The following is a 262,015-nucleotide window of genomic DNA, read 5'->3' as shown; positions in this document are numbered from 1 at the left end:
CCGAAGAACGCCCAAGCCATTTGCTCGAGCGAGCTGTGAGTCTGGCAGCGAAGATCCAACATGGTCGGTCCCAGGAAGGACACCGTGAGACCGGCTGTGAAATATGCAGCCCAGTAGATCAGAGTGGACTGCCAGTGCTGCTTGAAGAGGCACCACGTCTCGTACCAAGCGCCCATCTCTCCCCTTCGTCTTCTTCCTGTACTACTTTGTCAGCCAGGTGCTTGTTACAGACACCTGGTAACACCTCCTCTCTCCAAACGTCGAAATGTGAAGCCCTTTTCCCCAAACGGAGGTTGAGGGTAAAACAAGGTTCGATTTTCTTTACGGAACGATCTTATTTTGGACTCTTTTTCCCAACTACGCAAGGGACGCCGAATAATCTACGTCAGCTCCAAGTGCGCACTCCCCGCCCTTGCTCGGGCAACACCTGGTGCTTCTTCTTCTCTTCTTTACCTCAGAAACAACGCGAACGGCACTCGGTGGAGACGAAGCGCACAAACCTCCGCCAGGCCGAACAGTTTATGTTTTGTATCCATCGATAGGCCGGATCTGAACCAAAATCGAATCAGCTTGTTCTTGTGACCAAACCAACTCGTCCACAAAGTTTAGTCACAACTCGTCCGTAACTTTTATAAATATCATGTTATATATCACTTTACGCCCGATCTCTCAATGGTGAAAAATCACTTAAAAATTAAATAATTATTGTAGCCGAATCAATATTCAGATCTTCACCAAAATTGAACCAATTCTTCCTTGTCAGACACCCAACCTGTCCACCAAGTTTCGTCCGAATCCGCCCACAGCGTTTTGAGATATTTAAATGGATATATGTGGGAAAATTACAAACCCAGACCAGGAATCGAACCCAGGTCCTCTGGTGAACCAATCCAGTGTTCTGCCATCTGAGCGACCCTGACTGAGCATCCAATTTTCCCATACATATGATTGCCACTCTTTCCGTCAATGCTTCCAGGGCACTCGTTGCCAACCATCGGAGCACCAACGGCCTGAACACGAGAGGGTCTTCCTGCAATGGGGGGACAAATCCATGTCCTCTATTACAAACACCACTGGGGGCGTGGTGAAGCAATTAGACTAATGATCAGGACCCAGATCGTTCAGATGGCAGAGCACTGGTTCGGTTTTCAAGAGGACCTGGAAGGAGGGAGGGAGGGACCTGGAAGGAAGGGTTTCAAGAGGATTTCTGGTCTGGGCATTTAATTTTCCCACATATATCAATTTAATTATTTAATCCTCATCATTAGTTTTGAGATATCTTGTTCACAGACAGACAGGGGTGAAAACATAACGACCATCCACCTTCAGTGGTGGAGGTAACAACCTGAGAGCCACCTACCATGATAAAATGTGGGGTGTGTGTGTGTGTCTGTGTATATGTGTGTGTGTGTCTATCTGTGTACATGTATATGTGTGTGTGTCTGTGTCGTTGGTTGTTATCTCCATTTGCGGGTTTCAGGAGGTGGAACGGAGTCTTCCCAGGACCCCAAGTATCCATCTCCACTTCGGTAAGGGATCACGGTTCATGGACCAAGCTGTTCAACTTTTTCAGAGTTTTGTTCCAAGAACTATTTTCAGGATCATCACCGAACCCCGGATTGCTTCCAGTTGTAGTTCATTTGTGGTAATATTACCGGGGATGGTTTTTTCAAATCTCAAAGAGGTTCTTCTTTATCATTCATGGTGCTCCAATTATCACTGGTACAATTTTGATGCTCTGCAGCTTCCAAGATCTCTTGACCTCATTTTTGAGGTCCTGGTATTTGGTCATTTTCTTGATTTCTGTGTTGTTTAGGCCAAAATCGCTGAATACTGACATCTCAATCATCAATGCTGTCTTTTCCTTTTTGTTCCTGAGTCCAATGTCCGGACGCAATGCTTTGTTTTCCATGTCCACGCTCGATGGAATCAGCAGGTCGTACGTGACCATGACGTCCTCATTTTTAATGATTTCCCTTGGTTCGTGTTTCCATGAGTTTTCTGGTACTGGAATTTTTTTATTTTTTGCAGATATGCCAATGAATCATTTTGCATACTTTGATGTGCCGTTGGGTGTACAACTGCTCTGACATGAGTTTTTTTAACTTCCTGATGGGAGGTGACTCGTGCTTTCTGTTTCTACCTTGCAGAACCTACACTTGTCAAAATTGACTCAGTCCTGCCATCTTTTTAAAGCCATTGGTGTAGTGTCCTTTGTAAAAAAAAAAAAAAAAAATTTTGTATACAGAGTCGAGGCTCGTGAAAGAGCTAACATTTATCAAACAAACAAATCAAACAAACAAGCAAACAAACAAAGTATATAAAAAGGGGAGCGGTCGACAAGATGGGGAGAGAAGGGGAGGAAGCACACAAACACAACATTTGAGAGCAGGGACATCGGGAGATGTTTTTGGAGGGAGAGGGCCTGGGGGGAGGCAGGATAGGTATAAAACGCAAGGACACCAATAGTCAGGCAGCTTAGGTAGTAGATGGGGACATGCCGGATAAAAGCACCAACATTTTATCAGGCAATCTTCAGGGTCCCAGCTATGATTCTATAACCGGCGCCAAGCGATACGACCACTCTTATTTGAAAAAACTTTTGGAAAATTTTTGAAAAATTTTTTTTGGGGGGTTTTTGGAAAACATGTTTTTATTGCAGAAATGAGAATCTTTTCCGAACATTTTGGTGTAATTGTTTTTAAAATCGAACATCTAGAAGTATTTCAAAACAATATTTGAAAATTAGGTGTCTCGGGTGCATTTCCTCAATTTGGAAAATTTCTTTGAAAATTCTTGGAAATTTCTTGGGAGTTTTTTTTTTGGGGGTTTTTGGAAAAGAAATGTTTTTATTGCAGAAATGAGAATCTTTTCCGAACATTTTGGTGTAATTGTTTTTAAAATCGCACATCTAGAAGTATTTTAAAACAATATTTGAAAATTAGGTGTCTCGGGTGCATTTCCTCAATTTGGAAATGGTTCTTGCAGAGTTTTGTGGTTCTTGCACAAGGATACCAATGAGGTCTGACTTCTTTCCTTGGCGCAGTTTTCCTCTTTCAGATAGAGAAGGGGGATGCGGATGATTTTCATGCTGGAAGAAGGTTCCCATATCTGTATCCCTGTTCTGAGCAACTATGTACAGACGAGAGAAGAGGGACACATCATCTTTCAACAGGGAAACATCCTCTGACTGCTTCCTCTTCCCCTTGGATGGGGACCTGAAGAGAGGCAATGAGTTCCTCTTCACAGGCTCATGGATGGACTGCCTTCGTTCAGTGATGATAGCCTTGTTGTAGCTGTCGTACTGATCCTTTCCCACTTCTTCTATGGTATGCACAGTGTTGGCCACAGATTCTTCAATCACATGCCGCGTGTCGAGTGCAATCAGCTCGCTTCCTTCATCTAGGAACGGGTTACTCATCTCGTTGATAACTTGAATAAGGCCCAGTGTTTGCTCGTGAAATGTCTTCTGCGCAGACAGACCTTCTTCGTGGTGCTGGCGTTCATCTTCTGAGATGGTGTACTCCCGCTCAAACTCAGTGAGAATGCGTGCCTGCTCAGGTCCGGCGATCATCCACTTCTTGAAGGCTGGTGGGTTTTCAGTCAGGCCGACTGCTCCTCCAGGGCCCTTCACAAGCTCATTATTTTGTTCATGGTGTTACGGATTCCGGGTTTAGGTGAATTACTATTCATGTCATTGCTTATTAGGTTTACTCTCCATGAAATGGAGAGAAACCTATTATTACTGCTAGAGTTTTTATTATTATTATTCTTCCGCCCTATTTTGCACCTCCGAAAACTTCATAATTAATGTTCTCAGCAACCGCTGGTCGGATTGACAGGAAATTTTCATCAAATGATCCTCTCGGCTCCTAGAATTTTTTCATGCTAATTATGACGTCATAGGTCACGTGGTGTGGGCGCCATCTTGTAAAACAAATTCAACTTTTCCCCTCTGTATCTCTGCAACGGCTCAATAGAAAAATTTGAGGAATGGCTCATTCTAAAGAACTCTTCAATGGGAACAAAAGACATGTGTATCAAGTATATTAAAAATGCTAACGTTAAGAGGTAAGAATTCGTCAAACAAAAAATTTTCTCCCCCGAAAATGGGATTTTTTTCCCAGATGCTTAGTTAAAAAAAACTCAGAATGCGAAAATTTTCGAAGTCATACGTCACATGGTTCGGCCGCCATCTTGTTTTCCGTGAAAAAACACAAAAAACCCTTTTTCTCCGCAACGGCTGAACGGATCGAGCCCAAACTTGGCATGCATATTCGCATACCCATGACGAACAAAAAAGTCAGCGAGCATGACGTCATCCGACACGTGGTTTCAGAGTTATGACGTTTTAAAATTTCAAACTAGAAATGGAATCACCTCCATAATTTGTGGAGATATCGAGTGGAAACTTTACATAAATGTTCCTCATGGGGGGATGTTTCATCGTTACTTGAGACGTTTTGAGAAGTCACATGGTTTGGCTGCAATAAATAATGGAAGTTAAATTTTAAAAAGCTTGTAACTCTTGTACCACTGCATGTATCGACTTGAATTTTTAATGGAATGTAGCTCTCATCAAGCGGAAAAAGTGTGCAAAACTTCAAGATGATTGGATGTACGGTCTCGAAGCTTAAGTCTTTATTGTTGAAAGAAGAAGAAACACACCATTTTTCCTTCCAGGCCACGTCTCCCAGTGCTATTGCCGTTTTAAGTTTTAATTTCCTTTAAAAAACATTTTCTCTGCAATAATAGGGCCGATTGAGATAACATTTTCACCATAGGAGGGACTCGGTCTGTAGAATATTTTAATCGTAAATATGACGTCGTAGGTCACGTGGTTCAGCCGCCATATTGTTTTTCGTGAACACACGAAAAACCCTTTTTCTCTGCAACGGCTGAACAGATCGAGGCCAAACTTTGCAAGCAGAATCGCATGCCCATGACGAACAAAAAAGTCAGCGAGGGCGACGTCATCCGACACATGGTTTCAGAGTTATGACGGTTTAAAGCATGAACCTTTAAAACCTAGCTCCTCCCTCATTTTTGATCCAATCGAGGAGAAACTTCACAGATCTGTTCAGCATGTCAGTCTACTAAAATGTCATTTTAGAATTTGCGATAGGTCACGTGGTTTGGCAGATATCGTTAATTAAACGAATATTTTTTTTAAATGGATATCTCTTGAATCGCTTTATTGATCGACGTGAAACTTCATACTCTAGTAGAAGTCATGAAGAGTAATAAGTGTGCAAAATCTCAAGATGATTGGATGTACGGTCTGGAAACTAGAAGTTGTTATTGCCTGAAGAAGAAGCACCACAACATATTTTTTTGACCAGGCCATGTGACATAACCACCTCACGAGCTAAGGGTAGCTCGAAATTAAATTGTCTTCGGATTTGGCAGTCGCTGGAGGGTGTTAGCATTCGAATGCAACAAATCTGGGCAAATTGTGATGAATTTTCGTAAAACTACACGATATTGTCATTTACATTGGAAAATAACATTGTAAAACTCTCCGCCGCCTCGGCTTATTTCTCGCTCTGAAGTTCATCCTGTCTTCAATTTTAAGGAGAAAGAGAGGTATCTGCAAGCAATGGTGACCTTTATTTTGTGGAAATCCGATTTAAAATGACGAAGTTATCCAAAATCTAACATTTTAAATGGGTCGCATTTCCAAAGTGAATCTTCCACAGGTAAAATATCCACACGTGCAGGCACACCTTACGGCGTCAATTTGGCTCCGATTTCAAATCGGATTTCGATTGTCGTATTGCCTCGGATGAGTTAACAAAATACCACAACAAATTTGGTGACAATCATGAAAAATTTGACCAAGTTCGATCGACGGGATACTTCGTTCTCCGCTGACATACGGCACGGGCCATGGAAGACGTCATGCCATGGCAGGACGTTCTTCCACGGGTGGCAGATATCGTTAATTAAACGAAAATATTTTTTTAAATGGATGGGGTGGGGGGGATGTGTGTGTGTTTGTGTGTGTGTGTGGATGTGCGTGTGTGTGGATGTCTGTGTGTGTGTGTGTGTGGGTTGGGGGGGGGGATATGTGTATGTGGGGGGGGGGGGGGGGTGTGTGCATGTGGAGGAGGGGGGTTGGATATGTGTGTGTGTGTGTATGTGTGGAGGGGTGTGTGTGTGTGTGTGTGTGTGTGTGTGTGTGTAGGGGTGGGGGTGGGGGTATGTGTGTTTGTGCGGGTGTGGTGGGGGGGAGGGTGTGTGTGTGTGTGTGTGTGGATGTGTGTGTGTGTGTTGGGGGTGGGGGGATGTGTGCGTGTGTTTGTGTGTGTGTTAAGGTGCGGTGTGTGTGTGTGTGTTGGGGGTTGGGGTGGGGGGATGTGTGCATGTGTTTGTGTGTGTGTAGGTGGGGGGGGGGGGGTTGTGTGTGTGTGTGTGTGTGTGTGTGTGTTTGGAGGGGTGTGTGTTTGGGGGGAGGGGTGGGGGTGGGGGTAGGGGGGATGTGTGTGTGTGTGTATGTGTGTGTGTTGTGTGTGTGCGTGTGTGTGTGTGTGTGTGTGTGTGTGTGTGTGTGTGTGTGTGTGTGTGTGTGTGTGTGTGTGTGTGTGTGTGTGTGTGTGTAGGGGGGATGTGTGTGTGTGTGTGTGTGGGGGGGGGGGAGGGATGTGTGTGTGTGTGGGGGGGGGGAGGGATGTGTGTGTGTGGGTGTGTGTGTGTTTGGAGGGGTGTGCGTGTGGGGGGAGGGGTGTGGGTGTGTGTGTGGGAGAGGGTAGGGGGGATGTGTGTGTGTGTGTGTGTGTGTGTGTGTGTGTGTGTGTGTGTGTGTGTGTGTGTGTGTGTGTCGGGGTTGTATCCAAGGGGATTGTGTCAAAGCATGTCCAATGAAAGTGGGGTTGTATGAAAAGTGGGGTTGTATGAAAAGTGGGGTTGTATCAAAAGTGGGGTTGCATCAAAAGTGGGTGCGAGTAAACCGGTCATCACTGCCAGCAGTTTTAAAGTGGCAGTTCTAGTTAATGTTTATTCTATTAAAGGTTGTTGTGGTTAAATGGTTAGAGAGGCTCCGGATAACAGGAGACCGGAAACGGGATGGTGACCCGTAAGAAGAAAAAGACACGAGGTCGGAGAGAAAGCGGCTATCTTCTGTTCCTCGCCCAACTCCGACGCGAGCGGTGTCGATATTGAGCAGCGTGGGGAATGCTGCGTTTGAAAGCCCGTCTGGCGAGAGGAGTTACCTGCGCGGGGTAATTACCGGTTACGCGTCAATTTGCTGTGGGTTCGTGCACGGAACCAAGCGTCCGGCACAGTTCGCCTCAACGTCTACAAGGACACGTACGGGTCGCACCTTGGGCCTCGCGCGCTTTGCGAGCCGCGCGTTGCTTTGCCCGCTTTGCTTTGCAAGGAGGTGTGCGCTGCAGCAGCTGTTCCCGGTATGCGACGTGCACGTTTGGAGCACGTCAGCCAGGGGTTCGTTCAACCGCCCGTGTGCGGAGAAGTCGACCTTCACCTTGGTCTGGAGGGGCCCAGAGACATTGTGAGGGACAGTGACCATTGAGGGGTCGTGAGTGGGGAAAGGGGGGAAATATATGAGATGGCCATCTTAGTAATATTGCGGATTGATTGTTGATTGTGTTGATGGATTGAGAATATATTATTAATTAATCTGGATCCTTGGTGTGGGGTTGCTTATTGACCTGAATTGTTTGTGTCTTTCATATTGATTGCATTACGAACGCGTATAAATCAGAGATATTTCTGGCGGGGTCCTCCCACGGTCCGGGGGTCACCAAGACCAGGTAGTTACCGGGAGGACCACGTAACAATGGGCTTGGTCGATCGGAATGCTGGAGAACCTTCTGGCTGTCTTCTGAACAACCCAGTTGCCTCTGACAATAAACTCCTCTTCGATTGTTGGAGGGAGGCTCTCCATGTCGCGGATGTGGATCGGGACCCATCTGGCATAATTATGGTGGTCAAGTGCGAAGAACCATGGTGCCAGGGCTTTCAGAGACTCGACATACAGGGGAAAGTCTCTTTCTCTGTGAGCGCGAACGAAGGTGAGTCCCAGGAGCTCAATCCTCAGGATGGTGTCCCAGTACTGAAAGGTTGGACTCTTTGTGATCATGCTTTGTTTCCAGTCCTCTTCTGTCCTATCTTCAGTTGCTGCACCAGCAGCTCCCTTCAGGTAGGCATCATGTTGCAGATTGGAGAGTGCCAGAGCGCTGACTTGGTGGGCATGCCTGGTTCTCGTCAGGTGTGATGCCTTCAGGGAGGATTCAGCTGTGCCAGCAGAGGCTATGCCTGCCTGGTTTATTGCTGTCGCCCATCCAGATCCGTCTAGGTAGTCTCCAAGTGTCTTCCACACCGCCATCTCCAGGTGGAGTTCGCCGAACATGACAACATACTGGTCTTCACCGTGTGTGGTAGGCCAGTGCCACTGAATGAACTTGGCAAGCGCATGCAGCGGAGCATCCATTGCTATTATTGGAATCTGTCCAGGGTTCGGGAACTGTGTAGATTCACGGATGACATCCATTCCATGCTTGATCATTGCAGGTGTGGCTACCTTCTCATTGAAGAGAGGCGGAAGTTGAGTGATGGCAGCTTCTACTTCTTGAGCAGGACTGTTTTGAAACGAGGCATGGTAGGCGGACCAGGCTATACAATCTCCCTTGACCACCTCTTCTTTTGCCATGCAACATATAGCAGATATAATTTCAACATATAGCAGATTTAACATAACTAGGGCATGCCCGTACTATATATATATGTAAAATTATATCCCCCCCCTCTATTTACATGAAATGGTTTGGTCCATTCGCAAAGCCAAAGTGAACGGCTTGTGAGTACGGTGACAATCCCCCCCCTCTATTTACATGAAATGGTTTGGTCCAAAGCGAACGGCTTGCGAGTACGGTGACAACCCCCCCCCCCCCCCCCCCCCCTCTATTTACATGAAATGGTTTGGTCCAAAGCGAACGGCTTGCGAGTACGGTGACAATCCCCCCCCCCTCTATTTACATGAAATGGTTTGGTCCAAAGCGAACGGCTTGCGGAGTTTGGTAAAGAAATCGCCATAGCGTGCACAAACGCGCAGGAAAGCGAAAGAATCGCAAATTAGTTTTAATTAGTTTTAAAACATAGTTTAACGCCAACATAGCGGCAACATAGTTTGCCAACGTGAAATAAATGAATACGCTCTCAAATGTGCCGTCCGAGGCAGAGTCTGTTCGGCACGTTCGGCACACGTGATAGCTCGCTGCTCTCTGATTGGTTGAATCGTTTTTTGGACATAGCTCGGTAACTACTTGTCCGATTAATATGAAACCTTGAAAAGGCACATCCTCAGGTCCCCAGCAATATACCTGGCAAGTTTAAAGTATATCGGACCCGTGGTTGTCGAGAAACAGCGGTCACAGACAAACAAACACACAGAGATTAGTGGAATTATAGATAGATATGCATGTAATTAAAGAAAAATATATAAATGTCTATTGTGCATGCATCTTGCTGTTCGGATCGTTTGGCGCCGGTTCTAGAATTGAAGCTTAGATGCTGAGGATGCTGAGGAAGGAGTAATGCACCCGAGACACCTAATTTTCAAATATTGTTTTAAAATACTTCTAGATGTGCGATTTTAAAAACAATTACACCAAAATGTTCGGAAAAGATTCGCATTTCTGCAATAAAAACATTTCTTTTCAAAAAACCCAAAAAAAAAAATTCCCAAGAAATTTACAAGAATTTTCCAAGAAATTTTCCAAACTGAGGAAATGCACCCAAGACACCTAATTTTCAAATATTGTTTTAAAATACTTCGAGATGTTCGATTTTAAAAACAATTACACCAAAATGTTCGGAAAAGATTCTCATTTCTGCAATAAAAACATTTCTTTTCCAAAAACCAAAAACAAAAAATTTTTCCCAAAATTTTCAAAAAAAAAAGTCACACAAAAAAACAAAAAACAAATGAGTGGTCGTATCGCTTGGCGCCGGTTATAGAATCATAGCTGGGACCCTGAAGAGTGCCTGATAAAATGTTGGTGCTTTTATCCAGCATGTCCCCATCCCTTTGAAATTTGGTGCTAAGCTGCCCCACGACAAGGACTTCCAGGAAAGAAGTCAAAAGTCACCTCAAAAAAGTGGATTTGGGGTGAAATTAGCGGGGGTAGAAAAGATCAAGGTTTTGGATTGGGGAAGATAAGAGATGGTGGTGAACAGCCGTTTTAAAGACCTGGAGGGAGGAGTGGGATTGAAGAGAGTGAGGGAGTTGTTCCAGAGGCGGGAGAAAAGAGGAATGAAGGAGTGAAGGTGAGCAGAGAGTCTTGATTTTGGCAGTTTAACCATAAGAGGGTTGCAGGCAGATCTTGTGCGACCTGCAGGAATATTTGGGGGACAGAGCCCAGAGAGAGCTGGGGGAGCAAGGCCGGAGAGGAGTCGGTAGAAGACGGAAAGACCACCAACCTGCCTGCGGTGTTTAAGTGAAAGGCCCTCGGAGATAGCGTCATCGCAGGAGATTCCAATGATTCTGAACGCTTTGGTTTCAACAGCGTGAAGACGAGCTAGGTGTGAGGCAGGAGCACCAGCCGAGAGGGGAGAGCAGTACTCCATTGAGCTGCGGATGAAAGCCTTGTATGTGGTGAGGAGCTCAGGTGTGCCAAGGAAGGACTTCGCACGACGGAGGATGCCCAGTCGGCGACTGGCTTTGGAGGCCAACTTGGAAATGTGGTTTTCCCAGGAAAGATCATGGCAGATAGTGAGACCCAAAAGCTTGAGTGACAGAACTTATCTTTATTTTTTTTTTTTTTTTTTTTTTTTTTTTGTATACAATATCGAGGCTCGTGAAAGAGCGAACATTAATCACACAGAAAGACAAACCGACACATAAAACATATAACATAGGGAGCGGTAGACAAGATGGGGAGAGAGGGGGAAGGACACAAACACAACATTTGAGAGCAGGGACCGAGAGACATGGAGACATCGAGAGATCTGAGAGAGGGCGAGGGCTTTGGGGGGGGGGGGGGGGGGCGTGGGAAGGGGGCAGTGGGAGAGGTATAAAACATATGGACACTGCCAGGACTTCCAGGAAAGAAGTTGGAATTTCAAACAAGGTGGATCTGGGGTGAATTAGCGGGGGTAGAAAAGATCAAGGTTTTGGATGGGGGAAGATAAGAGATGGTGGTGAACAGCTGTTTTAAAGACCTGGAGGGAGGAGTGGGATTGAAGGGAGTGAGGGAGTTTGTTCCAGAGGCGGGAGAAAAGAGGAATGAAAGAGTGAAGGTGAGCGGAGAGCCGAGATTTCGGCAGTTTAACCATCAGAGGGTTGCTGGCAGATCTTGTGCGACCTGTAGGAATATTTGGGGGACAGAGCACAGAGAGAGCTGGGGGTGCAAGGCCGGAGAGGAGTCGGTAGAAGACAGAAAGACCACCTACCTGCCTGCGGTGAGTGAGTGAAAGGCCCTCAGAGATAGCTTCATCGCGGGAGATTCCAATAATTCTGAAAGCTTTGGTTTCAACAGCGTGAAGCCGAGCTAGGTGTGAGGCAGGAGCACCGGCCCATAGGGGAGAACAGTATTCCATTGAGCTGCGGATGAAAGCCTTGTATGTGGTGAGGAGCTCAGGTGTGCCGAGGAAGGACTTCGCACGACGGAGGATGCCCAGTCGGCGACTGGCTTTGGAGGCCAGCTTGGAAATGTGGTTTTCCCAAGAAAGATCATGGCAGATAGTGAGACCCAAAATCTTGAGCGACAGAACTTCTTGGAGAGGATTGTTGAGAAAGTAGATGGGAGGGTTGTCCAGTCGATCTTTTCGGAGAGACATAGTAAGAGTGTGAGATTTGTCAGGATTGAAAGACATGTTCCACTTGTTTGACCAGTCTGTGATTTTGTCCAGGTCTTCAGAGAGTGAGGAGGCAGCAGACTGCCGATCTGAGGGAAGAGGAATGGAGCGGCAGAGAGTGGAGTCATCAGCAAAGAGATAGAGAGGATTTTCGAGAGAGTCAGAGAGATCATTGATGAAGACCAGAAAAAGCACAGGGCCCAGAACACTGCCTTGGGGAACTCCAGCCTGAACAGGAAGAGGAGATGAGAGAAACCCATTCAGGGCCACACGTTGACGACGACTAGAGAGGAAGTCCGCCAGCCATGCGTGGAGATTTCCATGGATACCAAAGGAGGAGAGTTTGGTGAGCAGAGCGGGGTGCCAGACCGTGTCGAAGGCACGTGATATGTCGAGGGAGACAGCTCTAATTTCCTGTTTGGCATTGAGGACCTCCATCCATTGTTGAGACAGCAGAAGCAGCATGTCCAGAGTAGAGTGACCTGGTCTGAAACCAAATTGATGATCAGAGATCAAGCCATTGGAGAAGAGGAAAGATTTCATATCAGAAGCAATGATGGATTCCATGACTTTGCTGATAATTGGGAGAAGGCTGATTGGTCTGTAGTTGCTAGGATCTGTTTTTGCACCTTTTTTGTGCAAAGCGGTGATGTTGGCTGATTTCCAAGCAGATGGCAGTTGACCTTGAGCAAAAGAGAGGGTGAAGAGAACAGAGAGAGGGTGAGATAGAGCAGCAGAGCAGGATTTTAGGACCCGTGGGCTGATGCCGTCGGGTCCAGTTGCAGAATCAGAGTCGAGGGTTGACAGAAACTTTTCCACCTTGTCAGGAGGAAAGGACACGGAGTCCAGGAGCAGCAGGGTACGACTGGGTATGGTGGGTACAGAGAGGGATGGGTTTGGGACACAAGATTTAGAGGCAAACACAGAGTTGAGGCATTCAGCTTTTTCACGTGCGGAGTCAGCTGTGTAGCCGTTTGAGGTAAGGGAGGGGATGGAGGGGGAACAAACACCAGAAACGGATTTGACCAGACGCCACCAGGATTTGGAAGAGGGAGACAGATAAGAGAGTTCGGTCTTGAGAACGGAGAGATATTGTTTCCTGGCTCTCCTGAGGGTGGACACACACTTGTTTCGGGCTTTGTGAAAGGAAATGAGATTTCCTTCCGTTGGATTTGCTTTCCAGGAGACGAAGGCAAGTTGTTTCTGGGCAACAGCCTCACCACAAGATTCCGTGTACCATGGACGGGAGGAAGGGTATGACAACTGAAGACGAGATGGGATAAATCTGTGCATGAGAGAGAGCAATTTACTTTGGAAGAATTCCCAGGATGAGTTGATGTCAGAGGTGGTAGAGATGGGAGACCAGTCCAGATGGTTGATGGCTGCTTGAAGACCGTGCCAGTTGGCCTGAGTGAAATGCCAGACTCGTCGACGCTGAGCAGGCTCCCTGAGGATGGTCAGAGAGATGTCCACTTTAACAAGGACATGATCAGATGTTCCGATCGGAGCAGAAGAAGAGCAGCAGACATTTTCAGGGAAGTTAGTCATAACCAAGTCCAGAAGAGAAGATGTTCCGTTGACTGAGATCCGGGTCGGGAAATTGACAGATTGTGTCAGTCCCAGTGAGTCGCAGAAGTCCTTTGCTGAGGAGCCATGGCTGGTGAGAGAGGTACCCACACCCAGCCAACTGGCATGATGACAGTTGAAATCACCACATATGAGGAAGAGAGAGTTGGGATGAGTAGATAGAAGTTGGTCCATATCATCAAACAGCGAGATGTAGATGGAGTCATCACTGTTTGGTGGACGGTACAACACACATATGAACAAGAGGTGGGAGCGAAGGGGAAGCCGTAGCCAGAGGTATTCCTGGGGGTGAGGTGGAGAGAGTGCAGTGCAGGGCGAGTGAGGAAGAGAGTTTTTGATAAAGATAGCAACCCTGCCTCCAGGACGAGGCTCAGGTCTATCATACCGGAGGAGGGAGTAGCCCGGGAGAGATACTATGGAATCAGAGACATCATAAAGGAGGAAAGTTTCTGTTAAGCAGATCACGTCTGGTTTGACAGAAGCAACCTGTATGGAGAGATCGGTTAAGTTTGAACGAAGGCCCCGGATGTTTGAGGTCCATACCGTTAATGAAGAGGAAGGGGGAGCATCAGATACAGAACAGGGGGGAGGAGGGGTAGGGTAAGATGTGGAAGAGGTGGAAGAGGTAGGGAGAGCTGTTGAAGGTGTGTCAGAGATTTCAGAATAGCTCGGAGAAAGGGAAGGATGGGGCGGACAAAAGGTTTGATGGTGATTGGGTGAGCCACAATGAGGTGTTATTTGAGGAGGGGGAAGAGCGAGGCAGAAGGTTGGGGGAGATGGAGGTGAGAGTTTGAAGGGGGAAGAAGCGGGGAGGACGCTTTGAGGAGGGGGAGTGAGCGGGGGGAAATTGAGAAGCAATGAGGGTGGGGAGATTTGAAGGGGAGGGGTGAGGGGGGAGTTTGGGAGGGAAGGGACAAGGGGAGGGATTTGAAAGGGATGGGATATGGGGGAGATTTGGAGGGGAGGGGTGAGGCAGGAGTCTAGGAGGGGAGGGGCGAGGGGGCGTCTTGGCGGGGAGGGGTGAGGGGGTAGTTTAGGAGGGAGGGGGCAAGGGGAGAGATTTGAAAGGGATGGGTGATGGGGAAGATTTGGAGGGGAGGGGTGATGGGGAAGATTTGGAGGGGAGGAGTTATGGGGAAGATTTGGAGGGGAGGGGTGAGATTGGATTTTTGAAAGTGTACGATTTATGGGAAACGAACATTTATTGCAAAATGAGTTTCTTGTGACCTTCGAGTTAAAAATACGTTTAAGGACGCTGGATGGAGGATGGAGTGCAGGAGAGTTTAGGGAATGTAGAACAAAGGCACTATAGGAGATGGATATTTTTTTTGGGATGAATTGATTTGGTGAGCAAGTCGAAAGCAGCCTTTTAAAGAAGAAGAAGAAAAAGGTGTTATAAAATATGACGGAATACATAACTTGAGGGGAAAGTGTAAACATTGAAGGTTAATGAGTGAAAACTATCTGGGGAAATGGGGGAGAAACACGTGGTTGAAGAACGAACGAACGAATAAGAATGAATAAACGAATGAGAACAGAGAAGGAAATGTTTTTTTTTTGTTTGTTTTTTTTTGAGTTGAGATTTACACAAGGAAGTAGGTAGGCTATGGGTGAAAAGCCTGGGAATACAGAGAACGAAAGTTATTGGATCACAAACGACGGACCACTGAGAGAAAAACAAAGCCTCAAGGTTGTACAGTGCACACTGTACAAGGCCTTGCTCGCGACACGGCAAACAGACGATCAATTTATGAAAGATAAACACCGAGAAACAACCAAAGTTGCACACAATAACTTCACACACCGAAAGATAAATACAGTTTCGACAAAATACAATTGTGAACAGACTTAACTTCGAAAAACGTGGAGACCGTGTGGAGCTTCGAAAATCCCTGCCGCCGTCTCCAAGATCTTGCGAGATCAAGAGATCTTGGAGAGGATTATTCAGAAAGTAGATGGGAGGGTTGTCCAGTCGGTCTTTTCGGAGAGACATCGTAAGAGTGTGAGATTTGTCAGGATTGACAGACATGTTCCACTTGTTTGCCCAGTCTGTGATTTTGTCCAGGTCTGCAGAGAGTGAGGAGGCTGCAGACTGCCGATCTGAGGGATGAGGAATGCAGCGGCAGAGAGTGGAGTCATCAGCAAAGAGATAGAGAGGATTTTCAAGAGAGTCAGAGAGATCATTGATGAAGACCAGAAAAAGCACAGGGTCCAGAACACTGCCTTGGGGAACTCCAGCCTGAACAGGAAGAGGAGATGAGAGAAACCCATTCAGGGCCACACGTTGACTACGACTAGAGAGGAAGTCCGCCAGCCATGCGTGGAGATTTCCATGGATACCAAAGGAGGAGGGTTTGGTGAGCAGAGCGGGGTGCCAGACCGTATCGAAGGCACGTGATAGGTCAAGGGAGACAGCTCTAATTTCCTGTTTGGCATTGAGGACCTCCATCCATTGTTGAGACAGCAGAAGCAGCATGTCCAGTCTTAGTTATTAAAAATGATTCATACTGTCCCAGTTGAGCGGACCTCTTCTTAGCCATTCCAGTTATCCTTCTTTGTCTATCCCCAATCTGTCCAACACTTTTTAAGCAGTGAAGTCGCTTCAATATTTAGCTATGTACTTCCTTCTGTCTGTCAAAAAATGAAGAACTTTTCTAACGCACCGTGTTTAATTCTAAAGAGTTATAAAGAGGAATTCAATGGGTTCCAAAGTGTAATTCTAAAGAGTTCTAAAGTGTAATTCTAAAGAGTTCAAAAGGGGAATTCTAAAGAGTTCAAAAGGGGAATTCTAAAGAGTTCCAAAGGGGAATTCTAAAGAGTACTAAAGGATAATTCTAAAGAGTTCTGAAGGGGAATTATAAAGAGTTCTAAAGGGGAATTCTAAAAAGTTCTAAAGTGTAATTCTAAAGAGTTCTAAAGGTGAATTCTAAAGAGTTCTAAAGGATGATTCTAAAGAGTTCTAAAGGGGAATTCTAAAGCGTTCTAAAGGATGATTCTAAAGCGTTCTAAAGGATGATTCTAAAGAGTTCTAAAGGGGAATTCTAAAGAGTTCTAAAGGGGAATTCTAAAGAGTTCTAAAGGGGAATTCTAAAGAGTTCTAAAGGATGATTCTAAAGAGTTCTAAAGGATGATTCTAAAGAGTTCTAAAGGGGAATTCTAAAGAGTTCTAAAGGGGAATTCTAAAGAGTTCTAAAGGATGATTCTAAAGAGTTCTAAAGGATGATTCTAAAGAGTTCTAAAGGGGAATTCTAAAGAGTTCTAAAGGGGAATTCTAAAGAGTTCTAAAGGATGATTCTAAAGAGTTCTGAAGGGGAATTCTAAAGCGTTCTAAAGGATGATTCTAAAGAGTTCTAAAGGATGATTCTAAAGAGTTCTAAAGGGGAATTCTAAAGAGTTCTAAAGGGGAATTCTAAAGAGTTCTAAAGGATGATTCTAAAGAGTTCTAAAGGGGAATTCTAAAGAGTTCTAAAGGGGAATTCTAAAGAGTTCTAAAGGATGATTATAAAGCGTTCTAAAGGATGATTCTAAAGAGTTCTAAAGGATGATTCTAAAGAGTTCTAAAGGATGATTCTAAAGCGTTCTAAAGGATGATTCCAAAGAGTTCTAAAGGATGATTCCAAAGAGTTCTAAAGGATGATTCTAAAGGGTTCTAAAGGGGAATTCTAAAGAGTTCTAAAGGGGAATTCCAAAGAGTTCTAAAGGGAAATTTTAAAGAGTTCTAAAGTGGAATTATAAAGAGTTCCAAAGGATGATTCTAAAGAGTTCTAAAGGGGAATTCCAATGGATTCTAAAGAGGAATTCTGAAGCATAATTCTCAAGGGTATTTATATCGGGTACTAAAGAGTAATTCCAAAAGGTAACTCTAAAGGGTTATAAAGGTTTTTAAAGGGTAATTCTAAAGGGTGATTCTAAAGGGTTTCGTTTGTTCCTGGGTTTTGCCTATTTCATACCAAAAAAAGTACCCGGCGTTGCCAGGTAACAATGAATCGCTTCCTGACAGGAATATGAAGAGAGGCAGGGGGTGGCGGGGGAGGAGAGGAGGGAGAAGGAGAGGATGGAGGGGGAGGGGAAGAGAAGGGGAGGGTGAGGGGAGAGAGGGAAGTGGGAGAGCGGAGGGGAGGGGAGGAGAAGGGGGAGGGGAAAGGGGGAGGGGAAAGCGGGAGGTGAAGGGAAAGGGGAAGGGGAAAGAGGGAGGGGAAGGGAAAGAGGGAGGGGAAGGGAAAGGGGAAGGGGAAAGAGGGAGGGGAAGGGAAAGGGGGAGGGGAAAGAGGGAGGGGAAGGGAAAGAGGAAGGGGAAGGGGGAAGGGGAAGGGGAAAGGGGGAGGGGAAAGAGGGAGGGGAAGGGAAAGGGGGAGGGGAAAGGGAAAGGGGGAGGGGAAAGGGAAAGGGGGAGGGGAAAGAGGAAGGGGAAAGAGGGAGGGGAAAGAGGGAGGGGAAGGGGAAAGGGGGAGGGGAAGGGGAAAGAGGGAGGGGAAGGGGAAAGGGGGAGGGGAAAGGGAAAGGGGGAGGGGAAAGGGAAAGGGGGAGGGGAAAGGGGGAGGGGAAAGGGAAAGGGGGAGGGGAAAGAGGAAGGGGAAAGAGGGAGGGGAAGGGGAAAGAGGGAGGGGAAGGGGAAAGGGGGAGGGGAAGGGGAAAGGGGGAGGGGAAGGGGAAAGGGGGAGGGGAAGGGGGAAGAGGGAGGGGAAGGGGAAAGGGGGAGGGGAAGGGGGAAGGGGAAAGGGGGAGGGGAAGGGGAAAGGGGGAGGGGAAGGGGAAAGGGGGAGGGGAAGGGGAAAGGGGGAGGGGAAGGGGGGAGGGGAAGGGGAAAGGGGAGGGGAAGGGGAAAGGGGAAAGGGGGAGGGGAAGGGGGAGGGGAAGGGGGAGGGGGGAGGGGAAGGGGGAGGGGGGAGGGGAAGGGGGAGGGGAAAGGGGAAAGGGGAAGGGGGAGGGGAAGGGGAAAGGGGAGGGAAAGGGGAGGGAAAGGGGAGGGGAAAGGGTAAAGGGGAAAAGGGGTAAGGGGGAAGGGGAAAGGGAAGGGGAAGGGGAAAGGGGAGGGGATGGGGAAGGGGAAAGGGGAGGGGATGGGGAAGGGGAAAGGGGAGGGGATGGGGAAGGGGAAAGGGGAAAGGGGAGGGGAAGGGGAAAGGGGAGGGGAAGGGGAAAGGGGAGGGGAAGGGGAAAGGGGAGGGGAAGGGGAAAGGGGAGGGGAAGGGGAAAGGGGAGGGGAAGGGGAAAGGGGAAGGGGAAAGGGGAGGGGAAGGGGAAAGGGGAAGGGGAAAGGGGAGGTGAAGGGGAAAGGGGAGGGGAAGGGGAAAGGGGAGGGGAAGGGGAAAGGGGAGGGAAAGGGGAGGGAAAGGGGGAAGGGGGAAGGGGGAAGGGGAAAAGGGGGAAGGGGGAAAGGGGGAAGGGGAAAGGGGAGAGAGAGAGAGAGAGAGAGAGAGAGAGGAGAGAGAGAGAGAGAGAGGGGGGGGGGGGGAGGAAGCGGGATGGGGGGGGGAGGAAGGGGGGGCGGTTAGTATATCACACAAAAATATTAGTCAATTAAAAAATGGGTTGGTAAAAACAAAAATGGAACTCTGTCTACTGTAACGCCATGGCTTTCAAAAGCAGCCTGAATAGCGTTCACCAAGTGGTGGTTCATCATATTCAAAAGGGTATTATAAAGTAGAAGCTGACAAATGGTAAGTCATTTCTGTCCAATCCAGGCCAAGGGAAAATAAGGAGCATCAAGGGTAGTTGATTAAGACCCTGGTGTTGGGCTAGCGGCTAGGGTGCCGGCTTAGGATCCCAGGATCCTGGGTTCGTAGTCCTGGTCGATCACTGAATTAACGCCAGGGGGGTTGACTCAGCCTGTTCATACCTTCCGAGGTCGGCTAATTGAGTACCAGTTCACTGGTAATTCCCTGCTTGTCGTTAAAGGCGGCTAAAAGGGTTGGCGTCAGGAAGGGCATCCGGCCGTAAAACATTGCTTCAAAAAGGGGACCAAAAAACAACAACAACCACGGTTCCCGAAAAAGGCCAAACCCCCGCTTTGCGGGGAAAAATGGCCTCTAAAGGTGGTTATTTTTATATATATATAAGGGTAGTTGATTACAAGGGAAAAATGAATTGCATTCTGGGTTTGACAGCAATTGTTATTGTAACTTGCTTGCTGGCTTGTGGGCTTTTATGTCACCTTGCAGCTGATTGGAAGAAGATCAGCTTTGGGTCAGGGGTTTGTTTTGTTGCTGGGGAAGATTTGCATGGAGCTTATTGAAACATAGCTGACTGGAGTAGGGCAAATGGTGAATTTTTAAACTCTGTTTATGTAAGAGCTGGGGGAGTCATTTCCAGGAATTGTGGCTGCCATGTCGACAGCTCACAACCTTAAAAGGGGAGTTAACATGCTGTGCGGTTGCTCTCAGCATTTCCCTGTCTATGTATAAATACCACTGACTCGACGCTTGATTTTGCAGAGAACTGTAGGGGTACATTGCGTGTACTCATCTTATATGATTATTTTTCTCTCCATGTACACGTACTTCAATAAATTTCCTTGTTGCAGTCTAAAGTGGTTGGTGATCCATTTCGTGGTTCGAGTGGCTCCAGCAACTTAAACACCCAAACTTCTCTGGCCTTGTGACTAATTAATTAAGTACACAGGTATTTCTGACCATTTGTAGAGCCCTGGCAAAGCGGTTTAAACACTCCAGCAAGCACTCCAACGAAATGGGTGATAAGGAACGGCTGGCTTGACAAGCGATAGCAAGCTGATTGCTTCTGGTTGAAATGGCCGAATAATTTTAAAAACAGATCGCAGGCACAGTAGAGTGACACCCTATCCCATGGAAATATGAATTAAGTTTAAAATTATTAAGTTAAATTAAAAAAAACTAACCCCAGGAGCATGACAGCTTCGCTTAAATAAATGAATATATACACTTATTAATAAAAATCGCGAGATATCGTTACGTTTATTGGGGGTAGGCAATACCTTAGTCCTTGGTCCAGGTAGAATGCATAGGTAGTGTGCTCTGACTGTTGTGAAGAAGAAGAAACCCCATGTAATAAGTAGGAAATTTGTGTATACCGTATGTCGTGGAAGAGCTTATGTCTTCGTATCCATGAGGGGTGGGGTTTGTTAATTAGCGAGTGATTATGGGTAAATTAACCCCTTGTACGTCATGGCCTCTGTTATTTTTCCTTTGTTCCTTATGCCACCGCAGAACACACACCTAGTAAGAAATCGCCCGTTAACCACACAAATCAAAAACCAATCGGAAACCAGGCATCGAACACTACCGCTGGTGCCGCAGCCGCTACATCACCACCTCAATCAGGAAAGGTCCTTGAGGCCACGCCTCGAAGAACAGTGATTGGTCCGTGATTTGATTGGCGCAAGGACTGGTAAGATGGGACTCGCTGATAGGCGCAGACACGGAGACGTCATGGGATGACGTCAGAGCCTCAAGTACCAAATAATTGGAACGGCAGACATTTTCTCTTCTCGTTCTGGATCCCATAGCGAACGGTCGCTATTGCTCTTGTGTAAGGAAGATTCATCACAAACGGTCATGTTCCGACATCTTCATTGTGATCGTGAGGAGGAGGAATTGCGGACCGAGAACTGCGGTTTCCCAAGCAAGAACGACAAGTGGACTGGCGCGGCCTGCTCGCTGCCCTGTCGACGAAGCCAGGAGTGAGCGGACACGTGGCGGTGCCTAGTTCGCGCCAACGAGCGCATTTTCTAGCCAAGGACGCGAGGGGGTTTTGACGATTCCTGACGAGATTCAAGAGCCGATTTGAGCTAAGTGCCACAAACGACACATTTATTTTTCAGTTATATTTCCCTTTGTCTGTGTTTGGGTCTGTGTGGGAGTGCTCCAATTAGGAATATAGCTTTATCGTGCATTATTTTGTGACCGGCATTTTCTTTAATAAATCCGGTATTTTTTGTACATTTAAATTCCTTGTCAGTTTGAGTTGGTTTATTACAGGGTCGAGGACGTCGGGTGGACTACTCGTAAAGGAAAACGCTTACGGCTTCTCCCCCATTTCCTCCCCGCGCGTATAAACAACGGTCCGCTATTGAATTGAACGCCTCAGAGTTAAAGCTCGTTTGGTCATCTGTGTCACCCTGCAGTGTTCACCAGAGGGTAGTCACACGACAATATGGTAAATGTTTTCAGATTTCACTCCAGATTTGGACATTTATTTCGTCTAAACTCTAAAGCATCCAATCCTCATATCCGAATCCAGATTTTGATATGCTTCAATTATGTAATGATATAATCGATCGTGTTTCCAAGGCAGGGCACGTTTGAATAGGCCCAAACAAAATGGCGGCTTAAGAACCCAGCGAGTGGCAGTGGGCTGACCAAGATGGCAGGCCGCCATATTGGTAAGGCTTTTTGGGGTTTTTTTCTCATGAGCACCTCGTTAAGCCACGGTCCCAAAGAGCCTGCGTTGGTATAAGATAGCCCAAACCTACGATGGCCCACGATGGGTAGACAATAAAATATTATGCTATTGCAATCATACGACGACGCACGTCGGATGACCATCGTACGATGACGTGCGTTATCGTATGATATAGCTTCCAATATATCTCTACAAAGTCGTATGACGTCATATGACATCGTACGACGTCGCGGGAACATCTTGCGATAGGCCCACGATTGTCTCACGTCGTCGTACAATGGTCTACGGCGTCGTGAGTCATCACAGGATGGTATATAATTCAGTTCAATTCCACTTTCAGTTCAGTACACAACTATTTGAAGATAAAAGAAGATGGCTCCAAAAGGTGGCAAGGGCAAGGGCAAGGACAAGGGGAGGCAGCCGGCACCTTTTGTGGAGGAAGACCCAGAAGAACAAGACCTGATTCAGCAGGGAGAGGCAGAGGCGGAGGGAGACCACCGGGGAGACCCTGACCAGAGTGACGAGCACAGTGACGATGATGACGGTGATGAGGAGATAATAATAGCGGCCGGCCCAGCCAAGAAAAGGAAGACCAAGACCAGGCCTGTGCAGACAACATCCGTGTCAGACCTTTTCACGGAGGAACAGGAGACCGAGCTGGCAGAGTGGTTTTCGGAACACCCAGCCTTTTGGGATAAAACCAGAAAGGATTTCAAGCAGACTGAGATTAAGGAGCAGCTGCTGAATGACAAGGCAAAGACATTTGTTGGGCTGGATCTGGTAGGGAAGAATCTACGTACATAGTTCACCACACAGAGGAGCAATTATGGGAGGTGGAGGGGATGATGGATGGAAGTGATGGCTGATGGCTGGGGTTTATATACCCCCAAAGTAGCTACGAGGACGCAGGATGATCCTGCGTCCTCGCAGGATTGTCGTACGTTGTCGTACGATATCGTACATGTCTGGCATTTGCTTGTGGACAGGTGAAAGTTATCGACGTGGTCGTACGATTGTCTCGTGGTCGTACGATGGTCTACGACGTTGACCATCGTAGACCATCTTTTGAACATTTCAAAAGATGATTTTCCAACCTACGATGGCCACAAAATCGTACATCGACGCAGGATGGGCTCCACGATCCTACTATCGTAGACCATCGTATACCAATGCAGGCTCTATGGGACCATGGCTTTAATCATCTTCAAAAAGGGTTGTTTTTTTTTCACCCAGTTTTCATCATTGCAATCTGTTGGAGGCCTAGGTGTATGCATGCAAAGTTTGGGGCCACGCGGTTTCATGGTTTTGGAGTTATGGAGACAGATGGATGGACGGATGGATGGACACTGGCTTTAATTATTTTTAATTTAAAAAATGCCAAACTGAACCGTTTCCTTTAGACACGGGTACAATTTTTTTTTACCTTCCTGTTCTTTTATTGTTTTCCCAGTTGGCAGTGTATATTATTTGTTGACTAGTGGGGTCACCCGTGGGAATCCCACGGGCATGGACGTGTGTGACATTTGGACATCTTGATTTAGATGCTGCACATTAAATTTTACAAAATGGTTACTGGCAATTCATCAGATCCAGAAATGGTGTAATGAACACAATTTATTTATTTCACATATGTGACCCCTCACTCCTCTCCACCTGACACTCTCCTCTCTCCACCCTCCACCCTCACGCCTCTCCAATCCCACTCCTCCTCACACTCCCCTCCAATACCTCCTCACACTCCTCTCCAATCCCTCACACTCCTCTCCAATCCCTCACACTCCTCTCCAATCCCTCACACTCCTCTCCAATCCCTCACACTCCTCTCCAATCCCTCACACTCCTCTCCAATCCCTCACACTCCTCTCCAATTCCTCACACTCCCCTCCAATCGCTCCTCACTCTCCAACACTTAGCTCCTCGCTCTCCAACACCTAGCTCTTCGCTCTCCAACTCCAAGCTCCTCGCTCTCCAACACCTAGCCCCTCGCTCTCCAACCCCTAGCCCCTCGCTCTCCAACTCCTCGTTCTCCAACCCCTAGCTCCTCGTTCCTCACTCTCCAACCCCTAGCTCTCCAACCCCTAACTCCTCGCTCTCCAACCCCTAGCTCCTCGCTCTCCAACCCCTTGCTCCTCGCTCTCCAACCCCTAGCTCCTCGCTCTCCAACCCCTAGCTCCTCACTCTCCAACCTCTAGCTCCTCGCTCTCCAACCCCTCGCTCTCCAACCCCTCGCTGCTTGCTCTCCAACCCCAAGCTCCTCGCTCTCCAACCCCTACCTCCTCACTCTCCAACTCCTCGCTCTCCAAACCCTAGCTCCTCGCTCTCCAACCCCTAGCTCCTCGCTCTCCAACCCCTACCTCCTCGTTCTCCAGCCCCTACCTCCTCGTTCTCCAGCCCCTCGCTCTCCAACCCCTCGCTCCTCGCACCCCAACACCTAGCTCCTCGCTCTCCAACCCCTAGCTCCTCGTTCTCCAACCCCTAGCTCCTCGCTCTCCAACCCCTAGCTCCTCGCTCTCCAACCCCTAGCTCCTCGCTCTCCAACCCCTAGCTCCTCGCTCTCCAACCCATCGCTGTCGCTCCTCGCTCTCCAACCCCTCGCTGTCGCTCCTCGCTCTCCAACCCCTCGCTGTCGCTCCTCGCTCTCCAACCCCTCGCTGTCGCTCCTCGCTCTCCAACCCCTCGCTGTCGCTCCTCGCTCTCCAACCCCTCGCCCCTCACTCTCCAATCGCTGTCGCTCCTCGTTCTCCAACCCCTCGCCCCTCACTCTCCAACTGTTAACGTGCTCCTCCCCAAACCCCCTGGTCACGGTGTACCTCCGAGCCCCGAGAGGAGTCACGGCAGAAAGATGTGTTATTCTGTATGTCAAAGATCAATGGTGAAGCCACACCAATTGTTACCAACAAACAAATATTGTATTAAGATCACACAAGAATAACAGTACAACAATAATAGTAATCAAAAGTACAATCAATATATCCTATGATGTATATATCCTATGATTGTACCATCAGTTTCGTAATATATAACTCACTGTGCTCCAAATGAGTGAAACAAGAACATTCCCAATGTCTCTTTCCCGGCTTCAAACCAAAGTTGATTCCGGTTTCAAGCCAAAGTCGATCCCGGCTTCAAGCCAAAGTCGATCCGCTCCTGCGATCGTCAGAACGATGTCTAATCGAGACCAGAATCCCGTTCGGATGACAGTCACAGTCACGCGGCCAAAGCTGCGCAAAGGCGCCCTCACGGCGACTGGGAAATCACACCCTCGGGTATGGACGTTTCACGGCTCACAGTCGAAGAACCGCAGATTTACCTTCAAAATCCCTGACACACACACACACACACACACACACACACACACACACACACACACACACACACACAGTCTGAATGCGGTGAAAACCTTGCAAAGACCTTGCGCGATGCGCAAAGCGCGCGAGTCAAAATGGCCGACGGCCCATTCTCGAGGCGTAACGGCCTGACGATGATTCTGCTCGGAACCCACCGCCAAAAACCTGACACGCAGGTTGATCTGTCACAACGATAACAACTCTGTCGCAAGAATCCCTTTCCCGGGAAACCCGAAGTTTGCTAGTGACCTCCGTTCGTCAACGTTTGCTCCAGAACTCGAAGCAGCACGGCTTTCTTGTCGAACTCACTCGCTCCGCCTTCTTTTTCTCCTCTTCCTCTTCGTCGTCGTCAAGTTCCCGATCCGGTTTCCGGTTTCTTTTAACTAACTTTTTCACCTTTTGAAAACAGTTCATAAACAATAAACCTTTTTAAAACAATAATAGTACATGGAATCAAAAATGTTTACAGTTTAAATTACATTGTGAAAATTAAAGATTTCAAATAAACCTATTTAAAGTGTATGCGCACATCTATATATATAAAACACAGTTTGTGTGTGTGTGTGTGTGTGTGTGTGTGTGTAATGTTACCGATAGACTCCTAAACGGAGAGGCTTACGTGCTTGATATTTGACATAGACATGGCCATTGAGCGTGGGACGAACATGGCCGAACTCAAAATATTTGACGATCCATATTTTTTATTCATATTTACCTCAGCGCATTTCAGCGAAGTACCCGCTAATCTCAGCCGGTTCCAGAGCAGCTCGCTGATTCGCTCAGAGCGATCACGTGATGTTCCATTCCCGCCGCCAGACTGATTCGCTCAGAGCGATCACGTGATGTTCCACCCCGTCACACGTCACTTCACCTTTTATGCGATCATGTTTTGTATCGATTTTGTGCGATATGAATTAAATGTCTTTGAAACAGCAGTGAAACGTCTTTCCACAACCCTTCTGTAACCGATTGGAGCAGTTTCTTGCCGCACAAAACGAGATCCGCGAAGCGAGTTGGTCGAGTCGTGCTGACCAAGATGGCGACACGGCGGCTTCACTTTTCACGGAGTACGAGCGTTCTATATATTTTCAATTCAGTGCGCCCGTGATTTGTGGCATAGACATGACCATTGGGCCTTCACGGTGTAATTTGTGCGAGGCTTTTGTCCGAGTGAGCTTGAGTCGAGAGGGCAAATGTACGGGTTGGGAATGTACGGGTCTCCCTTCCCCCGCCCAGCAACGCCGGTACTGGAGGACGTCACAGGATCCGTGTCTCCAAAATCCGCTTCGTGCTGTTGCGAATATGCAGGACTATGTCCGATTGTTGTGCTGCTCTCCGACCATGAGAACTGCAACGTCATTGTTGACTGGCCATCCCCATCCCTCCCCCTCCCCCCCCTTCCCCCTCCACCCTACCCCTTCTCCCCTCCCCCTCCACCCTACCCCTTCTCCCCTCCCCCTCCCTTTTCCCCCTCCCCCCTCCCTCCCTTTTCCCCCTCCCCCCTCCCTCCCTTTTCCCCCTCCCCCTACCCCCTCCCCCTCCCCTCCCCCCCTCTTCTCCCCTCCCCCCTCCCATCCCCCCCTCTTCCCTCCCCCCTTCCCCTCCCCCCTCCTTAAACCTCCTGATAGCATTGCGTACAGTGGACACAGGAACATCAAGGTCTCTGGAGATAGTCTTGTAGCCTTGACATTGCCCATGCTTGGCTACAATCTTGTGTCTGACCTCTTCAGACAATTCTCTGGTTTTCTTTCTTTTCTCCATGCTCATTGCGGTACACTCAGTGACACAAAACAGCAGAATGACTCCTTTTCTCCATTGAAACTTGTTGAATGAGTGATTTTTATATTGCAGGAACCTGCAACTCATCACAGGTGAGTTCAATTCCAAAGTAAAGGAGAATCACCTGCTTGAAATCGAATTCTTTCTAACAACTTCTAAAAGGTGCCAATAATACTGTCCAGGCAATTTTAGGATTTCTGTGTGGAATAAGCTAAGATTTAGTAATTTTTGTCAGCTTTTTTTGTTTTGTTACACTGAAAACCAAAGAAATACATTTGTGGATACCAAAAGATTTTTTAATTTCAACAATTTTCTGAAAGAAATGGTGCTTTATTTGAAAAAAGTACAAGGGTGCCAATATTTTTGGCCACGACTGTATTACGGACAGAAAGACGGGATGGGTGGACTGGCGGATAGACAACACGTAAACATAATGCCTCCGGCGACTTCGTCTTTGTGACTTTGTGACTGACTTTGAGAGCGACTTCATGCTTTCTGCCAGAAATGAACATGTCTTTCACATGTCCGCCCCAAGAAAATGCAAACCATTGGAATTGCATTAACTTAACACGGTGAAGAAATTGCATTGCACACTCGGGCAGTTTGAAAGAAACATTCTTCGTTCCGTTTTCCCCGAAAGTTGCGACGTGTTTGAAAGTCTGAATACAAATTGAAGAAAAATCAAGCAGGCACGAGACGAGTCGTAAAACTTTTTAATTTAATTATGTTCTCAGCACACAAACAACTCCCAACTGCTACAGGTCAAATGTTTTGGCTCAAACAGTACAAAATAAAAATGGCCAGAACGAAAGAGGAAACGAAGCAGACTTTACATATAACATTCTCTTTCAACAAATAATTGGACACGTACATGAGGTACACTTTAAAACACCTTCTTCCTCTCTCATCCAAGCAAAGAAATGTCTTGGACCAGTATTAAATAGAGCAAGAGAAACTGACCTCCCAAGGCCTGTCATTATAATCATAAAATAAAAAGAACAATCCTTCAAAAATAAAAATGTCAGTCATTCCCAACATGGCAGTATTTGAGCCTGTAATTTTGTGCAGAAATTATTAATCTACCTTTGCCTTGATAGATAAAGGGTTTGTGGAGCAATTTGGGTTTGTGGAGCAATTTGGGTTCGCGGAGCTTTACAGCTGTACGTTTTTCCAAGTGCACCGACATGAACATGAAAGTTGCAACATTATGGTTTTTCTTTCGGATTATTAAACCACCAGATTTTTAGATACCGAATGTGAGATTTTAAAACTCCTCATGCTATCCCTCAAGCTAAACATGATCTCTGTGCTGTTATGGACAGATCTCAGCACCATCAACCTCCCGTGTTGCAACGGCGCAACTCAAAAGCACATGGTAAACCTGCTCCGGTACATTGAAATGTGCACACGATAAACATGCGAAGGAAAGGCTTACACCTTGATGCTGTTGGAGAAAGAGAAGTTAAATAATGACAAAAATTATAAAACGAACTGTGGTTGAGATGCAGTTTTTGGAGTTGTAAGATTGCAAATGAGCAGCAGCGGGTTAAAGTGTTCTCAACTGGGACGTTTCTACAAGACCATACCTTACATATAAATCGCAACCATGACCTCCTTGACATGCAGTCACTGTTATTACAAACGTGACCGGCATTTTGCACATATAAGGTGTTTGTCGAAACTTCATTCTAGCACACTCATTACATCATTACATTTATTCTTTTGTTCATTCATCTCGGAAAACCTTTCGGAGACATAACATGATCATTTGTCTACTTGCGTGCATTGCGTAACATTGCATTCGTGCTCGATCCTTTGGCGCAACTTCCCAAAGGGCTAAACAAGACATTCCGACTTACACCGGGCAGTTGTGGAGCAAACGGCGGAATTTCCACTGGAAGACCTTCTTCTCTCTCTCTCTTTCTCTCTTTCTCTCTCTCTCTCCATAATCACTGAGTGATATCGTAAACATATCAAGTTTAAATTTCTGACCAGTGTATATCAAAACATCATTAAATACACATTTGTCAACATTCTGGGGTAAAATGACACCAACTCAAAATGTTGTGAAACAGGTCCAACATGACTGCAAATGATGTTATTAAATTTTCTAAACTAAGGGGCATAAGGAGCGAAAAGTCTACCGCCAATGAAAAGAAAAAAAGTAAATTAAAGCTGACTTTTAGAACAGGGAACTAGATACGTGAAATACGGACAATATGAGAAAGCATCTTTATTTATTTTATATTTATTTACTTTTAAAGTCATATTTTGTATATAAAAAAAAATCAAAACGATCCAAGTTAAAAACACAAATTAGTCTTATGATCGTCGTCGTCCCCAAATTAACGCAGGAGATGTGGATGAGGACGGGGACTTTGTAGTGTTGTTTGTGCAAAGGGGTTGCAGCAAAGCCAGGCTGTGTTCTGGTACTGAGGGCCGGCTTCCTGAGGTTCAGAACAGTAGACTTTGTCGCCTACCTGTAAGTCACAGCAGAACAAAGGAAAAATAAAAAAGAAGACGTCATGCACAGCACGATACTTGCACAATCAACCCCCCCTCACCCCCCAAAACGTTGCCATGGATACATCAAATTGACCATTCCATTAAGATTAATTGACAGTTTTTCAGATGAAAATGGATGATTTTGGAAGTTTGACCTTGAGTTTACCTTTGGACCTCGAAAATAGTTGGTTTCCCAATTTAGTGACAATATGCAAATGCTGTTAAATTTTCAAGTCAATCGGATGAAAAATGGCGATTTTAGAAATTTGACCTCCAGATGACCTTTGACCTCAAAAGCAATAGGCTTCTCAATTGTGATGACCTCTACAACTTGGTGAAGTTTCATGACGATCAGTTTAGAATTGTGACCTGTAGGCCGGTGACAAACAAACAAGATGTCATGCAGAGCACGATACTTGCAAAATCCACCCCCATCTCCAAAAGTTTGTCATAGATACATCAAATTGTCCATTTCATTAAGATAAAAATTGACGATCTTAATCAAAGCTCCGGTCAATCAGACTAAAATTGATGATTTTCCAGATGAAAATTGATATTATAAGTTTGAACTTCAGTTGACCTTTGACCTAATGACATCAAAATAGTGGATTTCCCAATTCAGTGAGGCACGATGCAATTGCTGTATAAATTTCAAGTCAATCGGATGAAAATTTATGATTTTTCAGATGAAAATTGATATTATAAGTTTGAACTCGAGTTGACCTTTGACCTATTGACATCAAAATAGTGGGTTTCCCAATTCAGTGAGGCATGATGCAATTGCTGTATAAATTTCAAGTCAATCGGATGAAAATTGATGATTTTAGAAGGTTGACCTGGATTTGGCCTTTGACCTAAAATAGTCGACTTCCCTAATCAGTGACCCAATATGAAAATATTGTTCAATTTTCAATTCAATCGGATGAAAAATGGCGATTTTAAAACTCGACCTCAAGATGACCATTGACCTCAAAATCAATCGGCTTCTCAATTGCGACGACCTTTGTAACTTGGTGAAGTTTCATGACGATCGGTTTAAAATAATGACCTGTAGGCGATTGACAAACAGACAGACAGAATAACAAACTCAACCGACCAATATACGAGTACTTGAAAAATCTTCGATTTTGCAAGTAACAAACAAACAGACAATAACGCACAAGATTTTACGCACAAGCAATAACGCACAAGATCTTCGATTTTACAAGTAAAAAGAATGAGAAAAGGGTCAAACACAGATGTCTATCCACAAAACGACCATCAAAAAGTCATAATCAAGCCATTTATACCAACTCAATTTAAACTTTAACCAAGTAACACACTAAGCAGCATGCTTAATGGAACGGAATACAAAAGAGAAAAATTACAGCAATTACTGCTCTTGGAAGACTTGGACAGACCTGCATAAATAAAGGTAAAATAAATAAATGTTAACAAATAAAATACCGTATAAAAACAAAACAAAAATCATAACGTGAGACCACTTGAATTTATAATGAGCTTGCAGATTTTCTCTTACAAAGTAGTTTTGTTTGGGCTGGCAAGATAGCCGAGAGGCATGCATACTTGTCTAGCCTGGATTTGAATCCCGATCCGGCCATAAACTGTCATTCTGGTGTTTCAGAGGCGAGTGATTCATCAGTGTGTTCCGTCCCTCAGATGGACATTAAACTGGGGATTATACCATCTGCCTGCATTCGTTGGTGGTTGTTAAAGATCGCACGGTGTCCTTCATGAAGAGTAGGTGAACTATTGCCGGGACCTTGAATTTTTTTCCCAAATTCCTAACCCAACCTCACAGGCCCCCTCCCAAGGGGACGGAGTGCAAAAGAAAGGGTCAACCTCCCCCTAAGGCAGTCGCTCTCCCCCCCACATATACATATATACACATCCATGTCTTCTCATATTATATATATATATATCTTCTCAGTTGTGACTACCTCGACAACTTGGTAAAGTTTCATGAAGATATGTTTAGAATTCTGACCTGTAGAATGAATGAATGAATGAATGAATGAAAAAATGAATGATCGTTTTAAGGCCATTTTCCCCGCTAGAGCAGGGGTTAGCCTTGCGGGCCCCATGACAATCATGGTTCCCTGTTTGAGGCAATGTTTTTATGGCCGGATGCCCTTCCTGACGCCAACCCTTAGTCGCCTCTTACGATGCGCAGGGATACGGTGTACCTATTCTAAACCGGGGTACACGCCGGGACCTGTAGGCGAGTGAGAAATAAACAAACAAAGACAAACAGACAGAATAACAAAGTCGACCGATCAATGTCCTTGAAAAATCTTCAATTTTGCAAGTGACAAGACAGATCGGAGGGGTGAACCTCCATCCACCTTCGGTGATGGAGGTAACAAGAAAGAGCAATCAGAGATTGCAGACCCTCGTCAGGACATGTTTCTGTGGTTTTATCCTTCGAGTCTTTCGTGTCTTTTGAGTCCTTGGGGTATATTGGGTCCTCTGGGTCTTTTGGGTCTCCAATGGTGTTCAGGTTATAAAGAATCTTAGAAGTCTGAAAGGGTCTTTGGGCTTGAAAGAGTCTTTGGGGGTATTAAATGGTCTTCGGGTTCTAAAGGCTTTAAAAGGTTTAGGTGTCTGAAGAGGTCTTAAGAGTTTTGGGGTCTTCATGGTCTTGGGGTTGTAAAAGGTCTAATGGGATTTAGGGTTATAATGGGTTTTAAAAGATCTTAGAGTTCTAAAGGGTGTAATAGAATTAATAAACATAGTCAATCTGGGTAGACAAACAAACAGATAAACAAACAAACAAACTGACCCAAATGCAATACCCTCTCCTCTAGTGGGGGTAATAAATAAATAAAACAAAAAAACTTGTGTGAGCAATACTATAATTAATATGTCTTGGAATACTTCATGAAAACAAATAAAATTATACAAAAATTGACTGTCATTCCGGAAAGTCTGCAGTCTTTTGTTCATTTGTAAATTTGTTATGGTTTGTCCACATATACATTTTGCCTTTGAACTTAACATATCAGGTTTTGCCTTTGAGTATATTTTGCCTTTGCACTTGTACATTAAAGAATTCATAATTAAAATTAAACTTCATTGCTTTAGTTGTCATTCAATAACTCAGCTATCCATCACTCCTGATTACTCCTGATCATATAAACAGTTTAGGGGACCTGTGAGCCCGAACGGTGCAGCACACTCATAAATTCCGAACGCAGTCCAAAACCATGCCGGTCAAAAAGGAAAATATGTAACAACTTAACCCTAATCAGGGGACACTCAAATAAAGTGCTGGAAATCTATCAGGCAGATGGGCACACTCACCTTAGCAAGAAATCGTTTGATAAATAAAGGACAGATGGGACGAGAAAAGGAAAATGGAACAGATCCTCGAAGCGTATGCAACCAAAAATGGAACTGGAGAGTCGCACCAAAATATTGGCGTGTGCGTCATATGTGAATAAAACAGTAAAAACATACTTGTGTTTTTATCACCGTTGACCTGGAGGCCAAACACCTCCACAATGCTGACTTGACACTATCGCTTAATCTTGCATGCCCTTCAATAAATTGCAGCACAGGAAATTCCGGCAATTCCAGGAACGTCTAGGCCAACTTGGCGAAGGCTTCTTATTGGACAAATTGATGTTTGGGACTTGTCAGCAATAATAATGAAAAGGGGGTGTTGGAGACAGACAAATGGGAAAAGGAAACTTATGGATCATCGTCGACTGCATTTGTATGGGAATGTCAAGTACAATATTTTTCGTCCTATAGGTCGATGTGGATTACAAGTCGAAAATTGGCTAACTTCACCATTTTTTTTTCTTCATTAATAAATAAGTCGATTTGGAGTAGAAGACGAAGCAAAATTAACTATGGTTTTCTTCACAGCCATGATTATCCTTCTTGGTTTTCTTCACACAATATTCGTCTTCGTACAAATTAATATTCCTATTTTTCCGGTGCTCTGATTACACCCACCATCTCACTGCACCTTAGTGATGACCACTTTGGATTCACCGCGGCCCGTTCCATAGCTCGATCGGAGATTTATCGATTCCGGATTCACCGCACAACTCATCCGGAAGCCCTATCAGGCCGAGGGGAGCACTACAATGCTCCGGGCTTACCTCCTCTTTGTCTTCCCAGCAATTAATCGAGCAATTCCCACAAATTAATCGAGCAGTCCCTCAGACACAGGGTCTCTCCCTGCATGTAACCACTCCATCGCTTTGCTTAACGTCACACTTTCTAGGAATGCATCCACGACGTTAAATGGAAACTTGCTGCACTGTGTTTTAAATTAACAATTATCTTACTATAATTCACCAAATGTCCGTCTGTCTGTCTGTCTGTCTGTTCGAAGGTACCGTAAAAACTGCTGAAACGATCTCAACGATATTTTGGGTGGATAATCCTGGGATCTCCAGGAGTAAATAGGCTATTTAGTTTTCCCAATTTCAGCTTTAGTCTCCAGCATTCTCAGGTTTGGAATCACGCATAACATTCACGTTCACATAACGTTCATTGTTCTCATTGTGATGACTAGCAACGGTACCCGCCCTAAGGGCGGGGCTTCAATTGGGAAGCCCAAATGATAAAGATACCCGCAGCTACCCACAATGCTCGCAATCCTACATATACAGACTGGGTCCTCGATCTCGATCATTGTTCGCGTCACGTTGCTTTGACCTGTGTTTTTGACTTGCTCTGCTCATCGTTCTATCATGGCTCCCAAGCACAACACCAGTGCCGGGGATACGTCGACTACCAAGAGGCAGAAGAAAAGGCTAAAATGCTAAAGGCTAAATATCAGAAATTGAAGGGTTTTTTCCTTTTGAACGATTTATATAAACATCCGTTAAATCTCGATCGGTGCAGCCGTTTGTGCGGCACCCGGGAAAATAACGTCATGCGGGAGCAAGTATCAGCAGGATGTGGCAGTGTGGGAGTCCACGTTTGCACCAATCGCTGCACAAACGGCTGCACCGATTGCTGCACGGCTGCATCGATCGGATGTGGCATGAAGGAGGATCAGATCTAACAGATCGCTGTCTCCATCGATCTTGCCAAAGCCGTAACACCTATCGGCTCAAAATCCTTTTAACTGTTGATTTGGTACAGTTACACGTATCAGGAATTTGGTACACGTATCGGGAGTACATACAACAAAGCGATTGTGAACACGATTATCGATCACGATTCATCATCACGATCATCACGATCATAGTGTATCGATCATGATTTGAAACACGATGGAATAATATTTACCGATATGAACAGTGATGTGGCTTTTATTGAAATTCTAAAGATACTGTTTAGATTTTGATGATTTGCGTGTGATATGATTCAACGGATGTTTATATGAATCGTTTAAAATAAAAAAAGCCTTCCATTTCTGATATTTTGCCTTTTCATTTGGGCCTCCCGAATTGAATCCCCGCCCATAGGATGGGTAGCTACCGTTGCTCGTACAATTTATTTCATAAAATATCACACTCTCCAATTTTTTTGTATTTATGCAATTGACATCATAAAACATAGATAACTCGATTCTGAGTACAAATCGAGACGTGCAATTTTGGGGAAAAAAGTATCGACATGTACGCCAAAAAATACGGTAAATCTTATAACTGGAACACTTCTGCATAGTATTAGTTTTATTTACTTTTTTTTGTCTGAATTGTTTTATATTTTTCCATGAAAACGTGGTGGATAAAAAGACTGGTGACCAGCAATTACTGGTGACTAGTGACCAGAACAAGCGGTCACCAGTCTTTTTATCCACCACGTTTTCATGGAAAAATATAAAACAATTCAGACAAAAAAAGCACATAAATACATCTGAGTTGTGAATTTACAACTTTGCACGTCTCCCTAATGCCGAAAAACCTTTGCCAATATCGTATTTATAACATGGAAACCAAGGATTATGGGAGACAACACAGACAACATAAAAGTTGAACTTGGCATCATAAGGATGATGTCTAGGGCTGGTAGGTGTAGCTGCTCTCTTGCTCCTCTCTAACGTGTTATTGGCATATATTGGAAGCACGTTCCAAGTATCCCAAGCTCTACTTCTTATCCCCCTCCCTCCAGAGGGAGGCTGGTAGACTGTTTTCTATTGTCTTGCTTCTGACCTCGCTCCTCCCACCTGTTTGTCCCTCCGTCCTCCCCCTGCACACACACGTTCTCCCAAAATCCTATACCTAGTAGCTCTCTCTATTTCTAAACTGAACATTTACCTCCATTCCTTCGTACCTCTCATCAGTGGAATCGACTCCATGTATCTATCTGTTGCCGTTCATCACCTTTTTTTCTCCCATACCCACCTTTCCTCTCTTCTATTCTTGCTGACTCCCTCCTCCACCTTTCCTTTTTCCATCATATACAAAAAAAAAATGAATGATCGTTTTGAGGCCATTTCTTCCCCGCTAGAGCAGGGGTTGACCTTGCGGGCCCCATGACAATCATGGTTCCCTGTTTGAGGCAATGTTTAATGGCCGGATGCCCTTCCTGACGCCAACCCTTAGTCGCGTCTTACGATGCACAGGGATACGGTGTACCTATTCTAAACCGGGGTACACACCGGGATCATTCATCCCAGCAAGCTGGTACTCAATTTGCCGACCTCGGAAGGATGACAGGCTGAGTCAACCCCCCTGGTGTTAATTCAGCGATCGACCGGGATTCGAACCCAGGATCCAAGGATCCCAAGCCAGCACCCTAACCGCTAAGCCAACACCAGGCTAACATTTTTTCCATCATGTACGATATCCTCAATTTTATTTTCCTCTTTAATCTTGTCAGTCTGCGACCTCGCTGCCCTGTGCTGTCAACCTACTCCTTGAACTTCGATTTATATAGCCAAAATAAAAAATATACCAAGAAAGGCCATCCCAATGTCAATGACCTGTGGCTTTAACAGCTTACACAGGCAAACTAAAGCAAAAGCAAAAGCAAACTTAGCACAAATGGCACATCGAGAAACCAATTAGAAATGAGCACCAATACGAATCAAGTTGCAGACATAAAAGAGCTCTACTGTATGTCTAAACTGGATGTGAACTAAATATCAAATGTGATGCTGCATACAAGGTGGATTCACAGAAAATAAAAATATAATTGGTGTTTGTTTACTGTAACAGTGTAACCCAATGATGTGCAAATAAACTAAGCTTTACGAAATTAAGGCTATGCGACACAAGTTTCCCCTCCAACTGACATGTGACTGTAAATAATTTCCACGGCAAAACAAAGGTGTCAAAAAAGTGCAGCCACAGTACAAGCAAAAGGAAAACAGGACATGGTGACACTGAGCTTTCACAAACAAAAAGTATTCATAGCACCATTTGTGCAACAATAGGTATCTGGAAAAGCTCAGGATTCGGACATTTTTCTGGTGATATACTTTCAGCTATTCTTTAAGCATTACATCAACATTTGAAAATGTTACTTTTTCGACTGAGGTTTTGACAGTTTCAGGACAGAACTCTTCCAAAGTTTAGGTCCATAACCACCGCAGCTGTGGGATCCACAACCTCAGCTGTGTCAAGTCAGTAACCACACATCATGCATGTATGCACACGCACATGCAAGATGGTTTGGATTATCCATTAGTCAAAAAACAAAAAGCACAGTTAACCATTGATTGTACAAAGCACGAATAAAAGTACTCAACCAATTGTGTAACAAACAGAAAAGACAACATTGCTTCAGGCGATGTTTCTTCAACGAGCCACGGACTTCATAAGGCCTCGAACCAAAACCATGGCACAGCAAGTCCGCTTTTCATTGCATTGTAAGCATTTCTGGTCATCTGGTAGTTGCTAGTGTCAGTTGAGAAAAGGAGCCTCAAACATTGAGTATGCCATCACCGCTGTTACTTTCTCTATCCAGGTTTGCAACTGGCATTGCAGGTAAGTGACCCATCGTTGCCTTCTCATAATTTTGAGTATGAAAGGAGAGCGACAAGCCACTGACCTGTCTTGAATTTGTGTATCTGGAAGGCAAGCTGGAAGTAAAATCTTGACAAAAATGCCAGGGGCATAGAAAAGGTCCCTTTATATGGTATGTGCCATGCAGAAAACTAGAAAAGAAGGGACATTCCATAGCTTGTAGAAAATGCCAAACAATAGAGAAGAAGGGAGATTCAAAAAATCTTGTGTGCATGGACTACCCTTGTGTTCCTAGGAGGAACCAAGTAATGCTCTAGAAAAGTTGATATAAAGGGGAGCCCTACATCTGGCAAATGAAATACATTTACTTATCCATGCAGCTGTATGAATCAAATTGGCACAGCTTTATGTTGATTGCATATACATTGACGATTTTTGACCTTTTGACCCCGCCCCAAGTGGCAGGGCCAAAAAAGGACTAGCAAGCTCGGTGAATTTCTGCCCAACTGTTTAGAAGAAGACATCGTGATGGAAGGCCGGACAGACACAGATGGAGCCGATTACAATATCCCCCCATTTCTTTCAAATATCGTGGGGATAACAAGTGAGTCGCATCATTAAAAGGTATTTCATCCAAGAGAAGAATACTAAACGTTGTCAAGGCTACAGAGTCTGTTTGTGTCAGCGCACACAGCGAATGGTAAGTTTTGTCAAATGAAAGTTGACTAATGTATGCTCACCACGGCAGAAAGCAAAGTAAAGCTGATGCTTTTGGGTGTTAGCCCTTTGTCAGAGCAAGAAGGTCCCATTTGAACTGACAAATGGCTAACGCTCAAAGCATTGGCTTTACTTATTTATTTATTTTGTATACAAAGTCGAGGCTGGTGTAAGAGCAAACACATAAAACACATAAAAACATAAACAGAAACACACATAAAACATTATAAAGGGAGCGGAAAACAAGAGGGGGGGGGGGGGGGGAGAGAGAGAGAGGGAAGCACAACAACAGTGGAGAACAGGGACATCAGGAGATCTGTGAAAGGGAGGGGGCTGGGGTGGGGTACATGGGATAAACAAATGGACAATACAAGGACTTTACGAAAATTTGAAAGACGGAGAGAAAACGGAATTTGAAAAAGGTGGATTTGAGGTGGGTTAACAGGGGTAGAAATTATTATTATTTGTTTTTGTTTGTATTTAAGACATTAAACAAAGAGTAAGAAGTTCGGAGGAACTAAGGGGTGAAAATAAAAGGTTGTACAGAGAAAGGATTATCATAGACACACAACGACTAACGAGGGAAGTGGCTAGGCCTCAAAAAAACACAGTAAGGAAAATACGACTAATACTCACAATATTGTACGAATTTTAAAACAAGATCGAACAAGAAGCACACAGTAAACACATACATGGCAAAATGAGCACGAGAAATTCGACAAAAACGATCAGGAGAAACCTATCTTTGATGATAGCACAGCAGCCACAGGACACACAAGCAAGCCCAAGAAACCTTAAGAATTAACATCAAATGGTGGTTAACATTATTTTGCCATCTTTAAGTTGATAAATCCATAATTTCATCGAATAACCTGCTTTATCATTTTATGTCATGGAAATTTAGTTTTCAAAGCAATAGATGAAAATGCACCACTTAAACAGTCAGGTACAGCTATATTTACTTTTGCATCATATTTTCCTGAACAAGGTATTGGAAAAAGAAACAAAAATAACTTATTTTTGATCACACTATTGTCGACACAATGCATTGCAATAACCACATTTAGGAGTTGTAAATATTTTAGGCCACAAGATATATTTTGAATATATTTATTGGCTTTTGCCAAAGGACATTAAAAGCCACAACCTGTTTCAATGTTAGCATGCGGAGGATGAAAATAAAGTTTGATCTGTTAGATAATAGTCATGCATTATAAACGTTATGATAATAATGATAGCCTATTCTACTGCAAGCAAGCTGTCCTTCTCACTGCTGTTGCCTTACTTGAAAACCCTTCAACACAGTTTTGATAAAAAAATTTTTAGAAATGGTCATGTAGAAAATTAAAGACTTTAAAATAACCCCTTAATGAAGTTCGACATAACAATGGCATGGTGCAAAGTGACCACTGAAGTAGCCAGCCAAAGAGTGAGAAAGGTTTACCGGCTGTCCGGCTAGCGGCTCTGGATGCTGAGATGGCCAGATGACTCCTTTGATGGCCGGAAGTTGGTATTGCGAGCTGGAGACCCATGGAAAGCATGTCGAGAGGGGAAGGAGATACGAAGGGGAGGAAGCAAAGAAGCAAAGAATTGAAGACAAGTAAAGTACAATGGAAGAGGAGAAGATGAAATGATGAGTGGGTTGGATTATGGAAAGGATCATGAGGAAGTATCAAGGAAAGGATCATGAGGAAGTATCAAGGAAAGGATCATGAGGAAGTATCAAGGAAAGGATCATGAGGAAGTATCAAGGAAAGGATCATGAAAAAAGAGAAGGGGTGAAGATGTACCAATCCTATTTATATCCAAGCGCTAGGGAAGACTCGAAAGATCATAACCGAAGCTTTTAAAAACACTTTCCAGGTGGCAATTGGTTATGCACACAGGCTGATTATTTTATTGGAGGGTGGGAGGGGATCAGCTGTTCACAGACCATTGTACCATCTGTATTTGTGTACAATTACTTTTTCATTTTGTCCAAGATTTCCTTCACAAAAATAATTTTGATTTTGAATGGTAAGTATGAGTAGACATACTGAAAGAAAAAAATTATTGACTTGACTATGCAAATACAGTAGGACCCCGCTATTCACGGTTTCGCTATTCGTGGATTCCACGTATTCGCGGGTGATAAAATGTGACCTGTTTCTCTATTCGCGGAAAAATATTCCGCAAATTCACGGTTTATTTTCTTTTCGTGGCTGTGTTCTGCGAAATCGCAGTTTTTGTTTCCTATTCGCTGCCGTGTTCCGCGAAATTGAGGGTTTTTTTCATATTTGCAGCCGTGTTCCATGAATTCACGGTTTTTCAGGGGTGCAAAAAAAACCCATTCGCTTGACATATGGCACAGGCACAGTTATTTATAAAACCCATCTTTCACCAGCCATGCATAAAAACATCTACAAGTCACAAGCATGACCTGCTTATACATTCAATGCTGTGTGTTTCGCATTTTCATGGCTTTCGCGGCCGTACATTTTAGTCGCACTATAATCGAGAGCTTTGGGGGATGTTCCACCATCTATAAAAACAAGTCAACCCCCACAAATTATAGAATGCAAACGCTTCATTAAATCGATTACAATTTACAGTAAAGAATCATTAGAGATCTTACACAATGAAAACGCTTTGGGGGATGTTCCACCAGCTGCGAAAACATGTCAACCCCTGCGAATTATAGAATGCACATGGCTTCATTAAATCTATTATTGAAATTAGCAGAGAGGCTCGATAGGGCTTCATCCGATAACATCCCCCATAACAAATGTCAGGGGATTCACCCCTCCAGCAGCTACCCACAATGCTCGCAATCCTACATATACAGACTGTGTCCTCGATCTCGAAGATTGTTCGCGTCACATTGCTTTGACCTGTGTTTTTGACTTGCTCTGCTCATCATTCTATCATGGCTCCCAAGCACAACACCAGTGCCGGGGATACATCGACTACCAAGAGGCAGAAGAAAGTGATGAGCTTCAGCAACAAATTGGAGCTGCTCGACCGACTTTCGAGAGGAGAGAGTGCGGCCTCTGTAGGCAGGCATTATGCCGTCAACAAATTCACCTTTCGCTACATATGGAAGAACCAGAAGGCGATTCGTGACAGTATTTCAGCAAGCACTGTATTGAGTACGAACGTGGTCACCCATGTCCAGGATGTCCACATATAAAGGATGGATAAGGCTCTCAGCATATGGATCGAGGACAACGTGCAGAAAAGTATGCCTTTGAGTGGACCTCTCATTCGCCAAAAAGGCCAAACGAATTTACGATCATCTGTCTGGTGTGGTTGGTGCCAGCACGAGTGATGCGCTGAGTGATGATGGTACAAGCAGCGCGACCTCATTCACTGCAAGCAGGGGATGGTTCCATCGTTTCAAGGGGTGGTACTGTCTCAAAAATGTGAAGCTCACCGGGGGGTGTGCCTCTGCAGACCACGAGGCGGCAAAAGCGTTCCCTGCTCAACTCGCAAGGCTGATCGAAGAGAAGGGATACCTCCCAGAGCAGGTGTTCAACGCCAATGAGACTGGCCTCTTCTGGAAAAAGATGCCCAAGAGAACTTTCATCTCCAAGCATGAGGAGACAGCATCAGGACTCAAGGCTGCCAAGGACCGAGTATCTCTTCTCCTTGGTGCAAACGCAAAAGGGGACTTCATGCTGAAACCCATGATGTTGTACTGTTCCCTGAAACCACGTGATCTCAAGGGCAAGAACAAGCAAACTCTGCCCATGTTTTGGAGGGCCAACAGGAAAGCCTGGGTGACGGCAGCAATCTACTTGGACTGGTTCCACAATTGTTTCATCCCACAGGTGGAGAGGTACATGGTGGACAAAAACTTTGCGTTCAAGATTCTCTTGCTCCTGGACAACGCTCCTGGCCACCCCACCAACCTGGACATGGCTCACCCGAACGTCGAGGTGATCTTCCTGCCGCCCAACACCTCCTCCCTCATACAGCCACTCAACCAAGGTGCGATTTCAACGTTTAAAAACATATTACACCTGTTGTACCTTTCGCCGCATTTTGGGTGTGATGGAGTCTGACACAGGGCTCACCTGTCGGGCAGTGTTGGAAGGATTTCAACATTGCGCACTGCATCTGCGCCATTAAGGAATCGCTGGATGAGGTGAGAGCCTCCACCATCAACGCATGCTGGTGCAAACTGTGGCCACAGGCAGTAAGAAACTTTACTGGCTTTCCCGATAATATGGAAGAGAGAAATGTGATTGTCGGGTTGGCATGGCAGTTGGGAGGGGAAGGATTTTATGACATGCAGCCTGAGGAGTTGGAGGATCAGGTCATTCTACTCTGGACATGCTGCTTCTGCTGTCTCAACAATGGATGGAGGTCCTCAATGCCAAACAGGAAATCAGAGCTGTCTCCCTTGACATATCACGTGCCTTCGATACGGTCTGGCACCCAGCTCTGCTCACCAAACTTTCCTCCTATGGTATCCATGGAAATCTCCACGCATGGCTTGAGGACTTCCTCTCTGGTCGTAGTCAACGTGTGGCCCTGAATGGATTTCTCTCATCTCCCCTTCCTGTTCAGGCTGGAGTTCCCCCAGGCAGTGTTCTGGGCCCTGTGCTTTTTCTGGTCTTCATCAATGATCTCTCGGACTCTCTGGAAAATCCTCTCTATCTCTTTGCCGATGACTCCAATCTCTGCCGCTCCATTCCTCATCCCTCAGATCGGCAGTCTGCAGCCTCCTCACTCTCTGCAGACCTGGACAAAATCACAGACTGGTCAAACAAGTGGAACATGTCTTTCAATCCCGACAAATCTCACACTCTTACGATGTCTCTCCGAAATGACCGACTGGACAACCCTCCCATCTACTTACTCAAAAATCCTCTCCAAGAAGTTCTGTCGCTCAAGCTTTTGGGTCTCACTATCTGCCATGATCTTTCCTGGGAAAACCACATTTCCATGCTGGTCTCCAAAGCCAGTCGCCGACTGGGCATTCTCCGTCATACAAAGTCCTTCCTTGGCACACCTGAGCTCCTCACCACATGCAAGGCTTTCATCTGCAGCTCAATGGAATACTGTTCTCCCATCTAGGCCGGTGCTCCTGCCTCATACCTAGCTCGGCTTCACGCTGTTGAAACCAAAGCTTTCAGAATCATTGGAATCTCCCGCGATGAAACTAACTACCAGGTGCCTTTCACTCACTCACCGCCGGCAGGTTTGGTGGTCTTTCTGTCTTCTACCGACTCCTCTCCGGGCCTTGCTCCCCCAGCTCTCTCTGTGCTCTGTCCCCCAAATATTCCTACAGGTCGTACAAGATCTGCCAGCAACCCTCTTATGGTTAAACTGCCAAAATCTAGACTCTCTGCTCACCTTCACTCTTTCATTCCTCTTTTCTCCCGCCTCTGGAACAAACTCCCCACTCCCTTCAATCCCACTCCTCCCTCCAGGTCTTTCAAACAGCTGTTCACCACCATCTCTTATCTTCCCCCATCCAAAACCTTGATCTTTTCCACCCCGGCTAATTCACCCCAGATCCACTTTTTTGAAATTCCAACTTCTTTCCTGGAAGTCCTTGCAGTGTCCATATGTTTTATACCTCTCCCACCTCACCCCAAGCCCTCTCCCTCCCACAGATCTCTCGATGTCCCTGCTCTCAAATGTTGTGTTTGTGTCCTTCCCCCTCTTTCCCCGTCTTGTCTACCGCTCCCCTTATTATATGTTTAATGTGTTGGTTTGACTTTTTGTGTGATTAATGTTAGCTCTTTCACGAGCCTCTATCTTGTATCCAAAAAAAAACAAAAAACTCATTGCCTCACATGGTGACAACCTCACCGAGGAGGTGGTGGAGGCCATTATAACGGTTTCTGAGGAGGCGGAGGAGGAGGAAGAAGGCAGGCAGGCAGTGATGAGGAAGAGGTGCCGAGGTCTAACATCACAGTCCAGTTCCTGAGCGAGTTCCTGTATGACATGTGGTCGATTGTCGACAAGTTGGAAGATGCAGATTGCAGACCCAGTCATGGAGGGGTACCTCAAGTTCAAGAGGGGCTTGGATGATTTGCTTCTCCCCTATAAAGAGCTGCATCGAAACCTGCAGCAATCTGCCAGGCAACCCTCCATTACCCATTTCTTCATCCCTGCTCCCTCCACCTCAAGACCATCAGCACCCTCTCCTGCCGCCCTCTCAGTGTCCTCACCAGCATCCTCACCAACACCCTCAACAGCTACCTCTCCTGCCTCTTCCTCAGTACACGACGTCGCAGGAGTATCATTTGGTTCATCCTCAGAGTTCGAGGAATTCATGGGATTTTAATTCATCACCATCATCGTTTTCATTTGAAAGTTGTGTGTGTTTGTAAAATAAAAAATTTAAATGGTACATGATGGTGTTGCGTTTTTTTTTGTTTGTTTCATGGTACAGTATCGTTAGGCTGGTTAAGCACTTTTAATAAACTGAGCACATTTCTTCAATAAATTGGAAATGGTACCTGGTGCTGTCGTTTTTTTTTTTTGTGAAACTGCAATCATGTGCATTTGCGGTCGAAAACATTTTAAACTTTAAAAAATTTCCTCTATGAATCAGGAACCACCGGGAACCTATAATATATCATCATACGTGGCATACATTCGCGGGATTTTCATCGATCTTCGCGGATTATTGTCGACATTTACGGATTTTGTCTCGCTATTTCCAGGACTTTCACCAACATTCGAGTATTATAGTCAACATTCTCTGGATTTGCCTCACCATTCGCGGTTTGGTTTGGTCCTCTCAATTCGCGGGTTTTCACGACTCGGGAACCTATTCCCCCTTTTCGCATTGAAACAATGCCCCGCTATTCGCGGGTTTTGCTATTTGCGGATCTTCCAGGAACGTATCCCCCGCGAATAGCGGGGTCTGACGGTACTGACAAACATTGATATTGATGATATCAATGTCTCTATTCCAACAAAAATTGATGATACTCAAAACTGGAAAGCTGTCACCAGCTCTCACTCCATCTCTCCACAAGGATTGGAAATCAAACTATCCAATCCATTTTTCTGGATAGTTAAGGGAAGAGGTGCAGTCCCTGGAACTTCTTGATTTCACTACCTAACATAACCTTTTGTGCGAGTGCAATATATCCAAAATGGCATCAAAGGACAGTCACTTTCTGGGTATTCTCTGAAGAGCTGCAGCATTCCTGAGCAACACCAAGTTTATCCTGGTGTATAAGGCTTTCAAACAGAGCTTCGTGGAGGATACCTTCCTGCTCTTGGATAGTGCTCCTGTCTCCCACCTTGCTCCTCTTGTGGTGGTCAAAAACAAAGCCTTCCACACTGTTTGAATCTAAAAATAGGAAGAGGATTCCCAGGTCTCATCTCTGTTCCAATGATGGCAGGTTAGTGGGCTCTCTATTTTATGCATGCTCACATCTGGCCTTGCTCCTCCCACCCTCTCCTAATCCAATGGTCAGGTCACCCATATTACTCAAGAAACCCTCACCTGTTCACCCTCCCATGTCCAGTCTTGGTTGCCCAATTCTTTAACCCTTTATTCTCCAGAATGTGGAATAATTTCTCTATGTCTGTCATCTCATTCTCATCACTGCAGTCAATTAAATGCCCTGCCCGTCATTGCATCATGCGCTCACCCATGCACATCCACGATCTCTTTAACACACAAACCGATTCTGTCCCATTATGTTCCTCTCAGGGTCATTGTTACTTGTTTTATGTCGTTTCTCCTTGTTATGTCCAACTCCCTACCCTTCGGTAGTCTGTAAATCTGCTGGCATTTATTTAGCTCATCCATGAGCTTCAGACCCTTGAAGGTGAGATTTCCAAGATCTTGATTTCTTTTTTTTCTAACAACAGATGCCGAACATCCTAGATTGAGCAAATGAAAAGTCATTGCGACAATAACTGCAATACACACATAAAGGGCTGAGATTTATGCATGGAATCTGGATATGTTTTTCAAATAACTTTTCATTGTAACGGCCAGTTTTGGAAAATATTGAATCACAATCTTTGTGCTATTCCGCCATTTTAGAAGAGTGCGTCCGGCCGGTTCAGAACTGGGAATGCATGCTGAGGGTCCCAAAGGAGGGAAAGTGAGTTGGATCAGTGTAAAAGCCGGATGTGGGTGCAAAATATTTCCATATAAACAATTTACTGCACTATCATATTTAGCCTTTGCACAAACCGCTATCATACCGCTTTGCACAAAAAAGGTGCAAAAACAGATCCTAGCAACTACAGACCAATCAGCCTTCTCCCAATTATCAGCAAAGTCATGGAATCCATCATTGCTTCGGATATGAAATCTTTCCTCTTCTCCAATGGCTTGATCTCTGATCATCAATTTGGTTTCAGACCAGGTCACTCTACTCTGGACATGCTGCTTCTGCTGTCTCAACAATGGATGGAGGTCCTCAATGCCAAACAGGAAATTAGAGCTGTCTCCCTCGACATATCACGTGCCTTCGACACGGTCTGGCACCCCGCTCTGCTCACCAAACTCTCCTCCTTTGGTATCCATGGAAATCTCCACGCATGGCTGGCGGACTTCCTCTCTAGTCGTCGTCAACGTGTGGCCCTGAATGGGTTTCTCTCATCTCCTCTTCCTGTTCAGGCTGGAGTTCCTCAAGGCAGTGTTCTGGGCCCCGTGCTTTTTCTGGTCTTCATCAATGATCTCTCTGACTCTCTCGAAAATCCTCTCTATCTCTTTGCTGATGACTCCACTCTCTGCCGCTCCATTCCTCTTCCCTCAGATCGGCAGTCTGCTGCCTCCTCACTCTCTGAAGACCTGGACAAAATCACAGACTGGTCAAACAAGTGGAACATGTCTTTCAATCCTGACAAATCTCACACTCTTACTATGTCTCTCCGAAAAGATCGACTGGACAACCCTCCCATCTACTTTCTCAACAATCCTCTCCAAGAAGTTCTGTCGCTCAAGATTTTGGGTCTCACTATCTGCCATGATCTTTCTTGGGAAAACCACATTTCCAAGCTGGCCTCCAAAGCCAGTCGCCGACTGGGCATCCTCCGTCGTGCGAAGTCCTTCCTCGGCACACCTGAGCTCCTCACCACATACAAGGCTTTCATCCGCAGCTCAATGGAATACTGTTCTCCCCTATGGGCCGGTGCTCCTGCCTCACACCTAGCTCGGCTTCACGCTGTTGAAACCAAAGCTTTCAGAATTATTGGAATCTCCCGCGATGAAGCTATCTCTGAGGGCCTTTCACTCACTCACCGCAGGCAGGTAGGTGGTCTTTCTGTCTTCTACCGACTCCTCTCCGGCCTTGCACCCCCAGCTCTCTCTGTGCTCTGTCCCCCAAATATTCCTACAGGTCGCACAAGATCTGCCAGCAACCCTCTGATGGTTAAACTGCCGAAATCTCGGCTCTCTGCTCACCTTCACTCTTTCATTCCTCTTTTCTCCCGCCTCTGGAACAAACTCCCTCACTCCCTTCAATCCCACTCCTCCCTCCAGGTCTTTAAAACAGCTGTTCACCACCATCTCTTATCTTCCCCCATCCAAAACCTTGATCTTTTCTACCCCCGCTAATTCACCCCAGATCCACCTTGTTTGAAATTCCAACTTCTTTCCTGGAAGTCCTGGCAGTGTCCATATGTTTTATACCTCTCCCACCGCCCCCTTCCCACGCCCCCCCCCCCCCAAGCCCTCGCCCTCTCTCAGATCTCTCGATGTCTCCATGTCTCTCGGTCACTGCTCTCAAATGTTGTGTTTGTGTCCTTCCCCCTCTCTCCCCATCTTGTCTACCGCTCCCTATGTTATATGTTTTATGTGTCGGTTTGTCTTTCTGTGTGATTAATGTTCGCTCTTTCACGAGCCTCGACCTTGTATACAAAAAAAAAAAAAAAAAAAAAAGCCTACGATTTTCATGGATTGACATACAATCACACATCAGCAATTTTGTGCACAAAATATTTAGCTTGCATGGAGGTCAGCAGATCTAACCACTTGTTTAAATATCATCTTTTGCTCCATATTGAACTAAAAAATAAGCAAAAAAATTGCAGTTTTAATCATTTTAAAGATTTGAGTATTGTTGAAGCTACATGGTATGCAGAGGGAGGTAAAGGGAGAGGGGGGTGGAGATAAGACTGAGAAAAGGAAAACAAGAGAGGAAAGTGCAAAAATAAATTGGGTTGAATGGGCGAGAAAAGTGAAATGAGTTTGAAGGGAGATAGAAGCAAGAGGACATGAGGGAAAGGGTATGAACGGAACATTCGGTGGAAGTAAAAGGTCTGCCATTTTGTGGATGTAATTATGGAAATGACCCCTCCAACATTGACAGGGCACTGGTCATTATAGAATATGGCTAAGTGATATTGACTTGTTATTCAATTTCAATAACTTGGAAAGTTACAAAGCAAATGATGAAATACAATCTGGAACCAAATGCTCCCCTTTTTAACAGCTCTTTTGCATAATATCAATGTTCAAATTTAAATGACATCATCATCATCAACAGCAGCGATTTTCAGTCCACTGCTGGATAAAAGCCTCAGCATGTTGACGCCATGTTGCTCCATCTCTTGCTTTGTTGTTCCAATTGACTCTTCCCCAATATTTGGCCATTTCATCCCTCCATATTAGATGTGGCCTTCCCCTGTTCATGGTCCTATTCAAAGGTCTCCATGTTGTTAATAGTGTTGTCCACCTGTTATCTGACCTTCTGCAAATGTATCCAGCCCATTTCCATTTCCTAAGGTTGATTATTTCTCGGATATCCTGAGTTTTGGTTTCTTCTCTGACCCATTTATTTGTCGTTCGATCTTTGTATGTAAGACCTAACGTATTTTGTTCCATGTTGTGTTGTGCTGCTGCTAACGTTTTCTCCATTTTTGTAACCCCCTGCCCAATAGATGATCGTTGGAACAATGCACTGGTTGAAAATGTTCCTTTTCAGACATATAGGTAAGCTACATCTCATGATGTTACTGAGTTCCCCCTATTGTCTCCATCCAAGTTTGATTCTTGTCTTTATTTCTTGTTCTCTATTCTTTTCCTTGAGGCTAAAGCTTTGCCCTAGGTATATGTATTCTTCTACTTCTATTTGGTTTCCATTTATAATGATTTCTACATGAGGTGCAAGGTGGTTGATTACTACTTTGACTTTTGACATGCTTCAGGCCACACTACATGCCGGCTTCAGCAAGTTCCCTGAGCATGTCCCTGAGCAAACATAGTTCCATGCAAAATGAGAATGATGGATAAAATGAAAATGAGAATGAAAACAAATTAAGTGGATAACAATACGGTGCTTCAATTGGAAATCTGTTCCTAGAATTGGTAATACTCCACGCACAAGTAGCATATTGCAGTGCTATGGACCTCAGGACTTGAATAAAAGCAGTTAGAATCGAGTTGTTCAAAGGGCAAGGAAAGGATTAGGCTACAGAGGTAATTTGAGAACAATAAATGGTTAATTTTTAAAAGTGCTAGATAGCATTCTTCTGGTGTGTAGACAGAAAGTATATTGTTTGGGGGAAGAATTGCATTCAGCAAAGAAGTATTTTTACAATGAGGTTGATGCTTGAAAGAATATGGACAGAACATTAGCAAAATTTGTACACCTGCAGAAACAATTCTGCTATAATATCGGGAAGTTCATATGTGTGCAAATGCACAATACTGTGAGAGATACCTCATGCTTCAGCATTTTAGAAAAGCAGATCAAGGTACTGCCTCCACACCCTTGGCATAAAGTTCACAACAGAGAGAAGCAAACAAGAATAACCATAAAAAGCTTTTAATGATAAAGAACGACTGTTCTTTATCCAGGTAATCCAGGTTCTTTATCCAGGTAAACAGCCATAATCCTCCGGCAGATCGGGAAGGTAACAAAATGCTCACCAGAATCTGTGCGAACACCTGGATCCCTCTGCAGCTGGACCTCTTTCAGTGCAAATAATGACACAACTGAAGCACACAAAGACAACTTTTAAACACATAGCAAAAGGTGAGGTTAATATTGCAAGTTTGGTTTGCAATATTGCCGTCCACTTCAAGGCATATGGTTAATTCTTAACAACCCTGATTCCACATGAAACTGGTCAGTATATTCAGAAAACTTGGAATGAGGATTGACCGTGAAAACTTTCCCTGAACATCCAAACATTTCTGCTCCACACTCGATTTATTGTGTAATAGATGCATGCCTCGGCAGAATACCATCAGGAAGTGAATGTACACCCTCTCCAAAGCTCCGGAAGTATGAATGCCTCATCGCAACCTCTGCAGAGATGCGCCGCTTTGCTTCGTACTGTTTCAAGTGAGCAAAAGACAAAACAACCAAACATTTATTAACCTCCATTTTACATGCACGTACGCACACACCTCTCAGGGTGTATCACAACCCGTTTCAATAACCAGAAAATGTCACATTTAAAAGCTGTGGCATAAGCTTGCAAAATACTTTTTTTGGGATGTCATGAAGAACCACAATTTACAGGCATTTCAATCTCCAAAAAAAACCCCAATACATATATATATATACACTACAGGTCAAAAGTTTTATAACACCTCAATTTTTCCAGTTTTTATTGAAATTTATGCAGTTTAATGTCCAGTGAATAACCTGAAATGGTACAAAGGAAAGCAGTAAACTGCTCAAGGTTTAAAAAAAAGTTTAGGTTAGCAAAAACAGGAAAATAATGTAAATTGCAGAGTTATATTGTAAAAAAAAAAAAGCCCTTCTTCAGGGAACAAGTAATGGGTTAACAACTTACAGCTGTTCTGCAGCAATGCAAGTAAATTAAGCCTTGAAATTTGATGCAAACAATTCCTACAGGTGTCCCAACCTCTGCTGATTACTTGATTACAAACCCCCTGTCTGTATAAAAGCAGTATTGGAACAGACTGTTATTACACCCTCTGAAGCATTATTTGGACAATATTGCACTGCAGGAAGGAGTATATTGGAAACTGGAGGAAACTCTGACAGGAAGAGGTCTGGCAGACCCAAAGCCACAACAGAATCAGAAGACAAATTTCTGAGAGTCAACAGCTTGCATGATAGGCGGCTCACAGGGCAACAGCTTCAAGCACAGCTTAACACTGGTCGAAGTAAGCAAGTCTCAGTTTCAACTGTGAAGAGAAGACTTCGAGCTGCAGGTTTGACAGGTCGAGTGGCAGTAAGAAAGCCATTGCTAAGATGGCAAAATAAGAAAAAGAGGCTTGCCAGGGCCATGAAGCACCGCCAGTGGACTACTGACGACTGGAAGAAGGTCTTATGGACCGATGAATCAAAATTTCAAATCTTTGGTTCATCACGCAGGGTTTTTGTATGCCGTCAAGTAGGCGAAAGGATGGTTCCTCAGTGTGTGACACCAACTGTCAAACATGGAGGAGGAAGCGTGATGGTCTGGGGCTTTATTGCTGGATCCAGTCGGCGACTTGCACAGAGTGACTGGCACCCTGAACCAAAAGGGTGACCACAACATTTTGCAGCGCCATACAATACCCTCTGGTATATGCCGAGTTGGTCAGGGGTTCATCCTACAGCAAGATAATGACCCTGAACACACCTCCAGGCTATGTCAAAACTACCTTCGAGGAAAAGAACAAGACGGTAGGCTTCAAATCATGGAATGGCCAGCACAGTCTCCAGACTTAAACCCCATCGAGCTGGTTTGGGATGAACTGGACAGAAGGGTGAAAGCAAAGCAACCCACAAGTGCAACACATTTGTGGGAACTTCTGCAACAGTGTTGGGAAGAACTTCCCGAACAATATTTGATTTCCATTGTAGAAAGAACGCCACGAGTGTGTTCGGCGGTTGTATCTGCAAAAGGTGGCTACTTTGCTGAGTCAAAAATTTAAATTACATTTTGTTAAACAAAATGATCCTATGATTTCTTTTTTTATCTCCAATTGTTTATTTGTTCTATGCTTAATTTCAGAGTACATTAAGACATTAAACTACATAAATTTCAATGAAAACTGGAAAAATTGAGGTGTTCTAAAACTTTTGACCGGTAGTGTATATATATGAATATAAATATATACAGTGGTACCTCGGCTTACGAGTGCCCCAACGTACGAGTTTTTCGGGATACGAGCCGTCGCTCGGGCGGTTTGTTGCTTTGGGATACGAGCCGAGATCCGATGTACGAGCTCAAAAAATTTATTTTTTTGAATTTTCCGGTTGTGGCTTCCGGTTCCGGTCACGTGGTTATCTTGCCGTGAAAGCATCTCTGCTTGGATATAAAACACGCAATCGTCGAAATACATTAGCGAGGAATCTCCTTGCTCCAGCCGGTGACGTCATCGGCGGGGATCCCCGCCTCCAGAGTGGCTGGTCACGTGACCGCCAAAGCGTGTCGCGCGTGCGGGTATAATGAGCTACACCTGTGGATCACGTGACCACGGAAGCACGCCTCGCTTGAGAGGCATGGCTTTCGGTTTGCGTTTTGCTTTATAAGGCGCGATAAATGGGCTTTTGAGTGTTAGCGGTTCATGGCGTTGACGGTTCATGACGGTTCATGGCGTTGACGGTCAAAAACCCATTACATCAATTTTACCAGGCACTGTACAGTAAGTACAGTGGACACCAAATGCACGGTGGAAGGCTAGAAGTAGAAGATCGTCCAAGACAAGTGAGAATAAGCCATACTTTGGAGATGACGTCATTCGCTGGTCCGATAACCAAAGATGTGGTATAAAAAACCAGGTGAGCTAACAATGCAGCAATGAAGGAATTCGGCCAAGGCACCGGCACACAACGACCTACCTACATCGAAAGACTCAATGCCAATGGTGACAGAAGCCAAGACGGCCGGCTTAAACACCGCCGAAAGACCACGGTGTACCAACTTACGATGCAGAACATCTTGCACTTAATATGATGACAACAGGTGCCATCCTCTGACGTACCATTACAGGTACAGGTACAGTACACGTGAGCACAGAGCAAAAGTTCACTGAAACCGAGATTAAGAAAAAAGAAAAAACACCTCGTGGTCCGTGCTCGATATCCGAGTTTCAATCTTTTCAAACACATGATGCTCTCGGTCACGGTATCTCCTGCGAGCTGCTTCTCCTTCAACCACACAAACAACAACTTCTCCATATCTTCATGGATAGAGGTCCAGTTTATTTCTTTACATTCTCTTGTATTATGTACAGTATATACGAGGTCGTGCTTGTTTATACATTATTTGTTATTTATAAAGTACATTTTTGTTATTTATAAAGTACATTTTTGTTATTTAAAAGCACCTAACAAAAAAAATTGGTGTTTTTTTTTTGAGGCTGGAACGGATTAATAGCATTTCAATGCATTTGAATGGGAAAATTTGCTTTGACTTACGAGCGATTTGGCTTACGAGCTCCGTCACGGAACGGATTAAACTCGTAAGCCGAGGTACCACTGTATTTAATAAACAGCAAGTAAATTATAAATATATAATTAATTAAAAAATGAATATATACACACATATATATATATATTTATATATATATATAAATATAAAAAATATATATATTTAAATATAATCACACACACACACACACACACACACACACACGCACACACACACACACACACACGCACGCACGCGCACGCACACACGTTCCCAACATTCACGGACCCACATATTCGCCGTTGATAAATTGCGACCTGCTTCTTGGCACTGTGTCCCGCAAATTTGCCGATGACATCATTATTATTATATTTCTTCAAGAATTTCATCCTAATTGGATGAAGTTTTGTATTTGTCGGATTATGACATCATAATGGAGGCGCCTATATCATCATTAACATATATTATTCCCCTTTCGCTTTTTACACTGAGCCATGTCTCAATTATTTCTACATAGCGCTTTCGGAGATATAAAGGTGCAATGTTTTTCGGTTTTTCCAAGATTTTCCAAGATGGTTTCCAAGATGTACCACGTGATCTATGACATCATAACTGTCATTAAAAAGTATACAGGAGGAGGCAAACCTCTGGTGAAAATTTCCTGTCAATCAGACCAACGGTTACAGAGAAAAGCAAACTTATTCTGTGCGGACAAACAGACAGACAGACAAACTGACCCAAATGCAATACCCTCTCCTCCGGCGAGGGTAAAAAACGATTCGCCCACAGAAATTGATCAAACAAATGCTTATTAAGTGGCTAAAAACGAGTAAAAACACCAAAAACAACGTTGCTTTCAGAGCACAAATACTAACAGGCCAGAACAAATGATAGGACAGTTATTCAACAAAGTATGAATCATAAAATCGTTTCTGTTACAACCATGTTGCTAAAAATAACGTTGTGGTATTTGGTAGTGCTCGAGCCAACAATACCTTGTAGGATTTAGAAATAAACTCACACCAATCCAAACGGTTTGATGTCCTGATGCTCACACTATGCAGTTCAACACAAATGATCTGTTCGACACAAGTTTGACGAAACGATCTTGTTTCAATGTTTACTCCCGATGGAAATAGGTTTAAAATAGTGAACGACAAGTCGTGTTTTAAACGTATTACATCAATATGCGCTTTGCCTTAACGACTAGGGTGATCATATGCCTAACAAATAGAACAATATCTGGTCTTGAACACGTCGATGGATTTTTTTTAAAATATCGCACCAAATAAGTTTCCACAAATGATTTTTGACAAAAATTATGACAAATGAAGAATTACAAAAATAAATATGTGACTCGTCCGATACCTGATTGAAATTCGATGAACTTTGGCAAAACTCAAAAGCAACTCAAAAGAAAAACAACAAAACTTTTTTTCACAAAAAAAACAAAAAACAAAACAAAAAAAAAACGACAACTCAAAAGCAGACGATATTAAAGCCACCAAACCAAGCATTATAATAACCACAGTGACAATTGCATTGTTGGAAAAAAAATTGGCAAATGCTAGCTCACCTGTAAGAACAATGACAAAATCAACAGTCCCTCTGGCTCTAACCTGCAAAAGAGGTTTGATTTGTTAAAAATGTATTGAAGTAGTATCAGTGGAGCAACAGCATAGCAGCAGTGGAGCAGTAGAAGCTCTAAAAGCAGGTAGTGAATTCAAGTTTTGTGTGAAAACTGCTTTCTAATAGCTGCTTGTTAAAAATAGCACATGATGATGCTTCCTCACCACCCCCACCTTTCCCTCATATGACAATTTGCATTGGCAGAGATTCTTGAATCCTCTTGGTAAGATGATAGGAGAGGGCAAGACTATAGCTGCTCACTGTGAGCGTCGAGGGTGCAAAGCGAAAATGGGAGTCCAAAATATTGACAAACTCACGGCTTAAAATGTGATGTGGATGGTCAAGATATAAGTCATCATCATATCATCATCATCAGCTATTTTCAGTCCACTGCTGGACGAAAACCTCAGCATGTTGACGCCATGTTGCTCCATCTCTTGCTTTGTTGTTCCAATTAACTCTTCCCCAACACTTGTCTTATATTGTGAGTTGTACTTGCACTATGATTATAATTCAAAAGTAACCAGAGGATTGGAGAATAGCAAATGGAACACCATTATTGAAGAAGGTATCCAGAGAAGAATTGGGGAACTATAGACCTGTTCGTTTAGCTTCAGTTGTGGGGAAGATGTTGGAATCGCTAATTGAGGAACAGACAGGGAACCATTTGAATAACCTCAAAATAATTAAAGGTAATGAGCACACATTTACGAAAGGGAGGTCATGTTTAACAAATTTATTGGAGCTCTGTGGGACAGTTTCTGACTGGGTGAAAGAGGGAAGTGCAGTCGATGTAGTTTCGCTGAACTTTAAAAAAGGGGTTGATACAAAGTTACCACAGAGAATGATGTTGGCTAAGCTGAGAGTTTGTGAACTGGCTGGTAATAGAGTGGGGACAGATGGCAGAAGCTGTTGGAAGGGACGACAAAAAGTAAATATCACTCCATGAGCAACCTGTGTTATTTATTGGCCTATTTGTTTTGGTCCAATTCAGTTTTTGTTTGTTTGATATCCGCTTTCCAATCAATGGCAACCTGCCTTCTTCGAAACCCAAAATACACTGCATGGCTAAAAGTATGTGGACATCCGAACATCACACCCACATGTGCTCGTTGAACACCTCATTCCAAAATCATGAGCATTAATATGGAGTTGGTCACCCCTTTGCTGCTATAACAGCCTCCACTCTTCTGGGAAGGCTTTGCACGAGATGTTGGAACATTGGTGTGGGGATTTGCTTCCATTCAGCCACAAGAGCATTAGTGAGGTCGGGCACTGATGTTGGGCGATTAGGCCTGGCTCGCAGTCGGCGTTCCAATTCATCCCAAAGTTGTTCGATGGGGTTGAGGTCAGGGCTGTGTGCAGGCCAGTCAAGTCAAGAAAATTGTTGAAATTAAAAAATCTTTTGGTATCCACAAATGTATTTCTTTGGTTTGCAGTGGAACAAAACAAAAAAGCTGAAAAATTACTAAATCTTAACTTATTTCACACAGAAATCCTAAAATGGCCCAGACGATATTATTGGCACCTTTTAGAAGTTGTTGGAAATAATTAGATTTCAAGCAGGTGATTCTCCTTTACTTTGGAATTGAACTCACCTGCGGTGAGTTGCAGGTGCCTGCAATATAAAAATCACTCATTCAACCAGTTTGAATAGAGAAAAGGAGTCTTTCTGCTGTTTTGTGTCACTGTGTGTAACGCAATGATCATGGAGAAAAGAAAGAAAACCAGAGAATTGTATGAGGAGGTCAGACACAAGATTGTAGCCAAGCATGGACAATCTCAAGGCTACAAGTCCATCTCCACAGACCTCGAAGTTCCTGTGTCCACCGTAAGCAATGTCATCAGGAAGTTTAAGACCCATGGCACTGTAGCCAACCTTCCTGGATGTGGCCGCAAGAGAGAACTTGATGGAAGATTGCAGAGAAGGATTGTTCAAATGGTGGAGAAAGCACCTCGATAAACTGCCAAACAGATTCAAGCTGACCTTCAGACACAAGGTACGACAGTTTCAACTTGCACCATCAGTCACCAACTCAATGAAAGGGGGTTCAATGGTAGGAGACCTAGGATGACCCCACTGCTGAGAGAGAGACATAAGACAGCCTGACTGGAGTTTGTCAAAACACACCTGAACAAGCCAAAATCCTTCTGCGAGAATGGCCTATGGACAGATGAGACCAAAATCAGAGCTTTTTGGTAAAGCACATCATCTCTATGTTTACAGAAAACAAAATGAAGCCTTCAAAGAAAATAACACCTTCCCTACAGTCAAACATGGAGGAGGTTCAGTGATGTTTTTGGGTTGCTGTGCTGCCTTTCGCACTGGGTGCCTTGAATGTGTGCATGGTGTCATGAAATCAGGAGATTACCAAGGCATTTTGGAGTGCAATGTTCATCCCAGTGTCAGAAAGCTGGGTCTCCGTCGAAGGTCATGGGTCTTGCAGCAGGACAATGACCCCCAAACACACTTCGAAAAGCACCCAGGAATGGTTCAAGACAAAATGCTGGACTGTTCTGAAGTCGCCAGCAATGAGTCCAGATCTAAATCAATTGAACACCTGCAGGGAGATGTGAAAACAGCAGTTTGGAGAAGGCTCCCTTCAAATCTGGGAGAAATGGAACAGTTTGCTCAAGAAGAGTGGGCCAAACTGCCAGTAGAGAGGTGGAGGAAGCTCATTCATGGCTATAGGAAGCGCTTGACTGCAGTTATTTTGTCCAAAAGCCGTGCTACCAAATATAAAGTCGAGGGTGTCAATCATTTTGTCAATGCCATTTATTTTTATTTTCTGATTTAAAAGGATATTGTTGCGGATATGGGATTTGGCCTCCATCCATATCCGCTTGTAAATATTCCCCTATTTCCCCAATACTCCCCAACTATCCCCAATCCCCCATTCCCTAGTCCCATTGTCTGTAAACAACACTCTGTAGAACCGACCTTCCCCTTTTTCCCCCATTAAATGTCGTACCCAGGTTCACCGCATCTCACGTAGACAACTATAGGACATCTTGCTAGTTATTCTTAGTCTATGTCAGTTAAGGACTCGTTTCCATTAATGATGACTCTTCGTTACACCAGAATGTGATTGTATGGCACCAGTAGTAAGTTTAGGACCTCCCAATACCTCCCCACAATCTCATCTCCGCATCCTCCCATCATCTCATGAAACAACAACACCAACAACGACAACTACAACAGCGGGGGGCGGCGCGGCGACGGCGCGGGGAGTGTGCGTCCTCACTCCGGCTTGGTTAGCCGCCATTGCCCATGTGCTCCGACGGGGTTACCACACAGGGGCTGACTGTCAGCTCCTCGTCAAGGGCGGAGCCCGGTAACCCCCCCGCACCCAATAAGAAGCGGCGGACCGATTCCATCTGGGGCGGAGCTAACGAGCCGAGGGCGTGTCACTCCCCGCTGGATATACGCAGCCACTTACCGGAGGTGACGTCAGATGCGCCCCCAGCTTGAGGAGAAACAGACGCCACCTCCAGCGCGACGATACCTCCCCGCATCTCTGGACCGGACCGGGTCGATTCTGCCCCTGAGCCAAGGTGCACCTTGAGCTACCGACTGCCTGCCCTTCCTTGCCATCAATCCCTGTGTGAGTCCGTCTTGTCCCGTTTGTCTGTGGTCTGTCGGGAATAAGATAAGACCGTGTTAAGTGCCCACCTTAATGTGCTGTACCTCTTGTCGGTGTAATCTAAAACGTTCTGCATACAAATATTATATCCTCCTCCGGAGGTCTTGAGAACTGTACCCCTGGTGTCGTGGCATTTAACCCAGCCGTTGTGTCCTTTCCTTCATTGATCTAGCGTAGCGCGATTCGGCCAACGTTCGAGTGGAATCGGGTAAACTGTGCAGACGCGGTCATACCAAACCGCTCGGTAAACTAACATCCAAAACCGCGTCTGTAACAATATATTAAGTTCTGAATCAAAAACAAAGGTTCTGTAATATTGACAGTGAAATAAAGAATTGTGGAGACCAAATACTTTTGTCAATTTCAACTTATTTTTTGAGAAAATTGTGAGTTATTTGAAAAAAGTGCAAGGGTGCCAATATTTTTGGCCACGACTGTACAACTGGTTGTATGATTTATGTGGCTTCTGGTTGTATGATTTATCAGAGAAGGGAGTCGGGCAATGTACCGTTGATGTGGTGCCCCCTGTAGGTTGGGGTAGGAATTTGGAGTTTAACCATGGTCCTGGTGATAGTTGGCTGATTCTTTGTCAAAAGACAATGAAGGATATCTCAAGTCCACCAGCAAATGCTAACAGATGTATTTCAAGCTTAATACCCATCCAGAGTACTCATTGAAGCCATGCTTTCCCTGAGAAACATCAAGGGACAGTTTAAAGTCAGGTTGATAATCGAACCCATACTAGACAGCTAAAATATGAGAGATATAGTCATTGATGATGAGGTGTAGAGAGTACGACGTACCGAGGTGCATGATTGATCAATGGTTCAGGTCGGTAGTGAGGAAAATTATATGATTTGAACTCCTTCAGCTCAGATACTCTTGGCCAGGATGCATCGTCAGGGGTTCCTGCAATTAATTGCAGGCACAGGGCAACACAGATAGCTTAGTGTGACCAGAACAGCAAGTGAAAACTAATAACTAGAAATAATCAAATGGCAGACAAACTGCCTTTGTGCAAACCCTGTCAGTAACACAAAATATGATGGCAAAGAGTGGACGAAAGCAACAGCATGTTGATTTAGGTATGCGAACCAGCATGGGAAGCAAACAGAAGCTGAATAATCTTACTATAATAAATAGAGGTTGTGTGGCTGTTGCTATGTTGCCTTTATTCACTCATCTTTATCACATGCTTTCTTCAGTTTGTCACTCATTGGATTCTTCTCAATTCCTCCATCCTCGACAGCGGTGATTACTATATTGATCGTAGTGCTACCCTTGACAATTTTACGTTTCTTTGACTCCCCGGCCACTAATCGCGGTCATCTGTGTCACCAAGAAAAAAATTCCGGTACAGTATTACAAATCATCATCTTTATCTTATGATATGGAGTATGATATGTTGTGATCAATAAAATGTCTTTCAAATATGACAAAAATGAGAAAGTGCAATTCCAAGTATGTGCCACAGCACATTACCTATCAGAGGAGGGCCAATAAGGCTACTAGTGTTATCAATTGAGGATGCGTTTCTGGGTGGTAATTTTCAGTCATCCTAACATGGCCAAATTAAATACTAAAGGCTTTATGAGCCCTCTTGGCAGGAGAATCTGCTGGTGTGTTTGCGAGATGTTTTATATCATAATTAAGGGAATGTTTCACTAAAAAGCATGAATGAAGGTCAAGCAATAACAATTGGTAAAACAGACAACGTGCAAGTGAGGCTGATTGGAGCGTCCTTGACGCGGCACTGCCCTGGCCATGCAGAACAACACACGTTGTTCCTATTTGGTGGAGTGTTGGGGAGCAGCAAAGACATAGTGGTGTGGCTTGGCGAAATTGCACCATGTTACAAAATGAAAAAGCGAAAATTTTGAAGGGTAAATAGAAACGTTTTACGTACTTTGTCAATGGCGTTAAGTTGAAAAAGTGTAAATATAATGGGCATAAATAGACAAATACCTGTATTTTCTTCTTTTTGCTATTTTTTTTTTACATTGCTTCCAGGCTCATAGTAAAACTTTTCTGTAGACTACATGAGGCATAAATATATTACCAGACTATAGAGTTCATAGAACACGATACTCTGTGAAGTGTTAAGTATGTACAGGAGAGCCTTGCTGTTTGCGGGGGTTACATTCTTGAAAATCCCCGTGAACAACAAATCCTCCAACTTAGGGAATAATGGGGAAAATAGGGTTAGGGACTTCAGCTTTAAAATTTGTTCAAACTATACCCTTAATTTACATGCTTGTGCATTGTTTTTGAGCTATTGATTTTCATGAACAAAACCGTTATTAAAAACACAAAATAAAGTATTATTTCACTGTATTAAAAACACAAAATAAAGTATTATTTCCCTGTATTAAGAACATAAAATAAAGTATTATTTCCCTGTATTAAAAACTCAAAATAAAGTATTATTTCCCTGTATTAAGAACATAAAATAAAGTATTATTTCCCTGTATTAAGAACATAAAATAAAGTATTATTTCCCTGTATTAAGAACATAAAATAAAGTATTATTTCCCTGTATTAAGAACATAAAATAAAGTATTATTTCCCTGTATTAAGAACATAAAATAAAGTATTATTTCCGTGTATTAAGAACATAAAAGAAAGTATTATTTCCCTGTATTAAAAACACAAAATAAAGTATTATTTCCCTGTATTAAGAACATAAAATAAAGTATTATTTCCCTGTATTAAAAACATAAAATAAAGTATTATTTCCCTGTATTAAGAACATAAAATAAAGTATTATTTCCCTGTATTAAAAACACAAAATAAAGTATTATTTCACTGTATTAAAACACAAAATAAAGTATTATTTCCCTGTATAAAAAACATAAAACAAAGTATTATTTCCCTGTATTAAGAACATAAAATAAAGTATTATTTCCCTGTATTAAGAACATAAAATAAAGTATTATTTCCCTGTATTAAGAACATAAAATAAAGTATTATTTCGCTGTATTAAGAACATAAAATAAAGTATTATTTCCCTGTATTAAAAACACAAAATAAAGTATTATTTCCCTGTATTAAAACACAAAATAAAGTATTATTTCCCTGTATAAAAAACATAAAACAAAGTATTATTTCCCTGTATTAAGAACATAAAATAAAGTATTATTTCCCTGTATTAAGAACATAAAATAAAGTATTATTTCCCTGTATTAAAAACACAAAATAAAGTATTATTTCACTGTATTAAGAACATAAAATAAAGTATTATTTCCCTGTATTAAAAACACAAAATAAAGTATTATTTCACTGTATTAAAACACAAAATAAAGTATTATTTCCCTGTATAAAAAACATAAAACAAAGTATTATTTCCCTGTATTAAGAACATAAAATAAAGTATTATTTCCCTGTATTAAGAACATAAAATAAAGTATTATTTCCCTGTATTAAGAACATAAAATAAAGTATTATTTCCCTGTATTAAGAACATAAAATAAAGTATTATTTCCCTGTATTAAGAACATAAAATAAAGTATTATTTCGCTGTATTAAGAACATAAAATAAAGTATTATTTCCCTGTATTAAAAACACAAAATAAAGTATTATTTCCCTGTATTAAGAACATAAAATAAAGTATTATTTCCCTGTATTAAAAACATAAAATAAAGTATTATTTCCCTGTATTAAGAACATAAAATAAAGTATTATTTTGCTGTATTAAGAACATAAAATAAAGTATTATTTCCCTGTATTAAGAACATAAAATAAAGTATTATTTCCCTGTATTAAAAACACAAAATAAAGTATTATTTCCCTGTATTAAGAACATAAAATAGAGTATTATTTCCCTGTATTAAGAACATAAAATAAAGTATTATTTCCCTGTATTAAAAACACAAAATAAAGTATTATTTCCCTGTATCAAAAACACAAAATAAAGTATTATTTCCCTGTATTAAGAACATAAAATAGAGTATTATTTCCCTGTATTAAGAACATAAAATAAAGTATTATTTCCCTGTATTAAAAACACAAAATAAAGTATTATTTCCCTGTATTAAGAACATAAAATAAAGTATTATTTCCCTGTATTAAGAACATAAAATAAAGTATTATTTCCCTGTATTAAGAACATAAAATAAAGTATTATTTCCCTGTATTAAGAACATAAAATAAAGTATTATTTCCCTGTATTAAGAACATAAAATAAAGTATTATTTCCCTGTATTAAGAACATAAAATAAAGTATTATTTCCCTGTATTAAGAACATAAAATAAAGTATTATTTCCCTGTATTAAGAACATAAAATAAAGTATTATTTCCCTGTATTAAGAACATAAAATAAAGTATTATTTCCCTGTATTAAGAACATAAAATAAAGTATTATTTCCCTGTATTAAGAACATAAAATAAAGTATTATTTCCCTGTATTAAAAACACAAAATAAAGTATTATTTCCCTGTATTAAAAACACAAATAAAGTATAATTTCCCTGTATTAAAAACACAAAATAAAGTATAATTTCCCTGTATTAAAAACACAAAATAAAGTATTATTTCCATGTATTAAAAACACAAAATAAAGTATTATTTCCCTGAATTAAGAACATAAAATGAAGTATTATTTCCCTGTATTAAAAACACAAAAGAAAGTATTATTTCCCTGTATTAAGAACATAAAATAAAGTATTATTTCCCTGTATTAAGAACATAAAATAAAGTATTATTTCCCTGTATTAAAAACACAAAATAAAGTATTATTTCCCTGTATTAAAAACACAAAATAAAGTATTATTTCCCTGTATTAAAAACACAAAATAAAGTATTATTTCCCTGTATTAAAAACACAAAATAAAGTATTTCCCTGTATTAAGAACATAAAATAAAGTATTATTTCCCTGTATTAAAAACACAAAATAAAGTATTATTTCCCTGTATTAAAAACACAAAATAAAGTATTATTTCCCTGTATTAAAAACACAAAATAAAGTATTTCCCTGTATTAAGAACATAAAATAAAGTATTATTTCCCTGTATTAAAAACACAAAATAAAGTATTATTTCCCTGTATTAAAAACACAAAATAAAGTATTATTTCCCTGTATTAAGAACATAAAATAAAGTATTATTTCGCTGTATTAAGAACATAAAATAAAGTATTATTTCCCTGTATTAAGAACATAAAATAAAGTATTATTTCCCTGTATTAAGAACATAAAATAAAGTATTATTTCGCTGTATTAAGAACATAAAATAAAGTATTATTTCCCTGTATTAAAAACACAAAATAAAGTATTATTTCCCTGTATTAAGAACATAAAATAAAGTATTATTTCGCTGTATTAAGAACATAAAATAAAGTATTATTTCCCTGTATTAAGAACATAAAATAAAGTATTATTTCCCTGCATTAAGAACATAAAATAAAGTATTATTTCCCTGTATTAAAAACACAAAATAAAGTATTATTTCCCTGTATTAAGAACATAAAATAAAGTATTATTTCCCTGTATTAAGAACATAAAATAAAGTTTATTTTCTTGAGTTAGTATTACTATTTTGTATGCAGTCTGTGGCTGCTGGTTGCATCATTGATGGGAGCACACCTGTGCCGCTGATGCAGTACCTCTTTTTCAGTAAGCTGATACTCATTTTGCCAACCTTGAAAGGATGGTTCCGTGCTTCATTAGTCGTCATTTCAGACGAGAATACCAAACAGACCAATGCATTTACAACCAATTTAATGCAATAAATGAAGCAATCCTACAACTTCAATATCTACATAAATATGAAGCAAATTGTAATGCTGGCATTCAACTCTGCTGATGGTGTTTCCTCCTGCTCTCTGCTGTTGCTTTTGTCCTGTTGCTTCCTGATGTGTTCAGTGTATTGGTACTAGCTCTTCCCCAAGCCACGACTATGTATACAAGATTTAAAAAATCAAAACAAAAATAAAAAGATGCGTTTTGGTGTACCAAGCATGCGAAATATCAAAGTGAGTTCATCCTCCACAGTTGAGCCTGGAAAAAGTGGTCGGCCAGCTGCCATCTCGAAAAAAATACAACCAACACCCCTGCAAGAAACAGAAGCAACAGATTTCAGCAAGCGGTTTAGCAGGATAACAAAATTGTATCAGTCAGAATTGTTGAAAAAAAGCAAGAAGAAAATGCAGTGCAAACATAGATTTGAGAAATAAATTATAGGACTGGATCGTAATAATAAATGATAAAATAAATAAAAAATTATAATTATACGAGTGCAATAAATTATAATTATATTATAAAATATAAGATACCTTAACATTGTCTGGACAATGGACACCATGCTAGGGTAATTTGACTTGTTTGTTTGTGCACTGCTGTGAGACGGTGATGTAACCTTTAGTAGCTAGGGAGGTTAAGGTGGGCGACGATGAGCTTCAATTGTGCTGAGAACGTGGGCTGGTTGGAAGAGCCATTCCAATACCCAGGACTTAAAGGGGAGGAATAGTTGTGCCATTTGGGTGGAAAGAACCAGGATTATTGACTGACAACCCCATGCCAGGTGCCAGGGCAGGAATGGGTATCAAAGGACTGCCACAAGTATTATGGACAGCAATTGGCAAAGGGGAGGGACACTCTGCTAGGCACTACCCCCAGGGAAAGTCCATAGAGGGTGAGGGGACATGAGCTAGCTCTCTCGATAGCTCTGTCTGTGTCCCCGATGTGCTATCTCTGGCAGTCATCTTTCTCAGTCTTGAATATATACATATATATTCAAACGACACCATGGTAAGATCTCCAACCTTTAATTGAACCAACAATGACAACGTTTCGGTTAACATGTGAAAAACCACATGCATCCATTAACCTTCCTCAAGAGTGATAAAATAATCTCAAAACCACTTTATATACTCAAAGGTGGGGGTGGGCAAAGGTGGACAGCCAATCAAAACACATATCACATCGCTCTCGTGAACTCGGACCGTTGTCACCAAATAAAAAAATTAACAGCACATTAACAGCTCAAAACCATCACGTAAATAAAACTGGATTATAACCCAAATGTTTAGCTAGACTCCGCAACAATCGGTAAAATTTTTGACAAGTGATCATAAGTTAGCGTAACTCTATTTTAAAATTTTACTGATTGTTCCGGATTGTAGCTTAACATTTGGGGTATAATCCAGTTTTATTACCCTCGCCTGAGGAGAGGGTATTGCATTTGAATCCGTTTGTTTGTTTGTCTGCACAGAATAAATATGATTTTCTATGCAGCTGTTGGTCCGATTGACAGGAAATTTTCACCACAAGTGCAACTCGACCTGTAGAATTTTTAAATTATAATTATGATGTCATATGTCACGTGGTACAGGCGCCATCTTGGAAAAAACGAACATTTTTGCACCTCTATATCTCTGAAAGCGCTGCATAGAAAAACTTGAGACATGGCTCATTGTAAAAACTCTCCATGGGGAATAAAACATGTTAATGATGATGTCATAGGTGCCTCAATTATGACGTCATAATTCGACAAGTACAAAACTTCATCCGATCAAGATGAAATTTCTGGAGCGTCGTCTCGGGATAAATTGGTGGATAAAAAAAATAAATGACGTCATCGGTCACGTGGTTTGGCCGCCATATTTGTTTCTAACACAAAAGACTTCAAAACCACTGAAAACACATCCTGGCGAGGGTCTGCGATCTGATTGCTCTTTCTTATTTACGTTATGGTTTTGAGCCGTTAATGTGCTGTTAATTTTTAAATTTGGTGATAACGGTCTGAGTTCACGAGAGCGATGTGATATGTGTTTTGATTGGCTGTCCAGCTTTGCCCACCACCTTTGAGTATATAAAGTGGTTTTGAGATTATTTTATCACTCTTGAGGAAGGTTAACGGATGCATGTGGTTTTTCACATGTTGTTAACCGAAATGTTGTCATTGTTGGTTCAATTAAAGGTTGGAGATCTTACCATGAAGTCGTTTGAATTTAGTCCCAACCACAAGTCTTTGCTTGTAATATATAAATACATATATATATATATATATATATATATATATATATATATATATACATATATATATATATATACATATATATATATATATATATTTGATTTATTGATTAATCAATTAATTGATTAATTATTTTATTTTTCGGTTAATTATTTAATTTTCATAAAGTTACAGATTCGGATGAAAGAGTAGCGGTTCAGCTATGCTATTAGGCAATCGATTAAGAAATTCACTATTTTACGATTATTTATTTATTTTAATTCCACAATTCGTCAATCAACTATTTATTTTCTTTCTCGTCTGGGCAATAATTTAAATTACCTTTTCAGCTATGAAGCTGATATTTGGAAAAGACAATGACCAAGTGATTTGGCTATAAAGGGTATTTATGATTTATTGATTAATCAATTAATCGATGAATTATTTAATTTTTCGATAAATTGCTCAATTAATTATTTTTCAAAAAGTTACAGATTCAGATGAAACAGTGATGGTTTAGGTATTCTATTAGCCAATTAATTAAGAAATTAATTATTTTACGATTATTATTCATTTATTTTAATTACACAATTAATCAATTAAGCAATCAATTATTGTTTCGATTTTCAGCATACCTGTCAGGCCAGATGCCTTCTTGTTTGTTTGTGAACAGGATATCTCAAAACGTTGTGGACGGATTCAGATAAAATTTTGTGGAGTGATTGGGTGTGTAACATGGACTAAATGATTATATTTTAGTGAAGATTAGAATCCGGATCTGGATCAGAGAATTTTTAAAGTGATTCTTCACCATTGAGAAAGAGAGCTAAAACCGATATACAGCACGATATCTCAAAAGGTTGCAGACGGATTCGGACGAAACTTGGCGGACAAGTTGGGTATGGGACAAGGATGAATCATTTCGATTTTGGTGTAGATCCGAATCCGAATCCTGATACAAGAATTTTCAAAATTGTTAAGCGATTCTTCACCATTGAGTGATAGGGCCAAAAACTATATGTAGCACGATATTTCAAAAAGTTGTGGATGACATGACAAAACTAGGTGGATGAGTTGGTTAGATGACAAGAACACGCCAAATAGATTTTGGTTCAGGTCGGGATCTAGATCTGACCTATCAGTGAGATAAAAAACGTAAACTGTTCAGCCTGGCGGAGGTATGGTCTCTAACGAGTGTCCTTCTAGTATGTCCAAGTCTCGCTCTATTTTGTCCTTCAACCCTGCTGTTGCTGTTTTCCCCATCTATAGCCTTTCTTTTGTTTTGTTGCAACCTGATCCGATCAGTGTTCTACCTCTTCCACAAGCCAGAATTTGTTTACAAAAGATCAGAGGCCAACCCGATCCATGTAAGTAGCATGGAGACCATTTGCTAGGCCATGTACAGGGATCCATTCCTTCTTTAAGCTCTTTACAGAAGCTCTTTACAGAAATCATCAATATTAATAAACTGTACTACACAGTGCCAGTCATCTCAGCAACAACATAGCGAAGCCATTCAGTCTTGAGAAGGGTGCAAACCTACCCAAGGTCAACCTTGAGCCAATAAAGGCTGAACAATGCTCCAATCTATGCGATGAAAGATCTCACAGACAAGATCAACACATTGGCATTAGCTTCAAGCAGGAAGTAATTTGATTTATTGAAGCTAAACAAATTCAGAAAATGCGCAAATGCACACGCCACTGAATTTTGTGCATGCGCAACAGAAATGCACGACTGAATTTTGCTGAAGTACTGTAGCTAAGTTTCAAAAATAAGGATAGAAAACTTTCATCACATTCAGCCCCATTGTGGAATTTTTTTTCTCTCTTCAGTCGTTGAAAAATGCAAAATATTTTACATCCCCAAAAATCCCAGAAAACGCCTGAGTGCGTAAAATGAAGCATAGTGCAGTGATGGCAACTCTTTTTACAAGTTGGGTACCCCCACTTTTGATGATGTTTGTACACCCCTAAATATGAGGACATGCTGCCAAAGTTATAATGGAGGCAAGGCATTAGTAGCTAAGTTACCACCTCGAACCACAAGTCTTCAGCTGCCAAAGTGCAATATAAAGCAAATACAATGATGCGATTGGTTACTTCATCAATTGCACTTATCCGTAAACTTCAAATTACATCAATCAATTTCAAATTAAACAAGCACATCTATACATTTCAGAGAAAAATGTACCACATGTCGATAGGAGTTGAATATTCCGTGGAACCAAGAAGCACATCAGGTGGACGGTACCACAGCGTCACAACTTCATTGGAGTACGTTTTTGTTGGCACAGACTTTGCCCTCGCCAAACCTGCAAAATCAATGAAGACTGCAATGGAATGCAAGGTTCCACTGCCCTCTTCCACCCTAATATATCACCTTGATCAAATAATTACAGGCAATAGTAAGGATGATAGTGTGCAGTATACAGAGTTATTGTGCCACCATGTGTCAAAGCAACTTTTAAACATATCGTAAATTACGTTGGTTGCCCTTCGTATCCGAAGAAGCCTGTTGATATGAAACGTGCGGACTATTTTGGTTAATTTGTTTGCAGTGCAGAAGATGCTGCAAACATATTATGGACAAATTGTAAAGATGCAGGTGTATATCGTCACCTTCGTGCCATTCTTGCCCAAGTCGAAAAAAGCGTTTACGACATAATCACAAAAAAGGTTGTTTTTTTTTCAGCCATCTGGATCAGTACTGAATTTAAATTCTGTTAAGTGAAGAAAACCTAGATTATCATTGCATGCAATTGCAGAGAAACATGTAACTAAGCTAAATTTATAAATAACAGAGATTATAAATCACCATGAGCAATTTTGGCTTGGGCAATTATGGCATGGAGAAGTGCTGGAGACAATATTGCTCACGGTTCTACCTAAATGCTGACGACCCTTTGGAACGAATTAATCAAGAAATTAATTTTTATGATACATTGACTTTGTTTTCATTTATACACTAGTTTTTTTAGGTCATCTCTAACTAGGGTTATAGAGATGGGTTCGAGTTCGTGGAATTTAATGGGAGGAGTCATTATTTCGGTGAAAGGTAAGCGCCTTTGGGCTTCTGGAAAAGCGCTAAACAAAATAAATGAATTATTATTATTATTATTATATACGATGAGCAGAAATGGCACTGAGTTGAACAAACACATTTTTTTCGGCGAAAAAAACGTGTTTAGACATTCTATTATGAATTGACAGTAACTAGACACAATAACCAATCACTAGATAACAAAATGTCATTTTCGATAAAATTCTACTTGAGCAAGAATGGCACGAAGGTGACGATATACAAGTGGGATTAAAATTACCTGCTAATCAAGCAATATCATGAATGAACAGTGAGGTTTAAGTACCGGTCTGAGATAAACTGAAGTGAGCTCGGGAAAAGGAAAGTGGAGCAAGATTGTCCTTAATTTCCAATAAAACAACACATCTGACACAAAAACACAAAATGAATCTTCAGCATCAGGACCATCCTGATGTGCGTGATGCACCCAACCAATTCAGGACTCGTACACACTCAGGACTCATCCACCCTTTAAAGGCAGTTGTACAACCAGCTATTTGCCGGCTACTGAACTCAATGAAAGAGTTGTTTATGCAAATAATGCAAGGAAACTTAGAGACAGATAAAGGTAATTGTATAGAGCTTGCTGTTTGGTCAAGTTGTTCAAAACTTTTTTTTCTCCACTGACTGGGTTGCTTTCAATTTCAATGGCTGTTAACTCCCACCAACCAGCACTTGGCAAGCATGACGAGTGGGACAATCCTCAACACGAAATGAGAGAGGCCTTCATCCTGCAGTGGACCAAAATAGACTGGTTCAATGATTTTAAGGCAACTCTACCAATGTGGCACGATCACCCCAACTTGAAAATATGCGTCATTGACAATAAGTAAAACTAGCAACTCCAAAAGAGACAACCTGCAGCACACACTGTATAGTGTATAGGCCGACAACTAATGACTCACCCATGTGAACTTTTATTCTCAAGCTTAATATGAAGTAATCAAAACTAAAGGCAGAAACGGGCTGATCGACATCTAGAGCGAGCTAAAACGTTTGCCGAGTAAGACTAGTCCCCAAATTGGCATGTGTGCAAAAAGGATATAAAAACGGGGGAGGGGGGGACGTTCCAGCCTTTTTGTTAATCCTGTAGTCAGGGTTGGCACCAATGGGTCCAGCCAAGTTTTCCCCACCGAGGTAAAAAAAAAAAACCCAACTTCAATAAACCCAGTATTTTCCCCAGCAAAGTGGGTTCTTTTCAAAATCCCCATCCCTGTGTTTTTTTAAATATTTAACCCGTTGGGATAGCAGGGCGTCGTGGCGACCAAATATCAGGATGGGTGGGTTGGCTGGTAAATCTGGCTGAGAAACACTGGGTTAGAACATCCGCTCCGAGTCTGGGAGGTCAGCAGTTTGAATTTGACCCTGGCCGAATTATACTCATTAAAAAAATGGTATTTGCTGCTTCTTTGCTTCATGCTCAGCATTGAAAAAGGATAGAGCATGGACAAACAGCCATAGGTTGGCAATCAATGGCATAATGCGAATGCCATAATAATAATAATAATAATAATAATAATAATAATAATAATAATAATAACAATAACAATGAATTTATTGTCATATATATATATATATATATATATATATATATATATATATATATATATATATATATATATATATATATATACGATACACATCCAATGAGAAGTACTTTGATAGTGCGTGCTGAAAAAAATTACATTGAAAAATAAATAGATTAATTGTGAATAGAGAGCCTTAAAACAACATTTTAGTAATTAAATGAAATGAGAACATGAAATGTGGCAAGGTTTAAAATATCCATAACCATGCTTTAGATGCTCGCAAAACTTTAGGCACAGATTCAATGAGGGTGCGGATCGCAGTTGGGTACAAGCTGTCATGCAAGCGATTACAGTTGGTCTTGATGGAACGATCAAGTTTACCCGAACAGTGAAGTTCAAAAATGTCATGTGCTGGGTGGAACTCATCTCAAATGATAGTTTTTGCTCTTTTCGCTACTCGACTGGAGTATAGGCTCTCGATGGAAGGCAGATCACACCCAATAATTTTACAAGCAGTCTTTACTATCCTGTCAAGTTGGGATTGGTCATCACGTGTCGAGCTGCCATACCAAACAAGCTGCCATGTAAGGACACTCTCTATCACTGCACGATATAACCTGATCAACACAGGACAACCGACACCAAAACTTTTCAACCTTCGAAGAAAGAACAACTGTTTTTGAGCCTTTTTCAAAAAGTGATAGGTGTTTATCTCCCACTTCGGGTCATTGGAAATATGTATGCATAAAAATTTAAAAGTGACAATCTCAACTTCAGCATCGTGAATAACCATGGGTTGAATGGGAGTTTTATCTTTCCGAAAGTCAACAATAATTCCCTTTGTTTTTACGAAGTTGAGTTCGAGATTGTTTAAAGAATACCATTCCACAAGTTTTTCGACTTGATTGTGGTAATCACTTTCATCACTATTGAGAATCAGGCCAGCAACGGTAATGCTGCCTGCAGCTTTCACCACCAGTGATCTATCAGATGACGCGACACAATCATGAGTGAACAATGAATATAACATCAGGGATAAAGCACAGCCCTGAGGTGCTCCAGTGTTCAGGGTGATGGTCTGAGAAATTTTCGGCCCAACTTTGACCACCTGTGATCTGTCTAAAAGAAAATCGAAAATCTAGTTACAAATCGAACCATCAAGACCAAGTTCCTCGAGTTTAAAATGGAGTTTGTGAGGTGAAATGGTATTGAAAGCAGAACTAAAATCTAAGAAAAGTAACCTAGCAAAGATAGATATACGTTTATCGATATAGTTTAACATGCGATGGAGAGTGAATGAAGCAGCATCACCAACTGAACGATTACAGCAATAGTCAAACTGATAAGGGCCAAGTGAAGCAGGAAGAACAGATTTCGGGTATAGTAAAACTAGATGTTGGAAAGATTTCATAATGATGGATGTGTATGCGACTGGTCTATAAATCATTGAGGCAACTCACTGGGGAACGCTTTGGCACAAGGATAATTCTGGACTTATTCAAAAGCGGGGATTTTACAAAGCTGAAGTGACCAGTTGAAAGGTAAAGTTAGAATGGGCGACAGTTCATCAGCACAACACCGCAGCAGGCCGGGGCTGATACCATCAGGACGAGTCGTTTTCCTGACCTTCAAATTCATCAGGGGATGCCAAGTGTCATTTTTGGAGATTACAAAAGTTTGAGGAAACACTTCATCTGTGGGTGGCGCTGTGCTCACCGGGCGATCAAATCGCCTGTAAAAAAAAAATCAGTTTGTCGGGCAATGTGTCGTCGTCATTCATTGGAGATTTTTCAACTTCGACTTGTAACCAGTGATCATGTGGAGACTCTGATAGAGTTCTTTAGCATCGGCACTCACGATGTTCTCCTCCAATTTTTCCCAGTAATCGGACGCAGCATATTTAATGGTCTTACGTAGTTGAGATGCAAATTTCCTGGCAGAATTTCATGTTGTCCAAGAATCGATGTCAGCGGCACTTTCTGTGAAGACGCTCCAATCCGTGCATGTATAGCAACCACGTAAGCTCTCAATAGCATTCGTGGACCATTGGGGAATTGATCTTTCATGGGCTTCTGGAGCTTCATTTGCGTTGGTAAGCAGGGACAAGATGGATCATGTTGTCCTAGGAATCACCGAGTGTGATATGCTGCAGAGAACGATATGCGTAATTGATCGTCGTGTAGCAATGATCCAAAAGCATGTCCTTTCACGTGTTACAAGTAACATCAGAAAGGCATGCCGATATAATTTTGGTAATCCCTTCGGTAAATTGGTATGACTCAAATATCCGGGAATGATGGATAGTGCTCCTGGATTTGCATGTTCATGTTAAGTAATAATGTCCAAAAGCTGTTTAATGGTAAATGCTACACCGACTTCAAGGGGTGTATAAGCAGCAGTTAAGATTAAAAAAGAAAATTCATGTGGAAGGTAAAAAGAACGACGACGAATGACGAGAGTTTCCACTCTGGCATGCAGAAATGAGAGATAATCTTGGAGTCTGTGCACCATGAATCGTTCACTAGGAAACACAATCCACCACCTTTCTCCTTCAAAGTCGAGTCGCCATACTTCGGCGCCATGACAACCAACCATAACACCATGACTTGCCACCTTACCAGATTTAAATCCAATTGAACATCTGTGGGATTTAATTGATCATCCCATTCAAACTCTACCAAGACAGTCACAGATGATCTGGAACAGGAGCCGATTTTGGCACAGAATGCCATTCCCCAGGCTCAGATATCAGTGCTTATATGAGTGATGCTTATATGAGTCGGAGGAGTAATACACCTGGACTGGGTATGTCCAGGTGTATTACTGGACATACCCAGTATTGAAATTGTTCCTTCCAGGTAGGATTGTGATATATAAATATTCACCACAACTCAGCATTACGTGATTAGGTCACAATGACATGTAATTATTCAGCATCTATCTGTCAGAAGTTTGCACCTCATCCTCATTTTCCAGTCACATGTTTGTTAATTTTTATGGCAGAGTCTACATCAGAGCGAGTCTGTATGTTTGTTCCTTCCTTTCACGTTTTCAAACCCCGAGGCCAATTTCACCGAAATTTCATGTACCACATTCATTTTTACCTCTGCCACCGAAGGTGGATGGAGGTTATGTTTTCACCCCTGTTTGTCTGTTTGTGAACAGGATATCTCAAAAAATTGTGGACGGATTCAGACTAAATTTGGCGGAGATGTAGCGTATATTACAAGGACGAAATGATTCGATTTGGGTGAAGATCCGGATCCGGATCCGGCTACGAGAATTTTTAAAGTGATTATTCACCATTGGGAGAAAGGGCCAAAAATGAAAAAAGCAGGATATCTCAAAAAGTTGTGGACGGACGATTTTGATTAAATGTGATTCTGTATTGTGATTTTCTGGTCTACTCTGGGATACAAAACGTAAACTGTTCACCTGGCGGAGGTATGCTCTCTTCAGAGTGCCATTCTAGTTCCATCTGGAAAGGTCAATGTCACAATAAAAAAAAAAAACTTTCAATTCTTCATTAAATTGATGTAACAACATTAAATAACAGCACTCATGGCGATTAAGCATCGTACCTCACACATGACTTCCTTGGCCGAGAGATGGGTGGCGTTTGAGTGCGCCTGAGCGTGCTAATGTCGATACCTCTGTCAGTAATCAAATATGTTGCATTGAAACATTTATTTTCTGTATGCATAATGGAAATTAAATATAAAAAGTTTCCAGTCTCGGCCGAACTACACTGAGTCAAACGAGTGGTCACACAATCCTGCATGACCTCACAAAGGAAATGAGACCATTTGGCTCAACATTTCCGTGTTGCACTCCAGAGTGAATTGTTGCTACAGTTGGAAAATATCCATTTCTGGGTTGCGATATATTAGATATTTCTGGGTGTTTCTTCCCCCTGGTAATTATTTCTCCAAATGTCCCTCTGTTGTGTCTCTCTACCCTGCTGTTGGTGTGCTTCCCTCTTTTTCACTGCGTTCATGTATTTATGACTGTTTACTTATGACTTAATCTTACCGAACAATAACCGTCTGGATGTTTTACTAAAGTCTAAGTAACCTGTCTTGATAGGGTGACCCAACGTACAGTGCATTCAGAAAGTATTCAGACCCCTTCACTTTTTTCACATTTTGTTATGTTGCAGCCTCATGCTGAAATCGTTTCAATTCATTTTTTCCCTCATCAATCCACACTCAACATCCCATAATGACAAAGAGAAAACAGGATTTTAGAAAGTTTTGCAAATTTATTAAAAAGAAAAAACTGAAATTTCACAATGACATAAGTATTCAGACCCTTTGTTATGACACTTGAAATTTAGCTCAAGTGCCTCCCATTTCTCTTGATCATCTTTGAGATGTTTCCACACCTTGATTGGAGTCCACCTGTGGTAAATTCAATTGATTGGACATGATTCGGAAAGGCACACACCTGTCTATATAAGGTCTCACAGCTGACAATGCATATCAGAGCAAAAACCAAGCCATGAGGTCGAAAGAACTGCCTGCAGAGCTGAGACTGGATTGTGTCGAGGCACAGATCTGGGGAAGCCTACAAAAAAAATTCTGCTGCATTGAAGGTTCTCATGAGCACAGTGGCCTCCATAATTCTTTTAAAATTGAAGAAGTTTGGAACAACCAGGACTCTTCCTCGAGCTGACCGCCCGGCCAAACTGGGCAATCGGGGGAGAAGGGCCTTGGTAAGAGGTGACCAAGAACCCGATGGTCACTCTGGCTGAGCTCCAGAGATCCTGTGTGGAGATGGGAGAAACTTCCAGAAGGACAACCATCACTGCAATACTCCACCGATCTGGGCTTTATGGCAGAGTGGCCAGACAGAAACCTCTCCTCAGTGAAAGACGCATGAAAGCCCGCTTGGAGTTTGCAAAAAAGCACCGAAAGGACTCTCAGACTGTGAGAAACAAGATTCTGTGGTCTGATGAAACCAAGATTGAACTGTTTGGCCTCAATTCTAAGCATCATGTCTGGAGGAAACCAGGCACTGCTCATCACCTGCCCAATACCATCCCAACGGTGTAGCATGGTGGTGGCAGCATCATGCTGTGGGGGTGTTTTTCAGCAGCAGGGACTGGGGGACTGGTCAGGGTTGAGGGAACAATGAACGGAGCAAAGTACAGAGATATCCTTAATGAAAACCTGAAACAGAGCACTCAGGACATCAGACTGGGCCGAAGGTTCACCTTCCAACAGGACAATTACCCTAAGCACACAGCCAAGACAACGCAGGAGTGGCTTAGGGACAACTCTGTGAAGGTCCTTGAGTGGCCCAGCCAGAGCCCTGACTTGAACCCAATCGAACATCTCTGGAGAGACCTGAAAATGGCTGTCCACCAACGGTCCCCCATCCAACCTGACAGAGCTTGAGAGGATCTGCAGAGAAGAATGGCAGAAAATCCCCAAATCCAGGTGTGCAAAGCTTGCCGCATCATACCCAAGAAGACTCGAGGCTGTAATCGCTGCCAATGGTGCTTCAACTAAGTACTGAGTTAAGGGTCTGAATACTTATGTCAATGTGATATTTCAGTTTTTTCTTTTTAATAAATTTGCAAAACTTTCCAAAATCCTGTTTTCTCTTTGTCATTATGGGGTATTGAGTGTAGATTAATGAGTGAAAAAATGAATTTAAACGATTTCAGCATTAGGCTACAACATAACAAAATGTGAAAAAAATGAAGGGATCTGAATACTTTCTGAATGCACTGTATATTTATAAACAGTTGGAAGTTTGTGGAATGCACACCCAGGGTAAACCCAAAGTTCTGAAACACACCATGAGATAGAGTTAATGGAGCAACAAACCGAAGTCTGCAAGCTTGAGTTCTCCGCGCTCGTTGATAAGCAGGTTTTGGGGCTTGAGGTCTCGATGAAGCACATGGCGTCGATGACAGTAGTTCAGGCCACGAAGAAGCTGAAACAGGAAAATCTGCACAGGCAAAATAAAAAAATCAATAGAACTGCAAACAAACCATTGCTGTGCGTAACTCTTTTCTTGTATAGTACACCAGAATCAGAAATATGTATAGCATCACGTCGCTTTTAAGGTCAGTGGTGGGAAGTTGGGAAGGCAACGACAAACCTGGGAAACTACTGCTGGGAAGGCAATGACAAACCACCTGGCATAACTCTTGCCAAGAAACTGTTTTGGCAACACCAACACTCTGCAACAGAGTATGGTACACCAGAATTTGAAATATGTATAGCATCATGTCGCTTTTAAGGTCAGTGATGCTCCTTTTCTTTTATGTATCCTTCCAGACCGCAACCTCACCTCCTAGCTGGTGATCAGCCGTGCAGAGGCAATGTGTTTGTGTGGCAGACGACACTTGTTACGAACAGGTCGTGCAGCATTTGCTGTTATGGTACTCCACCCGTGCCTAGCTGCCTCATCAAGTTAGTGGGTTCAATTTCTATTTAACCAGTTTAGCATTGTCACAAATAAACGATTTGGCAGTGTCATCCTGGCGAGCCAATAAAAATAAAAAAAACCACCTTTAGAGGCCATTTTTCCCCGCAAGCGGGGGTTGGCCTTTTTCGGGAACTGTGGTTGTTGTTGTTTTTCGGTCCCCTTTTTGAAGCAATGTTTTACGGCCGGATGCCCTTCCTGACGCCAACCTTTTTTGCCGCCTTTAACGACAAACAGGGAATTACCAGTGAACTGGTACTCAATTTGCCGACCTCGGAAGGATGACAGGCTGAGTCAACCCCCCTGGCGTTAATTCAGCGATTGACCGGGATTCGAACCCAGGATCCTAGGATCCTAAGCCGGCACCCTAGCCGCTAGCCCAACACCAGGGACTGTACTGAGTACTGTACGCTAGCCCAACACCTGGCGAGCAATAATGAATATAATTTATAAATAACTATACATAATATAAATTTATAAATAATAAAACGATAAATCATAATTTGCTCTCCGGATCAAAGGCAGTCAAGTGGGCAAAATGCGAGCTCCAAGCCACCTCTCATTGGTACATCATCCAAAATGTACAAAATACACTTCTTTTTTGCTAATTACTAATATTTATTTGTTTACTTGTGCTCATTCAAGATTTCAGGTTATATATATCATTCTCATGCCCCCAGAGGTAAAGCATTTATCCTGGAAATAGCGTGTCCAGTCCATGCATCCACATCAAAACAATGCGAATTGCTATTGCGCAAATCTCTCAGAAACCTATACCCCCTCCCAACGCCTTCCCATTCCCCTCCCCACTCAAACTTCAGAAATGATGGTGGCAAATGCACCCATTATTGCATCCCTTCCCCCTACTCCTGACACCAATGCTTTATAATGGCAACAAAATTTTCATGGCTTTCCATGGAAACATTGATGATATTGCCAATTTTCCATCGTAAGAATGATATGGCCTAAATATGAAACAAAGCAGCAAGACATTATTTACGTATGTAAAAGGTAAAGAAAACGTAAAGACAAGTGTGCCCCCCTATAAGGAAAAGCACAGAAGAATTTGTGGATGATGATGGTGAGATGGCAGGCTTATTAAATATTTTAACAGTGGAACGTAGGGTGGTCACAAGGTTAAATCTTTCACGTGGACCAAAACCAATTAAGTGATGGATGGTCCACAGAGACCATCCGCCAGGAAAAGCCGAATAGATCTTTTCTTCGGTTTCCGAAGTACAGAAACTCAAACGATATTTTTCAATTACAGCCGGTTCATCCATCTGAAAGGATGGGTGCCAATGATGTAGCCGGGATGAACCGCTGTGGCATTGTATCCTCCTAATGAGGGCTTTTGGAGCCAATTCACAATTGCCAGGAGTTTGACTCATGCCACGGTTATAATAGTCCCAAATACAAACCACGCACCAGGCCGACATCAGTGGTGAGAAACAGGTTTTATTATAAGCATGAAGTGGAGGGAATAACAAGGAAGGCACACACCGATAGCAATAATTCTCTGTACAATTTCCCCTGCACGCATTATATCTCGACGGCTTATGCGCAATACCTTATCTAGTCATACCAAAGAGTAAGACAGGGATAGATCACAAGACCGAGAAAAACCCTTGTTCCGACATAATGCTTACATGGGGTTGGTAGTGGTCTTCGTGAGAGACGTGTTAGGCGGCCCTGCATCCGGGCTACGTGGCTCGCCAACACAGTGCTTGTGTGGCATCGCTGGTTTTCCCCTCGTACTGACCTTCCGTACTCTTGCCTCAAATTCATCTTTTGATCTCAAATCCAAATTTCTTGAGTAGACAGCAATAATAACAAATTTGGCCTCACTGTTCCAATACTTATGGAGTCCTTGACATTAATGCCCTCCTTAATTAATATCATCCCTTTTACTCGATACAATACTGTATTTTACCCAGATTGCTAACCCTCCTCCTATTTTCACTTACTTACCACACCTATTGTTACGGATTCGTCACTTCCGTTGTGGTGGTTTGCATCCACTGTAAATATTTCTGATTCCATGTACTATTATTGTTTTCAAAAGGTTTATTGTCCATGAACTGTTTTCAAAAGGTAAAAAAGGTAATGTTAAAAGAAACAGGAAACCGGATCGGGAACCGGACGGCGAAGAGGAAGAAGGGGAAAAGAGGGCGGAGCGAGTGAGTCGGACAAGAAGGAGCCGAGCTACTGGCGGTCTGGAGCGAACGTTGGCGAGCAAGAGTCACGAGTGAACTTTTGGGATTCCCGGGAAAGGGATTCCTGCGACAGAGTTGTCATCGCTGTGACCGATCAACCTGCGTGTCAGGTTTTTGGCGGTGGATTCCGAGGAGAATTATCGCCGGGCCGTTACGTCTCAAGAACGGGTCGTCGGCCATTTTGACTTGAAGCGCTTCGCGCGTCGAGCATGGTTTCTTTGCTTCGTCAGCCGTTTTCCCCGCTTTCAGACGTATCTGGTGTGCGTGTGTGCACCGTGGCTTTTGAAGATTAATTTGCGGTTCGCCGACTGTGAGCCGCGAATGTCTATACCCGAGGGTGTGATCTCTCAGTAGCCTGGAGGGCGCCTTTGGATTTCCCAGTCGCCTTGAGGGTGCCTTTGTGCAGCTTAGGCTGTGTGACTGTACTTGCCATCCGCATGGGATTCTGGTCTCGATTGGACATCGTTCTGGCGATTGCTGGAGCGAATCAACGTTGGCTTGAAGCTGGGAATAAGAGACATTCTGGAATGTTCTTGGTTCACTCACTTGGAGCACAGTGAGTTATATATTACGAAACTGATAGTACCATCATAGGACATATTGATTGTACTTTTGATTACTATTATTGTTGTACTGTTATTCTTGTGTGATCTTAATACAATATGTGTTTGTGAGTAACAATTGGGGTGGCTTCTCCATTGCTCTTTGACATACAGAATATCACATTTTTCTGCCGTGACTCCTCTCGGGGCTCGGAGGTACACCATGACCAGGGGGTCGGGGAGGAGCACGTAACACCTATACATATTGTGTAGCCTTCCAGTCCAATCCTCCAATTTCTCTGCACAATAAACCATGTGTCACTTACTGAAATTATATTGTACTCCCCAGAAAATCGGTACTGACTTTACTTCTAAAAACTTCCTCCATGCTAATTAAATTGTTACAGTTTTCAGCCGGGACCTGCTGCCTGATCCGAATCCTGACAAACCACTATTAACCTGTTGACTGCCCTCTCTTGCTGTCAGTCAAATGCCCTGGATCATGTACAACAAGCGTATTTCAGTTACAATCATTTATTTGCGCATTGTCACCATCTTGAAGTACTTTTTGATGTACTTGATGTACATGATGCACCATCTTGATCTGGTGTTGATTGCGGAAAGTATGGATGGACTGAAGGAAAAGATGAACAAGTGGAAGGAATGTATGGAGACAAAAGGTCTGAAGGTGAATATCGGAAAGACGAAGGTGATGGCAAGTGGTAAAGCATGTGGTGAGGTGGAAAGAACTGGGAAGTGGCCCTGTGCTGTGTGTAGGAAGGGTGTCGGAGTGAACTCCATTCAATGTACAATGTGCGCTGAGTGGGTTCATCAAAAATGTAGTGGTCTGAGAGGGTCATTAACCAGTGTGGCAGCTACATTTAAATGTAAGGTGTGCACAGAGGGAGCTGCAGATGGAGGAAATGTTGAGTTGGATCTTCGAGACGGCGTGAAGCTGGAAGGTGTGAAAACATTTTGCTACCTCGGAGACATGCTGAATGGAGAAGGTGGATCAGACTCGGCAACGGTTGCTAGAGTGAGATGTGCATGGAAGAAGTTTCGGGAACTGAGTGGCGTGCTGATGATGAGGGGAGTGTCGTTGAGGCTGAAGGGAAAGGTGTATGCTGCATGTGTGAGAAGTGTTATGATTTATGGGAGCGAGACATGGGTAATGAACGTAGAGCAGCAACGAAGGTTGGAAAGGGTGGAAATGCGAATGGTTCGACGGATGTGCGGAGTATCGTTGAGAGAGAGGAAGACAAATGATGAATTGTGAAAGATGATGGGAATAGAGCCTGTGATTGATGCTGTGAAGAGGAACAGGTTGAGATGGTTTGGTCATGTGTTGAGGAAGGATGAAAGTGACTGGTTGAGAAGTGATGGAAATGAATGTAGAAGGAAGTAGAGGACGGGGAAGACCGAGAAAGACTTGGCTAAAGATGGTGGAAGAAGAAATGCGGGCAAGGGGGTTAACAAGGAGAGATGCAGAAAATAGGGCAAAATGGAGAAGATTGTCATGGGGACCGCAAGGCTAACCCCCGCTCTAGTAGGGAAAATGGCCTTTAAAATGCATGTTGTTGTTGTTGTTGTCACCATCTCTTCTTTAGTCTTTGTTGAGCTGAAGTGAGCTTGGTGCTGATATCATATCTGAGCACTTTAATGATTTTCAATATCACAAATAGAACAAAAAACTACATTTCTACCACAACAGAGTAAGAAAGTATGGCAGAGAGGGTCGACAAACCTTCACGTTATGTATGCTCATTATATTGCCGCAGTCATCCATGTACTGCTTCAAGTCTTTTTCCTGAAAAAACAAACAAAAATGGATTAGCATCTTTCTTTGTACCTTTTATAGAATCTGTGCAATTCAAAAAGTAACAGCAGCTGTAACAAAACCCACATGACCAAGACAAGGAAAACAAAAATTGCTGATTGATAAGAACATCCCGTGAAATTTCCATCATACGTGATGTCTGTGTGTTTCCACGTACGTCACACCTTGGTAACGACAGTGTGATACCTGTAGCTGTCTTGGGTGAGGTTATTTAATGTCAGTGCATGTGCTGCTGTTATTAGTCCCCTACCGGTTTCACCAAAGGGGACTATAGGTTTGCTCTCCGTCTGTCCGTCCATCTGTCCATCTGCCCATCTGTCCATCCCACCTGTGGTTTTTCAGACTTTTTTCCCCATACCCTTTAACGTATTCGACTAAAACTTGGCACATGGCTTTATTATGAGAAGTTACAGAACAAGTTCGAGTTTCAGGGCGTTTAATCAGGTTTTCACAGAGTTATGCCCTTTTTGGACTGACAAAATATCACATCATTAGGGGTGATATTGTATTGCAAAAGGGTTGTATTGGTAGGGTAGGGGTGTATTGCAAAGCAATTCTCATTCTTATGTTGCATAAATTTTCCTAAAATTCTGACGGATTATCTTTATTATTCCCACTAACCTTTCCTAACCCAATAATCTTACTTACTTGCTCGCTTTAGTGTTTTCTTCCCTCCTCCTTCTCCTCTTTTCCTGTTCATTCCCTGGATGTTTAGCCCACTGTCAGTTCTATATTGCTCTTACATGAGCCTCACTCCTGCAAATAAATGAGTGAGTAAATGGATAGTTGGGGGTGGGGGGGGGGGGTGGGTGGAGTGGGGAGAAGATCTATTCAATTGAATGGAAAATACAGTGTTGATAGTTACATTATTTATGCACATGAAACTTAAAATAATATTTAAAAGGCAGTCAAGACCAGAGAACACAGGCAGGCCCTGACTTATGAACAGGTAAGGTTTCTGAACTTTGTTCATAAGTCGAATTGGTCGTAACTCAAAAACTGCCTTTTTAAAATATATATTTATTTATTTTGTGAATGGCCTAAAATGCCGACTGGTGCTGCAGGGCAACTAACCTTCAGTACTGTCTCAATCATTGAATGAATGAGGTCCAAAGATCTACGATAGCCTCAGGTGTTGGCAATTTAAGACATCTAACTGCATTTATTTAAATGGAACTTTCTTCGTAAGTACGGGTGTTCGTTCTTATGTCGGGAGTTCGCAAGTTGGGGGGCTGCAACTTAAAATATAAGAAACCCCCACCAGTTTAAAACTACAGGTTTCCAAGAAACATCCAGTCACAGATGCATCTTACCATCAAGGATGCCAAGTCCTTGGTGTCCTTGTGTTTTATACTTCTCCCTCTCCCCCCACCCCCCCTTCCCACGCCTCCTCCCCCAAGCCCTCTCCCTTCCACACATCTCCCTGCTCTCAAATGTTGTGTTTGTGTGCTTCCCCTTCTCTCCCCATCTTGTTTCCGCTCCCTCTTTTTATATATTTTGTTTGTCTGGTTGATTTGTTTGTGAAGTAAATGTTAGCTCTTTCACGAGCCTCGATTCAGTATACAAAAAAAAAGAAGAAAAAAAGGAAACCTCATCAATGCATGCTTATAACTATCTGTGTCATCAATGCAGCAACTTGGTTGTGCGCATCGTTCGGGCCTCTCAAGGTACCTACCAGGTATTCAAACACCAGTGTAAGCGTTTTTTCCGTATGTATAATATCATGGAGTGTAACGATGTTGGCATGCTTGAGGTCCTTTAGAAGCGACACTGTAGGCAGTCCGGGGAAGTAAAAGGGATAAATTAAACACAAAAATGAAAAATTTCAATCATACATGAAAGCAGAGGCGTGGTGGAAATCAAAATTTGAACAAGTACAGATACATTCAAAGTACACCACCCCAATGCCAAATAAATAAATATCCTCCAGTGCAGTATTGCTGGGGCGCCTTCGGTGCCCGGAAATACCGCCGTGCAGCACATATAGAGGGGGTATTGGGAGGGAGAGGTGTACAATAATTTATTGATTATTTTCATAATTAAAATCAATATATAATAATCGTAAAAGAATACAACAACAACAACATGCATTTTAAGGCCATTTTCCCTGCAAGAGCGGGGGTTATCCTTGCGGTCCCCATGACAATCTTAAATTTGACAATCGTAAAATAATGTCTTAATCAATTGGCTAATAGCATGCCTCAACCACCAGTGTTTCAACCGAAGCTGTAACTTTTTGAAAATCAAGTCATTAACTAATTGAATAACTAAATAAGTAATCGATTAATTGATTAATTAATAAATCAAAAATACCCTTTACAGCCAAATCACTTGGTCACTGCCGTGTCCCATACTCCATTTCAGCGTGCGTCATGCAGCAACTGGAGATGGAATAGGAAAGGAGCGGTGTACAAAACTATAACAAAAGCATACTCATATGTCTTCATACAAAATATGAAAGAGTTTGTCTGTAGAGTTTTTTTTTTTTGTTTGTTTGTTTGTTTTGTATACTGAATCGAGGCTCGTGAAAGAGCTAACATTTATTTCACAAACAAATCAACCAGACAAACAAAATATACAAAAAGAGGGAGCGGAAGACAAGATGGGGAGAGAAGGGGAAGCACACAACCACAACATTTGAGAGCAGGGAGAAGTGTGGGAGGGAGAGGGCTTGGGGGCAGGAGGTGTGGGAAGGGGAGGGAGGGGGGGGGGGGGGAGGTATAAAACACAAGGGGACCGAAATTAGCGGGGGTAGAAAAGATCAAGGTTTTGGATGGGGGAGGATAAGAGATGGTGGTGAACAGCTGTTTTAAAGACCTGGAGGGTGGAGTGGGATTGAAGAGTTTGTTTGTTTGTTTGTCTGTTTGTTTGTCCAAAGTTTGTCTCAAAAAAACTGCTGTCTTGTTGACATATTGGAATTTTAGGTTGACCTCCCTGTCTTGACAAGACCTTGCAACAACTTGAAGGTTAAAAAAAAGGAATACTATATATAGTTCATTTTCAATATGTACTCCAATTGTGTTGTTTTGGCAAAAACAGAGTTTAACTATATATTTATCAAATTATTACCGGCACCGAAGGTGACCGACTGCAGGTTATGTTTTCACCCTTGTCTGTCTATTTGTCGGTGAACAGGATATCTCAAAAAGTTGTGGATGAATTCTGGAAAAAATTGGTGGACAGGTTGGGTGTGTGACGAGGACGAATTGATTACATTTTAGTAAAGATCCACATCCGGATCCGGCTACTAGAATTTGTTTTTAGTGATTCTTCACCATTCAAAGTCGGGGCCAAAAACGACATATAGCATAACATTTCAAAACGCTATCGACGGATTTGGACGAACCTTGGTGGACAGGTTGGGTGTGTGACAAGCAATAATTGATTCGATTTTGGTGAAGATCCAAATCTGGATCCGGTTACGAGAATTTTTTTTAATTTTCAAGTGATTCTTCACCATTGGGTGATGAGGCTAAAAACGATAAACTCCATGATATTTCAAAAACTTGTGGACGAGTTAAGACAAAACTAGGTTGGGTGGATGAGTTGGTTAGATGACAAGAACAAGCCAATCTGATTTTGGTTAAGGTCCAGATACAGATTCGGCCTATCAGTCGGATACAAAACACACACTGTTCAGCCTGGAGGAGGTATGTGCTCTACTGAGTGCCGTTCTAGTTTCCTGTGTCAATGGAAACATCTTCTCAAGTATCAAACACATTTATTTGCATACATTCCTTTATGCGCCATTAATCTCGCTATCATCCTTTGCACGTTTCTCAAGCTTAGAAAATAAACAATTCAACCAACATTAAACTCATAGTAAATAAATAATACACAATCATCAGAGTTGTTGTTTTTACCTTTTACTTTCGAGATTTGCATCAATAAATCACAGGCATTATTTTTATCCTCTACATAACACTAATTGCTGAGGAAACATTGTACGTTATTCAAAGTTGTGCTGATAATCCTGGATCAAGAATTTCAAACATTAAGACATCATCTCTTCAGCCTATATTTAATGTCCAAAAAGCTTTCACAACATAAGCAGAGCCAGTAGTTCAGTTGCTTAATGAATGAATGAATGAATGAATGAATCATCATTTTAAGGCCATTTTCCCCGCTAGAGCGGGGGTTAGCCTTGCGGGTCCCATGACAATCATGGTTCCCTGTTTGAGGCAATGTTTTTATGGCCGGATGCCCTTCCTGACGCCAACCTTTGGTCACGCTCTTAGGATGCGCAAGGATACGGTGTACCTATTCTAAATCGGGGTACACACCGTGATCATTCATCCCAGCAAGCTGGTACTCAATTTGCCGACCTCAGAAGGATGACAGGCTGAGTCAACCCACCCCCCCTGGCGTTAATTCAGCAATCGACCGGGATTTGAACCCAGGATCCTAGGATCCCAAGCCGGCACCCTAACCGCTAAGCCAACACCAGGCTTCCCTGTTTGATGCTTCCCTGCTTAATGTAATCATTAATACGATGGCTGTTTTCCAATCCCAAAAATTCTGTCAAAACTACCATGCCCACCATTCTTTGTTGAAACAGCACTTACTTTACCTTTTTCATGATTGCTACCCCACCCCCTCCACTCCCACTGCCTCCACCCATCCCCCTCACCCCCAAAATCCATTGAACCAACCTCCACCTCAACAATTATTTCTCATATATTTTAACCGTGAAGTTGTATATTACCATCATTTTCTTCATTGTCACTCTTATTGCCATCCTCACCACAAATTGTTACAACTGGCATAATATTAAATCAAAAGCAAACGACACAAACTACTGCATAAACACTTTCCCCAAAGAATGTATCAAAATTGAATAAAACACGGAGCAAACACAAATTCACGAATACAAGACGGACAAAAAAATATTATCAGTCCTGGTCAAAATCGTTTCACACTCCCAAAATATCAAAATTTATTGTAACCTCACCTGCTCCCCTCATGCGTGCCCCCCCCCCCCCCCAAGGAGGTCAGTGTTGAGCTGTGGTACTATGGGATGCAACCCCTTCTGCCACGGTTAATAAATACTCATCTACAAACTCAGTAAACATGTGGGCAGACTCAGCCTGAAAATATCTGTGATAACTGATAAGGGTTGCCCTTCACGGCCGATGAGGACTGTTCACAAAGCACATGTGAACACCTGGGAGAGCTAATTTGTTTACATTGTAGGAGCTGCTGCCTATGCAGCTACCACATTCTGAGATTAAAGCAATCTAACCTGATGTCAAAGAATATCTGAGAACACCAGTCCCCTTCTGCAGGCAGTTTGTCATGGGAATTTGGAATTTGACCAAGGTGCCAGTGATGGCTCACTACAAGACAACTGATAAACCTCCAATAAGCCCTTGCTATGTGTGTAATAGGGCAAATTATTTTGGTGGCTTAAATGTGAACCAAGAGCCACTGTGACTCATAAGGCTGCAACATCCTGAGCCTCGCTATTTCACACCATGTTCAGTCTCTCTTTTTGCATGTGATGCCTCTGTTCATAACAGTTACGTCTCTACTGACACTATGGAGCAAAGCTATCGGTTTACCACAGATAAGATATCACAGAACAAACAGAGCAGAATGATAGAAGAATAATTTTAAAAGTGGAACAATCAAAGACAAGTTCAGATACATTTAAAGTACATCATCCCCATGCCAAATAAATAAATAACATATCCTCCAGCACCCGGAGATACTGCCATGCAGCACACAGAGACGGTCGCAATCCCATCAGCGGTTTCGGAGAAGAGGTTGCAAGTGTTTACGGACTGATGGACGGACGGACGACACACCATTGCATAAGCTCCAAGGAACTTCGTTCCAGGTGAGCTAAAAAAAAACCCCGTAAAAGAATAAATTTCTTAATCAATTGGCTAATAGCATACCTAAACAGCCAGTGTTTCTTCCGAAGTTGAATAATGTGTTTCTTCCGTGTTTCTGTGTTTCTTCCGATAGTGTTTCTTCCGAAGAATGCAACTGCTTGAAAAAATAATTAAATAATTATTTAATTGAAAAAACAAATAATTAATTGATTGCTGGATTAATCAATAAATTATTAATCTATTAATTGATTAATCTATTAATCAAAAATACCCTTTATAGCCAAATCAATTGGTCATTGTCATGTCCAAATATCAGCTTCCTAGCTCAAAATATGCCTGAGATATTGCCCAGATGAGAAGGAAAATAAATAAGTACTTAATAAAATAAATCGATATAATAAGTAATTAATCAATTTAATCAAGTAATTTTAATCTCTCTTTCTTCACTTTTATATCAATGCAGCTCTTTTATTTAAGGCTGGGCCTCGATGAGGCCTATATAGTCTGTGACTGGAGCCTTAAATATTAAAATATATATATTCATTTATTTATTAATCAAAAAAATTTAAAATATCGTTTTTGCCAAAGCACGTGCGCACTAAAGGAGCGGTGTATAACACAAAGAAAATTTATAACTGGATTTTTTGGTGCTGTGTATTTTTTGTTAAACAAGAAGATATATCATCGTGGGGAGAAGAAACAATTTTCACAGAGCTCCAAGCACTTCTTACCTTCTCGGATGGCTGTACAAGGTGCACCCTCCTCATGCTCCAACCGGATTTCCTTGAGAGCCACCAAATTGTCCGTCAGTTTACTGCGGCCTTTATACACCGTGGCATAGGTACCCTGTGTATGAACAGACACAATGTCAACAATTCCCCTTCATCGCGCTCCGATTCAAAAATTACAAATCAGAAAAGGCAATACAGTAGCTTATATTTTCATGAGAAGAGGTTTGTGATAAAAACAGGTTGAGAGAGCCACACTCACAGTGCAAAAGCTTGAAATCAATACAGGAAACAATAGTTTTGTTTTAGAGAGTAAAACTTGCATTGATGTGATATAGCATGATTAAGCGATCACCTCGAGGGACATTTCAAGTTCACAAATCATTGCCATTGCTCTCATGTTCCAGTTCTCAACAATGAGGCAGAGCACCATGTGTAAGACACATGCGATGTATTATAATGTTGCAATCCTCACTGTAAATCAATTGAAAAAATGTATTTCTGCAACAAGGCAACAAGCCTTGCAAAAAGTATTTCTGCAACAACATTAACATCCATTGATCTTCTCCTGAGCAATTTAAACTAATCAACTATTTATGAAATAAAATAAAAACCACAGGGATGCAACTTGTTCTTCTTTGCTAACTTTACTGTTTCAAATAATTAATGTTTTAAAGCCAAAGGTCCTTGCTGTAATAAATATGATACAACGGCTTAGTTTTTTTAACTGTTATTACAGCAAAATGAACTCAGTCGGCCAGCAAGTCAACTGGAACTAGAACAATGCGACTGTGTCGCCAATATGCCTCCGCATAGTCCCACAATGGGTAGATGCCATCACTCTGCATATGTATGGGTAGGGGATCACGTTTGTGAAGTTTCGTGTTGATCGGATAAGGTTCGTTTTTCTATCCAAGATGGCTGCCAAACCACGTGACCTATGACATCATCATTTTCAAACTGTATGCAACAGTGCTGTTAGATGATATTTGTAAAATTTCACATCGATAGGTTTCATAGATATTAAAAAAAAAAAAAAAAAAAAAAAAAAAAACACCTCTAGAGGCCATTTTCCCCCGCAAGCGGGGGTTGGCCTTTTTCGGGAACTGTGGTTGTTGTTGTTTTTCGGTCCCCTTTTTGAAGCAATGTTTTACGGCCGGATGCCCTTCCTGAAGCCAACCCTTTTTGCCGCCTTTAACGACAAGCAGGGAATTACCAGTGAACTGGTACTCAATTTGCCGACCTCGGAAGGATGACAGGCTGAGTCAACCCCCCTGGCGTTAATTCAGCGATTGACCGGGATTCGAACCCAGGATCCTAGGATCCTAAGCCGGCACCCTAGCCGCTAGCCCAACACCAGGGACACCAGGGTTTCATAGATATAATTCTTTAATATTTTCCTTCAATCCAATATGGCTGCCAAACCATGTGACCTATGATGTCATAAATTTAATATTTCAATACAAATGGGTCATAGATCATGTGCATGCAATTTCAGATTTTTAGGAGAAGGAATTCGATTAAAACATTTTTGGCTGGTATACCACTTCACCTATACTATGATGTCATCATTATCATACTTTTGTTCCCCATTGGGAGTAATTGACAATGTGCCATGTTTAAAATTTTTCCATTCAGCGGTTTCCAACAAATAATTCTTAAATTATTTGCATTTAATCCAAGATGGCTGCCCTACTACGTGACCTATGACATCACAATTATCATAAAAACATTCTGCATGGGTGTCACACCTACCCTGAAAGTTTCATCTCAATCGGACATGTGGTTGCTGAGAAGAATGAGGTTTAGCCCGTACGGATGGACAGACGGACAACCCGAAAACATAATGCCTCCGGCGACTTTGTCAGCGGAGGCATAAAAAGAATAAGAAGCCGACAAAATTACTGATCGACACTGACCGGACAGGAAATGCGAAGAAGGTTCTTGTTAAGGTCAGATATTAAACTAGAACGGCACTATTCAATGTCATGACTGATATGCATCCACCCACATTATCACATCATTATATAGGGTGTTCCAAAAAGACCTGGAAAACTTTGCTTGTTACTATTTTTAGTTACACAAATAATACAATGATGCCCTTTGTTTTATATGATGAACAAACACAGTTTTCTTGGTTTTCAGGTCTTGTGGTTTAATGTAAAATAAAATGTTGACTTCACAGGAGAAAGCTCAGTGCTTTGATCAGTGTAAATGCTGTACAAGGTATTGAAGGAATCGGCCATCATGGACTAGTATCAGAGCGGTCAAAGACGTTGAAGGAGACTGGAAATTGTCAGAAACAGAAAAGTACCGGTCGACCAAGCACAAGTGCAGCAGACGTTGAAAGAGTGCGTGAATCATTCCAACAAAGTCCCAGAAAATCAATCCGACATGCATCCAGAGAACTGGGACTACCAACCACCACTGTACACAGGATTTTGCATTAAAGACTGAAGCTTTATGTCTATAAGGTGCAAATTCTTCAGGAACTCAAACCAAATGATGGTCACAAACGCAAGGTGTTTGCCTTGGAAATGCTCAGTCACATAGAGGATGATGAAGATTACCTGAAAAAGGTCATGTTCACAGACGAAGCTTGTTTTTCGTTGTATCATTTGTAGTTCTAAATATATTAACAACCTAAGTTGTCCAGGTCTTTTTGGAACACCATGTACATACTTGTACCAAGTTTGACTGGATCCCTTCAGCCTTTCTCCAGGTATTGCGGTAACAAAAACCTATCATAGGTGGACGGACAACTCAGAAAACATAATGCCTCCTCCAGCGACTTCGTCGATGGAGGCATAAAAGCAAGAATGACCACACTGTAGTCAAAACCTGCGACAAAATCCTGTAACAGGCCGATTGGGAAACGCGCATTTAAAAGATTAACGTGACACTTCTCATCAGTGTCACAATCCCCACGGTTATATCAGAACGAGGTGATTCATCACACGGTCATATATAGCTTAAAAGGGGTTACCATACATCCAGTTTTTCCAAGACATGCCCTCCTTTTCAGTCCTTAAATGTCCATCTGGCCGGGTTTTTTAAAATATCAACAAATGCCTGGGTTTTGCAGTTTTTTTATTTTGAATATTCAAAGGGATGAATTTTAAGATTTGGGATACCTTTTACCCTATTTAAATGGTTAAACCTTTTTTGTACACTTTATTACGGTGATAAAATGTGGTTATGTGATGTATGAACCAGGACAGCTTGGTGAAAGTCTACGACTGAGTCATGACGTGTTCGAACATCACGCATCCACTTACTGCTCAACCTCAATTGCCATATTTACCTCCACCACCAAAGGTGGATGGAGGTTATGTTTTCACCCCTGTCTGTTTGTTTGTGAAAAGGATATCTCAAAACAGTTGTGGAGGGATTTGTGGAGTTGTGGAGGTTGTTGTGGAGGACGAAACTTGGTGGTGGACACCAAGGACGAAACTTGGTGGACAGGTTGGGTGTGTGACAAGGAAGAATTGATTCAATTTTGGTGAAGATTCAAATCCGGATCCGGATCAGAGAATTTTTCAAGCAATTCTTCACCATTAAGTGATTTGTTAGGCTATAACCAATGTATAGCATGTTATTTTTAAAAGTTGTGGACAACATATGATAAAACGTGGTGGATGAGTTAGGAAGGTGACGAGAACAAGCCGATTAGATTTTGGTGCAGGTCCGAATCTAAATCTGACCTATAAGTTGGATACAAAACGTAAACTGTTCAGCCTGGCTGGCGGAAGTATACTCTCTAATGAGTGCCACTCTAGTTGTACATTTATTTGATTGTCATGTGGACTCGGACAAGCACAATAAAGCAGTTCGATGAAGTAAAATTGAAGGACTGGTGAAAGGAAAGGAATCACTACATGTAGAGGGACATTGAAATTTGAATAATTATAACTGATTTTGGAGGCCATAACACTTGTTTGTATTTATCGATATTCAATGGAGATGACACTTTTTTTTTTGTATACAAGATCGAGGCTCGTGAAAGAGCTAAGGACACTTAGCACAAATGATATATAACACCAATACAACATGAGTTGGTAGATACTGATACAGATACACCCCCCCCCCCCACTCTTTTTTTTGTCCTCTGTCTCCTCTTTTTTGAAAATATAGGACCCTATCTTAACTCGGGTCCCAAATATGAAAACGCTCGCTTCACTCCAATATGGGGTGTTCAAAAATTAGGTAATTCCTTTTTTTTCGTAATTTGTGTAACGTAATGCTTGATTACCGTGAATTCTCACGTACCGTGCATTCTGATGCGCTCAATTAAACCTTTACCAGATTCAAAACCCAGGCAGTGTATAATCAGCAGAGGCCTACAGGCCGAATGTGTTAGGCCCACTGGAAAATCAAGATGGCAGACATATAATTTTGTCTTGGTGCTATGGTAGGTGGAGTCAAGTGACAGATGTGGGTGTGGCCAATGGGTGCACATTTCAAAAAGTAACACCCAACAAGAACCCCAACAACAACAGTAACCTGAAGCTCCTGGGGGCCTGAGACATGTCACAGGTACAAATTAATGCATCTTTGTCAATTATTAGTACAGGTTGGTAATTAGTTGTGCTTCTTCTTTCTACATGGCTTGCGATCCTATCTTTCTTTTCAAATAGAATTGTCAGCAAAAGTACATTTATCGACGTTTCTTTTTTTAATTATTTTTCCAATAGCATGGTTTATCGTTAGGATAGGACGAGTATTCGTCGGCAACATGTCCTGCTCGGTCAGTAATTAGTATGACCCTACATCCATAATCCACATACGTTTGATTGGTAAAGAGCAGAGGTGTGTGTTTTGAGACTCTCAGATGACTACATGTCAACAGCAATGAAAGCTCTCGTTTTATATCTTAAATTTACAGCCTACGCTCCTAAATGCTGCATCTAGTGGTCTGTTTTCAAAATCCAAAAATCCAAAAAATCCAATTCTATTTAATGGTAAGAAAATAGGAAGCCATTATCCCTCAGAACCACATGAGATAGAATGAGTACGTTTTGTGAAAGCATGATCCAATTTGTTAATCCACACGTCTCGATTGTCTGAGACCGAACAGAAGTACAATCAAGAGACATTTATCTGTATGTCTGTATGTGTGTGTGTGTGTTGCTGCTTTTCTCAGAGATGGCCACATGGATCTTCATCAAATGTTCAGAGGTTCATTAGTGAGTGCAGAGGAGTGTTTAAGGCAAAACATAATCGAATTTTTAATATATTGTTGCGGGTTTGAGAGTGTAAATATAACATCATTAAAGGTTAAAGGTTTGCCCCCCATAGTTAGTCCACAAGCAACACGTAGGCCCATTTAGGATATTAGTTATGTCATAGTCTATGTGAGTATAAGGCCATTTCCCTAGTAACATCTGCGTTGTGTAAAAGAAATAAGATAGGCCCCCTTTCATTTTGCCTCCACCCTCCAAATCTACCTCGTTGGGCAGAATCCATCCCGCGCCCCATTTTGGCTATTGCACCTCGCATTAGGATGCTCCCTAGTCAAATGACACGAGGTAGGCCTGAGAGAGGGAGGAGTGCGGCTTCGAGGGTGGAGCGGCGGAGACAGCAACGGTAAGAGCCACTAACCAATCAGGGCTCTAAGGCGATGGCGTGAGGGGCGTGGTAAGGGCGCGGCTGGCAAGTTCCAGAGGGTTCGCTGGGTGGCGCGATATAAGCGCACGCACAAAGCCCTTGAAGAGGACTGGAAGGAAGTGCGGTTTATTGTAAAGGACTCACTCGCTGAAGGACTTGTTGGGAGAGTGCACTCACTGTAAGAGGACTTGAGGAGGACTTCTGCGGGAGAGCAGTGTGTAAAGAACTGGAAGGAATTGCGCCTTGCATATGAACTTGTAATGGGAGCACATACGAATTTGTATTGGGAGCGCATACAAATTCGTATTGGGAGCGAATATAGCGCCGGTCCGGTTATTACGTACGCGGCCGTGGCCGCAAGTGTAACCGCCCAGCCAGCCTTACCGTTCGCCTCGCATATAATTCCTGTGCGCCAACGACACGCGGAGAGCTCCTGCCGTCTGTTCCATCTTCTTCGCGGCGTGCGTGGGGACCGGAGAACGAGCTGTTCGGACACCATCATCCCTGGACCATCAACCTGACCAACTACAAACCCCGTGTGAGTGTGTCTGAGTGTGGCGGGCCCGTTTGTCCAGGGATAAGTTAAGACGGTATAAAGCTGCACTGTGTGTTCTTCTTCTTCTCATTGTACAAAGTGTAAATAAATCTGTTCTTCCTTTTCTTCCCAAATTCGACCGTTTCAGTCATTTCCATCATTGGGTGAGCGTGGCACGATTACGAACTGCTTGGATCGGGTTAGTCATTGCTAACGGCTCGGGTCACGGGTCGCTACCGCTCGGCGTTTCCACCACCCGTGATTTGGGCGGCGCTTATTTCCTCATTTCTGGGCGGCGTTAGTACTTAGGTAATAGCGAATCCCTCGTCCTAAAACCCTACCTAACGCTGTCCGGGAAGGACGTTATTGGTCCCGGGTCCCGTCGGCTAGTAAAAGACAAGGGGACTAATCCCCCCTTGGTAAGGGGAGAGGCCGGCGCTGAAATCCGCAACAATATATTTTTAAAATTAGCCTTTGTTGCTGTGTGAAAAGTAATATTAAATGATCCCTGACCCCATTCTTGTGTGTGTGTGTGTGTGTGTGTGGGGGGGGGGGGGAGGGGGGGGAAGTATTTTAGGCCCCAACAAAATATATAATTTTTTTTTTTTTTTTCTTCAAAATACCAACAGAATAAAAACAGCACCAGGCAGCGCTGGGATACCCCTCCCCAATAGTGCTCAATAATTATAGGACACATTAAATAAGTTCTAGTTGTGGCACAACAAATTATAGTAGCACAGTATAAGCAAAATGAACACATCAAGGCATTGCGCTTCCAGTTCTTCCTTCCACTTCTTTGATTGACAGTTTGCAGCTGTAGCCATCTTGTCCACCCTGGGTGTCCTCCCCTTGCCCTCATTCTTCCCTACGTCCCTTATTTCTGCAAGTCTCCTTCTATTTTGTCCTTCACTTTGCTGTTTGGGTGCCCCCTCTCTTTGTACTGTTGTTTTCGCTCCGTTACACCTTATTCCAATCTGTGTTCTACCTCCTCTACGAGCCTCAACACGATGCAAAAACAAGGCAACCATATTCTCAGTAAAGTTGATGAACATCAGGGATGAAAAAGTCACTTGGATCAACATTAAACTATGTAAGCATCCCAACAAAAGATTGGAAGGACATTTTAAGATGTCTATAGCAACATGCAAGGCATAAATCATTCATATAAAGTAGGGGAAAATCACATTCAAAGATCTTCAGGAATGTCCACAACTCCTGTATTTACCTCTCCGAGTTTGTCCAGTTTGGTGTAGGTTTCAAGCTTGCCAAAGCCAATTTCTGACTGGAGGAATAAAAATAACATGTTAAAACTTTACTGCTGATACTGTGATTACACAACTTCAGGTTCTATTTTTACAGCAACCAATGTCGTCAAAAGTAACGTCATGAGACAACTAAACTTTCATGAGAAAACAAAATGCTATTGAATAACTGGTGAGATCCCTTGCCCCACTTACAAAAGTAAAAACAAAGTTAAAACAAGCAGAGATACTACTTGTTTTGAACACCGCCCCCATGCCAAATACATGAATAACATATCCTGCAGTGCCGCTTTTTTTTTTTTTTTTTTTTTTTTTTGATACTGAAACGAGGCTCGTGAAAGAGCTAACATTTATTTCACAAACAAATCAACCAGACAAACAAAATATATAAAAAGAGGGAGCGGAAGACAAGATGGGGAGAGAAGGGGAAGCACACAAACATAACAATTGAGAGCAAGGAGATGTGTGGGAGGGAGAGGGCTTGGGGGGAGGAGGCGTGGGAAGGGGTGGGAGAAGTATAAAACACAAGGACACCAAGGACTTCCAGGACAGAAGTTGGTATTTCAGAAAAGTGGATTTGGGGTGAAATTAGCGAGGGTAGAAAAGATCAAGGTTTTGGATGGGGGAAGATAAGAGATGGTGGTGAACAGCGTTTTAAAGACCTGGAGGGTGCTGGGTGGAGTGGGATTGAAGAGAGTGAGGGAGTTTGTTCCAGAGGTGGGAGAAAAGAGGAATGAAGGAGTGAAGGTGAGCAGAGAGTCTTGATTTTGGCAGTTTAACCATAAGAGGGTTGCAGGCAGATCTTGTGCGACCTGTAGGAATATTTGGGGGACAGAGCCCAGAGAGAGCTGGGGGGGCAAGGCCAGAGAGGAGTCGATAGAAGACAGAAAGACAACCAACCTGCCTGCGGTGAGTGAGTGAAAGGCCCTCGGAGTTAGCTTCATCGCGGGAGATTCCAATGATTCTGAACGCTTTGGTTTCAACAGCGTGAAGACGAGCTAGGTGTGAGGCAGGAGCACCAGCCCAGAGGGGAGAGCAGTATTCAATTGAACTGCAGATGAAAGCCTTGTATGTGGTGAGGAGCTCAGGTGTGCCAAGGAAGGACTTCGCACGACGGAGGAATGCCTTCGCTTTGGAGGCCAGATTTGAAATGTGGTTTTCCCAGGAAAGATCATGGCAGATAGTGAGACCCAAAAGCTTGAGTGACAGAACTTCTTGGAGAGGATTATTCAGAAAGTGGATGGGAGGGTTGTCCAGTCGGTCTTTTCGGAGAGACATCGTAAGAGTGTGAGATTTGTCAGGATTGAAAGACATGTTCCACTTGTTTGCCCAGTCTGTGATTTTGTCCAGGTCTGCAGAGAGTGAGGAGGCTGCAGACTGCCGATCTGAGGGATGAGGAATGGAGCGACAGAGAGTAGAGTCATCAGCAAAGAGATAGAGAGGATTTTCAAGAGAGTCAGAGAGATCATTGATGAAGACCAGAAAAAGCACAGGGCCCAGAACACTGCCTTGGGGAACTCCAGCCTGAACAGGAAGAGGAGATGAGAGAAACCAATTCAGGGCCACACGTTGACTACGACTAGAGAGGAAGTCCGCCAGCCCTGCATGGAGATTTCCATGGATACCAAAGGAGGAGAGTTTGGTGAGCAGAGCGGGGTGCCAGACCGTATCGAAGGCACGTGATATGTCAAGGGAGACAGCTCTAATTTCCTGTTTGGCATTGAGGACCTCCATCCATTGTTGAGAAAGCAGAAGCAGCATGTCCACAGTGGAGTGACCAGGTCTGAAACCAAATTGATGATCAGAGATCAAGCCATTGGAGAAGAGGAAAGATTTCATATCTGAAGCAACGATGGATTCCATGACTTTGCTGATAATTGGGAGAAGGCTGATTGGTCTGTAGTTGCTACGATCTGTTTTTGCACCTTTTTTGTGCAAAGCGGTGATGTTGGCTGATTTCCAAGCAAATGGCAGATGACCTTGAGCAAAAGAGAGGCACATGAAGATGAAGCACATTCAGCACATGAAGATGGAATTGCAAGGGAGCAGTGTACAATAATTGATCAATTGATTAATTGCGCAATTAAAATAAATAATAAACGTAAAATAATTAATTTCTTTATCAATTGGAAACTTCCAGTTCCGATTCCTTGAAATTGATCGTGCCGATTTTCGTCTCTGCTGATATCCTCAAAGATAAGTTCTCCCGGTTGTTTTGTCGATTTTTACTGTTTATTTTGCTGTCTCTGTGTTTACTGCGTGCTTCTAGTTTGGTTTTGTTTTAAAATTTGTGCCAATTTGTGAGTATTCGTCAGACTTTTCATACCAGGTTTTTGAGGACTAGATTTTCCGAGTTAAATTCCACAATCGTTTTTACGTCAGCAAAGGGCAAAGCCCTCTAGAACAGTGTTTTGCTGTCTGTAGGTATGTATGTATGAGTATACAGTCACGTGAAAAAGTAAGTACACCCCATGTAAAGTTTTGACTTTTTCAACATATTTCAACGTACAGCTACTTGATCTTCATTTCAACAATATTGAAAGATAAAGGTGATATAATATAACAAATATCATTTAACATTTACATTTTGTAGTCCACTGTATAATTTAAATAAACATAAATGCAAATTTCGCATGTGGAAAAAGTAAGTACACCCTTGGCTCTAATAGGTGGTATTGCCCCCTTTGGCAGAAACAATCTCAAGTAGGCGTTTCTTATAACTGTCTACCAGTCTCTGACATCGACTGGGAGAAATTTTTGCCCACTCCTCCATGCAGAATTCTTTCAGCTGTGCGATGTATGAGGGGTTTCTTGCATGCACAGCTCGATTGAAACCCCCCCCCTCAACATCTCGATGGGATTTAGATCCGGGCTTTGACTTGGCCATTCCAGAACCCTCCATTTCTTTCGTTTCAGCCATTCCTTGTTGGATTTACTGGTATGTTTAGGGTCATTGTCATGTTGCAAGGTCCACCTTCGGTTGAGCTTCAACTCTCTGACAGATGGCCTCACATTATCCTCAAACACCCTCTGGTACAATGAAGAATTCATCGTGGATTCTATGATGGTGAACTGCCCAGGCCCTGATGCAGCAAAGCTGCCCCAAACAATAATATTTCCACCTCTATGCTTTACAGTTGGTATCAGGTAAAAAATAAAAATAAAAACCACCTTTAGAGGCCATTTTTCCCCGCAAAGCATGGGTTGCCTTTTTCGGGAACCGTGGTTGTTGTTGTTTTTTGGTCCCCTTTTTGAAGCAATGTTTTACGGCCGGATGCCCTTCCTGACGCCAACCCTTTTTGCCGCCTTTAACGACAAACAGGGAATTACCAGTAAACTGGTACTCAATTAGCCGACCTCGAAAGGATGACAGGCTGAGTCAACCCCCCTGGCGTTAATTCAGCGATCGACCGGGATTCAAACCCAGGATCCTAGGATCCTAAGCTGGCACCCTATCCGCTAGCCCAACACCAGGGCTATCACACCTGTCAGGTATCACCAGTTGGTATCAGGTTCTTGTGGTCAAATGCTGTCTTTGGTTTTCACCAAACATGTCTTTTGGTACTGTGGCCAAATAGCTCTACCTTTGACTCATCTGTCCAGAGCACATTGTTCCAGAAGTTCTGGTCTTTGCCGAGGTGTTCATTGGCAATCTTTAGTCTTGCCCTGATGTTCTTTCTGAACGGCAAAGGTTTCCTCCTGGCACACCTCCCATGTAGATCAAATTTGTGCAGCCTCTTTCTAATGGTAGACTCGTGCACTTTGACATCGACAGTGGCAAGAGCTACCTGTAGGTCCCGTGATGACATTCTGGGGTTCTTAGAGACTTCTTTCAGCATCTTGCGGTCTGCTCTCGGGCTGAACTTGCTGGGGCGGCCTGGCCTGAACAAGTTGGCAGTTGTTTGGAATCTTCTCCACTTGTAGATGATCTTCCGGACAGTCGAATGATTGATTTCAAATTGTTTGGAGATCTTTTTAAATCCCTTCCCAGACTCGTAGGCATCTATAACCTTCTTTCTGAAGGCCTCAGACAGCTCTTTTGATCTGGGCATGGTGACGCCGCACACTTCAACAACAAAGAGCAAACCAAACGAAATGTCTGAGGTTTAAATAAGACAGGTTCCTCCAAGATCCTCTCCAACGATGTTCTAATCATTTGCACCTGAGCTGGTGCACCTGATTCTAATTTTAGGTATTTGAAGTCGTGATAAATGCAGGGGTGTACTTACTTTTTCCACATGCGAAATTTGCATTTATGTTTATTTAAATTATACAATGGACTACAAAATGTAAATGTTTCATGATATTTGTTATATTATATCACCTTTATCTATCAATATTGTTGATATGAAGATCAAATAGCTGTATGTTGAAATATGTTGAAAAAGTCAAAACTTTACATGGGGTGTACTTACTTTTTCACGTGACTGTATATGTCCCACACAAATGTACACCAATCAGAGCTGAGGATCTGATCACATAACAGGGGTGATGTGATGTGATTATATCTGTGATGTCATTGCAGCGTATGAGGGCAGACTCCACAGACCGCCATTTTCATTTTTATGCTGTTCAGGCCGAACATATCAAACCTGTCATATATCACAATCGCCATGCTCTAATTTTACATTTTTCATTCAATGTGAAACACAAACAACCCTATTGTTAAAATGATCATCAAATATCAAAAGCATTGGCGTTACGGATCTTCCAACAACACAGTACGTATAGGCCTTCGGCTTCATGCCTTCATGCCTCACCTTCAGGCCCCTTTGACCAAATTAGCCCAGGTTTCTTAATACAATAGTATCGTTTTCATAATAATAATAATAATAATAATAATAATTATGTTAATAGTAATGATAATCTAGTTAATATAATCATAACACTGCAATCCCTTTGTCGTGACTGCAAAGTTACTGGATTGAAGCGGTGTATGGTTCATGGATGACTTGGTGAGAAGCGGTGTACTAATTATCGCAGTAGTAAGGATTTAGCCTTGGTTTATTAATACAGTAACATTGTGTTAATAATAATAATAACGATAATATTAATAATATAGTAAATATAATTGTAACACTGCAATCCCTTTGTCTTGACTGCAAAGTTACTGGATTGAAGTGGTGTATGGTTGGTTCATTGTTGACTCGAAACAGAATAAACCAGTGTCTCAACACAATTTCTTCACTTCCATGGTGACAGACAGCTTAGAGACTTAGAGTACTTCAAAATAATTTAATACTTACATTATTTGCTATAACTTACATATACAACTGGTATCCCCACCCAGGTCATACTATCTGTTTCAACTAAAGTATCAAACAAGGCCGGCTATGCCGCTGTTGTAATTTCAGTTTTGTTGTTTTTTTAAATGTCTTTTCTCCCTGGTACTTTCAGTCCTTTTATTTTCTCCTCAGTCCCCTTAGTTCTCCTTCAAATCTCCCAATTATACCTCCTGTTAAGTGTCTTAACATATAAAAAGGCAAAAAAAAAACAAAATCAATTCTTTGTTTGTCCATCTTGTTTACCCCATGCACCCACACAGCCTTCTCCCTTCCACAGATCTCCTGATGACCCTGTTCTCTACTGTTGTTGTGCTTCCCTCTCTCGCCCCTCATCTCCCGCTCCCTTTGTTATATGTTATATGTGTTGCTCTTATACGAATCTCGACTAAGTATACCAAAAAAAGAAAATGGCTAATAGCATACCTAAACCACCACTGTTTCATCCAAATCTGCAACTCTTTGAAAATTAATCAATTAATTATTGAAAAAATAAATAATTAATCGATTAATTAATTAATCAATAAATCAAAAATACCCTAAAGACCTCTTGATGCCAAAATCTAATCGGTTCATCTTTGCATCATTATACATACTTCTGCAAAGTTTGACTTGGATTCCTTCAGCCGTTCTTAAGTTATCACGGTAACAAAAACCTATCATGGACACACACAGATGGAGGAACGGACGCGAACAACCCGAAAACATAATGCCTCCAGCAACTTCATCAGCAGAGGCATAAAAACAGGGATCTGTATGCCTAAAGGGCATCAAAAGGAAGCAAAACAAAAATGGAATTTTTCATGCAGATGCATAGATCTTCTCCACCTCAAGAAAAATATATTTAAATAATTTAAGATATTTAAATAATGTACCCCGAAACAAATTTCCTTCTGTTGCGGCATCAATTGTGAGGGGGTGGAACCTTGATCATTATTGTGATATCTCAGATGAAATCAGATAATTATTGTGATGCGATACTTATTCCAGAGCAATTGGGATACAAAGAAGAGAGCCAGAAATAGAATCCCTTAAGATTTACTCTTCTTTTTTTTGTAGATGTGCCAGATGATGGAAGTCGGGGACCTATGGAACGTTAAAAATAACCCCCCACAAATAAGAAGGGTTCTTATGTACTCCCAATGTAGTCTGTCAGGTAATAGAAGGAAGCAAATTGGATCAAAGGGGAATACATGAAAAGAAAAAAAGGAAATACAAGTGGCTCAGATTATAATCAGTAGGAAAGTACAAGTACTCATATATGGTGTTTCGTGGTGTTCTTTTTCCTTCTTACAATCGTCTTGTCTCCGCCATCATCTGTCCCTTTGCCTCCTCCCGATCCCTCCCGCTCCCCACCCCAGCTAAGCTAAGCTTCCTTTCGGTAAGAACACATACAACCACAAAATGGTGTGGTACAATTGATAACCTATCCAAGTGTGATGATAGCAATGCAGCAGTTTTATATACGATTTCGTTATTGCAGCCACTTCATTGCAGAAGATAGCTGAAAGTGAGTGTTGCGTTTCCATTTGCGCTAAGTTTATCTCCTTACACAGGAAAATACTCCTTTGTTGATGTATTTTACTTAGTGCTCAATAATATCATAAACCACTAATTCCCACAAGGAAGTGAAGGATGAGGTTAAAGCTGATAATGTGCGTGCATTGGCTGAACCTCAAAAAGGCAATTTCATAGCCGGATTTGATTCCATTAGCAATCGAATTCGGAGCCGAATAACTCGAGTGGAGGGAATGCCACTGACCGAGTCACCAAGAGTCTCCAAAGGGAAAAAATCTAATCTGGATTAAATCCCATAACTTTGATTTTAAGCACAAAAACCTACTGGTTACCTGGTGTGAAAACCACCAATCAAAACAAGAGAGTATGAGCATGTGTACTTTAACCTGCCTTAAGCAATGCCAAATACAGGGCTGGATGCAATGGTCAAGTACTGACCAATGAAACCCGTCGAAGCCGCCGGCTGAGAGGCCTGTCAAAGGGTGGACTATTCATGGCAAGGCGTTCCAGGTAACCTTCAGGAAGTCGGATGTCCGCAGGCAGAGAGAGACGCTTGTTTACATCCTGTCAAAGTTAAAATGTTGACTTATTAGCGACTATTGAAGCAACAGTTTCCACTTTTTTAACTAAACTAAACACATCCCACATTAACTCTTATTCTCACATCAATTTTCCCAAAACATCTCCCTTCTCCCAATTTATCTCAGACTGCCTTAGAGATGATTCAGTAAATCTCTTCACCCATCTTCATTTTCCTCTACTTAGTTGTCCATTAATTAATGGTATTTGTTTGCTAGAATCAAAATTCCCTTAGTTCGTTTAGACAAACAAAATCTACTTATTTCACCTCCTGTGAAATCCGTCGGTTATGTCGCAGACGAACACGTACAGGTGATTGAACCTCATCTGATGAAGTTCCCGATGCCTGATCACTCTCACCATCAGAACCCATCCTTTGATTCTCAAGCACACCTGGTGTAGGCAAAACATGGAGGTTAGTGATCAAATCACCCAAGGTCGGTCATATAACAGAATTGGATGTTACGCAACTTTAAAGAAAATTCACCATGTTTGGACTTGCTGAGCTTAGCCCTAAGTTTACATTATATCATCTTATGTGCTGCTGTCGTTCTGAATGTACAGGGAAAACCTCGTAAATAATGCGAATCCCAAAATAGCACATCCCAAAATAGTTATTCAGATTATTTTATAACCTTTATGGGAAGGCTATTCTGACTTCAATTGATCAAAAGGCTGATCACTTCTATTGTGTGCATTTAAAAGTATTTCCCTTGCAATTTCCAACTTTCCCTTTTAATATCAGCCGCAGCAGGAAAAATTTGGTGCCATAATTAATAAGACACGAGATTTATTTATCCATTGTCTACCGATATATTTAATCCATTGTTTATCGGCAGCTGAGGGGGAATGTAGTATTGGGATTTTCACGTCTGTGCCACTTGTGAATGACTGCAGCCGTAGAGGAACCCAGATAGGGTTTGAAACAGCAAAGGGCAAATCTTGTGTCGCTTTTCTTGGTTGCTTTATGCAGCCTACTTTGGCTGGAAGAGCATGGGGGTTAATTATGGAAATCCTATCCAACTGGGGTAATTGATTAGGTGAGAGTTCATTGGTTATTCCATCCAATTACAGATGAGACCTGATTGGTCTTGATATTTGTATGTTGACTGCTATTGGTATTGCACATGGTACATGCTTGGGAACCTCGGTGGGCGTGCTTCTTTCTACGCTTTCGCTGATGACTCGCCAACATATAATGAAACCGAGCTGGCGAGTGAGGGGGCATGTAGCATTGGGATTCTCATGTATGTGCTACATGTAAATGTCTGCACCTGGAGAGGAACCCGGGTAGGGTTTGAAACAGCAATGGGCTTCCCTTGTGTAGCCTTTCTTGGTTGTTTTATGCAGCTTTCAGTTTTCTTTGGCTAGAAGAGCATTGGGGGCAATTATGGTGTGTGACTTTGTATCGGATAGGTTAGTTATTTCCCATATTAAATGCATTAGCATAAGCGTAAGGTAATTTAATTGTGGTGTTCAATATGCGTCCTGGGCAGGATCACCACAGAGACCAACGAGGCCCAGGCCAAGGACCCAAACTTTGGGGAAGGGGGGAGGGGAATTATGGGTAAAAAAACCGATATATATATATATATAATTTCAACAATACACATTACAATTACACACCAAAAAATAAACGTTCATCAAATGGGAAATAGTTCATCAAATGAGAAATATCAATCTGAAAAAGAAATCGTGTAAATAAAATAATGGTCAACAACAATGGGTCAGAAAAGACTGAATGCCATTTGTTTACTTGCAATTGAAAACATATTGACGACATATTTGATGACATTGTCGAGGAATTCTCCATCAGCAAGACATGACGGAGGCCTCTGTGATCTACCATGAAACATAGTCAGTGGGCCAAGGGTCACCAACCATGCACCCTTCACCCCCCCCCCCCCCTCCCACCTCCTATGATCCAACCTAATGTGCACAAGTATGTTCATTGACGTCCCCTTAGATAGAAAAAAAAAGATGTTAACATTGAAAAAACATGTTGTCACTTTTTCTGTTTTCTCATGCCCTATTGGGACCCATGTCAAAATGTCACTTTTTGTCACTGCATAACCGCCATTTGGTGAGGTTCGTGAAATTTGTGCACTTTAATATTGCAATATCTCAGTAGTAACTGGCTCAGATGAACCGAAAGTTGGCATGTTATTTCATTGTCCTAAGCACAATATTCAGACAAAGTACGATGAACTTGCCAAGTTCAAATATTGTATTAATGACGTCATCTCATTAGCATATTCTGAAACATACCATATTTGGTAGTACAGCCACTCTGAAGTGGGATAATTTCTTAAACATAGTGAAGAGTATAGAAGTAGGTCAGATTTGAGATAAATAGTAGTTTCTTTATGCAAAACCATCCACATCACCATGTCAGGAGTGAAAATGCAAACTATCATGCCGAGAATTATTTGCATATGGTACACAAAGGCCAGTGTTTGCAGTCTATCTGGACAATTGATGCTTTTCTGCTCTTTGCTGTGAGAAATCCTTATATTTTAATCAAGGCTTTGGATCCACATGCAATAGCGAAACTATACATCTCAGCAGCATGTCATGAATGTAGTGCTGAACTATATTTCAGCTATATTTTAGTTACCATTCGACCTGCTTCTAAGATTAAGAAAATCAAAACTAGCAATGAATGATACAACCTCAAAATAATTATAATAATGTATGATTTAGCAACACAGGCTATGATTTATTCTCACTTTGTTCATTCCCTACCTCTCCCCTTATACCTTTTAATCAATTCATTGTAGACATCTGACTATTCTACAATGAAAGAGAGCCCCCAGAAAGCAAGAAAACTGAAACATCCTATCCAACAAGGTAATGGAGTTAGGAAGCCAAAGGTTCACCAGGTGTGTGCGCTTCACCATACAGGTAACAAAGAATGGACCATTCACTCTACTGTCTCGGTCCAAAGATCCAAATGACAGGTTAATAAAACTGAAAGACAATCGTGACCGGAGACTCTCCCAGCGTTCACGTTCTCCTCTATCTATGCGTAGAAGAAGTCTGCAAAAACCGATTCCAGAAGAACATGGCTACCACCGAGACTGCTACCAGAGGTTTACGATGAATCTTCACCATTTGACACGATGGAAAAGCGATGAAGCAAGGCCCTTCCACTTGTCGTGTCACACGAAGATCTTCCATTGACAAATATATTATCATGTTTCAACCTGAAGTTAAGTTACCTATGCAAGCACTATGTACAGACTTGGCATTTAATATGGAATATTTTTTTTGTGGGGGTGAACTTACTTTTCAAGATGACTTAGAACCAAAAGTTCATTGGAATTATGTTGAAATTATTCTAGATTTTGTTAATGTGACCTTTAAAAGAAACAAAAACCACATTTGACATTTCGAAGCAAATAAATTGATCCTTGAAAGTGATGTAAACTGATATGGAACTCAAATCACGAACAGTACTGTGTTAAACTTCTGTGCGTTTTCCAGAAGTATCTCTTTATTTTGCACATTAGTCAAATTTTTTTCAACAAAAACAAAAGCTAAATTATGACTGGGATTACGGACAGTAGAATTACAGTTCAGTACTTCGTGTAACCCCCACGAGCATTCAGGAGAGCACGTACACGTCGAGGCATGCTGTTCACGAGATTTGCCAAGGTTTGTACAGGAATCGCTTGCCATGCAGTGACAATAGCCTGCTGCAATTTACGCACAGCGGCAGGCTGCTGGTCCAAGTTGTCGATTTGACACGTTAATTCTGCCCACATGTTCTCTATCTGATTCATATCCGGGGACATGGCAGGCCACTCCATATGCTCTACACCACGGTCAGCAAGAAAGTGTTGGATCATGCGAGCACGATGAGGCCGTGCATCGTCATCTTGGAAGACAAAGTTTCCTCGAAAGGCTGCACGAGCAAATGGAAGCAATGTTTCTTCCAGAATGGCCCTGTACTTGAACTGGTTCAGGTTTCCATTCAGAACAACCAGGTCAGTTTTGCCCCCTGCATGAAAAGCAGCCCAAACGGTCACCCCACCACCTCCAGCTTGGACTCTTGGCACTATACAATCTTCGTTGTGGGCTTCATGCACTTGTCTGCGCACTCGGACGCGGCCATCTTGACGATAGTCCAGAAATCTAGACTCGTCACTGAAGGTCACGTGATTCCAGTGTCCTGGCTGCCATTGACGGTGCTCTCTGACCCACTGCAATCGGCGCTGGCTGTGTTGTCTGGTCAGGCGTGGCTTTCTCCAGGGACGCCTGGCACGATAGCCTGCTTGAACCAGTCGTTGGTTGACTAGCCTTCTGGATACAGGCACATTTGTCAGTTGCTGCCACTCAGCCCTAAGCCGATTAGCTGACTTGGTACGGCCATTGCAGACTTACCGGTGCAGCTGGCGATCATCTCTCTTTGTGGTTCTGCGTGGACGTCCTGGCCTCGGTATTGGAGTAGGGACACCCCTCTGAGCATTTCCTTTCAGGATCTTTGACAACTGACCTTGAGTATTGCCATACTGCCGAGCAGTAGCACGCTGTTTCATGCCAGAATTTCGTAAAGCCACCACTCCATGACAAACAGCATTGTCAAGTTGACGGACCATCTCCAGAGGAAGCGGCAATAACTTTTGTAGACGTGCAGCAGTTGTTTTCCACTAATACAGAACGCAACAACCCTTATATACCCGATTGTGAAGCCAATCGTCAAATGTACCTGTCCTTACATTTTGTCACGCCACCTGTGATATAATCCTGTTATTGACTTCTTGCTGCAAAAGACAATCAGTGACATGGTTCTTTCAACAAAGACATCACCAAAGGGTAAAAGAAACTCACCAGATTGATATACTGAGTTCAGAAAGTAAACCCAATTCAAGGAAAAAAAATTATGCCATATTAAATGCCAAGTCTGTATCTGTTATTCATAGCACCCCCTTTCCAAACCCCAAGTACCAAGCAAGTATGTTGAAAGGTAAACTTGAAAGGCATGACATCTCGAGGGGTAAATTGTCACTTTGTCAACTCGATGGCAAGGGAACATCTCAGAGTTTCCTCGTGTACAGCTCTAGCATTTGCATAGATGGAGCAATCAAAAGTGCACATGCACTTGGCTCTGGTCTCATGATAGCAGAGGTTGCACTTCTTTTACGAAGAACCATTGTCAATGCATTTGAGAAGTCAGCAACATTACCATGGCCCACAACAACACAATACCTAGAGAGTGCAGATGATGCTCTCCCTCCCCAACTGGAGAAGTTCCTCAATTACGTGATATCAGGAAAGCCATCAAATCACTCAGGGGAAGTCATTAGGCTTATCAAGTCTGTAGGTCAAGACATCTGTAGATCAGTTACGAATGGGCAGTGGAAGATGGCTAAGCATATCCTCATTTGCATGACTCTCAGGCATCTATTTCAAAGTGCAGAGTTGATTACACTTCTGAATAGGTTTGGCCATTCTGAGAGTTATTCATTTTCGCTTGAACTTGAAACGGCCATTGCTCAAGCACATGAGCAAACTTCCAGCATACGCTCAACACAGATTATTCACCAGCCAGATGTATCCGCTGTTTTCCATTCTGACTTTGACAATATTGATAGATTCATTTCAAGCTTAACCGGTTCAGGTTCAATTCGCACTACACATGGAATCATGATGCAGGATGTGGTGACTTATGAAACTCTTGGGGGCTCCAAACCCTGTGTTTCCTCAGTCCCACGCAACAAAGATCGTACCCTACCAGCATGTTACGTTAACACAAGGTCAAGCCCAGACTTCAGAGTGCAACACTGGCAAAGTGATGAAGAATCTGAATCTATAAAGAAATCATTGAGGAAAGACCTGGTCTGGATATTTTCAAGACAAGTAAGCAATGAAGGAGGTCAAGAATTCCCCGGCCTTGGTGTTTTTCTCTTCAACTGGTGTGCCACCTTCACATTTGACTACAATTGACTAATATCCTAAGATAAATCATCCTATCATTGAGTACAGCACAGTTCAGGAATGCCTCGGAGCAGCAGAAGCAACCAAGAAGGTCGGCCAACAGTATGTAATAACTACATTCGATCTGGGAGTGGGCATGAAGGTGTATCCTCTCCTTTGGAATAGTCCTCTCATATACAAGGATCACATGGGAATGATAGGTACTTTCCACTTGGTTTGTGCTTACTTCAGAATGCTTGGGAAGAAGATGGAGGAGTCTGGTCTCAATGGCATTCTTCTTGAAGCAAGGTTGTTGTCATCTGGTTCACTGCATGGTGTAGTATCTGGTATGAACTACTACAGAAGTATGCACTGCCACAAGACGATGCTCGAGTGCTTAGAGAAACTTCCTCTGGAGCAATTCTTGTCAATGAGTGGCAGGGAGGCCTTACTCTGTGGTGTGACAGCACAAAATCAAACAATTGGTCCAGTCTCCATCAAAACAGATGACATTCTGTATTGGAAGATGCTCATATTGATGAATTTATTGGCACCTATGGAAGATTCAAGAGTGATGTTCGTCAGTGGTCTCTCGGTAAGACAGGGCAGTATTGGATATTGTTTATGGATTGTGTGCTGCTTGTGCTTTTGATGATTAAAGCTGTGAAGACCAACAACTTTCCACTATATACACGCTGTCTGTTCCCAATGCTGGATCTTTTCTTCAGCTTTGGAAGCCACAACTATGCCTGCTATCTGACATACTTTGCACTCTTTATTGTCAACATTGAGAAATCCCACCCTCTTTGGCCTAGCAGATATTATCTCAGATTCTGATCTAGCTACCAAGCATCGTGATCAATGTCCATCTCAGATATGGAAGTCATGTGTGGAGACAGAAATGGAAGCAGTGAAAGAAAAGCTTCATGAATCCATTTCATGTAGTTGACAAGACAGAGCTGTACTACCCATGTTCAGTAGCATGTGTACCTCATGAGATTCATCAGAAAGATGTCATGCAAGCCCCTGATACCAGAAAGCAAGAAAAAGAAAAGTTCATCAAGGACAGGTTCGAGAAGAAGGCAGATTTATTTGAGCCAATCAGTAAATTAAAGCATAAGACTATGGCAGACACAAAGAAGACAATCAAATTGAATACATCTCGGCAAAAAGTAAATGAATATAAGAAACAAGTTAACGTGGCCTTTCAACTGCTTATACAGCTCAAGGACAGCTCAAGCTTCAGGTGCTCAACTGGACGTATACAAAGTGAATTACCCACTTATCCCTGTTCCCTACTCAATAGGTACACCAGACAATTTTCTGGCAAAAACTGGCAAATCCAAGGGCTTCCAGCATCTTGCTAAGAATGTTGACGATTCAACACCACCTCCTCGTGATGACAGTGATAGTGGAAGATGGAAATTCTGTCTTCTATTACATGAGGGAGATGCCAGAGAATTTCCATGAGATAAGCTTCAATATCTTCAATGCAGTGTCATCCCGATCAGATGTCATCTTCAGCACTGATGTGTACAACACAGACTCGGTCAAGTCATGTGAAAGGCAGAGAAGAGGAGGCGGAGAGAAGAGAATCATTCATTTTTTCAAACAACATTTTCTGCATTTTGCTGCACTATGCTCATCAGAGCTCAGATGTTACCTTGCTTTTTGATACAGGAAGGGGGTAACAATAAAAGTTTGAATGATGTCTCTCAATTTGCTGGACATTCCACTCCAGAGTATTGTTCTGCCTTACTTGGTCAACATGCATTCACATGCGACTCCACAAGTGCATTTAAAGGGATTGGTAAAATCAAGCCCATCAAAGTAATGCAAAAATCTAACAAGAAAGAGCAATCAGAGATTGCAGAACCTCACCAGGATGTGTTTTTAGGTTTTTAAGGCTTTTGTGTTAAAAGAAATATGGCGGCCGAACCATGTGACTGATGACGTCATCATTTTTTTTCCTCCACCGATTTATCCCGAGATTAGAAATTTCATCTTGATCGGATGAAGTTTTGCACTTGTCGAATTACGACGTCATAATGGAAGGACATCATCATTAACATATTGTTACGTTTGTAGGGGATAGGCAGTGATTACTTTAGTTCAGGTAGATTTGCATAAATTAGCATGCTCCGATTGTCATGAAGAAGAACCACCACCATGTAATAAGTAGGGATCCGGTAGGTCGTGTGTTTGGATTAAGTGTTACCAATCTTGGACAAACTGAAAAACTTTGTACCTCTATATCTCCGAAAGTGCTGAACAGGAAAAAATGTGACGTGGCTCATTGTAAAGAACTCTCCATGGGGAATAAAATATGTTAATGATGATGTCATAGGTGCCTCCATTATGATGTCATAATTCGACAAGTACAAAACTTCATCCGATCAAGATGAAATTTCTTGAGCATAATCTAGGAATAAATTAGTTTGGAAAAAAAATAATGATGTCATCGGTCACGGTCACGTGGTTCGGCCGCCATATTTGATTTAACACAAAAGCCTTAAAAACCACTGAAAATACATCCTGGCGAGGGTTTGCAATCTCTGCTCTTTTTCTTGTTTATTTATGCATTATAATCAATTAAGTAGTTCATAGTCACGCTGTGACTATGCTTCAAAAAGGGGACCGAAAAACAACAACAACCACGGTTCCCGAAAAAGGCCAACCCCCACTTTGCGGGGGAAAATGGCCTCTAAAGGTGGGGTTTTTTTTTTTTAATAGTCACGCTGTGCGTGCTTCATCCCGTCTCACAAGCCGTCTGGGTTGTATTGCGTTTAGGATAGGAATGATACGTTTCATATCAATGTGTGCATGCGTGTGTGTGGTAATGAGGGGAAAGGAGGAGAACGAAAGGATTGTGGGCCTATGGCCTAAGGACTGTTTAATCTGGCTCTGTATGCATCATTTTACAAATATGAAGATATCGTCCAACCTCCACAATGTTTGTGTTTAAAACCGCCATCCCTTATTTACCCCTTTTAAAATGTTCTTTCCTTCGTAAACCATATTTATGTCCCTTTTAAGCGACCTGTTAGACTATCATGCACGAGCTTAGGTGAGAAAAGCAGGAGTTTGGATCCTAACTGAGAAGGAGTTTTGATCCTGACCAAAGCAGACCCCCAAGAGGGAGGGGTAAAATGTACCACGGCATATGGTGGGGCATGGTATTTATAAAGACGGGTGAAACCAGCACAGGGGAGGAGAGAGAACTGGAACCTCACCTGTTGGAGCTGCATGCGACCATGCCGGAGGGGCAGGGGATTCCCTCCTAACAGCCCTCCCTCTAGAGCCATGCTCTCAAACACGCCCCACCCTGCCAGCCATGCTGACTCTCCTCTCCTCAGGCCAGGAAAGAACTGCAAGATGGACATTGGGTCGATACTCCCATGCCTCAAAGGTCCAGCAGTGTCCCGCTGGCCATTACCAGGGTATTTTCTGTCTTGTCGATCCCTTGTTGTTAACTATCTCTCGTGGAATGAATGGGCCACACCCTGATGGGCCTACACAAAACGATCAAAAAAGAGCATCACGCCACCTACAAAGCATGCCTAAGTTGGGAGGGGGATGAGAAGGCACCGACAGAAAATGCTCAAACAAAGTCCCTCCCTTTCTCCAGCGTCCACAACCATTACTACCCGTTCCTGTTGGGTTGGCCATAGGGAAGTCCCCAGCCCAAGTCTCGCACAAACTGGCCAGGGCAAGTCCCTCACTAACACATACCAATAATCCATCAACACTTCGGAGTGTCCTCTTTTTTGAAAGTTAAAATATGGTAACCCAACTTTCACGGGCCGGCTGGGGCAAGTCTTTCACAAGTGCACATTGGTGGTGCATTAGAGCTATTGTCAGCAGACGGCTTTGTCGAATGGATGATAAGGTCTGGACAGAGGAACACGAAATGGAGGAATCTGGGGGATAGGGGGATAGGGTGGAGAGGGTTAAAAGTTTAACTCGGGGGAATGAATGAAGCAGCGCAATGAGCTAACCTCAAAGGGGAGGGATCTCAATGGGACAGTGCGGATCTCACACAAGTCTCGTGGTTTTGGGCCCAGAGGTGTGAGAGGGTGGGGGTTCAAAGGTTTGCCGTTGGGGCGGGAACTTGTGACATCAAGGCCACACCAACAAACTGCCATAATATACTTTAGAATTTAATTTAGCGATATTATTAGTCATGGTCAATAAAAAACAAAAAACAAAGGTAAAAAAAAAAAAAAAAAAAATTCCCTTGGAGGCAATTGGCTCAGTAGTTTGGGCATGATTGGCATTTCACACACACATACAGACATCAAGAAAATGACACATACAAGATGGTTCAAAGAGTGGACGTAGTAGCTTCCTTAGATACTTGCACACACCTTTCAAAAATTTAGGTTGTCTGAAATCAATTTCTGTGTGAATACACCTTTAGAAAGGCTTCAAGAGAGAATGAAAAGTGAACGGAGTCCTAACAGAAGATATGCATCAACTTATGAGGTGCTTTTGTTTTTTACAAGATCATTCTTTTATAACCTTTTTTTTTTCACTCTTACTGACAATTTGAACATAACTCAAAACAATAGCTCTTATGATGATGATGACCATCCCTCTTTGCATCTTCAGGTGCATAGGGCTGCCAAAGCAGTTTCTTGGCTATTGGGCACAATCCTGGACGGGTTGCCACTCCAACACACGATACTCGAATGGCTCATTCATCCGAGTAAGCTGGTACTCATTTTGCCAACCTCGGAAGAATGACATGCTGAGTCAACCCGACTGGTGTTAATTAAACGGTTGACAGGGGCTTTAACTCAGGACCTTGCGACCTTAAGCCAGCTACTTAAACCATTAAGTCAACACCAGGTTGCTCTTGTAATGCATAATGCAGAAATGTAATGCAGTAGATGCATCATGATGGATGTACAGTTCAGTATAAAGTTTACAATTAGCAATCCAAACCATGAGGGTTTGATATATTTAACTACTTAAAGTGTATCGGGTCCCCCTGGGGCACCTGTAGTGTTCTGTGAAACTGAATACTGAAGCTAGCCAATGAGCTTTGAGCTGGGATTCAGCGAATGGGAATGGGCGCTCCGAAAGAGCGGAACTGGCATTATGGCCGTGACCGGAGCATGTTAGATAAAGTGATTGCTGTTCAACAAGAAGGCCTGCCATGTATTCATTGAGCACACCCAGCTATGTTCGTACGTGTTGTGAGTGCTAGCGTAACTCTCACCATGACAGCACCCTCTTGTTGAGTAGGGTATATACATAATTGGTTAAAATGGGCAGCTCTGTAAGATCTCTCTTATTATTTCTTATTATTATTATTTTTCTTATGATCTCTTATTTCCGGTGTTTTTAGAAGTTTTTTTTCAACCTGGAAAAATATAAACCGATTTATAGGTTTTCAAATCCAGCAATCCAAACTTTGAGCTCCACGTATGAGCAGGTGAAGACCCTCGCAATGTATGACAAAAATCCTCGTAATGGCCGCTAGAGGTTTATCTAAATCCTTCGAAACTCAGAATTTTTTTTGAAAAATATTAAAAAGATAGGGAGTCAAAGGGGTCAAAGATTTCTCGCTTTGAAGTTTGACCTCAAGATTTGTTTTTACATGAACCAAACTTTGGGTGGCTTATTGGATGGAAATTAGTGGGCAATGGGTACCATAGTTTTAGGTATTTTTGGCTATGTCTGAAAAGTTCAGATATCTTTTTGAAATTTCGATTTCTACTTGAAGTAGTTAAAACAAAAAAAAAGTTCATTGAATTAGGTGACCAATAATAAATAAATAAAATGTTAGCTTGGCCAAATTGTGTGGGCAAGTATAGTGTTTTCTGCTAAAGGCCTTGATCCTGCTGGGAGCCGGAGATATACCTAAACACGTTAAGTAAATCAAACACAAAAGATCTATGAACCTGACAGATTCAGGTGGACTAATAAAATATGAAACCCACACGGGAGTTAAAACGTGGATGGATGAGTAAGTCACCAAGCCGTTGCCCAACACGATGTGGGAGAGGGTTCAGGGTTGGCTCCTGCGGAGGGAGGCGGCTGTGTGGACGACGTAGGGGTGGCTTGTGCCACTGGCTGGGCTGCTGATGTAGGAACGCGTGCATCTTCTGTGAAGCCACGCTCGACTTGCCAGCTGTCGATCTTGAAGCTGGTTTGTGATCGTCATGGATTTATTGTGCAAACCCAATTACACACAGTATTCCAGGCACAGTGTTTGAAAGTGTTGAATTTGTGCCGAATGGGAAATAGATATGTGATGAAAGTGCAAGAGATGATAATGTGATGCTGATGTAAAGAGAAGTGGCAAGAGGTGACTTGCAGGTCAAGGTGGAGGTATGGTGGGGTTCAGCATAAATTGGTGATGATTGAAAGTGAAAATAACCACAGATTAATAAATGTAAAATATGAAACATAACCAGGGTGGAAGACAAAATAAAATATCAAAGTCAAGTATGAGTTAGGAGGACAAAAACAAACAAAAATAAACAAAGAAGAAAACAGAGGAAGGGAGAAAATAAAGACATTTGGTGAGACATTTAATCCACACTCCACACACTAGGTGCAATTAAATACCTGGCCATTCATCAAGGTGACAATTCTAACAAGAAAACATTTGCACTTGCTTGGGGCTTCAAAATGCAAATTATACAACTGCATTGGAAATCTTGTTAGGACTGCACAGAATTTCACCATTGACATATTCAGATGTGGAAACACACCAGTTAAATACGGAATTATTTTTCAACTTTCTGAGTATGGACAACATTTTGAATATCGTTTGACTTTGCAAAAACCATTAAAGATTTCATAGAAAAACTAGAGCAATGTGACTGTGTCGCCAATATGCCTCCGCATAATCTCACAGCTGGTAGATGCCCTCGTTCACTGTCCTAAAAATAAACAAGTTTGATTTAAATCCCTTCAGCTGTTTTCAAGCATCACATTTTCACCAGCCATGACAGGTTTCACATCGACCAGTGAAGCGGTTTCAGAGAAGGGATTTTTTTGAATATCGGCTTTCTAGCTAACATAACTGCCACACCACGTGACATATGACCTTTAAAAATGTACACTCTGCATATGTATGGGTTGGGGATCACATTTGTGAAGTTTCGTGTTGATTGGATAGGGTTCATTTTTCTATCCAAAATGGCTGCCAAACCACGTGACTTACGACATCATTTTCAAACTATATGCAACAATGGTGTTAGATGATAGTTGTAAAATTTCGCATCGAAAGGGTAAGCGGTTTCGGAGATATAATTGTTTAATATTTTCCTTCAATCCAATATGGCTGCCACACCATGTGACCAATGACATTTTCGTGATCATCTTTTAATCGCCATGCCTAGTCAATGACACACATAAAGTTTCGAGTCAATAGATTTGGTGGTTTGGGAGAAGGTGTTTTTTTAGGCTTTTAGGTTAAATCCAATATGGCTGCCATACCACATGACCTACGACATCACAACTATCATAAAAAACATTCTGCATGGGTGTGACCCCTACCTTGAAAGTTTCATCTCAATCGGACATGTAGTTGCTGAGAAAAACGGGGTTTAGCCGGTATGGACGGACGTATGGATGTATGGATGGACGGACAACCCGAAAGGGGGCGGGAGCATTAAAAAAAAGGGGAAAAAGTCGATTTCACCTATTCCAGCTTGGTTAAGCTGCCACGTTCTAAATGTTGCACATAGAAAAATGGCAGAAATTTGGCCGCACTTATATATTAACCTTTCTTGTATATTAACCCCACCCTCTCCATGTCGCACACCTCATTCATATGGATGCCTAAATGTACAATCGTTACATATCTGCAATTCGCTCATTATAACATCCGTGCTTTAGAAATATATATATACACATATACAGTGCCTTCAGAAAGTATTCATACCCCTCGACTTTTCTCACATTTTGTTGTTTTGCAGCCTGAATTTAAAATAGATTAAATTGAGATGTTTGTCACTGATCGACACATGATACCCCATAATGTCAAAGTGGAATATATATTTTTTAGAAATTTTTACAAAATAATTAAAAAACGAAAATCTGAAATGTCTTGAGTTTATTATAAGTATTCAACCCCTTTGCTATGACATTTCAAATTGAGCTCAGGTGCATCCAATTCCCTTTGATCAACCTTGAGATGTCTCTACAACTTGATTGGAGTCCACCTGTGGCCAATTCAATTTATTGGACTTGATTTAGAAAGAAACACACCTTTCCAGAGACTTGTAATGTCTCACAGTTGACAGTACATGTCAGAGAAGAAACTCTACCATGACGTCCAAGGAACTGTCCGCAGAACTCAGAGGAGACATAGATCTGAGGAAGGGTATAAAACAATTTCTAGTGTTGACAGTTCCCAAGAACACAGGGAGCACCATCATTAGGAATTGTAAAAAATATGGAACTACTCAGACTAGTCTTGGAGCTGGCCGTCCGACCAACCTGACAACCAGGACCTTGGTCAGGGAGGTGACCAAGAACCCAAACAACCACTCTGACAGAACTACAGAGTTCCTTGGCTGAGATGGGAGAACCTGCTGGAAGGACAACAGTCTCTACAGTTCACAAATCTAGGCTTTATGGGAAAGTGGCCAGATGGAAGCCACTCTTGAGAAAAAGGTACATGACAGCATGCCTGGAGTTTGCAAAAAGGCACATGAAAGACTCTTGGAGCACGAGGCAAAAGATTCTGTGGTCTGATGAGACGAAACTTGAACACTTTGGCCTGAATGCAAAGTGATACTTCTGGTGGAAACTGAGCACTGCTCTTCACCCATCGAACACCATCCCTTCTGTGAAGCATTGTTGTGGCACTGTCATGCTATGAGAATGCTTTTCAGCGGCAGGGACTGGGAGCTTTTTAAGGATAGAGGGAACAATGAATGGAGCAAAATACAGGCAAATCCTAGAGGAGAACCTGCTTCAGAGTGCAAAAGACCTTTTGACTGCGGTGAAAATTTACGTTCCAACAGGACAATGACCCCAAGCATACAGCTAAAGCAACACTGGAATGGCTTCAGAACGAGAACCTGAAAGTCCTTAAGTGGACCAGTCAAAGCCCAGACTTGAATCCCATTGAGAAAGTGTGGAAATACTTGAAGATTGCTGTTCACCGACGGTCTCAATCAAACTTGACAGAGCTTGAGCAAATCTGCAAGAAAGAGTGGGAGAAACTCCCCAAAACCAGATGTGCAAAGCTGATACAGACATACAAAAGAAGACGTGAAGCTGTAATCGCTGCCGAAGGCACTTCTATGAACTATTGACTCAGGGGGTTGAAAATTTATGTAAATTAGATATTTATGTATTTTATTTTAAATTATTTTGTAACGTTTCTATAAAAAATCCACTTTATCATTATGGGGTACTATGTGTAGATCAGTGACAAAAATACTCTCAATTTAATATTCAGGCTGTAACACAACAAAATGTGAAGACAAGGGGTGTGAATACTTTCGGAAGGCACTGTATTTGCCTCACCATACCAGTGAAGGGATGAGAGTGTGTGTGTGTGTATGTGTGTGTGTGTGTGTGTGTGTACCAATTTTAATATACAGACTTGGCATTTAATATGGAAGATTTTTTTTTTTCTTGACTTGGGTTTACTTTCTTAACTCAGTATATCAATCTGCTGAGTTTCTTTTACACTTTGGTGATTTATTTGTTAAAAGAACCATGTCACTGATTGTCTGTCGCAGCAAGAAGTCAACAACAGGATTATATCACAGGTGGCGTGGCAAAATGTACGGACAGGTGCATTTGATGATTGGCTTCACAGTCGGGTATACAAGGGTTGTTGCGTTTTGTATTAGTGGAAAACAACTGCTGCACGTCTCCAAAAGTTATTTCCGCTTCCTCTGGAGATGGTCCGTCAACTCGACAATGCTGTTTGTCATGGAGTGGTGGCTTTACGAAATTCCGGCATGAAACAGCGTGCTATTGCTCGGCAGTATGGCATCACTCAAGGTCAGGTGTCAAAGATCCTGAAACGAAATGCTCAGAGGGGTGACCCTACTCCAATACCGAGGCCAGGACGTCCCCGCAGAACCACAAGGAGGGATGATCGCCAGCTGCACCGGTTAGTCCGCAATGGCCGTACCAAGTCAGCTAATCGGCTTAGGGCTGAGTGGCAGCAACTGACAAATGTGCCTGTATCCAGAAGGCTAGCCAAGCAACGACTGGTTCAAGCAGGCTATTGTGCCAGGCGTCCCCTGAGAAAGCCACGCCTGACCAGACAACACCACCAGCGCCGATTGCAGTGGGCCAGAGAGCACCGTCAATGGCAGCCAGGACACTGGAATCACGTGATCTTCAGAGACGAGTCTAGATTTCTGGTCTATCGTCAAGATGGCCACGGCCGAGTGCGCAGACAAGTGCATGAAGCCTACAACAAAGATTGTATAGTGCCAAGAGTCCAAGCTGGAGGTGGTGGGGTGACCGTTTGGGCTGCTTTTCATGCAGGGGGCAAAACTGACCTGGTTGTTCTGAATGGAAACCTGGACCAGTTCAAGTACAGGGCCATTCTGGAAGAAACATTGCTTCCATTTGCTCGTGCAGCCTTTCGAGGAAACTTTGTCTTCCAAGATGACAATGCACCACCTCATCGTGCTCGCATGATCCAACACTTTCTTGCTGACCGTGGTGTGGAGCATATGGAGTGGCCTGCCATGTCCCCGGATATGAATCCGATAGAGAACTTTTGGGCAGAATTAACGAGTCAAATCGACCACTTGGACCAGCAGCCTGTCTCTGTGCGTGAATTGCAGCAGGCTATTGTCGCTGCATGGAAAGCGATTCCTGTCCAAATCTTGGCAAATCTCGTGAACAGCATGCCTCAACGTGTACGTGCTCTCCTGAATGCTCGTGGGGGTTACACGAAGTACTGAACTGTAATTTTACTGTCGGTAATCCCAGTCGTAATTTAGGTTTTGTTTTTGTTAAAAAAAAATTTGGCTAATGTGCAAAATAAAGAGATACTTCTGCAAAACGCATAGAAGTTTAACACAGTACTGTCCATGAATTGCATTCGATATCAGTTTACATCACTTTCAAGGATCAATTTATTTGTTTCGAAATGTCAAATGTGGTTTTTGTTTCTTTTAAAGGTCACATTAACAAAATCTAGAATAATTTCAACATAATTCCAATGAACTTTTGTTCTAAGACATCTTGAAAAGTAAGTTCACCCCCACAAAAAAATATTCCATATTAAATGCCAAGTCTGTAGTAGAGCCGCTGCAATACATATATTCTAAGGTGTTTTTTTTAAATTACATCACATGCACATAGCTTTCGTTTGATTGAAACAAACGGTGTCCATAACGTTTTACATTTAAAACACAGGGTGTCCTTAAAGTCTTTATGCAACTGAAACTTTTATAACTTTTGATGTACTTACACATGATAGAATAAACTGTAAATGGTGCATGAAAGCAAAATTCATTGATCACACATGATATTCATGGAAGCACTCAGCAGCAACTGGAGAATGTTTTCAACAAGTTGGAAGATTGGACTGAACAGTGTATTACAAAAGCCTACAAATTTGAACTGTATCGAGGTAAAACTTGATGAATGACAGAGATGTATCTGGTGGACAGGTTGGGTGAAAAACAAGGAGGAATGGATTCGATTATGGTGAAGATTAGAATCCGGATCTGGACCGGATAATATTTCTTTACCATTGAGAGATACGGCCACGTTCGATTATATAGCATGATATGTCAAAAAGTTGTGGATGGCATGACAAAACTAGGTGGATGGGATGGTTAGGCGACAAGAACAAGCCGGTTCGATTTTGAGTCTGGTCTGGATCCAGATCTGTGGGATACAAAACGTAAACTGTACAGCCCGGCAGAGGTATGCTCTCTACCGAGTGCCGTTCTTGTTTATAGTTTGTTTCTATCACGTGTGCATCAAAAGTTAGAAAAGTTCAAAGTTGTGCAAGGACTTTATGGACACCCTACACAAATGCTAGATTATGGAAAGAAATCTTTAAAGGAGGAGGGGTCACACTCAGACACTTGTTTTGTCAAAGGGGTTGGTCACCGAGACAAATACCCTGGCTAGGATTTCCATTGTTACTCATAAATGCTGTCTTGTTTCTCTCCAGTAAAGGCCACATTCGATATCTGCGAGTGGTTTAGGTTACCATCACTATTTTACCGCACCCTTCTGTGCACTCCCTCTGGTCATAAAAGAGGAATCCGGTCTCATAAAAGGGGAATAAAAGGGGAATACGGTTCGTGCAAGGACGAAAAAAAAACCGCAAAAGTTCACCAACATTAAAAATTATAATTGGCTCAATCAAGAAAGTTGAAACAGATTTTTTTTTAACCTCAACAAATAACTCAACAAATACAGCAATGGCAATTTATGATGATTCATGGGGAAGGTCAGTCATAAACCTGCAATGTAACGCTACAATTATATTGCCCTAAAATGCAGTTGTTCATGGCCATGGCAGAGATTATATCAACAAATCGCAATCAAGAATGAGGACACAACAAACAGCATGTTAGTAAGAACGTTAGTTAGGGGTGAGGAGAGAAACACCGCATTCCTATGCATTAAGCAATGGATGCATGAAGAAGAAATGAAAGCAGAGTACATAGAGCAAAATTAGCTGCTCGCCTCTGGTCACAAAGGAGTCCGGTAAAAAGAATTGCTAAGATAAACGTCAACTTAAAGCAGCATTCAAAAGTTATACGTGCATAGCCACCTATTTATTACACACTCAAGCTCATATTACCTTGAACTAGCACAACACTGTGGGAACGTTCAACAATAAAGCCACTCTCACACAAACCTTTTGCTTGGCAATATTTCCACCCAGAGTTCCTTAATCTTCTCTTCCTCTTCCCTTTATAAGGGTTGAGGTAACCAAGCAGTTTATCAGATTAAAATATTTTTCCACATCTTCAGACAAACTAGTGGAGATGCCATGCATGTGGAGGAATAAATGGATGAACCGACCCCCCCCCCCCCCCCCACCACCGACCCCCAACAAAGATGTTTTTTTTTTTTTTGTGCAGAACTGTGCACTCATGCACAAACACAAACTCTTTCTCTTTCCATATATCTATCTATATATCTCTATCTATGTCTCTGTATCTCTATCTCTATATATATCTCTATATACTGTATATATCTCCATATATACTCAACATCAAAAGAAACTTATCAAATCTTCAGAAGGACACTCATTGAAATCCTCCACACAAAAATGAAAAAATTTAAACACAGAGGTAAAGTTCAGCTATCTTTACTAAACACATGTCAATAAACAAGAGGTTGCCTCAATCACAAAAAACAAAAAGCATGAACATCACAAGGGGTGGTGCAACAAAATTCACAGCACTGCAACACAAAGGCACGCACCTGAATACAGTCAAAACAAAATGACACAGGAATGGACACAACAGTCCTAACAGTCAAGGACAGAATGACAGCAGTCCTCAATATCGTGCGTGTCCTCCCTCCCTGATGCAGGCTGTACACCTCCGATGCATGCTCTGTGCCAGGCGTCTGATGCGGTCCTGGGGAAGTCTGTCCATGCAAGCATTTGAATGAGCATTTGCCAATTGACAGCCGTTGATCTCCTCGATGCAAGACGTCGACCAAGCTCATCCCATAAATGCTCAATGGGATTGAGGTCAGGGGAATAAGGCATCCAAGGCATCACTTCAACACCCTGTTCCTGGAAGAAGTTGGTGGTCAGACGAGCAGCATGGGGTCGAGCGTTGTCTTGCTGTAAAACTGCGATGTCAGGATGAGCCTGGAGTAATGGCAGCAGATGAGATTGCAAAACGTCATCAACATAACGCTGACTAATGAGATTGCCTTCGATGACGACCAGAGGTGTCCTGAACCAAGTGGAAATGCCGGCCCATACCATCACACTGGGTCCTCCCCAACGATTGATCTGGCGAATACAGCATGATGCATACCTTTCCCCACCTCTGCGCCATACCTGTTGACACCCATCAGCAGCATGAAGGCAAAATCTGGACTCATCGCTGAACAAGACTGCACTCCACTGTTGCTGTGTCCAGCGGCGATGCGGCAGACACCATCTTAGTCTGTTCCGCCGATGCACTGCATTCAACACTGGACCTCTGCAAGGAAGTCTTGCCACCAGGCCCTGACTTCTCAAGCGCCTCCGCACAGTAGCGACACTGATGCGTTGTTGTGGCGACCTTTTGTCACTGCAGCTGTTTGGGTCGCAGGGCAGAAACGATCACGAAGATGCTGTATCACAATCCAGTGGTCTTGGTTTAGGGTTGTTACCCATGGTCTTCCTCTTTGTGGACCATCATTCACAGTCCCAGTTTCACCGTAACGCCTGGCCAGGTTGGAAATTGCAGGCTGTAGCATTCAACAACACAACAACAACATGCATTTTAAAGGCCATTTTCCCTGCTAGAGCGGGGGTTAGCCTTGCGGTCCCCATGACAATCTTCTCCATTTTGCCCTATTTTCTGCATCTCTCCTTGTTAACCCCCTTGCCCGCATTTCTTCTTCCACCATCTTTAGCCAAGTCTTTCTCGGTCTTCCCCGTCCGCTGCTTCCTTCCACATTCATTTGCATCACTCTTCTCAACCAGTCACTTTCATCCTTCCTCAACACATGACCAAACCATCTCAACCTGTTCCTCTTCACAGCATCAATCACAGGCTCTATTCCCATCATCTTTCGCAATTCATCATTTGTCTTCCTCTCTCTCAACGATACTCCGCACATCCGTTGAACCATTCGCATTTCCACCCTTTCCAACCTTCGTTGCTGCTCTACGTTCATTACCCATGTCTCGCTCCCATAAATCATAACACTTCTCACACATGCAGCATACACCTTTCCCTTCAGCTTCAACGACACTCCCCTCATCATCAGCATGCCACTCAGTTCCCGAAACTTCTTCCATGCACATCTCACTCGAGCAACCGTTGCCGAGTCTGATCCACCTTCTCCATTCAGCATGTCTCCGAGGTAGCAAAATGTTTTCACACCTTCCAGCTTCACGCCGTCTCCAAGATCCAACTCAACATTTCCTCCATCTGCAGCTCCCTCTGTGCACACCTTACATTTGAATGTAGCTGCCACACTGGTTAATGACCCTCTCAGACCACTACATTTTTGATGAACCCACTCAGCGCAAATTGTACATTGAATGGAGTTCACTCCGACACCCTTCCTACACACAGCACAGGGCCACTTCCCAGTTCTTTCCACCTCACCACATGCTTTACCACTTGCCATCACCTTCGTCTTTCCGATATTCACCTTCAGACCTTTTGTCTCCATACATTCCTTCCACGTGTTCATCTTTTCCTTCAGTCCATCCATACTTTCCGCAATCAACACCAGATCATCTGCATACAACAACTCCCACGGTAAACCCTCCTTTACGTCCAGCACCTCCATCACAGCTACAAATAGTAGTGGACTTAGTACCGACCCCTGATGCACTCCCACCTTCACCTCAAACTCACCACTGTTCCCGTCCTTCGTCCTTACAGCTGTGCGCGCTCTTTTGTACATTGCCATCACTACTCTGATCAACCATTCCTCCACTCCTAACTTCCTCAATGCCCATGTCAATACTTTGCGTGGTACCCTATCGAATGCTTTCTCCAGATCAACAAACCCAAGAAACAACTTCTTCCTCTTCTCCATGTACTTCTCCTGCAACTGCCTCACAATGAAAAGCGCGTCTGTCGTTCCTCTTCCTGGCATGAATCCAAACTGCATTTCGTCGATCTTCACTTTCTTCCTTATCCTCCTCTCCAACACCCTTTCCAATACCTTCATTCCATGCTCCAATAACTTTATCGCTCAGTACGAGCCACACTCCAGAGGGTCACCTTTCCCCTTGTATAGAGGGACGAGGGTACTCAGTTCCCAATCCACTGGAATGCGGCCTTCTTTCACCACCAGATTACAGATCTCTGTCATTCTCTTCACACCCCAACTTCCTGCTGCCTTCAACATATCTCCCACAACTCCCGTCGGCCCTCCCACTTTTCTACCCTTCATTGCTTTTATCGCTTCCTCAACTTCCTTCTCAGTTATCTTCTCTGCCGGTCCTAAAACAGGGTTACTCTCGATGTTGCCATCCCATTCATTCTCTGTATTCAACAGCATTTCCATATATCTTTTCCATCTTCCTTTAATTCCATCTGGGTCGACAACGATTTGCCCCACTTCATCCTTCAAGCAACTCACCCCCATCACATCACACCTCTCTTTCGCTATCTGCTTTGCAATCCTGAATACTGCTTTCTGACCCTCTTCCGAATCCAAGCGTTCTCCGAACATTTTCCTACATGCCTCCTGCGCCTTTGCTACCTCTTTCTTTGCAGCCTTCCTGGCTGCCTTATAACTTTCATGCTCTGCTGTTTCTGCTCCCGTACCCTTCGCCTTCTGCCACTCCTTGAACTTCTTCCTCTTCTCGTCAATCCTCTTTCCAACTTCATCATCCCACCACCATGTTTCCGAGTGCCTCGGTGGTCCTTTTGTCCATCCACATACCTCACCAACGGCTCCCAACAGACTAGCTTTCATCGACATCCAACCACTTTCAAGCTCAACCACAACATCCTCGACCCTACTCAGCCTCTCTTTTAATGCCTCCCTTACTGTCACCTCTTTCAACCTCCACACCTTCATTCTCGGTTGGTACTTCACCCACCGAGCTCTCCTCGCACCTTTCACCCTTACGTCGCAGACAACCAAGTGGTGCTGTGAAACAGCCTCCTCCCCCGGGATCACCTTTGTGTCCCGGAGGTGCCCCCTATCTCGCCTACGCACCATCAGGTAGTCAACGGTTGTCGTCGACCCACCTGACGTGTATGTAACAAGCTTATTATCCTCTTTCTGGAACTGAGTATTACAAATCAACAAATCAGCTCCATCAGCAAACTCCAAAATCCTTTCACCTTCTCCATTTCTCACACCATATCCGTAACCCCCATGAACTCCCTCAAAACCGTCCATACTCCTTCCCACATGTCCATTTAGGTCTCCTCCTACCACAACAACTTCCTCATCTTTCACGTTTTCCATCAGCTTCTCTATCGCACACCAGAACTTGTCCTTCTCTTCATCGCTTCGACCAACCTGCGGAGCATATCCCGAGATGACGTTCACCAAGAGCTTTCCAATCATCATTTTCACCATCATCAACCTATCACTCACTCTCGTCACACTCACCACACTGTCTACAATCTCCTCAGAAAAGAGGACACCAACACCATTCATGCCCTCCGGGCACCCTTGCCACACAAACTTGTATTTTTGTCCCTGCCTACCCTTCACCATTCTCACACCACTTCCCTTCCATCTCGTCTCTTGCACACAACATATGTCCACTCTTCTTCTGACCAATACTTCCACCACTTCTCCTGATCTCCCTGTCATTGTCCCTACATTCCATGTCCCAAACCTCAGAAACCGATCTCCACTTCGGGCTGTACCCTGCCCATATGTAGTTGTAATTGTCATGGTTCCCTTTTTGAGGCTGTAGCATTCAAGACGTTGGGAAATTGTTCGCTGGTTTACACCAGCCTCAAGCATCCCAATTGCCCTTAAACATTGTTCAGATGTCAGGCGTGGCATCTTAATTTTCTTGTTTTCCCTGTCAGAAGCCTCTAGAGTCTAGAGTGACTATAGACAGCAGTAAATGAATGTCTAACCATGAGAACTGAAGGATTTCATTATGAGGGTCATTATTTAAACGGAAAGATCCCTATACAGAACCACTTAAGCATGCCATTGTTGATCAACCAGGTGATTGAAGTGAAGTTCCCATTACATAATTAGCCATTACAATTGAAGAAACGTGTTTATAAAGCTGTACATTTCAAAAAATGAAAGTGATAAGTTAATTTTGATGTTTAGTTTATATCTCTACATATATATCTCGATATATATATATATCCCTGGTGTTTATATATATTTTATATATATTTATATATATTTATATATATTTATATAGATATATATATTTATCCCTGGTGTTGGGCGAGCGGCTAGGGTGCCGGCTTAGGATCCTAGGATCCTGGGTTCGAATCCCGGTTGATCGCTGAATTAACGCCAGGGGGGTTGACTCAGCCTGTCATCCTTCCGAGGTCGGCTAATTGAGTACCAGTTCACTGGTAATTCCCTGTTTGTCGTTAAAGGCGGCAAAAAGGGTTGGCGTCAGGAAGGCATCCGGCCGTAAAACATTGCTTCAAAAAGGGGACCAAAAAACAACAACAACCACGGTTCCCGAAAAAGACCAACCCCCGCTTGCAGGGAAAAATGGCCTCCAAAGGTGTTTTTTTAAATATATATATATATCTCCGTCTCCGCCTCCATCTATGTGTCTCTATCTCCGTGTCTCTATCTCCGCTTTATTTATTTATTTATATATATATATATATATATATATATATATATATATATATATATATATATATATACAGTGGGGAGAACAAGTATTTGATACACTGCCGATTTTGCAGGTTTTCCCACTTACAAAGCACGTAAAGGTCTGTAATTTTTATCATAGGTACACTTCAACTGTGAAAGACGGAATCTAAAACAAAAATCCTGAAAATCACATTGTATGATTTTTAAGTAATTAATTTGCATTTTATTGCATGAAATAAGTATTTGATCACCTACCAACCAGTAAGAATTCCGGCTCTCACAGACCTGCTAGTTTTTTCTTTAAGAAGCCCTCCCATTCTCCACTCATTACCTGTATTAACTGCACCTGTTTGAACTCGTTATCTGCATAAAAGACGTCTCCAGACCGTCTCCGACCACAAAGACCGCAAAGACCGACCGCAAAGCCGTCTCCAGACCTGTCCACACTCAATCAATCAGACTCCAACCTCTCCACAATGGGCAAGACCAGAGAGCTGTCTAAGGACATCAGGGACAAATTTGTAGACTTGCACAAGGCTGGGATGGGCTACAGGACAATAGGCAAGCAGCTTGGTGAGAAGGCAACAACTGTTGGCGCAATTATTAGAAAATGGAAGAAGTTCAAGATGACAGTCAATCTCCCTCGGTCTGGGGCTCCATGCAAGATCTCACCTCGTGGAGCCTCAATGATCATGAGAAAGGTGAGGGATCAGCCCAGAACTACACGGCAGGACCTGGTCAATGACCTGAAGAGAGCTGGGACCACAGTATCAAAGAAAACCATAAGTAACACACTACGCCGTCATGGATTAAAATCCTGCAGCGCACGCAAGGTCCCTCTGCTCAAGCCAGCGCATGTCCAGGCCCGTCTGAAGTTTGCCAATGACCATCTGGATGATCCAGAGGAGGAATGGGAGAAGGTCATGTGGTCTGATGAGACCAAAATAGAGCTTTTTGGTTTAAACTCCACTCGCCGTGTTTGGAGGAAGAAGAAGGATGAGTACAACCCCAAGAACACCATCCCAACCGTGAAGCATGGAGGTGGAAACATCATTCTTTGGGGATGCTTTTCTGCAAAGGGGACAGGACGACTGCACCGTATTGAGGGGAGGATGGATGGGGCCATGTATCGCGAGATCTTGGCCAACAATCTCCTTCCCTCAATAAGAGCATTGAAGATGGGGCGTGGCTGGGTCTTCCAGCATGACAACGACCCGAAACACACAGCCAGGGCAACTAAGGAGTGGCTCCGTAAGAAGCATCTCAAGGTCCTGGAGTGGCCTAGCCAGTCTCCAGACCTGAACCCAATAGAAAATCTTTGGAGGGAGCTGAAAGTCCGTGTTGCGCAGCGACAGCCCCGAAACCTGAAGGATCTGGTGAAGATCTGTATGGAGGAGTGGGCCAAAATCCCTGCTGCAGTGTGTGCAAACCTGGTTAAGAACTACAGGAAGCGTCTGATCTCTGTAATTGCAAACAAAGGTTTCTGTACCAAATATTAAGTTCTGTTTTTCTGATGTATCAAATACTTATTTCATGCAATAAAATGCAAATTAATTACTTAAAAATCATACAATGTGATTTTCAGGATTTTTGTTTTAGATTCCGTCTTTCACAGTTGAAGTGTACCTATGATAAAAATTACAGACCTCTACGTGCTTTGTAAGTGGGAAAACCTGCAAAATCGGCAGTGTATCAAATACTTGTTCTCCCCACTGTATATATATATATATATATATATATATATATATATCTATCTTACCTATCTCTCTACCTATCTCTCCATCTCATCAACAAGGCATTATAACCCATCACAAAGTTGCATTTATCAACTTTCAAGGTACAAATGTCAGCAAGCAGCACTGCACGACTTTGTCATAGATCATCAATCAGAGAAATACATGCTTTAATAACAGTTACTCTATCTTTAATTACTGAAGCAGCCAAATTACAGATGTTAATGAGGTTTAAGTCATGTTATAGGAAGGTACAGCAAAGGATGCACGAATGTGAATGGAAAAGAGGACGATGACGAACAGAGGTAGAAGATTTGATGAAAAATTCTGGGGAAGAGAGAAATATCACCAATCATGCACATGGAGGAGGAAATAAAAGGTGGAAGAGAGTGATGGCTCCACAGGGGGAAAAATAATGAGTATGAAAAGATTGTGACCCCACCATTATCCAAATGGTTGCCATCCGGGCCAGTGATCTGCTCTGTAAGCTCAGACAATGGGTCTTCAGGTGTCCTTGCAGGCCGCAGAGTCAATGAGAGACGTCGGCGGAGTCGTTTCATCCGATCCATGGTCTGCCGCTGATCAGGAGACAGAGGAGAGAGAGTTAAACGGAGTAACAACATTCGATATAAAAAAGCCTGTATTCTTTATCCAAATTAGAAATAAAAACGAACAATCGTTATGTTGCTCTAGGTTACGGCCTATTGTTCCATTACTGCCAAACTTACTGTTTATGCCTCCAATTCAGGACACTTCCGATGCCTTAGTGGGCTCAGCTAAAGTGTGCATCTGGTTCGTTATCAAAAGCAACGTGCTTTTGAAGAACAGAATGCTGCATTGTAAAATGTGCCGCATAATTTAAATTACATATCACAACCTCCTTCACACCTTCATGGTGCAGCACCTTTCATTAGCACTAGGTTACTATTAATAGAGTAAAACATGCATGCAGCGACAGGCAGTTGATAATAACTTCAGTTCATCATCATCATCATATAATTATTATTATTATTATTATTATAAGACAAATAGTGAGCCATTTGAGCAATCTAATGATGCCTGAAAATGATAAAAAGTTCTGGGTCAATAGTGAAAAGTAGGGAACCACAGGAACACAGCAGGTTAGAGGGGACACAACGGAAAGGCCAAAGCTTTGCGTTACACACTTACTTGAGCAAAGCAAATGTACCGTTAAGCAGAAAATTTTAAGCAACTTGTTAACCTTTTCTGTAACCTATGTGAGGGGAAGCCTCATCTTACTTTTGTGCACCACATCCTAGCTGCTAGAATGGGTGGCGTAATGGTTTGAACATCCGCTCTGAGTCTGGGAAGTCAGTGGCTCAAACCAAACCCCATCCGAGTCATACCAATGGTACGTGCCACTTCCTTGCTCGACTCTCAGCATTTTAACGGATAGAACATGGACAAAACGCTGGGAAGGCAATGACAAACCACCCAGTTTGATCCTTGACAAGAAACTGCATTGGCAGCACTAACACTCTGCAGAATATGTTGCAGGTTTGTTTGATTAGCTGAGAAATGTCACGTGCTTTTTGATGGCTGGCTGTGTAACATGAAAGAAAAATCAACCGTTTATATTTTCGACAAAAATTATACATTGGGGTAATCCAGCCTTGACAGGGAGAGGACATGCAAGGACTTAATTGAGAGCCACACATTGGCTACGAGAATTGAGGATGTCAGTAATCAAAAGTGTAAAGTTTGCCTTGGGTACCATAGGCAGAGAGTTTATAGAGCAAGGCGGGATGCCAGTCTATCTAGAGAAAGCCCAATATATGTCCGGAGTATGACATTGACCCTGATATCATGTCCGACCCTTGATCTCATGTCCGGCCCTGATCTCATGTCTGACATTGAGGGAGGGCCTCCATATATTGTTGGGAGAGTAGAAGCACCATGCCCAAGGCAGAGTGACCAGGTCTGAATCCAAATTGATGATCTGAGATGAGGTCATTGGAGAAAAGGAATGAATTGATGTCAGCTATGATGATGGATTCCATTATCTTGATGATGAATGGAAGTAAGCTAATAGGTCAGTAGTTAAGGGGATCCGTTTTTGTACCTATAAGACATGAGAGAGACAACATACCGGTACCATTCCGGCTGGAAAATTCCCCATATGATTTTCTTGAAAGGTCGGTATATGTACATCTTTAAAAATTTGGGGGTGGGAGAGCATGTCTATGGAGTAGCTTTGTGGTTGAATTAGGTACGATTCCATAACAACCATATCATAATAAATTTAACATAAAAATGGTGTTCTATCTAAATGTCATTTTGTGAATTGAGATGTTACTGCATGTATAAATGTGATAATGCTTTATTAGCTCCGCCACCAAAGGTGGGTGGAGGTTATGTTTTCATCCCTGTCTGTTTGTTGTCTGTTTGTTTGTTTTGTCTTAGAACAAAATATCTCAAAAAGTTGTGGACATATTCGGACGAAATTTGGTGGAGACGTAGTGTATGTGACAAGGACGAAATGATTCGATTTTGGTGAAGATCCGGTTCCGGTTCCGGTTACTAGAATTTTTAAAGTGATTCTTCACCATTGGGAGATGGAGCCAAAAACGATACATAGCACGATATCTCAAAAAGTTGAGGACGGATTTGGACGAAATTTGTGGAGAGGTTGCATATGTGACAAGAAAGAATTGTTTCAATTTTGGTGAAGATTCGAATCCGGATCCAGATCAGGGAATTTTTTAAATGATTCTTCACTATTGGAGGATCGGGCTAAATCTGATATATAGCAGGATATCTCAAAAATATATGGACAGATTTCGATGAAACGTGGTGAAGATTTTGGGTGTGTGACAAGGCTGAATCGATTCGATTTTGGTGAAGATCTGAATATAGATTCGAATACGATGTTTATTCAATTTTTTAAGTGAATCTTCGCCATTGAGAGATCAGGCAAAAAGCGATATATGAAAGTTATGGTCGAGTTATGACTAAACTTGGTGTACAAGTTGGTAAGGTGACAAAACCAAGCCAATTAGATTTTGGTTCAAGTCCGAATCCAGATTCCACCTTTCAGTGGATACAAAACATAAACTGTTCAGCCTGGCGGAGGTAAGCGCTCGACCAAGTGCTGTTTTATTACAACGAAGGCATTGCGTAAACTCCTTTTCTACGTATAGATAACACTCTATGCTCAACTTCATGCAGCCTCTCTTAAATATGTCTCAATAATATGGCACAGAACTCCACTCAGCCTTAGCATTGTGAAACCAGGATGACTGTTTGTTTTTCTCAAATACCAATGCGATATGGGCATCGTCCGTCGTGCGAAGTCCTTCCTTGGAACAACTGAGCTCCTCACCACATACAAGCCTTTCATCCGCAGCTCAATGGAATACTGTTCCCCCCTCTGGGCCGGTGCTCCTGCCTCACACCTAGCTCGGCTTCACGCTGTTGAAACCAAAGCTTTCAGAATCATTGGAATCTCCTGCGATGAAGCTAACTCTGAGGGCCTTTCACTCTCACCGCAGGCAGGTTTGGTGGACTTTCTGTCTTCTACCGACTCATCTCCAGCCTTGCTCCCCCAGCTCTCTCTGTGCTCTGTCCCCCCCAATATTCCTTCAGGTCACACAAGATCTGCCAGCAACCCTCTCATGGTTAAACTGCCAAAATCAAGGCTCTCTCTCTGCTCACCTTCACTCTTTCATTCCCCTTTTCTCCCGCCTCTGGAACAAACTCCCCCACTCCCTTCAATCCCACTCCTCCCTCCAGGTCTTTAAAACAGCTGTTCACCACCATCTCTTATCTTCCCCCATCCAAAACCTTGATCTTTTCTACCCCTGCTAATTCACCCCAGATACACCTTTTTGAAATTCCAATTTCTTTCCTGGAAGTCCTTGCAGTATCCATGTTTTATACCTCTCCCACCTCCCCCCAAGCCCTCTCCCTCCCACAGTTCTCTCGATGTCCCTGCTCTCAAATGTTGTGTTTGTGTCCTTCCCCCTGTCTCCCCATCATGTCTACCGCTCCCCTTATTTTGTGTTTTATCTGTCGGATTGACTTTTTGTGTGATTAATGTTAGCTCTTTCATGAGCCTCAATGTTGTATACAAAAAAAAAAAGAAAAGTGTCCTGTAGTTTGAATTGTGAAATATGTATGAAATAAATTCCATCCTTTTTCCATAGTGCTGCCTCAACTGAGATATTATTCTGGAGTTAAAAACAAGATGAGCTTTGTTTTTAGGGCCAATACTGCTGCAGCAGAGACCAAAAAAGGCGCTTAAGAAATTAGCGCAACAGGAAGTATATAATAAGTTTTCATATATCAAAATATCTATTATTGCGTCTAAATTCAGAAAACCAATATTTTCAAGATGAGAATTTAGTTCAGCTAAAAAATATTTGGTTAAAAATTAGATTTTTTGCAAAGAAACAGTGGAAGATACATTATAGTGCAAAATTTTAAAACATGGTGAGCTTACTGTAGTTAAGGCTTTTAAGGGCACTGAAGAATATATATTCTTTCTTGAAATAAAATGATGTACTTTACTTTGCAGATGTGATGACGCGACAATATAGACTGCAGGCTACATGCGCATGGATACAGACTCAGAACCAGCTATACCGATGAAACGAAGTAAAGAAGAAGATTCTACAAGGAAGTGCATCACTTGTAAGGAGCAGGGATCGAGCGATGAGTTTTGTTAACCAAAGGATGAGGAGTTGTGGGGGGGGGAACAAACAAAAAAAACTTTGGATGCAGCAGTGCTTCAGCAATGTGATCAGCTTCTTAAGTATGAAAATGATAAAGATGTTCCAGACATGTATTATCACTCAGAATGCAGAACGAAGTTCTGCCACAAGAAAACGTTGGCACGTCTGAAGAAAGAACAAGACCCTTCGTGTTCAACAGATGATGGGAATATTAAATCCTCACGAAGAAGTAGTAGAAAAAAGGGAGAGTCATGTGGCATGGTGTATGCTAAATAGCATTTCGCATTTATTTTTTTTTCCATTTTTTGTGACAAGATATATCAAAGGGACCCAGACTAGAGAACCATTAAGTGAAGCAGTCGATCTAAGGTCCGATAGAATGGTCAAAGAAGTAGCCAGAAAGAAGGGAGACATGAAGATCATATCCATTGCATCGAGAGAGTTTGTTACAGCAGAGGCCCGTTTCCATAGATCGTGCTACATATACCATACATTGGGAAAAGAATACCGACAGCACCGGTGAAACGAAAAGCAACTGCACCAAAGAAGAGGACAGCGACCCTGAAAAAGAGTATTCAGAGAAGGAAAAGGAAGCATACACCATTCTCTGAGTTTATGCACAGTGATCTATTCCTCAAACCATATTGGCCCTATTGCTGTTGGCCCTATGATGACCCTATTGCCGGCCCTTTGACATATCTGACAAATCACCTGGTAACTGCAGTAATACGATCTCACGAGGTATTGAAACTATTAAAGACAGTATCAAGAAACACACTCAACAAAAATGAATGGCTAAATTTGGGAACAGTATGAAAATTATAGCAGATGCCTGAAGGAACCTGTGATGCATTAATTGGACTGCATGTGTTCACTGGGTGTGGCTCAGCAAGTGCTTTTCGTGGTCGTGGAAAGGTTGGAGACATGAAACTGGTACCAAAAGGAGGTAGGTTCCAGAAAGCGATGGCCGAACTTGGAGAAAACTTGATTCTTTCCCAAGAATTGTTCCTGCCGATACAAGAGTTCACATGCAGAATGGATGCATCACTGTCATCTATGACACACGTGAACGACCTGAGATACCGGCTGTTCAGAGCCAAGAAAGATGATGTGGAGTTGGGTCAGCTTCCACCCTTTGAGGATACGCTCTTCCTACATGCACAGCATGTGTATGGAACAGATATCTGGAAACCAAAACCGGAAGGTCTCAGTCCAGAAAGACATGGGTGGATGTTCGAGGATGGACAGCTAACCATCGATTGGATGCAAGGTCTACCTGCACCAGAAGTTGTGAGGCAGTTGATGGCAGGTAAATGTAGTAGACAATGCAAGACCCCTGAATGCCATTGTATTGTTAATGGCCTGAAGTGTTCCCCTCCATGTAGAAATCAGTCATGTGACAAAATGTACCAAGACGACTGACGGTGCTACGGATGCTAGCTCAGGTGAAGATGGTGACGATGACAGGTAAGACAGTGATACCGATTAGAATGAGATGCAAGGAAATAACTATTTCACAATTACAATCTTTGCAACACAGTGTTCATATCGGTGTACAATTGTCATTTCACCAGTTGATATTATGTATGGCTTGGCTTAATCAGACTAATCAATATTTTCAATACAAGATGGTCTTTCTACTTTCATTTGCTCAAATCATTTCAGATGAATACTGTCGATGTGTTTCAGACAATCTGTAAAGAGTTTTTCTCTTGTTTGTTTTCTTTGCCAATTTTTATTTATTTATTATTATCCACATTTTCCAGTCAGTAAATTTGTGCTAAAATTCACAATTATGCTAAACTGTGAATTTAGTATCGATTAAGAATGACAATGTTGTTCACAGTTTATATTTTGCTCAAATTAATAGAACACATGTATAATCATATGATTCCTAGTAAATTCAAACAACATAGATGCTAATCCTTTTTATGCTTTTGCTCTGTCATTTTGTTTTGTCATCAGTACAGCTATTAATATAAAAACAAAATTTATTATTTCATTTTCTGGTCAGATCATCATATCCTGTAATGTTGGCTGACTTCCAAGCAGTTGGAAGATAACCTAGGGCAAATGACAGGGTGAAAAGGTTAAAGAGAGGAAGTGCAAGACGAGCAGAGCAGGTCTTTAGGACATGTGAGCTGATGCCGTCCGGTCCAGTCAGGTTGGAGTGGAGGCTTCAGATGTTTGAGGTCCACGCAGTTAGGAACAGGGGAGGAGGAGCTGCTGGTATGGTGTAGGAATGTGGAAAGGAGCAAGGAGAGGTTGTGGGGTGAGGGAGGAGGAGGGACTGAGAGCGAGCGAGGTTGGGACGAAGCTTACGTGGGAGTGTGTGCGGCTGGAGCAAGGCTGGGGGAGAGCGCGGAGCTGGGGAGAAGCCAGGGGGTGAGGGGCTGGAATGAAGCCCGGAGGGAGGTGCAGGGCTGGGCCACGCCAGGGGGTGCGGGCCTGGGGCAAAGACAGGGGGTGCGGGGCAGGAATAAAGCAGGGAGGGGCAGGTGAGAAGCCAGCCGGGAGAGTGCATGGGATGGGGGTTCGAGAGGTGGAGAGCCAGGAAGAAACTACGAGGGTGAGGGGTCATATGGGGGGGTGCAGGGACAGGGCGGAGCCGAGGGGTGAGGGGCTGGGGCAAAGCCATGGATGAGGGGGAAACTGAGACAGTGTGGGACGATGGGGAAGCAGAAGGCAGGGAGGGTTCTGACATGGAGGTTTCAAACCATGAATCATTGTGAAGAGAAATTTAACCTTAACCAACCCTCCCCCAACCCCACCTTTAACCACCTTCGGCACCGATTTTATAATGTCGTGAGCAAACGTTGGTACATCACGGGTGATGATCGGAACATTGTGGTCAAGTTTCATCGGAATGTATGTGTAGTTTCTGAGAAGAAAGCAAATACCTATTTTGGGGGGGGGGGGGAACCCCCTCCCTCACCCCACACCCCCCACACGCTCCCCCCTTAGATCCCCTCAGGGCACGATTTTTTAATGCCGTGAACAAAAGTTGGTACAACACGGGCGATGAAGGTTGTGGCCAAGTTTCATCAAAATAGTGTGTGTAGTTTCAAAGGAAAAAGTAAAATACCTATTTTAGGGGGTCAAACCTGGATACACTAACTGCCGGTAAACCCCTTTAGATCCCGATTTTTTTCATGTCGTGAACAAACTTGAGTTGCAACATATCAAATATAATTTGTGCCAAGTTTGGTCACACTCCCATCAGCATTTTCGGAGAAGTTGCAAGTGTTTATGGACTGATGGAGGGACCTCCATCGCATAAGCTCCCTGGAACTACATTCCAGGTGAGCTGAAAATAAGTTACTTGGGCAGCAGATCCTGTTCAAGAACCTGAAGAACGAAGCCGACAATATTGTCTGAGCAAGTTACGTTCTGTGTCACAAACTGGTGAAGTTTTCAAAACCATACTCCGACGGTGATGTTATGAAAATACTCTGCCCAAGTAAGTGGAGAGACGTGGAGAAAATTAGTCTTTCGTGCCGCATTGCGGCGAGGATTTGATGAAATCGCATACAACATCAGTATATCATTAGGCAAGGAGGCATTAGAGTTCAGCGCTTTTTCTGTAGCTGTGGATGAAAGCACCGATAAAATGGAAACAGCCCAACTGGTTATCTTCGTCCGATGAGTTAATGATGATTTCAGTGTCATCGAAGAACTATTAGCCCTTAAAAATCAATGCATGGGATGAAGATGGGAGACAATATTTTTCTCAGAGGTGAAAGCTGCATCAAATGGGAGAAATTGAGTGGTATTTCAACTGATGGGGCAATGGTTGTGTTGTGCTCCGACACCGGCCTAGTTGCGTGGATTAAAGCAGTAATCACTGATCGGGGCGTGAATCCTGAAGTCTTCCACAGTGTTATATACCAGGAGAACCTCTGCGCCAAGACACTCGATTTCAAGTATGATATCAGCCCAGTCATTTCCTGCATCAATTTTATCAAACCTTAGGCTTTGAATCACTGTCAGTTCCGGGATTTCCTTTATGCCCTGGATTCAAATGAGGAAGATCTCGTCTATCATTCTGACATAAGCTGGCTCAGTAAAAGTAAAACGTTGAAACAATTCTTCTGTCTCAGGGACAAGGTATCAACCTTCATGGATATATTAAAGGGAAGCCGATGCTGCAATTACAAGATGAAGAGTGGCTGGCCGATTTGGCATTCCTCGGCGACATAAATCATTCCTGAGTTGCACAGCCATATCAAATATTTTCAAGAAAAACTGTGGTTGTGGAAAACGCAGCTACGGCAAGACGTCACATCTCACTTCCCAAACCTACTGACGTCCTTGGCAACAGACTCCCCGGCAAAATAAACAAATTTGCCACTGAACTTAATGGCTTAACCCAGGATTCCGAAAGTTTTGCTGATTTCAGAACATTTAAAAAAAAACAGCCTGAGCATTTCCACACCATTCCATGCTGATGTTGAAGGTGCTCCAGCTCATCTGCAGATGGAGCTGATAGAATTACAAGAGGACCTTGAACTGAAGTTGAAGTTTTAAGACGTTCAGATTCAGGACTTTTATCGCAAACACTTTCCAAGGGACAAATATTCAAGCCTCATGGCATTTGTGCTGAAGAATATTTCGTTGTTTGGGAGCACTTATGCATGCGAGCAGTTCTTCTGCGAATGAAGTTCATAAAGTCCAGCCACAGATCCAGGCTCTCCAACAACCTTCTGGAGAGTTGCCTGAGAATCACGACTTCCGACATGTCTCCAAATCTTGAATGCCTCATGAAAGGCATCCAAACTCAGGTATCCCACTTAACTATGGGTCCCGTTGGGATGCCGATCGGTCAGTTCTGTCCAAGCTGCTCCAGGTGGTGAGTGGTGGAGGCTGGCAAAAGTTGGTGGCCACTAACGCAGGATGCCAACTTGCCAACTTCGACATGCGAACTGGTCCCATATGCACTCCATGGGAGGGAGGGGTGCCACTCAGTATGAGGGCCACACACATGATATGATGGATTGTCTGACGGCCATCTGTGCCACGGATCCCACAATTATTGTGTGGTTCGGATCCAGTATACCAGTGGAAGATTGCACCCAGCACGGCAGCAAATGACGTGGAGGTCTCTGGGGCACCTTCAAAAGCGATGGAAGTCTGTGTCTGGCTTTGCTGCCAGCACACCCATTCCAAAGTTCCTCTGGTGCCAATGCTGAGATCCCCGCCCAAGTAGCAGTGTGGGCATTGCCTCAAAGCAGGGCAGCAAGAGTGGGTGGCAGCACCTTGGAGCTGGGTGTTTGGAGGTGGGAGGGGAGGGGCCCAGCCCCACTCAGTTTGGAGTGGGATCAGGGATCGGCCCAACACCGCCATGGGGCAGCACTGGGGTGGGCCTGATGGTCCATCACCCACACACCCAGCGGCTCAATTTTCCATCCACTTTCTGAAGCACTGAGTTCAAGTTTGCACTTTTGGTTACAATTGGTCTAAAATTTCCATCCAGTGGCAACCCATTCAGGATTGTAACCCCAGCAAAGAAACTGCTCCAGCAGATACAATGCTCTATGTTGAGCATAGTACATGATGCTGATGATATTCCATGAAAAAATTCTGAAACCAGCCAGGATATTTTTCTGTAGAGAATGTGCAAATGGAACAAGATAATGCTTTTTCCTATACACTTAGGGACCTTTAAATAGACTGGTTAATTGTGACGCAGAGCTCTAAAATGGAAAGGTGAGAGAAGATGAGAAACCCCATTCAATATTTCCCTGGCAGAAGATGCCGAGTCCATGAACAAACCTCATGTATCTGCTCAGCATACATGGGTTTAAAAAGCAGTGTCGTACTAGAAGCACGAATTAAACAAACAAAAGAAATTCTCTCATGAAGGGACGAACAATAGGCATGTCACAACAATTAAATTTCAAAAATGGCCCACAACCAAATAAGACAAATTTTAATGATATACTCTCTGCATTTATTATCTTATCACACCATCCTTCGTTTCTGTGTTAAACACAATCCTGTGACTTGTGTTACGGCGACAAATTAATTATTCTCCCACTGGAGGCAGATCCGAGAAGTCTTGATGGACAGAGGAATTTAGAGAGCCAGGAAAAGCTCATGCTGGTGTGATCCTTGTGAAGTCACTTGTTATCTGGTTATCTGTGTTGTTACAAATAGATGTTCGCAACTGCAGCTATTCTCTCCATAAACCTGTCTAATCATATTGTGCTTATCAAATACATGAATTTAATCGGAAATGTTTTTCAGGAATTTGTGGCTGGTGACTGTACAAGTAAATACACATCTGTGAGTCAAACTTCACCCACGTCATCCTCCCTTCGTCCCACACCCTACAACCCTACCCTCTCTACCTCACCCTTTTCATCAGGGCTCCTCGGCAAACTTCCCTTTAAAAAATGAAAATACCCGTATTTTTTATTTCTTGAATCAATTTGTTCTCGTCCGTAGCCATCTCCTTGAGCGGGTAGCAGAAGGTGAGGGACAGAGCCATTCAATGGAGTTAAATATCACCTTCGTTTTATGAGGCTCACGTTTCACGTACCAGGTTGCTGATGTTTTGAAGTTTTAGCACTGGAGCATGTTCTCTTCTCAGCGCTTTGTCCAGAGGGTTGTTTTAAGGGTTGAGATGTTGCTCTTTTAGCTCTTTCACGAGCCTCGATTCAGTATACAAAAAAAAACAAAAAAAAGGTCGTCACTGAATATAACGAGAGCCTGCAATTGTACTTTGCTCGTTACTTGGCAAAAAAAATATTTAAAAAATTGACAAATATGTTGAACACTCGTTTATGTTTGTCTGTCCGCCCACTTATACTTGCCTACAGGTCACAATTTTAAATCAATCTTCACGAAACTTCACCAAATGGTGGAGTTGGGGTGGTGCGACAGACTCCTATTTATTTTTGAGGTCAAAAGGTTAACATAGGCCAAAGGTCAACCACTTTGTCTGAATTTCTAAAATCCTCAATTTTCATCCGATTGACTTGAAATTTGAACAAGATTTACATATCAGCTAACTGAATTCAACCACCAACTATTTTTGAGATCAACAGAGGCCAAAGGTCAACCACTTTTTCCAAATTTCAAAAATCCTCAATTTTCATCCGTTTGACTTGAAATTTGAATAGGATTTGCATGTCAGCTAACTTAATTCAGCCAACAACTATTTTTGAGATCAACATAGGACAAAAGGTCAACATAGACCAAAGGTCAACCACTTTTTCCAAATTCCAAAAATTCTCAATTTTCATCCGTTTGACTTGAAATTGAAATAGGATTTTCACATCAGCTAACTAAATTCAACCACCAACTATTTTTGAGATTAATATACTGGTCACAAGGTCAACACAGGCCACAGGTCAACCACTCTTTTCAAATTTCTAAAATCCTCAATTTTCATCCGTTTGACTTGAAATTGGAATAGGATTTTCACATCAGCTAACTAAATTCAACCACCAACTATTTTTGAGATCAATATCGGCCAAAAGGTCAATATAGGCCTACGGTCAACCACATTTGTCAAATTTCAAAAATCCTCAATTTTCATCCGATTGATTTGAAATTTGAATACGATTTGCATATCAGCTAAAAGCGTCTGACTGTTTTGCCAAGTGTTGCACATTGAGTGTTTTTTTTATTGTAATATTTCCCACAATCATTTTTTAAATCTTTATTTAAAAAAAAACTTTTTCAAAAACAAGTTCTGTTTTGTCACTCTTGTTGCTACGACTATCAATGGCACAATGTTGGTAACGCCACAGCTTAGATTATCTTCACTTGATTTTTCAGATCCTGATACTTGATATTTTTTTCTAAATTCCATGTTAAGGCCAAAGTCACCATCACAGGTACCGATACCTGAATTAGATATGCCATTCTTTCCTTTTTTTCGATTCTAGCAATATGTCCGGTTGCAATGTCTCGTTTCATTGTATTCATGTTCGATGGAATCCTGAGGTTAAATGTGAGCAATATGTCCTCAGTTTCGATTATCACCTTTGGTCTGTGCTTCCATGTTGAATGTTTTGCAGACATGTGAGGGGATTACTCTCTCTGCATAGGCTGTTATGCCTTTGTGTATACTGTTGTTCTGAGAGAATTTTTTCAAGTCTCAAGAGGTGATTTTGCTCTCTGTTTCAAGAAGAAGAATCTGCACATGTATGTTTGACTGTATCATACCACTTTCCTAAAGCTGTTGGTGTTGCGTCAATGATCTTGGGCATTTATCATGAAGTGCTGTAGAACTGCATATATCAGGCTAACACTGGTTAAAAATGGCCACCGCATCAAATGTGTACAAAATTATATGCTGAAAAGCTACAATTAAATGAAGTCATAAGCCTTTAAAAGCCGAGTTTTTGTTCTCGAGCATTTTCATAACCAATTCTTATTTTCTTCCTCTTCCCTTTTATAGTCCAGGCAAAATAAGATTTCACTTGGAACAAATTGTAACAGAAATTATTTCACCACAATGCATTTCTACAAGGTCCCCAGAACAACATACTAAAAGTCCCAAGCCATCCCAACATGGGAAATATGTCTAATTTGCATAATCCAATATGGCCGCCAATCTGCAATATTTCTCTCATATAACGAATGATGCTCTGTCTATTGGTGACAGATACACGAGTTTCATTACAAAATCACCATACTATGCTTATATAAAAATGTTCATCTAGTGAAAATTGCTGTAGTGATTGCTGTAGGTGTACAAAATGCTGGAACATCCAACTCAAACGATTAAACAGTTTCGTCATCCTCCTCTGTGAAATCTGGCAGTTCTGCATTGGTACAACTTGTGCCATGACATTCCCCGCACACAGCAATGCATGCGAGACCATATTTTCTACAAGTACATCTTCGTGTATTGCAGTCCTTTTTACAGTTGCAGCAGATGACGTCCAGGAGTGCTGATGGTGCTGCGGCCTGATCTGTCAGTATTGGTAGGCAATGTCCATCTACTATGTGTCATCCCCACTCCAGTGGATTTAGATCGATCCCTTTCGATTTGGTGGTACAATTTCGATTTCGATTTCAATTTCGATTTACAATTGATTTGGTGGTACACACGAAGGCTGTGGTATCTTACAGCTGCAGAGGTGGATGGCAGGGTCTGTGGCTCGACATGTGAAACATTCTTGGTGACCTTCTCACAAAACCGCTTGTACCGTAAGGTGTCCAATCCTTCCTCCTCAGATCCTCCATACAACGAGACTAGTGCAATAAGTAGTGCATGTTCTCCTGCCTTGGCGATAACCTTCTCCTCCATTTGATGTGTTTGACTGGAAACTTTAGCTTGTTGATAGAAGAAAGCATCGTTCATGATTTTTTTCAGTGCCATACCCTTTCCCAAACCAAACAGGCGAGAAGTTGTATCGCAACCAAGAATAGCATGTACGAACAGCATACAGTCACATACATCACTGCCAAGCAAATTCTGATTGCTTCATGTTCCAAATCCTGTTCTTTCTTGAAGTTTGCTTTGGTTCTGGTATCAGGAACAAGTCATGTGCATCCATTTCAGCATGGTGAATAAGAAGGATGAGTAAGTCCGTGTCATCTCCCACCAGGACAGTGTTTGTTGTTCGTGCAGAGGCGACAGCTGTTGAACAATTAACAAATCAGCATCTTGCTTCGCATGAAATGCATTGCACCCAGCTGTCTCCAGTTTGTCACTAAGATAAGAAATGAAGCGCTGTTTGTTCCTCGCATTGTTCAAGAAATCCTCTTTTCTGGATTGAATCACCATTTCACCCGCTAAGTGAACTGTCACACCAGTACGGCAGTACAGGCTCCTGTTCTTCTCATGTGTGTGGCATCTTTCGTTGATGGGTCATCATTGTAGCCATCAAAGACAACAGTAGCATCAGCATATTTCTGTACAACATAGTTGGGTGTATAGATCACACACATAATCAAAGGTAGAACCTCTTGGCCAGGGTAGTCTGTGAAGTAGAGCACCACCATCAAGGATGTACTGGACATTTTCAGTAGGTTCTCGTTGTTTCTCTGGGATGACTTTCCAGATAGAATCAGCAAGAGTTGCCTTATTGGCCTGCAGTGGAAGGGAGGAAGATTCGAACAATGCAGGAGGGTGTCTACAGAGTTCATACTTGAACAGTGATGGAACATTTTCTCAGCGTTCAGCGACAGTCATCAGCCTCTGGAATATCAGCTGTGGATCCACCTTCACAGATTCGCCTTTGATTTTGACAGTTGATCTTGTACCGAGTGTCTTTGCTTGATCAGCTTTTCGGAAGACAAACTCATCGACAGATTTCCCAACCATTGACGCTATAATCCGTTCACCAACCTCTCTTGATCTTTCAACATTGACTCCTTCCTGAGCTGTCATGCCATTTGCAATGTTGAGCAGTGTACTGTTATTAACAAATGGGTTTCTCTTTTCAAGATAACTGATAAGGTCAAGGGTGTCACTGACATCTCTTGCTTGTCTTGCTGATGATATGTTCTTGTGTTGGTCACTGGTTTCATATGACACACCACCGAGCTTTTGCATGGCATCATTGATGTTTGCACACGCTGGCATAGATAGGACCCACACCAAGCGCTGGGTTTCTGCACCCCCTTTCCTCTTGTAAGTCCCTCACTTGTCTTAACACTTCTCATGAGCACTTGTTCAATAATGAGATCGTTCGACAATCCTGACCAATATCTGTCGCTGCGTCTCACCACGTGGTATCCCTGCTCAAATTTCTGGTTGACTTCTGGGTGTGTCTCTGGCAGATTTAACATCATTTGAAGATAGATATATGCAGACTTTGCATATAGTGTGTGTCCAGATGCTGCAAAGTATGGTAACATTTCACGTACTGATTAGAGATGCATTTTCCAATTGCCTGTGTTCAGCCTTGAGAAACCTCTGTAGAATGTCTACCATTTCCATATATTGTACCCAGAGTTCTGCGGTCCACATTGTGGTCATTATATCCTTCTTTTCCTTCAGTTTGCCTTGAATTCTGGTCCAGACATCTGCCAAACACACGTTTTCTACAGATGTTGTAGAGGAAACTGCATTGTCATATACTTCTGCTGCTATGGTCAAGTCGGTTGTGTCAGAATGTTGTTCGACATCATCACCCGTCATCACTTCATCAGGGTCCTCTGCTTTCATTTTGGATGGCACTGGTACATTGTATGCGCTGGACAGAAGGATGGTGTTCAGTGCAGCATCTACTAGCATGTGACTACGGACTGCTCTGGACACAGCCTTGCCAGTCAACATGTGGCTCACGATGTTACAAGCGTACACAACCTCAAGGACTTCTTCCAATCCGGAACCTGCCATCAGATGCCCGATGCTACCCAGGAAACTCATTTCCATGTGAAAGCCTCCCAGTTTGAGGACCATTCGCCGGAGATGACTGTCAACTGGTTGAGATCGAACAATTGATAATGCTTTCCAATACAAGGGTTGATCAAATGTGAGGACAGGAGTAACACCATGTCGCATGGCCTGAGCTGACACAAACTTTAGTGTGGTGGCATCATTGCAGGGATACGGAAGTACTCAATGTTTATACGGCCAACTGCAGCAATGTCCGAAGCTGTAACAGACACTTTGGGAACAGGTCTTGAGGTCTTTATTTGTGGTGCAACAGTAGCTATGATGCCCATGCCATGAAATGTCCCGGTGCCATCTAGTGTTGCTACGTTATGGTCAACATTGTCCGCAATATACTGGATGCATTGTTCTTAAATAAAGAGTGTTAGAGTTAGAGTGTTATAATTATAATTAGAGTATTTATTTATTATTTATTAGAGTATAATTATATATAATTATAATTAGAGTGTTATAATTATTTTTTCATTGCTATTACTAACTTCTATAATTGCAGATTGGCGGCCATATTGGATTATGCAAATTAAACATATTTCCCATGTTGGGATTGCTTGGGACTTTTAGTATGTTGTTCTGGGGACCTTGTAGAAATGCATTGTGGCAAAAAAAATTATATTGCAATTTGTTCCAAGTTGAGTGAAAAAATAGGCTAGATTGCATGGACCATTATAAGGGGTGAGGCTCCAAGATGGTACCAAGCTTCTACCCTGCCTTGACCATGAGACTTCTCCACTCTTCAGCCAACTCTCAACACTTTCCAACCACCCCATGTCATTGATATCACTCCTCACACAATCCTGCAATCTCAACCTTCCATCTCAACTAACAAGAGCAAAAACAACAAGCACAACAACCACCTCTAGAGGCCATTTTTCCCCGCAAAGCGGGGGTTGGCCTTTTTCGGGGACCGTGGTTGTTGTTGTTTTTTGGTCCCCTTTTTGAAGCAATGTTTTACGGCCGGATGCCCTTCCTGCCGCCAACCCTTTTCGTCGCCTTTTTACGACAAACAGGGACAGCGAAAAAGACACGAAAATACATCGGTAAAATACCAAATTGTGAGTTTGGAAAATCACCAAATTGTACCTTTTTTTCTTTCTTTTCTCATCATCCAGCCATTACACATCTTACAAAAATTCACCAAATGTCCATCCGTCTGTCTGTGTCTGTCTGTCCGTCTGTCCGTTCGTTCGTTCGTTCGTTCGAAGGTACCGCAAAAACGGCTGAACCGATCGCAACGATATTTTGGGTGGGTAATCCTGGGATCACCTGGAGTAAAATAGGCTATTTAGTTTTTCCAATTTCAGCTTTGGCATCCAGCATTTTCAGGTTTGGACTCCCGCATAACGTTATTTTCCCGGGTGCCGCACAAACGGCTGCACCAATCGCTGCACAGCTGCACCAATCGGCTGCACCGATCGGACTCGGTGACCTCGGACAAAGACCTTTTATAAGGACATGGGTTGAATCCCTGCTTGAGAGAACGCCAACCCCCTCCCCGACATCACGGCCGTCTCTCCAACTCACAATCCCACGAGATATGCGGAAAGGACGACCCAAAACCAATTATCTTCTTTTTGATTCGTAAATAAACATCATTAAAAGTAAATAATGACCTCGGCCAAAGTTCAAACGACGTGGGTTTTATCTCTACATGAGAGAATTCACATAGCTATTTGGGCGGTGTATAAACTAACAGATCGCTGTCTCCATCGATCTTGCCAAGGCCGTAATACCTATCGGCTCAAAATCCTTTTAACTGTTGACTTGGTAGTTTTTACAATGAAGGAAACATTAACAATGTTGTTAAAACTTTATTTTGTGATTAATTTGTGATTGGAGTTATGTTGTTTGGAATGAAAAAAGAGATATCGAGTTCAAGTGAATAACGACATGCCATGATGGTTTCTACTTGCCGTGATGGATCGCCATATGCAGATTTGCCACGGACCCACGATCGATGTTTCTATACGTGAACGTACCCGTTTGTTTGCGAACGGGTACGTTTTTCATGGAAGTCCTTCACGAACTTGCTGTCCATGTCTGATGTGCGACTGAAAATGCTACAGGAATGTGGAATTTATTGGTTTCATGCTTTAGCATTCACCGTATCTGCATTGCCTGTTTGCTTCTGGCCTCCCACCCGTGCGTAGCACGGGTATCTCACGAGTTACAATAATGGTTGAAACGATTACAATGATTCTAATGGGAGAAAATGACTGTCTCTTGGAAAATGCATGCGTACCATAACAAAAAGAATTTTTTTTGGATAAAACAAGAACAATACAACCACAATACAGCACAACCTGTTGAACAACATTTACACATGGAATTATGTTAATTATGTTAACTATGTTATTATCAAATGTCAGGCATCCCATCAGGTAAAAATTATGTTACCAAGCTAACTTGTGAACTAGTCATGGGATTTTCACCAAACCTGGTATAATTATATAATATGATGCAAATATAAACCGATTCAATTTTGGGGTCAAGGGGTCAAAGATCAACGGTCATGTTAATTTACAATTATTTCGTTACCGCGTTAGCCGTTAACTTAAGAACAGCTGAAGGGAAATAAGTCAAATTTGGTACAGGCATGTATAATGATGAAAATATGAACTGATTAGATGTTGAGGTCAAGAATCAAAAGTCAGAGGTCATGTTAAGTAAAAGTTGTTGCCACGCCAACTCGTGAACCAGTGATGGGACTTTGAACAAATTTGTTAGAAGTATATATGATGCAAAGATTAACTGATTAATTAGATTTTAGAGTCAAGAGGTCAAAGGTCAGAGGTCATTATGTCACGTAAAAATGTGATAACTTGAGAACAGCTGAAGGGATTTAAATCAAACTTGGTAAAGGTATGTATAATGATGTAAACATGAACTGATTAAATGTTGGGCTCAAGAGATCAAAGGTCAGAGGTCATGTTAAGTAAAAATTATGTTGCCGCACCAACTTGTGAACCAGTGATGGAATTTTGACCAAAGTTCGTATTAGTATTTTTTTATGATGCAAAGAAGAACTGATTATATTTTGGCATCAAAGGTGAGGAGTGGGATTATTTTGTGATTTTGTTGAGGTCAGAGGTCATGTCAGGTAAAAATGTGATACTTGAGAACAGCTGAATGGGTTTAAATCAAGCTTGGTACAAGTATTATCATGATGTAATAATGTGGGCGGAGGCATATCGGTCAACATCGTGACGTCAAAGAGTGTCGTTCTTGTTAGCTCACCTGGAACGAAGTTCAGGGGAGCTTATGCTGGCGCGTCATCAGTTCGTCAGTCCGTCAGTCCGTAAACACTTGAAACTTCTTCTCTGAAACCACTGATGAGATTGCGACCAAATTTGGCACAAATGATATTTGTTGTGTTGTGACTAAAATTTGTTCACGGCATTAAAAAAAAATCTGGGTCTACAGGGTTCTACCAGGGGTCAAAGTGGATCCAGGTTTGATCCTCCAAAATAGGAATTTGCTTTTTTCTCAGAACCCACACACAATTTTGATGAAACTTCACCACAACCTTTATCATCCATGATGAACCAATGTTTGTTCAAGGCATTGGAAAAATTGGGATCTGAGGAGATACACGGAGTGGAGTTGCCCCCCAAAATAGGTATTTTATTGTTTGTTTGTTTAAAATCTTATGATTATGTGAGTATGATTCTACATGCTGCCGTGTCTTCTAGCAACCATTGACATTGGTTTAAAATACCTTTAGTCAATGCTGTATACTGTTTATTCTCCCAGGTGAGCACCAGGGGTATTGCCCCTATGGTTTTTTTGTTGTTGTTGTTTTGCTCTTACATTTAAAAAAATTCCCTTTTTAAGTCCATTTTCCCTGCTAAAGCGGGGGTTAGCCTTGCGGGCCCCATGGCAATCACCATGGCTCTCTTTTTGAGGCAATGTTTTTATGGCCGGATGCCCTTCCTGACGCCAACCCTTTAGTCGCCTCTTACGACACGCTGGGATACTGTGTACCTATTCTAAAATGGGGCACACACCACATTGCTCTCACACAACAACTGCAAAAAATGACAGACAACAAATGTTAGCTAATATAACTCGTGAATCATGTAAAATGAATGAAACAAGCAAACACAGCCCAAAATGGTAAACAAAGAAGACATTTAAGTGAGCTCATTTGAGTTAAAAATAATAATAAATTAATTAATTGACTTGCTAGGTCAGACTTAGCTTATTCTGTTTGGAAAATTTTCACTTATCTGTTCATGCAGACATTAAATGTTCAAACACAATTGTTTTTCCACTTACTGCAGTCAACTTGAGTGATAAGGAACATGGTTGCCATTGAAAATTACCCATAGTTGGTGGAAGTCCTCCACAAAAGATGAAAAATACATATCAATTTCAAACACCTTTTATGGTGGAGGGAGGGGGGGGGGGCCTTCACTTTTTTTGTATACATAGTCGAGGCTCATGGAAGAGATACGACACAGAACAGATCAGGACAAAACAACAAAGGGAACAGCAAGAAAAATGGAAAATGTCAACACCAGGGCATAGGGAGAAGGTGGACGGAGATGGACAAACAAGGGATGCAGATAACGATGGCGGATAGGGGAGAATGCAATGGGTGGACAAGATGGATACATAAGCAAAATTTTTGGAAGGGGTGGGGGTGGTTTAATGGGTGTAGAAAATATCATGGCTTTGGATGGGGGATGACTTGAGATGGTGTTGAACAGCTGTCTTGAAGACCCGGAGGGAAGAATGAGATTGAAGAGAATGTGAAAGGCGGTTCCACAAGCCGGAAAGGAGAAGAATAAAGGAGTGGAAGTGAGCAGTGATTCTGGATTGAGGCAGTTTTACTAGGTAAGGGTTGCTGGTGGACCACATGTGTCCTGCAGATACTTGGGAAGGGGACATAACACAGAGAGGGCAGAGGGTGCAAGACTAGACATGAGGCAGAAGAAGACAGAGACCAGTGACCTGTCGGCGATGGTGAGGTGATAAACCCATAGCTTCCGTTTCATCACGAGAGAATCCAATGATCTTGAAAGCCTTGGTTTCCACGGTGTCAAGCTGAGCAAAATGTGAGGCAGGGAGCCAGCCCAGAGGGGAGAGCAGTACGACATCAAGCTGAGGACAAAAGTGTTGAAGGTGGATAGAAGCTCAGGTGTGCCAAGGAAGGACTTTGTAAGATGGAGAATGCCCAGTGTGCAACTGGCTTTGGAGGCCAACATTGAAATGTGGCTTGCCCAAGTGAGAACATGGCTGAGAGTGAGACTCAAGAGTTTGAGTGACTGAACCTCTGAGATGGTTGTTGAGAAAGTAGATGGGAGGGTGTGCAGAACTGTCCTTTCGGAGAGTGAGAGAGACAGAGATGGAGACAGAGATAGAGACAGAGATAGAGACAGAGATAGAGACAGAGATAGAGACAGAGATAGAGACAGAGATAGAGACAGAGATAGAGACAGAGATAGAGACAGAGATAGAGACAGAGATAGAGACAGAGATGGAGACAGAGATGGAGACAGAGATAGAGACAGAGATAGAGACAGAGATAGAGACAGAGATAGAGACAGAGATAGAGACAGAGATAGAGACAGAGATAGAGACAGACAGACAGAGATAGAGACAGAGACAGAGACAGAGACAGACAGAGAGAGAGAGAGAGAGAGAGAGAGAGATTTCTCAGAATTGAAAGATATGTTCCAGGTTTTTGACAAGTTTGAGATTTTGGCAAGGTATGAGAAAAAGGAAGAGGTGGCTGCCTGTCTATCAGAAGGATGAGGAATGCCACGGCAGAGAATGGAGTCATCAGCAAAGAGATAGAGGATTTTCCAGAGAGTTAATGAGATCATTGATGAAGATTCAAAATAGTATGGGGCCTTAACCACTGACCTGGGGCACTCCAGCCTTGATGGGGAGAGGAGAAGAAAGGGTTCTATTGAGAGTCACACATTGGCTACCAGAGTCGAGGAAGTCAGGAATCCTTGGATTGGATTCCATATTGGAGGTGGCCTTGGATTCCATAGACAGACAGTTTGGAGAGCAAGGTGGATGCCAGACTGTACTGAAAGCCCAAGTTATGTGCAGAGAGCCCATGGCCCTGATCTCATGATTGATATTGAGAGCCTCCATCCATTGTTGGGAGAGTAGAAGCAGCATCAGCAAGGTAGAGGGACCAGATCTGAATCCGAATTGAAAAATCGAGATTAGGCTGTTGGAGAAAAGAATGCATTTCATATCGACTGCAATGATGGATTCCATGACCTTGCTGACGATTGGAAGTAAGTAAGCTAATTGATCTGCAGTGAAGGGGGTTTTGCACCTTTTAGTAATGCTGTGATTTGGGCCGATTTCCAAGCAGATGGAAGATCACCAAGGGTAAGTGACAGGGTGAAAAGCGCAGCGAGAGGAAGTGCAAGTGCAACAGAGCAGATTTTTAGAACACATGAGCTGATGCCGTCCAATCCAGTTGTTCAGTAGAGTCAGTTGAGTCAGAGTCGAGGGTTGCTAGAAACTTTCCCACCATATCAGGTGCAAAGGACACAAAATTCTGGAGAAGTTGGGTACAACAGCCGAGTTATAGCAGAGCCATTAAAGGGAACCTAAATGATTTTTTTTCTGAAAAACCATTGATTCACAGTCTAATTTAAAGGAAAAGAATTTTTGCATTTTTTTTTGCCAATCACAAAGTGTGGAAAAAAAGCCCTCGCGTGTCGATTTTCATTTTCACCAGCGACGTCACACGATGAACTCACCTTGATCCAAGTGGCAGTTTACATCGAGAAAGTGTACTTTGAGCTCGGATTCCGAAACCGATTCCACCATCATTAGCAACGCTGAATGTTCTTGGTATGTTGAAAATGGGATTTTAAAGAAACTATTGGAGACGGAATTAGTGATGGAAACACTTTCAGGGGAATTATGGCACCGTATAGTTTTGAGCCTTGTGCCCGCGATTTTGATGAAGATGGTGTTCGTGAAGATGGGGGGTCACATGTTCACCACAGATTGGTAGGTTTTAGTTTTCCGTTCAGTTGACAGTTTATCAGGGATTTTGTATGAATTGACAAATCAGATACAATACTCCAGAAGAAACATGGCACGATGCAGCACTGACATGGCACAACAAGGCATGGACACCATCCAGGCTGAAAGAAATAAACATCGGGAATTTTGCAGCAGCACTATTCATTCAGGAAAAAGCAGCAACGAAACACTGCAAGAACAGAACAGGTTCCACAAATAAACACCAAGCACCACCATGGAAGCAATGACCCAGGGCACGAAGGAAGATGATCATAAAGGGGACAGGACAAATAAAACAAGTCCAAAGATGAAATCAAAGCCCAAAACGAAAGAGTATAATCCAGAAAATAAAATAGAAATTGAAGACAAAGACCTAGAGGTAATGGTTACTGAAAACAAACTGAAAATCAAAATGATACCGAGGAAAATAAAAACCTACAAGGATAACATGAGGAGAAAACAAGGCCAGATGTTTGAAAACAAACTGAAAAGATTCTACCTTGAACTAGGGAAACGGCAGCAGAATGTGTCATTCCATCCTGAAAAAGATGAACTGGAACAATTCTGGAAAGAAATTTATGAGGATCGAAAATAACACAATAAGGAGGCGGAATGGATCCGAAACCTGGAAGAGAAGAAGCAACATCTCGAGGAAATGCCCCAAGTAATAATTTATGCAGAAAGGTAAACCAACAACTTGCAAAGATGGCAAACTTCAAAAGCCCTGGCCCAGATGGGATCACAAACTTCTGGCAAAAGCAATTTGATGCTCTCCACGTTCACTACACTCAAGCATTCAATGAACTTATCCGAGGGGATCAGGAAATGGATGAATTGCTCACAGAAGGTAACACCTTGCTCATCCCAAAATCTGAAGAGACCCAAATACCCCACAAATACCGGCCAACAATCTGTCGACCAACAACATACAAACTTTTAACAGGAATCATCACAGAAACAATGTACCACCACCTAGCACAACAAGGAGACCGAGAGGCAGAACAGAAGGGATGTAAGAGAGGATGTTATGAAACAATAGACCACCTATTACTAAACAAGGCCATACTCAAAAATTGCAATACAAGAAGAACCAAATTGTCCACAGCTTGGATAGACTATAACAGGATGTAAAAAAAATAATAATAAAAACTCATGTCAGAGCAGCTGTACACCCAAAGGCACAACAAGGTATGGAGAGTAATCCACTGGCACATCTGCAGAAATTTCAATATCCCAGTTCCACAAAACTCATGAAAACATGAACCAAAAGCCATCATTGAAAACAGGGACAAAATTCTCCCGTATGACCTGATGATCCCATCCAGCAAGAACATAGAAAACAAAGCACTGCGACTGGACACAGTACTCAGCGATTTTGGCCGAAATAATGCAGAAATCAAGAAAAAGGTCAAATATCAAGACCACAATAATTAAGTGAAAAGATCCTGAAAGCTAAAGAGCGCCAAAATTGTACCAGTGATAATTGGGGCAACGGGAATGATAAAGAATAACCTTACAGAGATCTTAAAAACTATCCCTGGGAACAAGACCACAAATTAACTACAGTTGGAGGCTGTACAGGGCTCAGTGATGATCCTGAAAAGAGCCCTTGGAACAAAACTCTGAGAACATCACAACTTCGCCCATGAATCGCAATCCTTCACCAAAGTTTGGCGGAAGGATGCTCTCTAACTAACTCCGAGGGCCTTTCACTCACTCACCGCAGGCAGGTTGGTGGTCTTTCTGTCTTCTACCGACTCCTCTCCGGCCTTGCTCCCCCAGCTCTCTTTGTGCTCTGTCGCCCAAATATTCCTACAGGTCGCACAAGATCTGCCTGCAACCCTCTTATGGTTAAACTGCCAAAATCTAGGCTCTCTGCTCACCTTCACTCCTTCATTCCCCATTTCTCCCGCCTCTGGAACAAACTCCCCCACTCCCTTCAATCCCACTCCTCCCTCCAGGTCTTTAAAACAGCTGTTCGCCACCATCTCTTATCTTCCCCTATCCAAAACCTTGATCTTTTCTACCCCCGCTAATTCACCCCAGATACACTTTTTTTGAAATTCCAACTTCTTTCCTGGAAGTCCTTGCAGTGTCCATATGTTTTATACCACTCCCACCTCCCCCAAGCCCGCTCCCTCCCACAGTTCTCTCGATGTCCCTGCTCTCAAATGTTGTGTTTGTGTCCTTCACCCTCTCTCCCCATCTTGTCTACCGCTCCCCTTATTTTGTGTTTTATGTGTCGGTTTGACTTTTTGTGTGATTAATGTTAGCTCTTTCACGAGCCTCGATCTGGTATACGAAAAAAAAAGAAAAAAAAAGTGGGGTTTGGATACTTCACCAGTCCTACCAACTGAGTCCAACGGAGGAGGACTCCGTTGCACCTTCTAAAACCCAAATAATGGAGATAACCAACAACGACACACACACACACACACATACACACATACATACACACACACACACTCTCACACTTACTTCGAGAACTCAGAGGACTCCCATTTCTCGTCTCCTCCTTCCTCCTCCAACCCTCCCCCCAGTGAAACTAAGTCGATGAATTTATGGATTTAATTAATATAGTGTTGATAGAGCACAGGCATGATGAACCAAATGGCCTCCTCCTGTGTAAATTTCTTTGTACAATATAAAATGATCAACTTTTTCCAATATATTACACACCAGTAAGTATATTGAATGTAATTGTTGGTACATCATGTAATTCTGGTAATAGGGATTAGGAGTGTAGACGGTGGATTCACATACACACCAGGCGCGAAAGACTTTCCAATTAATGGAAAAACACCATACAAAGCTTCTAGTGCAGCCCTCACCAAGCAAGCTCTGAACCCCATTTCTAAAAGCACTTTCAGAGCTGGCTGTGCGTTGAACTGGCAAGTGCAATGGAAAGATTTATAATCAATGCATGTGTGCTCCCAATATAGTGCAAAACCTTATATCAAAACTCTAATCTGATTGAATTCCTCACGTACGAGTACATCTACAAACTAGAACTGCACTCGGTAGAGCACATACCTCCACTAGACTGAACAGTTTAAGTTTTGTAGTTTGTATCCCACTGATAAGCCGGATCTGGATTCGGACCTGAACCAAAATCTAATTGGGCTTCTTCTTGCCACCGAACCAACTCGTCCACCAAGTTTAGCAATAACTCGTCTGTAACTTTTATAAATATCACGTTATATATCACTTTTGGCACGATCTCTCAATGGTGAAAAATCACTTAAAATTAAATAATTCTCATATCCGAATCCACATTCAAATCTTCACCAAAATAGAAGCAATTCTTCCTTATCACACACCCAACCTCTCCACCAAGTTTTGTGCAAATCCATCCACAACTTTTTGAGATATCCTGCTATGTACCGTTTTTGGCCCGATCTCCCAATGGTGAAGAATCACTTTAAAAATTCTAGTAGCCCGATCCGAATCCGGATCTTCACCAAAATAAAATAAGTTCGTCCTCGTCACATACGCTACATCTCTGCCAAATTTCGTCCGAATCCGTCCACAACTTTTTGAGATATCCTGCTATGTATCATTTTTGGCCCTATCTCTCAATGGTGAAAAATCACTTTAAAATTAAATAAATCTCGTATCCAAATCCATATTCAAATCTTCACCAAAATAGAAGCAATTCTTCCTTATCACACACCCAACCTCTCCACCAAGTTTTGTCTAAATCCGTCCACAACTTTTTGAGATATCCTGCTATGTATCGTTTTTGGCCCGATCTCCCAATGGTGAAGAATCACCTTAAAAATTCTAGTAGCCGGATCCGAATCCGGATCTTCACCAAAATAAAATCATTTCTTCCTCGTCGCATACGCTACATTTCTGCCAAATTTCGTCCGAATCTGTCCACAACGTTTTGAGATATCTTGTTCACAGACAGATAGGGATGAAAACATAACAACCTCCATCCACCTCCGGTGGCGGAGGTAACCACCATTCTCCAATGAGAAACACAGCTTCGTACAGCAATTCCCCAGTGGCCAGTATAGATCGGATGACTTCATTCGAACACAACAAAACAAAATTTCAGCTGATTTTCTACAATCTAGAGTCGTATAAATCTCAACTATACAAGCTCTGTACAAGGGTACACAAACCGATGACCAAATATCGTGCTTTCCACAGTCGACGGTCGAGTCAAGGAACATCCAAGTTGTACAGGAAAAATGAAATGTGCAAGCTCGCTTTCAGAACGGCACGTGTATGCAAACAACATTCAGCGTTAGCTGTGTGTGGAAAATGTGCAATTATTTTGAAAGCAAAAAAGGCCATCTGCTCATGTACAGACAGTCCCTGGCGATGCTTACTTAGCACTTTGTGGCTGAAGCAACTCTGAAATGGGATAAGCAACTGCAAAACAGACATTGAAGAAAACACGGGTCAGCAACAAAAGCGGTCAGGGTTTGTTCCCACATCTAGCACTTGCGGCATGTGAGAGGCAATTCGACACCAGTTGCAGGACTCTCAAAGGCCATAAACAATCAGTCCCTTCAATTACTGGACTTATCGAGCAAGTGCAATCGGACACTGAACGAATGAAGAAGGTTTCATGATGTGCTGAAGGAGCAGAAACTCACAATGAAAGCTTAGGGGAAGTTGTTGACCCAAAACGGAATTCCGATGACAATGTAAATGGTGTATTTGGCTAAGGCGAGCAATGTATAAACAACCTTTTGGCCCACAGCGTTCCCGGCACCCAAAAACAAAAATAAGCTTGACAAATGGCGAGGTATTTAAAGATCACAATCCAAGAAAACATTTGGCAAAACGATTTTTAACAAATGTGAATGTCCGTTGCTCTGCCATCAAGTATGGCGCGTTTAAAGGGGTCTGGACGCAGCTATGTACAAAGCTCACTCTTCCAAAATTAGTCGAGTACTGGTGCTGGCAGGTTGGGCAACGTCAGGCGCATGGGCACAGTGCCGGACTCATACGTGGTGTCTCGGAAATCCCTACGGATCGTAAAATAAGCGATTCTTAGCATTGAAAATCATTCCAAACGGGAGATTTACTGTTTTAAAGACGTCACGGCGGACACAAACAACGGGCACGGACAACTAATGTGACGTGTTAAATAAGGAGGTGTAAAAGACGCTGCATCAACGGCGGTAAACATCCGAAAAAGAATTTCTACAACCTTTAAAATCCAGATTTTATTCAAATTGAATTATATACTTGAACACTGTAGAACACAAATCACCTTCTTGGCACCTTCAAAACCCTTCCGTAGCAGTACCTGGACAAAATACAGCATTACCGCATTTGGTTGTAGGGTGGGAATGAAAAAACATTAACACGTTAATCTTTTGACGAGACCCTCTTTCAGATGGCAGAACCACTACAGAGGTACCCTTGCAACCACCGATTCATATTCAAGACAACTACGAGTCCTGCCAATATTCAAGTACCCCTCTATCCCCAATGCTTCGAGGTAACGACCTAATTCCATTTTAAACCTCTTAACTGTTTCTGCTACTACTGCTTGTCTAGGAAGACCATTCTGTACATCAACTACTCAGTCTCTGAAAGACCCACTCCTCACCACTGTTATAACTCTCCTCTTCTTCCTCTCAGGCTGTGGGGACCGTGTAGGGGTACGAGACAGGCAAGAATAGGCAAGGACTCAGACGGGCAGTCTGGCTGATGGACAAGGACTCGGACAGGCAGTCGGACAAAGGACCCGATAAGCAGTAAGGCAAATGACCTGACGAGCAGTCAGGCAGAGGACCCAGAAGGAGAGTCAGGTAGAGGACCCCGAAGGACAGTCAGGTAGAGGACCCCGAAGGACAGTCAGGTAGAGGACCCCGAAGGACAGTCAGGTAGAGGACCCCGAAGGACAGTCAGGTAGAGGACCCCGAAGGACAGTCAGGTAGAGGACCCCGAAGGACAGTCAGGTAGAGGACCCCGAAGGACAGTCAGGTAGAGGACCCCGAAGGACAGTCAGGTAGAGGACCCCGAAGGACAGTCAGGTAGAGGACCCCGAAGGACAGTCAGGTAGAGGACCCCGAAGGAGTCAGGTAGAGGACCCTGAAGGACAGTCAGGTAGAGGACCCCAAAGGACAGTCAGGTAGAGGACCCCGAAGGACAGTCAGGTAGAAGACCCCGAAGGACAGTAAGGCAGACAGGAAAGGACCCTGAAGGACAACCAGGCAGACAGGAAAGGACATGGGCAGACAGTCAAGACAGACAGGAAGAGAACCGGACGCACAGTCAAGACAGACAGGAAAGTAACCGGACGGACAGTCAAGGCAGACAGGAAAGGAACTGGACGGTTAGGCAGACAGGAAAGGACCCTGATGGACAGTTATGCAGACAAGAAAGGAACTGGATGGACAGTCGGACAGACAGGAAAGGACCTGGACAGACAGGAAAGGACCTGGACAGACAATCAGACAGGAAAGGACCTGGACGGACAGTCAGACAGGAAAGGACCTGGACGGACAGTCAGACAGACAGGAAAGGACCTGGACGGACAGTCAGACAGACAGGAAAGGACCTGGACGGACAGTTAGGCAGACAGGAAAGGACCTCAACAGAATCAGACAGGGAAGGACTTGGACAGAATCAGACAGGGAAGGACCTGGACGGACAGTCAGGCAGACAGGAAAGGACCTGGACAGACAATCAGACAGGAAAGGACCTGAACGGACAGTCAAACAGACAGGAAAGGACCTGGACGGACAGTCAGACAGACAGGAAAGGACCTGGACGGACAGTCAGACAGACAGGAAAGGACCTGGACGGACAGTTAGGCAGACAGGAAAGGACCTCGACAGAATCAGACAGGGAAGGACTTGGACAGAATCAGACAGGGAAGGACCTGGACGGACAGTCAGACAGTCAGGAAAGAACCTGGACAGACAGTCAAGACAGACAGGAAAGGACCTGGACAGACAGGCAAGGCAAACAGGAAAGGAACCAGACGGTTAGGCAGACAGGAAAGGACCCTGATGGGCAGTTATGCAGACAGGAAAGGAACTGCATGCACAGTCAGACAGACAGACATGAAAGGACATGGACGGACAGTCAGATACACAGGAAAGGACCTGGACAGACAGTCAGACAAACAGGAAAGGACCTGGACAGACAGACAGACAGGAAAGGAACCGGACAGACAGTCAAGGCAGACAGGAAAGGAACCGGACGGACAGTCAAGGCAGACAGGAAAGGAACCGGACGGACAGTCAAGGCAGACAGGAAAGGAACCGGACGGACAGTCAAGGCAGACAGGAAAGGAACCAGACGGTTAGGCAGACAGGAAAGGACCCTGATGGACAGTTATGCAGACAGGAAAGGAACTGGACGGACAGTCAGACAGACAGGAAAGGACCTGGACATACAGTCAGACAAACACAGACAGGAAAGGACCTGGACGGACAGTCAGGCACACAGGAAAGGACCTGGACGGACAATCAGACAGGAAAAGACCTGGGCGGAGACAGACAGACAGGAAAGGACCTGGACAGTCAGACAAACAGACAGACATGAAAGGAACTGGATGGACAGTCAGACAGACAGGAAAGGACCTGGACAGTCAGACAAACAGACAGACATGAAAGGAACTGGATGGACAGTCAGACAGACAGGAAAGGACCCGGACAGTTAGTCAGACACACAGGAAAGGACCTGGACGGACAGTCAGACACACAGGAAAGGACCTGGACGGACAATCAGACACACAGGAAAGGACCTGGATGGACAGACACACAGGAAAGGGCCTGGACGGACAGTCAGACAGACAGGAAAGGACCTGGACAGACAGTCAAGACAGACAGGAAGAGCACCGGACGGACAGTCAAGGCAGACAGGAAAGGAACCGGACGGTGAGGCAGACAGGAAAGGACCCTGATGGGCAGTTATGCAGACAGGAAAGGAACTGGACGGACAATCAGACACACAGAAAATAACCTAGAAGGACAGTCAGACACACAGGAAAGGACCTGGACAGACAATCAGACAGGAAAAGACATGGACGGACAGGAAAGGAACCGGACGGACAGTCAAGGCAGACATGAAAGGAACCGGACGGACAGTCAAGGCAGACAGGAAAGGAACCGGACGGTTAGGCAGACAGGAATGGACCCTGATAGACAGTTATGCAGACAGGAAAGGAACTGGACGGACAGTCAGACAGACAGGAAAGGACCTGGACAGACAGACAGACAGACAGAGACAGACAGGAAAATACCTGGGCAGACAGGAAAGGGCAAAAGTAAGGGACAGAGAACACCGGACTGTCTCAATAAACAAACGTGATCGCTTTTTCCAAGCACATATACACACGATCGAAGGTTGTCCGCTGTTTCGCTACTGGAAATCGGCCAGGGCAAATAAAATGTCACAAACGTGTCCAAAGCACTGGTTGGTTACAGCAGAATGAGAGTTCCCGCATCACTCATACCAAGCAAGTGCCGAAGGCCCAAAAGCATAAACTCCAAACTTGAGTTTAAAACTGCTCTTACTCACCCGCCTGACAAGGAGCCGCCCGGTCACAAAATATTAGCACCAGTGCGTCCTGTTGAGCTCAGGCCCCAAGTGAGACGGCGTCTGACCAGAGCAACAGCGTTTGGCTGAGAATAAACTCATCAACGAAAGCTCATCATCGAGACCTGCACGACGATTCCCAGCATGCCGCGCGAGAGGGAGGGGCCACCGTTTGGGGCGGAGTGTAAAATAAACTACAATTATGAGCACATTTGGATTTGGTTATGTTTGGACAAAAGGAGAGATGAGAGTACAAAGAAATATATTGTATATGGTTAATACCAAAAATATTAATCATTTGTATTGTTAATTAGTGTGTATGTATATGCATGTATGTACATATGTATGTATGTACAGTATGTATGTACAGTATGTATGTACAGTATGTATGTACACTGTACTTTATGTACATATGTATGTGTGTGCATGTGTGCATGTGTGTATGTACGGTATGTATGTATGTATGTATGTATGTATGTATGTATGTATGTATGTATGTATGTATGTATGTACAGTATGTGTGTATGTACAGTATGAAGTCCTACAGTATGTATATATGTATGTACAGTATGTATGTGTGTACAGTATGTATGTACACTGTACTTTATGTATACATATGAATGTGAAGGAGCTGTGCTCCTACGCGAGTCAAAAGGATTGACGCGACAAAAGACGGGAATTCGTCCGAGTTTCTTTATTGAGCAAAACCAAAACTCGGGTACTCTGAAAAGCCCGTTTATCGGGCAGCAATATATATATGCAATCAAACACGTCATGCCGGAGCGTTTGCCCGGGAAAGGGGAGACTGGGCGTGCCCGGGCGTGCCCGGGCGGCCTGGGCGAGCCCGGTACAGTGATCGCTCCCTGGTTGCGTCTTTGGCAGGTGTAAGGCGATTGTGTATGCTCAGCGGCAACCGCTACACGCGCCCCCCCAGAATCGACTTGCACCGGCAGGGTCAATTTAAGGGGGGTCCTGATGACCCGGCCTAAGCGACCCCTGGAGGGTCGTGGGGGAGGGGGGGGGTCCGGTGTGGTGGTGGGTGGTCGAGCGGGGGGGGGGGAACCGTGGACAGGGGGCGGCCTCGCCGCGGAGGAAGGGCCAACCGTGGTGGTTGGTCGACGTCCATGTGCGCCGGCTTGAGGCGGTCCACCGAAATCCGGTCCGACCTGCCGCCGACGTCGACGACGAAAGACTTGTCGACCCGTCGCAGGACCCGGAAGGGCCCGTCGTACGGCGGCCGGAGTGGCCCCCGGTGTGTGTCATGATGCACAAAAACGTACTCCGCTGTGCGAAGCGCTGGGGGGACGTAGGACTGGGGGCCACCGTGGCGGGACGTTGGCACGGGGGCAAACCGTCGGGCTGCCTCCTGGAGGTCTGAGCGCTGGCGAGCTGCGGACCAGGGACTGGTAGGGTCGGGCACGAACTCGCCCGGGACGCGTAGCGGCTGGCCGTAGACAAGCTCGGCGGTGGACGCCTGGAGGTCCTCCTTGGGGGCCGTGCAGAGGCCCAAAGGGACCCACGGCAGCCGGTCGGACGAACTGCCGTCCTGAAGGCCGGCCATGAGCGCGGCCTTCATGGAGCGGTGAAAATGATCGCACAACCCATTGGCTTGGGGGTGGTAGGCCGTGGTACGGTGGAGCTTGACCCCCAGGTTGTGGGCGACCGCGCCCCACAGCTCGGAGGTGAACTGCGGACCGCGGTCCGAAGAGATGTCCGCCGGTGCGCCGAAACGGGCGACCCAGGTGGCGATGAAAGCCTGCGCCACGTCGGCGGTGGTGGTGGAAACGAGGGGAACGGCCTCCGGCCACCTGGTGGTCCTGTCCACCATGGTGAGTAGGTGTGTGAAACCTCGTGATGGGGGAAGGGGGCCCACCAGGTCCACGTTGACGTGGTCGAAACGCCGTTCGGGCACGGTGAAAGGTGCCAGCGGGGCCTGGGTGTGGCGGTGGACCTTGGCCCGCTGGCAGGCCATGCAGGCGTTGGCCCAATCGCGGACGTCCCGTCGAAGTCCGTGCCAGACGAAACGCGCCGACACCAGCTTCTGGGAAGCTTTCCGGCCTGGGTGGGAAAGGCCGTGGAGGGAGGCGAAAACGCGGTGCTGCCAGGTAATGGGCACGACGGGGCGAGGCTGGCCTTGGGAGATGTCGCAGAGCAGGACAGTGTCCGCGAAGGGGACGTTGGCCAGGCGGAGGCCCGTGTCTGCCGCCCGGAGGGTTTGCACCGTGGTGTCGGTGGTCTGGTCGGCCGCCATAAGCGCGAAGTCCACGCCGAGGTGGACCGCGTTCGCGCTGGCCCGAGAAAGACAGTCGGCCACGGCGTTGTCTTTTCCGGCGACGTGCCGGATGTCCGTGGTAAACTCCGACACGGCGGAGAGGTGGCGCTGCTGGCGGGCCGACCACGGCTCCGTGACTTTGGCCATCGCGTAAACCAACGGCTTGTGGTCGATGAAAGCCGTGAACGGGTGGCCCTCCAGGAAGTGGCGGAAATGGCGAACGGCCAGGTATAGACCGAGGAGCTCGCGGTCAAATGTGCTATATTTTAGCTCGTTCGGCCGGAGTTGCCGGCTAAAAAAAGGGAGTGGCTGCCAAACCCCGTTCACCCATTGTTCATGTACGGCGCCCACCGCAAAGTCGGAGGCGTCCGTAGTGAGGGCGATGGGAGCGTCGAGCACCAGGTGAGCAAGCAGCGTTGCGTCGGTGAGGGCCAGCTTTGCGCCTGTGAATGCCGAGTCCATGGCTGCGGACCAGACGACGTCATGCTTGGCTGGCTTGCCCCGGAGGGCTTCGTAAAGGGGCCGCATGAGCTGAGCAGCGCGGGGCACGAAACGGTGGTCGAAATTCACCATGCCGAGGAACTCCTGCAGGGCCTTGATGGAGCGGGGATGCGGGAACTCGGTGATGGCCTCGACCTTGGTTGGCAGCGGCACGGCCCCGTTCCTGGTGATGTGGTGGCCCAAAAAGTCAACGGCCGTCGTGCCGAAGTGGCCGGAGTGGCCGGATTGACGATTAAGCCGTGCTCGCTGAGGCGCCCGAACAGTGTTCGGAGGTGGAGGAGCTGCTCGGCCCGGGACGTGCTGGCGACGAGGATGTCGTCCAGGTAGACGAAGACGAACGGCAGGTCGCGCAGCACGTCGTCCATCAAGCGCTGGAACGCCTGGAACGCGTTCTTGAGGCCAAACGGCATCCTCAGGAATTCGAACAGGCCGAACGGCGTGATGACAGCCGTTTTTGGGACATCGGCCGGCCTGACAGGTACCTAGTGGTATCCCCGTATTAAGTCAATTTTCGAGAAAATGACCCGCCCCGCCAAACGGGCGGAAAAGTCCTGGATGTGCGGGACCGGATACCTGTCGGGGGTGGTAACGTCGTTGAGGTGGCGGTAGTCGCCACATGGGCGCCAGCCGCCCCCCGGCTTCGGCACGATGTGCAGTGGCGAGGCCCACGCGCTATCGGAGCGCCGCACGATGCCGAGGTGCTCCAACGTGTCGAACTCGGCCTTTGCCACGGCGAGCTTGGCCGGGTCGAGGCGGCGGGCTCTGGCGTAGACCGGCGGGCCCGTAGTTGGTATGTGGTGCTCGATACCATGTCTCACTGCGACGGCCGAAAACGTCGGCCGCGTGAGGGCCGGGAACTCTGCGAGCAGGCGAGCGAACTCGTTCGCCGCCAGGAGGGCGCATGCTAGTTCAGTCGGCGCGGAGCTGCTCATCGTGCATGACAGGGAGCTGAAAGTCTCGGCGTTGACAAGGCGACGCTGTTTGACATCGACCAGCAGCCCGTGCGTGCAGAGGAAGTCGGCGCCTAGCAAAGCCATGGGCACGCTCGCCATCACAAAGGTCCAATTAAAGCGCTGGCTGCCGAAGCAGAGGGTGACGTTGCGCGGGCCGAAGGTGCGGATGGCCGATCCGTTGACGGCGACCAAGGAGGGGCCGCAAACGGCGGTCTGCCTGTCCTGCTCGGAGGCGGGTATGACGCTCAGTTGGGCGCCGGTGTCACAAAGGAAACGCCGCCCGGACGCTTTGTCCTTGATGAAAAGCAAGTTGCCCGAGTGGCCGGCGCTCATGGCTGGTAATGAACACTGGCCCGGCCGTTTCCCGACTTGCCGAAAGTGCACGGGGGTCGGCATGTCCGAGCCTTGTGTCCGAACCTGGCGTGGTAAGAACACCACGCCTGGTCAGGTAGAGGCCCCGGCCATCGTGTTGGAAGCGGTCGGCGCGGTGTGGCGGCCGCCAGTTGCACCGGCAGTTCGGCCTCCAACCGCACCGGGCGCTCGGGCGCCATGGGCGTCACCTCGGACGGCGACGGGCTCCAGGTAGCCGCCCCGATGTGCTGGCCTGCCGAGGAGATCTTGTTGGCTTCCCTGGCGAGGGCGCGGGGATCCGTGATCTGCGTGCCTGCCAGGGCGAAGCGTACCTGGCTAGGCAGCTGATGGAGGAACAGCTCTCGGAAAAGAAAATCTGGGGAGTGCTCACCGAGCAGCGAGAGCATGTAGTCCATTCGCTTGGACGGCGCGTGTCGCCGAGCTCGGGCAGGTCGAGCAGGCGTCGTGCGCGTTCTGCCGGTGAGAGGGCGAATGCGTCGAGGAGGAGCGTCTTGATCGCGCCATACTTGTCAGCGGCTGGCGGGTGCTGGAGGAGGCCCAGGGCGCGGGCTGCGGTGGCGGAGCCGAGTGCCGCTACCACATGGTGGAAGCGGGTGTCGTCGGCAGTAATGCCTCGCAGGGCAAACTGGGAGTCCGCTTGGGCGAACCAAACTGCCGCGTAGCCTCCCAGAAGGTAGGCAGTTTAAGGGCAACTGCCGTGTCCATGTCGGGGGTCACCAGTGAAGGAGCTGTGCTCCTACGCGAGTCGAAAGGATTGACGCGACAAAATACGGGAATTCGTCCGAGTTTCTTTGTTGAGCAAAACCAAAACTCGGGTACTCTGAAAAGCCCGTTTATCGGGCAGCAATATATTGTTACTGATCGCGGTTTAGATGGTATGATGGGCCGAGCGGATGGTCCAACCGCGACCGAACAGTTACTCCCCGATTAGAACCCGATTCCACCTGACGTTGACCAGATCGCACCGCGGCTGCTCAATGAGGGAAAAGACTAAAACGATGAATGCAAAGAGGAAAACGAAGGCAAAGAAAGGTTTGGAAATACTACTGAATTTATTGACTATTTACACACATAAGCAAAAAGAAAGCAGTCACGTTTATTTACAAGCACATAAGACGCAGGTGACACAGTGAAAATACTAGCTTATACAGACTTAATTAACCCAGGACAGAACAAACAGAACAAACTCACGTACACAAGAAGGATGGAATGGCAGGAGGTGGATGGCTGGAGGGAGAGGAAGGTCCAAGGGGGGTCCTGCAGCACAACCGGCGCGTTTAGCAGCCGCCGTTCCTTCACGGCCCTGCTCCAAACCGCCGTTCAGGCCCCCAAGCTGCTGTTGTGGCTGCTGTGGACGTCGCGTGCTTTGCCAGGCCTTGTCCGACTCGTCTGGTCCAAACCCTCAACTCGTTCTTGGTCCACTCACTCTTTACCACCGACTCCTCACCGCAACCAACGCAACCAACTGACCACCACCACCGACTCCTCACCGCAACCAACGCAACCAACTGACCACCGACTCCACTGACTGACTCCTCACGACTCTCTCTTGACGCTCCTGACTCACGACTCACTCACTTGCGCGCCTTTTATAGCGCCTCCGCGATTAAGCCGCCGGCCTTTTGGACACGCCCATCGGGGTGCTCACCTCAGCCCTGGTTGGTCGTGCGACCCTCTGGCTCCGCCCTTGATGACGACGGGCGGGCACGCCTTTCTTCTCCGATTCGAGCACATGTTCAATGGTGGTTTTGGAGGGGAGGTAATTGGGAATCGAGGCTTGGCAATGACGAAAGGGGATGTAGATTTTTGGGGATGGGAATGAAAGGGGATCTATTCTCTTTCACTGGTGCAATGGAGTACTTCAATTAATGGGAGACACAGCCTTACTCTAAAACACAGAATAAGAGATAACTATCAAACAGGGGTATTCTATTATTTGGCTGATGTGTATGCTTGTGGACTAATTATGGGATGCCCTTTCACCTTTACACAGCTCCGGAGGTAGGGGGGCACAGAATAAACAATAATAATAATAATACAGCACACAATCAAAAAAATACAGTCCTCATCTCCGCAACACTGCACCCTCCTCCTCTTAGGCACAACCCGGGCCTACAACTTTTATTTAGTGTGACACGTAGGTGTAGTTCCCTCTACTTTTAACCTGACCCTGAGTGCGACAGTTTTAAAACATAAATAAATGTGTCCCGCTGCTCCATTGCACCCTGCCTAACAGACTTACGCCCACAGTTAACCGAATTGCGGAATGGTCTTCATACTATACACTGACGGTGGGGAGCATTATTTACAATGACGCTATTTTTATTTACAAAACTAACCCAGGACCTGTGATTGTTCTTTCTGGGGGGGAGACAGTCTGCTCTGCATCGACGCACCATTAAAGCACCTAAAAACGCACCAATAAACACCCAAGCACCAATCGGTGCAGTCACCATTGTTCAAGAATAAAAAAATAACCAAACAACCCCTAACCCTGCAGGTGATCTCTTGCTCTTCGGCTCCCTCTGCTGGTTATTATTATTTGGTCTTCCAGATGTTGTCATTCCTTTTGCTTTGCTTACTGGCGGCCTATTTGTATTAAAACTTGCACCCAATGTGTCCATTTTTATTTATTTTATTTATGGCCCACAGGGCCTGTGTGGTTCTAGTGTGGTTCACCTGTGGGGCATCGGTGCCCTGTGGCCAAGGTCCGCCAGCAAGATTTCGGGCCCTCATGGCCGGTTCCAGCAGAGGGGCCATGCCCCAAACCATGGGGTCCATAAGTGGTGCTCGGCCACAGGCATGTGGTCCATAATGTGGTGCATCGATGCAGACAGCTGGTTCTGGGAATTCCGGGCGCACAATGGAGGACTCACGCACGCTCCCCTCGGCACCCAATGGCGCACAGGTCATGTGGGAGACAAAAGAAAGACAATTGAGCGAGGGGTAAGGTCACAAGGGTACACGTCAATAAGGCAATGCAAGGCGAAATGCGTACGGAGAGCGAAATGAGAAAGCTCGTCCCTACCGTACGTCACCCCCCTGTCACCTACACTACCCTTGCCCTTACCCCATATGTACAAAATCTACACATTACCAATCTGTCGCTACTGTCAAGTCTTCCCCATATTTCTCCTATAACAAATTCGTCACCACAATCCCTCTAACCAAAATTTGCCATCACCCAATTCATCATCAATCCTCATAAGGAGGGAGAGATGGAATTACGCACAATGTCACACCCACGTCATGATGCATCTCACAATCCAAACATTTGCATCATAAAAAATAATCAAAACATGGCATGGTGTGGAGTACCTGTCACCTCAGGTGAGTGGATGCAGATGGTGCGAGGAGACTTCATCCTAACTACTTTCTAAATGACATTAACACACTTTACACTACCCGGGGTCTTTCCCTGCCAATCCATTGGCCAACTTACACTATGGGTTCTAAAAACCAATTCCCATTGACCAAACTGTGGTGCTTCTCAATTTGGGGTCTCACTCCCCCGATTCATCTCTCGGTTCCCTCGCACAATTTCTGGGCTGCGACGTGTAGCTCTCCCAGCAGGTCTACCCACCTGCACACCTCCACCACTGCAGTTGCCACCCGAGCTTACCTAGCTCCTCACCCTAACCTAACTAACTGGGGAAGGCCCTCTCCTGGCTCTGTCACCCCTTGGTGCCCTCTGGCACTGGGCTACCCGGGTCCGTCCTCCGGATCCTCGGGCCCCATCCACAACTACCGGCTCCCAGAGCCCACCTGCGGCCTCACCTGGCCGACATCCTCACAGTGGTGGAGTGCCCAAACCAACTACACACACTAACAGGCTACACGCCCAGCCATTTCCACAACACTAATGCACCCATCCAAAGACCATTCTTTCACTCGCACCACAGATGCCAATATCCAACCACAATTTACCTGTACCCTCTACCTAACACTTACACTACCCGCCCCGGGTATCCGTGATGGGGGTCCACTCTTCCCCCATTCACACCTTCGCACCATCCACTCCACTCCACAATTTCCACCATACTCACTCCACGACCATCCATTCCAATACTCCATACCATTTATTCCATACACCTGTCCTCCATTCACCTGTCGTTGCACACCTGTGCAATCATACCTGGTGCCACCTGCACCCTCCTCCTCTTCCTGGACCAGTTGGTCAACAAAACACACATCACCATCACTCACTCATACACTGCTCCACACACCTGTCCAGTTCTCACACAGCATCATCTCATCTAACTACTCCCCTCTGAAACTTGCGCTTCCCAGTCGTCCCTTTAAACTATTGCGCTCCCTCGTCATTATCATCCACTCTAATCTACCTGCGTCCCCACTACAGTTATCAGTCACTATCTAAACCTTAACGTTACCTAATGTCATCTTCGCTAGATCCCTAACAATATAACCTAACCCACCCGGGCTAGTTTTCACTGCCATACACCCCATAATCTATAGCTCCTTTGCCCCACTTGTGAGTGATGACAGAGTTGCCATCCCACCACATCGGGCATCTCCCACTACCAATTTTGCACATCAAATTTCAACAAATCAAAAATTTGCCAATCACTACCCATCATCTGCCAATCATTACTGCCAATCCTTTGCCAATCATCAAATTTTGTTTTTCTAATTTCGGGGCCAAAACACTATCCTCGTCATTACAGTCTACTTACTAATGCCTCTCGGTGCGCCAATTCCCTTCTAAAGCTCGGCTTCGTACAGCCGAGCAATGAACGCGGGTTCTTTGGTGCCGGCGGCTGGATGCGTCCGGCATTCGGGGCAGGGACGGGGGCTTACCCGGGCCGAGATCCCATGCACCACCTCGGCGTGGAGCCATCCAATGTCCCGATCTCGACCTGCCGGCACGTCTCAATAGAAAGTGGTCACCATGACGACCCTTCCTATCGGGCTGCCCGCTCCGCCTAGTGGAGCCCGGACGCGGCCGTTCCAAGCGAGGCCCAGCGTGGATCGCGTACGGCGGTTCTTTTGAAACCGCCGTGGTTCGGATCCCCGCTGGTCCTCGCGGCACGCGAAGCTGCCCGACGCGCACCGAGGGCCCGATTCGGCTATAAGTCGTTCTAACCTCTAACCCGGTTACCATCGATGCCTCACCTGGATGCTTACATGCATACGCTACCCCTTTCTTGCTCATACCTCCAGCTGTTCCCATGCTCCTCGTACCTTTCCTTACACACCTCGGTACACTCATTCCGCTCCCAGCCTTGGTCACACACCTGACCACCGAACACCTTGGCACACATTCGTCGCTCGCACACCTCACCAACACACCTCTTCGCGCCCCTTCCTCGGTCACTTCCTCTGTGACAATCACAGGTGTGCCCTCACTCGCACACCCAACCACGTGCCTCACGACCAACTCAAGTGTGCATTCCCACACACGCTCTACCATTCCAGGTGTGCATCCTTCCATTCCAGGTGTACATCCTCGCTCACCTGTCACAACCAACTCACACTCCGTGCCACTCTCACTACTCTCACCTCCACTCTTGACAGCGCACTCACCCTTACTCTCGACAGCGCACTCTTTCCTCATGCACCCGTCCGTTACACACCTTTCGTTTTAATTCGTTTTTAATTTCTTTTTGTGTCGCCTTTAACCCTCCGAGTACTGCAGTGTTCCTTTGAACCTGCTCCACTAACTCCGTCTGTCCCTCTGTCAGCTGTTCCACCTCCTCCGTCAGATCTTCTATTCCCCCTTGTAACCTAGCCGTATTATTCCTCACCTCTTTCTCCATACGCTTCTCACCTCGCTTTACCTCCTCGCGTAGCCCCGAAACCTCCTCACTTACACCTCGTCGTATCTCCTCCATCTCTTTTGTAGATGCCACCCTCATCTGTCCCAATTCATCCCTCTGAGCATCCAATTTGGTTTCTACCCCGATTTTTACCTCCTCTATCTGCTCTCCCATTCGTTTGATTTCCCGGGCAGATTGTTCCCCCATTTCCCGCAATTTGTCCTCCATCCTATTTTCTAACCCCATTAACCCATTTTTCACCTCTTTTATCCCGTTGTCTAACCCCTCACCGGTACCCCTCGCTTCGTCCCTCATTACCCCCATTTGGCCCCCCATCTCTCCCATACTGCTTTTCAAACCTCTAATTTGGTCTCCCAATTGCTCACTATTCTTTTCCATAAGGGCCTTCATTTGAATCATAAAAAGGTTCAAATCCACTAGCGGCGCTGCTGCGGTCGCGGGCGCGGCAAAATTTGGTGCCGCTCCACCCACGTGCACGAGGACGCCATTTTGCGCGCCTGATACTCCCTCAACCGCCTCCTCATTGCTCCCCTCCATTTGATCCTGGGTTACTCCTAACCCCTCTATCTCTCCCACCGGCATCCCGTCGCCTTGACCAGCCATGGCGCGATTTCAAAGTTCAGGTTTTGTAAAACAAAACAAATTTCGGCCGCTCCAAATTTTGACCAAATTTTTTTTTTAGATGTTTTAAAAATTTGGTTCGGGCCCCGAATCTCACTCCCAGACACCAATTGTTACTGATCGCGGTTTAGATGGTATGATGGGCCGAGCGGATGGTCCAACCGCGACCGAACAGTTACTCCCCGATTAGAACCCGATTCCACCCGACGTTGACCAGATCGCACCGCGGCTGCTCAATGAGGGAAAAGACTAAAACGACGAATGCAAAGAGGAAAACGAAGGCAAAGAAAGGTTTGGAAATACTACTGAATTTATTGACTATTTACACACATAAGCAAAAAGAAAGCAGTCACGTTTATTTACAAGCACATAAGAAGCAGGTGACACAGTGAAAATACTAGCTTATACAGACTTAATTAACCCAGGACAGAACAAACAGAACAAACTTACGTACACAAGAAGGATGGAATGGCAGGAGGTGGATGGCTGGAGGGAGAGGAAGGTCCAAGGGGGGTCCTGCAGCACAACCGGCGCGTTTAGCAGCCGCCGTTCCTTCACGGCCCTGCTCCAAACCGCCGTTCAGGCCCCCAAGCTGCTGTTGTGGCTGCTGTGGACGTCGCGTGCTTTGCCAGGCCTTGTCCGACTCGTCTGGTCCAAACCCTCAACTCGTTCTTGGTCCACTCACTCTTTACCACCGACTCCTCACCGCAACCAACGCAACCAACTGACCACCACCACCGACTCCTCACCGCAACCAACGCAACCAACTGACCACCGACTCCACTGACTGACTCCTCACGACTCTCTCTTGACGCTCCTGACTCACGACTCACTCACTTGCGCGCCTTTTATAGCGCCTCCGGCGATTAAGCCGCCGGCCTTTTGGACACGCCCATCGGGGTGCTCACCTCGGCCCTGGTTGGTCGCGCGACCCTCTGGCTCCGCCCTTGATGACGACGGGCGGGCACGCCTTTCTTCTCCGATTCGAGCACATGTTCAATGGTGGTTTTGGAGGGGAGGTAATTGGGAATCGAGGCTTGGCAATGACGAAAGGGGATGTAGATTTTTGGGGATGGGAATGAAAGGGGAGCTATTCTCTTTCACTGGTGCAATGGAGTACTTCAATTAATGGGAGACACAGCCTTACTCTAAAACACAGAATAAGAGATAACTATCAAACAGGGGTATTCTATTATTTGGCTGATGTGTATGCTTGTGGACTAATTATGGGATGCCCTTTCACCTTTACACAGCTCTGGAGGTAGGGGGGCGCAGAATAAACAATAATAATAATAATACAGCACACAATCAAAAAAATACAGTCCTCATCTCCGCAACAATATATATGCAATCAAACACGTCATGCCGGAGCGTTTGCCCGGTGTGGGGGAAGTAATTGGGGGAGACTCAAGACTCCAATGACCGGACACAGGTTTTACAAAAGGTCTGGTTTATTAACTGGTTATTCACTTCATTCCAATTACCAAACGATACCGCTTAATTCAATGGACCAGGTTAACTCTTTTCGCATGGTCCTTCTCGTTCGGCCGATGTTCCTCCGCCACTCCCGTCGGGCAGAGGGTCTGATGATGAGGAGTGCTCGTCCGTTCCGTCGGTCAGAGCTCCTGGTGACAAGTTCTTTCGACTCAACGTTTGCTCTCGTTTATATGGACAAACTGGACTTAATCCCCTGTCCGCTGAACGTTAATCCTTTCTCCGCTAATGCCCCGAGGTCATGCATGCACCAAGTCCTGGCATCAGCTCGCTCCCCTCCTGCTGTGAGTTCCATTTACCAAACGATAGGGGGGTGCTCCAGCCAGGGGCTGTGACCAGGTGGACAAGAGATTATCATGTTCGGGCACATTCCTGACACTCATTTACGAACTCGACTTTCACAGAGTTTGCAGGTAAAATGTATCTGCTTCGTTACCAGTGTTAATTAATAAGTTACCAGTGCCAAGAGATAAGTTACACTGAGTTACACTTCCACAATTCCCTCATCTTTTTGTTTTTGTTTATATTAACCATTAATCTAAACATCAATATAAGTAAACAATCAATCACTACAAGTAAACATCATTACAAGTATAAGTAAATAATCAATCACTACAAGTAATCAAATTCCCTTGGGCATACACCGTCATCCTGCAAGAATCACAAAACATTTCGTTGGTCATTGACTCCTTCCATATCGTTCAATCTATTGCATTTGCATCACAAATATATTTTCCAAACAACACTTCACCATCACCAAGATACAACAATTTCACTTCATTTTCAAGTTTTGTAAAGCATCTGCACCATCTGGCAAAAACGTTTGCCTCCACACAAATGTTGACTTTGTTTGAAAGGAAGGGCTGATCACTTGTGTTTGAATCCTGGTATGAAACATTTTCTCCTAATGTCTTCATAGCTCCTGCACTACTTCGTGTAGGATTTCGCTGTTGTGGTAACATTGCGGAGTCATAGACTGACCCTGCTCTCCTTGTAGCATTCTTGCCACTTTTTGCTGTAAACCATAGTAATTCCTGAACAAGGCCTTCACCCAGTTGTAGTCGACTTGCCTCCTCCCTCATTGTGAGTGGGCAGCAAGTATTGGTGTGACGTTGATTGGCCAGCAAGATGTGGAACAGGGATGCCGGATGCATCCACAATGATGTTGGGACCATGGTGTTCAGGTCATTCATGGTCCTTACCAGGAGCAACCAGCAGAATCGTGCACAGCTGTTGTGACAAGGGTACAGCCGTTTTTTTGCAGCTCCATGCTGGTTCCCCGGACGTTGGTGAAGTAATAACATATGTCCCCGCATTTCACAGAGGTTGCAGGTAAAATGTCGTTGTCCTGCAACTTCTGATGTGGTGAATGTTCGAAGCCTTCGAACAAGAGTAAGTGATCGCCTTTCTTTCATATGTTGCAGTGTGATCCAGGCAAATGGTCACATAAATTTCCTTGGTGAAGGTAAGCATTCATCTCCAAGTTACACGGGAGAATGTCTTCATCATTCTTTGAGAAAGAGGGTGTATGCCATGATTAACTTCATTTTTTTAGCCACAAATTTTCTTTCTCGAACTTCTTCCCAATTCCGTTAGCAATCCCTCCAAAATGTGATCTCGTCTTATCCTTATGCTCAGTCACATCTGAATCTGCTTTCCACACACACTGAATCAGATAGGGTACATCTTACCATGAAATCAGCATAATCATGTATATTTCCGACAGTTTCACATTCAACAATTTGTTGTTTTTCCTTAACACAAAAGTTATATTCATTTATATGCGTCACACAAATAATATTCAATCAGGTATGTATTTTATTACTAAACTAAGAATAGCATCCACAATTGCTTTCAGGTTAATATAGTTCAAAAATTAACTCATGCAGGTATTTTAGCACTACTCTAAGAAACTAAATTGTATATGATTACAATCACAAACGGGAATACCTAATTCCCAACAACAATTTTTCCAAACCAACAAATTAAGCATAATGTATTATTACCATAATTCCTCTCCACTTTTTCTTTTCCCTCTTTTTTTCCTAACAGTGTGTCACTCGTGGTGATATGAGTTCACTGATATTGTAATTGACACAACTCATAACATTGTCGTTATGCCATTATCTTAATTCTACTGTATTCACTATTCATTTGCAACATCACTTGATTCATTCTTTTAATCTCGGTATTATTCATATCATCATAACAATCTTTCTATTTTAGGTCCATATTTGTTTCTATTCTTATCAATCTCCTACGGTTTATCAATTTGTTCCAAAACACTGCAACCAAAGGTTTTAACCAAAGCTCTACCAAACTATTTCCAATTTGAACTCAAAATGCTAATTAAACAACAATTCAAAGAATTAACTTCAATGGGTCAACAAACTCATTTTATAAACAGATCTAATTTTCCCATCCAATAATTTTCCTTGCCAAATGTTATATTGCAACACTTTAATAAACCTTCGAAAAATGTCTCCCAAATCAATAAATTCCCTTTTTACTTCCCAAATACTCATCTGTAAATTACATATTCAATTACAGTTTCTCCCTATTTGTTCGGCCTAAATGGCCACCGAAGTGGCTGCCAACATGCAGTACCGTTTTTATCTACCAAGCAAGTATTCGTCCACATAAGATCTCTACCAAAATGTTGTTTGTAAAAACAAATCTGGGATTTCTGATTACATGGATGCACACTCTCAGGACATTTCAGGCTGCTTGTTAACAATCCACTACGATAAATTAATTCCTTTACCCACAATCAAATAATTAGTACAAATTGAGGATATTATCCCTATCACATTCATTTATAGATTCATTATGTTGGATCTAAATTTTCTCCCACTGCTGCAAGGAAGAACAATAGCTCTCATAAGTCTTTGTAATATCTCACTTCATTTACCCAGCATCGAAGAATTTATTTACTATCCATTCCCATCTGTTAACCAGTGACTTTGTTTGAACTCCAAAACTTAATTTGATGAATCCCATGTGTACAGCTACCACTTATTGAAACCCATACTTTTGTAGAAAATATCCAAGTAAGTGTTTTTATTTTAAACCCCCTTAACTGTTGCTCATCCATTTCTATGCACCCAGTGAGTACTACTGACACCAGTATGCCAATATAGGTGTGCGAGTTTAACAAATATGTTGCAGGTACACGTGACATCGCGTTCTGAGTATAAATAACGTAACAGCGCGTTCATGTCTGCCCCTTGGTTTAAGATTCACAATGCATTCCGTTTTAAAACTCACAATAGTTCAAATCAGCAAGATTTTCTTTACTATTTTCCCATATCATCTATGCCTAATACACATCCATACATACAGCACAATTTATATGCTGATAAAATTCAAGTTTATATATATATATAAATATATATATATATAAATCCGTGAGCAGAGTATTCTGGGAAGTCAGTGTAAGACCTCTCCCAAATTTGGCTAATTTTGTACTCCCTCATTTCTTTTTTATGAAGCTCATCTATCTATAATTCCAGTAATCTCTGTCTGTCTGTCTGTACGTTTGTTTGTTTGTCTGTGACCGCTGTTTCTCGACAACTACCGGTCCGATATACTTGAAACTTGCCAGGTATATTGCTGGGGACCCGAGGATGTGCCTTTTCAAGGTTTCATATTAATCGGACAATTACTTACCGAGCTATGTACAAAAAACGATTCAACCAATCAGAGAGCAGCGAACGATCGCGTGTGCCGAACGTGGAGGACACACTCTGCCTCGGATGGCACATTTGAGAGCGTATTCATTTATTTCACGTTTGCAAACTATGTTGGCGTTAAACTATGTTTTAATAAAGTTTTAAAACTAATAAAAACGAATTTGCGATTCATTCGCTTTCCTGCGCGTTTGTGCACGCGATGGCGATTGCTTTACCAAACTCCGGAAGCCGTTCGCTTTGGACCAAACCATTGCATGTAAATAGAGGGGGGGGTTCTGTGGTCGTTGCGAATGGACCAAACCATTCATGTAAATAGAGGGGGGGGATTGTCACTGTACTCGCAAGCCGTTCGCCGTTCGCTTTGGCGTTGCGAATGAACCAAACCATTTCATGTAAATAGAGGGGGGGGATATAATTTTAGATAGATATATAGTACGGGCATATATATAGTACGGGCATGCCCTAGTATCCATAAATAGCTGTTATTCTCATATAAATTCTATCAAAATGGAATCCCCAAATTACTCACAATTTTACTATTAATTAATGGCTGCTCATAACCCAGCACATCAAATCTTTATATTCCATCTCCCTTGACAAAAGAGATAATGTTCATAATCAAATTATATTTTTATTTTATTTTACGGATTCTCTGCATATTCAATCCCATCCACATAAAACTATCCATTTCCAGACAGGCACACTGTCGGTGTCAACAATCTTGTAAGATTGATACACAAAACAATAACAAACACTAACATTGACACACAAAAATACACACACACATGCATTATGCGTATTTGTTTGCGTTGGAACTATTATTTACAGATCAAGATGGGTGTCAATTTTATTTCAATTTCATAAAATTTGTCCTTCAATTTTAGAAATGCTAATACACAAATGAACCAAAAAGTTTATTCTTAGAAAACCCCTATGATGTCACATTGAAATTACCCTTTCAGTTCCCACAATAATTTATCCAAATTTGACTACACACCCATTTACATGTCAGTCGACCACTGACTTATCAATCATGCGGAACACTAGTCCGAAATTCCCACCTGATCATGATGTGACCCTTGTCACTTGGTTTCAAAAATTTGCAAAGCAATTGTTCCAACTTTGTAAATTTAAAATTGTGTGCCCAACATAAAAGATCCAATTTCGGCATGTGATCAATTAATTACTAATTTGCTTACAAGCAAAAGAAAAAATGAATAATTCTTGCTCCGAAAACTTTTCAGACCCAAGAATCATCGACAGTTATTCATGTTTGTCCAGTAATCTAATTTGTTGAGGCCAATCGTCATTTGGGATTTGTCGCAATGAAGGCCTAATCATTGTCTGAGGTATCGGTCAGCACTGGTACCCTTGATCTTGGTTTACCCTATTAACTTGTCTTCCTTTTGGTATACGGACATCCTCTTTTCCAATGTCCCATCCGTCCACACTTGAAACACCGGTTTCTGTCGTTGTCTGATCTGTGCACCTGTGCACTTGTATTGCTGGGCTGCATCTCTACATCCCTGAGTTGCCACCGCAATCTCTCGTTATCTCCTGAAACACGAAAAAATTCTCTGTACCGTCCTTTTTGGGGAGACAACTGGAAATCTGATGGGACAACTGTCACTTTCATTCCTAATTTCGAGGGCAGTTGTGCATTTGTCTCCTCCACTGTATCCTGTATCCTTTTTATTTTAAATTCTAGATCCGTTATCCGTTCTTGCTGTTCCCGTTGTCTGGATTCACCATCCCAAAGATGGAATGCAAGCCAGTCTACCGTTAGATTCTGTCTCTTCCTGGCTTTCAATCTTTGTTCCAATCTTTCCAATCGACTTCGCTCAAATGTACCATCTCTTGGAAACTCCTCATCATGTCCCTTTGTCCACAAATACCAATTCTCGACCTGCCTTATAGCTTCGGCACCATAATGGTCGTACATATGATGTGTACAAGTACCTTTTTGTGGAATTTCTGGTTGTCCTTGTGTATTCTTGCAGGCTCCATTTCCCATTCTGCCTTTTATCAAAGTAGCGTTGGATGTGTTGTAGCTTGTTCCAGGTTCCTCTAAAGCTTCACTCGTACCTCCAGGAAGGATCTCTCCACCTGTTCACACGGTGATTTCCAGAGAATCTCCCTCAGCTGTGGCTTTTGCACAATCCAATCTCACAGATCAGTATTTGCAGATGAGCCGGAGGGTCAGTATGAAATGGGTGAATCCTCAGGTGTCCGCTCTGTTTGACGGGGAAATCACACAATGGTAACCGCACATATATATCTGTATATAAACTCACCACCTTGCTCAATTTTCCCAGGTTGTCTCCACATTGATAATATCTCACAAAGATATCAAAGCTTCTTTCTTGAGACCGCATTTTCATCAATCAAACAATCAATATATTCAATTCAATTTATTCAGTTCAATTTATTCAGTTAAATTTATTCAATTTCAATTAATTCATCAATATTCATCAATAAATCAAATTAATCATTTTGAATGACTCCTTGCATAAGCTCTTTCCCCAATGATGTCAGGACAGGTCCATCCATTGACTGAGATCGACTCTCATCGGTCGTCACCTCTGGTTCGTACCTCATGTCAATTGATGAATCACCGTCCTGTCCTAGGGTCATATCTGACATATTTCCCCATTTTGCCTGGTCTCCACAAATTTTCTTTGCAGCCACTAAAGGCAACTCATCCTTTATTCGTGAGACAGCCAAAATGGATGGCAGATATTAAAGTTCATTGGAAAAATATCTCATCATTTTTTCCTTTAATAGTACCCAAAATCTCTTGGCAATTTAAATTTCGTAAAACTCCTGAAATAAGACTTTAAAATTCCTTCAATCATGCTAAATTTTGAAACTCCATCGCTTGTAACACCCAATTTATCCCATAGGGCTTGAAAGTTCTTTCCCAAGTTCATGCAATCATTCTGCATTTGAACCCTATGATATCATTCATAATAATCATCATGATTTTATAGTCATGGTCATATCATAATCATCTATTTAAAACGAACATTTCCTTTATCACCACAGCTATGTGGTATAATCAACAATAGAATAAAACTGTACATAGCAACAGGCTACCTCATGGCCACTTAGTATACCTATTGACAATAAGTCATAACAATATCGAATAATCATTGAACAATTCAAAAATCGCTTCCACTGCTCCAGCCGCAGCATTCGTCATTTTGTCTGCTCGTCCGCATGACCAAAACGAAATAAAGGGAGCTCAACCATTACACAGCGCTTTTAATGGCGCATGCCATAGGACCTCAACGCAATTTCGACTCAGCCAGAAAACGAGCAAATTTTGCAGGATGTTAACTGGAATTAGTCGTGAAAATATATCCAAAATACACAAAAAATACACACCCACAAAAATAAACAACAAACCCAAACAAACCCAAGGTCGACCCTCTTACACAGTAAATTACATCATTTCAGCATCGTATTGATTGCTGAAATATTCCAGGGTTTATACACACCTTAAAAGAGGTATGCGTGGTGTTGCCCCCTCCCACGTTTATTCCAGGGTTTATACACACCTTAAAAGAGGTATGCGTGGTGTTGCCCCCTCCCACTATTAATTACTCATTACATCGTTTCCATTAAAAAACATCGCTTCTACTGCTCCAGCCGCAGCATTTGTCACTTTGTTTGCTCATCCGCATGACCAAAACGAAATAAAGGGAGCTCAACCATTACACAGCGCTTTTAATGGCGCATGCCATAGAAACTCAACGCAATTTCGACTCGGCCAGCAAACGAGCAAATTTTGCAGGATGTTAACTGGAATTAGTCGTGAAAATATATCCAAAATACACAAGAAATACACACCCACACAAATAAACAACATTTATTCCGTTCAACAGAACAAACATTTCCTCTATCATGACATGCATGTCTTCAAAATTATATGACCAAGAGAAAAAGTAAAACTAATTAACACTGCGGGCAGTGATGATCCGGGGACCATACCGCTCCATCCTGATTGGACGAGTGCGTGCTAGAGTCGTTAACAACGACAGTCCAGATCCGATTGTTCAAAATTTCAACTCAATCTATCGAAAAATGAATGCAGGGATGCATTTTAAAGGTGCAGTGGCACTAACTGAGTTGCCACGAATATGGCCACGAAATTGCCAATATGGCCATCACAAAATATTTTCCTTAATCAATTGGCTCATAGCATAACCAATCTGCAAGTATTTCATCCGAAGATGTATCTCTGAGGACTTTTAATTAAATAAGTCATTTATAAATCAACGAGTTAATTTATTAAATGATTAATCAATAAATCAAAATTTTCCTTGACAGCCACATCACTCGGTCAGTGTCATGTCCAAATATCAGCTTCCTTACTCAAAAGGTGCCTGAGTTAATGTAATGTAATTACTGTAATAAGATTACTGCAATTACTGTAATGATTACTGTAATTACTGTAATTACCGGAACTGTAATTACTGTAATTACCTCAGGTAATTACTGTAATGTAATTACTGTAATTTAATAAGAAATGTAATTAATTAAATAAGTACTTCATTAATCGTTAATCTATCTATAATTCCAGTAATCTCTGTACGTTTGTACGTTTGTACGTCTGTACGTCTGTACGTTTGTCTGTGACCGCTGTTTCTCGACAACTACCGGTCCGATATACTTGAAACTTGCCAGGTATATTGCTGGGGACCCGAGGATGTGCCTTTTCAAGGTTTGAAATTAATCGGACAAGTACTTACCGAGCTATGGCGATTTAGCCGTTCGCCGTTCGCTTTGCCGTTGCGAATGGACCAAACCATTCATGTAAATAGAGGGGGGGGGGGGGTTCTGTGGTCGTTCGCTTTGGCTTTGCGAATGGACCAAACCATTCATGTAAATAGAGGGGGGGGTTCTGTGGTCGTTCGCTTTGGCTTTGCGAATGGACCAAACCATTCATGTAAATAGAGGGGGGGGGTTCTGTGGTCGTTGCGAATGGACCAAACCATTGTTTTTTTTTTGCAGTTTTTTTTTTTTTTGCAGTTTTTTTTTTTTGCAAGGAACGGGCACCCACGTACGGGCACGTCCTAGCTTATATATAGTACGGGCATGCCCTAGTAATGAAATAATTCCTGAATTCTCATTCGATTCACTTGACATTCGAATGGGATTTATATATCCGTCAACTAGTTCAATCAACAACTATTTTATTCAACATAGGCCAAAAGTCAACAACAATTTGAAAAATCCTTAATTTTCATTCGATTCACTTGACATTCGAATGGGATTTATATATCCGTCAACTAGTTCAATCAACAACTATTTTATTCAACATAGTCCAAAAGTCAACAACAATTTGAAAAATCCTTAATTTTCATTCGATTCACTTGACATTCGAATGGGATTTATATATCCATCAACTAGTTCAATCAACAACTATTTTATTCAACATAGGCCAAAAGTCAACAACAATTTGAAAAATCCTTAATTTTCATTCGATTCACTTGACATTCGAATGGGATTTATATATCCGTCAACTAGTTCAATCAACAACTATTTTATTCAACATAGGCCAAAAGTCAACAACAATTTGAAAAATCCTTCATTTTCATTCGATTCACTTTACATTCGAATGGGATTTATATATCCGTCAACTAGTTCAATCAACAACTATTTTATTCAACATAGTCCAAAAGTCCACAACAATTTGAAAAATCCTTAATTTTCATTCGATTCACTTGACATTCGAATGGGATTTATATATCCGTCAACTAGTTCAATCAACAACTATTTTATTCAACATAGTCCAAAAGTCCACAACAATTTGAAAAATCCTTAATTTTCATTCGATTCACTTGACATTCGAATGGGATTTATATATCCGTCAACTAGTTCAATCAACAACTATTTTATTCAACATAGGCCAAAAGTCAACAACAATTTGAAAAATCCTTAATTTTCATTCGATTCACTTGACATTCGAATGGGATTTATATATCCGTCAACTAGTTCAATCAACAACTATTTTATTCAACATAGTCCAAAAGTCAACAACAATTTGAAAAATCCTTAATTTTCATTCGATTCACTTTACATTCTAATGGGATTTATATATCCGTCAACTAGTTCAATCAACAACTATTTTATTCAACATAGTCCAAAAGTCCACAACAATTTGAAAAATCCTTAATTTTCATTCGATTCACTTGACATTTGAATGGGATTTATATATCCGTCAACTAGTTCAATCAACAACTATTTTATTCAACATAGTCCAAAAGTCCACAACAATTTGAAAAATCCTTAATTTTCATTCGATTCACTTGACATTCGAATGGGATTTATATATCCGTCAACTAGTTCAATCAACAACTATTTTATTCAACATAGGCCAAAAGTCAACAACAATTTGAAAAATCCTTAATTTTCATTCGATTCACTTGACATTCGAATGGGATTTATATATCCGTCAACTAGTTCAATCAACAACTATTTTATTCAACATAGTCCAAAAGTCAACAACAATTTGAAAAATCCTTAATTTTCATTCGATTCACTTGACATTCGAATGGGATTTATATATCCGTCAACTAGTTCAATCAACAACTATTTTATTCAACATAGTCCAAAAGTCCACAACAATTTGAAAAATCCTTAATTTTCATTCGATTCACTTGACATTCGAATGGGATTTATATATCCGTCAACTCGTTCAATCAACACCTATTTTATTCAACATAGGCCAAAAGTCAACAACAATTTGAAAAATCCTTAATTTTCATTCGATTCACTTGACATTCGAATGGGATTTATATATCCCTCAACTAGTTCAATCAACAACTATTTTATTCAACATAGTCCAAAAGTCCACAACAATTTGAAAAATCCTTAATTTTCATTCGATTCACTTGACATTCGAATGGGATTTATATATCCGTCAACTAGTTCAATCAACAACTATTTTATTCAACATAGTCCAAAAGTCCACAACAATTTGAAAAATCCTTAATTTTCATTCGATTCACTTGACATTCGAATGGGATTTATATACCCGTCAACTAGTTCAATCAACACCTATTTTATTCAACATAGTCCAAAAGTCAACAACAATTTGAAAAATCCTTAATTTTCATTCGATTCACTTGACATTCGAATGGGATTTATATATCCGTCAACTAGTTCAATCAACAACTATTTTATTCAACATAGGCCAAAAGTCAACAACAATTTGAAAAATCCTTAATTTTCATTCGATTCACTTGACATTCGAATGGGATTTATATATCCATCAACTAGTTCAATCAACAACTATTTTATTCAACATAGGCCAAAAGTCAACAACAATTTGAAAAATCCTTAATTTTCATTCGATTCACTTGACATTCGAATGGGATTTATATATCCGTCAACTAGTTCAATCAACAACTATTTTATTCAACATAGGCCAAAAGTCCACAACAATTTGAAAAATCCTTAATTTTCATTCGATTCACTTGACATTCGAATGGGATTTATATATCCATCAACTAGTTCAATCAACAACTATTTTATTCAACATAGGCCAAAAGTCAACAACAATTTGAAAAATCCTTAATTTTCATTCGATTCACTTGACATTCGAATGGGTTTTATATATCCGTCAACTAGTTCAATCAACAACTATTTTATTCAACATAGGCCAAAAGTCAACAACAATTTGAAAAATCCTTAATTTTCATTCGATTCACTTTACATTCGAATGGGATTTATATATCCGTCAACTAGTTCAATCAACAACTATTTTATTCAACATAGTCCAAAAGTCCACAACAATTTGAAAAATCCTTAATTTTCATTCGATTCACTTGACATTCGAATGGGATTTATATATCCATCAACTAGTTCAATCAACAACTATTTTATTCAACATAGGCCAAAAGTCAACAACAATTTGAAAAATCCTTAATTTTCATTCGATTCACTTGACATTCGAATGGGATTTATATATCCGTCAACTAGTTCAATCAACAACTATTTTATTCAACATAGGCCAAAAGTCAACAACAATTTGAAAAATCCTTAATTTTCATTCGATTCACTTTACATTCGAATGGGATTTATATATCCGTCAACTAGTTCAATCAACAACTATTTTATTCAACATAGTCCAAAAGTCCACAACAATTTGAAAAATCCTTAATTTTCATTCGATTCACTTGACATTCGAATGGGATTTATATATCCGTCAACTAGTTCAATCAACAACTATTTTATTCAACATAGTCCAAAAGTCCACAACAATTTGAAAAATCCTTAATTTTCATTCGATTCACTTGACATTCGAATGGGATTTATATATCCGTCTAATTTGTCTAAATCCGACCAGTCGTTCCAAAGATATAAGCCGTTTTGTCGCAATACCATAAATTGGAATGGGGTAAAATATATATATATAAATATAATTCCATTTCCCGGCTCCCTGTCGCACGCCAAGCAAGTCGAGTGCTTTGAACAAGTGCAAAAAAAAAAAACTACTTTACACGTGTACGGGTGTATAAACGAGTGTACCGGCCTTACACGTCTTGGAAGCAAATGGTCGCATGGTGCACGCATGCTCCGTTTGCTCCCAGGTCACAGTAAGGCCTTTAATGGCCAGCGCCGACCTGGTGCATTTTATTTAGACAGCGCAAAAAATACGTATTTACAGAAATCATTTAGAAAAACACGAATAATAGCTACAGTCGTTTATCGAAGTACCATTCGTGATGGGTCACGCCACCTATATCGCGGCATCGGTGCGCACGGAACCCCCAGGACCACCTCCTCCCCCATGTATGTACAAAACTATTTCCAAGTTCGTAAATCATATTGGACAAAAACAAGCCACACTCACCTTTTAAAGACTTGTTTGTACAATTGATGTCAGCGGTGCCTCCAAATTGTGGGGGAAGTAATTGGGGGAGACTCAAGACTCCAATGACCGGACACAGGTTTTACAAAAGGTCTGGTTTATTAACTGGTTATTCACTTCATTCCAATTACCAAACGATACCGCTTAATTCAATGGACCAGGTTAACTCTTTTCGCATGGTCCTTCTCGTTCGGCCGATGTTCCTCCGCCACTCCCGTCGGGCAGAGGGTCTGATGATGAGGAGTGCTCGTCCGTTCCGTCGGTCAGAGCTCCTGGTGACAAGTTCTTTCGACTCAACGTTTGCTCTCGTTTATATGGACAAACTGGACTTAATCCCCTGTCCGCTGAACGTTAATCCTTTCTCCGCTAATGCCCCGAGGTCATGCATGCACCAAGTCCTGGCATCAGCTCGCTCCCCTCCTGCTGTGAGTTCCATTTACCAAACGATAGGGGGGTGCTCCAGCCAGGGGCTGTGACCAGGTGGACAAGAGATTATCATGTTCGGGCACATTCCTGACACTCATTTACGAACTCGTCTTTCACAGAGTTTGCAGGTAAAATGTATCTGCTTCGTTACCAGTGTTAATTAATAAGTTACCAGTGCCAAGAGATAAGTTACACTGAGTTACACTTCCACACCGGGAAAGGCGAGACTGGCGTGCCCGGGCGGCCTGGGCGAGCCCGGGAAAGGCGAGTCTGGACATGCCCGGGAAAGGCGAGACCGGGCGTGCCCGGGCGGCCTGGGCGATCCCGGGAAGGGCGAGTCTGGGCATGCCCGGGAAAGGCAAGACTGGGCGTCCCCGGGCGGCCTGGGCGAGCCTGGGAAAGGCGAGTCTGGACATGCCCGGGAAAGGCGAGACCGGGCGTGCCTGGGCGGCCTGGGTGAGCCCGGGAAAGGCGAGTCTGGGCATGCCCGGGAAAGGCGAGACCGGGCGTGCCCAGGCGGCCTGGGCGAGCCCGGGAAAGGCGAGTCCGGGCATGCCCGGGAAAGGCTCGTCTGGGCATGTCCGGGCGGCCTGGGCGAGCCCGGTACAGTGATCGCTCCCTGGTTGCGTCTTCGGCAGGTGTAAGGCGATTGTGTATGCTCAGCGGCAACCGCTACAAATGTATGTATGTATGTACAGTATGTATGGATGTATGTATGTATGTATGTATATGTACGTATGTACAGTATGTATGTACACTGTACGTTATGTATATATGTATATATTTATGCATGTATGTACATTATGTATGTATGTGTGTATGTATGTACATTATGTAAGTACAGTATGTATGTATGTGTGTATGTATGTACAGTATGTATGTACACTGTATTTTATGCACATATGTATGTGTGTGCATGTGTGTATGTATGGTATGTATGTATATATGTATGTATGTATGTACAGTATGTGTGTATGTATATATGTACAGTATGTAGTCCTACAGTATATATATATGTATGTACAGTATGTGTGTATGTATGTGTGTGTGTACAGTATGTATGTACACTGTACTTTATGTATATATATGAATGTATGTATGTATGTACAGTATGTATGGATGTGTGTATGTATGTATGTGTGGCGGACACGAAAGCACTGACGTGGTGACATCACCCCGCACACCAAGTGGGGATGGGCCACGCCAGGGAGAGAGGCGTGGCCTCACGATATACACGGGGCGCGCAGCCCTGAGCAGCTTAGTGCTGCAGTTTGAGTACTTTGAATAAAGACTCTTTTATGAACCGCGTTGTCCGCTTGCTCCTTGCGTAAGCATTAGCACGTGCAGCATCGCGCTTTATATGGTGACCTCGACGTTGGATCTGCCGTAGCGATCCTTCCAAACATGACGCCATTGCAATGGCAAACGACAAGGCAATGGCGATTAAACTTCCCGAATTTTGGGAGGCCCAGGCCTAAGTCTGGTTCGTTCAAGCCGAAGCCCAATTTCAGCTTCGGCGCCTCACCAACGACGACATGCGCTACTGCCACGTCGTCGCCTCCCTCGGGCCCGGCACGGCCGCTCGAGTTGTGTCCGTCCTTCGCCACCCACCGGACGGCCACAAGTACGAGGCACTCAAGCGACTACTCCTAGCCACGTTCGGCCTCACGGATGACGCACGGGCCGACCGCCTCCTGAATCTCCCCGAGCTCGGCGACACGCGCCCGTCGGTCCGAATGGACCATATGCTGTCACTGTTGGGCGATGAAGCCCCCGGTTCTCTATTCCGGGCGCTTTTCCATCGCCAACTTCCAGCGCAGGTTCGCCTCGCGTTGGCCGGGACCGGGCTAACGGAACCCCGAGCATTGGCAGCCGAGGCGGACAGGTACTTCGCGGCTTCGGATACGCGGGCGAGAGTCGGTGCGGCCGTCACGGACCTCGAGGCTGATGCTGCTGATGATGCTGATGATGCTGATCCACAGCATCAGCTTACACAGCATACGCAGCATGCTGATACGCCCCTCGTGACCGCCGCCACGCCCCGCCCACCGCCGCGGCGAAAACCGCCAACTCCACCGGCCTGGCGGAGCCAGCCAAAATCCTCCAGCTCCACCACCTGGTGCTGGTTCCACGCCAAGTTTGGCCACGAGGCTCGGCAATGTCATCCGCCATGCTCCTTCAACAGGTCGGGAAACGCGCGGGCCGGCGCTCAATAGTGGCGATGAGCACCGGCCGTTCGAGCAGCCTGCTGTTCATAACGGACACCTTATCCGGGCGCCGTTACCTGTGCGACACGGGAGCGCAGGTGAGTGTCGTTCCCGCCGGCATGTCAGACAAGCACGCCGCGGGCGGGGGCCCCGCGCTGCTTGCCGCGAATGGGACGCCCATCCGTACGTACTGAAAACGCTGCCTCTCTCTGCGGTTCGGAGGGCAGGTTTTCCGATGGACGTTCGTCACCGCCGACGTGCCCATGGCACTGCTTGGCGCGGACTTCCTGTGCGCTAATGGGCTCCTGGTCAACGTAAAGCGCAGACGTCTTGTCCAGGCCGAGACGTTCAGCTCGCTCGCTTGTGCGCTGCCCAGCTCGTCGAGCAGCTCAACGGGCGGCTTGCCAAGCAGCTTGCCAAACGGTTCGGTTCCGGCCACGTTGATCTGTACGCTTCCGGCAGCGGACGCATTCACCCGCCTCCTCGCCGGCTTCCCGGCCCTCACGCGGACCACCTTCTCAGCGGGGGCCGTCAAGCACGGGGTGGCCCATCACATCCCCACCGTTGGGCCACCGGTCTACGCCCAGGCACGCCGCCTCAAGCTGACGAAGCTGGCGGTGGCAAAAGCGGCGTTTGCTACCCTGGAGCGACTCGGCATCGTTCGGCGCTCACAGAGCGCTTGGGCGTCGCCGCTGCACATCGTGCCGAAGCCCGGCGGGGGATGGCGACCGTGCGGGGACTATCGCCGTCTCAATGACGCCACCACTCCCGACCGCTACCCCGTCCCCCACATTCAGGACTTTTCCGCCCGTTTGGCGGGCATGTCCTTCTTCTCGAAGGTGGACCTCATACGCGGCTACCATCAGGTCCCCGTCAGGCCGGAGGACGTCCCGAAGACGGCGGTCATCACGCCATTCGGACTCTTCGAGATCCTGCGGGTGCCCTTCGGTCTGAAGAATGCGGCTCAGGCGTTCCAGTGACTGATGGACAGCGTCCTGCGCGACTTGGATTTTGTCTACGTCTACCTGGACGATATCCTCGTCGCCAGCGCGTTCCGCGAAGAGCACCTACGCCACCTCCGCACGCTCTTCGAATGCCTGGGCCAGCATGGCCTGATTGTGAACCCCGCAAAGTGCCGGTTCGGCGCCGCCGTAATCGATTTTCTGGGGCACCGTGTCACCAAGCACGGAGCCGTCCCCCTGCCGGCCAAGGTGGAGGCGGTGAAGGGGTTTCCGCGCCCCCGCACGATCAGAGGGCTGCAGGAGTTCCTGGGCATGGTGAACTTTTACCATCGGTTCCTGCCCCGTATCGCCCAGCTCCTGCGCCCCCTGCACGAAGCTCTCCGAGGTAAGCCGGGCAAAGGCGACGTTACCTGGACCGAGCAGATGGACACGGCGTTCACGGGCGCGAAGCTCGCCTTGGCTAACGCCACCATGCTCGCGCACCCGGCGCCCGATGCACCGATCGCCCTCACCACCGACGCCTCGGACTATGCGGTGGGCGCGGTGCATGAGCAATGGGTGCGTGGAGCTTGGCAACCGCTGGCGTTCTTTAGCCGGCAGCTTCGCCCGCCCGAACGCCGTTACAGTACCTTCGACCGCGAGTTGCTCGGGCTTCACTTGGCGGTCAGGCACTTCCGCCATCTGCTCGAGGGCCGTGCGTTCACGGCCTTCGTCGACCACAAGCCGCTGATCTTCGTGATGGGCAAGGTCACCGAGCCGTGGTCGGCCCGGCAGCAGCGTCACCTCTCGGCCGTGTCCGAGTACACGACGGACATCCGGCACGTCGCGGGGAAGGACAACCTGGTGGCGGATTGCCTTTCCCGGGCCGTCGCCCACGCAGTCCACCTCGGCATCGACTATGCCCGGATGGCAGTGGACCAGGCCGCTGACCCCTACGTCCAGGCCTTGCGGACCGCCGTCATGGGCCTCCCCATCACCGAGGTGCCGTTCGACGGCGCGGGCGCGGCCCTCTTGTGCGACGTCTCCCTCGGGCGTCCTCGCCCCATCGTGCCCGCGGGCTGGCAGCGCCAGGTGTTTGACGCCATCCACGGCCTGTCCCACCCAGGCGCGAGGGCCTCCCAAAGGTTGATCGCCGACAAGTTCGTCTGGCATGGCCTCCGGAAGGCCGTCCGCGGCTGGGCCAGGACGTGCCTCGCGTGCCAGCGCGCCAAGGTGCACCGGCACACCCAGGCCCCGTTGGCCCCGTTCACAGTGCCGGAACGCCGGTTTGACCACGTCCACGTGGACCTGGTGGGACCTCTGCCCCCCTCGCGGGGTTTCACCCACGTCCTCACCATGGTGGACCACACCACCCGGTGGCCGGAGGCCGTGCCCTTGGCGTCGACGACGGCGGCGGATGTCGCGCAGGCTTTCATCGCCACCTGGGTCGCCCGGTTCGGCGCCCCCTCAGACATCTCGTCCGACCGCGGCCCCCAGTTCACCTCGGAGCTCTGGCGGGCGGTCGCGCAGGGGCTCGGGGTCCGGCTGCACCGAACCACGGACCTACCACCCCCAGGCTAATGGCCTGTGTGAGCGATTTCACCGCTCATTGAAGGCCGCGCTCCGGGCCACCCTCCGCGACGGCGGCTGGGTCGACAGGCTCCCCTGGGTCCTGCTGGGCCTCCGGACGGCGCCCAAGGAGGACCTGCATGCATCCGCGGCGGAGTTGGTCTTCGGGCAACCACTGCGGGTGCCGGGCGAGTTCCTCCCCGACTCCACGGCACCATGGTCCGCGGCACAGCAGCGCTCCGCTCTGCAAGAGACCGCCCAGAGGTTCGCCCCGGTGCCAATGGCATGCCACGGGCACCCACCGACGCACGTCGCCCCGGAGCTTCGCACAGCGGAGTATGTCTTTGTCCGCTACGATGCCCACCGGACACCACTGCGGCCCCCGTACGACGGGCCTTTCCGCGTGCTGGAGACCGGGGCGAAGCACTTCACCCTGTACATCGGCGGTACTCCTGACCGCGTTTCTGTAGACCGCCTCAAGCCGGCCCACCTCGACGTGGACTATCCACCGCCATTGGCCCGACCCCCGCGTCGGGGCCGCCCCCCTGCGGGCAGACCCCCGGCACCGCCCAGCCCCGCCGCCACGCCGCCCCCCGGTCCTGCAGCCGGAGGCATCCCAGATGGCATCCCTGCATCCCAGACGCCGCCAGTCGCCAGGGGGCGCTTCGGCCAGGTCATCCGTTTGCCCCGCAAACTGACCCTTCAGGTGCGTGGGGATTCTGGGGGGGGCGCGTGTGGCGGACACGAAAGCACTGACGTGGTGACATCACCCCGCACACCAAGTGGGGATGGGCCACGCCAGGGAGAGAGGCGTGGCCTCACGATATACACGGGGCGCGCAGCCCTGAGCAGCTTAGTGCTGCAGTTTGAGTACTTTGAATAAAGACTCTTTTATGAACCGCGTTGTCCGCTTGCTCCTTGCGTAAGCATTAGCGCGCGCAGCATCGCGCTTTATATATGTATGTATATGTATGTATGTACAGTATGTATGTACACTGTACTTTATGTATATATGTATGTATTTATGCATGTATGTCTGTACAGTATGTATGTATGTATGTACCATAATACCGTATATACAGTATGTATGTATGGACATCAAGACCAGTAGTCCATGGGCCAGGCCAGATATCGGTACCAGCTGGGGTGACCAAACCGAAGTGGTACTAAAATGTTTATTGGGTCAATATAAGTACATTAAGATGTGATAGCCTTTCCACACTGGCAGCTTTGTCAGTTTTTTGTAAAAACTTCAAATTCACCCAATAGCGGCATTGCGTAATTTATTTAAATCTTGCGGTATGCAAAGATAACATCTAATTTCAGTCAATACAGAACTAAAACCATGTGAGAAATGCTACTATATTGTAATTATTAAACATCAGAGCAAAATAAATGCATTTCCTATTTGTCTGTACTTTCTTATTGGATAATTGTGTACTCACGTTCAGCTTTCTTTCAAGGAAGAGTTAATTGCGGATTGATGTAAGCTTTTTTTTCAGCTCCTTTGATGGAACTGGTGAGATATCTGGCTATGTAAGTTCTGAAGTGCATGCCCACTTCATGCAGGGTGGCTTTTCAGTCCAGATTGGGAGCCAGAATCCCTTTGGACGGATACCTGTGGACCAGACGATCGAGGAGACTGTGAACAAAGACACCCAGACAGCTGGAGGTACGAAAGGTTTCAGCCTGAAAGGTGGAGCTGTGGCTAGACACTATTTGACATCCGAGTACCGCAGCAGGTACTTAAGGCAGCTGAGGGGCATAATAGGTCAACATGACTCTGACTTCAGTCATCCAGACCTACAGTTGCCTAGGATCAGAAGAGATGAGGCTGATGTCCAGTCCCTTGTTCAGCTGATGGACGCGAGTTGGCTGAATCCTTTCAACCCTGATCATGGAGAGCTTGTCAGCTTGTCAACTGCTACAGCCGCACCACCAGAACTAGTGGCCAAGGACCTTCTGGAGGCCCGCAGGATAGGAGAGGAGGCATATCAAACTTTCAAGCAGGAACGCATGCACGCAAGTGCACCATCTACCCAGTTCCATGACAAGATGACGAAGAAGAAACTGAAAACGTTCTCTGACATCAGAAAGAAGCCTCGCAACCAAGGTCGTGCCAAAGATGTGGTCCTACAGGCTGACAGGAAACTGTTTGGCCAGATGATCCTTGTTGCGGAAAACAGAAAGCTACACATGAGCGATGTCTTGGCACATCCCCTGGGGCCTTTGCCATGGGCTCTCGCCAACGGTGATGGCTCTCTCCGTAAGACCAACAAAGCAGCCCTAGCGAGAGAGTTGGAGAAGAACGTTTCTCCAGCAGAATTCCTCCCAGAGCCATCAGCAACTGTCATTGATGGGATGAGCCTGGTCCAGAAACTGAAAGGGAATGACAAGACCTTCTCACAGCTGGCAGAATCAGCCTTGTCAAGTGTTCTCCATGAAGGTGCCAAGAGCCATCGCATCGATGTCGTCTTTGACGTTTACAAGGAGACGTCCATTAAAGATGCAGAAAGAGCCAACAGGGGTGCAGACACTGGAATCCAATTCCGGAACATTGCACCTGGGCACAACATCAAGCAATGGAGGAAACTGCTCAGCAGTCCTTCGAACAAAACAAGCCTGATCAAGTTTCTGGTAGAGGAATGGAAGGGGCCAAGACAGAGAGAGAAACTCGAGGACAAGGTACTCTATGTTACCTGTGAGCAGCTTTGCTTCAAGATCACCAAAGAACAATGGGAAGAGGCCACAGAGCTAAAATCCTCACAGGAAGAAGCTGATACTCACCTACTACTCCATGCTCTTCATGCAGCAGAATCTGGCTACAAGTCTGTTGTCATCACTGCTGAGGATACAGACGTCTTGGTTATCTGCCTGGGGGTCAGCAGCAACATCCCATGTCCCATGTACCAGAAATGTGGAACAAAGAACCGGACAAGGGTCCTGGACATCACCAAGCTAAGCCATGCACTGGGAGATACTGTCTGTGATGTTGAAGCGGCTACCGCTGAGTTTTCACAATCGCCTTGCACCTATCAAGGACGCGGAGCGATCACCATGCCGGGCTCGTCCAGGACGCCCGGGCAGGCTCGCCCTCAACTTGCCAGGCCGCAGCCAGGATGCTCGGCCACGCCCCCCTCTCGCCTTTCCTGGGCAAACGCTCCGGGATAATGTGTGTATATATATTGCTGCCCGATAAACGGGCTTTTGAGAGTACCTGAGTGTTTTGTTTGAATAAAGCAACTCGGACGAATTCCAGCTTTTTGTCGCGTCCATTCTTCCGATCGACGTGGGAGCCCGAGCTCCTTCATTGGTGACCTACCGACATGGACACGGCAGTGGCCCTTAAACTGCCTACCTTCTGGGAGGCTCACGCGGCGGTTTGGTTCGCACAGGCGGACGCCCTGTTCGCCAGGTGTTCGCCCTGCGAGGCATCACGGCCGACGACACCCGCTTCCACCATGTGGTACCAGCGCTCGGTTCAGCCACCGCGGCCTGCGCCCTGAGCCTCCCCGAGAGCCCGCCAGCCGCTGACAAATACGGCGCGATTAAAAAGCTTCTCCTCGACGCTTTCGCCCTCCCATCGGCGGAACGCACACGGCGCCTGCTCGACCTGCCCGAGCTCGGCGACACGCGCCCTTCCGAGCGAATGGACTACATGCTTTCGCTGCTCGGCGAGCACTCTCCGGCATTCCTGTTCCGGGAGCTGTTCCTCCGTCAGCTGCCTAGCCCGGTACGCCTCGCCCTGGCAAGCACGACGATCACGGCTCCCCGTGCCCTTGCCAGGGAAGCCGACAAGATCTCCGCCGCAGGCCAGCGCATCGCAGCAGCGACCTAGGGCCCACCGCCATCCGACGCAACACCCATGGCGCCCGAGCACCCGGCACGGTCGACGACCGAACTACCGATGCAATTGGCGGCCGCTACACCGAGCCGACCACCTCCAGCACGACGACCGGGGCCTCCACCTGACCAAGCATGGTGTTACTATCATGCCAGGTTCGGACAGAAGGCCCGGACATGCCGACCCCCGTGCACCTTCGGCAGGCCGGGAAACGGCCGGGCCGGCGTTCATTACCAGCCATGAGCGCCGGCCACACAGGCAACTTACTGTTCATCACGGATAAAGCGTCCGGACGGCGCTTCCTGTGCGACACCGGCGCCCAACTGAGCGTCATACCCGCCTCTGACCAGGACAGGCAGTCCGCGGTTTGCGGCCCCTCCTTGGTTGCGGCCAATGGATCGGCCATCCGCACCTTCGGCCCGCACAACGTCACCCTCTGCTTCGGCGGCCAACGCTTTGCTTGGACGTTTGTAACCGCAAACGTGCCCATGGCTCTGCTAGGCGCCGACTTCCTCTGCGCACACGGACTAGTGGTGGACGTCCAATGGCATCGTTTAATCAACGCCGAAACCTTCAGCTCCCTGGTATGCACATTGAGCAGCTCCGCGCCGACCGAGCTGGCATGCGCCCTCCCGGCGGCGAACGAGTTTGCTCGCCTGCTCACGGAGTTCCCGGCCCTCACGCGGCCGACATTTTCGGCCGTCGCAGTACGGCATGGGATCGAGCACCACATACCAACCACGGGCCCGCCGGTCTACGCCAGAGCTCGCCGCCTCGACCCAGCCAAGCTCGCCGTGGCCAAAGCCGAGTTCGACGCTTTAGAACACCTCGGCATCGTGCGGCGCTCCGATAGCGCGTGGGCTTCGCCACTACTCATCGTCCCAAAGCCAGGGGGCGGCTGGCACCCATGTGGCGACTACCGCCGCCTTAACGACGCTACCACCCCCGACAGGTATCCGATCCTGCACATCCAAGACTTCTCCGCCCGTCTGGCGGGACGGGTCATTTTTTCGAAAATTGATCTCATACGGGGATATCACCAGGTACCTGTCAGGGCGGCCGACATCCCTAAAATGGCAGTCATCATGCCGTTCAGCTTATTCGAATTCTTACGGATGCCGTTTGGTCTCAAGAACGCGGCTCAGGCGTTCCAGCGCTTGATGGACGGCGTGCTGCGTGACCTGCCGTTCCTTTTCGTTTACCTGGACGACATCCTCGTCGCCAGCACGTCCCGGGCCGAGCACCTCCTCCACCTCCGAACACTGTTCGGGTGCCTCAGCGAGCACGGCCTCATCGTCAACCTGGCCAAATGCCACTTCGGCACGACGGCCGTTGATTTTTTGGGCCACCACATCACCAAGAACGGGGCCGTGCCGCTGCCAACCAAGGTTGAGGCCATCACCACGTTCCCGCGTCCCCGCACCATAAAGGCCCTGCAGGAATTCCTGGGAATGGTGAATTTTTATCACCGCTTCGTGCCCCGCGCTGTTCAACTCATGCAGCCCCTCTACGAAGCCCTCCGGGGCAAGCCGGCCAAGCACGACATCGCCTGGTCCGCAGCAATGGACGCGGCCTTCCAAAGCTCAAAGCAGGCCCTCACCGACGCAACACTGCTCGCTCACCCGGTGCTCAACGCTCCCATCGCCCTCACCACGGATGCCTCCGACTACACGGTGGGCGCCGTACATGAGCAATGGGTGAACGGGGTTTGGCAGCCACTCGCTTTTTTCAGCCAGCAGCTCCGGCCAAACGAGCTCAAATACAGCACGTTTGACCGTGAGCTCCTCGGTCTACACCTGGCCGTCCGCCATTTCCGCCACCTCCTGGAGGGCCGACCTTTCACGGCGTTCGTCGACCACAAGCCGTTGGTTTACGCAATGGCCAAGGTCATGGAGCCATGGTCGGCCCGCCAACAGCGCCACCTCTCCGCCGTGTCGGAGTTTACCACGGACATCCGGCACGTCGCCGGCAAAAACAACGCCGTGGCCGACTGTCTTTCCCGGGCCAGCGCGAACGCGGTCCACCTGGGCGTGGACTTCACGCTTCTGGCGGCGGACCAAACCACCGACACCACGGTGCAAGCCCTCCGGGCGGCGGACACGGGCCTCCGCCTGGCCGACATCCCCTTCGCGGACACTGTCCTGCTCTGCGACATCTCCCAAGGCCAACCTCGCCCCATCGTGCCCGTCACCTGGCAACGCCGCATCTTCGCCTCCCTCCACGGCCTTTCCCACCCAGGCCGGAAAGCTTCCCAGAAGCTGGTGTCGGCACGATTCGTCTGGCACGGCCTTCGTCGGGACGTCCGCGATTGGACCAGCACCTGCACAGCCTGCCAACGGGCCAAGGTCCACCGACACACCCAGGCCCCGCTGACACCTTTCACCGTGCCCGAACGACGTTTCGACCACGTCAACGTGGATCTGGCGGGCCCCCTCCCCCCGTCACGGGGGTTCACACACCTGCTCACCATGGTGGACAGGACCACCAGGTGGCCGGAGGCCGTTCCCCTCGTCTCCACCACCACCGCCGACATGGCGCAGGCTTTCATCGCCACCTGGGTCGCCCGCTTCGGCGCACCGGCGGACATCTCGTCAGACCGCGGACCACAGTTCACCTCCGAGCTGTGGGGCGTGGTCGCCCGCATCCTGGGGGTCAAGCTCCACCGTACTACGGCCTACCACCCCCAAGCAAACGGGTTGTGCGAGCGATTCCACCGCTCCATGAAGGCCGCGCTAATGGCCGGCCTTCAAGACGGCGGTTGGGCCGACCGGCTGCCGTGGGTCCTTTTGGGCCTCCGCACGGCCCCCAAGGAGGACCTCCAGGCATCCACCGCCGAGCTTGTCTACGGCCAGGCGCTACGCGTGTCAAGTCGTAGATTCGTTATTGTTAAGAATTCTGTATAAGACGTCTTGAATAATATGTTATGATTTTAATGTTGCTTATATGCTATTTTCATAAGTGAATAAAGGGCTTTTCTCTTCGCTTTAGTATAAATGAGAAATGCTCGCTTCGGTCGTGCTGGGCAAATGGTTTTTCGTATACGTGTGCCCTTTCACCTAGATAAGTCCGGTCGTAAAAACCCTCTTTGATTCGCAGACGGCGCCTCGAGCCGCGGGCAGGAGAACGCTCACATGCGCGCGGATGTGTAACGCCGGTAGAATGATTAGATTGCAGACATAAACCTATCGTTAAAACTATATATTTTGTATTAATCACAGCGACGCTTGAATCTGTATAAACATGTTTTGAATTACTCAGTTGAACAAACCCATATATTTTATGGCCTTATCGAAGCCAAGAATGCACCCTCCCTTTAATGAGTTACATTTTCTGTCTCCTCGGAGCCCAGAGAAACATCTGGTCCAGATAAGGGACGGATGACGGTGGGGGCTAGGGATGACGGTGGGGGACTCTCGCTAGTTCCTTCGTTCTCTCGGAGATTTTCTGATAAACTTGTCCCTATTTATACGGACTGCGAATCAATGTGCTCCAGGAAGGCTAGACGTGGCATGAAGCTGGTTCTTGCTGTAGATGTCTGTCTCCTCCGGATCTGTATAAGTTGGTTTTTAATAAAGCTGCGTCATTTTCAAACTGTTTGTGGACTTCTTTTGCAAACGAAGAGCCGCTTCTTCAAAGATGGTACCAGGAGTGGGGTGCAGCACCGGACGACGGGAGACGGAGCCCGAAGGACAGGAGGGAAGCCTGCCTGAGGCCGGCGCCGGCACGCTGATTTGATTAAAGGTGAGAGTTGTTTTATATCAGAGGGCTATTATTCCAAATTCGTACCTTCCTCCCTCGAGCGGATCCAGTCTCCCTGTCTCCGCGCTGCCTGCACTCGAACAGAAATTGTAAGTAAAGGCTCATTTTAGGCCTCAGAATGACGTGGCTTTGTTAAAGCCAGGATAAACATTAAGGGTAAAGCTAAGAATAGATTTTGCGCAGGATACCAGTAAGGACTTAACAGTAAGCTTAAAGTTACAGTTAGCACCAGGAGGGGAAAATGAGGTCGGACAGCCATATAGGTTGAAGCCAGGTGGCCAAGATTTTTCCAGGAAGGAACAGCCCAGAGACAAGATGGGGTATGCCATTGCATGCCAGGGAACGAAGGGCTGTGGCTAACTTAGAGGGCCATAAGAACATGGCCAGTAAAAGGATTTGCGCAGGATATCGGTAAAGATAACGTTCGATAAGGGTAACGTTATAGTTAACAAGGGAAAGGGGAAAAGTGAGGTCGGACAGCCGTAAAGGTTGAGCCAGGCCGAGAACTTTCCAGGAAGGATCAGCCCAGAGCAATAAGATGGGAAGCAAGCTAATGAAAGAAGGGGAACCCCTTAAGGGAACCCCGGCATCTTTCATGTTTAAGAGGCATCATTTTGCCGCGGTAAGACCATTAAAGGACTGGGCTGTGTTAACTAAAGATTTAAATAATCCCTGGCCAGAGGAGGGGTCGTTTGCACTTGACAAGTTGGAAGTGTTGTACGGAGCTTTGGATAAGCTAGAAAGGGAAAGGAAACACTTCCCACCCGATTACTGGAAAGTGTATGGCTGGTGGGAAAAGGAAGGAATGAAGCGACTGGCAGCCTCAAGACAGGCTAGCTTGGCAGGGGAAGTACTGAAGCTTCAGGGCCAAAAGAAACAAGCAGACAAGGTTCAGGACAAAACAATTAAGGAGGTAGTTAAGCAAGCAAATCAGCGGCTAATGCCGCTCGTCCATAATCCGGACCAAGACCCCGCGACAGGGGAGGTAGCCACCATGCCTCTACCCCCCAAGCCCTGAGCCCTGTCCCCGGGCCACAGGCGCCACCTCTCCCACCCCCGCCCCTGTTCCCCCAGGGGTTAGACCCCCAGAAAACTAGACCAGCCGCCCCCCAGGTTCACCTTAGCCCGGGCAACCCTTTTAGAGGACAAGAAATTAGTGGGGCGGACAGCGGGTTCGCGGCCCCAGAAGGGCTAGGAGTATTGTATTGTACCCCTCAGTGGAAGGGCTCACGGAATCGGAGAACCCACAGCCTACAATCGAGATGTGTCCCTTTAAAAAACCATTTGAAAGAACCAGATTTGGCGGCTATGCAGGAGCGGGTGAGAACCTTGCTGGCTGAACAGCCCGGTCACATACCGGAACTTATGCGTTTGTGGATACAAAATACAGGCGCAGATTGGCGGGACGTCTGCCACATGGGAGAGGCTGTATTGCCAGCGCGGGTGTGGGACCAGGCCAAAGTACACGCATGCTGGCCGAATGTAGCACCAACCCCGGCCCAGACCCTCGACGATTGGGGGGCCCTGGTCGACCTGTTGTTGGCCGGGGTACACATCGCACTAAGGCTAACCGACCAATTAGATGAAGCGGCCGAGCAGTGGGACATGGGCGACGATAAGAAGGCCGATGTAAAGGACGACATGTTGCAAATGCTTGCCCAGGAATCCATAAGGGCCCCCTCCCCAAAATTTGGAACCCACAAGGGCCCCCTCCCCAAAATTTGGAACCCACAAGGGCCCCCTCCACAGCCGCAGAATTGGGCCGTGCAAAAGGACCCCCCACCCCCCCCCCCCCCAAGACCTGAGCTCAGTCCCGGGGCTCTAGGCAACACCCCAACACCCCGCCCTGCCTTCCCTTTTTCACCTCAACCCACCCCGTCCAACCCGTCCCAAAAATCCTTTTCCTTGAATGAGAGACGTAACATGAATGAGGAATGAATGTATATTGGGATGTTAATTGACGTGTGTATCTGGCCAATGTATTTGTCTGTATGACATATGCAAAGCAGAGGGTTTCGGTGTGAAGCTTTGTAAGTGGTCTACTTGACATTCCCTAGCGACTATCCGAGGGAACAGGTGAGGTCCTGAACTGAGTCCGGATTTTCACCTGTTTGGGAGTGTTGGGATTCGTGTGGAGGCACGAGGGTGCGCGCCAGGACGGAGGGCGGCGTGGCGTCGTCGCGTTGAGATGGTTGTGCCAGGTCGATCGGCGATCTCTGAATTTAAATCGGATTCTTGTCGTGTGTGTTGTGAAATTAACGTCTATCCGAGAATCCTGGCGATGTTCGTTTAATTAAAGTGTGGTACAAACCTGTGTTTCCGCCGTGCGGCTCCGTGGAAGTTTGGGTAGAGTTATTGTGCGTTCGGGCAGGAGCCGAGCGAACCGTGAGTCACGTGTGCGCTGAATGGGGGCTCTCGGTTTTGGGCAGTTGTTGTTGTAATTGTTGTTGTCAGGATGGGAAATAAGAGCAGTTGTTGTTGAGTTTGTTGAATTGGGTTCAGAGCATGAGATTTGCTCAGAGTGCCGGCGATAACTCGCCCACTCTCAGAGGAGGATGTGTGCCCAAATGCATTGTGGGTCATTTCGACTTTGCTGGATGTCGGACGTTCAGTTTCAACTGTCGGTATGTGGTGTGGCTTGTGCCAAGGTGTGGGCGCGAGGAGGATGTGGTTGTGTTTGTCTGTCTGTGGAGTTATACGGTTGTTGGATTCGTAGAAGCTAGCATTTTGCGATGTGGAGCCACGATAGTGGTCGTTTGTCTGTCCGGATGTGGAGTTCTTGCAAGGAACGGGAATGTCGCCGGACTTGTATTAGTTGTGGAATGAGAACTGGTACCACCTTTCTCCGTTTGAAGTTTGACCTTTTAAAGTTCATTTGACCTTTGTTCGAGATTTGTAAGAGAAAGAGGTCGGAGATAATTCACTAACCTTGGAAGAACGACAGGCTGTCAGTCTACTGGAGGTTGATTTAACGGCAGGATATATAGGACTTAAATCTGGAGAATATCGGGACATTATATTGTGGGTTAAAACTGAAATCACGTACGTAATTAGTGAACAGAGAATATCGAGTTCTGTTTGTCGTTGTAATTGTCGTTGATGTCCCGATTCAGGGGTCTCAAGAAATAAACAGACTTCCGGTGCCGACCGGAAGCGTCAGGTACAGTACGCTTGAGTTTAATTTAACCAGGCCGAGCACAGTGACGTGTGTGACCGAGCAATGGGGATAGTCATGGTAAATGGAGGACAATTGGGAAGATGCAAAGAGATGCAAGTAACATGAATTAAGTTGTGGTATCAAGAGGTGGGTGCTGTATATTGGTATATTGGTACACCAAGTAAGTATATTGTGGTTATTATAACTCGCTGATTATAGGGGGCGCCGGGCGCACCAAGTACAGATCGGGTTGCATGGTGGAGCAGGCGCAGGGTGGAACACCCCGTGTGGTTGGAGGTTGAAATGCAGTGAACATGCCCGATTTTGGCTTTGCGAGGCTCCGGATAGAAATTGGCATTTCGATACTGTGGATTATATTGTGCCTGCCCGGAAAGGTGATGTCCTGTGCTGGGGCTGGCGACATGCCTCTGTTATTTGTCTGCCTGTCGGTCTGATTGTAAGTCTTTGGTACTGGGAGGGCTAATTGAGTGCTCAGGCGTCATTGTTCCATGGAGGCAGGTACTGTGAGTCACAAAATTTGGACCTGGGATGGGATATAAGGTCAATGAATCAGGGAAAAGTGATTTCTGATCGCTGATCCGATCTGGTTTTGAATTGTTTGATTTAATTTTGAGTTGATTGGAGGTAATAAGGATTTGTGTTGATTTCTTGATTTGAGTTGATCTGGAAACAAAGACAGATGGGATTAATGTGTATATCAGGAACATTTTGGAAAAGAAATATGGATATATGACATTACTAAAATATAACCAAGCAATTGAGAGTTCTTGGGTTAATGGGATATAAATAAATGCATCTACAAGTTGATGGTTTATAAAAAAATTTAGTTCTGGATGATACTTAAACGATGAACAATGTTGGCAATATACAAAGAATGTGACTTGTTTTTTGGGGGGAAAACATGTGGTTTAAAAATGGTTGGCTAAGTTTTAAAGATGGAGATGTTTCGCAGAACTCTTATGATTATTTATATGAGTGGTGGACTATTCCATGGCGAAGCATTTTTCAGTTTATTGAAAGTTGGATTTTGTAAAATAATGGTTTAATATAACCACAGTAGAAAATAATATACAGATTTGGGACATTTTGTAAACTTTCGAATAATGAGAAGATTCATAAAATTCATAAAAGGTGGATACTGGGAAACCATCGATGTTGGGGGCAAAGTTATGGGTGGATTTGGTGAGTGGTTTTGGGCAAACGAAGATTAATTTAGATTTATCATAGTTAAGTTCGAGGAAGTTGATTTGAAGCCAGAATTTTATTTGGATGCCAGAAAGGAGAAAGGAGATGCTGAAAGCCAGAAAGGAGATGCTGTTGTCTACTCTGAATGACAGGTGGTGGTATCCAGGGCGCTGAGGAGTTTGTTCACGTTGTAAAGTTTGTTTATTTAGTTTGTTTATTGTAGAGAAGAGCGCTTTTGGGATTCCGGAGCCAGAGTGGATAATTTGAGAGTAGTAGGTGGAGTAGAGGACATCTTTGCAGTGCTGTAGGTGGTCCTTGTAGGCTTGGGAGTGAACTGATTTGGGTTTAATAGGCACAAGCTGGTCTAAACAGGGTGAGGAGGATGGTGTGATTGATGATGTCAAAGGAGGCGTTGAGGTGAGGAGGATGAAAATGTTGAGGTTGCCGGCATCAGAGGAGAGAAAAGGTCGCTGGTGATTTTGAGGAGAGCAGTTTCAGTACTGTGGCTGGAGCAGAATCCGGATTGGGATGTTTCATACAGGTTATTGGCAGAGTGGTGATGTTTGAGTTGAGTGGCCACAGCACGTTCCAAAACTTTTGACAGAAAGGGTAGGTTGGAGATGGGTCTGAAGTTATTTAGGGTGTCAGGGTTTAGTCCAGGGTTTTTCCAGAATGGGGGTGAAGTTTCACGAGTTTTTGGGGAAATCGGTATGTGAAGCTGGATTAAGTTGGAACTGCTTGATGAGCCATGGAGATGGATTGGGTTTTGTTGTTGGTTGTCTGGGAGTTCGGTTGTTGCATTGCCAAAGGTTTCTGTGTGGTGGACACACTCGTTGGCTGTTGTCTTGTGTGACGTGGATTGAGATGTATGTGGCTGCGTGTGGCTGCCTGGAGTCGGGAAGGCGGCTACAGTGGTTGATATTGGTTGTGGATTGTCCGGGGTGCTTCGATTTGCATAGGGGGTGAAGATTGGGATATTACATTATTTTAAGTAAGTATTGGCATGAGTAATTACATAAGTAATTATGAGTTATTATGAGTATTAGTTATGAGTAAGTGATTATTACCTTCGCAAAAGCGGAAGGTTATGTTTTGATCGCTGTGTATTTATTTGTATGTCTGTGTGTGTGTGTGTGTGTATGTGTATGTTATTCGCATAACTCAAAAAGTATTCAACCGATTCGCATGAAATTTGGTGGGATGATAGGTTATTATCCGGGAACCATTTGATTAGATTTTGGAATCGATCGGGTCAAAGGTCAAGGTCATGAAAAGGTCATGGATGTGATTACAATATCAAACTTTTGGTGGGATAGAATGGTTTAATTTGAAACAAATCTTCCCGCATGACAACGTAGGTGTGGCTTTGCTACACAGATCTTGTAGTCTTTTATTTTGGCAACAAAAGTAGCTGCGGCGAAGGTATGCGCTCTACCGAGTGCCCGTTCTAGTTTTAGTAAAGTTACATGTTTCGCTGTGTTGTGGATCTGGGGACAAGCTAGTTTGATGGGTACCCTGGGGTCTTCGGCGTGTCTATGTGTTTGGCTGTCTGTTACACCGGACTCTTGAATGGGTTTTCATGAGACGAATTTCAGACATAACAGTGAGAATCTATTTTGAGCGAATCACAGTGGGTGAGGAAAACATTGTGTGTGACCAGACACCAGAACTGACCAGAATTGAAATTGGAAGTAGACCAGGTTATTTCTATTATTTGTTTATTCGTGAAAATAAATAAATAATAGGGGGAGGTTAATGGAGGTTAATGGTGGTTTGTTTGTGTTAATGGAGGTTAATGGTGGTTTGTTTGTGTTAATGGAGGTTAATGGTGGTTTGTTTGTGTTAATTCTAGTTGAAACTGTAGCTGAAGTAATTTTCGTTTATTTTTATTATTTTATTGATTTTTTATGATTTTGATTGATTTTTTGATTTGATTTGAGATTTGAGATGATTGATTTTTATTAATTTTATAATTTTATTTTTATTGATGTTGGAAACAGGTAATGGGATGCTGAGAGAAGGATTGAATTTAATTTGAATTGGACTGGATTAAATGGGATTGAATTTAAAAATTGAATATTGGATAAAATTGGATCCACTTGGAAAAAGTGGATTAGGAAATTGGAGAAAAGGTGTTCTATGAAACTATGAATTGAATGAATTGAATCTATGAATTGGAGACCTGTAGACCAGGCGTTCCCAGGAGACTTGTGGACCAGGTGTTCCACCAGAGGAAAAAGACCAGGTGTTCGTGGAGCACTTCACCTGCAAGAACGCCTTGGAACCAAGGTGGAAGGGACCAGTCCAGGTGTTGCTGACTACACCAACGGCAGTCTTTTGCGAGGGCAAGACCTCGTGGATCCACGCCACGCACTGTAAGTTGGCCATACAAGCACCAGACACTACACCACAGCAACCACAGTAAGGATGGGCCTAATCATAGGTACAATACTATTGATAGCGACAGCAGCTAGGGGAAACTCCGATTCCAATAGATGCGAAAACGAAACCCGACACCTCACCGTAACATGGGGACAAAGAGTATCACTACCATGTTTCGAACAGAAAGCCCTGCACACAAATTGGGTGAGCATAAATTGGCTAGCACTGTCGGCAGGGCCTGGACGCGTTGGCATGGTACTACAAAAGCAACGAGAGTTCCGGGAAAACGGGCAAGCTAGCATTGAGACCTTGGCCCAACCAGGATACAAATGGGGAACCCCTGATTTTAAGCTACAAACACGCACGCGCCTAGAGAAAGGCATGACTATGCAGGTCCGGTGCAGCGTCTGGACCCCAGGAGCGGCCAGTGGCGAAACTAAACACACACCATGCATCGAATACATACTCACGCCACACCCCCAGGATAAGGCCCCAAAGAGGGGGGAAAACACATATTGGAAAGTGGCCAGGGAGGTGGCAACAATTCAAAATAGGACACACTGCTGGTCGTGCATGCACTTTCCCCAAGCAGGCACCACAGGAATACACATGATAGTGCTACCTCTGTCCCTCAATGACCTCTGCTCACAACCTATCGATTCCCCATGTTTAGTCACCACGCTGGAAAGAGAAGGGGTTGACAACGGCAAGAGTTGCAATCGACAATTTAATTATCGCCCGTCAATGATTGCCCATGTGGCCGAGAGGCCTGCCCCCGTCTGGGTCAAACCACAGAAAGGGAGGGTCTGCCTCCAGGGTTCCGGCCACTTGCGTATGGGAGAATCAGAATGCGCCTACACTCTCCCCGGGAAGCTGGGACAAGGGAGCTCAGGGATTACATTACGAATAGTACTGCAAGATAAACACAACCACAACATAACGGCTATAACATTCTCCAGGGGGGTTAGTAGGATTAATGGGGTGGTAAAGGGACTCCGGTGCTTATCCACCCACCTGGTCCCACCCCATGGGACAATGTTTATATGCGGCGACAAGGCTTACCCCTATTTACCAAATAATTGGGGGGGCACATGTTATCTGGGTTCAGTCCTTCCTGACGTTGAGATACTGGATGAGCTAGACCCAAAGTCCTTGGACAGGCGTTATAAGAGGTCAGTCATGAACGAAGATGGAACCACTAAACTACACGGGAGTCTATGGGAAAAGGTGTTTGGTTTCTTCTTCCCAGGAGCGGGCACAGTCATGGATAGTTTCCGGATAGACAAATTGGCTTTGGCCCTAGAAAAGGTGGCAAACGACACCGCTACGGCTCATGACATACTATTGGACACGGTAATTCACATGCGTACAATGGTGATGCAGAATCGGGTGGCTTTGGACATGCTCTTGGCAGAGAAAGGAGGGGTATGCGGAATTATAGAGGGAAAATGTTGCACTTACATACCCGATCCATCTGAAGGAGTGTCAGCCGCAATAGTGAGACTAAGGGAAACTAGCCACGCCCTGACGATCGATCGGATCGCGCGTGAAAATTCTTATACATTTAGCTGGCTCACTGACTGGTTCCGGGGATGGACGGGCACCATAGTGAAGTGGTTATTGACCGCACTGGCTGTGATAATCGGGGTAGTAATTTGGGGGGCACTAATGAAATCTCTAGTCCTCCTCTGTATGAGAAAGTATTTTACAGGATGGAAAGTGAAGAAGCCGCCGACAACGACTATGGCTCTGACCACAGAGGCCGTCGACCTGAACGGGTCCTTCAACAAGGCAGTTGCGACCAACGCTCCAGAAAATTGTATTGAATTTTGTGACGACTGTGATACTTGTGTGGATCCCATGTGGGAACTGGCTGCTGCCTGTAACGGTGTATGTGATGACTGTGATACTTGTGCTATAAACCCCTTGCGTGTACTGGCTAACGCTGCTTATGTATTACAAGCTGACAGCTGCACGCCCCCTTCCGACCCAACTATGGATCTGATTGCGACGCTGGGTCTGGCGGTCGAGTGACCCGACGTGGATATCTTAGACCCGCAAGCCGACCAGGCGCCCAAGGGAGACTTTGACATAAAGGAAGTTCCTCTCTTTGCTTCATATGTATTAAGTTCAAATGCTTCAAGTGAATCGGATTTTTACGCTCTGTACCCTGACCAGGAAATTGAGACACAAGATACTGACAATATTATGTATTCCCCAGAACAGCAGCACGTGAGGGATCTCATGGGCATGATCGTTGATTAACTTCGAAGATCTGCAAGGACTGAGTCTGCAAAGGGTGGGGGGAGCAAGTTCCGCAGGGGAGGTGACTGGCCCCCTGGCGGGGCAGAACCTCATCTGGACCAGACGCCTTCGTTGTGGATCCGAAACGTTAATGGACTTTCATGTTCTGAGCCCTCAGGCTCCAAGCACGCACCACACGACACGTTCGCCAAATGCACGGGCGAGGCGCTTTGGGCGCACGATATGCCCTTGGGAGATACCCGCATTACACAATTATTTTTCAATAAAGCCCGATGTGGCACGTTGTCTCTTAAGATACTTTGTCTCGACGAGACAAGAGGAAGGAATGTCAAGTCGTAGATTCGTTATTGTTAAGAATTCTGTATAAGACGTCTTGAATAATATGTTATGATTTTAATGTTGCTTATATGCTATTTTCATAAGTGAATAAAGGGCTTTTCTCTTCGCTTTAGTATAAATGAGAAATGCTCGCTTCGGTCGTGCTGGGCAAATGGTTTTTCGTATACGTGTGCCCTTTCACCTAGATAAGTCCGGTCGTAAAAACCCTCTTTGATTCGCAGACGGCGCCTCGAGCCGCGGGCAGGAGAACGCTCACATGCGCGCGGATGTGTAACGCCGGTAGAATGATTAGATTGCAGACATAAACCTATCGTTAAAACTATATATTTTGTATTAATCACAGCGACGCTTGAATCTGTATAAACATGTTTTGAATTACTCAGTTGAACAAACCCATATATTTTATGGCCTTATCGAAGCCAAGAATGCACCCTCCCTTTAATGAGTTACATTTTCTGTCTCCTCGGAGCCCAGAGAAACATCTGGTCCAGATAAGGGACGGATGACGGTGGGGGCTAGGGATGACGGTGGGGGACTCTCGCTAGTTCCTTCGTTCTCTCGGAGATTTTCTGATAAACTTGTCCCTATTTATACGGACTGCGAATCAATGTGCTCCAGGAAGGCTAGACGTGGCATGAAGCTGGTTCTTGCTGTAGATGTCTGTCTCCTCCGGATCTGTATAAGTTGGTTTTTAATAAAGCTGCGTCATTTTCAAACTGTTTGTGGACTTCTTTTGCAAACGAAGAGCCGCTTCTTCACACGCGTCCTGGGCGAATTCGTGCCCGATGCTACCAGTCCCTGGTCCGCAGCTCACCAGCGCTCGGACCTCCAGGAGGCCGCCCGACGGTTTGCCCCCGTGCCAACATCCCACCACGGTGACCCCCAGTCCTACGTCCCCCCAGCACTTCGCACAGCGGAGTATGTTTTTGTGCGTCACGACGCACATCGGGGGCCACTCCGGCCGCCGTACGACGGGCCCTTCCGGGTCCTGCGACAGGACGACAAGTCGTTCGTCATCGACATCGGCGGCAGGTCGGACCGGATTGCGGTGGACCGCCTCAAGCCGGCGCACGTGGACGTCGACCAACCACCACGGGTGGCCCTTCCGCCACGGCGAGGCCGCCCCCCGTCCACGGTGCCCCCCACTCGACCGCCCACCACTACACCGGACCCCCCCCCCACGACCCGCCAGGGGTCGCTTCGGCCGGGTCATCAGGACCCCCCTCAAATTGACCCTGCCGGTGCAAGTCGATTCTGGGGGGAGGTGTGTAGCGGCTACCGCTGGGTTTTCACAATCGCCTTGCACCTATCAAGGACGCGGAGCGATCACCATGCCGGGCTCATCCAGGACGCCCGGGCAGGCCCGCACTCAACTTGCCAGGCCTCGATCGGGATGCTCGGCCACGCCCCCTCTCGCCTTTCCTGGGCAAACGCTCCGGGATAATGTGTGTATATATATTGCTGCCCGATAAACGGGCTTTTCAGAGTACCTGAGTGTTTTGTTTGAATAAAGCAACTCGGACGAATTCCAGCTTTTTGTCACGTCCATTCTTCCGATCGACGTGGGAGCCCGAGCTCCTTCAATGCCTTGATTGGTATGCATGCCTTCACGGGCTGTAATACAGTCAGTGCATTCGCTGGCCGTGGGAAGATGACGACCTTGAAGCAGGTGAAGTCTGACAAGACCTACCAGGAAGCTTTCATGGAACTTGGACGTTCATGGGAAGTATCTGCAGAACTGTTCCAGAAGCTACAGGAGATCACCTGCCATATGTACATACCTTCTAGCCGCACATCTGAAGTCAACAAGCTTCGATACCAACTGTTCTGTGCCAGACGTGGAGAAGTTGAGTCAAGTCAACTCCCTCCTTGTGAGGACTGTCCATTCATGCATGCTCGCCGTGCAAACTATCAAGCTGCCATCTGGAGGAGATGTCTGCAGAGCCAGCCCTATGTTCCAAGCCCAAAGGACTGTGGTTGGACAACTGATGAGGATGGGAAGCTGGCTGTTGAGTGGATGCATGGCTCGCCTGCACCAGATGCTGTGCTGCAGCTGCTCTCCTGCAAATGTGTGCGGTCATTCAAACTACCAGCATGTAACTGCCTCAGCAATGGCCTGAAGTGCACAGACATGTGCAAACTACAAACGTGCAGCAACCAAGCCAGTGAAGAAGAGCCAGAAGTGGTATTAACTGACTGATATGGATGACGGTGATGATGAATAACTTGGTGGCATAATTATGCACAAACAGAAACGTGAAACTGTACTTCATTTAATAATGTTAAGAGCCAAAGAAAAAGTGTCATGGATACATGTTGATTCTACTGAATCAAAGACCTTGCTTAAAACAGGAAACCTAGAGTCTGATTTGTCACAGGGTGTGACTTGACAAAAACATAAATATTTTGTTCAACTTGCATAAATATTTTGTTAAGTTAAGTTCGAATTTTTTTGAAAACAACCCACTTCATCTACAAAATCTGCCTTTATGTACGAGAATGACTGCCTACATTCGTGATACTGGTAAGAAAGGATCCCTATGTGGTATTTTATGCTTGTCTGTGACTGAACTGATTCTTAACAGAAAGATTGTGGTGTGAGAATAAAGGATAGTGGTAAAGTGTGTGTTCGCGCCTTTCATCCATGGGGCATGTCCATTACAAGAAGTGATAAACTCTAAAAGCTGTGAGTCTCCAAGGGCTATCATATCAAAATGCAAACTAGAGACATATAGCAAGTTAAAAACACCAAAGAGAAATAGTCACACCGGGTGGTACCGATACTGGAAATTTGGGATCCTGGCCCATGGACTACAGCCTCATCTCCATCTCATCTGCTCCATCATTTGAACACCTGGCTTTTAAACTCTCTGGTCACACACAGTCAGTCATGGCTGTCGTCTACCGCCCTCCCAAACCACACCCATCATTCCTGTCTGACTTCTCCTACTTTCTGACCCAGCTCTGTTCCCTCTCCCCCTCAATCCTCCTCCTCGGTGATTTCAATATCCACATGGACTCCACTGACTCCACAATAACCACTGACTTCACTGATTTACTCACCTGCTTTAACCTCACTCAACATGTCAACCTTCCTACCCATAACCGTGGGCACATTCTGGACCTTGTCTGCTCTACTGGATTAATTTTGCACCATCTCTCTGGATCCGACCTCACCCTCTCTGACCACTTAGCCATCACTATGACCATCAACATCCCCACCCCAGCACCAAGGCATTATCGCACTATCAACTTCCGTAAGCTAAACGCTCTTTCACCAACCTCATTCTCATCCACCCTCTCTGAAAAAATGTCCACTTCTCCCTTCGTTGACCTCCACACCCCTTCTGACCTCAGTGACTACTACAACCACACTCTCTCCTCCTGCCCTGACCAGCTTGCGCCTATAAAAACCAAAACAGTTTCTTTCACCCATTCTGCTCCCTGGTTTACCCCTGAACTCCGCCTGATGAAAACTCGTGCTCGCCAACTTGAAAGACTCCGCAATAAAACAGGTCTCACAATTCACTCCCAAGCCTACAAGGACCACCTACAGCACTACAAAGATGCCCTCTCCCGCGCCCGCTCCGCCTACTACTCTCAAATTATCCACTCTGGCTCTGGAAACCCAAAAGCACTCTTCTCTACAAAAAACAAACTCCTCAGCCCCCTGAACACCACCACCCAGTCATTCACAGTAGAAAACTGCATCTCCTTCCTTTCATTCTTCCAAAGCAAATTTACAACATCTACAACAGCTTAACCACCACCGCACCTGCTCCCCCTCAAACCACCTGCCCCCCCTTATCCTGCCAACCCCTGTCTCAGTTCTCCCCAGTCTCCCCTACTGACCTCTCTGAACTCCTCATAGGAATGAAAACTGCCACCTGGACTCTTGACCCCATCCCCTCCAGCTTTGTCAAGGCCTCCCTTCCTGCTCTCTCTCCACTTATCATTGCAACAATAAACTCCTCCCTGTCTACAGGCATCGTCCCACCATCCCTCAAAATTGCTGCTGTTACCCCCATTCTGAAAAAACCTGGACTCAACCCTGACACCTGAAACAACTTCAGATCCATCTCCAACCTACCCTTTCTGTCAAAAGTTTTGGAACGCGCTGTAGCCACTCAACTTAAACATCACCTCTCTGCCAATAACCTGTATGAAACATTCCAATCTGGATTCCGCTCCAACCACAGTACTGAAACTGCTCTCCTCAAAATCACCAACGACCTTCTCCTCTTCTCTGACGCTGGCATCCTCAACATTCTCATCCTCCTCGACCTCAGCGCAACCTTTGACACCATCAATCACACCATCCTCCTCACCTGACTTGAAACCACCTTTAACATTACCGGCACTGCCCTCTCTTGGATCAAATCATACCTCTCTGACAGACGCCAGTTCATCTCCATCAATAACTGCAAATCCCCCACTGCTCCCCTCCCCCAAGGTGTCCCCCAAGGTTCAGTTCTTGGCCCCCTCCTCTTCATCCTGTACCTGTCCCCCCCTTGGTCACTTAATCCGCCGTCATGGTCTCCAATTCCACTGCTTCGCCGATGACATCCAGCTTTTCATCTCCACCAAGTCCATCTCCACCGCCACCCACTCTATCCTGACAAACTGCATCACTGAAATAAAATCCTGGCTTCAAATCAACTTCCTCAAACTTAACTATGATAAATCTGAAATAATCATCATTGGCCCAAAAACGCTCACCAAATCCACCCATAACTTTGCCCTCAACATCGATGGTTTCCCAGTATCCACCTCCCCTCACATCCGGAATCTTGGCATCATCTTTGACCAAACCCTCTCCTTCGACAAATACACTAAACAGATCACAAAGACAGCCTTCTTTCACCTGAAAAAGATCGCCCATCTCCGTCCATCCCTCTCCTCCACGGCTGCAGAAACCCTCATCCACGCCTTCATCACCTCCCGTCTGGACTACTGCAACAGCCTCCTCTTTGGTTCACCCTCAATAATCATCAATAAACTCCAATACATTCAGAACTCCGCTGCCCGTCTACTCACCCATTCCCGGACCCGTGACCACATCACCCCCGTCCTTTACAAGCTTCACTGGCTCCCCATCCCCCAGAGAATCCAGTACAAAATCCTCCTCTTGACCGACAAAGCCCTCCATAACCTGGCCCCATCCTACCTGACTGACCTCCTCTCCAGACACACTCCCACCCGCAACCTCAGCTTTGCTGGTACCAACCTCCTGACCCCCCCCCCCCCCATGCGGACCAAATTCAGATCCTGGGGGGACAGGGCCTTCTCCATCGCTGCTCCCACCCTCTGGAACTCACTACCTCACACCACCAGAGACTCCTCCTCACTCACCACATTCAAAACATCACTCAAGACCCACCTGTTCAACATTGCATTCAACATTTAACCCACAGCATTTAACCCCTGACTATCTCTTCTCCTTCTCCTTCCTTTTGCTTTGATTATTTACCTGTTGATTTTTGTCATTTTGCACTTGTTTGTTTTGTACTCTGTCAAAGCGTCTTTGGGCTTCTTGAAAAGCGCTATATAAAATAAATGTATTATCATTATTATTATTATGTATGGGTGTGTGTGTGTGTGTGTGTGTTTGTGTGTATGTATGTATGTATTGTTGCGGATCCCGGGTCTGTCAATGTACTAAGGGTGGGGTTAAGACCCCGTTTCCCCACAGACGCCGGGTCCACGGGCCGTCGAACGCAACGAAACGCACGGCCGGCAGGTTGCGTAGCAACTTCAATTGCTAATCTCCCAATCACGGGTCGAAAGGTTAGCCCCGTGGTTCTTAACCTGGGTTCGACTGAACCCCAGGGGTTCAGTGAGCCAGTCTCAGGGGTTCGGCGGAGGTCCTCCGAAACGCATTGCAATTTGCTTTTGTTTTTTTGTTTTTTTAAAGTTTTGTATCAATTTCGAATCTATGTGTAATTACGCTTATTATTAATATTATTATTATTTTGCTATGTATGTTACGAACGAATGGAAATGTTATTTGTAATTGTATTTCCATCACATTCATGGTTTCTCTGGTCTGTGTTTAAGATAAGTTGTTTCACACTGACTAGTAAGTTGAATCAATGAGCAACTTGCTGATTATTCTGTTGATGGTGCTTACTTGCTTACTTACTTACTGGATTTTGGACTTTGCAGGTGTTCGGAAATTCCAGTGAATAGCCTCGATTAGCTTGCCGTGTGCCGTACGTCATTGGTCGCGCCTTACTTTGGAGTTACTGATTAATTGAAAAGTAAGTTGAATCAATGAGCAACTTGCTGATTATTCTGTTGATGGTGCTTACTTGCTTACTTACTTACTGGATTTTGGACTTTGCAGGTGTTCGGAAATTCCAGTGAATAGCCTCGATTAGCTTGCCGTGTGCCGTGCGTCATTGGTCGCGCCTTATAGTGGGGGGGCCAATGTAGCAGATTGAAATGCCCGGTGAAATTGCTTGTTAATTTTTGGACACTGGTTGGGCTGTCTTTAGGGATGATATAAGTTCTAGAAAAAATATGTCTCCAATTGTTTCAAGTTCTTTATGGCGGCCATTTTGGATTTTCAAAATGGCGGATGTCGAAAACGTAAAATTCCATTATCTTGGCTTCTAAATGACCTAGAGTTTCGATTCTGGTGTCCAGTTGTACATTTTTGGGGATAGAGAATTGAATGAAACCTTCTTTAATAACCTACAAGGGATAAAAATAGGTTTTTATGGCACAGCCGAACCAGTGTCCAAAATCTAACTTAATGCACATCTATCTTAATTGTTATTTGTTATTTGTATGTTCCAGATTCGTGACCCTGAGCTATGATGGAGCCAAAAAGCAAGAAAACCAAGAAAGAAACTGATTTCACACTTTGCATTCAGTGCCAGGATCCCCAAGGTGCACTAGTGACTGAGCCAGCACTGGGCTCATATGCAAAGTTTCTCCAGTTCATCCAGGAGAGGGCACGATATGGTGATGCCGACTTCAAACAGATCAGCGAACGATTAAGCTGTTTCACTGCCACTGACTTGAGGAACAATAAAGCAAAGTGGCACCGGGCATGTTATGGATCTACATGCAACACTGCTCACCTGGAGCGTGCTAGAGTTCGCCACCAGAAAGCCTGCGAACATGGCGACACCCAGCATCTTCATAAGAGGTGTGGACGTCCTTCTTCTGCACCTGCCGCTGCAAGTACCTCAGGTTCTACGCAAGACGAGACTCTTCGCTTCACACGTTCATCATCAACTCCATTCAACAGAGACCTTTGTTTCTTCTGTCAAGAGGTCACTAAGGAAAGTGTACATGTTGTATGCACGTTCAACGCAGGTAAACAGCTGAAGAAAGCTGTTGAAGAAGGCAGCAACCACAAGTGGAAAGTTCAGCTGAGTGCTGCCATCAGTGCACATGATGCTCATGCGATCGACGTCAAGTATCATCTCCCATGCTGGGTGCAGAATGTCCAACGTGCTCCCAAGAGTGGGACATCAAGTGATGACAAAGAACACATACTGCAAGAAACTAATGTTATCAAAATAGCCGCAGACATTGAGTTTGTCAGCCTTGTTCGCTCTCTACTCCAAGCTGGTGAAATTCTCAACATGTCTAACCTGAAGTCGGTTTACTCCAGGATTCTTGACAATAATGGTGTGCACAATGTCCCATCACCTACTACCCAAGGCATGAAGGAGAAAATCAACTCTCACATTGATGACGTTCACTTCATGAAACCAAAACGTCGAAACGAGTCAGACTGTGTATTCTCCACTGCCGTGCGTGATGCAGCTGTCGAAGATGCAATGACGAAGACAAATGAAAAAAACATCAAACAACTGTTTGAGAGTGCCTCTGTTCTCCGCAGTGCCATTGCTTGTCAGAACAAGCACCCATGGCAATTTGAAGGAGAAATGAACACTGATGATGCTGAAAAGCATGTACCCAAAGTACTCTATGCTTTCCTCCGCTGGCTACTGGAAGGACCAGCCACGAGCATTGAGCCAGAGACTATGCGCTCAGCCACTATTCATCGAGATGTTATAACCATCAGTCAGAACATCATGTACGGCTACAAGTCAAAACGCCAAGTCACGTACAAGCCCAAAGAGCCAGATGCACCATTCCGCCATCGCTTAGAATGGCCACAGCAGCTTGCCGTTGCCATTGTAGTCCATCAGTCCACCAGAAACAAGAAGCTTCTGGATTTCCTGCATGGGTTCGGTCTGTCTGTTGATTATAGTCGGATCTTGCGGTTGGAGACACAGCTGGCCAACTCAGTCATAGAGTCTACGACAGAACAGGGTGTATACTTTCCAAGAACCATGCGCATAGGGACGTTTGTCTTCTTTGCAGTGGACAACAGTGACTTCAATGAAGACACACCTGATGGGAAGCGGACACTCCATGCTACAGCCTGGGCACTCTACCAACGACGGGAACATGCACCCTCCACAGATGAACATAGAACACTGACACTACATGACCGAAAGGCCAGACACCGCTCACTCAAGGTTCTGACTGCTCCAGACTTTGTTCCTTGCCAAGCACCAAACAAACAATCTGCCACAGGTACCACGTATAGCTTCAAGACACGGTCAAACCCAGATGTCACCAAGCCGTACTCTGCGACGGACACAGTGTGGCTACTTTCACGCACAATCACGCACAATCCTGAACATACTCCACCCCCTCCCAAGAAGGTGACTGTCATAGACGGCATGGCATTAGTGCAAGCAATGGGTAAGCCACAATGGGTCAAAACATGTGCCCAGTGGGCTGGCCATTTCAATGCAACACTGGACTGCAAGACCAACGGGTATGATGAAGTCCACCTCGTGTTTGACCGATATGATCTGCCAAATTCACTGAAAGAGGCCACACGGGAGAGGCGCCAAGGTGGCAAGCCGCCCACTGCTTACCACGTTCAAGACAGCACCCCGATTGGGAAACTGACAGCAAAACAGTTCCTGTCGCACACCAACACCAAAGATGAGCTAACTGTCTATCTGGCAAAGAAAGCTCTGTGTCACTTTGAGGGGACTACCAAGGTCTTCATCGTCACTTCAAGGCAGGATGTCTTCTCCAACTGCATGGATGTACAGCATCTCCGTAGCTCCCAGGAGGAGGCTGATACGAGGATCTTTCTTCACAGTCTAGATGCCGTCCGAAGAGGTGCAACACAGCTGTACATTCAGTCACCTGATACTGATGTATTCATCCTAGCACTCCACCGGTACCATGAACTATGCAAAGACACATACTTCATCACGGGTGTGGGGAACAAGAAGAGGCAAATCTCACTGGAACCAATAGTACATGAACTTGGTGTCAGGAAGGCTGCAGCCCTACCAGGATTCCATGCATTCACGGGAGCAGACCAGACTGGTCGGTTTGCCGGCAAGGGAAAGCTCACATGTTGGCAAGCCCTCAATAGGTGCTCTGTTGAGGTGGTATCTGCGTTTCATGACCTTGGGGCCTCTGAGGAGCTGAGAGCTGACACAGAAAGTGACATTGAGGCATTTGTATGCCAGCTGTATGAGCCTCGTACTACAGTTGTGGATGTGGGCAAGCTGAGGTGGAGACTGTTTACCAAGAAACAGCTAGAGGCACAGAAGCTGCCACCAACACGGGGAGCTTTACATGAAGCCATTGCTCGTGCACATTTCCAGGCCATGGTGTGGCATCAGGCTGATGTACCGGACCCCCAGCTTCCACAACCAACAGAACATGGATGGAGAGCAGAAGGAGATCAGCTGGTGCCCATCACAACCAAGGACCCTCCAGCCCCAGCTGCCATCACACATCTAATCAAATGTAACTGCAAGAAGACCCAATGCATGTCTCACTGCTCATGCAGGTCTCAGCATCTCAACTGTTCTGAGATGTGTATGTGTGGGGCAGATGAAGAGGTGTGTGGTAACACGGGTCAGGAGCGCCCCATGGGAATCGATAACACTGATGATGAGGAGGATGGAGATCCTTCAATGTAACAATGAACACTGCCAACTAAAAATATTGCACAAAGACATTATAAGTGTACATTTGAACACTAAAGTCCAGCCTTTATGTGATTTAGAAGTGAAAATGATGGAAAAAAATATATATATGTGTTGGCATAAGTGCGTGAAAATCCAAGATGGCTGCCATAAGAACCCTTTTGATCATATGTAGGTGTATAAATGTGTGTTTATTGGATTAAGTATCCGCAAATATGTACATTTGGACACCAAAATTAACACTCTAGGTCATTTAGAAGCCAAGATAATGACAATTTCGGTTTTCAACAAACGCCATTTTGATAATCCAAAATGGCCGCTATAAAGAACTTGAAAAAAATGGAGACATATTTTTTCTACAACTTCTATCATCCCTAAAGACAACCCAACCAGTGTCCACAAATTAACATTTGAATTCAACGGGAAAACATTGGCCCCCCCACTATTACTTTGGAGTTACTGATTAATTGAAAAGTAAGTTGGAAATGTTTGTGGGCATGCAGGGTGGGTTCAGAGTTATATTAAAGTCAAAAGTGGATGGTGATTATAAAATATGATTGAATTACTCAGAAAATTAGGTGGAGGTGATATAACTCCTTTGGTCGCAATTCAAAACTAACAATTCGCAGTTTTCTATGTAATATTATAATGGGATTTGAGGTGACATAGAGTTGAGTAGATAATAAATCCCATCATCGTAGCTATAAGTTATGTTTTCTTCGTTTAAATTTCTCCGTTTTCAGAGGGGCACTGATTATATTTAAGCATGTTCCTTTTTTAATTTTTGTCATGTAATTATTTGCCCGAACTCAATTAAGATCAGTTTGTTACTTTTTTCTTTTCTTTTTTGCAGTATGTCGAGCAAAAAAAGGAAGTGGTCGGAGGATTACGTGCGGTACGGGTTCACGTGTTTGACGGAATGGGACAGAAGTCAGCGTCCTCAATGCATGCTTTCCAATGTCAAGTTGAGCAACTCCAGCCTAGCACCAGCAAAACTACGGGAACACTTTTTAAAAAACTGCACGGCGAGGGGCAGTACAAAGACGCAACGCTGGATGAATTCAAATTAAAGAGAGTCCGATTCGATGCAAGTGCTACCTTGCCCACTCTCGGCTTCGTTCCAATTGACAAACTGATCCTCACCGCGTCGTATGAAGTTGCATACCTGATCGCAAAGCAGGGCAAACCGCACACCGTTGGCGAGACACTCATCAAACCGGCCGCGTTGAAGATGGCCAACATCATGCTGGGGAACGCTGCTGAAAACAAGTTGTTTCTCGTTCCACTCTCAAATGACACCATCAGATGCAGATTCGACGACATGAGCGACGACATCCTCGCCCAGGTTGTTGCAGATTTAGTCGTGAGCCCGGCGAAATTCAGCCTTCAACTCAACGAGACCACCGACGTTTCGAATTTGAGCCAGCTCATCTTATTTGTGCGTTATGTCAAAGGAGACGAGATCAAGGAAGACTTTCTGTTCTGCAAGCCTCTCACAACAATGACGACGAAGGCAGCTGACGTGAAGAAGCTTGTGGAAGACTTCTTCAGAAGCAACGGCGTCTCGTGGAACATGGTGTCTGCAGTTTGCTCGGACGGAGCTCCAGCCATGCTGGGATGCAACTCCGGTTTTGGAGCGCTGGTGAAGGCCGATGCACCACACATCATCGTCACGCACTGCGTCCTGCACAGACATGCACTGGCATCAAAAACCCTGCCTCCAAAACTTGCCAATGTTCTGAAAATCGTCGTTGAAACTGTGAATTACGTGCGAAGCCGTGCTCTGAATCATCGCATCTTCAAAGAGCTGTGCAATGAAATCGGCTCTGAAATTGAAGTCCTTCACTTAGTACAGCGGATAAGCTCTCATATTTTAACAAATTGTGCATTTTTTGAGAAAAGCATGAAATTTCTAGCATAGTTAGTATATACCATAAGGTTTATTTTCAGATGAGGAGGGAAGTCAGATTTGACCTCTGAGGACCGTGAGAGGTCAAATCCAAAATGGCCGCCAGTCCACCGGGTCTAATGTTCAAACGCGCTTATAGGTGTCATTTCCAACTAAATTGGGGATGCCCATTCATTTGGTGATACTTTTGAGATCGCCAGAACTCAAGGACATGCATTTAGGTCACGGTCAAGGTCAAATTACGTTAAATATCTATTTTTATGATACTGCAGTTGGAACTGCTATTGGAAAAAGTTCATTTGAACTTTTTAAAACCTAATTTTTTCAGGTACAGGGATAGGTGCAGAACACTCAAACACCAGAAATGATGAAAAAAAAGTGTTTACACTGCAAGGAATGATGCAATAACCTCTGAAAAAATAACTGTAATTAACCAAGTATGTCCACCAAAGCTTACATTAAATCAAGTGCAATGATGAAAATTGGTAATGATCTAAATCTAACAGTCTCCAGAACAGAAGCACAGTGCAGTGCACTTGAATGCAGCTTTGGCACACTTGCAGCGTCCAGTGCACCCTTTCTTGCAGCCACAGTCGATCAATTCATGGCACGATTTTGATGCTTCAGGAAGAGTGGTCCAAAGAGGCTGCCACCCAGTTGTCTCCTTTGTCCAGCCCCAGTAAGGTGGGTCTGGCATCTCTGGATCCATGACCAATGCCTGGTTACAACAGTTGGCCTGGTAGCAAGTGCGCTTGATGTGCTGCTTGAGTGTTGCCTGGGTTGGAGGAATGTTCTCTAGAGTTCTACACTTCTGTGTGAAGAGCTGCTTCCTGGCATCATTCACTTCCGTGCTCTCACTGGTTCGGTCGTACATCAGCACCACAAATCGTTCTAGCAGTAACATTGAGTCTTCACTGACCTCACTTGGCATGCCTAGGAGTTCATTGAAAGCATCATTCACCTCTGGGCATCCCCAATTTAGTTGGTAATGACACCTATAATGTTTTTCTACACTATCTGGTTCCAAAATTAAGCGCGTTTGAACATTAGACTCGGTGGACTGGCGGCCATTTTGGAATTGCCAGATGCAGGGCGGTGGAGTGAATGTCATCGAATCTGAAGAAAAGTTGAGCGCTTCCAGAAATAAGTTACCGTTGTGGAGGCGGCGAACAGAGAACGACAACTTCGCGAACTTTCCGCTACTGGACGAGTGCATGAGCGGGATCGAAGATGAGTCTGAAGTTGGATGCACTGCTGTACCGGGGGAGCTGAAGCAAGCAATTGCCACGCACTTGGATGAGCTGGGAAAGTCATTCGACGGCTACTTCCCCGACCAAGAGCAATACCCAGCATGGGTGCGGCAGCCGTTTACTTTCGACGTGGCAACGGCAGATGTCAACGACCAATACCTCGACGACCTCATCGAACTTCAGCAGAGCCAGACTCAACAACAACTCTTCAGCACAACAATGCTCTTAATAGTCCAGCAACTAAGCTAAATATAGCATAACAATTGTGCATTTTGTGAGGAAAGCACCAAATTTGGCACACTAGTAGACGATCATATTGTGAAAAGATCTGGATATTGGGCCATCTCAGATTCAGAGATTTGATTTTTGCAAGATTTGCAGATTTTGCAGATTTGCAAGCTGAGATTGCAACGCCAGGGACGGCCGACTCCTTCCTGCGAGCTGCCCACGTCACCCGCACAAGAAGAACTCATCAAATCACTGCAGCGGCACTGCACATCCTGCAACACCGTGCGTATGAACGCCACTGTATGACATATGCTGATGATGCAGAAGACCTGCCTGAGTTCGAAGACTGGTGTCACCAGAGAGGAGAAGACATTCCCAACTTTCAGTACTGGACAACTGTGCTGGAACTAGAGATGTTGGTACTGGTCTACGTGCGTTCTCTGCGGCAGGCTTCATTCACGATGTCCCTTGATGCCCTGACGGAACTGGTCCCATGGTTCCATGCCTTAGACCACACACACTATGCCAGGTGGGTCCCTGTTCACCTGAGGGACACGGTTGCACTCCCAATGAAGCACCCAGATGTAGCCAGAGAATTCAGGGCTGGCAACTTCACTGTACAGAAGACGAAGAAGGTGTTCTCTTCGATCCCAATCGAATCGAAATCTTGCAAAAATCAAATCTCTGAATCTGAGATGGCCCAATATCCAGATCTTTCCATAATATGATAGTCTACTAGTGTACCAAATTTGGTGCTTTCCTCACAAAATGCACAATTGTTATGCTAAGTTGCCCCACTATAACGTTTTGGTGCCGCCAAATGGAAGGGTATCCTCACATCGCTAGAATTTCCCTTGAGATGCTCACGTCGTTCGTTACAACGTATCCCTGCGAGCATGCGTTTTCGAAACTGGTGGACATTAAAACCAAGAAAAGGGGCAGTCTTGCATGCGAAAATTATATGAGGGTGGCCCTTGCCAAAACAAAACCACGCATTTCCCAGATCACCTCCCGAAAAGAAGAACAGAAAACGCATTAAGATGCAATTCTTCTTAATTTTTTTGTCAAATTTGAGGGGTTCCGCGAGTGTTCGGTGGGTTTCGTTGGGGTTCGGCGCCTTTAAAAAGGTTAAGAACCACTGGGTTAGCCTGTCGATCGTGACCCGAATACCTTGCGAGACCACGTGACCGGGAAGACCGGGGATTGAACCCTTTGCATTCCCACACCTTATTCCAATCAAGTGCGCCGAGCGGATCAGACGGTGTGGGTCGTGGTTTTACCCTGCGTGATCTACGGACCTATAAATCGAGCAACCGGATTTGGTTTCGAACGATGTTGGGCCAATGGATTAAAGATCGGACACGAGCAGGTCGAGAGGAAACAAAATGTACAGGTGTTTTATTCACATTCACAACAGTGTGTGTGTGTGTGTGTGTGTGTGTGTGTGTGTGTGTGTGTGTGTGTGTGTGTGTGTGTGTGTGTGTGTGTGTATATACGTATGTATGTGTGTGTGCATGCATGTGTATGGGTATGTATGTATGACTGCATGTACACTGCATTCAGAAAATATTCAGACCCCTTCACTTTTTTCACATTTTGTTATGTTGCAGCCTTATGCTGAAATCGTTTAAATTCATTTTTTCCCTCATCAATCTACACTCAATACCCCATCATGACAAAGAGAAAACAGCATTTTAGAAAGTTTTGCAAATTTATTAAAAAGAAAAAACTGAAATATCACATTGACATAAGTATTCAGACCCTTTGTTATGACACTTGAAATTTAGCTTAGGTGCCTCCCATTTCTCTTGATCATCTTTGAGATGTTTCTACACCTGGATTGGAGTCCACCTGTGGTAAATTCAATTGATTGGACATGATTTGGAAAGGCACACACCTGTCTATATAAGGTCTCACAGCTGACAATGCATATCAGAGCAAAAACCAAGCCATGAGGTCGAAGGAACTGCCTGCAGAGCTCAGAGACAGGATTGTGTCGAGGTACAGATCTAGGGAAGCCTACAAAAAAAATCTCTGCTGCATTGAAGGTTCCCAAGAGCACAGTGGCCTCCATAATTCTTAAATGGAAGGAGTTTGGAACAACCAGGACTCTTCCGAGAGCTGGCCGCCTGGCCAAACTGAGCAATCCGGGGAGAAGGGCCTTGGTAAGAGAGGTGACCAAGAACCCGATGGTCACTCTGGCTGAGCTCCAGAGATCCTGTGTGGAGATGGGAGAAACTTCCAGAAGGACAACCAGCACTGCAACACTCCACCGAACTGGGCTCCTTGTGAAATTTACCACATTTTGGTACCAAGGTCGATATACTTTGAATGAAGTATGGTCACTGTAATGACGTTTGAACTTTGACCTTGAGTCAAGGTCACTAAAGGTCAACAGAAAAAAATGGCGACATCATTTTTCCGATTAGTAGGACCCAGTAGAATACATTTATAGTGTTTGTCTAAAATTAACATGAACTGCACACGAACTTGAAATTGAGTACATAGGCCCCCCCCACTAATATATAAATAATGAAAATTGATGATTTTATGCAGCCTTGACCTTTGAGCTTTAGTTCTAAAAAAAAAAATCACCTTCTAGCATTTGATTGGCGAAACAATTCTGTGACCCAATAGGCAAGTTCTTCAAATTTCAGGTCAATTGGATGAAAATTGACAATTTATGCAACCATGACCTTTGACCATTAAAAAACAATCGGCTTGAAGCTTTTAATTGGTGAACCGATTCATTGACCCAATATGCAAATCTTACTATAATTCAGCAAATGTCTGTCTGTCCGTCTGTTCCCAGGTACCGCAAAAACGGCTAAACAGATCCTTGCAACTACAGACCAATCAGCCTGCTCCCAATTATCAGCAAAGTCATGGAATCCATCATTGCTTCGGATATGAAATCTTTCCTCTTCTCCAACGGCTTGATCTCTGATCATCAATTTGGTTTCAGACCAGGTCACTCAACTCTGGACATGCTGCTTCTGCTGTCTCAACAATGGATGGAGGTCCTCAATGCCAAACAGGAAATCAGAGCTGTCTCCCTCGACATATCACGTGCCTTCGATACGGTCTGGCACCCAGCTCTGCTCACCAAACTCTCCTCCTTTGGTATCCTTGGAAATCTCCATGCATGGCTTGCAGACTTCCTCTCTGGTCGTAGTCAACATGTGGCCCTGAATGGATTTCTCTCAACTCCCCTTCCTGTTCAAGCTGGAGTTCCCCAAGGCAGTGTTCTGGGCCCTGTGCTTTTTCTGGTCTTTATCAATGATCTCTCCGACTCTCTGGAAAATCCTCTCTATCTCTTTGCTGATGACTCCACTCTCTGCCGCTCCATTCCTCTGCCCTCAGATCGGCAGTCTGCAGCCTCCTCACTCTCTGAAGACTTGGACAAAATCACAGACTGGTCAAACAAGTGGAACATGTCTTTCAATCCTGACAAATCTCACACTCTTACTATGTCTCTCCGAAAAGATCGACTGGACAACCCTCCCATCTACTTTCTCAACAATCCTCTCCAAGAAGTTCTGTCGCTCAAGCTTTTGGGTCTCACTATCTGCCATGATCTTTCTTGGGAAAACCACATTTCCAAGCTGGCCTCCAAAGCCAGTCGCCGACTGGGCATCCTCCGTCGTGCGAAGTCCTTCCTCGGCACACCTGAGCTCCTCACCACATACAAGGCTTTCATCCGCAGCTCAATGGAATACTGTTCTCCCCTATGGGCCGGTGCTCCTGCCTCACACCTAGCTCGGCTTCACGCTGTCGAAACCAAAGCTTTCAGAATTATTGGAATCTCCCGCGATGAAGCTATCTCTGAGGGCCTTTCACTCACTCACCGCAGGCAGGTAGGTGGTCTTTCTGTCTTCTACCGACTCCTCTCAGGCCTTGCACCCCCAGCTCTCTCTGTGCTCTGTCCCCCAAATATTCCTACAGGTCGCACAAGATCTGCCAGCAACCCTCTGATGGTTAAACTGCCGAAATCTCGGCTCTCTGCTCACCTTCACTCTTTCATTCCTCTTTTCTCCCGCCTCTGGAACAAACTCCCTCACTCTTCAATCCCACTCGTCCCTCCAGGTCTTTAAAACAGCTGTTCACCACCATCTCTTATCTTCCCCCATCCAAAACCTTGATCTTTTCTACCCCCGCTAATTCACCCCAGATCCACCTTGTTTGAAATTCCAACTTCTTTCCTGGAAGTCCTGGCAGTGTCCATATGTTTTATACCTCTCCCACCCCCCCCCCCCCCCCTTCCCATGCCTCCCCCCCAATGCCCTCTCCCTCTCACAGATCTCTCGATGTCTCCATGTCTCTCGGTCCCTGCTCTCAAAATAATGTTGTGTTTGTTTCCTTCCTCCTCTCTCCCCATCTTGTCTACCGCTCCCGATGTTATATGTTTTATGTGTCGGTTTGTCTTTCTGTGTGATTAATGTTCGCTCTTTCACGAGCCTCGATCTTGTATACAAAAAAAACAAAAAAAAACCGATCGCAACGAAATTTTGGGTGGGTAATCCTGGGACCCCCTGGAGTAAAATAGGCTGTATTGTTTTTCCAATTTTTCCAATTAGGAATTTTTTTCCAATTTTCCAGTTTTACCAAATACGATGGAATAATATTTACCGATATGAACAGTGATGTGGCTTCTTTTTTTTTTTTTGTATACATAATCTAGGCTCGTGAAAGAGCTAACATTTATCACACAAACAAATCAAAGAGACAAACAAACAACGTATATAAAAAGGGGAGCGGTAGACAAGATGGGGAGAGAAGGGGAAGCACATATACACAACATTTGAGAGCAGGGACATCGGGAATGTGTGGGAGGGAGGGGGTTGGGGGGAGGCGGCGTGGGAAGGGGGGGGGGAGTTGGGAGAGGCATAAACACAAGGACACCAAGGACTTCCAGGAAAGAAGTTGGTATTTCAAAAAAGTGGATTTGGGGTGAAATTAGCGGGGGTAGAAAAGATCAAGGTTTTGGATGGGGGAAGATAAAAGATGGTGGTGAACAGCTGTTTTAAAGACCTGGAGGGAGGATTGGGATTGAAGATAGTGAGGGAGTTTGTTCCAGAGGCGGGAGAAAAGGGGAATGAAGGAGTGAAGGTGAGCAGAGAGTCTTGATTTTGGCAGTTTAACCATAAGAGGGTTGCAGGCAGATCTTGTGCGACCTGTCGGAATATTTGGGGGACAGAGCCCAGAGAGAGCTGGAGGAGCAATGCCGGAGAGGAGTCGGTAGAAGACGGAAAGACCACCAACCTGCCTGCGGTGAGTAAGTGAAAGACCCTCGGAGGTAGCTTCATCACCGGAGATTCCAATGATTCTGAACGCTTTGGTTTCAACAGCATGAAGACGAGCTAGGTGTGAGGCAGGAGCACCAGCCCAGAGGGGAGAGCAGTTTTCCATTGAGCTGCGGATGAAAGCCTTGTATGTGGTAAGGAGCTCAGGTGTGCCAAGGAAGGACTTCGCATGACGGAGGATGCCCAGTCGGCGACTGGCTTTGGAGGCCAGATTTGAAATGTGGTTTTCCCAGGAAATTCTACAAAAATTCTACTTTTATTTAAATTCTACAAATACTGTAGATTTTGATGATTTGCATGTGATATGATTTAACGGATGTTTATATAAATCGTTTAAAATTAAAAAAAGCCTTCAATTTCTGATATTTTGCCTTTTCATTTGGGCCTCCCAATTGAAGCCCCGCCCATAGGGCGGGTACCGTTGCTAGATATTAAAATTTCAGGTCAATCAGGTGAAAATTGACGATTTTATGTGACACTTACCTTTGACCTTTTGACCAAATTATAAATTTGTCTTCTCCATATTATCATAATAACGCTTTGTTGAAAATTTGATGACAAAACTCAAATGGAAAATTTAAATTTCAGGTCAATTGGATGAAAATTGATTTTAGGTGATGCTGACCTTCAACCTTTTGACAAAATTATTAGTTTGGCTTCTCCATATTCTCATAATAAAGCTTTGTTGAAAATTTGATGACAAAACTCAAATGGTAAATTGAAAAATGTCAGGTCAATTGGATGAAAATTGATGATTTATGTGACGCTAACCTTTGACCTTTTGACCAAATTATTAATTTGCCTTCTCCATATTCCCACAATAAAGCTTTTGTGAAATTTTTATGACAAAACCCAAATGGTAAAAAAAAGTTATGTGCCGGACAGATACACACACACAGACACACACAGACACACACAAGTGATTGCAAAATGCCATCTCCTGCTGCGCAGGGGACGGTCTAACAAGCCAAAGCCAAGTCTAACTGCAGCCTAAGTGCAGGATAATGATGCACTCAAAGCACTTGCTCAATTACAGGCTCAATATAGACCAAATCTAAAGCTCAACAGCATCTCCAGCAATCGAACAAATTTTCAAGCTACAAGTGTTACATTAAAAATAGAGGTCAGAAACTCGATGCCTCTATGCCTATAGTCAGTGTTCTTGTAGTTGTTTCATCCACTGGCAGCATGCCATTCAAGGAGCCACAACATATGTGCAGTGCACAACTTCTCTCGAATGTGCAGCGTACCAGACAGACTTGGTGGCCTAATGGTTCAAACGTCTGCTCCTAGTCTGGAAGTCGGGGCTTCGAACCCCAGCTGAGTCATATCAAAGACTTTAAAATTGGTGCATGCTGCTTCCTTGGTTGACGCTGAGCTTTAAAAAATGGATAAAGCGTGTGGCATAAAAAATGGGAACACTGATTCTCATCTACCATGCTCTGCTGCAGAGCATCGGAACTGACAAAGAAGTTTAGTGGTGAGGGTTATACTGGGTGGTTTGCCATTGCCTTCCCAGCAGAAGTTAGGGCAGACATTGGCCAAAGTCCTAGCGACAGCTCACCTGCTCTTCGTGAAGGAAACCGTAAAATATTTAACATCCACCAACCACCAAAAAATGACAGCAGATGGGACACCCACTTTAACATGGCACACACATTGATGAATCACCCTTCCTGTTGATGAATCACACTTTCTGTTGATGAATCACACTTCCTGCTGATGAATCACACCACTTCCTGTTGATGAATCACACTTTCTGTTGATGAATCACACTTCCTGCTGATGAATCACACCACTTCCTGTTGATGAATCACACTTCCTGCTGATGAATCACCCTTCCTGCTGATGAATCACACCACTTCCTGTTGATGAATCACACTTCCTGCTGATGAATCACACTTCCTGCTGATGAATCATCCTTCCTGCTGATGAATCACACTTCCTGCTGATGAATCACACTTCCTGCTGATGAATCACACTTCCTGCTGATGAATCACCCTTCCTGCTGATGAATCACCCTTCCTGCTGATGAATCACCCTTCCTGCTGATGAATCACACTTCCAGCTGATGAATCACACTTCCTGCTGATGAATCATCCTTCCTGTTGATGAATCACCCTTCCTGCTGATGAATCATCCTTCCTGCTGATGAATCACCCTCTGGGATGAATTTCCAGCTGGGCTGAGATTCAATCCCAGGCTAGACAGTTTAGAAGCAAGTGAGCTACCATCCTGCCAGCATATAAGGGGCCATGTAATCAATATAAATTAAAATGATTCACAGTTTGTGAAAGGGACACTCTACGAAGTGGAAGAAATCATGCATGGGAATTTCTCTGGAAATTCCATTGTGAACAAGAAGAAAAGGACATAAAATGTCATAGCCCCCGTGTTTTAGTAATTTTGCTGAACAGAGTTAAAGGCCGTCAATCGGCCAACTTTGGTCAGATTACAAAACAAAATCTTCTGCATATGTATACTCTCTTGTATTGTCTTTATGCCAAGTTTCAACAAAATCGGTCCATACATGTCGAGAAATGGCTGGGGACATGTTTAAGTAACAAAATGGCCGCCCGCCCGCCTTCTTGGATCTGATCTCGAAAGAGAATGACATGAATATGTAAGCTATGATTCGTTATCATCAGTGGGATACAAAACTATGATTCGATCTGATCTCGTTATTAAATGCATGTCCGAGAAATGGTTGAGGACGTCTTAATTATCGGGTTTTTTACAACTAAAATGGCCGCCAGTTCAAATTTGGCACACAGATAATGAATGATGGCTTACACATGCACGTCATTTCTTTTCGAGATCAGATCCAAGATGGCCGCCTGGCGGCCATTTTGTGATTTAAATGTGTCCCCAACAATATTATTTATTTAGCATGCATCGTCCGATTTTGTTTAAACTTGGCACCAGCACAATACATGACGCCATACATGTGCACCTCACTTTATTTTGCGATCTCATCAAAGATGGCCGACTGGTAGACTGGCAGCCATTTTAGTTGTAAAAACCCCGATAATTAAGACGTCCTCAAACATTTCTCGGACATGCATTTACCAATGTTGTTCAAACTTGGCACATATAATATAACGAATGATGGCTTACATATGTACGTCATTTATTTTCGAGATCAGATCCAAGATGGCGGACTGGTGGCTGGCCATTTTGTTACGTAAACACATCCCCAACCATTTCTCGAAATGCATGGTCTGATTTTGTTTAAACTTGGCATAAAGACAATACATAAGAGTATACTTCTGCAGAAGCTTTTGTTTTGTAATCTGACCAAAGATAGCCGACTGATGGCCTTTTACTCTGTACAGCAAAATTTCTAAAACCATGCGGACACCGACCTGACATTTTATGTCTTTTTCTTCTTGTTCAAAGAGACATCACATTATTCAATAAATCAGTAGGAGCAGGAAAAAAGATTTCGAGTGAAGGATATCAAGGCCGTGAGTTTATTTGATTAGCAATAATGACAAGTTTGTGTTCTCATTGTTTGCTTTTCATCATTTATGTAGTTTACGAAGATAAATGCGTCGCGATCGAAGGCGTACTTTCTTCATGCCTCCTTCTGCAAATAATAAGCAGCATTAGTCACTGTTATGCGACGATGATTCAGAATTCATTTATTTTTGATTCCTGCCTGAAATTAAGGATATGTTTACAAAATGTCCATCTGGCGTTTTGCAGGTCATCCATTGTATCATGGAGTTTGTCATCCGTCGGAGAGGACTTCGATCTGGCTGACGTGTCTAGTAGTACTTGTTTGTAGACCAACAAGTTGGCAATTGTGTGCCAGTCAAATTCTAGTGGAGTAGGCCATATAGGCACCAGCACATTTTGACCTCAATGAGTTGTTAAAGGAGATGCAGCTGATTTCCTCTGCAACAAATGTTTGCCCAGCTGCTTCAAAACAATGAACGGCACCAGCATTGAAATCTTTATTACCTACCATTAAATGCATGGTAAGATCCAAACACAAGATCCAAGTGAAAGACACCGAGGACAAGGCAAAAATGTACCATAATCTTATTCAATAGATGTGTGAAGAAATTTCGACAAAGATGGATATATCTGCCTAATTCATTCAAAACCAGAAAGGCACTCGACAGAACCCATACATCTGCCAGAGTGAACACTTTACGTTTTGTATCCCACTGATAGGCCGGATCTGGATTCGGATCTGAACCAACACCAAATCGGCTTGTTCTTGTTGTCGCTTACCGTCTCATCCAACAAGTTTTGTCATAACTCATCCACAACTTTTTGAAATATCATGTGATATATAGTTTTGGCCCTATCACTCAATGGTGAAGAAACGTATGATAATAGAGCAAATGTATATGGTTATGTATGTTTGTTTGCATATTTGTGAACAAAGCGTCTTCTTCTTCTTCTAATAAAAATAGCACCCAAAAACAGTCCGTGAACTCTTAATTGGAACTGTTGGAATATAGCTTTTGACCCTTTTGACTGCTGAGACCCCTCAGACCTTTGATGGCTCTTTAACGTCCCCAAAACCCTTAAGACCACCAAGACCCATAAAAATCCCAAAACACCCATAAAGACACAGAGGACCCAAAAGACCCAGAAGACCCTTAAAGACCCAGAGGATCCAAAGTCCTTTAAGTCCTAAAAGACCCTGAAGACCCTTAAAGACCACAAAGACCCTGAAGACCCAAAATACTGCGAAGACCAAAAAGATGCAGAAGACCCATGTAATCATGTTTCAATAGCATGTAATCAATAGATGTACTCATGTTTCAATCGAATGTAATTAATAGACGTACTCTGGTTTTAATTGGATGTAATTAATCAACGTAGTGAGGTATCAATGGTATGTAATTAATAGACATTTCAAGTTTCAATGATATTGTGGTGCTGTGCACACACGACTTGATTGCCAGAGAGGTAGGCCACAACGCGTTGGTACATACAGAGTCTTTATTAAGAGCTCGCACTTCAGCACTGGGAGGGCTCGAGCTTAGAGCCCGCATATATGTCCCGAGGCCACGCCTTGCCCCCGGGCGTGGCCGATCGGCCGATAGGCGGGGCATGCATTACAGTTCCCCACCTGGACGTTCGCGCCACCTGCTGGTGCGCTGAATTATTGTCCCTTGTGTCCGCCACACGCGCCCCCCCAGAATTCCCGCGCACCTGAAGGGTGAGTTTGCGGGGAAGCCGGATGACCCGGCCGAAACGCCCCCTGGCGATGCGTGCAGGGCTGGGGGGTAGCAGGACGGCGGGGCTGGGGGGTGCCGGGGGTCTGACCGCCGGGGGACGGCCTCGATGCGGAGGCAGAGCTGCTTGCGGGAGGTGGTCCAGATCGAGGTGGGCCGGCTTGAGGCGGTCCACGGAGACACGATCCAGGGCACCGCCGATGTTGATGGTGAAATATTTGTCCCCGGTCTCCAGCACACGGAAGGGCCCGTCGTACGGGGGCCGTAGCGGTGCCCGGTGGGTGTCGTGCCGGACGAAGACGTACTCCGCCGTGCGAAGCTCCGGGGCGACGTGGGAAGACGGGCAACCGTGGTGTGCCGTCGGCACCGGGGCGAACCTCCGGGCGGTCTCCTGCAGGGTGGAGCGCTGTTGCGCCGCGGACCAAGGAGCCGTGGAGTCGGGGATAAATTCGCCCGGTACCTGCAGTGGTTGCCCGAAGACCAGCTCTGCCGAGGACGCGCGCAGGTCGTCCTTGGGCACCGTCCTGAGGCCCAGCAGGACCCAGGGGAGCCTGTCGGCCCAGCTGCCATCGCGGAGGCTGGCCCGGAGCGCGGCCTTCATTGAGCGATGAAAGCGCTCGCACAGGCCATTGGCCTGGGGGTGGTAGGCCGTGGTGCGGTGTAGTTTGACACCGAGCCCTTGCGCCACCGCGCCCCAGAGCTCCGATGTGAACTGCGGGCCGCGGTCGGATGAGATGTCCGAGGGGGCACCGAACCGGGCAACCCAAGTGGCGATGAAGGCATGCGCCACATCAGCCGTAGATGTCGCCGCCAATGGCACACCCTCCGGCCACCGTGTGGTGCGGTCCACCATGGTGAGGAGGTGTGTGAACCCTTGCGAGGGGGGCAGAGGTCCCACCAAGTCGACGTGAACGTGGTCGAACCGACTCTCGGGCACCGTAAACGGGGCCAACGGGGCCTGGGTGTGGCGGTGGACCTTTGCGCGCTGGCACGCGAGGCACGTCCTGGCCCAGTCGCGGACGTCCTTCCTGAGGCCATGCCAGACGAACTTCGCCGCGACGAGCTTCTGGGAGGCCTTCGTGCCCGGGTGGGACAGGCCGTGGATGGCGTCGAAAACTGGGCTCCGCCAGCCAGTGGGCACGATGGGGCGAGGCCGGCCGAGGGAGACGTCGCATAGGAGGGCCGTGCCCGTGGCGTCGAACGGCACCTCGGTGACGCGGCTGCCCGTGACGGCGGTCCGCAAGGCCTGGACGCCAGGGTCGGCGGACTGGTCCTCCGCCATCCGGGTATAGTCGATCCCGAGGTGGACCGCGTGCACGACGGACCGGGAAAGGCAATCCGCCACCGGGTTGTCTTTACCCGCCACGTGACGGATGTCCGTCGTGTACTCAGACACGGCAGAGAGGTGACGCTGCTGCCGTGCCGACCATGGCTCGGCGACCTTGGCCATCGCAAACACACGGGGCTTGTGGTCGACGAAAGCCATGAACGGGCGGCCCTCGAGCAGATGGTGGAAGTGTCGGACCGCCAGGTGGAGCCCTAGCAGCTCGCGGTCGAAGGTGCTATAGCGGCGTTCGTGCGGGTGAAGCTGCCGGCTAAAAAACGCCAGCAGCTGCCAAGCACCACGCACCCACGGCTCGTGCACCGCGCCCACCGCGTAGTCTGACGCGTCGGTGGTGAGGGCGATCGGTGCATCGGGGCCGGGTGCGCCAGCATGGTGGCGTTGGCCAGGGCCAGCTTTGCGCCCGCAAACGCCACGGCCATCGGCTCTGACCAGGCGACGTCACCTTTGCCCGGCTTGCCCCGGAGGGCCTCGTGCAGGGGGCGGAGGAGCTGGGCGACGTGGGGCACAAAGCGATGGAAACATTTACCATGCCCAGGAATTCCTGGAGCCCCTTGATCGTGCGGGGGCAAGGGAAATCCCTGACCGCCTCCACCTTGGCCGGTAAAGGGACGGCCCCATGCCTGGTGATGCGGTGCCCCAAGAAGTCGATGATGGCGATGCCGAAATGGCACTTTGCGGGGTTGATGATTAGGCCATGCTGGCCCAGGCATTCGAAAAGTGTGCGGAGGTGGAGCAGGTGCTCCTCCCGGGACGCGCTCGCGACTAGGATGTTGTCCAGGTAGACGAAGAGGAAAGGTAAGTCGCGCAAGACGCTGTCCATAAGCCGTTGGAACACCTGGGCCGCATTCTTCAACCCGAAAGGCATTCTCAGGAACTCGAAGAGGCCGAAAGGGGTGATGACGGCCGTCTTCGGGACATCGCCCGGTTGTACGGGGACCTGGTGGTAGCCCCGGATGAGGTCCACCTTGGAAAACACGGTCGTGTTTGCCAACCGGGCGGAAAAGTCCTGGATATGCGGGACTGGGTAGCGGTCGGGGGTGGTGGCATCATTGAGCCGGCGGTAGTCCCCGCACGACCGCCATCCCCCGCCGGGCTTCGGCACAATGTGCAGAGGGGAAGCCCAAGCGCTGTTGGAGCGCCGTACGATCCCCAGCCGCTCCAGTGTGGCGAACTCCGCTTTCACCACCGCGAGCTTTGTGGGTTCGAGTCGGCGTGCCCGGGCGTAGACCGGCGGCCCGACTGTGGGTATTTGGTGCTCCACCCCATGTTTAACGGCCACCGCTGTGAAGGTGGCCCGCGTCCGCGTGAGGGCCGGGAAACTGGCTACGAGGCGGGTAAAGTCGTCCGCTGCCGGAAGCGTGCAAACTAAACTCGCTCAGTGAGCCGCTCAACGAGCCGCTCAACGAACAAGCGAGCGAGCTGAAGGTTTCGGCCTGTACGAGACGTCTGCGCTTCACGTCGACCAACAGCCGATGCGCACATAGGACGTTCGCGCGAAGCAAAGCCATTGGCACGCTGGCGGTCACGAACGACCATTGAAAGCGCTGCCCTCCGAACCACAGTGAGAGGCAACGCTTCCCGAATGTGCGGATGGGTGTACCGTTGGCAGCAAGCAAAACGGGGCCCCGGCCCGCGGTTTGCTTGTCGGATGCGGAGGCGGGGAGGACGCTTACCTGCGCTCCTGTGTCGCAAAGGAAACGGCGCCCGGACAAGGTGTCCGTGATGAACAGGAGGCTGCCGGAATGGCCGATGCTCATGGCCGCAAGTGAGCGCCGGTCGTTTCCTGACCCGTCAAAAGAGCACGGCGGGCGACACGTTTTAGCCTGGCGGCCAAACCTGGCATGGTAGTAGCACCATGTTTGCGGCGGTAACGGCCACGGCGGCCGTGCCAGCGGCGGTGGTGGTGGCGGCGGCGGTAGTGGATGGGCGTAGCAGCGGCCACGAGGGATGCCGGGGGCGCTGGAGCCCCCGTGCCGGGATCCACTACGGCAGCACCGTACACCGACCGCGTGTCGCAGGCCGCGAAATACTTGTCGGCTTCTCCAGCCAGGGCGCAGGGTTCCTTTATTTTGGAACCGGCCAGCGCGAGGCATACCTGTGCAGGTAGCTGGCATAGGAAAAGCGCCCGGAATAAGAAATCCGGGGGCTGGTCTCCAAGCAGGGACAGCATGGAATCCATCCGGACGGATGGTCGTGTGTCGCCGAGGACGGGAAGGTCCAGGAGGCGGTCGGCCCGTTCGATCTCCGTGAGCCCGAACGTGGCGATGAGGAGGCGTTTGAGCGCCTCGTACTTGTTGTCGCCCGTGGGCGCCGAAGGATGGACACGACTCAGGCGGCAGTGCCGGGCCCGAGGGCGGTGACCACGTGGTAGTACCGGGTCTCGTCCGCCGTTATGCCTCGGAGTTGGAATTGAGCTTCGGCTTGCAAAAACCAAACGTCGGCTTGGGCTTCCCAAAACTCCAGGAGTTTGACTGCGATGGCGTTGGTAGCCATGGCACGTTCAGTGGTCAGCAACGGCTGAACCAATCGGGGTCACCAGTGTGGTGCTGTGCACACACGACTCGATTGCCAGAGAGGTAGGCCACAACGCGTTGGTACATACAGAGTCTTTATTAAGAGCTCGCACTTCAGCACTGGGCGGACTCGAGCTTCGAGCCCGCATATATGTCCCGAGGCCACGCCTTGCTCCCGGGCATGGCCGATCGGCCGATAGGCGGGACATGCATTACAGTTCCCCGCCTGGACGTTCGCGCCACCTGCTGGTGCGCTGAATTCTTGTCCCTTGTGTCCGCCACAATATATTTAATTATTATAATGGAGCAAATGGTTGTGTCTGCATATTTGTGATCAAAATGTCTTCTTCTTCTTCTTCAAATTGTCTTTAACAATTCCATCGTGTTATTTATATATTTAAAACTAACATAAGAAACACATTGGTGACTTATCTGTATTAATCAGCGCTACTATTTTTTGTTACTTGGGGCAAGTGATATGGGAAAAATAAAAGGTACGCCATAAAAACCCAGCCGGAAGTCTAAGGGAGGTGGTGTAATGGGGGCACATCTGCTCTGTGAGGTTGGAAGTACGACTTTCCCATCCAGTTTTTCATAAATTTGTATTGACCTTCCCTGCCAGCTCTAACTGATAATTTAAAATAAATATATATTTGTACTCAGTGACTTTTTATTTACACGTGTTGGGTTCTGATTTCTGATGTACAGTATATATTCAATCAGGGCACAAAATATATTTGGCCGCTCTCCCCCACTATCCCACCACCATCCCCCCCAGCACCATCCACCCCATCTCCCCTCCAGCACCATCCACTCCAGCACCATCCACTCCAGCACCATCCACTCCAGCACCATCCACTCCAGCACCATCCACCCCATCTCCCCTCCCACCACCATCCCACCCCAGCACCATCCACCCCTCCCACCACCATCCCCCCCCCCCCCCCCCCAGCACCATCTCCCCTCCACCATTCCCCCCACCCACCCAACGACACCCAATCCACCATCACCACCACTAACCCCACCCGCCATCCCTCACTCCCTGAGAAAGCAGGCATGGTCAAAGATGCCTATCCATCTGAAGCTATATGTGGTGAGGTGCTCCGAGCCACGCTAGTCACTTAAAAACAAATAAAAAAATTCTCATATCTGGATCCGTGTTCCGATCTACACCAAAATCGAATGTATTCGTCTTCGTCACACAACCAACGTGTCCACCAAGTTTCAGCTTAATCCGTCCGCAACTTTTTGAGATTTCGTGCTATATATCGTTTTTTACCATATCTCTCAATGATGAAAAATCACTCAAAAATTCTCAGATCCACATCCGGATCTTCACCAAAATCTAATCATTGCATCCTTGCCACATACACTACCTCTCCACCAAATTTCATCCGAATCTGCCCACAACTTTTTGAGATATATTGTTGACAGACAAACAAACAAACAAACAGACTAGAAATCGGTCAGAGACCGAGGACTTGCCAGAATGTACTTTTTTATCGGCCATTTTGTTAGTAAAAAACCATTTTTGACCTTAAATTTGACCTTTCAAGGTCACTAAAGGTCAAAGCTCATGGTGCTAAATGAAATGTCGTATGTAACTTCCTATATGTCAGTAACAGTAAGTGTATGCATATCTCTTGTACTTTTAGAGTTATAGTGGTTTGAAATATATTTTAAATGAAAACTCGACCCCCCTGATTTCACCTTTTGGGTGACCTTGAGCTTGACCTTGGGCCTAGAGAGTTAAAAATTGGGCACAGTCTATTCCAGGGCAAGGCAAATATGTGTGTAAAGTATGGCGATGCTATGTGCATTGATGTAGATGTAGTACTGCGCACAAACAGACAGACAGACAAACAGACAGACAAACCAAACAACCAACATACTTGCCGGAATCTATTCCGGCAAGTAACAAGAAGGCTATGACCAAAACCAGCTATGACGCTTTTGTTAACGCTCAGCAGCTATTCCAACTATGACGAAAATCGAGAGAAACAATAATTGATTGATTAAATTATTAATTGTGTAATTAAAATAAATGAATAATAATCGTAAAATAATAAATTTATGAATCAATTGGCTAATACCATACCAAAACCACCACTGCTTCATCCGAATCTGTAACTTTTTGTTACATTAAATTAATTAAGTAGTGAATTGAAAAAGATATATAATTAATCGATTAATTGATTAATCAATAAATCAAAATACCATTCACAGTCAAATCACTTGGTCATTGTCATGTCCAAATATCAGCTTCCTAGCTCAAAAGGTGCCTCAGATATTGCCCAGACAATAAATAAACAAGAAGACGTCATGCAGAGCACGATGCATGCAAAATCCACTCCCTCCCCCCAAAAACAGGTTGCCATTGGTCCATCAAATTGTCCATTTCATCAAGATTTAAATTGATGATCTTAATCAAAGCTCGGGTCAATCGGATGAAAATTGATCATGTTTCGGATGAAAATCGATTTTAGAAGTTTGAACTTGAGTTGACCATTTGACCTTAACCCGGGAATGCATGGCCTGGGTTCAATGAAGCCTGATGCTCATATAATGCCTTTGAGCCATGCATCCTACGGTTAAAATAGTTGGTTTCCCAATTCAATGAGGCACAATGCAATTGCCGTTCACTTTTCAAGTCATTCGGATGAAAATCAACGATTTTTCAGATGAAAATTGATGATTTTAGAAGTTTGAACTTGTGTTGACCTTTGACCTTTTGACCTCAAAATAGTTGTTCGCAATTCAATAATGCACTATGGCTATGTAATTGCTGGTTAAATTTCAAGTTAATTGGATGAAAAGTGATGATTTTTCAGATGAAAATTGATGATTTTAAAAGTTTGACCTTGAGTTGACCTTTGACCTCAAAAATAGTTGGTTTCCCAATTTATTGACCCAATATGCAAATGCTGTTCAATTTTCAAGTCCATCGGATGAAAAATGACAATTTTTGAAATTTGACCTCAAGATGACCTTTCACCTTTCACCTCAAAATCAATCAATAATAATAAATTTATTTTATATAGCGCTTTTCAAGAAGCCCAAAGGCGCTTTGAAAATGGGCTTCTTCTTCTCCTTATGACCAACTCTACCATCTGGTGAAGTTTTGTGAAGATCAGTTTTAAATTGTGACCTGTAGGTGACTGCCAGTCAGTCAGACAGACAGACAGACAGACAGACAGACAGCAAAACGTACAAGACCAACCAATATACTTGAAAAATCTTCGACTTTGCAAGTAACAAACAAACGAAGTGAAAACCGAGTACTCCCTTTCAGCGCGCGTTATCGCCGGGGCCCCTTCGGTGCCTGGCGATGACGTCATGCAGCGCTTGGAGATGGAATAGGAAAGAAGCGGTACACAATTCTTTTGTGAAGATGTTTTAAAAGAAAACAGACGTCAATGGCAAAGATTACAGACCTTTGAAGAAGCAAAGATGATATCAGCATCAGTATTGAACAGAAACAAGGATATATCGGGAGATTATGGAGTCTGACTGTTGCCTTGCCATGGCCAGAAAAACACAGAGGTTATAGGGACCAGCTCAAAGTATGGACGGAAGCCGAGATGCACCACAATTTAACAAGCTGGCGTTTGAAATATGAGCGCGTCCAAGGGGCACCTTAGCTAAGGAGTGTGCCCTAGTAGTTTCATTGCTTCTATTATTTGATATTTGAAGGCCAATGTGAAACAGTGAAACGTGTTGTTGTGAGTTCAAGGGGAGGCCAAGGGGAGGACAGCAGTTAGATGTTTCACGTGGGTGATCCGATTTATTAATTACCTACACCACCTAAGGTTTTAATTACCTACCACCAAAGGTTTTAATTAATTACCTTAGTGTACCAAAATCACCTCTGTCTGTCTGTTGTACTCTGCCTCTCCCTATTCCATCTCCAGATGCTGCATGTCGTCGTTGCTGGGCACCGATGGGGACCCGGTGATGACGCGTGCCAAAAGAGGGTACTGTACTCAGTTTGCACTTCGTTTGTTTGTTTGTTACTTGCAAAAATCTAAGATTTGACTTGCAAAAATCGATGTTGCGCAAAGGACATCAAGGCGGTACACGAGTTCTTGGCACATTCGGCTCACCATGTTTGTGTCCACCAGTGTGCATGCAGCTGTGATCCGAAAACGAAGATTCTACAGCTTTGCCACCTTGGTGTTGTAGACAGCATCTTTGAGAAACTCCCACAGAAAATAAATCAAGGGGGTTATGTCTGTTGACCATGGGGGCCAGGCGGTTGGTCCATCTCGGCCAATCCAGTGACCTGGAAAATTTTAATTCAGGATGGCTCAAACGACTAAGGCCCAATGAGGGGGAGCACCGTCCTGTTGAAAAATGATATCGTGTTGCAGGTCTTCAATCTGTGAGAAGGCGAAACATTACAATGTGTTGATGTAAATTGTTGAGGTCACTGTATCGTCTGCCAAGAACAACGGACCCACCAAGTGGTCTTGGAGAGGGCCACACCACACATTGACCTTTGCACTATCGCATTTGTATTCAACTAGGGCATGCCCGTACTATATATAAGCTAGGACGTGCCCGTACGTGGGTGCCCGTTCCTTGCCAAAAAAAAAAAAAAAAAAAATTTGTGTAGGGGTGTGTGTGTGTAAACATCCTAGGGCGTGCCCGTACGTGGGTGCAAAAAAACATGCGTGCAAACAACAACAACAAAAAAAAACTTTGAAACCACGTGGCAGTAACGACCACAGAACCCCCCCCCCCTCTATTTACATGAATGGTTTGGTCCATTCGCAACGACCACAGAACCCCCCCCTCTATTTACATGCAATGGTTTGGTCCATTCGCAACGCCAAAGCGAACGGCGAACGGCTAAATCGCCATAGCTCGGTAAGTACTTGTCCGATTAATTTCAAACCTTGAAAAGGCACATCCTCGGGTCCCCAGCAATATACCTGGCAAGTTTAAAGTATATCGGACCCGTGGTTGTCGAGAAACAGCGGTCACAGACAAACAAACAAACGTACAAACGTACAAACGTACAAACGTACAAACGTACAAACAAACACACAGAGATTACTGGAATTATAGATAGATGACCACGTGGGGATTGCAGAGCCCTAGATCCTCACGTTGTGCTGATTGACCTTCCCCAACACATGAAAGGAAGCTTCGTCTGTGAACATGACCTTTTCAGGTAATCTTTGTCATCCTCTAGGTGACTGAGCATTTCCAAGGCAAACACCTTGCGTTTGGGTCCGTTGTTTGGTTTGAGTTCCTGCAGAATCTGCACCTTAATTTCAGTCTTTTATGCAAAATCCTGTGTACAGTGGTGGTTGGTAGTCCCAGTTCTCTGGATGCATGTCGGATTGATTTTCTGGGACTTTGTTGGAATGATTCACGCAATCGTTCAACGTCTGCTGCACTTGTGCTTGGTCGACTGGTACTTTTCTGTTTCTGACAACTTATAGTCTCCTTAAACCCCTTGTACGACTCTCGAATACTAGTCCACGATGGTGGATTCCTTCCATACCTTGTACGGAAATTACGCTAAACTTGTGTGTCGGATCTAGTCTCAATGAACCATTCGACGCATTGAGCTTTCTCCGGTGGAGTCGCCATTTTCTTTTACATTAAACCACCAGACCTGAAAATAAGGAAAACTTTGAGTTTCTGTATCATAATCAAACAAAGGGTTTGGTTATATCATGTGTGGTACTAAATATATTAATAACCAAAGTTGTCCAGGTTTTTTTGGAACATGCTGGATCTCTTTCTGCATTTTGCTTCTGGCTCTCTGCTTTGTATTTTGCCAAGTTCTTGCAAAGATCAACTTGCAGCAGATTAAATACACTCAGCTCGCTACAAACTTAGTGTTAGATGCTGCCTTAAAAGGTTTCATTTTATAAAACAAAGGTCAAAGATTGTGAAAGAACAAGTCAACAAAAGGTGAAGGGTCAACGGTTCTGTGCAAATGCATAGACACGTCATGGCAAATTTCAACATTCTTATCAGGATTTGCTAAGTTGACTGTTTTAAACTGCTTGCACTTGAGGGAATCTAATCTTTAGAAAGATTGAGGTTCATGGAAATAGCTGCATTACACTGGGGACAAGGTTAATGTAAAAATTCAGGGCAAAATACCCTGGTCCACTCTCACAAACGTTTCTCCAATTGTGAATATTTGTAAATACTGTATGCGGCGACACATTCTCGGCCCTAACCATGTTCATACTCTAGATATAAGGTTTGGTCTCAAAATATTGATCCTGCGATTTATTATTTTAAAATTCTACATTTTTTGACCACTCATTTATTACTTTTATATTTGCTTTGCTGAAACCTTCACATCAGTTTAAGCTTGTAACATAACACATAAACATTCAAGACTTCAGCAATAAATATTCTCATTAAATTGTTTTCAGATCTCCCTGATAAACATGAATCATTTGTCTGATTGTAATTCCTAATCGAGCACTTTCAGTTACCTTAGATCAATTTGCTCAAATTTATCAGTTGATTCCTTAAAACTGGCAAGTGCTCTCTCTCTCTCTCTCTCTCTCTCTCTCTGGTCTACTGCTGATTGGCATCATTTCAAAATAACATGACACAAGTTATTACAAATTTGATAAAACCCAGTCTCTCACTGACTTTCCAAACAGCCATATGGTTCATTCCCATTCCACAAACTCACTCACTAAAGCTAAGGTTTTATATTTCGTATCTCAACTGAAAACAACTCTTCCCACATATGAAGGCTTTGTTTTCTGTCAACAACAAACCGAAAAACGGTTTTTCCACTGCATCCATGTGTATTACCAGCCAAGTAATATGAGACGTTCGAAATGACGGATTAATGCGAACGTGGCCTCCTTCAGCACATGCGCTGTGTGCGTTTTCAGTGACTCGGTTCGGCTCACCGGGAACTTTTAACCTGCCGTTGCTAGCACAAATTATGTAAGAGAAATAGTCTTTTCACATAATTTCAGCATCCAAACGAAAGCGTACAATTTCAAAATTGTCAACAATAATTGTTGTTTTCCTAGATGCAAATTGGACTCACGGAAATATACGAAATACGAGAAATATCCATGGATGAGACCGAGAGGTGTTGAGTTCCTATTATTTCCTGGTAAATAATACAAGCGGGTGGCTGCAGTGGATATATCAAACACACACATACTTCTCCTTTTACCAATATATGCAAAAATGTAGTATAACCTAACAATTTTTTTTTTTTTTACAATGCCATTCATATCCCATACAGCTCCCTTTCACTCACCCTTCACCGCCCAACCCCCAACCATTTCAAACTTACATTCTACAGTGCTTGCAGAAAGTATTCACACCCCTTGACTTTTTTCACATTTTGTTGGGTTACAGCCTGAATTTAAAATGGATTAAATTGAGATTTTTTGGCAATGAGCGACACAAAATACCCCACAATGTCAAAGTGAAAACATGTTTTTAGAAGTTTTACAAATTTATTGAAAATCAAATACAGGAATACAGTCAACCCTCGTTAATCTGGACTACTTTGTTCCCAGAACCCAATGTCGGATTAGCGAGATTGTCGGATAAACAATTTTGCTGATTAGAGGGATAAAATGAATGGCGGACATCTGTTCCTGGATGTTTTGGTCAGATAGCGAGATTCACGGGTTAAACAGGGTCAGATTAACGAGGGTTGACTATCTAATTACCCTCGCCAGAGGAAAGGGTATTGCATTTGAGTCCATTTGTTTGTCTGTTTGTCTGTTTGTCCGCACAGAATAAATATGATTTTATTCTGTGCGGACCGTTGGTCCGGTTGACAGGAAATTTTCACCATAGGTGCAACTCCACCTGTGGAATTTTTTAATGATAATTATGATGTCATAGGTCACGTGGTTCAGCCGCCATCTTGGAAAAATCGGAAAACTTTGCACCTCTATATCTCGGAAAGCACTGAATAGAAAAAATTGAGACATGGCTCATTGTAAAGAACTCTCCATGTGGAATACAAACAACAACAACATGCATTTCAAAGGCCATTTTCCCTACTAGAGCGGGGGTTAGCCTTGCGGTCCCCATGACAATCTTCTCCATTTTGCCCTATTTTCTGCATCTCTCCTTGTTAACCCCCTTGCCCGCATTTCTTCTTCCACCATCTTGAGCCAAGTCTTTCTCGGTCTTCCCCGTCCTCTACTTCCTTCTACATTCATTTCCATCACTCTTCTCAACCAGTCACTTTCATCCTTCATCAACACATGACCAAACCATCTCAACCTGTTCCTCTTCACAGCATCAATCACAGGCTCTATTCCCATCATCTTTCGCAATTCATCATTTGTCTTCCTCTCTCTCAACGATACTCCGCACATCCGTCGAACCATTCGCATTTCCACCCTTTCCAACCTTCGTTGCTGCTCTACGTTAATTACCCATGTCTCGCTCCCATAAATCATAACACTTCTCACACATGCAGCATACACCTTTCCCTTCAGCTTCAACGACACTCCCCTCATCATCAGCACGCCACTCAGTTCCCGAAACTTCTTCCATGCACATCTCACTCGAGCAACCGTTGCCGAGTCTGATCCACTTTCTCCATTCAGCATGTCTCCGAGGTAGCAAAATGTTTTCACACCTTCCAGCTTCACGCCGTCTCCAAGATCGAACTCAACATTTCCTCCATCTGCAGCTCCCTCTGTGCACACCTTACATTTGAATGTAGCTGCCGCACTGGTTAATGACCCTCTCAGACCACTACATTTTTGATGAACCCACTCAGTGCACATTGTACATTGAATGGAGTTCACTCCGACACCCTTTCTACACACAGCACAGGGCCACTTCCCAGTTCTTTCCACCTCACCACATGCTTTACCACTTGCCATCACCTTCGTCTTTCCGATATTCACCTTCAGACCTTTTGTCTCCATACATTCCTCCCACTTGTTCAGCTTTTCCTTCAGTCCATCCATACTTTCCGCAATCAACACCAGATCATCTGCATACAGCAACTCCCACGGTAAACCCTCCTTTACGTTCTGAGCCAGCACCTCCATCACAGCTACAAATAGTAGTGGACTTAGTACCGACCCCTGATGCACTCCCACCTTCACCTCAAACTCACCACTGTTCCCGTCCTTCGTCCTTACAGCTGTGCGCGCTCTTTTGTGCATTGCCATCACTACTCTGATCAACCATTCCTCCACTCCTAACTTCCTCAATGCCCATGTCAATACTTTGTGTGGAACCCTATCGAATGCTTTCTCCAGATCGACAAACCCAAGAAACAACTTCTTCCTCTTCTCCATGTACTTCTCCTGCAACTGCCTCACAATGAAAAGCACGTCTGTCGTTCCTCTTCCAAACTGCATTTCGTCGATCTTCACTTTCTTCCTTATCCTCCTCTCCAACACCCTTTCCAATACCTTCATTCCATGCTCCAATAACTTTATCGCTCGGTACGAGCCACACTCCAGAGGGTCACCTTTCCCCTTGTATAGAGGGACGAGGGTACTCAGTTCCCAAGCCACTGGAATGCGGCCTTCTTTCACCACCAGATTACAGATCTCTGTCATTCTCTTCACACCCCAACTTCCTGCTGCCTTCAACATATCTCCCACAACTCCCGTCGGCCCTCCTGCTTTTCTACCCTTCATTGCTTTTATCGCTTCCTCAACTTCCTTCTCAATTATCTTCTCTGCCGGTCCTAAAACTGGGTTACTCTCTATGTTGCCATCCCATTCATTCTCTGTATTCAACAGCAATTCCATATATCTTTTCCATCTTCCTTTAATTCCATCTGGGTCGACAACGATTTGTCCCACTTCATCCTTCAAGCAACTCACTCCCATCACATCACACCTCTCTTTCGCTATCTGCTTTGCAATCCTGAATACTACTTTCTGACCCTCTTGCGAATCCAAGCGTTCTCCGAACATTTTCCTTCATGCCTCCTGCGCCTTTGCTACCTCTTTCTTTGCAGCCTTTGCAGCCTTTCCTTTCTTCCATTTTATGGGGAATAAAATATGTTAATGATGATGTCATAGGTGCCTCCATTATGACGTATTAATTCGACTAGTACAAAACTTCATCCTATCAAGATGAATTTTTTTGTCATGTAGGCATAAATTGGTGGAGAAAAACCAAAATGATGACGTCGCCGGTCACGTGGTTCGGCCGCCATCTTGGGAAAACCGAAAAACTTTGCACCTCTATATCTCCGAAAGTGCTGAATAGAAAAAATTGAGACATGGCTCATTGTAAAGAACTCTCCATGGGGAATAAAATATGTTAATGATGATGTCATAGGTGCCTCCATTATGACGTCATAATTCGACAAGTACAAAACTTCATCCGATCAAGATGAAATTTCTTGAGCGTCATGTCGGCATAAATTGGTGGTGAAAAAAAAAATTATGACATCGATCACGTGGTTCGGCCGCCATATTTGTTTTAACACAAAAGCCTTAAAAACCACTGAAAATACATCCTGGCGAGGGTTAGCAATCTCTGATTGCTCTTTTTCTTGTTTATGCAAGTATTCAGCCCCATAGGTCAATACTTCGTAGAAGCACCCTTGACAGCAATTACAGCTTCGAGTATTCTTGGGTATGTCTGTATCAGCTTTGCACATCTGGATTTGGGGAGTTTTTCCCATTATTCCTTACAGATTTTCTCAAGCTCTTTCAAGTTTGATTGGGAGTGTCGGTGAACAGCAATCTTCAAGTCTTTCCACAGATTCTCAATGGGATTCAAGTCTGGGCATTGACTGGGCCACTCAAGGATTTTCACGTTCTTCTTCTGAAGCCATTTCAGTGTTGCTTTGGCTGTATGTTTCTGGTCGTTATCCTGTTGGAATGTAAATCTTCGCCACAGTCTGAGGTGTTTTGCATGCTGAAGCAGGTTCCTCTCAAGGATTTGCCAGTATTTGGCTTCACCAATTGTTCCCTCTATCCATACATGTCTCCCAGTCCCTGCCACTGAAAAGCATCCCCATAGCATGATGCTGCAATCACCATGCTTCACGGTAGGAATGGTATTGGCGGGAGCTGTGCTTGGTTTCTGCCAGACATAGTGCTTTGCATTAAATTCAGGCCAAATAGTTCAATTCTCATTTCATCAGACCACAGAAACGTTTGTCTCATGCTCTCAGAGTCTTTCACATACCTTTTTTTGCAAACTCCAGGTGTGCTGTCATGTGCCTTTTTATCACGAGTGGCTTCGTCTGACCACTCTCCCATAAAGCCTAGATTTGTGAGGTGCTACAGAGCCTGTTGTCCTTCAGGCAGAGTCTCCCATCTCAGCCAAGGGATTCTGTAGTTCTGTCAGAGTTCTCATTGTGTACTCAGTCACCGCCCTGATCAAGGGTCTTCTTGCCCGGTTGCTCAGTTTGGTCGGACGGCCACGTCTAGGAAGAGTCTGGTTGTTCCATATTCTTTCCATTTCCTAATGATGGAATTCACTGTTTTCTTGGGAGCTGTCAAACACTTTTAGAATTTTTTTCTACCCTTCCTCATTTACTTGGACTTCATGTAGAGTTTCTGCTCTGACATGCACTATCAACTGTGGGACCTTTTATAGTAAGGTGCGTTTCTTTCTAAATCATGTCCAAACAATTAAATTGACCACAGGTGGACTCCAATCAAGTTGTCGAGCCATCTCAAGGATGATCAAAGGAAGTTGGATGCACCCGAACTTAATTTGGAGTGTCATAGCAAAGGGGTTGAATACTTATCGACTCAAGACATTTCAGCTTTTCATTTAGAATTATTTTGTAAGCCTGGTGTTGGCTTAGCGGTTAGGGTGCCGGCTTTGGATCCTCGGATCCTGGGTTTGAATCCCGGTTGATCGTTGAATTAACGCCAGGGGGGTTGACTCAGCCTGTCATCCTTCCGAGGTCGGCAAATTGAGTACCAGTTCACTGACAATTCCCTGTGTGTCACAAGAGGCGACTAACAGGATTGGTGGCAGGAAGGGCATCTGGCCGTAAAACATTGCTCCCAAAAGGGGACCACGGTGCCCAAACAAGGCCAACTCCCACTCTGCGGGGACAAATGGCCTCTAAAGGTGTTTTTTTTTGGTTTGTTTTTTGCAATTATTTTTGTAAAAATTTCTGAAACAAAATTCCACTTTCACATTATGGGGTATTATGTGTAGATCAGTGACAAAAAAAGAAACCTCAATTAAATCCATTTTAAATTCAGGCTGTAACACAACAAAATGTGAAAAAGTCAAGGGGTGTGAATATCTTCTGACGGCACTGTACATTCATGAGCCCTAGAAACGTCCTTCCCACCGGTGTTCAGAAGCACACAAACCAGATACGGTGTCTTCCTCAAGAAACTCTATCTGACACATCCAGCTCCCATGTAAATATAGATGGCACAAGCTTGAAGCTTTGTGTATTTTCACATCACGAAGATGTCCTTTGCTGAAGAGTTGGTCACCATTACTTGGTAATGACTCACAGCATCATCTTTCCAGTTGCAGACGTCCATTAAATAAATCACCAAACTTGCAATGTTCACAGGAGGCACTCTCACAAGGTTCAAAGTCAATTCACTGGTTGCAATCCGTCAGGGGTTTGTGTAGCACACGCCTGTCCACTGAGCCGTTGCACCGGCCCACATGGTCAGGAGTTTGCAGTACTGGCAGCTGCCTGTTCGGCGAGCTGATAAGGTTCTCCAAATCTTTCGTTGTGCAAAGGCACATCCCTTTCTCTCAGGTACTTTACCAAGTCGTTGCGGCTTATTTTAGAAGCTTTGTGAGCCATCTCCCACAAATGATAGACTTTATAGTGCCCTCAACAGCTCCATTTATAGGGGTGTCTGCACATGCGCACCGAGCATTCTGGGGCTGATTGTTATTTTGAAAGTTGCGTATTTGCTGCTGCATTGGGATAATATATTGTGTAGTTGCAATGCACTGAATAAACATTCTCTGGATCCTACAGTTTCTTCCTCACTATCTAAAACCAACCTGTTTGGATCACTTCTGACCTATCTTTCAAGATTCTGTCCTATCATTCATCAGTAACTCAAAACGAAACAACTTTGATGAATGGATACAGTACCATCATCCATGGGTGTTTCCTTACTTTCAGTTCTCGCTCCACTTTCACCAAATTGTTCAATTGCCCCCATTGAATCATCTACAGTTTCATTTTCATCATAAAAAATACGCCATTTGTGTCTGTCTGTCTGATGAATTTTTGACGCCAACCCATTCTGTCGTTACTTATCCAATCTCAACCAAACTTGACAGGATGACGAAGGGTTACACAATTGAGGTTGTAGCACATTCATTTGCCCCCTTCCCAAGGGGGTTTTCTCCCCCCAAGCGAGTTTGCCCGCCATTGCCGTCAATGGGGTTGCATGTTGAGGTGTATATAAATGTTAAATTATCTTTATCGTGGCATATTTCCAAAGAAGATTTATCGTGGCGTTTTTCCAAAGACGCTTTTAATAACAAAATTAATGATAATCGCATATTGTTAATGTTATTAAAAAATATAAACCACCTTTAGAGGCCATTTTTCCCCGCAATGCGCGGGGGTTGGCCGTTTTCGGGAACCATGGTTGTTGTTGTTTTTAGGTCCCCTTTTTGAAGCAATGTTTTACGGCCGGATGCCCTTCCTGACGCCAACCCTTTTTGCCACCTTTAACGACAAACAGGGAATTACCAGTGAACTGCTCTCAAATTAGCCGACCTCGGAAGGATGACAGGCTGAGTCAACCCCCCTGGCGTTAATTCAGCGATCGACCGGGATTCGAACCCAGGATCCTAGGATCCTAAGCCGGCACCCTAGCCGCTAGCCCAACACCAATGTTATTACAAAACAATATTAATACTAATAGCCGGCGAAGCCGGTGTTGTCAATAAACGAGTACGTATTATGTTGAAAACCTGATTATGCCTTGGCTCGAGAATCCGAAGCGCAGTAGAGGCAGCCATCTTGCGGATGCGGAAGTATGCATAACAAATTAAAAACGTTCATTAGGAGTTTCTTTCACCCGTCATCGTTTAATTCACAATGTTATGCACCTCCAATGTATTAATAAAATAATTTAAGACCAACATCGGCCCGCACGGGCCTGGTTATCTTCAACAAAACGCGTCACCAAACACCGGACCCAATGAGAGTCGAGCATTTGAAAAAATATTATTACGTGTTTCGGAGGGTGAAAACGGCGTCAAATATTCTAACATTGACGAATAATTATTTTTTAGAAATCTCGCGGCCGTATGGGATAGTTTTTCACGGCCAGAAATATGGTATAAGCGGTTTACATATTTAGTTTAGAAATACGGATCGTTTTTCACGGCCGGAAATATCCGAAGTTGAGATGGAATTCACCGAATTAATCACTACAAGCTAACGTCTTCTGGTGGAGGAAGCTGCCGTGCCCGGAGAGAACCAGTCCTGCCAGCGACTGAAGTTAGAAGACTACACACATACTGTAAAAACGTATGTTAAGCCCAGTTAAAATTTCTTAAAATAGGCCTTAAGCTAGCACATCGTATCGTTACTTCCTTAAGCTTCTTGTGACATTTATTGTATGCAGGTATTGGGGAGGACTGTCTGCTCTTCTCTTTTACCAAGTCTTACAAGGTACGGTACCTACTACACCTACCTACTACCAACTACCTACCTACCTACTACCAACTACCTAACCTACTGATGCCATAGTGATGGGTAAAATAGTGGCAAGAGGCTTTGGCTTCGCCGGCTCATTGCGGCTTTGCAGTCGGTACTAGTAGCCGGCGAAGCCGGTGTTGTCAATAAACGAGTACGTATTATGTTGAAAACCTGATTATGCCTTGGCTCGAGAATCCGAAGCGCAGTGGAGGCAGCCATCTTGCGGATGCAGAAGTATGCATAACAAATTTAAAACGTTCATTAGGAGTTTCTTTCACCCGTCATCGTTTGATTCACAATGTTATGCACCTCCAATGTATTAATAAAATAATTTAAGACCAACATCGGCCCGCACGGGCCTGGTTATCTTCAACAAAACGCGTCACCAAACACCGGACCCAATGAGAGTCGAGCATTTGCAAAAATATTTCTAAAATGAAATCACTCAATGGTGGCCGCCATCGACCGGATGCGGAAGTTTGCATAAAACAATTGCGAAAAAGTTCAATAGGAGTTTGTTTCACCCGTCGTTCTTTGATTCACAATCTAATGAAACCTCTAATTAGTAATTAAAATATGTTAAGACCAACCTCTTTATCTTCAACGAAAATCGTCATCAAACACCAGAACCAATGAGATTCGAGCATTTGAAAAAATATTATTACGCGTTTCGGAGGGTGAAAACGGCGTCAAATATTCTAACATTGACGAAGAATTATTTTTTAGAAATCTCGTGGCCGTATGGGATAGTTTTTCACGGCCAGAAATATGGTATAAGCGGTTTACATATTTAATTTAGAAATACGGATAGTTTTTCACGGCCGGAAATATCCGAAGTTGAGACGGAATTCACCGAATTAATCACTGCAAGCTAACGTCTTCTGGTGGAGGAAGCTGCCGTGCCCGGAGAGAACCAGTCCTGCCAGTGACTGAAGTTAGAAGACTACACACATACTGTGAAAACGTATGTTAAGCCCAGTTAAAATTTCTTAAAATAGGCCTTAAGCTAGCACATCGTATCGTTACTTCCTTAAGCTTCTTGTGACATTTATTGTATGCAGGTATTGGGGAGGACTGTCTGCTCTTCTCTTTTACCAAGTCTTACCAGGTACGGTACCTACTACACCTACCTACTACCAACTACCTACCTACCTACTACCAACTACCTAACCTACTGATGCCATGGTGATGGGTAAAATAGTGGCAAGAGGTATGCAGGTATTGGGGAGGACTGTCTGCTCCTCTCTTTTACCAAGTCTTACCAGGTACGGTACCTACTACACCTACCCACTACCAACTACCTAACCTACTGATACCATAGTGATGGGTAAAATAGTGGCAAGAGGCTTTGGCTTCGCCGGCTCATTGCGGCTTTGCAGTCGGTACTAGTAATGTCTCACTTCCCCAAGGCGTTTTTCCTGCAGTGATAACGTGTATAAATAGCTCATTATCGTTATAATGGCGTTTGTGGGAGCAACGGCTTCTACAGGAAGTAAAAATATTATACACCACAAACACATATGCTTAGCTTTTTATACAGTCGCTAATGCTCTTTATGACACTAAATGAAGAAATTTGGAGGAATCCCGACATCCATGAAGTGAGGTTTACTTACAGAACTGAGCGAAGATCTACTGTACTCTATATAACGCACAAATTTTGGGGCTGCCGCTACCGTGGCATTTTTCGAAGCAAACTTTTGAAACTCGCTCCTGCTGTTTCATACGAAACTGAAAGGGAGAAGCTCGGGTTGTGCTCCTTTACCAAGCAGCTAGCTAGTGCTTGCCAAGCCAGCCGTTCCTTAACGGTTTTGAATGGAGTGCTTGCTCAAATGCTTAAACCATTTGGCAATCTCTCCACAAGAAACTTGGTAAATGAACACACACCCAATGTTCTTGAGACCCGCCCATAGATCGACTGTAATCTATATACCCCAAAGAGGGATGACCCTTCCTGCCCCTCCCGGAGTCTGCGGGTGTACTAGTAAAGCCAAATATCATTTAACCACTTGGTGAAGCATATTAAGTGCTATTGTGTTGTTAACCAGCAACATGTGCAGCACATTCAGGTATCTTGACCGACAGAAGACGGCACCACTGAAGGCTTCTTTCAAAAAAGACGTGGTAAATGGCTTCCCATGGTCATCAGTGGTAGATGTATGGCAAGTCAATGGTTAAGTATATGGGTTTGGGGGGGAGGGGGAGGGGGCAGGATGGAATGGTATCTCAATGGTGCTGAATGGTTTAACATAGGTAAACATTTATTATCCTATGACGAGTATTTACGGTATATGAACGAGGCCTTTTTAAGGCGCCAATTACTCCATTTGTCGATTTTCGTTACTCTATACTTAGCAGAGGGTTTGGGATATTTTGAAAGTCCTTTTGAGAATTTCCCCGTTTGAGCCGACACGATTTCCGAGGTTACATTTCCGTTCCTGTGGCTTTTGTGCTTAAAGTTTCCGTGAAAAAGTCCAAAGCCTCAAGACCACCGCCCTTGGCCACAAGCTGATGGAAATGGTTTATCAGCAGAGCAAGTGTTCTGGTCATTGCTGTGGACCGCAGTGTTTTGCAGGAAATATATTTTGGTGACTGGCAGAGTTGCACAAACATGAATGTGGAAAGTGTAAAGAAAATTGCGAGGTATAAATGCATGTGCGTATTTCAAAATGCATCATTTGATGACAAGCAGCAGGAGGAGTTCTTCTTCTTCATGAAAGTAACACTGGGCAATGCAGATGCAAAGAGCAGGGGTTAACTTATTAATTTCTCACAAGGGTCGGTCTGAGATTGGCAACCTCTTGAGTTACAGCACCAAACATATTAGTGGGCATCTCAATGAGCTCCAGGCTCCACAACCTCACCAGCTTCAAGAAGAATATTCCAAAAAGACTTGAGACCCAATACACTCTTGAGGGTCATATGTGATGGGTCATACGCGAGTGATGACCATAACAGACCTCAGCATGAACCTGCAATAAACCATGAAACCTCTATCACCCTTTGCCTGTTCAATGTATCTGTTCTGGAGCATCTATCTGTTCCCATGGTATGATAGAAGCACTGTGCCTGGCATGGCCTAGCTTATCATGAGACATTTATTGTCACAAACACCATCCAACTTGTGCAATTATTATTTCACACTTGAAACCTAGAAGAATGTGATAATTATGCCTGTCATTGTAAATTTTAACACCAAACTCATATCTTGTCGCACTTTTGTGGTGATTTTTGTGGCAAATATTGTTCAGGTAAGGTATTAGCATCGTGTGGTGTCCGGCAGTCGGGCTGTAGGTAAACACTCAGAACTTTTCCGAAATTAAACACGATTTCTATTAAAATTGATCACAACCTTCATCACCCTTGATGTACCAAAGTCTGTAAACGGCATTCAACAAAAAAAAAAAAATCGAGGTCTATCAGGGGTAGAGCAGAATGGTCCAGGTTTGACCCTCCACCCCAAAAAAACATTTTTTGGTATTGTTGCGGATCTCCTAACGTCGGCCTTCCCCTTACCAAGGGGGGATTAATCCCCTTGTCTGTTATCTAGCCGACGCGATCCGGGGCTATGACGTTCCTTCCGGACGACGTTAGGTAGGGTCGTAAGCCAAATTCTTATTACCTAATTACTAACGCCGCCCATGAAGCAAGGAAATAACCCCGCCCAAACCACGGTTTTAGTGGACACGCCGAGCGATAGCGAGCCGCGATTCGGGCCGTTAACAGGAACTAACCCGATTGGAGCGGTTTCTAATCGTGCCACGTTTACCCAATGGAGAAATCACTAAAACGGTCGAATCAAAAGGAAAAGGAATAACAAGCAATTTATTTACACTTTGTACAATGAAGAAGAAGAAGCAATGTACAGTGAAGAAGAAGAAGCAGATACACAGGGCAGCCTTAATGACAGTCTTAACTTATCCCTGGACACGGGCCCGTTCGCACTCAGACTCAGACTCACACGGGGGTTGTAGATGGTCGAGTTGAGGGTCCAAATATGGCGTCCACAGCTCGCTCCGGTCCCCGACTCGTACCATGAAGAAGATGGTAGACGGCAGGCAAGCTCTCCGCGTGTCGTTGGCGCAGATCGGACAATTATATGGGGGGATCGGTAAGCTGGGCTGGCGGTTACTGTGCGGCTCACGGCCACGTACGTAATAGAAATTCCAGCGCTTTATATGCGCTTCCAGCAAGCCCAAAGCCATATCCTCCACGAGTTCTTGCAATCAAAGTTCCCCCAGCGAGTCCTTCCACCAATGCCAAACGTGACAATCCTCATGCAAAGCGCAAATACCCTTAAGTCCTGGACGGTCCTCTTACAATGATTGCAGTTGCATCAGTCCTCTTCATGCGAGCGAACTCAGTCCTCTCCGCACAGTCCTTCGATCAAGCGCATCAGTCCTTTTGATAATACGCGAATATACTCCTTCTGGCCAGTCCCCTTCGCGCAGTCCTGTGGAAGGGCTTTGTCCTCGCGGTTATATAGCGCCGCCCCGCGAACCCTCTCGAATGTGCCAGACGTGCTCTTACCACGCCCCTTCGGCCATGCCCACTGAGCCCTGGTTGGTTGTTGGGGTCTTACCGGCTCTGCCCTTTATGTCTGCTTGACGTGGCCACACCCCCGACCTCACGCTCCGCCCCTTTTCCAGGCCTTACCTCGTGGCATTTGGCTGGTTTCAGCATCCTAATGCGAGGGGCAATAGGGCGCAGACTGGATGGTGCCAAAAGAGGTCGATTGGAGGGTGGGCTGCAAAATGAACGGGGCCTACTCTTATTTATTTCTTTTACACAACGCAGGTATCACTATTGGAAATGTCCTTATCTCACATATACTATGAAATAACTAACGTTCTAAGGTGACCTACGTGTTGCTCGTGGACTAACTATGGGGGAAAAACCTTTAACCTTTATTAATCAAATATGTACACTTCTCAGAACCGCAACAGTATGTTCTCTCTTCTCCGAAACAACACACTCCATTTTGATGAAACTTGACCACAATCTTAATCAACCGTGATATACAAAAGTTTGTTAACGGCATTAAAAAAAAATCAGGGGTTTGTCCCCAAAAATAGGTATCTACGTTCGTCTCCGTTACATATTTGGTGGGTCATCCACACCTACCAGTGGTCCTATGGTTCTACCAAGTGAGCCCCAGGGGTATTGGCCCTATTTTTTGTATGCATGATCGATGATCGGAAGAGCTAGAGCAGAATGTAAAGGAACAAAATGGAAAGGGGGAAAAAAACCAACAGCAGAGTAGAAGTGAGAATGAGATCAAGGGGAGGGGAGAACACATGGGGGTGAACAAGTGGTTATTGCAATGGCTCACGTTGCAACATTATGATCACTCTACAAGCTGAATGAAACACAGCAAGAAGAGGAGGAAAGTAGGGATGAAATTGAAAAAGGGACTAATCACCTGACAATTAACAAATGAAAAAAGGTGAAGGAGAGGGGGGGGGGGGGGGGGAATCACAATAACATGGAAAAGGAAGTGCTTGGGAATGGGGTCATTTGGGGTAGAGGCAGAGGGTACTGGGGAATGTGGTTGTAGTAATGAAATTGTGCAAATTGTTGTACTGTGTATAGTGTATACTGTGATATAACAATCCAGAAACAAAAATTGCAACTCACCACAACAAGGAAGTTATCCAGAGGTGCCGAAGATCGCCATGAAGAAAGAAGAGGATGACAGAGCCGCTGATATCCAACCAGGGTACTTCAATGTGCGGTCACTTCTGGGTGGCGATACTCAGAAAGGAACTCGATATACCAAACGATTTCCATGATCACAGAAAGCAGTCGACAAAAATATATCACTATAATGATTCTTGTCGAAGTATCCTCACACAAAACAGGCGGGAAAAATCAAACCGGAATGGCCGAGTGTTCGAGAAAAGAGGAATGCAAAAGAAGAACATGTGAAGTCCTTCCTTGATACTACTGAGCTTCTCACCACATACAAAGTTTTCATCCACAGCTTGATGGAGTACTGCTCTCCCCTCCAGGCTGGTGCTCCTGCCTCACACCTAGCTCGGCTTCATTCTGCAGAAACCAAGACTTTAAGAATCATTGGAATCTCCCGAGATTAAGCTGATTCTGAGGGCCTTTCCTTTGCTCACCGCAGAGAGGTTGGTGGTCTTTGTCTTTTACAGACTCCTCTCCGGTCTTGCTCCCCCAGCTCTGTCCCCCAAATATTCTTTCAGGACGCACAAGATCTGCCAGCAACCCTCTTCTAGGGAAACTACCAAAATCAAGACTCTCTGCTCACCTTCACTCCTTCATTTCCTCTTTTTCCCTCCTCTGGAACAAACTCCCTCACTCTCTTCAATCCCACTCCTCCCTCCAGGTGTTCAAAACAGCTGTTCACCACCATCTCTTATCTTTCCCCATCCAAAACTTTGATCTTCTCTACCTCCGTTAATCTACTACAAATCCATCTCCTTCAAATTCCGTTTTCTTTCCTTCAAGTCCTTTTAGTGTCCATTTGTTTTATCCCGCGTACTCCCTCCCCAGCCCTCTCTCCCTTCCACAGATCTCCTGATGTCCCTGTTCTCTACTGTGGTTGTGCTTCCCTTCTCTACTCTCTTCCCCTCATGTCTCCCACTCCCTTTATTATATGTTCTATGTGTTAGCTCTTACACGAGCATCGACTTAATATACAAAAAAATAAAAACCGCGGCAAAATGTGTTTGATTATATATAGAATGAAACATTGAGGTCAAGAAAATTAAGTCCCCACATTATTCGCTTTATAAGAACAATCCAACGACATGGGGAATTTGGAAGAAATCCCGTTGAGCCATTATCAAATACCACTGAACTTGAGCACCATCCACAAGGCAGCTCGACTACTAAAGAAAAACCTCGAGAAAGAAAGAAAAGTAAGAAAAACCTCGAGAAAGAAAGAGAAAGAAAGAGAAAGAAAGAAAAACCTCGAGAAAGAAAGAGAAAGAAAGAGAGAGGAAGAGAAAGGAAGAGAAAGAAAGAGAAAGAAAGAGAAAGAAAGCGAAAGAAAGACAAAGAAAGAGAGAGTAAGAGAAAGGAAGAGAAAGAAAGAGAAAGGAAGAAAAACCTCGAGTAAGAAAGAGAAAGAAAGAGAAAGGAAGAAAAACCTCGAGAAAGAAAGAGAAAGAAAGAGAGAGGAAGAGAAAGAAAGAGAAAGGAAGAGAAAGAAAGAGAAAGAAAGCGAAGAAAGAGAGAGGAAGAGAAAGAAAGAGAAAGGAAGAGAAAGAAAGAAAAGCCTCGAGAAAGAAAAAGAAGAAAGAAAACCCTCGAGAAAGAAAGAGAAAGAAAGAGAGAGGAAGAGAAAGAAAGAGAAAGGAAGAGAAAGGAAGAGAAAGAAATAGAAAGAAAGAGAGAGGAAGAGAAAGGAAGATAAAGAAAGAGAAAGGAAGAGCAAGAAAGAGAAAGAAAGAGCAAGAAGGAGAAAGAAAGAGAGAGGAAGAGAAAGAAAGAGAGAGGAAGAGAAAGAAAGAGAAAGAAAGAGAAAGGAAGAGAAAGAAAGAGAGAGGAAGAGAAAGAAAGAGAAAGAAAGAGAAAGGAAGAGAAAGAAAGAGAGAGGAAGAGAAAGAAAGAGAAAGAAAGAGAGAGGAAGAGAAAGAAAGAGAGAGGAAGAGAAAGAAAGAGAGAGGAAGAGAAAGAAATAGAAAGGAAGAGAAAGAAAGAGAAAGAAAGAGAAAGGAAGAGAAAGAAAGAGAGAGGAAGAGAAAGAAAGAGAAAGAAAGAGAAAGGAAGAGAAAGAAAGAGAGAGGAAGAGAAAGAAAGAGAAAGAAAGAGAGAGGAAGAGAAAGAAAGAGAGAGGAAGAGAAAGAAAGAGAAAGAAAGAGAGAGGAAGAGAAAGGAAGAGAAAGAAATAGAAAGAAAGAGAGAGGAAGAGAAAGGAAGATAAAGAAAGAGAAAGAAAGAGAAAGAAAGAGAAAGAAAGAGAGAGGAAGAGAAAGAAAGAGAGAGGAAGAGAAAGAAAGAGAAAGAAAGAGAAAGGAAGAGAAAGAAAGAGAGAGGAAGAGAAAGAAAGAGAAAGAAAGAGAGAGGAAGAGAAAGAAAGAGAAAGGAAGAGAAAGGAAGAGAAAGAAATAGAAAGAAAGAGAGAGGAAGAGAAAGGAAGATAAAGAAAGAGAAAGGAAGAGAAAGAAAGAGAAAGAAAGAGAAAGAAAGAGAAAGAAAGAGAGAGGAAGAGAAAGAAAGAGAGAGGAAGAGAAAGAAAGAGAAAGGAAGAGAAAGAAAGAGAGAGGAAGAGAAAGAAAGAGAAAGAAAGAGAAAGGAAGAGAAAGAAAGAGAGAGGAAGAGAAAGAAAGAGAAAGAAAGAGAGAGGAAGAGAAAGAAAGAGAGAGGAAGAGAAAGAAAGAGAAAGAAAGAGAGAGGAAGAGAAAGAAATAGAAAGGAAGAGAAAGAAAGAGAAAGAAAGAGAAAGGAAGAGAAAGAAAGAGAGAGGAAGAGAAAGAAAGAGAAAGAAAGAGAAAGGAAGAGAAAGAAAGAGAGAGGAAGAGAAAGAAAGAGAAAGAAAGAGAAAGAAATAGAAAGAAAGAGAGAGGAAGAGAAAGAAAGAGAAAGAAAGAGAGATGAAGAGAAAGAAAGAGAGAGGAAGAGAAAGAAAGAGAAAGAAAGAGAGAGGAAGAGAAAGAAAGAGAAAGGAAGAGAAAGAAAGAAAAGCCTCGAGAAAGAAAAAGAAGAAAGAAAAACCTCGAGAAAGAAAGAGAAAGAAAGAGAGAGGAAGAGAAAGGAAGAGAAAGGAAGAGAAAGAAATAGAAAGAAAGAGCAAGAAGGAGAAAGAAAGAGAGAGGAAGAGAAAGAAAGAGAAAGAAAGAGAAAGGAAGAGAAAGAAATAGAAAGAAAGCAAAAGAAAGAGAAAGGAAGAGAAAGAAATAGAAAGAAAGAAAAACCTCGAGAAAGAAAGTGAAGGAAGAAAAACCTCGAGAAAGGAAGAGGAAGAGAAAGAAATAGAAAGAAAAGAAAGAAAGAGAAAGAAAAAAGAGCGAGAAATAAAAAAGAAGGAGAAAGAAAGAGAAAGAAAAAAGAAAGACAAAGAAAAACGAAGGAGAAAGAAAGAGAAAGAAAGAGAAAGAAAAGAAAGAGAAAGAAAAGAAAGAAAGAAAGAGAAAGAAAAAGAAAGAGACAGAGACAGCGACAGAGAGGCGAAAAAGTTTGGGAACCTCGATGCTAGTCAGTGCCATTTTGTGTGCAACTGAATGACTTCACTTGAGGTGAATGGCGAAACGATTGCAGAATTTACCATCAACACGTTGGTCTCTGAATGATGATTGCAGCCAGAAGTTCTGTCATTGATTTCACGTGATGACAAATGACAGCTGATGATATTTGGCATCATTTCTATATCGACCATCGGATGCATTGTGAAGCGATGATTCAACAAATCCCTATTGCCGAGAAACGTCTGCTTACCCTACATGTTGTGAGGTAAATGACCTTCTCCTTCGCAGGTCCTTTAAACCCCCGACATCTTGGTCACGAGAATATATTGAACATTTTAAAACTGAAATTTCCCAACATCAACCAGATAGTCCTGTGATGTGGACGTTCAGAATACTGAACACGCAAGTCGGACCGAGCAGGTATGAGCACACACTCGATGACATCGAAAACCACAAGACCTTGATAGTCACAGATGGGCCGGGAAGACAGCCGAGCCGGAACCGGAAGGAGTGCACACTTGCTAATGAGTTGTGTATCCTCGGTTTAAATGTTGATCCGGAAATAAACTGTCATCCTGGAGTTTTGCACGCAGGAAGATACATCAATGTGTGCGTCATGATTGGAACTGCCAAATATATGACCTGCGTGTGCGAAGCGAAAGATCAGGCTCGAGCAATTGGTTCACATTGTCTGTCTGTCTGCAGAAGTCAGTTTATGATCGAGGAACGACTTGATTTCAATTGAACGTTGTATTTTGAACACGAATCAAACATGAACTAGAACGGCACTTGGTAGAGGCGAAGAGGGCATACCTCCACCAGGCTGACCAGCTTATGGTTTGCATCCCACTGATCGGTCGGATCTGGATTCGGACCTGAACCAAAATCGAATCGGCTTGTTCTTGTCACCAAACCAACTCGTCCACCAAGTTTAGTCTTAACTCGTCCATAACTTTTTTAAATATCATGTTACAGCGCATTCAGAAAGTATTCATACCCCTTGACTTTTTTCACATTTTGTTATGTTGCGCCTTATGCTGAAATCGTTTAAATTCTTTTTTCCCCTCATCAATCTACACTCGATACCCCATAATGACAAAGAGAAAACAGGATTTTATAAAGTTTTGCAAATTTATTAAAAAGAAAAAACTGAAATATCACATTGACATAAGTATTCATACCCTTTGCTATGACACTTGAAATTTAGCTCAGGTGCCTCCCATTTTCTTGATCATCTTTGAGATGTTTCTACACCTTGATTGGAGTCCACCTGTGGTAAATTCAATTGGTTGGACATGATTTGGAAAGGCACACACCTGTCTATATAAGGTCTCACAGCTGACAATGCATATCAGAGCAAAAACCAAGCCATGAGGTCGAAGGAACGGCCTGCAGAGCTCAGAGACAGGATTGTATCGAGGAACAGATCTGGGGAAGCCCACAAAAATTTTGTTTGCTGCAATGAAGGTTCCCAAGAGCACAGTGGCCTCCATCATTCTTAAATGGAAGAAGTTTGGAACAACCAGGACTCTTCCTCGAGTTGGCCAACCGGCCAAACTGAGCAATCGGGGGAGAAGGGCCTTGGTAAGAGAGGTGACCAAGAACTCGATGGTCACTCTGGCTGAGCTCCAGAGATCCTGTGTGGAGATGGGAGAAACTTCCAGATGGACAACCATCACTGCAACACTCCACCGATCGGGGCTTTATGGCAGAGTGGCCAGACGGAAGCCTCACCTCAGGGAAAGACACATGAAAGCCCACAGAATCTTGTTTCTCACATTCTGAGTCCTTTAGGTGCTTTTTTGCAAACTCCAAGCGGGCTTTCATGTGCCAAAACCAAAATCGAATCCATTCATCCGTGTCACACACCAAACATGTCCACCAAGTTTCATCCAAATCCGTCCATAACTTTTTGAGATATCCTGCCATATAATCGGTTTATCCCCGTCACTCAATCGTGAAAACTCACTTTTAAAATTCTCTGATCCGGATCCGTATTCAAATCTTCACTAAAATTAAATCGGCCTTCCATGTCACATACGCAATCTCTCCACCAACTTTCGTCCGAATCCGTCCACAACTTTTTGACATCTCTTATTCAGACAAACAGACAGACATTGGTGAAAACATAACCTCCATCCACCTTCGGTGCGGAGTTAATTAGAACACGAACCTGTAGCTTAGCAATACTTTGGCTCTGAATTTGGCAAGTTGTACAGTATCTCGTCCTGATCGCACGTGTGCAGAGAGGAGTAAGGTAATTTATTACTCCCACCAGGGAGTAATGCATTCGATCGTGTCCGTCCGTGTGTGTGTTCGTGAACAAGATATCTGGAAAAGTTCTGAACGGATTTGGATGAAAGTTGGTGGGATGATTGCCCTTGGGATAAGGAAGAATTTATTAGTTTTTGGTGAAGCTCAGGATATTATTCCGGATCCAGGAATTTTTTGAAGGATTTTTTACCATTGGAAGATAGGGCTCAGCAGCGGCCACTCACGGCGGGAGTATGCGCTCTGTGGCGTTCTAGTTTAGTCTGTCTCCCTGTCTGGCAGTCAAACAAAATTGAAAATCATTCCAAAACAGGAAACTTGGTTCTTCGGAATGTCATGAAGGATACAAACAGGCAAAAATAAATAATGTAACGTGTTAAATATAGAGGTGG

At 44.6% G+C, this 262,015-nt stretch overlaps 2 protein-coding genes across 9 annotated transcripts in view; both read right to left on the bottom strand.

The window, feature by feature from the left end:
- The window catches only part of SLC60A1 (solute carrier family 60 member 1), a 75,371-nt gene extending 74,928 nt beyond the window's left edge, over window positions 1-443 (bottom strand). For both annotated transcript variants that reach the window (XR_013623041.1, XM_068112194.2), the window contains exon 1: window positions 1-443. This exon is cut by the window's left edge and continues 54 nt beyond it. Coding sequence is in view for 1 of the 2 variants with exons in the window: in XM_068112194.2 (XP_067968295.2) it covers window positions 1-176 (176 nt within the window). In the remaining variant the exon portion in view is untranslated.
- A 27,162-nt stretch (window positions 444-27,605) lies between these two features.
- On the bottom strand, window positions 27,606-161,444 carry LOC137424590 (cyclin-dependent kinase 17). 7 transcript variants are annotated; one of them, XR_013623045.1, is made up of 19 exons: window positions 161,156-161,329; window positions 130,041-130,176; window positions 115,420-115,590; window positions 103,786-103,910; window positions 103,377-103,502; window positions 96,102-96,158; window positions 88,738-88,852; window positions 83,845-83,939; window positions 82,077-82,139; window positions 76,971-77,094; window positions 68,720-68,840; window positions 64,525-64,622; window positions 59,379-59,484; window positions 58,372-58,567; window positions 54,879-54,921; window positions 50,172-50,262; window positions 49,854-49,919; window positions 39,456-39,531; window positions 27,606-29,389 (listed from the first exon to the last, which is right to left on the bottom strand). XR_013623045.1 is itself a non-coding variant. In XM_068112191.2 (18 exons), exons 2-17 carry the CDS (start codon window positions 130,165-130,167, stop codon window positions 39,467-39,469), a joined length of 1,593 nt encoding a protein of 530 aa, XP_067968292.1. In that variant the 5' UTR covers window positions 130,168-130,176; window positions 161,156-161,329; the 3' UTR covers window positions 27,606-29,389; window positions 39,456-39,466. The 7 variants fall into 7 exon arrangements, 4 of the variants coding, with proteins under 4 accessions (XP_067968292.1, XP_067968294.1, XP_067968293.1 ...); XR_013623047.1 differs by lacking the exon at window positions 115,420-115,590 and having other exon boundaries at window positions 161,156-161,444; XR_013623046.1 differs by lacking the exon at window positions 39,456-39,531.
- Between the last annotated feature and the right edge of the window lie 100,571 nt (window positions 161,445-262,015).

Source organism: Myxine glutinosa, chromosome 4, assembly GCF_964187855.1.
Source record: "Myxine glutinosa chromosome 4, kmMyxGlut1.1, whole genome shotgun sequence".
Taxonomy (NCBI): Eukaryota; Metazoa; Chordata; class Myxini; order Myxiniformes; family Myxinidae; genus Myxine; species Myxine glutinosa.
This window is presented reverse-complemented; position numbering and strand designations above follow the sequence as displayed.

Excerpts from the sequence above, each read along its gene's own strand:
- LOC137424590 (XM_068112191.2), bottom strand. The coding sequence starts at position 130,167 with ATGGATCGGATGAAACGACTCCGCCGACGTCTCTCATTGACTCTGCGG. Across the intron at positions 115,591-130,040 it reads TGGCAACCATTTGGATAATG|CTTCAAGATCGACAGCTGGC; the intron begins GTGGGGTCACAA and ends ATCACAAACCAG. Across the intron at positions 54,922-59,378 it reads TTGATCAATCATGCACCTCG|GTTAGAGCCAGAGGGACTGT; the intron begins GTACGTCGTACT and ends CCTCTTTTGCAG.